The sequence below is a fragment of the Anomalospiza imberbis genome, chromosome 3, assembly GCF_031753505.1.
Source record: "Anomalospiza imberbis isolate Cuckoo-Finch-1a 21T00152 chromosome 3, ASM3175350v1, whole genome shotgun sequence".
Classification (NCBI taxonomy): Eukaryota; Metazoa; Chordata; class Aves; order Passeriformes; family Viduidae; genus Anomalospiza; species Anomalospiza imberbis.
The window spans coordinates 98,259,782-98,534,183 of record NC_089683.1 but is presented as its reverse complement, the minus strand read 5'-3'; the positions used below and the strand labels follow the sequence as shown (position 1 = coordinate 98,534,183).

The window sequence follows — 274,402 nt, the reverse complement described above, 5'->3', positions numbered from 1 at the left end:
TATAAATTTAATTTTCCCATTGAGGTTTGTGAGTGGATACTAACTCATTATTCATGAATCACTAATCATTCAGTGTTCAGCTTCTAATTGTACAAATATTGTCTAATAATCCAGATTTATTGCATGAATTATGATCTCTTCACCTGCTTTTGAAGATGGGTGGAGCTTAATTATAGCTCTTTTCCTTGTCCTACCACCTGTCTTCCTATGAGAGCAAGAAATGAGCAAGGCTAGCCAATGCAGCCTTCTGTTGAGGAGTCCTGGTTGTCACTATTCATCACAACAATTAGCAGACCATGACTTATTTCAATTCATTCAGTGTTTCTTCCATTGCTTACTTCCAGTGGGCCAAACAAAGGATGTTTCAGATATCAGACCTGAAAAGCATCTTTTCAAGCAGGCTTGTTAATGTGTGTTCCTTGTCTTCAGCAGCACCAAATTTAACACCTATCAGTTGTCTTTTACCTGCTTCCAAGTACCATGTGGGAGAAACTTCCTATATCTGTCCTGATAATCTAACTCAATAAAATCATACTTCCTTCTTATCTTTCTCTTCATCTGTTGACATTTTAGGAGCATCTTTTGTATTTAAACATTATATCTCTGTCCCAGAAGGAGGCAGAGATCACTTGCAGACACTGCCTGTTGCCCCTGGTCCAGGAGGAAGCATTGTCTCCAAAGGGTCTTCCAAGGAAGAAAGGGAAGCAGCTGCAACAACCACATGAATTTCTCCATTCTTCTGAACAGCTGCTAAAGCACTGCCTCTCTGGCATCTAATAATCCCATGATATTCCAAGATCCCTGGACAGGTAAGTAGGAGCTTCTGGGCCAGATTAACTAAGTGAAAAGTAGTTCCCATACCATATCCATGCATGGCTATCTTTCCACTGCTTTTCTTCACAGGAGAGAGTCTCTACACAGATCTGCCTTGATTTTGTTCTGCCCTGTGAAGGTTATGAATTAATTTTGTCTGGGAGATGGTAATACCTAGTTTCTCATGTCTATACACTGGATGCTGTCTAGCATGTGGCTCCTTGTCAAAACTCTGATACCAGCTATATGAAGTAAATTTCTATTTCATATACTGTCCTGAACCTGCCTGGGCATCTGCATAAATACTCTGACTTGCTCTGTGTATCTCACTGGTAATTCTTTTCTCATTTCAGAATGCAGTATTTTGATGGGCAGTTCATTTGAAAAACCAAGAAATCCTCCACAGCTTCTTCTGCTAACAAAGAACCAAAAAGGTTTTCCTGAATCAACCAAACATTTGACTGGTCTATCTAGGAGGGATTTGTATGCCAAAAGCTTGGGAGCAGCCCCCAGCTATGTAAGTCTGCCTAAGAAAAGCCTGCCTCTCTCCACAGACCCTGCCTAAACAGAGACCTGCACTTCTTAGTACCTTGTACTGTGATTTCCTTCTAATTCCCACCATTAAGATGGCCTGCCTAGACTGGACAAGCGTGGCAAGGCAATCCCACAGAGACTTTCAGAAGAATTTAGTTATTACCATAGTGCAGGAGAGCAGATGCCATCATCATCCCCAAAACAGGCCAGTTGTCTCAAACTGCAGCCATCATGATCAGCTCATATCCCCCTCTCGATTTCTCTTCAAAACAAATTCATTCTAAATAATTTTCCACTAAGCAATAGTAACAGACCATAAACATCAGACAGGAAAGAAAAAGACAGTCCTGGCTCAGGAGCAGTTGCTATAAACCCAGCATGCATCATTTAAGGTGAAAATTAGAAAAGCCATACACATTATAGGAATAACATTGAGGAATGCCCTTCCAAGACAAGCAGTGCATGAAAAACAGATGAACTGCTTAAAAACTGAAAATTTAAGAGCCTACAAAATGGATACTATCTTCAGCACATATTGCAGAAGTTGAAACTTACATTACTTCAAGTCCTGTGTTTCCCCTCCAATCCTACCTAGTATCCATAAGACAGATTTTCCTCAAGTCATGTTCCTGATATTCTACAGTCTCAACTTGAAGTAGAAGAGCCTTCATAGTGTCAAATTTAATTTATTAAGAACAGACAGGGAAGCAAGCTGGCTGTATGTAGAAAGCCTGTAATGATGTACGTCTAAAATGTGTCTCTGAATCCCTGACTACTCAGAAGATATATTTTTAATTGCTCAGATTATTTCCAAACAGAAGTACCTCAAGTATGAACATTTAAGGGCACTGAACAGAAGTACTATACCATCATTCCTGAAGCTTTCTAATTCATGAAGAACAAGTTACTTCCACTTTTCAAGAATTCCATTGGAAAACAGTTAAAAGAGACATTAATATATTACCTCCGTTGTGTTTCTACAAATACTTGCATGATGAACTTGCAGATCTCAAATATTCCTGATCCTTTACCATGATTGCCCTTTATACCACCTGATGGCAGATACCACAAAGTTTTCATCTACCTTCTGAATTTGAGTGGTTTCCTTTTCTAATAAAAAAGGCTTCCCCCACTGTCATTTTATATCCAATATTATTGTATATGAGAACAAAAGGTAGAGCTGATAATTTCCATGGGTTGGTAGGAGGCTCCTTTCCATCATTCAAGTAGGCACTGTGAGGTTCTGATATTTACTGACAAAATAATTACAGGGTGTTGCAATAAAATACCTAGCATGACTAATGAAGACACCTCACTAGAGTACAGATATGCCTGTACTTCCAGAAGAATGCTGATGATGTATCTTGATGTAAACATGACTAACAACCTTGTTAAGTTGACAAGATGGGCTTTAACCAAACAGCTTCGAAAAATACTTGAGAAAAATGGTCAAAGAGTAAGATAAAGATGTGTGTATGCAGAAATTCTCAAATTTTCTTTTCCCAGGACAAAGGAAGTTGTGTTCCAAGGGTTAACAAGGTTGGGACTGCAGAAATTGATAATGGGCTGTTTCCTGCTCTGTTATCTCTATTGACAGCAATACAAGAATGTCCAATCACACCTGTCTGGCTTCTACTGAATAAACCTGTGATTTCTTTGCAATGCTTTTTCAGTGATCCTTCCAGGAGATAAATCAGCTCTAGAAGAGCAACTCAAGTTAAGTGGTTAAAGGAGCCAACACTACTCACTTTGTTAAAGACAACACAAAAACAACAACGGTTTTATTCCCTTGAACAAAGTATAAGCTATTCCATATAAACAAAAACACAGTGGAGTAGAATTCAGAATTTCAAATCCATCTCCCCTTGAAGACCATAATGGTTCCAATCCTAATTGGATTGCATACATAAAAGCATTTCTGTCCCAGAGAAGATGCACAGTGGTCCTAAAATATCATTTGGTTTATCACCACAATAGAATACTTGAGATACAAGGAAGATAATTTCTGTGTCATAAAGCTTGTGATCAACAACAAAAGCTTCAGAAAATAGAAAATAAAAAGCTAAGATAGCCCAGAGGAAACACCTATTTCTATTCTTACTATTTTTATGGTGGTAATTACTACAGCAGATAATAGTTTTTAGAAGGGACTAGTGTAGATCCTGTAACATTCAACCTCCTGCATATTCCATGTCTTACAGAATGTTAAGCACAAAGATGCAAATAGTAGCCAGCACTGAGAGCTGAAATACCTCAAGTAAAACTGACAGGATTCCAGCATCATTGACACCAAATATCCACATCCTGAGGACCTTCAATGGTCATCTGAAATACCCTCTTTTTTCCATCATCACATCACCCCATATCACAGCAGCGCACAGCAGAAAAGTCAGATCCTTATTTTAGAGAATTAATCTGTTGCACTGGTCAGCAAATATTTGTTCCTAGTGTTTACTCGTTCCGATTTAATCACCTTAATTCAGAAGGTTATTGCTGTCAGCCACATTTACAGTGATGGTGAACAAAGAGGAGGAACAAGGCCCCAGTCTGTTATTCCCCGCTCTGCCACTTCCCCTTTAGACAGAGGAGCTGCAGAATAGGGGAACAACCACAAACTAGCAGAAGACCCAGGAGTGGCAGCCAGTGAGAGATGGGATGATTATCATTTTAGAAACAGCTAAAAGACAGGCTTTCACTAGACACTGCTCCAGAACCTGTACTTTATTCTTCAAAGGCTGGTGCCATTTCCTATACTTGCCTTTTCCTTTACAAAATGAAGACCTTAACCAAGCTGGTCTTCAAACCCCCACTTTGATCCATCTACTGGAGTCATATATTGAGTAGTCTCTACTTTTCTATGACTAGAACAAATACTTAGACAAAAAAAAAGACACATTGTAATTTTATATCTACCTTTTACATTTTTAAAAGTGTACAAAGCCATCCTTATAAAAGGAAGACTCTTAGAAAACCACCCTGTCACACACATTACATTTCTCAATTCTATGTGGATAAAAAAGCTAGTTTCACCTTAGAAAAGAAACAATTTCATTACAAAAGCTGGACAACCTGCCCAGACAGCAGGACAAACAGTGGTGACACCAAGGGTGAAATGTTCTAGAGTACTCAGTGCTGAGCTCTTTTCTCACTACACTTAGTGGGAGAGTAGTTAAATAAACATCAAGTGATTTCTGAATAATTCCACCTAGTAATAAACCACCCACTGTTTTCACTGAGACTGGAATCTGGACCCAGAACCTGTACCCTGTTGACTGAAACATAACATGTACATATCTTCACTTTGTTTACAGTTCTCAGGACTGATGCCCCAGAAAAAATTATGCAAAGCCAAAGTAAGATCAATTAAGCAAAAGTAAACATATTAGGCTGTTTTTCCACACTGACCTGAGAGGCACAAAAACAACATAAGCCTGAAGAATAACAAAAGTACTACTAATTTTCCTGGAAGAATGTTTTGTTTTGTTTTCTGGAAGAAGAATCAACTATAAAATAGCTTATTGCACAATGCATAATCCAGTGAATTTTCAAGGGCAGGAGAATTTAGAGAGTTCAAAGCATATTCTCTTATCACAACTCCAATAAGTCTGTAATATCTTATTTGGTTAAAGAGTTCTAGTGAGTACAGACCATCAAGTAATGCTTCAGTCTTCTAAGATATAAATTGAATGGTTCAATAAAAACCAATTTACAATAAAACAACTCATTAAAAATTACACATAGATAAAAGTAAGTACCCACCAGTTTTGGCAGACTGTTGATGACCTCTTTGTTTTTATATTTTCTCATGCTTTGAGTTTCTCAGGTCTCCCAACCTGACCAGTTTCATGTCTGCATTCCTTGTAAGGAAAAAACAATCATCCCTGATCCCTTCCCTACATTGACATCAGGGGAGGTTTGGATGCAGAATAGTGATGTGGTATTCAGGATCAATGAAAGGGAAAAACAATTTTAGAGTTTTCATAGTCAGGGTCTGCTTATTTGTAAAAAGCCTGACTCAGCAGTGACTTCACAAAAAATAGGTCCCTGTTGGGTGAGGAGAGGGAAAGGATCCCAGGGCTGATCATCTGGAGAGGTCAGCAGCAGGACTGGAAGGGAGGTCAAATGACTGGCAGGCAGTGCCTGGGCTCTGCTCCCAGTGAGGGCAGGCAGGGATGGCTAATGGGCCACCAGCAGGTAATTTCTCTTGCTCACACTGCTCTGGTCACTCCAGAGCCTTCAGCAGAACACCAGCACCGGGACAGGGATTACCGGCACCAGGACAGGCTAAGACTTGGTGCAGACCAGTTTAAATGGAGTGAACCTTCTCACAAGCAGACTTGAAAAGAGAGGACCTGCAAAAAACCCAGACATCCACTGCTCATATAAAGGATATTGGTAAGCAAGGACCAACACTCCATGGAGCCTCAGTGACCCCTGTCCCTACCTCAGTCTAGTGGCTGCTCTTTCCAGCTTGACATGGGCTCAAATGTCCAGCCTAGGAGCACCTGCTTTTCTGAGAAGGGCCGGGAGAGAGACATGTAGGTAACATAACCAACAAAAGCTGAAACAACCAGGGGCTAGACAGAGAAATGGCTAAGGAAGACCAGAGACACTTTAAAAAGGAAAATTGATCCAAAAAATTAAATTTCAGAATCAAAAGTGAGCAAAGAAAAATTATTTGATGGGACAAATACAATAGATTCTTTGGGGAAAAGAAAATGTGAAATTATTTCAGATACCAAGTAAAAAGTCTTCTGGCCCTGCCCAGACTGACAAGGCAGAGTAGGATGGTTTCCTGTGAAATACAACTTCTGCACTGCACAGGTCACTTCAAAAGCTGCCCTGACAAGATATAAATAATTAACTTAATCCTCCTTGTGCAAGCTACAGAACAAAAGGTTACAAAATCCATTTATGCAATTGAGACGTGTTACATTGGGACACTCAGAATACACCTCAGCAAGCTGATGGGCCTCTTCTACTTTTTATACATGAAATGGAAAACATGGGAGAAACAGACACAGCATAAGGTAAATTTGATTTAAAATGTGGAACTCCTGCACTGGAAAAAGAAAAACATTTTGTAAGTTAGTCACTGACATTCTGCCACACAGCATTACTAATATTGAACATCAACAAAAATTACAACACAACAATAGTTGTTTACTCTATTTACTCCGTTGTAAAAACTATAAAGGATACAAAATCTGACAACCTAGATAAACTGGGATAAATGAATGATATAACTTTTTTTTTTTACCTTCAATTTATGTTCTGGTAAGATGACAGTTTTCCTGTAAGCTTCCTATTTTAAAAAGTTCTTCACAAATTATTTCAGCAAATTGTTCCTGATGCATTGATAATGCAAACTCCTACAAGTGCTTCCCCAACACAAAAAGTTTCCAAATAATTATGACTGACTAATTAAAACTACAAAGTCATGGAATTGTTTAGGTTGGAAAAGACCTCTAAAATCATCAAGTCCAACTGTTAACCCAGCACTGCCAAGTCCATCACTAAACCATGGCTCCGAGTGCCACATCCACAGATGTTTTAAATACCTCCAGGGATGGTGACTCAACCACCTCCCTGGGTAATCTGCTCCAGGGCTTGACAACCCTTTCCATGAAAGAAATTTGTCCAATCTAAACCTTCCTGGTGCCATTTGAGGCCATTTCCTCCTGTCCTGTGTCAGGAAAAGAGACTGACCCCTGCCTGGCTACAGTGTCTTTTTCAGGTAATCGTAGAGAACAGTAAGGGTTCCCCTGAGCCTCCTTTTCTCCAGGCTAAACACCCCCAGCTCCCTCAGCTGGCTCCTCATCAGGCTTGTGCTCCAGACCCTTCTCCAGCTCCATTGTCCTTCTCTGGAGTCTATCCAGCACCTCAGTGTGTTTCAAATAGAGACAGGCTCAGAACTGAACACAGGACTTGAAGTGTGGCCTCACCAGTGCCAAGTACAGGGGGACAATCACAGCCCTGGTCCTGCTGGCCACACTCTTCCTGATACAGGCCAAGATGTCCTTGGCTTTCTTGGCCACCTGGGCATGCTGCCAGCTCACATTCAGCCACTATCGACCAGCACTCCCAGGTCCTTTTTCACCAGGCAGCTTTCCAGCCACTCTGCCCCCAGCCTGTAGTAATGCCTGGGGTTGTTGTGACCCAAATGCAGGACTGGCATTTCACCTTATTGAATCTATACAGCCAGTCTCAGCCCAGCAATCCAACCTGTCCAGATCCCTTTGCAGAGACTTCCTATCCCCCAGCAGATCAACAGTCCCACCCTGCTTGGTGTCACCTGCAAACTGGGTGAGGGTACACTCAATCCCCTCTTCCAAAGCATTGATAAAGGTATGAGACAAGGCTGGCCCCAGTGGTGAACCCTGGGGAACACCACTTGTGACTGGTCACCAGCTGGATTTAACTCCTTTCACCACCACTCTCTGGGCCCAGCCATCCTGACAGGTTTTTTACCCATCCACAGCCTTTCTCTCATCCGCTAAGAAGAGAGACAACTCATAGACTATGTATGCTATTGAATCATTTGAATATCAACATATAATTGAGAGTATTCATTTCCTTGCCTAGAGAAAGCAAGCTCTTGTCACTCTTGCTTGGTGAGACTTTATAATCCTCTTCACTGATTCCCAATGAAAAATTCAAGAACAAATTTAACACTTTTTTTTAGCCTTTCCATGTTAAGTATGTATGAAGATCACTGCACACATCAGAGCTATTAAACTGTTGATCTGTTTATCCCACATCTCACGCAGTATTTTAAACAATCACCTTCAAGGTACAGAAGTGAGAGTTAGAATTATCTGGTTGCCAAGTTATAGCAATGCATTGGAACTCCCTTTCCTCAAGGAAAAGAAGAACTCACTCCAAGTGACACCTACTTTAACAGGAGAAACCCCATACTTGGAAAAACACAGGCAAACAACATTCTCTGAAAAGATGACAATGCTCTGATGGAGAGGTACCAAGTGACTTATGAAGTTAAAAGAGGTCTGGAGCTCTTTTTCCACTGAGATGTCAGAGGACACTTATTTGATGCCATATTCTGTATTTTAAGCCTTCTCTTAGGTAACATGGCTTTCAGCCTGGGCCAAGCAGTTCCACAAGAGGCAAACTGATTTTACAGCATTCTTGGAGGTGGCGCTACACTGAGTTGAATGCATCCAAGTTCAACAGGAGACTTTCTGTATAACTATGTCCACAGACTAAGCCAAGCAGAGTTACAGTGTTCACACAGTCAGACATCTCATCTATGATTATGACCAGCTATTTTGAGTTTCCCATTTAGCACCACAGAACTTCCAGGTGCAAGAAAGGAAAGGCTGGGATAGATGAATCTTAATATTTCATTTTTTTAATTCCTTCAGCTTTTAGTCTAGCTCCTCCATAATACTTATCTTAAGACCATGACTGCCTTCAGTTGAGCTTTTACTCATAATCCCCTTTGTCTTTGATTCATACAGAACTGTGACTTCAAAAGTTCCTTTGAAGCATGTAAACAGAATAATAATAAATAGGTTTTGGCAGTGACTCCCCTGAAGGAATTTCCTGAATTGACCTGACTATAATATCTATGCCAAAATCTTGCACATCTCCACTGAAAATTCAAATTGATTCAGGACTCCTGCCATGTGTTTCAGACTCTTCAGCCCATGTCTGAGTGCAGAAGCAATGCTAGACTGCAGAATCACACTTCACAGTGGATCACTGCTGCCTCACCTTCTGACCATGCTGCCAACAGAAGGGCGAGTACCTCTCTGATACAGGTTGTTTGTCTGGAAAGGTGATGACATATTTCCCTTCCTTATATTTGTCCCCTGTTCAGTTGCCTACTCCTGCTCTGCAGCTTAATGACTCAAGGCTGGCTTACTGCTCCCTTCATACAGTCTTCCTGACATTGCTTGAATGTCTTTCCCTCATTTAATTTCCTTCTCCTGGGTTGTGCTTCCCAAGGACCATGTTAAACAGAGCAATGTCTTTTATTTGACTTTTTCAAGCTTGTGCTCAATAAGGTGCTGTGGCTTGGTTTTTTTTTTGCTGGTGCATCTCACCATTCACATTTTATCAACAAAAATTTCATTTCCCATTTGATTACTTCTGGACATTCTTAAGGCAGTGTAACAGCAGCCAAAAAAAAAAGTCTGACTGCAGAAGCATCTCTATGATCAGCATGTTTAAACAGCAAGAATTTAGACACCTAAGTACCTGAGAAACCAGATACTTACATTTAATATCTCATTCAGACATCTGATTCTGCTGTTTTCCCACCTGCTCCTATGACACTGAACTCTCCTCAGGAAATGTTTCATGACTGCATTCACTGGAATTAACGTCCATTCTTTTATTGTCCTTCATATCCTCTTCCATGAAGGTTCCTCTTCCATGAAGGAAATCAAACATTTTTTGAAATTAGAAGCATTCCTAACACACACAGAATTTTGGAAGATTCTGTGAACTGTTTTTCCCCTCAGCTGGTGACTTTAGTTTCCTCATTCTAAGTATAACCAGCTTCTTCCATTTGGTGCAAAGCGAACCTGTACCATGTTCTCTATTCAGCATTTCTCCATTGCCTGTACTCTGATTAGTCCATTGTTTTCCTCTTCTGGTTCTTAGTCTTCAGCATCCAGAAAAAAATTTTAAGCCCTCCCTCACATCTGTGCTTTTAACTCCAGTTAAAGTCTTTCTGTTGCCAGTACTTTTTCTCGTAACAAAACAAGTTACAGCCCCCAGACAGCTTTTCTGACTCAACTAAACATTCCTTACCTAGGCTTCTATGTTCAGCTTAAAGGTTTTACCTGAACAACTCCAACATTAATATCTGAGCCCTGTAGTATTTCCTAAGCAGCTTAGGAACCCAGGAAACTGGCCAAGAACATGAGTATGAAGAATCCACAGGTATGTCCCAGGCCCCAATTAGACTTGGTCCACTGAATCAAAGACTGGAGACTGGATTCATTACCCTTCTTGACTTCCTTCAGAGTGAAGGCAGCAGACCTCCATCCTTGGCTATATAGTGTTCCTCTGCACCTCCTATTCCTGTGCTCCTCTGCACCTCCTATTCCTGACCTCAGTGAAGAGGAGACTTGCTTGCAGAAAAGAGCATCATCTGCCTAGTGGGATAGTCAGGGGGTCCTTGGTGTGGATGAGTAGTTTCTCCTTGCAGCTCTGTTCCTGCATTCCTGGACCAAGCCAGCTGGCTTCCTCCAGCCTGAGTGTCCTGCAGGTGGCAACCACATATGGCCACTTTCACAATTCAGTCACCACCTACAGTAGCTGTAGCAACTGGCGTGTTTCACCTTGTGTGACATCCTTTAACAGAAGTACCAGAACTACATTCCCAATAAGCCAGGACCAAAACCAAGGTGGAGAACTCCAGAGACACAGATAGAAGCAGAAATAGCAGTGGAGACAGAGTGCCTTGTTTCCCCCTGGGGAGGTAGGAAACGGAGAGGCTCGTGCTGTCCTCTCTTATCTGAGGAAGAGATATGGTCTCTGCCAAACAATGCTTAACTTCGGTTTCCTTGCTACCTCAGATCGTCTTAGTAGTCCAAAGGAAAAAAGTCTACAGTCTAAAATAGTTTACTATTGTTCTATTTGTTAGAGCAAGCAGTTTGATGACAGCAAGCTTTTCAGGCCTAAAACACCAGCAGACCCTAAATGAGCTTCTTGCTTTTTATACAGATTTAATTTCATGAACTCTATGCCTGAGATCACTACTCTACTAGGCAGATAAGCCCAAAATGAAGCATCCATACCTGTTTTTCCCAGCCTCCATAATTTTTCCATTATGCATACAATTAGAGAGGAGAAATTCAGAGCTAGCTGTGGTTTCTCTAGCCCCAGACAATTTCTTCTAATAAAGCACACCTTTACCAGTTAAATCTTCCCCTTCTGTCCCACAACACAAAATGCTTCAGTTAAACCAGTGGGGTGGGAATCCAAAGGGCACAGGGATCTCTTCTTGATAGAACGCATGGACACGTCCCTTCTTTGTGGCTCTAGCTGGCCGTAAGTTTTTGTGCCACACCTATTTCCCTCTCCTCCAAACAGGGGTCTCATGCTGTTGAGATGTGAGGCAGCACCTCCAGCCCTCTACAACCACCACCACAAGGAATGTGCGTAAGGTCTGTGAATTGCCAGCATGGCCCAAGTCCAGTACTGATGGGGAGATGAGTCTCAATGAACCATGCTGGCTACCAGACTCCTGGAAAGCAGGATGCTGGAGTGTCACCTCAGCATCCACTGGAACAGAGGGAAAGTTGCCACAAACTTTACTGGAGATGCAAGGAGAATTTGGAGACAGCACATTCCTCTTTCAAAGCAAATTATGCAATCCCACAATGACAAAACCTATCTGGGAATTAGACACGGCAGAGGAACTGTAAAGTCAGATGTGGGGTGCTGCACGTCACAGACCAATCCTTCAAAGTGCATACCAGAAACAAAGCAAATAAGATTTCTGCTCTGACTCGCTCATATAATAGGATGCCTCAAATGACTCACTGGTATACTGTCAAATGTGTCATTCTGAAAAGTTTGTAAAAGTATTCAAAATTACCAAGGAACTGCTTATAAATTGTCAAACCAAAAGAGACATCCCATTCGCAGTGTAATCCTTCTGTATCCTCCTAGTGTGGATTTGAAATTAATAGGATATGAACAGTAAACGTCAAGTCACCTTACTGGAACCCAATTTGTGTATCAGGTACAGGCCAAAAGTTATACCTTACAGATGAAAGAGTGCATACAAGAATATTGACATTCTGCCAAAGAAAACATTGCAAAGAAAAATTCTTTGTCAAGAAGAATTGCAGAATTACCAAGAATGAAAAGGCTTCTGTGCATTTATTCATACTGTCACACCCCAGATGTAGCTGACACATCTAAGCCAACTAGTGCAGAGACTCCAAACCGATACCTGTACACAGCTGTTAGAACAAAATCATCACAGAGGAACCATCAGAGCTCTACCAAGGGTAGTTTTGGTCAACTGAACTGCTTCCTGAAAAAAATCCTAGAAGTCCACCTACAGAAACTCTTTTCTTCAAACCACCAATTGCTGCTTTCAGTTGGGTCTTTGTAGGGTATACATCCCCAAGAGAATTATGAAGTTAGCCTTACGTATCCTGTATCTTTCCAATTAGGCTTCCAAAGTCAATTATTAAAGTTATAATTAAAATAAAAAATTTAAAGTTTTTAAAATTCAGTGTGCATATTAATTATTTGAGAGAAAATAGCAGAATTCCTTTAAGTCTACTTTACCCAAAGTTAAAGGTTGATTTGATTGGCTCTATGCTTTACAAACATTAATGAATACATTAATTCATTTTTTGCTCATCACTAAAGATGGGCCTCATTTTTGTGTGTAGTAACTTCATGTTTCTATGTTTCAAAGAGCTAAAATAATCTATGAACAGTAAGAAGCATTGGCACAATACCCTGTAATAGGGCTACATGGAGTTTTACACACAGAAGCAGCTGAGACACTAAAAGACATGCTTAGATCATTTAGTGAATCAGAAGTAGCACAGGAAAAAAGACAATAAATCCACAAACCCATTCCTATAATGTTTTGGCCCAGGCCCTTTTTAAGTGACTAAACCATCCAACTAATTCTACTGTTTCAAAATATTTCTTCCAAATAATTTGCTGGAATTGATATTACAGCTTTTTTACCCAGTAATGATGGGCTTTATCTTGATTTTAATTTACTCTGGACTCTTACAAAAAAAAAAAAATCCAGGTTCCTTCTTAAATTATTAGAAAACAGTAAATGCAATACTTCAGATGCAAAATTAAGAATGTTCCCTCCTGCTTTTGGGGAACAGTGGGCAGGGAAGGATAGTTTTCCACCAGAAAATTCAGCTGATCCAGCAACAGACCACAGGAGAAATCACTGATTATATCTTGAGCTTTTTGCTTACTCTTTGCCTGCAAATTACTCCTCTTTCTCAATAACTACCATGTCTAGGTGTTACCCAAGATCATCTAGTATTTTTGGTTATGGCTCTACCTTCCCACACATCAGTATGGTCACTTGCTCTGGCATTTCTGGAGCAGAACAAAGCTGTTACCTTTAGAGCCCTCCTCAAGGATCACCCGGCATGCACAAACACAGGGAAAAGCAAGTCCCCAATCTCATCATACCCCACACGTGCTTGAGACACAACGAATACCCTCCCAAAATAAACACTGCCATCCAGGAAGAACTGTTCTGCACAAACACGTCCAGCCGATGTATCAGTTCAAACACTCCTATCACATGTGCTTACACTCCTTTTGAAAGTTTAATTTTGGGCTATTAAAAGTCCAGTCAATCAAAAACTGCAAGAGCTTGGTGTCCTTTACAAAGGAGTGAGCAGTTATGCAGATTGCTCCAGGGACTACCAATTGCACAAGCTTTGTAGGGTATTATTTGTAATTTTATCTTGCCAAATTAGTTGCATAATAGTGGCGCTGATTAAATTTCTCCTACAGTTTGATGGGCCAGTGCTAACTTGCCTCTGGTTCAAAGACAAAACATAGAACAAAGTGAAAACTAAAGCATTTGTAAAAATCAGTATCTTATACTTAATTAAGCTGCTAATGTTTCACTTTAAATTTTGGTATTTTACTCATTTGTCTAAGATAACTAGAGCCCTTACCTAAAGTCAAACCTGCTCTACTGCAGTTAATGTTTACCATTCATTTTTCCAGTCTTTGGCAATTTTACCCCTTAAACTTTCTTTTAAACAGGAAACATGTCCAACCCAAAGTGATCTTCATTGATTCACACCAATTTTAAGAATCTGAAAAGATTTGCTGCTGCTGGAAAGAGATGCGTGCCTATTCTTATTACTCCTTCTAGATTTATACCAGTGAAGGACTTCTCCTGTTTCTTCAGTTTAGTGCTGATAAAAAACAGCAAGATTACGCAATTAGCAAGATACTTGCTAAGATTTTGAATTTTAATACTTAGAAGTTCTACATAAAGCTTTGGGTTCTAGGTTGGACAAATAATAAAACCTTGGTCTTTGTGGTTAGGCTCAAAATTTATCTTCCCCCTGGCAATAACAAGTTTGACACCCTTAAGTTGGCTTATCCTGGTAATATGCAATCAATAACACACTCGTGTTCATTCTGGACTGAGTACCATGAGAATTTGTGCCTGAAGTGCAGCCTACAGATGACAATTCCCTAGTTATAACAAAGGCAATTACTAGTGGCATCAAGCCAGTAATGATCATTTTACAGGTAATGGTGTCAATTCTATATCCACCTCAGATAATGAAATATCCTACAAAGGTGTGTTTACTCATTTGGTGAGACCACAGTAAACAGAAGCAATTTAAACTAGTTCTTTTTTCACCACTTCCATTAATAATGTCAGAAGATGTCCATTATTGTGAGACCTTTTTAGATTACAAATCCATCAATAAATAATCAATGCTACACTTTAATAAGTCACACAGAATCACTCATTACTACCTGACCAGCTTCCTCTTGTTCTTCACCACAACAGCAGCAAATTAGTCCCGTGGCCTCCAGCTGAGTGACACCTCAAAGCCCAACTCTCTGTGAGAAAGGCATTTTTACAGATGTGTGTATGCTCTCCCTTCACAATCACAGAGCAGCAGACACAGTCTGATTTAAGTAACCTGCTGTCTTGAGACAAGTATGTGAAGAATTACCATGACCTTGCTCCAGCCTTGTGTAGCAAACAGCTAGATGATCTATCAGCTGCAGCTTGCAACACCTTTCCAGCCTCTTCCCCACTTTGGGTGAATGGCACAACCTGAACAGAACCCATGCACTTTGGAACATTCACCAAGGATTTCATTGTTCCCACAACTGGCATAGGGATTATTCATGACAGGCACACCCATGTCACTAATCCTCTTTGTAAAAGGCAGAAATAGAAAATGTTGAAATTAGAGCTTTTTGAGAGTGGTCCCAAAAGCCAAGACTTTGTTCAAATGCAGTGAGGGCCTACAAAGCACATTCTGATGAAAGAGCAGCGTCACAGTTGCCCTACCTTAAGCCTTCAGGACAGAGCTTGCTAGGAAAAGCATTATCACCTAGTTTAGTGTTCCTTACAACACTTAATTTAGACATGTCTAGGGACATATGCATATGCTCTCCTTTTCTGGAAAGCATTATATGTGTTCCTCACATCAATGATAAAGAAAAGGGATAAAGCACACTGAAATGTGCTTTATGCCCTTCAAAAGAAAATGAAACTGATATTGAGTATCTTCCTACTTCACATAGTCTTGGATTGTTTCATGACGGAAGTGTATTCCGTCACGCAAAGTTCTAAAAACTTTCTAGTCACACCTTCTTGCAAGTTCAAGTGTCACACCTAAAATTTCCTAGACACCCTGATCTATTTTTGAAACAGGCACTCCCTGCAAAATTGGTTCTCATATACTTCTAAAGTGAGCATCATTCATCCGATGGAAGCTGTGACGAGTAGCAAGTGCGTGTATTTACCCTGGCTGAATTCTCTCTTGGGCCTGTTTCTTAATTTAATCTCCTGTCTCAAAAAGACAATTTGACTACTTTTCAAAAGCTATTTATACAATTTTTTTGTTCTACTCTTTGCTTCTAGTTTCATTAACTTAGCAACACTAAAACATGTGCAAGCGCATCTTTATCATTGCCACATTACAGATTTCCTTCACTAAGGTACTTAGCTCCTGCAGCCTTTCTGGAAGTGTCAGGGAAGGACATTCCTGCAATCTGTCACCCATCTGTGCTGAAGATGCAGGTTGTGCTCTCTGCAAAGGCACCTATTTACAGTACCCTGGGATTTCCTTCCCAAACACAAGTTCTCCTAAATTCCAAGTTACTTGTCCCAGGAAATTCAGCTAAACCCAAGGCAAGGGCATCTCTCTGATGCTCATCTATGGGATGCAGAGAACATCTGGCTCATATTATTCACTGCAGAGACAGTGCTAATGCTTTTCAGCCAGTGGAAATCAGCAGATCACATCCATGAAAAACTTTCCTGACAAAAACTGCTTCATGCAGTTGTACAAGAGGCCTGGTTTCCACCACACATGTTGCTGCATTGGTAGAGCCAAGGGATAGTGTGCCCAGTTTCAGACTACACCAGAAAAACAAGATCATATCTTGGATTTATTCTACACTGATCACAACTCTTTCAGATTCTCTTGCTAGATATCCTAAAGAATGCATATGTAGAAGGTACAGACTACACTACCCACTCACCCTAAAATGTTTGCTTTCCAACTTGTTGAGGCAGCATTTTGCCCCTTATATCCAAGATCTAAGGAATGTCCCGTAGTTCTTGGATACTCTGCAGCTTCAGGCACTTCTTCCCCCTTCAGTTTAAGAAGCTCAGGCAAGCCAAACCACAGAATTGCTAAAAAAGTTGTGAGCTTAAGGCCTTTTTTGAGGGAGGAACCTGTGGTTTTGTTTGTTCTGGTTTTTAATTAAACCGACGAAGAAAGATCATGCCTCCTATTTCCCAACAGTAGTTCAACCCACTCACTACTTCTCCAGGCAGGTAAGTGCAGCTGCATCTCTAACTGTGATCTGTTATCTGATCAGATAATATGCAAAAACTCCTGCAGTGAAGGAACAGGTATACATGACATGCAGCTCCTCAGACATGCCAGCATTTTTAGAAGACAATTAGTAATAGCAGCCAGACACTTTGACCTAGCAGGATGTAGAACTAGAATTAAACTGAGCAGCTTGCCAAAAGACTTTCTAATTAATTTCCTCCAGGACTAGTCTATCAGTGGGATGTAGTTTGAAGCAATTATGTGCAAGAGATTTTTATAACTTCATAGTTGCATTTCCTAAACACATATGGAACCTTGGGGATGAGTTTGCACTGTGTTACTTACATCAGCCTATCATAAAGGCATATCTGCAATAACTGCATTTCTGTAGGCAGATGGAGTATGACATTAATATTGAAGTCACTAACTGATTTGAATGAGCTTTGCAGAAAGTTATACCAGAAGTTATACCTGGGCAATATTTCAGGCAGCTTTATCTCAGGTGAACTTGGCAAGCAAAGGTTAAAAAAAGTTAATCTCGTACTACAAAGGAGCACAGCTATCAGGGCTCCTCTGTACTCACTAAGCAATCTGCTGCATTTCAATAATGCTAATTGCCCCAGACACTCTTCTATTCCCACAGAAATAAAGAAAAACTTCACTAATGATCTTTGGAGGTTGCAGGCTGGGGCTTTCACTTTTCTTGGAAGCTTTGTGATTCAGACAATACAACTGCAGTTACTCTCATTCTCAAAGGGAAACTAATAGACTTTCTTACTCTAGCTCCTAAAGGAGACTCCTAGTTGCTAACTGACCTTTGATAGCAGTGAAAAGCACGTGATGAATAAGAGAGAGAAATTTACACCATAGGCATCTTAATTCAGTGAAACCAGGAGTGCCTCTTAAAAGCAGCAAATATTAAGCATTAGCAAATTTCTCCTACTTCAGTATTTATGTGATCTGTTCTTTCAAATTTCCTGTACTCACCAGTAGCTACCAGGGTTGCCCAACAAGCAGGAAGGGACCAGCAGTTCTGACCAAACCCAGGCTGCCAAACTTCAGGCAGGTACTCCAAGCATCCAGGGCCAAGGGTGACCAGCTACAGAGGAAGAGGCTTTGCTCCTGCTTACAGGGGGTTAAGGCACAGGTGCAGCAGCCCAGGACTGTTTGCTGAGGCCAAGCCAGAGGAGTTACAGAGCACATCAGTCTTCCCTCATCTGTCTTAAGATCCCTTTGTGTAGACTCAAGCACTTGAACCTCATTTATGGTAAGGTCAGACCAAGCAGGCTGCCAGCAAGACAGAGTCCCCAGGACCTGCACCCTGCACACAGGGAGGGGATGCACCACCTCAAACTGCTCTGCTCTGAAAAGGCAAATAAAGGCAGGGACACAGTCAGGACATGATGCACCTGCTTCTTTACAATGGGGCTGCACCATCAGGAGAGTACACAGATCCTTCTGACAGGGCCAGCTCCTCAGCGCTAGCAGGAGCCTGTCACAGCATATGTCACACTTGAGACAGCCACAATACACAGAGTACCACCATACAGTATCAGAAAGCTTCAACCCATACAGAGTAACACCATACCACATCAGCAGGCTGCAAATGCCTGCCCATACAGAGTAACATCCTATCACAGCTGCAGGAATATGTCCTTCTTGTTCTTTAGCCCAACCTTTTATACCTCATGGTTCATGCATTGCACCTGTGTGCCCTCTGTTCCCTTTGGTGGTTGGTCAGTGCACCTGGGCACTCCATGGCTCATTGCCTTCAATGCTGGACACCTGTTTCTCACAGCTGTACCCACTGGGGATGAGGCTTGGCCACAGCCCCACTCCCAATGACCACAAACTGTGTTCCTACAGGAGCCCAATCTGGCAGGATTCCCAAGAAGGAGTCCATGAGCATGCCTCATCCCTGCAGCATGGAGGCGCCCACACTGGGAGGAAGCCAGTGGGAACCACTGGGCTGGCTCTTCAAGGAAACACTGCTTCCAGCAGCCCCTCTGGAGCCCTGCTCCCGGGACATTCCAGGGCAGAGGTGACAGAGGGCTGCAGAGCTCCAGGTGATACACACCCTTGACAACAGGGCTGTCCCCCTCACCCCACTCCCAACAGGGACAGCCAGAGACCCTGGCCCCATTGCAGGGGGCCACACTGCCCAAAGAGCTGCAGCAATGAATGCCTGCACCTGAAACAGAAGGGCCCAGCCCAGGGCCAGAGCGAGCACCCATCTACTGATGCACCACTCAAAATGTACCAGAGATTTTTGCTTGCTTTTATATGGGGGAAGACGAGGGCATGCACAGACACCAAAAGCCTCCCCAGAGGAGGCAGAGGACTCCAGCCTGCTGGCAGCACGCAGCTGCTCTGCCTACCACCAGCAGAAGGCTGTGGGCAAGCACTCAGGACCTGTGGTGGCCACAGCACTCCACTGGCCAAGGAGCTTCAGGGGCTGCTGGGCTGCTCCGATCACCAGCAGAGTCATCTCAGCACTCCCCCATCCAGAGGTGCCACAGCTCTTCCCACCAAAACTTGGAGATACCAGAACAGCTACAGGTGAAGCCACCAGCCAACCCTCCTCTTCTCTTTCCTCTGCATTTATTAACTACTCAGTTTCTTGCTAACATAGCCCATCTGTGGCAAGGCCTTCAGAGTACCACTGAAGATAAAAAGCCTTATTTAGCCTCCTCTCTCCCTGTCATTCTCTACTATTTTTTTTTTTTTTTTAATATGAATGCTTTGTCTCAGCTCTAATTCCAGCACTTTGTCAGTCAGGAGCAAACTATAGTGTTCATTTCGTCTGCTGTTCCTGTCACTGCTCCACAGCCCCACATCAAAGGATCAGCAAAAATGTCTCTGATCCTTTTTCCCCTTCTCCTGGGGTCAGAGGAAATAAATGTTTATGCTAAGACTTGTGAAGACAGTCATGGTGAATGTTAGGAGGCTGGGAAGGGGCAGACATTAAACTTGAACTGCCCCATAAGCCCCCAAAAGGAATTGAATCCTGGTGGGTGGCTCAGCCAAAGAAAAAGCTTTTCCTATGGCAGAAATTTATCATTCCTTTGTTTTCCCATATGAAGGGTCACACAGCTATGGCTTGCATTTAAACACACGTGCTTCCAGGGAATTATTTACTCTTCCAAACCTGACAGCTCAGTTAATTGGGAAGCACTGGCCTGACCCTACAAGCTGGGTAGACACTGCATTCCTGTCATAAACTGGGTGAGCAGCTTTAGGCAAAGCACAGCAATTCAAAGAGCCACTCCTGCCACAGAGGTTATTTAACATTCCCTGCAGGAAGAAGGGAACCTGTGTAAACTGTCATTAGGATGGTGCATCATTCCAATGCATTATTCATATCACATCATTATGTTCCAATAAATTCATCATAAGCTCCTCCCTTCTCTAAGTACATAGACCCAGTCCTAAATACCTGAAATTTAAGTAGGCAAGACATAAAAAGAGTGTGAAAATGAGGTCTAAGAAATTAAGTTATTTTCCCAAGGTCAATCAAGAGGCCTGTGGCAAGCTGAAGAACAAAACCTGAGTCTGCATCTAGTTGTTCAATACAGTGGCCTCGTTCCCTTATCTCCAGTCAGTACATCTGAAATGCTTTTTGCCTCCTGCCCTCTTCCTCCTTAGTGCTCCTTCCTTTCTGAGTTTTAATTCCTGGCCCACACCACATTTGGCAGATGCTGCCTACACATCACAACCCTAGGAGCTGTTATGTTATTATAGTTGTCCATTTAAATAAGGGTTTGTGTCTCTGTCTTCCCTGTTTCGCCTTGTCATGTTCTCCACCTGGTGTTTTTGAATAGTTTTTACAGGCTGCAACCCTGTCCAAACCCAGGGCATGATTTACTGCGATTTGGATGAAGAAAGAACAACAATGCTGCATCATAGATGTGATCTCATCTGCCACCACATAAAAAAATCTCCTCAAAAAACCTGTAAAGTAAATGATGTCAGAGTTTCCCAGACCTACTGCTTGTGAAACTGCAGGAGTTCCTTTACTAGGCAGTAATAGCAGAATGAGCTGAATAATGGGGAAGAAAAATTACTGTGTCCTGTCCAGCTTTGGGGTAACCTTTAAACACTCTTTATGACAGAGCAGTTTTTATTAGTTGCTGTACTCCACTGCTAAAATGCTACTGAGAAGTTAAGCAATCTATGTATTTGAATGTGTCCAATTAAATACCTTTTACTTTCTTCAGTGTAGCTATTACAAAGCTCCTGCATTAAAAACATTCCTATTTACAAAACCATAATTTTTTTTTTTTTTTACTATCAAACATCATTGGATGGGCCCTTCTGAGTAAGAGGGCAGTTTCTACACATCCAACTCATGAAAATTCCAGAGGAACTCTCATATTCAGGGATTCTCTCTGATCCCTGAGTGAGCTGAGGACACCCACACAGCCTCTATGAGGACAGAAGATGTTTGTTAACACTGTGGCCTCAGTAACCTATTTTATAGCTTCACCATACTCTGGCACAAGGAAATGTTTTGTCAGTAGGCAGTGACCTCGAGGTTCAAATCAGGTTAATGTAAACTGCAAACAAATATGTTTGTAACATACCAAAAAACAAACAAACAAACAAACACCAAATACTTATACAAAAAGGTAATGTATTTGCACCAAGCTTAAATTCTCAAAATTCTCAAAACACATTTCATTTTCCTCAACACATCTGAACTATTTTGAATCTTTTCCTTATGCACATACAGAATATTAGTTAATATGTAAGGGCCTTGACAGATTAAATTCCCTTTCATCTCTTTCTCAACAAGACATATATATATATTTCTTACTGATACCAGAGATAGCCTTGGTAATTTCTAAATAACCACGGAAGGGAGACAACATATATTTTTAATAAATAACAGTTAAAATCAGGACTCTCTCTAAGAATGTGCATTTTGGTTCAAAGCCTCTGTGTCTCTAAACTATGCATTTGATATCAAATTGTCCACAAAGCACCTACATTACTGGCATATAAAGCAAAATTAAGTCATTAGGTTTATAATACATTCTTTCTCAAGACTTGCAAGAAAAATAACTGACCCTTTTTAGCATCTATATGTGAAAGATTCAAGACTATCAACAGAGTCATAAATCTTCATTATTTTAGGCAAATATTTCAGGCTCAAATTTGCTCTGCTCATGCTTCTGCAAATCTACAATAGTTTAATATGTCATATTGGCAGCTTCTCCTAAAAGCAGAAAAAAGATGAGACTGCTTATCATTGGGTGACAGGAAAGAATTCTGCATCTATCTAGATCCATTAATTATCTTGATCTGTTAAAGTACTGTGGTTTGTTTTGTCTGGGATGCCCTTTAATTTCTCAACATATAACAAGCTGTGTCATGGAAGTCTAATTGAATTCAGAGAATTCATGCAGCCCTGGGATTAAATTCTCTTTTCTTCAATTATCTTCTATGCTGCATTCAAAAAAAAAGGTAACTTTTAGGACTATTTCCAGTATTACTTGTGTCCCTTATGTCTTCCCCAATATATGTGCAGAGGACAGGTAAGTAGTTAGAATGACAGATGCCACCAAGATGATTCCAGAGACTTGTGGTGTCCCAAGATACAAAGTGATGGCATAATCAGGCAACATGCAATGTGACAAAAGGGAGGATTAAAATTACATCAAGCTCAGAGAAAGAAACTGCACATAACCACTCAGCCTCATAACTATTTGCAGTTCCTGTCAGGTTCCATGACTGGAAACATGGCAACATATGCCACAGGTTCTCTGTAGTGAGAGATACTCCAATAAGGGACAAACATCTCTGGCTGCTGCAGGAATTGTGACACTAGTTCCTCAGTGTATTTTTCTTAAACTTCATCATAATATCACCATCTAATACAGACTACTTGTAACTAATGCAATCTACAAGCAGGCCTTCCTGTTTGGCAATTCTGGGTGACAGGAAAAGATTTCCTTAGGTTAGATGGCAAGGATTTACACAGTTACTTCACTAGGGTAATGAATGCATGCTCTGAGAGAGCTAGACATTTTTTTAAATAAGCAAAGTTAACAGAACTCCTTATTTTTAAACCTGTGCAGAGCACCTATGTCAGTTGCTTGTATATTTGTCAACCAAACCTGCTGGGCCGCAAATATCCATACTGGTTAAAAATAATTAGCCTTAGTACCCCAATATTTTGAAATGTTTGATCAAAACTATCCATCCATTTCTAAAATAAGTCTAAGGGTTGGCTTTGATGTTAAAAAATTACAGTGTTGATAGTTCTCTTCAGGCAGGTGGGGGACAGCTGGCGTTGACTTTTACTAGAGGAAGCTAAAGAAGCATTTTCTGTGAAGAGGAGAGTCTAAATTTGACCTGGACATGGTGTTCTCCATAAAATCTGCCCATGTTTACACAAAATATAAAGCCTTTGAAAGACAGCAATCTGTTCTTCTTCTGTACATTTGTTTAATGGCTTCGTCTAATGGCTGGGATTTCCTCCTCATCGTGCATTCACACAATTCCTCTGCCTGCTGTGGTTGTGCCACCCTACAGAGCAACTGCTCATGCCTAAATCTCACAGATCCTTTGTGTTACTGCCCTCAGTGTTTACATACCATCCTCACAAACTCACAGCCCAGGCCTCCATGTGGCAGAAGTAGGTGATTTCTGTGTTCTCCATGTGCTGCCTCCCTTTTTGCAGCATCTCCAGGCCTGAGTGGTGCAAGGGCAAGGCAAAGTAAGGTGGCAGTTTGTCTGTCCCTCCAGCTGATAGTCAGTATGCAGAAGGGATGTATCTTATTCTACAGCAGTACCTGAATTGAGAACATGGGAAATAAAGTATGGAATGTAAACTGGGAAAAGGAGCCTGGGCAACATAGTCTGGGATGGAGGTGGCAAAGACTCTTTGAAGTCCATGGAGAATAATGGAAATTGGAGAGGCAGCAAAGGACAAAGGGTAGGAAGGAAGGTAGGTTGAAGAGAGAAAGAGAGAGAGGAACTCTCTTTAATGGATATTATGTCTGGGAACCACAGAGATGGAAGGTAATAAACAGGAAAATTGATGGATAAATCTACCTCCACAAGAATATTCCACTCCAAAGCCTGGGACAGCAAGCAACACCGCATGGCTTCTGCACTATCAGAAACTACCAATGAAACCTACTTGAAATGAGTCCTGACCCCTGATCTGCCAAAGACATTATAGCCTCTTGTGGTGGGGACTCTCTCTCTCTATTCAGCTTGACTGTGGCTTCAGGTAGCAAATTTAAAAACAAGCCAAAAGTATGAAAGGGACATTTTTCACATGGCAAAATCGATCACCCCAAAGCATTCCAAAAGCTGCAGAAGAGCTCAACCAAAGCAGCCCAAGCAAACAAAGGCACACTCTATTTCAGCTGTCTTTAGCTGGTGAGACCAAAAGACTGATGGTGTGCATAGGTGTGAAAACAAACTGCTCACACTGAAGATATTGTTGCCACTCACTCCGGAGTCACAGCAAGTCATAGTGGAGTTTTTGGTGGTGTTTTTGCAGCCTCCCACTGTTAAAATGTAGGAGCATTTACCTGGGTCAGCCTCTGGTATCCAAACCTTGCTGGGCTTTAGCTGTTGCACAGCCAGCCAGCTCTATAGGACTGTGTGGCTCATGTACTGCCAGTCGCTTTATTTACACAGAGCAGCTCTGCTGGTCGTCACAGTGGGAAGTTTTAAGAAAGGACAAACACAGGATTATCACTCAGAAATTATTGGCTTCTTTCTCTGTGCTCAGAGCTGTGCCCGAGGCCACCCACACAGCCATGGCTGGGGTGAGCTAGGGTTGCAGGCAGGAGACTTTGATTTCCAGCCCCACACTCAGTTTCTCGAACTCTCTGGCAGCTCTGCTGGATACAGAGGTGAAACTTGTGCAGATTTCCCCCAGATGGCACCGTGGGCATCCCTCAAGATGAACCGACAGCAAGAGACGCCCCCACATCCTTTGATCCTTTCCTCTAACAGTGACTAGATAACAAATCTCTAACTGGACATCCTGGCCACAAACATACTGGAAGAGGCTTAGGGCAGTCCCATGAAGGTCAGCAGTTCCCTCAAACCTGTTCCTGCAGAAGAGGGTGCACTGCCATGGGCCGTGTCTCATTTGCTTGCTAGTCAGTGGGGACCAAAAGGACAGCTCTGACATCTCAGATCATTAATAAGCAAAGTGAATGTTCTCCTCAGCCCCACAAGATGGCAGGAGATGCTCAAAAATCCTCCCTCGGTCGGCTAGAAGGGCTTTTCTGACTTTTGTTGCTAACAACTTCTGTGAGAAGTTAAATGAAAACTTATTTTTTAATAAGACTGGAGAAGCTTGACAAACTCATATCAGTGAGTGTTCATGGATCTCTTAGGATCAGGGATGTTACATCAGTGACTTGGCAGTACTGACAGACCCATGTGGGGAAGTGTTTCATGTGGGAATAATCTCCAGAGTTTGCTTTATTCTAATGAGTAAAAAAGAAAAAGAGAGAAAGAGACAGAGAGAGGGAATGAGCAAACTGCAAGTGGACAGAGGAAAATGCAACTGGCTTACATAAAGTTTTTATTTTTAATATCAGAGCTTGCAGACACTCTGCCTCCAGCATTCCTTACATTACTCACAGCATGAAGACATGAGAAAGCCATGAAAACTCAGACAGTTTGTCAAGAAAGGTCAATTTTTATTTCCTTCAGTTTACTGCTGACTTCTTCTGGTTAAGCACTTTTTCCCCCCAAGGACTAAATAAAAGCAAGTTCCTGCACCAGATCATATTGCACTCTTAGGATGATAATCATCAAAAATCATCTGAAATTACTAAATTCAGTGGTAATTAATAGCCCTGTGAATGAGTCTGGTACTTTATGAAACAAATATAAACAAAAGGTCACCGAAAATTAAATAAAGTGCCTATAGTGGTCTTTCTGATACAGGAAGCACTGAAGATAAATCTTTGCTTGATCAGCTTCAGAAGGAAGAATGAGGAAATACCCAAATTAATCCAATCACTCTGAATCCAGCTATCTCAATAAATGAGAGTTTTCTTGTGATTGCACAGAGTAACCCTTAATAGGTCAAAACAGCCCAGTGTGAGTGATGAAGGAGATGGAGCCCTAGGCTGATGTGTTTGAGGGTGGATGAAGCTCTTTGCCTGCAGAGTACCCAGACTGGCAGCGTGATGGGGACAGGCCCTGCAGTGCTGAGGGAGAAGTCCATCATCTCTCATGACTCACAGCTGCAAGCAATGCTGCTACAAGATGTTAAAAATAAAATGTTTATGCTCAGAGGGCAGTACCTGGCTGCCATTAAGTGCACTATGGACCTGAATCTATGAACATGAGGCAAGAGGTCCTAAAATCACATTTTTTATCCCTGATCCATCCAAGTCTTCATGACTTCTCCTCCAAGTAGTTTTATGGGGCTAAAGCCTCTGGCAGGCATTGTATGCCAGTTCACATGTTGCTTCAATCTCCTAACATCAACTATACTTTTAAACTATAAACACTTAAGACATTTATAGCATTTTTCCTATGCTGCATCTGAAATATATATGTATTTTATTTCTCTGATCTCTGCTGTGCTGATTCGGCAGATATATTTTTGGATCTGATTTGTACTGCCTAGGATATTTTTTTCTGACTTTTCAGAAACAGTTAACGCTGAGCCACTCACTGGCTGTCTTTGATGTACTTAATGCACCGAGGACACTGTGTTGTCTTTATGTGACAGTTACTGTCTGTCCCCTTGTGGCCAGAAACCAAACAGAAAATCCAGCCTACAGATTTTACAGATCATTTGCCTTGAGTAAGAAGGAACAGTTTATTTTACTGAAGAAGGAAGTTCTTGCATAGATAACGGTCCCTAGACAGCCTAAGATTTAACAATCATAGAAGTAATTTTTAGTCTGCAGAACTAAGATTCCCATTTTGAATATTCTGAAAACTGGTCACATTCATATCTGAACTCTGGGTTCTGCTGTTGTCCATTTGCAAACAAAATGGGGATCTAGGCCTGAGCTTCCAGCAGCTTTGGTGATTGAATCACTAGAGATGCATAAGCAAATTCAGAAATAATGATTCTGTTTCACAGATTCTCATTCACAGTGAAACCCACACAATGTGGGCTACATGTGTGCAAAGCTTTGCACAAATGACAGCCACTACCCTTTTATGCAGAGAACAGAAAACAACTTTTGATTCCTTCCCAAAGCCTTTTAAGCCTCATGCCAAAATGCTGATTAGTTTTTCTCAGACAAGTGCAATTAAGTCTTTTCTTCAGGTAGTTATCACTGTAAATTCAATTAACATTTTCTAAATTCTAAGTTGATCTGCCACTATAGTAACAGATATAGTAAGTATGAAGGTTTGGGGAGGATGAGTCCCTCCTCAGCAAAGCAAGAAGCACAGAAAGATGCACAGGTGGGAGGCACAGTGGACTTTAAAACAGGACCTATGAGAGAAGACTCATGCTGCTCTACAAGAAAAGGAACTGCCCAGAGCTGTGGAGCCAGAGTGAAATGAATTGCACAGTAGAACAGAAATGAAGGGTACTGGATGTGAGACTATGGTTATACACTTAGCAAACCTTCCTCTCTTCCTTTGTTTTCCTCTTTCTGTGCTTATAATTACCTCTGAGTAGAAAGACAGTTTCCAGAAGCAAGCCCATCTCAGGAGGTGGATGCACCACACGTACCGAGCCTTCCCTCCCTCCTGATGCCTTTCCCGAAAGCCGCTCCTGGCAGTCCCGCCACTAATCCTCCTCAGTGATAGGGTTTCACAAAGCACCAAGCGTGCTCTTGGCAGGCCAGCTGTTTGTGCATCTGGATGTAATAAGGAGCTAGACTCCAGCTGATGTGGTGGCTCACCAGGAGCGGGATGGTCAGGTTTTTCCTGCTGCCGGAGTTCAGATCGCAGCAGCATATTGGGAGCTGCTCATGGTGTGAGCCTCGCGGTAAAAACAGCCAGGCCACAGGGAGGGAAGGGAAAGGAAGGTCACTGGGAGTCAAAGGAACAGCTGCTCTCTGCCTATGAGACTCTGAAGGGTATGACTATCTCCCACCAGTGGGAGTAGCCAAGGTTGCCCTCAACATGGATGGAGCTAGGCAGGAAGCATCGCAGTCCCAGAGGCTGAGAAACAAAGAATGAAGAAGATGAGGAAGGAATTCCTAAGGAGTGGGGGAGAAGAGATGTGGGCCCAGCTGGGATTGCTAACAAGGAGAAGGTCAGCACAGATTCCTGATGGTACTCCATTGGTGCATGGATATACTTCCTTGGAGGCTTTTAGTTTAACCTTTATCACTGCAGAAGGACCCCAGCATTGCACAAGCTGGGCTGCTGCTGCTTTCCTGAGGGTACTGTTAACATAAGGGTGGCACTGGAGTGACACCAGCTCTCCCAGCCAGCAGCACATGCTCAGAGGGACAGTTCTATGTAGGGCATGGCTGGTCTCTGGTCTCCAGCTCTGCTGACAGCAGAAGATGGCAGGATTTTAGTACGGAAGGAAGCTCCTTTGGGAATACTCTGAAACAAACTGTGCCCAAACCAGCTCACATCAGCTTGCAGGATTCCAGATGCAACTTTTATCCTTCTCTCCAATTCTGCACCAGTGCAAGGCATTTCCTCCTGACCTCACATCTTCACTGCACACACAGAAATAAAGGAGAGCAGCAATGATCTCACAGTTAAAAGTCATGCTGAAGAAGAGCAAGCTCACTTTCCAAGTAGACTTGGCTCTACAGGGCTCTGCAGAGCTCTGCAGATGTTTTTTTCTTAAAAAAAACCCCACAGTAAAACCCTCATTTAAATGTTATTTAAGCAGCTCTGACTCTTAAAATACATGCAAGAAACAGATGTGCAGAACAGAGAAGTGCCATTTTTATGGAGTGGTTCTTCAGTGTTTGAGCCATACTAGATTACATTTGGAGTGTAGGCTCCTCAGCTACACCCTGTAATATTTATAATAGTTTACAGAACACAGCCAAATCTTTCTGCCAGTGAAGCTATGTGCCTCTTTATCAACCTCAGCCCAAGGTGGCAGTAAACCAAAATAAATGGGATATTAAGACCTTGTTACCCTCTGCTTTCCAGATACCCCACACTTCACCCTACATTAGATCTCTCTCTGCTATTGCTCAAGAAAGGGGTTACTTCCCCCTTACTTTTATGTCCTGAGACCCAAGTTCAGGAAGCACAACTCAGTCTAAGTTGTTTATCAGGCAGAAACACAGTCTGTAACCTTGTCAAGTCCCCGAATCCCTCATGTTACTGTTTTTCTCTGACACTGTCCCATATTTGGGCTTTGGGTAAGCTGACAGGAATGTAATTTCTATTTAAAGATACTCTGTCTGTTACTTTTATACTCAGTAATAAATGCAGGATTTTAAGAACAAGCAATAGGAAAAAATGGTTGGACAGTTTATACGTTGAGTCACCTCTAATGGAACACTTACCATTACCATTAAAAGGAAGAAAACAACAACAACAAAAGAATAAGAAAAAATGAAAAAGCTCTATTCTTGTGCACTTCCTTATAATCTTCCCCAAAAAATTCCCTTGGCCTGCAATTTCCCATGTTTGGTGTCTGCCCAAATGTGAATATTTAGATTCCTGCCAATTGTTTTCAGTCAGTTTTCAATTATGTGAGGATGAAAAATAGACATTCCTTCCTATTCCTAGGACCAGGGTTATATTTTCCCATAGCTGTGCTGAAGCAATCTGAACACTGGAACTGAAGTTCAGTTGTAAAAAGCTATTAGTAGGGTACAATGCCTTCTCGTGAGCCTGGGGAATCCTTTTTAAGTTTTACAGATGCATTTTTTACCAAGTAAAAGACTGTTACACTTGCTCCTCCTTCCACATGTGTGCTGCATGTGTATTTCGGTCAGAGATAATAACTTATTGTTGAAAGCAAATGTATCCTTCCTTAGCCCTTACCCTTCCTGAACATGCTCTTTGATAAAAGAGAAAACTGGATTCTGTTATCTCAATTTCTGCAGATGGCTTCCAAAAGTACTTAGGAGTGACTAATAGTTTGACTCTTGGTGATTTTCAACCATCACTCATGTATCTCTTTAATGTCCTCACCCACGTTCAGAATTCCCAGTGAAGCTGATACTAATGTTGAGGAATAAACCAGAAAGGATCCAGCAGGGCCCTCAGGTTGCAGACAGCATTGGGGATAGGCGGTGAACTAAATGCAGCAGAAAATATATGGAAAATTCAACATTATATTGGATACCAAACATATCATTCTTGTGATTTCCTTACAGGGACAAAACCCCACCTGTGGTTGAGCCACAGCTTGTCTGAATTAATATTTGCTTTCTTTAAGGCTTGATTTAAAACCCTGACAGTGACCTCCCTTCATATTGACTAATACAATTGCCTCTCCACTTCCCAATTTCCCAGCCAGTGAAGCACAACACTGCCCCTTGGAATTTATGAAATACTTAGTTCACCCAGCAGGAGCATTTGAGCAGTCAAGTGCTACTCAGTGCAACTAAGCATGACAGATTCAGCATCCTCCCCATAAACATGTTTCTCAAAATCTAAAGCCAGAGGTAAGCACATCAATCCAATGAACACATTTTGCTTATAATTCTTAAGCCTTCCTTCATTGTTTTGGGAGATGACACAAAGTAGATATTAATTATTGACAAATAATACAGATTCACTGCTTCTTATCATTGCAAAAAGTAAATAAACCTAAGGGCAGCCTTCAAAACTTCCAGTTTCCTAGTCATGGCTTAAAAAGTTATTACTAAGGAACTGCTCCTGGTGCCCCCTTGTCCTGAATAACATTATTTTCTCCAATTAGTCTCACTAATGTCAGTAATATCACTCCTATAGGAGGATCCACAATCAGGTAAAAATGTATTTCTTTCCAGATAGATTTCTCCTAAGCATGTGTAGAGAAAAAAGGAAAGTAAAGGAATCAGGATCCAACCTCAGAAATAAAGAGAGTTCCAACAGGAATAAACTTCCAGAGAGGAAAGACAAGAAAAATGAGAGTACAAAAGGAATGAACAAAAGAGATAAAGCCAGGAGAGGAGAATTTATCTTACACAAACAGAATTTGTGTTGGCCCATCCGTCCATGACACAAGCACTAATGAGGCTGCCCATTCACAGAGGCCTCAGATAAACATACAGATGGCCATTTAAATCACCTCAATGCAGTATGTGTATTATGGGAGCCAATGTTTTCACTTGGAGAGGGTAAAGAGGAAAAGACAGAGGGCTGGAGATGATGAAGATAGCAGGCCAGGATTATTGGACTTTTCCTATGCCTCAGTCTTCATAAGTTTTTCTATGAAAACGCTCGTAAAGAGCTGAACTATAAAAATTCCAGACTTTACTGTTGGCATAATTGATCTCAGATATGTCACTACAGAAGGAGACAGAGGAGTATTCATGTAAGACATACAAATCTTGGAGAGGAACCAAGTGTAATATATAATCTTTCCTTCCCAGAAAACCATTCACAGTGATTTTGGAATAGATTTAGGCTTTTAAAACCTGTTCTCCAACCTGTGACACATTTTGAACAAAAGGTTTTCAGGCTCACTCAACTTGAATCTGATAGTGTAATATTCATCCAGTTTTGAAATCAATAATTCCTCGATTATACCTTCTTATTTTGCAGAAAGGGGACTGAAAAACTTCCTCTTTAACACAGCCTTCAAAAGATCTGAAATATTACAAAAATCAGAGACCAAATTCACAGCTGGCACAAGTGGGCACCTCCCAATTTGAGTAGGTGATCTCGGGCTCATAAAAATATTTTTTTTCTCTGGTTACAATTGTCTACCAATGCTGTATCATTATTACACTGCAAGAATTTTTAGAAGTCTATTTTTTAACTTCTGAGTCTTGTTGTATGCTTTCTTTTTCCTATATTGTTGTTGTTGATAGTTGCTGTTATTGGCATTTTACCCAGGGGAGTGGGTGTGAAAACCTGCTTTCTGTTTCAAGTAATTTTTTTCCTTTGCAGTTTCCTCACATCCCTTTTCACTTCCCTTCAAAACTGCTCAACTTTGGTCTTCCTGACCCTTCTTTTTCAACACCCTGTTGTCTCTCTGGTCTTCTTTCTCTAGGGAGTTCAAGTTCTTACCTTCTCTTCAAAGCCGTTGCCATGTCAGCAGTAACTCTATGATAAACCAACCAGAGGCCACAATCAACATTAGCAGCCAAAATACAGCATCAGACAGTCAGTCAGTCCCCTTTTATTATGCCTCCTCTGCTATTGTTCTACACTGTCAGCATCTACCTTCTTAGTCATCGGGACATGTGGCCCCACTGAACATCAAGGAGAGACTCACACTGGGTTCAGCAGGCTGCAAGACAGACCCTGAGACACCATCAGAAACCTCCATCAGAGTGAAGTAGGTTAGAAAATCAGCGAAAGAAAGGAAAATAAATACTTCCTGTAGAAATTAAACCCTATGCCCAAGTTGCTTACAAGTTCATCTCAAGAGCATGAGGAGCAGGGAATTGCTTGTCTAAACTCTGTGTGTTTGCATGTGTGAGTGAATGAGCAAGAGACATCCTGTGGGCCTTTTAGAGCTGGTTACACTTAGCTGCTTTGTGGCTGCTGCCAAATTTTTAGTAGCTGTGACTCATTGACCAACTAGCTGCCTTAACATCTTGCTTCATTGTTCTTTTTTCCTTATAAAGGTTTCCCCTCACCCCCATCTGAGATGTGAAGAACAATGATTCCAGATGTAAGCAAAAAGTTTTCCATCGCAGCACATCACAGGAGCTGCAGGCATGCCTCGAATGTAGATTGCAAATGATGTGGGTGCTGTGAGCCTGATGAACACCTTGAGAGCTGACAGATGACAGTGAGTGCTCAAGGCAGTCTGCCTTGTTATATGGCTTCCAGGTGAATGAAAGATGAGTTGGCAAGACACTTTAAGATGTGTCTGTGCATAGCTCAGGAAGCAAACCTGATTTCTTTGTTAAGCAGGCAGAAGTGTGTGAGATTTTGGGGGTACTTGTGAATACAGAGGAAATGGAAATGGATATTCTGAATAAATTTTATCAAAATACACGCTAGTTTTAAAGGAACAGAATCCAGCAGCTATTGGGGTGGAACAATACATGGAGGACTGCGTTCCTCAAAAGAGCTGGATGAGAGACAAGAGCCAACCCCCTCATTTGAATAGGTCTGTGCTCCCAGGGTGAGAGAGGAGCACAGACGTCAGGACACATGAATCCAGCGTTTGCAAAGCGCTGACACTCTCAGCCCAGCGAACTGACACCCCTCAGCTCTTGTGCGGAGATGTTCAACACTTGGCAGCACCGAGTTCCCCACCTGAGGACACGAGGAGCCTGCCTGGAGAGCCTGTCCCTAGACACACTCGGTGCCAGAGTGGGGGCGACATGCAGACCCCGAGAACGATTAATCCAGCGGCACTGAGAGCTGTGGATGTTCAAGGAGTAGAACAGCAGTGCGTGGTGCTGAGCATATGTAAGGGTTTTGAGCTCATCCGTCTCCATTCGGGTGTCCCTAGGCAGGAAATAGCTAATTACCTTTCCATGGCAGGAGCAGCCTCCTCCAGGGCAGAGGAGAGAGAATTGGCCGTAATTGCAGGAGGAGCGCACAGAACTCTCCCTGGTAGTGGAGGGACTGAGTTGCAGCCAACATTTAAAGGCTGATTAGTATAACTGCTTGCAGTCAGTATTTACAGCCACTTCTCAATTGCCTTTACTCTGGGAAAAATGAAATACTGTCAGCATAAAACTTACAGAAAAGAACAATAGAAATAAAATTATGTTTTCTTTTGATATTAAATCAATCATAATTTAAACAATTACATTAACAATAAGGATTTTTTTTTCCTTAGCCCTCCAGTGGTCCTTTTGAATTTCCCCCACAGCCCATGGTTTGGAAAATCTGGTTTCAGAATGAGGGAACTATACATGCATTCAATAATGGCTTGAATGAATGTAAAAGGCATTGTTCCTAAAGGAGCTGTGTGAATATTTTGTTATTGAGCAGGAGGGGTGGTAACAAGAACAATAGAAAAACTAAATTATTATTATTATTTTGTCTCTTCAGACCTCAGTGCTGTCATGTTTGCTCTTTCCCCTGAAGAAGGGTTTAGCTCCCTGATGGGATCTTCTGGGGAGCTGTCTGAGCTAGCACAATTATTGTGTCAAACTCTTATCTCAGGGACCAAATAATGGAACCAGTCTTTGACTGTCTCCTCTGATTTTTAAATAACTGTTGCAATTAGAATCTGCACTATTTTAACTGGGTCTAGAGTGTGTTTAGAAAGTGCTCAGGGGGAAGAAGAGATTATTAAGGAGCAGTGGAGTAAAAAAATAAAATAAAATCAGTTGTAAACAAAGAATATAAGGGAGGGATGGGAAAAGAGAGAGAAAAGGAATGTTAGGAAGGGAAAATTTTCAAGGAATAGAATTTGCAAGGAATAAAATTTCCAAGAACATTTCGATAGTGTGCTATCCATATAGATCGTAAAAGACTGATAAAAGTACAGTTAATCTGTGGACCTCTCCCCCCGGCTACGCTTTAGCTCGAGGTGGTCACAAAGACACCTTGCACCCTTTGCCTGGAAGCAGATCATTCGGGTCAAGAGTGAACAGGAGAGGGCAGCATCGCTTTAGACTTACGGTAAGGGCCACTGTGCAAGCGTCTGGGAAATTGCAGTGGACAAACGGATCATTGTAGGTCACCAGGAAACACACCGATGATGGGAGTTTGCCGGCAGGTACCTCACTGGAAGAAATGCCTGCATGGGAAGAGGATGGAAGAAAACAGTGTTTTAAGTGCAGAGTAGAAAGCGATGTGAATGTGGTATTTCAGCAGTGCTTTCGGCTGGACTCAGTTCAGCTGCTGAGCTCGGGATGAGAAGTACAGCATTACAGCACAGAGACTTCTGGAAGTTTGTTTGGTTACATTTTCTCTCCTCCACACATCATTATACCCTTATACATGATAAGAAATCCTATTTCAAAGATGCACAAATGGTACACCAAAGGTGGTAAATTCCTTGCCAAACGTGCCACATGGCATCGGGACAGCACCTGGACGGCCACGCTCCCCTGCCAACCATTGACCCACATCAAGCACGTGCATTGCATGAGTGCAGGGCACTGGTACAATGGCATGAAGGATTTCTGAGATGCAATCAGCACACAAGAATTGCTGATTCAGCTTCAGATGAAGGATAAAGGCTCTACGCAAATGTATTCTTTCAAATCAATTTCATAAATGAAAATAAATCCAAATTGATACCATAAATACATGAGAATATTTTAAATCTTAGCAAAGATGCAGTAGCCTTGGTTTTACCAGTGAAAACCCCGGTATAGTGACTTTTAATAGTGGACAAAATGCGGTCCATTAACTTTCACTTTTCTTCTATGACAGTACTTACTAGAGGCAATTGTGGATTCATGAGCTGGGGTTCTCTCTGAAATACGACTTTGTAAAGTTACACAGTGTGCAAAATCACATGGCAGAGAAATTCCCCCACACATGAAAAACAGCCATGCTGATCAGTTGCCCTCTTGGCTCTGCTTCCTTTTTGCTGCTGTGTTATGGCTCCTTCAGCGAAGACAGAGTAATCCTCTTTACAACTGATGGTTCTGCCAGTACATTACTGAATTGGCAGAGCCGCACAGGTTTTGCTGCTCTGCCTCCTCTTCAGTTCAGGCTCACAACCCAGAGAGGAAAATGACTGACATTCCAAAAGAGGGTAATGATACATTGGTTCCCAGGGAGTTATTTTGTTCAATCATTTTGCAATATAGGTGAATCACTTTTATATTTTTCATTTCATAGATAGTGTTTCAATATCTCTGTTGTATACACAAGGAATGGAATGAGACAACTGGGGTTTCATTTACTGAAGTCCATCATCCAAATAAATTAAATATTTCATATAAATAATAATAAATAAATTAATTATTTCATATAGCTGTGGAAATTATCAATAAAATACCAATACTGGGAAAAGGAATCTTGCAGATAATTGTGTGGGAATTATATGAATGGAAACACCAAATACACATAAACCTTCATAACCACCAACCATCTGTTTGGACACGGACAGAATTCTAGAAATACAGGAATAACAACTACCTGACCTATTTATTGAAACAGACATTTCAAGTAACTTTTTCTAATTGTAAAAGTACTTTCTGAGCCACTATATTGTTACATGGGAAGTGCAATTGATAACACCTGGGATTTTTAGGGAAATGCAGTAAAGGAAGTGTTTTGATTAAAAAAAAAATATTAAAAATAAGGGTTTTTTTAATTATTTCATTTCAATAGCCATGCTAGTGTAAATGACTCATTATCACTGGCACCTTAGCATATAACCAAAGGATTTCATATGATTGTGAATAAATGAAATATGCTATTTCAACACATTTTTAAAAAACACACATTTTCAATACTAAAGTGCTGTATCCTCTTTAGTACTGAATGAACAATCTGAATTTTCCTAACCCAGTACATAGGAGTGGCACTTGATCTAAAAGCAAGCTTCCATCAGTGGTCACATTGTGTAATAAAAACTAAAAATATTGTGAAAGAAACACTACACCTTGAAATTTTCAAATAAAAGGGTGTCTAAATGCCATTTTGGATTTTCTGCTTAATGGTAATTCTTATGCTTTAATATTCTGAATCGGGAGGAAAAGTAATATTTCAGTGTCAAATTTTCTAGAAAACAAAAATTCCATGCCTTGACCAAGTAAAATTACCAAATGAGTGAGTAATCCGTTTTCTACCAGGCCTTCAGTTTTGTCAGCACTAAATTTACACACAATCATTTTTTAAAGAGATATGGGAGGAAATGCATAAATGCCAAGAATGTTTGTTCAGGGAAATGACACACCATCATTTTCCCAACATCTGGTAATTCATGAAGGGCTGACAAATTTTCCTTTGGACTTATTAAGAGTGAAGTTATCTATTCTGAGGGGATCTGTGATAAAAGCAAATCTTTTTACTGTAAGAAAGTTCGTGCTGAAGCTTCATACAGAGAGAAAAGAGACTGGAAGAAGGAGAGCTGCTTTTGTTGGTCTGTGGCTCAGGAGCATTATCCATCCTCCCCTCCAGAACTCTATTTTTAGATGGCCTCCAGTGCATTAGATCAAATGTATAAATTGGATGAGGTCAAACTGCCTCTGTCTGTGAATATGCAGCTCCCAGAGGTGTGCCAATGGCTGTGGAATTCAGCTGGCTGGTATTAACCTGAACCTTGTCAAAATCAGACTATAACATCAGCCTTTCTATTAAACATGGGCCTAACAACCTTTTAACAGTTTGAAGCTAAACTCTCATTTAATTTATATTGATGTGGATGTAGAGATGTCAGCAGAAGGGGTTTTTCTGTCATGTTTTCCTCCTTACTGTGTTAGCAGCTGCCATCTTAGGTCTTGGCAGGAAAAGGATTATCATCCTTGGAAACAGTAGAAATCCTATGATTTCTATCTCTCTAGCAGTTTGATTTTATTCTGACCAGTATCATCACACCAGGTTTTACATTGGAGCACACTTCTGTAGCTACAAGTGTGTACCTATAAACATAAAAAAACACGCACACATTTGATATTACAACACTTATTAATTCATTATCCAGTCAACACAATAAGTTAGCACACTTCAGCAGACCAAGAAACCACCTACAGTAAGTTCTCTTTTGCAAAACATGAACACTTTTTGCTCTGCAAAACTCTGAGTGACTTGAACACCGCGTGTCATTCGTTTGGCCCTTGTGCTAAGATGGAAATTTCACCTCAAAACTGTGCAGTGTGACTGGCAGCCCCGAGCTCTGTGAGATTTATGTGAGGCTGCTGGTGGTGTTGTGTCACTTGGTAATGTGGGACTGTGTCTGTGGATGGAATACCATGCAGTGTGGAGGCGAGCTGAGGAATTAAATGGGATGGGATTTGCATTAGAGCTTCACCAGAGTTAATCAGCTTAGCCCCTGAAATCTGGCTGCAACTTGCTGTATGGCTTCCTGTTCTGGTCAACAGAAACACTAAGATACAACATATAAAAATGCCTTGAAGCAATACAAGAGGAAAAGAAGCAATTATTCCAGTTCAGCTAGATAAGTGCCTAAGGGATCAACTCCCCATCTAAAAAGTGTATTGGCATTCTCAGCCTGATGACACAGATTCTGCAATGGAGAAAACCCACATATAGAATGAGGTCAAAAAGTTAGCTGCAAGTGTATTGTCTGGGCTTTAAATTTAACCCTGCCTTGTGTCTCAACCCAGATGACTGAAGCATTCTGCTAAGTCTTTGTTGTTTATGATTACATATATTTTAAAACATGTGGAAAGCTCTGTGGCTCGTTCTTTTCCAGTAGAACTGGGGATTCAGTTCAGCAAGTAAACAGGGCAATGAATACAGAGATCATCAGTTCATGCTTGCAGCCTATTAATTTTACTGAGTATACCTCATTATTTATCCTGTATGCATCAAAAAGAACACCCATCCTAGACTGAAATGTGTCTGGATTCACATTCACACAGGGGATGAAAATTGCCAGACTGGACTAACCTAGTGTCAGTCCACATAGTCCAACAATCTGTCTTTGATAATAACTAGCACCAGATACCATAAAGGAAAATAGCCTCTATCCAGCAATAACCCCAGTCATTAAAGTGTTTTACCCCAATCAGACAGAAGTTGGTGCCCAAAGCATGAGGTCTTTTCCAAATATTTGCTAATCCGGCTGGAACATTATCAGTGTAAATGTCTGATTCTTTCCAGATCTTGCTTGCCTTGTCCAGAGAAATGGTGTAGAATAAAAGAGCAGTCTGATGAAGGAGAAGAAAGAAATTTACAAAATGTGGAATATAAACAAAGAAGGTTTGGGACAGAATAAAAAATAAACAGAGTGTCTGGAGGGGAAGAGACAATGAAAGAAAAATTCTGTCCTTTAAAAATGACAGGATTATTTTACAGCTCCCAAACCTGTGAGGCTTACCTTAGAGGGAATAGTTTATGACTCATACACTGTTTTGAAAGTCCAGCAGAGACCAGCAAGATGTCAAACCAAAATTCAGCTATCTCTGCAAATGTGCTGATCAAAGTTCTGCCCAAGACAGAGCAGCAGACACTGTGAATTATGTTGACTCAGTGAAATCAGAGGGGACCACAGAGGATCCACAATCTGAGATCCTCTGCCCCCAGTCCTGCAGAATACAACAGTACAAGGGCTTAACATAAAAAAAGGACTGGATTTTATCTTCTGTGAAGCTCAAGAGGGTGGAAGGAAAATCTCACTTCACTGATAGCATAAGAGTTGAAGGCTACAATTGCACCAAAGAAAGTAAGTATTCAGGACTAGCAAGATTTGTGCTTTCAAAGAACTAGTACAGAAAAATGTCTCGAGCTCTTGCCCATGAAAGCTGATAAAGAATTAGGATAATATGCTCTAAATATGGTTTCCAAATCAGTCCCATGTGAACATCCTGCTTTGGGAGATTTCAATAATGACTTGCTCAGGGATGCAGTGCATAAGGAGAGGTGGAAAGGAACATATAAAGTCCAAAGAGTTTGCAAAATAAAGGAAGATTGAACTCTCAGAGCCATAACCTCAAATGCAGCAGAGAAACTACTTTCTGGGGTTCTAATATTGAGAGATCTTGCAAATGTGGACTCCACATGTGATAAATAGCCCTGCTTCCACATCTCCTGAAAAAGTTTAAAGGCATAACTAATGACACTGTTAAAGATAATTTCTTTGCTGATAGATGTTAGTGCTGACATTTTCCATTTATTATTTGTTTTGGACTTGTAAAAACAGTGAGTGAGTGCATTTTGAAACTCTGATGGGAATTGGACATTCACAAATTTCTTGTCACCTGACAAAGTCAGTTAAAATGTTACAAGCAATTATTTTAATCATGTTGAAGATTAATCACACTTTAAACAATGGGTTCTGGAAATAAATTCTAAATGTTAATACTGATAAATTACTGTTGCAAATGGATCATTATGTAGAGGAAACATTTAGTTTAATTGGAGTTGCTCCTGAGCTGCTCTACTTACATTACATGGGGCACAAAGCTGAAACCAAGTTCCGTCCTTTTGAAGAAAAATACTACAGCCCCATCCTGGGTTTAGTGTCTACTGTAAAGGGATCAAGGGAAATCAGACTAGGTGCCTTGCTTGGATGTCCATTTTTAATCCAGCAGACTATTTCAACCAAACTGGATTGCATATTCACAGACAGCAAGCTGTGGCAAAGCTGGTCAAAATAAAGACTTTACTAGGGCTCTCCCATCATGAAAAGAGACACTTCATGGGAATACCACAGAATCTACAGAAGACTGAGAATTGATCTGTAAGGTACAAGGCCTCTTAATGCAGGAGGCAGGACATTCAGGTACATCTTTATGTAGCTGCTCCTTGAAAGAGAAAGACATCATCCAAGGCTGTTCAAATGCAGGTCATATTAACATTTCCTTCCCTTGCACTGCTTTGGCTCTGACTCTAGGCAATAGTAAAGTAGCTGCAAATGGGACAAATATGCTGGTATGAACTCTTTCTCCAATAAAACTCTTTGGGAAAGGCCTGTGCTATGTTGGCAAAGAAGATGGGTATGAAAAAGAAAAGCTGTGTAAAGCTGCCATACAACTGGAACATTCTTAGACTAGAAAGATCTATTACTGACAGATAGTTCTTGCTGGAAGCACAAAATAAAGTGAATCTAATACTCTGAAAGCCAAGCTTGAGATGTGTTTCACATTGGTTTGAAGCCCTTTTTGTGAGACCTTGAGCATCCTCAGCACTGGTATTGTTTGGGCTCCCAGACTAATTTGATGAGCCCAAAGCACTGTGGACAGCTGGGGTTGCCTCTTTGCTCTGTCCTGGGACTCTTCTGTGCTTAGACACACATCTGAATCTCTACATTTCTGCAGGAGTTCCCAGCAATCCAGATGCAGAGACACTCCAGAACCTTGTCCAAAGGGTACACTTGTACTGCACAGCAGCATTAGTCATAGATGGAGACGTCAGCTTGTTGGGTAACTCTAATACAGATTCTGGAAGTCAGCATCTTTAGAGAAGATGAGGGTCTTTAAAAAATTCCTCCTATTATTTTCCACAGAAAAAGCATTTAAGGGACATAGTTTTCAAATGCCAGGATCTCCTGGAAGTGCTGTTCATGTGTCCCAATCTCCTTACTAACTCCAGGGGTGCTGCTGTGCTTCCTGGTGCTGCACGCAGCTTAACTCCTGTGCCTTTAAAACATGGAACTGTCTTCTTGAAGTACATCAACCCTTCACCATTCCCTACCACCTGGATGGCCAATGTGGCAGGGCAGCTACTTGTCCTGACTGTTTCTTTGATGGGGAAGCTTTTCTGCTGGAACACGGGCTACAAGCACAGACTCCTTCTAGGCAGCCAACCACATTACCCTGAAGTAAGAACAGAACTGGATTATGTTCAAAACCATGCATGGAGTCCAGGGTTCTGTGTCCCAAAGCTGATAACATGGACTACGAACTTGAACTATTTCAGGCTACCACATGACCCTGACATGTTAACAACTTGGGCTGTTACTGAGCTGGGTTAGATTCAAACCCATGGGTGAAGGTAAAAGGTTTTGTGTTCCCTTACTGGCGCCAAACTTTCTGTTTTCTTACTTGGCTTCTTTCATGACAGTGTTTTTCAAAGCATTTAGAAAGCACCCGTTAGCACTTCACTTTGTATAAGTAATGTAATAACGCGGAGAGTCATGGGGGAGGAGGGACATGGTGGGCAGGAATCATTATCCAAATTAGGTGTTAAGCTTTGGCTTCTGCCCCTACCTTTGGTGAGGGTTACAAGGATTAGTGGAGCGAGGGAAAGGAACTTCTGTTTCTAGAGCATGACTATGAAAATAGACACAGTGGTAACTATGAACCAAATGGAAAAAGTAAATACAGTCCATGAAGTAACACCATCGGGAAAACAAATGTTCTCAAAGAAAAATTTCAGAAAGTGCATAATTCTCTGCAGCATGAAACATTGAGAGCCAAGGTCCATTTTTTTGGAAAAGTTCCTTTGCATCTGGATCCCCATCAGACTTGGAAGAAGTCTAGGAGGGCTGTGGTTTGGAGTGCGCCAGCACTCTCATTGTAGATTGTTCCATTTTCTTTGTAATAACAGCAGAAGTTTCATGTCTGACATAGAGAAGCCCCCGTCCTCCTCTGTCTCACCTGAGCTGTATTTTGCCACAGTCCAGACACTAAGGAATGGATGGAAAACAAAAGCAGGAGCTGGATATTGATTCCCACAAGCGACTCAAATCACATATGCTACTTTTTGCTGTAGCACCAGACATTACTCACCTCAAGGCCTGCTTTTGCACTTCATGTGTGAAGAAGAGCTTGACACAGAAAGCAGCAGAAACTGGAAAAAAAAGATCAATGTATACTAGCTCAATTCAATCCTTGGGAAGAAAGTATTGTGGTGCGTTGTGATGACCTCATGATGCAAACAATGACACGACAGCTGTTAGCTATGTCAGATACTGTGGAGCATCCACCTAAGAATGGCAATGGCAGTGTGGAGTATTTATATGTAAAACATTAAAGAGCATCTCCCATTCTGTGATCCATCTCAACTCATGTGCTGGTAATGCTGCCTTACAGCTTGGAACACCTGCAGAATTTCACAGTCAAAAAGTCATTGACAAACTGCATCTATCTTATGTAAATAAAGAATTTAAGTAAGTTATCCTTGTCACTTTTCATCCTCTGAGGAGAAGTCTGCATGAACTGAAGTCATAAGGCTCTTTTTGGCTCTATCAGGAATAATCCCTGAATATAGTGAAAAGATATTACAAAACAAAATAAAGTGTTTTTTCAATTATAAATTCCTGAGAACACCATTGCCAACAGACTGCAGAACAATTTTTGTGTTTAGGAAGTGATACATAATTTAAGTCATACTCTTTGTCATGACAAGGGAAAAAATTCTGCAGTTTATTGTCTTTCAGATTCTAAATATTTTTTCAGTCTGGTGGTAAACCAAACACTTTTATGCATTTGTTGACATGTCCAGTGCATTTGGCAATGTGCAAAAGCCTTGTTATTTGGGTCAGACAAGTGTCCTCAAAAACAAGGCAACCCAGCAGGCCTTCCAAGCCAAGCCAGACTGTTTGCCCTGGTTCAGTGGAAGTGACTGCTAACCTACAGCAGGCCCTGTTCTGCAACCAGGGCTGTGGCCTCTGCAGGGAGCTGGGCTGCCTGGCTCAGCCTCCTTATTCTCTTCCTGACTGCTCAAGGTCAGACCCAGGAATCTACTGCCCTCCATGTGGGGCATGCCAAGAGGCAGCACTCTTCATGAGCTCCCTATCACTGCCTCTTGGCCCTGGCCCCAGAACTGGCTGATACTCACTTGGCAGTACCCCCTTATTTTATGCCTCCCTGCTAGAAGTCACAGTGGAGAGACAGAAAAACAAATGGGCCATAAGAGCCAAACTTCTCTCTTCCCAAAATATAAGTCTGTGCATAAGAGCAGCCTCTGGAGCATTTGTATGAGCCTACTGCATGAATTGATGGAATTAACTGCTCTTATTTATTGTACATGAGAGATTTATCTCCCCCTCTCCCCTCCAGGTACAGATTATCATAAAGAAAAGGCAGAACTCAGATCCTTGGTTCTCTCCCACCAGGCCCTACCCTCCTTCCCTGCTCCATTCTCCCTGGTTGCTTCTTTGTGTCACTGGTAGCTGAAATTAGAAGCTGCTGTCTCATTTGGCTGGTAATTGTACCTCCTTTAGAGAAGAATCTCATTTTACAAAAGTTCAAGAACTGAAGAGTTTATCCTGGTTAGCAAGTTTGTTATCTTCAACACTCTGACTAAAGGCAGCTGAAAATGAGGGTGGCATATATCTGCGATGGAAACTCACATATATATGATGGAAACTCTCCATAGGCTTGAAAGAGGCTTGAAAGCTGGATTTACAAAGCATTTCCCGGGCACTACTTGAATACACCCTTTCTTTAAAATGTAGTAGGTGGGATCCAAAGATCAGATATGTTTACAGATACAGACAGAACAATGATAGCTTTTAAGATCTCAGACATGGAGATACAATTCTCCAAAACTGGTGTTTGAATCAACTGCTTCATGTCTCCAATGTAACCTTATGTTGCACATTGTCCTCATTAATTTGGGTAGAAGTATTTCTTTGAGTGACAAACCTGTAAATCCACTTAATAGCTTTTTCTTGCTTTATCATGTATGTCACTGTACCAGCTCGCTTGGATGAGCAACTGGCTCATTTTAGGTGTGTGTGTGGTAAGATCCTAAATGTCTTTCTGAAGCTGCACTTAAGCAACAGCACTCTTGAGATACGAAGTGCAACCTGGGGAACAGCAGCTGTCAAAAACATCCAAACCAAACAAGCTCAGCCCATTTTTCTCTCTGACAAAGATGCAGATGTTGAAAGAATTTCATATTTACATCAAATACTTACCACATACTTGAATGCCTCAGTTTGCAGCATACATAAGGAGCGTTCAGCACGCATGATTTCTGTCACTGCCACTTTTGGTACTGGCAGCCAGGCAAACCCTGACATGAACACACCGCTCCTTTTTCTGTCCAACACTATGCAGCTGATGCATTTGTTGAATTTGCTCTATGGTGTTTCTCATCGCAATGGAAAGTGCCTCTGATCTCCCTCTCCAGAGGCAAGGCACAGCCTTATCACCCCACAGATGCGCACACTATGGGTGAAGCAAAGGAGTGTGAGAGTTGACGGGTGAGGATGGTGGGAGAACAGTAGCATGGAGCACCCTCAGCGTTCTGCCTGCTGTGACACTTGGCAGACTCCCACCAAACCCACCTGGGGCCAACCCTGCGCCACCCGCCCACCGAGCACAGGAAGGACAATGTCCTGTGCCACAGTGCCAACATGCCCAAGAGGAAGCACTGTGGGATGGGCATTTCAATCCCTGCTGTATTCCTGAAAGGGATGCACTGAAGCTAAGGAAGTGGATGGGGTGAAATCTTGTCCTAATTATGTTAATAGGAGTATTGCAATTGTCTTCAGTGAAGCTAGGCTTTCTCTGCATAGAACTTGCCAGAAAATCCCAATACCCACTTGTATTTTCCTATTTCAGGATGAAAATTAGGTACAGCACATATTTCACTCACTGGTGTACAGCTGTCACTATGGAAACCCTGTTCAATAGAGTGTGAAAACTTTTACAGGACTGGCGGGGTTCATAAACTGTTGAGCACCATTTTCCCCCCATTAATTTTATTACAGGTACTATCATTCAAAAATTAGGCAAGCTAAGTGTGTACAAATAGCTGTAATTATGCACTCAGCTGCCATGTGTGTCTCTAAAACAAATCCTGTACTGTATTTTTCAATTAAATTTCACTCTTCAAACATACCATGATGACATAACAAGAACTTCTGTATTTTTCCAAGTGTATACTAATTAGGTTTTCCACTGCAACATTCTAGGAGTAGATACGGCTCCGTTTTGCAAATGGGGAAACCAGGGTACACAGGAGTCGCAGATCTTGTCAAAACCGTGCAGCCAAGTCCTGGCAGATTCAGGAATGGAATCCATGAGTCCTGACTCTTTAGTTCCCTCGCTCTGATCACCAGACAACACTCCCTTCCTCTGAAATAGGCTATTTTGATTGAAAACAGATGGTGTACATTTTTGGCACAGTGTTTTTTAACTATATTAAAATGCTCTGAATGAATATGTGCTTATATCATACCTATGGATGTATACATGTATATACATGCATTCTGCATCTCTGCATACAGAAATAGGTATGAGTTAAGGACATATTAATTTACATATATTCTATGCAAATGTAATGGATATGCTGAAAGATACTTAAGTGCAGCTGGACAGCTGACATACCTAAACACATAAGCTGTAGTCTTCAGTGATATTGTAATTACACACTATGTATTCTCTCTCTCTAAGCAACAGACCTTATGCTTTTGATGGAGTGTCCACTTTGATGGAATTCACGCACAAAAGTTTTTTATCATTTGACAAAAAATTTTAGTGTTGTTTCTGTCAGGGACGAATCATATCATTTTTCTTTAGCTCCAGGATCAACCTCCATCCTAGCTGAACAATGCCTTTAGTGGGCACTGCCTGCATTTGTAGTGTTGTGGATTTTTCCTGCAACTGAGTTATGTCTTAAATATCATACTTATCTTTTGGATTTGCTCTTTCTGTCATAGTATTTGCCCTTGAATTAAGTCTTCTCTAAACAGTTTGTTTTCAACTAAGGACTGGCAAACCCTGTATTTGTTGTCTGTCAGGATTAAGATTTTCCCATACATCATACCCTGGAGGAGATGACAAGAACAGTTTTTACTTAACCAATTCCTTACCTGCAGCCTTGGGTCAGGTAAAGATGGGCTGCCGTATCAACTGGCAAACAGCTCAGAAGACTTTTTCCATGCTTGGAAATCACCAGAATGGGCTTGTATTGCTTGTTCTTCTGTGCATTCCCAGTAAAGATGAGAAGGTGGGCCTTGAAAGCCACTCACATGGGATACATCCTAGTTACAACTCCCTTTCCGCAGTGCCTCCCCACTGACTGTATTTCCATTTCAGTCTATTGGTCAACTGGATTTTCCCCTTCACTTACCACAAAAGAGGTAAAAAATTAGCCTTCAAATCCACAGTCATGCAGGGGGAGTTGAAACAGCTCATTCCCCACAGGTATCCTTTGTTCACACGTTGGCCCCAGCCACCTCACACCTTATAAGGACAGAAAGTGAATCAAAATTGGGGGTGAGATTAGAATTTGGGAATTCTGTCCTTGCCGAAAGGGGACCTGAGCAAAAATAGTTCTTTTGGTTTGTGCTAATTCCTTCTGTACTGACCTGTGAGTGTGTAACAGAAAAAGGAAATATTGCTGATACTCACTGCTCTTCTGTCTTTTTTGGTTCTAAATCTGCAGAATTTGGGAATCAGAAAATGCCTGCAAAAAGGTTTTGAGTAGGCCACAGAAGCAGAAGTATGCTACAGTGCTGCTTTATCTTTGGATAGACAAAATATGGCCACTTATTATGAAGAAAAAAGAGCTTAATCTCTTTCAGAACTGTAGGTCAAAATCCCCAAAAGTAGCATCGATATTTTCTGGTTTCACACTCGATGCTGTAACGTGGCACTAAAATCTCCACGATTGTGTTTATAACATCAGGTAGCAGTTGTTAATGGAGAGTACCCTACCTCAGCTCTTAGCTTGCACAGGATGGATTAGCATGCTTATATTTTCCTGTCTGTTTGTTATGCTACAAAACTAGTATTCTGGCACAATCCATTCTTAGTAAAGATTCTTTTAATGCTAATTTCCTCTGTATCAAAAGATACAGTAAACATATGTACTCAGGATAGCTCTCTTGCAATTCAATACGCTAAGCTATTTTGCTCTAACTTTGCAAAACTAAATATAAATTTCCAAGTAGAAAAAAGTGTTAAAAGGAAAGTCTGTTCTTGCAAACTATTATGTGGTAACCAGGCCTCTCCCATATCAATAAAAAGCTCTCCACAGTGACACTCTTGCCCTTTCTCTAGCCATTTTCTGCCAGGTAGGAATCAGAGAAATGCAAAACAGCCTTAAAAGCTCCATATCTGATGAGAAGAAACTCTCCCAGTGCGGGTCAGGCACCGACTGACAAAGATGTTGTTCCATTTCCCTTTTAATAAGCCCATTCCAAAGAGGGCTGTGTTGATTCTTCAGGCTGCTGTATGGCATGAAGGCAACAGCCTGAACAAAGATTCACATCCTACAGCAGGCCAGTGCTGCCAGGATGATGAGGCTGCTGGAAGGCAACACAGCTTGAGCTGCTCTGGAATGCTGGTTGCATGCAGCGCTGGATCTTCTTCCACTGGTTCTGGTGGGATTCAGACTACTCTCTGGCCATTTCAAGTGGAAGTGGGCTCTCTGTTAATAAGCTGCCTGATGTTTTTTTCACGAATACTGAATAGAGTCCAGAAACTAAAGAAAAGTCATAGGGAGAATGTAACATGCAATGTATATCCAGTATGCAGAAAGCTGTTTTCTCTACCACACTTTCCCTCTTTCCCATGTTCTGAAGTTTTTTCATGTTCCCTCATTATCTCCTTATCTTTACCAGTCAGAATAGATACGCTATGATAAACATGTGCAGGAAACTAAGCCCCAGAAAACTCCATGATTAGCCTGAGACTACTTGGTGAACTGGCTGGAGATGGGAAGACTGCCCAGCTCTCTCAGTAATCCACCCTTGGCCCCAGTTCAGCAGAGCACTTAGGTACTTGTTTAACTTAAGCAAGATACAGTGCTTCAACTGTGAATCATAGACCTTTTCATTATTATCACTTTTACTGCAGGGCGAGGGGATTAAATCTTAGGAAAGGCCTTGAAGCAAACTGGAGCAATAAATTGAATATCCTGCGGCTCTGCACCCTGGGTCTGTCAGTGTCCCTGACCAGAGGGAGAATGAGGTTCAGAGACCTTGGCCCAGCTCATTTTCTCCTCCTGTAGGAGACAGCAGTGAGTTTAGTGACTGTAGGATTGCTGCTGTGTAGAGCTGTGCTAGCCATAGCTGGAAGTTAATTATACATCCACTCACCACTTCCCTCATTATTCAGTCAAGGAAGAAAATCTTCACTTTGTTGGGAGAGCCAAAAGAACAGCTGGTAACTGCTGATGTCTTCTTTTAAGAACACATAACTATGGCTATCACTTTTCACTGTAAAAATATAAATCTTTTTAACATCTTCAAAAATCTTTTTTCATTAACAATTTCCATTGGAAAATTTGAAACCCAATTTTCATGGCCTCCAAAATGAAATCCTGCCCTTCAGGAGGAAGGCAAGAAAGTGATGGCAGCAAATGCTTGTCTCCAGGTGATGGATGTCGCTGGACCTTGCTCTGTCCTGATGCACCACACATGGAAATTGTTGGTGTTCTGAGCTAACTGGGGAAGAAAAGCTTTTGAGGTATAGCTGTATTATGATTAATGTTTTTATGACATTACTTGACTGAAGTTTTAGAAACATTCCATTTCATTTAATGATTTTAATTTGCCTACAGTGTGTTTTGGCACAGTTTGGGATGTTAAGGCGAGGCAGCGACATCTCCATGTTTAAGGCTGAAGCTAGCTTCTGTAATAGCACCCTGTTTCCATCCCTTCATCATAACTTTGGCTTGGAAAGCTGCTGGAGTCTGAAGCTAGCCAGGTCTATTTTAGTCACTATTGCAAAAACTGAGGAAAACCAGCCAAATTACTTTCAAGTTACGAGTTGCTAAAACTTACTCTGATTGGAAATATTTGCTTTTAATTAGTACTTTTAGTCCTTGTCTTCACTTTGATTGATTGATTGAGTTGAATCAATCCATTCCTGCTTTAAGAAAAAATAAACATTAAACATTCCTGCCATAAGAAAAACTCACTGTCACATAAACTTGTCCCCTGAATGACTGTGGCTGTAGAGCAATGTCCTTTCCTGTGTATGCCCCACTGGGAGATGTTATTGTCCATGACACAACCTTTGGTGCTTTTCTTTGCCCACATGCTGGAGGCTGCCCCTCCTTTTGATGCCCAAGGGAGGCCTAAGCATGGCCCAGCTTATTTCAGCAGAGGTGAGCTGGGTTACTTGAAACAGTGACAAAGTGATGCATGGCTAAGCTCGCCCTCCTGCATGGATGCAGGTAGGGAGCACTCCTGCCAGCAGATCTGCTCTCACCTCTCTCAGGGAGGTTCCATTCACCGAGGGAGCACCATCAACAAAACAAAGCTGTACCACTGGCCAGCACCTCCTCCCACAAGGACAATTATTCCCAGTGCTATCCACACATGAGAATCTGAGCCAGTGTTATGTTCACACTTTTTGATTAAACTAGTACAAATATTTGCCTTTCTCTACCTCAAAACCCACTTGTAATCACACTTCTAACCTTTCCATATAATTAAATATCTTAATTTCTGCAGTGACATTTTACAAAGAAGAATGGTTGACATCGTGCAAAGATATAAACCACTCTTAGTTTTCATAAAACTAAGTCCAAACAGTTTTGTTTGTTTCAGATGGAATTATGAGTTCACTTACACTCTTGCTGAGATCAAGGAGGCTTTTTTTGGCATTGGCTTGAGTGGGATCATTACTGAACACCACATAACATTTTAAAATGGTTAGATTAGGTGTTAGGAAGAAATTCTTCACTATGAAAGTGGTGAGGCACTGGCACAGGTTGCACAGAGCTGTGGATCCCTGGAAGTGTTCAAGATCAGACTGGATGGGGCTTTGAGCAATGTGGTGGAAGGTGTCCCTGCCCATGGCAGAGGGGATGGAACTCGATGATCTTTCAGGTACCTTCCATCCCAACCTTTCCATTGTTCCATGATTTCAAGATTTTCTTCTCTCTGGGAGGTGACCTGAAGTTACCTGCTGAGTGGCAAGAGGTCTTTACTTAAAACAAATGCTTTCCACAGCGTCTCAAATTTTACAGAGCACTTCATTTTTTTCTGTTAGTTTTCAATGCAGAAGGAATCAATCTGCAAAATATATTACTGGCAAACAACAGAATTGCTGGTTTCTGGTCATTGTTACCTGTGCTAGTGCCATCACTTACTTAAAAGGTGATGAAAATTTAACCCGTGAAGGCAGAGGTAGGGGCTTACTGCCTCTGCTTCCAAATACAGTTTAGCAAACAAACTCAAAATGTCAACTGTTGATAAACCACAATATTGTGATTTCAATCTGCAGACCATGATAAAAGTGTCTCTTTACATTGTCCTGCCTCTGATTAAAACAGACTTCTGTCTGAATTGCATCTGCTGTCATTGCATCTATTCTCCCAATAAAATATGTATTTTAGACCTTTGATGCTATTTCTGTAATTCTTAAGTTAAAAATAAGCAATGTAAAATACCAGTATTCTTTCATTAAAATTGAAATAAACCAAAACAGTACTATAAAACAACAACTGAATTGCTCAGACCTCTAATCTGAAAATTTCACAACCTTGGGGAAATTGAGATCAGTGTGTGATCTCTTGCACTCTCTTTGTAATAAGCTAGGTACTCTAAGCCTTTCTCTGACATAAAGTTAATCCAGCTTCATCCACCCTGTGTTCACATTCCAAATTAGGCTCTTTCTGGTCTTGTTTTCTTTTAAGTACAGAATTTGCTGGGTTTTACAAATAAGTATTTCCCCCCCTCCCTCTTCACAAGCTTCTCTCCCTCTTTCTTGCCAAACTCTTGGCCCTTGACTTCCCCTTTCTAAATCACTCTTCCTTCCCATATGATTTCCAAATTAGTCATCATGTTCCCTCCCTCTTTCATCTATCCCATTCTTCCTCACTTCATCCTGTTTCCTCACCCAATCTCTTAGGTGATCTCTTAAAGACCTCTTAGTCACAAGTTTCCTCATTCCTCATCCCTTCCATCAATGTTACTTACATGACAGTAGCAGCTCTTTTATAAAAATCATTTTCACAGTGAGATCCTCATTGAATTAATCTGTAAGTACACCCTTTTAACAAAACAAAGTCCATAATACAGCCCTGAGTGTTCACCAGCAGAAAAGGTACTCGTTAAGGAGCAACAGACATTGAAAACCTTGATTATGATCGATAGAAACTATGAACCACTGCAAAGAGAGTAGGTTTAGAAGCAGCTCTCATGCTGAGTTATTGTTAAGTTGAGCAACACTAGCTTTGTATAGGCATCAGCCAGACAATGTAAATGCATCCACTTTCCTTTTGAATCAATGGATTATCTGTACTTTGTGTGGCAGTGGCAGAAATTTGCATCCATCCAGTTTCACAAATAAATATGTGGTCTTCCTCAGAACTCTTCTGTTTAAGAAGCCACTTAACCTGACAAAGACCTGACAAAGATATTTAATGACCTTTCTATGTCATTAAATATCTTCATTTAAGGAAGTGAATTATCTTGAGGAGACTTTAACTTTTGAAGATGGCATAACACAGGGAACAGATTCTGGACACAGAAAAATAAAACATCAGCAAAGATAGAGAAATCCACAGGAAAGAACCGGATTTTGGAGGGACTGGAGGCTTGAAAGGTTGCAGACAACTGCTGACTACAAAAATGAGAGAAAATAAAGTAACAGTCTTAGATTTATGTAACTGAAGAAAGGAAAATAAGAAAAGAATCTCAGCCTGCTACACTGACATTAAGGTTTACAGCAGCCCTAAGAACTTTGGCAGCCTTGGCCCCACTTTCCAAGGAAGAAAACAACATATTGAGAGATGAAACAGCATTGTTAGAGTGCAAACACAGGGTCCTATTTGGAGGTCAGAATGAGACGTGACTTTGGCCAGTTCCTAGTCTGCATCATAAAAGCAGGATCCAAATTATAGCAATTTCACACAGTTATAAATGTAATTCCATTACTTCCTCTCTTCTTCTTTAATCACAGAGGCTATCTTGTTTCTGTTCAGAGCACAGCACCCCTGGACACTTCAGCAGGGTCAAACCTGCTTCATTCTTCACAGAAAATTGTATGCTAGAGGTGGCCACATTCTCATTAGTTTTAAATGAAGACTAAAACCACGGGGATGAGGCCAGTACAGATCCAGTGTAGTGAGATCAGCATGATGCAATTTCTCTCTGAGGTAAAATTATTCCATTCAGCCATTCACAGAAAATCGTTAAGACTATAAATAAGACTCCAAAGACCAATAAAAGAAACACGAGGGAAGAGAAAGATAATTCCATATTTACAATGCCTATATATACATACATATTTATGATCATTGTTTTGGATTAGGTAAATATTAAGCATCGATTTTTCCAGGTACCATTTAATGCTTGTAGTTGGACTTTTCTGTAGACCTCACAGGAGAAATAGGTCTTGGCAAGGCAGTTAGAGAGGGAATGAATTAGGGAAAGTAGATTTACAAGTCTTTAAAAACACTAAAGTGTGTTACTAAATGCATTATTATAGGTACTGAGAATAATTAAAGTTCTGCAACAGCCATCAGTTTCAGGAAGAGATCTCTCTGTTCACTAGGGTTAAGTTTGCTCCAGCAGCAAGATTTATGTGAAACTACAGTGAAACACATTACAGAACAAGTGTTGTTCGATTCACACATGCTGGTCTTCAGTGTCGTCCTAGAGTGCAACCACTGTGTGCTCCATCTGCAGCTACCTGCAATCTCTTCCAATTACCTAAATTATTACTACAGTTCAGGCAACAACTGTAGGACCCCTTTTCAAATAGTACCATCCCATGTCTATAAACACACCCTCTAAATTGGGTGGCAGCAATTTTTTTGCAGAATACTACAAAATTTTGCTCGGGAGATGAAATGCTGTATCAGTACAAACAACATGTGTCTACAAAGTGAAGTTTTAGAGAACAGAAAAGCCTGGATGCAAAATTTTGTAGTATTCACCTGCATTATTCACCTGCAGAATGAAGGATGGGAGTGTCTCTTGACTTTAGAAATGGTTTGCACACCAAAACCAGATATCTACAATACTTCACCAAAAACAAACCTTTGTCCCTGAAAAGTCTGTTTTCTCTATTGTACCAACAAAAACTACTGAAACACTCAAATATATGTTGTTAATGTATAAAACTATATTGTTTCAACTGTATCCTATTCATTCCACACTATCCCCTCTGCTGCTATCAGCTTGCTTAACTTACTGTAAGATGTAAATTCCTGATTATCGTTAGTTATGTTTTAGGTAGTGTAAACATTTATAAAGCTAAGCAATAAAACAAAAATATTATTGTGATATTATTAAAACAAGAACAGAGTGAAACAAACACATGATAATTATGAAAGATACTGGGGTATGTTTGCACAACTTGGGTATATTTTTAGGACAGGGTGTCTTAGTGACAGAATGTATGAGAGAAAAGGAATTTCTCCCTGTTACACTGACACTGACTTATTTTGTTGGCTTTCTAAATATTCTGGACTAAAGTCTTTCTTATGCGACAGAGAAAATATTTTTCCATCCCACAGGTGTACTGTGAGAATTACTCATCTGGTACATAGGTAGTTCCCAGCAAATAAATGTGTCACCAGTCATTGTTGGTATTACCTGTTCCTCACAGCTTCTGTGGCATGACAGCTGACTACAGCCCAGTGGGTGTATCACCAGTTGTTATGCAGATGCCTTTTTTTATTTCTGGACAGAAAACAGAATTAATCTCTTGTTATTAAACAAGGAGAGAACAAAAAATTCCTGGGTTTTGTGTTCAACTGTAGCTTACATGGTTTTACTAGGAGCCTCACTCAGGCTGAAAAGAACACTAAAGAAACTGGCTTGATGTGGAAATTAACAAGGGTTCAGTTTTAAAACCAGAAATATAGGGAAAGTGACTGCCTTTGCTGGGTATCCATCCCTTGTTTGCAAACACTTGGTCTGCAATTAAAACAAGGAAGGACTTTATAATTGACTAAGGGAAACACAGTAACCTAAGTAAATAAGTGAAATATCCACACCCATCACATCTCTGGCATTGGTTCTTCAGTTCACGTCCCTACCAAGCGGTGCCAAAGTCCAAGGAGCTAACATCCCTTTAACTCTTAGTCCTCACCATTTTCCCTCTGTAACCCTATTAATGGTTAATCTATGCTCGGGATGAACTTGGATGATGTGTCTCCAACCCCTATAGGAAATGCTATCTGATCTGGGCCACCTACCCCTGCAATAGCAATTTATTTTTATTGCTGTCATCAGGCATCCCCCACCCCCAGCTTCAATCCCAATTTCCACAAGTTCAGCAGAGAGCCAGCAGGAAATGCCTTACTCTCTCTGTAAAACTCTCTGTGTGCCACGGCTGTGGAGCAGGCTCCTACCACAGAGGCACTGCTGTGACTGTAGCAGCCAAGGACCAGCAGCACCCCAGACACTGGCACAGGGCTCTTGTCATACCAAGGGTGTACCTCAGCACTGGAAGGAAACCCTTTCCTTATTAGTTTAATCCTCAATTTAATGCTGTCTTCTACCCATCACAAGTTCACTTACAGTTGTAGTGGTTTCTAACATTGCTTGGAGGGTTTCTGCACAAAAAGCTTTTAGAATTAAGTTCTCTGCACGTTTCTTCATTTGCCAAAAGTCTCCTCTGCCATTCTGCACAGACAGGGTGGGAGTCAGTGTCCTCTCTAGCTTTGCACCAGTGACTTTACATACAGCTGAGTGATTCTGAACAAACATATGGGACTTTAATCATACTGTGTAGTACATTTTACTGGGTATGTAAGACTGTTGATGTCTTATATCAGCTGGTAAAAAGGCCAGTTTAAAAAAAAAGTGTTGTATAGGTGCTTGGTATGGCAAAACCCAGTTGAGGGTCATCTGTTGGTTACTGAACTGAAGAAGCAGATGCCTGAGCTTTTTCCTTCCCTTGAGCTCCAAAAGATGCAGGGACTTAGTGGGCTTCCAGGAGAATGCTTGAAGTTCACCTACAGCCAGTGACCTTTGAGGGCTGTATGGCCTTCCTCCCCTTTCACCTTGTTCCTGAGGAAGGACGAATGAAGTGACACGTTGCCTTAGAGATGACATTCAATCCCCTGAGCACCACAGCGCATCCCTCACACCTTTGGCCAGGAGAACTGCCGAGGTGTGCTGGTGGGCAGCTGCCATTTCCCACCCCACAGGCGGCCCTGCAAAGAGATCCGCACAAAATCCTCGGATGCGCTTCTGCAGTTGAGTCTATACCGCCTTTAAACAAAACACGTTGATCAACAAGGATATCTTCCAGCTCTCTTAAACTATATGGGTTTGAAATGCCCGCAGAAGAAGCTTGTTTCCCCGGCGTGTACTCTGGTGGCACGGCGGGCTCCTGGATGAGGAGAGGCACTTTGCCAGCGGGGACAGAACCGCCAAGAGCCGACGCATTTTCTGTCACGTTTTTAAGGCCTCGAAGTGTGAGGGAGCCGGAGTCCCTGCTCGCACCTGGAGCTCGGCAGATCCCCTTGGAAGAGCAGGCAGGCGCTGCTCCCCCTGCCCGCCCTCCATAACCAGGCCGGGATTTTTAATCAAAAGCCTTATTGCTGAGGAGGCGGCGAGCGGAACCGCGCCTGGCAACGGCGGCGGCTGCTCCCCTCGGCTCGGGGCAAAGCCCGGAGGAATCCCCGGCCGGACGGGCGGGTCCGCCCGGGATAGCCCAGCCGGGTCGGCCGCAGCCTGCGGGGAGCTGCGCTGCGGCCTCCCCACTCCCGCCCTCTCTCCCTCCCGTATCCCTGGGTCCGCCCGTATCCCTGCATTCCCTGCTGCAGCATCCCCTCCTCCCCTCAATCCCATCAGTAGCGGCGGCCCCGGGCTCGGCTCCCCGCGTTGCGGCGGCGCTCGGCGGCGGCTCCCCCCCGCCGCGGCCGCCATGTTGGGCTGCAGCGGGCTCGGCGGCGGCGGCTGCCGCGTGTGACCGCGGGAGGGAAGGAGGGAGGGAAGGAGGGAGGGAGGGAGCGGCGGGGGAGAGGAGGGCGCGGAAGCGGAGGGAGGGAGCGAGCGAGCTGGGGAGGGAGGGCGCCGCCGCTACCCCTCCCCGCCGCCCCGCGCACGCACACACACACACACACACACACACACACACATACACCCCGCACACGCACCGCCCGAGGATGCCCTTTGCCCGGGGGGGCGAAGCCGGGACACCATCGCGCCGCCGGGAGTGAAGCCACCACCGCAACCGCCGCCGTCGTCGGGGCCTCTCGGCCCGCAGCGTGCGGCCGGAGCGGAGACGCCGGCGCTTTCCCTCCGCCTCAGGACGCGCACCGGGTGGAGGAGAAGGAGGGCGCCGTCTCCGCAGCAGCAGCCGCCGCCGCAGCCATGGGAAGGATTTGACAGGGCTCGGAGCGCTTTTGCCGGTGTGTCGGGGCGCGCGTCCCGCCCGCCGCCCCTTGGCGCAGCGGAGGAGAAGGGGGCGACCATGAAGACTTTAGTTTTTTTGAATCACTGAAAAGCCTTAAAAGGAGACTCGGTAAGGAGGAGGAGGAGGAAGGGAAAGGCTGCCCGGGGCAGGACGTGGCTGCGCCCTGAGGAGGGGGGGCTGCGCCCCACCCCGCGGTGGCCGCGGAGGCGCTGCCGGGGCCGGGGGAGGCGGCGGGGGGCGACGGGGCTGCGCGGCCCCTCATCCCTCCCTCCCTCCCTCCCTCCCCGCCGGTGTGCGCCCTCGTTTCTGCTGCCTTTCGCTTATATAAATACGTAAATACATCTATTTTTCCCTTCCCATCCGTCCTGGGAAGCGGAACCGAAGGGGCTGTTAGCCCGTGTGCTGCGGCGGGGCTCCTCGCAGGATCGCGCTGCATGATCTGCATTGGGAATGAAGGAGAAGACCTTCTTAAATATATAACTGCGTGTGCCTGTGCACGCACGGTGAAATCCGTGTCAGGCAGTCTCGGTTGAATTTGAGTGCAGTTATTATTGTTAAAGCATCACGAATGCCCATATATGTTTTTGCCCCACTTCTTACTAAGCCTATTATTTTTTTTTTTAGGATAACAATTTTCTTTTAAATGTCATGAATACACAGATATCCACACTGTATGTGTGTGTCTGAAACTCCAAGGGTTTAGTTTCAGGCTGGGAACACCGCGGTGGGCTGGCAATTAAGGACCGTCACAGTTTGACACTTGTTAAAAATACTGTTGACTTCTTTTTAAACAACAAAACCCTCAAAAGTTTTTTTTTTGTTGTTGTTTTTCTGACAAAGTAATAATAATCATTAAAAAAGAAACCCCAATGCAAACTGAAACAACCATGTCTGGAGAAGTGCGTTTGAAGCAGTTGGAGCAGTTTATTTTGGATGGGCCAACACAGACTAATGGGCAATGCTTCAGTGTGGAAACCTTGCTGGATATACTCATCTGCCTTTATGATGAATGTAATAATTCCCCTCTGAGAAGAGAGAAGAACATCCTTGAGTATCTGGAGTGGGGTAAGTTTGAATGTGTTTATTTTGTGTACATCCGTCCATGTTCCCGTCTGCTTTGTATAATGTCTCTGTTATTTATGTGTGAGAGGGGATTGTTTATAACTCAGTGTTTTACTGGGAAGTGTTGTCAGTTTCACTATATTTAAACGTGGTAGTGGTGCTAAAAAGAAATCTGTATTGGTTTTTTGTCTTTGAGGTATGCATGTAAAACATGCTTCATATTTTTTATTTTTCTTTTTTGACATGGATCGGGCTTTTGTGCTCCTAGCATATTTGTTTGCCTTCGGGCCCAGCTGTTGAGTTTTGTATCTTAAAGTTGCTGGGAATATGGAATGGTGAGGGGTAAATTCTCTGATGCCTGCAAAAATGTCAATGCACAGTCCTCTGATTTGCTTCTACAGTTGAATCTATACTGCTTTAAAATAAAACATGTTGATCAACAAGAAAATCTTTCAGCTTTCTGAAATCATAAGGGTTTGTAACATCTGTGAAGATGGAGAAGATGACATTGTCTTCTTTAATATAAAATTGCTGCTGACTTAAATAGATTGTTTTTTTCATTAGGAAAATCAAAGTTGAAAAGCAGAATGAAAATCTGTGTGTCCCTGGCAGACTTTTCATTTTATGGGAGATAGGGTATTAGTAGATTTTTAAAGGAAAGCAGGTGAATGATATTGTGCCAGTTCTTCTTGAGTTGTCACAGAACTGGTTGACGCTTTTTTCTTTTTAATTCTCTTTCTTCCTCCTCCTAAACTCAGATGTAAACCAGAAGATGCAGTCTGACATAAGAACCTTGATGAGAATGGTTACTATATCTGACCTTCAAACTTCAAAGTCATGCTGCACTTCTGTATTTGCATACAGAACCATTTACCACATTTGCTTTGTAATAAATACATCAGCAGGCCTCCTTTATTAAAAAAAGCATATTTTTGAAACATGTAACAGGCATTTGATTAATTAGGTGGTTGAGCTCTTCAAAATGAAGTCGCTGAGGAAAGACATTGTTTTGATAACTGATCTAACAACTTGAGGCTGATATGTGTGTGTTTTATTTTCCTGCTCCTCTCTGTAGTCATACTGACATCTAAAGGACATCTGACTCAGTAATTAAGTTTCTTGTAGTGTTCATATTGCACTGTTTTTTGTTTTCTTATTATCTGGAGGAACAGGCTATAATTAATGCATTCTAGCAAAGGAGGAAATAGTAATTAAAAGTACTTCTGAAGAATCTTCCCTCTAAAACTGCCACTGGCATACAGAAGCTGTGAAAGACTGGGAAAATAGGATGGCTCTAAGGGTATTTTCTGTGCAGGAACTTGGTGTAGTCTGCAGTGCATCTAGCCAGCTGATACCCTGTAAATAATAATAATAACAACCAAGTTAACCATATCTAGGTGATCAGAGCAACAGTGTGTTTAGGACCCATTGTGTTGTGTGCTGGTGCATTCAGTGGTGGTTGTTTAATGGGTAAATGCATCATTGCAAGGCTCTGACAGTACCTGAAGATTTCTGTAATAAGCTTTCCCATCTGCTGATGGAAATAATACACTGTTTTGGAAAGGCTGGACTGGAATAAGGTTTCTTGCTGGCCTATTTTTCCTGCTATTTTTCCACTCTCATGCTCCAGCTTTGCCTTAGCAGGACTCTTAGGCTTCAGAGAAGACCAGCTGCTCCTGTTTCCAGGGCTGAGTTACTGTGGTCCTCTGTCTGCTCCCAGCTCTGCTGTCCAGACTTCTGCCCTGGGAGCTTTCCAGGAGGGTTTGTGAGGTGACATGGAAGAGCCAGCGGTGGCTGGTACCTGCCGGTGGAAGTGTCTGTGTGAATGATGTCTTTATCCTGCAAACACTCCCAGGAGTGTCTCCTCTGAGGGCCAGCCCTCCTAGTGAAACTGGCGGTCTCCGGCATTCCTCTTGGGATCAGGGAGTTGGCAAAATCAGGCTCTTAGAGAGGTCGGGTACCCTCCAGTGCTCTGGTGCAGTGGAGTTACTGAGGGTACCCAGTGCTTTGATATAATCATGACCTCTCGTATCTGTCTCCCCAGAAGGAGAAACAATGCAAGTGGTTGATTAGAAAGAGGTTATATGTGGTTTTAAAGTCAGAGATGTGCTGAGTAGTGGCAGAAGTGGAAGGCTGGCAGCCAGAAATCATGGACTCTGCCCGCACCTCTCTAAAGGACTCAGTGTTGAAGTGCTTTCAGCTCAGTTTTTTTTTAGCTTCTCTATTTGAACAGCAGGAAAAGTAGCACAAATTTTACACTAGGGAGTTCAGAAAGCTGCTGCATGTGGAGCGCTCTCGGTTTTGAATGTACCATGTAAAATAGTGTGTATTAATTTATTTTTCCCATCAGTGGAATAAAACGTGGGGCCTGGTATATCTGTTGGTGGATGTCAGTTGGATGCTGGCATTTTGTGGGTTTCTACCAAACATCCACAGATTGGCTCGATTATTACGGAGAGTGCAATCTGAATGTATTGGAACTGGTCAGGGAACTGGTATGAACTGGGATGTGTGTGTATGTATACAAAATGTAGAGTACAAATTTACTTCTGAGAACTGATTGTCATCTTAAACTGCCTTTGTTAAAAATAAATTATTCCTTCTAGAAGTAAATAAGGTTTATTTTTAGTCTGTTAATTTTAATAAAAGGCTAATAAACATCTGTTCAGTGGTCCCACAGACTCCTGTTGAGCAGCAAATAATTTTTTCTTGCTTTTCAGCAGTGCAGTTTTGAGGTTACTCAAACAGGTTACTGTTTGGTTTTGTGGAGGGTTTGAGCTGGGATTGCATTTGAGGATGTGTATTTTTATACAGACTGTTCTGGGTCTGAGATATTATCTGCCGTATTTCATGTAAGACTGAACCACAGTCTGACTTTTTGGGTGAAAGGTTTAGGAGGTATTCTACCACGGAGAAGCTAATGTCTTAATGACAGCCATGTGACTGCTGCTATATTTAGGGGAGCTAAGAAGCTTCATGTTCTAGTACTTAGATCTTTTAGGACTACTTTATGAAGTTGTAATCTAGAACTATAACTTATTAAAAAATGAATCAGGGTAAAAGAATTGAGAGCTGAATGAATTGTTCATGTTTTGGTTTGATACTGCAAGTTGAACTCAGGAAGTGGAGAAAGAAAGGTCTCTACAATGTGAAATTGAGTTTTAAATTTTTGTGGAATTTCAGTCTTTTTGGCTGCTTGAAATGACATTAGGCTGGTTAGAAGTATCAAGTTAATTATTTTGTGATTCAGAAGCTGCTTTGCTTCTAAAATCCTCTCTTTGGCTTTAAGTGAAAATATAATAGCATTCCCTATTCATATACAGTATTAGTTTTGTGACTTGTTTGTAAGATGATTTGATTTTGTTGTTTATATTACATAGGTATCTTATATGCCAACACAGCCATGGAAAGAGCCAATGTGTTTGTGTTCTGAGGGTTAAATCAGGGCACATTTTGAGATATCAGGAAGAAACTGGAACATTTAGATTTGGCTTGTTCTATGTATTTGATGCTAGTTTTCATTTTTATCTCTATTGATAGTTGTATTTGTGATTTAGAAAAGGGCTTGTCTAATTATAGCAACTGGAGCTTACCAGAAAAAGCTGTTGAGAATTCCAGGCACTTTGCTTTTTCTTGTCTACTTGTGTGTGAGTTGCCACACTGACGCAAGAGTGTAAGGGAGGTAACGAAGGCTGATAAGGTGAACTTGAAGGAGAATTATAGTGATAAAAAGAAGCTTTTGGAGATGTTTTGGTTCTGAGAAATTGCTTATAAAAAGAAACGAGAACAATGTTCTTTAGGATGCATTGAAAGAATAATAGAATAAACCTCAAAATGTGTGGTGATGAAAGTGAGGGAAGATGGAGGGCACCACCAATACTGTGGTGAGGTCAGTGACTTGATTAAATCTGTGCTCTTGTTGGAAAAATGTAAACTGTACTCTAGTAAAAGTTTTGTTTGATTGGTTTTGTTCTTGTTTGGTTTATTTTTTTGCTTTTTCCTACCGAAGAAGGCTTTGGAAGATGGATTAAATTGTTCTCATTTCATCTCTAGTAGAACTGAAATGCATGCTGTTTCTGCAGTGCTGATATGGTCATACACTAGACTGTCATCATTGGTCTCATACTTTCATTACTCAGTTGTGCAACATCTGTTCTGGATATTGAAAATGGCTCTATCTCCATACAATCAATTTTTCAAGACAGAGTTGTGGAGAGGTTGTCTATGTTATCTTTCTGGTGATCTCTCTCATGTTTTTTCTTATGGAAAAAATAGTAAGCACCTTTTTGAGCTAGATTTGTTTTTGCTTATTACTTACAAAAGAAAACAAAATCTTGTCTCTAGGCTTCTGCACATCTTTGTTATTTATCTATGTATAGGTCCTGAACAAAATCACAGTAATTTTCAGCTATGAGTTGCTTATATTTTGTTTTTAAAAAAGCAGTTAAAAAACAATCCTTCGTTTAGGTCCTATTCTTAGCAGGCAGTAAAAGACTTAGCAATCAACTTTTTCAAGTTTTGTTGTTTTGTTTTTTTTAAAGTAGACTTTGGTGCTCAGTACTTTCCAACCTTAGTACTATCTAACCCATTAGAAATACTTTTTTTTTCATAATTACATTCTAAAAAGTATCAACTTCTTTTTATTCTAGTCATAAAAATGGGAATACCTCCTGGCCCAACATCAGCAAAACCAGTTATTCAGTTCTTTCTGGGAAAGGACAAGCATCTTGCTTTTCAAGGCCACCTAATGTGCTTAGGCATATTCCTAATTTTAAATGTGAGTTGTTTCATTGCTTGCAGCTGAGCCATGTGAACTGGTTGGGGTCCATCAATGTAGAAGATATTGTGGCATTCTTGACACATAAATTCCTGACATTGTTTACAATAACGCTTTATTGCTTATTTTGTGTAATCTGTTGTTTCTGTTACACAGCTGCAGCCAACAGTTAAATGTTTTTTTATTGATTAGGGTGAAAGAAGAAGGTTCTTCAGTGCTCTCAAATAGAAACGACCTTCAAATCTCTGTTTCAGAATATTGTATAAAGATCTTTTATACAGATGCAGTTCTACACCATATTACTTGAAGAAGAAGGAAACGGTATTTGCAGGAAAGTATGTAGAAGAATGGTTGCCCATGCAGCTTTAGTGTTAGGTAGCTCTGTGTTTAAGGTCTATACCTTTTAAATTGTGAATTTTTTTCCCCACATTTATTTCAGTTTTGATTCTTTCCTTCAACACAGTAAACTAATTACTGTAAGTTTATCAACAGTTCTGATGTGATCAAATGAGCTGAGACCATCCAGTTAATTCTACTTGGTTTATATTAGTTTCCAGTAGAGTGAGGCATTAATCCATTGAAACATGTTCATTTCTTTGCACATTTTCATTAAACAAAGTGTTTTTTAAATTAAACCCCTTAATTTTAAGTGGAAATAAGTTTAAAGGGTGTTCTTTTTTGGCTTTTTTTGTTCTGTTGGGCAGGGGAAGTTTGGAAGTACTCCAAGGCTGCCTGTTTTGGGGCATATTTGGGGTGTGTGTCTTCAGGTTGACTGACTTCTGTCAGTAATGTCCTGCTTGTTGCAAAGGAGCACAGCTTGCTTAGATAGAAAGCTAACTAATATTTAGTTTCCAGGAATTTTAGAAATGCCTTTATTCTGTACAGAAATTCCTCGCATGCTTTGGTCTAATGGGGACAAATGGAGAAATACAATTATATGAGTTAGTCTGCTCAGTGGGCATTATAAACCTCATGACAACACAATAAATTCCCTGTTACTAGGACATCTCATGTTTAAGGGTTAATCCAGTAGGGTTTTTTTACGGTATGCTCATAACTGTAAAATGTACTGCTGAAGGTGTGTTTGAATTTTTAACCTCTGTGTAGGATATGAGGCTGTACATGTACCTGATCAAACTCCTTCCTTGTATTTTGGCCCCTCTCTCCTGGACTTTACTGACGTATTTTTTTTATAACCTGCAGCATATTATATCACAGTTGACTAAAGTGTGGATATTGTGCTCCAAAAGCAATGAACTTTATTGCTCAATATAGTTCAGTTCTTAGGAAAAAAAAAATATTTTTTTTACAGAGACGGGTAGAAGCTACCTTTCTTTTTGAAGCCTTACCTTACACCCATAGATCAGTGTTTGAATCCTGAATAGCAGCAGCAAATAACAGTAATTTCACTACTGAGTCATACCAGTGGCTGGAGACACTGGTGTTGTTTTGAAATTTTCCTAGGAATAAATTGCAAATGCAGGATTTCGAGATACGAAGTGGCTGTAGGCTGCTATCCTGGAAATCATTCTCCCCATATTACTTTCTGAAAGTGAACTGTAATAAATTACCCTGGATGTGTCTTTGAAAAATATTAACGTATTCTTACCATCTCTAATTGCTTTTATCCTGTAAAAAATTTACAATACCCATTTGTGCAGAAAACTTCCAGAAGCAATTAGATCCTACTGCCAAGCTCTAAAACCTGACTAAAAAAGCTACAGTGGATAGCTGAGGCAGGATTGAAAGAAAAGGCCAGTTTCTAGACTCTTTAAATTTTATCTTTCGGCAAACCAGGCATTCCTTCCATAAGCATTTGTACTTGTTTAATTTGATTTTCTTTTTCTGGCTGAACAACTGGAATATTTTGTTCTACTCTGGTCTAACTTATCTCAACACGTTATTTTTCTAAAATCCTCATTAAGCTTGGGAATGTTTCTAATGTGGACCAAAATCTTTAAAAAATGCGAGTGATTTAGGTCAGTCATGTGCAATCTTTTGTTAACGACAAGATTTTTATTTTAAATAGTTTAAACATGACACTAGGCTTAATAATAACTGCAAAAATATTCTATTCAGACAGGTCAGTTTGCTTTATTTCTAGTAATACAGCCTAATTAGGTTTACTAGTGGTCACCATGGATAAAATTCACATGAGGTATATCCAGACTCCTATGACTTTGTGTTTCATAATTCTTCCTTATCCGTATCCAGACTTCCAGTTTGATTTAAATTAGTTTTGTTACACAATATTGCAGATTTCTTTTATTCTTAGGGATCAGCTTCTTAGTGCACCTTCTCTTGGCAATTTTTTGAAAAGCTTGTCATAGGGACCTTGTAGATGTTATGAACTGTGGTATTTTTGTATGCCATTTTGAGGGGGAAAGATATATTTTGTTCAGCAATTTAGTGGAAATGTGCAGTCATTTTTTTGTAGAAATAAAAAGTGAGTTTAGCGTGCCATTCCAAGTGGTAGAGGAAAAAGCATTTGTATATGTTAATAAAAATAATTGCATTTCCTTCAGATGTTGTGGGATTAGAACAGCAAGGCTTTGTTGGTCTTTTGTTTCATTTCCTTTCAGTCTCAGAGTTCGAGGCTTGGAGGAGGATGTGGTGGAGGGCCTGCAGGTCTCCATATCTGAGTCCTTCCTCCTTTCCTTTCTCCAAGGTTTTCCATGGGCAGTGTTATTCCAAAGCAATTCACCTTCTCAGCGGAGGCTTCATGCATTTCTTCCTTGCTTCCATTCTGTTGCTTTTCATCCCATCTAAATCTCAATGTTTCTAATATGGTGTGGATATCCATGTGTCAGTTTGATCTTCCCATGGCCAGAATCTTGGTTTCTGGATTTGGATTGGTATTTTTTCTTTGTTTTTCCCCAGTCATTCCCAAGATTTCATTATTTTCTTGGTCAGATTCATAATATAGAGATTGTGTGTGGAGAACGGTAGCGAAAAGTTGTCACCTGTGTGAAAAATAGCACACAGGCCTTACCCACAGGTGCATCTATATGGTGTTTTCCTGTACATTTCTTATTAGAACAATTGATTTACTTTCATTAATCATTTTGCCTTGTTAGATTTTGTAAAACTGGAGCCTTGGGCTGTTTGTTCTGGCTATGAGTAAGAAGTTGTGATCTGTTTTAGTCCTGTAGTCTAAAAAGGATGAAACTTAAGTGGGAGTATTGCTTTATCATTTTAATACCTGAAACTAAAATAAAGAAGTGATAGAAAGGGTGGCAATTACTTTTGTCTGCCCAGTGGTTTTTAAAGAAAATGTCATTTGTGCTGTGGGGACACCACAGTCCCAAGGTATTTCCTGTTGGTGCTCATTAAAGTTCTTTCACCTTTACCATGCTGCCTTTTGTAAATAAAGCACTGTGTTGTCTGACTGTTTTGCAGGACACATAGTAACAAGAGGAGGAGGAGGAAATGGAAGTCACATTTTGATTGCAACTTACTGGTTTTATCTTGGGTGGGGGCTGACTTGATGGTGTCTTTAGGCTGGCTAAATCCACTGAACTTTGTTTTGCTGGGGCTTGTGTGGGCAGAGGGACACAATCCAATTAACAACCAAGCTGCAGAAGCACGTTGAAATCTGTCAGTATGGTTCTGTGGAGATACTGTAGTGGGGTTTGTACAAAAGAAAGAGGCTAGGATTGTGACAGGCCCGACTTCTGTGGCTTCACCTACTACAACTCCTGTGCTTCAGGCTGGTTGCCTCTCAGATTCCCTCTAGCATACAAGGGAGCTACAATTTTGAAACAAATTTTGAGGCTACCAGCTTCTTCTGGTAGGTATTTGGTGAAGAAATTCAGTGAGACTCATTTTTTTCTGTAACAGTTTCTAAAACTTTTCTTTTTGCAACGAGAAAGTTTCTAATAATGAAGAGGGATCTTCAAAATAACTATCTGATTTTGATGAAGGTAATTCCTTGCAAAAAGAGAGTGTTGGTCTTGTGTGTTCTGTGGTATTTGGCATAGTATCACTCAGTGTCTTTACACTGTTTTCCTTGTATACTTTGTAAATGAAAGACAAGGATTCTTATGTTAACACACTTGGAATAGTTTCCTTTTATTTCCCCCAACTTTTAGAAAACACATGATGTACTATTTTTGTGATTATTTAAAAAGATCCTTTTATAATTTTGATAGGGACTGACACAAAAGAGACTTGTTTTCTTGCTGAACTGATATGTTAGAGGAAATTATGGAAGCTGCTTCCTATGCAAACAGAAATTTGCAGAGAAGACCATTATCATATTGCTGTTCTGTCATTCCACCTCCAGTATTGACTGTTTTCACCGTCACAGCTAGCAGCCACTTCTGGGTAACAAAATACGTACTTCTAAATTTCTGCATCTTTATAAAAGTCATAATTTAATTTTTGAAATTAAACTAGCCAAGCGGGTTTTTCTGGATATAAGTAGGCATAAGTAGGCTGGCTATAAAAATGTACTGTCTGTGGCCTTATATGTTACTGGTTTTTCTGAAAATAAGGGATGACTTAGTATCTCCATTGATGATAATTCATACTCTGAAAAGGCAAACACTATTTAGAGTTAAGGTTACCAAGAGAAAATGGTATACAGTGTGTGTTACCACAGCTGGTGTGTATTATTTCATTAGCTTGTTAAGTTTTGGTTAACTTTATCCTTGAGTAACACTGACTTCAGAGAAGTTGATCTGGGAACCAGTTGCTTTTGGTGCTGTAGCGTCTTAGGTACTTCAGTGAGTATTTGTGCAGTTATACTGCTGAGTATATGCTGCAAGAGCTCATGGTAATGCCTGAAGAGTCTCTTCCTGGCTGATTTAGCAGAGATGTCATCTGATCTTATCAGTAGTAGCTTAGTGCTTAAACTTTCTAGGGGAGAAAAAAAGTGTACAGCTGGGGCAAGGAGCTGATGATTTGTTGTCTAGCTATATTCTTGAATTTTTTACATTCTTCTTCTCCAAAGCTAAGATCATTTAATGGAAATTGTATTACTTACTGACAATACTACATTCACTTTGTGGTCCTTGGCACTACCAGTAGGAGGGAATCCCATCCAGTAGTTTTGATATTAGTACTTGAAAATTTGCTTTAATTTCACCATTAAGTTTTCTTGATAAGGAAACAAACAACTCTAAAGAGTTTTTGCTTTGTCTTGGTCATGTGGTTCATGTTGTCAGTTAATGTATTCAACCGTATGTATGATCACAGTTATAAGTACAAAAGTTTCTACTTCATATGTTGCTGGCCATTGATGTGTTCTAAAGCCTCAATGCATTCAGTTCTTAACCAGGCTGAATTTGTGGCAGTAAAATCTTTTATTCACATCAAAGTGTCATATGATTATTCAAAACTTGAATAATTTTATTCCATGTGACCTTGTGACTTTTTTTCCCTCCATCTACCTTAATTAGGAAGTAGAACATTTATTGATAATTCTTACTGATGACAGCTCATGATCAGCAAAGTGAAATTTTGCACTTTAAAACCTAGGTATTAAGAATATATAAGTCTGTCTCTAAAAGGTGTTTTCTTGTCTTGTTTCTTTCACTTCAGAGAGGGTTTTTTTTTTCTTTTTCAGTTTAAGGAAACAATTTTCTCTAATACATCACTGTCAGATGAAGTTGGATCAAATTAGTTCACATGTTTGGGGCGAGTATTTTCTTTAGTAGTTTTGATATTATCCCACTGATTCTTAAAGCAGTAAAGAAAACTTTATGACTGCTAGATTTGCATGGCACTTCTGCTAATGTTAGGCTATCATTAGTTGCTGCTCTTAGTTTAGATTTTCAGTTTCTCTCAGACACACCTTCTCCAGCTCTCTCTGTGTTCCCTGTCTCTGGAGTGTAAAGTCACACGCTCTTACAGTGACAGGGTGCAAAGGTCATTTCCTAGCACAGTTACAGCATCAGGGGTACAAATCCATTTCCAATGGGAACCATCAGAGGAAATTTGCAGGAGACGGAAGATGGTAAATTAAGTAATTTTGGCAAAGCTACAAGGATTTCTTCTTGGTATGCTGATCATTGTTTTTAATAATACCCCTCCCCTCCCCATTACCCTCCTCAAAGCTTGTGGCAGAATTTTCATTACCTTCAAGAGAAGCGGGGTCAAAGTACATGTTTGAATTAAGCATAATAACTTAGCACAGGGGCTTGGGGTCTTTTGTGTGTGTGTTTGTAAAACACAGTGCAGAAGAGCTGCACTGATGTCTACTTCCTGATGTCCCTTCTCAGAGTATTCCTATCAGACAGGAATATTTGAAGTCGATAAATGTGCTGCTTGACATTTTCAGACTCACAATTTAAACATAAGCCTTGACAAATAAGCCCAGATTCTCTTCTCTCTCTTTGCCTTAGTGTCTGTCTCATTCCGTATTTTTCTATGCCAGGCACTTAAAGACCTAGGTGCTATTTTCTCTGCTACTTTTTTCTCTTTGAGAGAAAACAGCCTCTCAACTGAAAGGCCATTTCCCAGGTGGTGTGTCAAGATTTGAGAAAGTTTAGACATCTGAATGGGGATGGATTCATCACATGGGAGGCATTGACTTTAATAGCTGTGAGCCAAAATTGTCATGTCTGTCTGATAGGAAGAAGAAGGTACTTCTAAGCCTAATTCTGCTCTCAGTTAATGGAGATAAGCATGATGTTAATTCACTGATGATACTAAAGCAGTTCATATTTGCTGCTAAGCTTCTAAATAAAGCCAAACTATTTGAGGGCATTAACTGGTTAAGTATTTAAAATTATGCTTCAATTACTGTAGCTTTTTCTAGATGTCAAGATAGAATATTTTCATTCTTTGCTTCGCTTTTTTATAGTATGCTTTTGAAATGTGTGTTTATTTCCTGCTTTTGAGGGTTGTAAATATACTTTTTTCCCTTTCAATTACTTTCCTGGTGAGAATATAATTTACAGTCATATTGGGTACTTTCATATATTGCCTTGAAAACCTGTATGAAAAAAGTATGTGGTCATTAGCATATGAAATATCTCTGCAAAGAAATGGAGACACAGCTGTGATTTGTGAAGGTGACTTAAAAATTCAGTGGAAAAGCAGTTTCTAGGATCCAGGTTTATGTTTGTGTTCCTTCCAATTTAATTTGTTTTTCTTCAAAGTTTTTTGAAATGTTTGTTGTGGAAATTCCTGAAGGTGTGGGTGGCTTGTATCTTCTGTGTGTTTAAGGGCTTTATTTATTTGCTTAAATTTCCAGCATACTGTTTGGGTACCCTTTCTAATCTTATTTCTGTGATCTTGTTGCTGTGATGTCCTCTTTCCTCCCTCTGCTGTACCTTCAGCATTGTACAGCTTGAAGCAGTGGCAATTGTTTTATTTCTCAGAAGGGAAGTGCTCTTTACTGCAGTGGTTGGGTGGATGCTTGCCAGAATTGTGTTTTGAGCAACTGTTTATGTGTGTTGAACTTGGACCTCCATAAAAATTAATATTCTTGTTACTCATATGGTGGTTTGTTTGTACCTCACCTTTGCAGAATCTTTCCTGCAGATTATGATGTGCATGTGATATGCCCGTGATATGCGTGCCACTGGCATTTCAGGGAAGTTTTCCTGGAGTGTCTTAATGTCTTAAAGAAATTGGAATGCATGCATTTAAATCTTGTCTCATATCTCCTATTTATGGAATAGGTTTGCGGTGTCTCCTGCTGTGTGTTAGGGTTAAGCTTGAATGCACTTTGAGGAATACTGATGGTTGTGGTCTTGGAGCAAGTAACTGTCAGGCTGCAAAATTCAGAGCATTGCTATGCTAGAAACTTAACCCATGAAACTTTGTATGCTTTCAGGAAGTCAAATATGATGTCAAGAGAGATAACCAGAAACTCTTTATTATCTCCAACTAATGCTGGGAATTACCTCCTGGAAGGCTGTATCTGCATAGATATTGCTCAAAAAGTTTTAATTGTAAGTTGAGGCAGGTTCTCTTAAAACCTTGTACTTAATCATCAATTAAGGTGAAAAATACTACCCCTCCTTTTTTTCTGCCTGGTGCTTCTGAGTATCTGCTTCCTGCCTGTTTCCAGTGGCACTCTGAACTGCCCTGTGAGGAACTGATTTTAAAGCAAGTGTGCTAAGTAGAAGTCAGCTTTCCATCAAGAATGGATACTCTGCATTTTTAGGTAACTTTGTTTTGGTGTTTACTGCTTAAGAGCTTCTGAGCACATTCTGTAGGGTTCCCAGAGGTTGGTTAGTGGTCAGTCTGTTTTTACTGCAACTTAGTCACGATATAGTAGAGGAGAAATGTGGATTTTTTTTTTTAATGTAGTACTGCAAAAGAAAAATTCAAGAACTATTCATGAGTTATTACTTTGCAGATAGCAACTATTTCCAAGGCTCAGTGTAATTTATGTAGTACATGATGCTTTGCATCAGAAGTTATTTATGGGGCAGTTTGTTTTAATAAGGATATTTCTGAGTGATTTTGCTGCCTTGTTATAATTTGCATTTACTTTGTGTTTCATTTGAGCAGAAACATTTTGTACAAATTGCTGTAATCTGTATTTTTGCTTTCCCAGGTTCAAACAGCAAAAGTTCTTGAAGTGTCCCAAGATAGCTATTTATGATATACCAGGAATAGTGGAATTGGAGTTGGCATTGAGTCTGTCAGAGTTCTTCAGAGAAAGTATGGCAAGGGTTGGAGTTGCCTTCCATGGCCTTCTGCCATCTCTTGTGCATGTCTCTTGTGCATACTTTTGCACGAGGGGAAGGAATAACTATTCTTCTGCTCTGCTGCTGCACATTTAATATTCCTAAAATGACAGTGATTTAGGGTTCTTATTCTTGATGTGGTACAGCAGAACTTTAGAAACTTGCCTCCTTTCTTTTACAGGTGTGGAAGGTCACCAATGAATTGGTGCTCTGACATGGTAGGATTACTAAAATGAGTTTGTTTTCTTACTAGTCTGTGGGCAGTGGAATTTGGGGTTTTAGTCCAGTCTTGGCTCCATTAGCACATGGATAGAAAAGAGTAACTTTTAATGAATTATTTGATTGTTTAAAGGGAGTTGTCTTGAAAAAAATTATTAACAAAACATTAGACTTCAGCCTGACCACATGGCATCTGAAATAATGGGCAGTCATTCACACCTGTGTAAAATCTAAGACAGAACAGCAGTGGATTTTCAAATTTTTGTTTTGTTTATTTGTATGGAACAATGACATCTGAATGAAGTGCAAGCCAGTGCAGAATCAGATCCTACATCAGTATTTGTTCTGGAAAGCTGCAATAGCTCATTTGTGGTTTTCCTGCTTGTAAATAATGTAATTAGCCCACCTCCTGCTGAATGTTTTTATTTATTATATGATTCTGCTGGTGAATGTCTCTGCTTCTCTGAACTATAGCAAGGAAGAATATAGAGCAAGTTAATTGGTGATTTCTTGAGTTAAATCCCAAACCGCAAAGAAGAATTGAATGTTCTGGAGGTTCTTGAATGTTTTTCCCCTTCTCTTCTCAATTCCATGTAACAGAGGATGCTTTATTTTATGTAGGTTAGTATAGTAAGTCACTTCCATTTTGTGAGCTCAGTACTGCAGTAGGTGAGCTGAAGATTAAATGGAGAGTATTCCTTTACTCATGCCTTTGAATGCTTTTCCCCTCTTGCTTGTGGCTTTAACTGATGACTGTGACTAAATGGCCACGCACAAAAATCTCCAGGACTTTCTTAGCACAGTCAACATCTTTGTTTTAAGGCACTTTTCTGCACCAAGCATGATAGTAATTTTCCTGTGAGTTGATTTAATTCCTAAAAAATGTTACTGCAGATGATTGCACTGTAGAAGAAGAGGATGTTTCTTTCTTGTGATTTCATTAACTGCACAGGGTGTATAATTTTGGAGCTCATTAGCTGAGAAGAGTAGTTAGGATTCAAAACTTGAAGTAATGCATTTTTTTTAATATTGCTTACAGTGTTGGGAGAAAGACAAACACAAGAAAAGTCAACATGATCATTTTTCATTCCTTTTTCTTTCAAGTCTGGTAGCTTCAGGAGGGAAGCTTTACCATGAAAAGAGATATGGATGTGTTTCCATTGCAGTGGTTCTGTGGAGCAGTGACCTTCTGGTCGTGTTGAGGGCACTGGCCTCTGCTTAGTCCCTGCACAATTACAGAACAAATAAATGGTGGTTCAGAGCTGCCTTCCTACGTTTGCTGAGAGTTCTGACTCATCCTTAAAACTTAGCATTTTGTCCTGAAGTAACCATGAACCCTAAAGCCTCTGCTCCCTTGAGATACACATCTTGCTTTTGAGTGATTGCAGCTTGATGATAGGACAGGTGGGACCAAATCTTGCTTATCTAATTCTAAGAATTTTCCCAGGTCTCTTGTATATTCAGTATGAGTTGAGCGGTGTACAAGGATTATCTTTGAGCTGGTTAGCCTGGGATACTGTTTCTCCTGAATTTGAGGAGTTTGTGCTATACATGCAAGTATCCCCACTGCCCAGTGAATGTCTTGATCTCAGGCATCTCTATCAATATCAGAAGCCAGTCCATTTCCATTTGGAAATGCAAGGCCTAAGTAATGACTGTGTTCTGCTTTTTTATTTTGTATCTGCTGAGGTTTCCAATCCTTCCACACTCACTGGATGTTGAGCATTTTTTTGTGCTGTTTCAGTGATAAAGATTTATGGTGCAGCTCCACAGTTTGACATCTGCACGCCTGCAGGGAGTGAACTGATTGTTGGGTGAAGTATGTCTGCAGTTGCAGCAAAACTGACTTAAGAGGTGAAGAAGATGTATTGTGTAACAGTACCTTGTTGAGTGGACTGGAGATTTTTATTTATATCTTTCCCAGAAATCCAGCACCAGATTTTAATGGTGTAAGAACGGAGCAAGGAATGATAGTATTGGTGTTATGAAGAAATTTACATTATGTTCTTTGTGTATCTATAAAGTAATTTGGCTGCATAATGATTGAGCCAATTCTGAGTTTGTTTGGAAACTCTGAGAATTCCTCCTAGTCTGAAACAAAGGATATGTGAGTATCATTTATAGTTTTATCCAAAATAGCTGTAGCTGTATGCTGGTGATGTTTTCCCTGCCTGTTCCTGCTTGTTTTCCCCTGTGACCTGTTTTGCATATCCCATAGGACAGTAGGGCTCTGGAAACTAATTCATATTTTGTTGGGGACTAAGCTGTCAAAGTAAGCAGTTACTTAGTGGATGAATTTGTGGTTTGCTGGAAAAGAAGATGTTTGGGTTTTTTTTACAAGAGAATTGATGCTATGGAGAATTGTATTCTCTTGCTGGCTGCTATAGAGGGTTTATTTTTTTCATATAATGCTGGATATTAACCACATATTTTGTATATAACCAGTATTGTGCATTCATCACCATATGGATCAGTTAGTTGACTTTCTGTGGTTTGATATGAAGATATACTGAGAACTCTCAGCTGTCACTGAAATCAGTTGGAGCTCTGTTTTAAACTCTAAAGCTCTGTATAATGCTGTGTGCTCTATTAAGTTCATATATGGATTTCTAAAATTACCAGCTAATATTAGATGACTTACTTTTCCCTTAAATTATCATGTGCCAGTTCCTATTCTCATAAAGGCCATAAGATCACTGCTTTTCAAGGGCTGTTTTGAAAGGCGGATCTTGCCATAGAATGCATTTAACAGTTTTTGTGAGAAGTCACAAGTCTTGTTGCACAATGAATTAGATGGATTGTTTACAGGAACCACCTGAATATATCTTATCTGAATGTTGGAAGAGTTGCAGACTCATCATTTGTCTGTCTCTGCCCTCCAGTTTGTCACCAGCCCAAACTTAAATCTCCTTCAGCATTGATATTTTAGCCCGTTCTTGTTGTTTTTTTTTTTCTTTGACACATATTTAATTAATTAATTGTCTTTTAGTTTCTTTTTTAACAGAATGTTCTGTTAACTGCACTTTACACAGCATGTATATTTACTTCATTTATTGTTGCAGCTGTAGTTGATCTGAACAGAGCTGATGCTGTTTTGGAAGGCAGCTTGTGTTTTGGAAGAGATGAGTAGAATTTTTCTGAATTAAAATGAGGTGTGATGGAGCTACTGGTAGATGTGGAAAGGGAAAAATCTATATAAAAGATGTGGTGACAAGTTGCATTTGGCTTCGTCTCAGTGTCACTATGGTTTGTAGAAAGCTAAGGAGGGGGCGTGCTGTGCTTAAAATAAGATCGTCTGTGTGTTCAAGAAGTGAGAGCGCTTTAGAGCACATGTTCAGGATTCCTGTAGATTCAGTGAGAGTGTGTAAATGTATTTAAAGGCATCCAGAGAGAGATCCTGTCTGCCTGAATGAGAGGCTTTCTGGCATGTGCTTTCTCAGCCTTTAGGGGAGCACAGTTCAACTTTTGCATGGTGCACCTGTCAGTTTGCCTCATCTAAGGTTTGGGGATAATGCTGTTGGAGCTTGAACACCCAAAGATGACTCTAAAGCCATAGTTCAAAGCATTTTTTTTCTTGTTCATTTGGGTTATTGCAGGGAAGCTACAGCTGCACCATGTTCCAGTGTTGAGATGTACCTCAGCCAGTAGGGAAGGAAAGCAGTGTTTCAGTTCCAGTACCAGTCACTTGTGGCTAGACCACAGCATCCAGGCTCTGAGATAAAGGACATTCTGTATTGCTTCTTCACCATTTTTGGGAAAAGAGCACTATGTTTTCTTTCTCCTGTGGTTGGCTTTGTAGTAGGAACATACTTTTCCAAATTTTAAATTAAGAAGCAGCATAACACCAATTGTCTTCCTACACTCCAAAGTTTTGCTTTTTGTTCTTTCCTCTTTTAAAATCTAACTGCTACAGAACAAAAACAAAGCAAGCTGCTTTTCGGTTAATCATATATTTAAAGGTGTACCACTGTCACTGTGCTTCGTATGTGGGATAGGAAAATCCTTCCTTTAGACAGAGATGTGGGCATTTTGAGCCCTTTTTATTTGTCTTGGTGGATGCACTTCTAGCCCTGGTACACTTGCTGAGATTCACAGAATGCAGAATAGAAGAGGAAGCCTTCAACAAAGGTAACCGAGAGAATACTTTCAATAATGTCCAAATCCTTAATCCCTACCTCTGTGCTCTTTGAAGAAAGGAAACAATCAGGATACAGGTTGTGCTTTAAATAGTGTTCCCATGTCACTCTTCATCAGCACTGTGTCTTATTTGAAGTTTTCTTTGCCCCTGATAAGGCATTACTGTTGTCTTTTTCAGACCCTAAGCTTGGAAGCTTGTACATGCCACACCTTTCATTAGATTTGAGATCTCTTTGGCTAAAAATTTTCTTTTAAGCACATTTAAAAAAGACAGAGCCTTAATGCTGGTGTTGGCCATTCTATCCATGAAGGTCCTGGCAGTCTGTTTGTATTCAGTGTGGAGGTAGTGCTGTCCCTGGGTAGATACAGGTGGTTATGGTGTCATTATAGAGGTGGCAAAAAGGTGACTGGACTTGGCTCATTTGTGCAGAATGATGCAAATCATGTAGCAGATGTAGGTAGGGAAACTCAAGACAGGCTTTATGGGCAAATGAATATGATTCTTCTGATCACATTTTCTGACTAATTTCTTAAAGTAGTCTGGAACCTGGAAAAGTAGTACTTCCATTCAGTCAGACAGTAGATTTGCAAGGTAATAGGGAAATTGTCTAAGGAACTTTCTTAAAGGTGGTCTTTGAATTTTGAGAAGCTAGTTTTTTCCATATCAGGGTTATCTGATATAGAAAGGAATTGCCACAGCCTTGTATTTTATTTCTGCATTGTTTTGTGGCAGTATCAGTGCCCATGTTTGATTCTAATCATATTCCTGATAGTTACTGTCTCTGTTCTTTAGCTGCAGAATGTGGGTAGCAGTTGATAAGTGCTTCTCAGGAGTTCGGAGACTTCTTAGTCTCAGAACGGTAGCATGGGATGGGCTTTGGGGAATTTATGTAAAATATAATCTATAATATTGAAAGCAAAAAAAAAAAACCTTAAGAATTTAACCTGGATCTCTGTCTTACCTTTCTCTGTTGATAGCCTTGGAGGCACAAAGGATCTTTAGAGCCAGTGAATTTGTGGAGTTACCAGTGAGTGATGCTCAGAGAAAACAGTGGGAGGCCAGGTCATGGCCTCTGTGCCCCATGTCCATGGGGGAATTAAAGGAGATGCATATGGAAAGACTAGGCCTGTATTGTGCATCAGAGCTGATTAATTTATTTTAACCTGCATCAAAGTCACCTTTTAATCAGAGGTTTATAAGAAATATTGTGCATTGTTGCTGCCTCCTTAGTTCTGTGAGGAGGTTCTAACCTACAAATACACCCATACTTATCACCCTGAGTGAAGGTATTTAATCTATCTATATTTTGGTTATGTGGTTTGGGGTTTTTTTTTTCTGCCTATGAGCCCATTTCTGGTGAATATATGAGAAGTGGAACAGGGATAAAATCCAAAAAGAATCTGAAATGGTTCAAATGTCTTGGCACATCTTTTAGAGGATGGTCTGTGTCATGTTCTGATGTATGCAGATGAAGTCATTATTTGTAACTATTGTGAACTTACAAACTGATTGTTATTTCTGGGGAAACAGTAAAGCTTGTACTGAAAAGAATCCTTTAAGTTGAAAATTTCTGTTCTTAAGAACAAAAGCAAAATCTTCCTGATCATACTTTGCTGTTATCAAAGAGCTGTCTGAGGTATCCCCCTCATTTTTGACTTCTCCTGAAGTAAGGGCAAATTGCAGCCTTTCTTCTCTGCTGCCTTCACCATTGATCTGGTGCAGTTGTAACAATGTGATGCAGTTATTGTGTCCATGTTGATATTTTATAAACAAAATATTGTTTTAATGCCCACCTATGAAATTTGATTATTTCAAATGCTAAAGATACGAAATTTTTGAACAATAATGGAAATGTTAATTGCTGTGTGGGAGAGAAGAGGTGATGTGTGGTTTTTTGGATGGAATTTATTCTAGCTCTTGTCTACATGCAAAGGGCAGTTACTTCACTAGACTTTTATAGAACTTCTGGGTTTACCAAGTACTGAGTCATTGCCTAATTCATAATATTTACAAGTCACTCTGCATGCTCAGATATGACTGCCGTATCATGCGAAGTTTGTTAACTAAATGGAACATTTTTTAATTGTTTCTGAGATAAATTACTGTTTTCTAGCTGCTCTAACAGAAGACAGATGGCTTTTCTGTTATGTGTAGCCACTTTCTAATGAAACAGTTGAAGAAATTGATTTTTTAATAGTTTTTATTTAGAAATCTTTTGGAACTATACAGATAGATGGATAGTTGTGTGAGAACAAAGCACAGTGCAATACAAAGCGCTTAAATGTGAAAAATATATGTTATTAAATAAGACTTTATGTAGTAATGTCTGCTGATCTGCTGTTCATTCAGGTAAAATGGGATTTTCACTCTTAAGATACAGATGTACATTTAAGACAGGCTATCAGCTGGGTTTTCTTGTAAGTTTTCTTGTTTCATTATTTCTGAAGGATTGCAATCAAAAATTCTGTAAAGAATTTTTGTGAATTAAAATCTGGATCATTTATGAATATATTTTGGTATTGGAAATTGAATTGTGGATAAAAAACTGGAGGAAGATATTGGAATGCTAAAAAATGTTTTAATATTTTTAGTTCAGAAAAGCTGTTCCATAGTGGTGAAATTTAACTCCAAATGCTCCATGTTCCTAATCAGTTTCTTTTTCAGGAAGGCATGGCCACGCTTAATTTGGTTTCTGGAGTTATTCTTGCATTGTGAACGGGTTGCTGGAGGCACAGCTTTCCATAAACAGACTGCAGCCAAGTGGAATTTGATGGTGGAGGTCCAGATAGGAAGTAATTAAATGTTTTAGGTTTCACTCACTTGGGTTGATTGTAATGGATGTCTTTGGTTTTGGAAGCCTGGCCCAGAGCAGCAATAGATAATATTGAATGAATAGCTATTTCCAAAGAGAGAAAAGAGTGGGTTTTTTTGGTGGTGGTGATGTTTGATGAGCCTAATGTAAAGGAAACTAAAGTCCCTGCCCACTGACCTTATTTTCTAAATCAAAGCTAATGCTAATGTAAGGTCAATAAAGACACCAAATGACTGAGCTTTCTTTCACAAATCCTGTTTGCAAATTGTGATGGGTGCATGTTTTTACACTGCAGTGTGGCAAACCCTTTATTTCAATTCTCTTCTATTTACTGTATATATTAGAAAGGGCTCATGGTGGTCTGCTCCTCATGGCTGCAGGGCAATCCCAGCACCTCCTCCCTTCTTCCTTCCGTGACCCAAGTGCTGGAAGTGCTGTTTCTCTCATTTTTTTTCGCCTCACTTCTCTCTGAATTTGTCTTTTGCCCTTCCATTGCCCACTTCCCCTCAGGTGCCACCACCATAGTAGCTATGGGGCCGGGCAGTGTCCCCACTCCCAGCCCCTCCACACAAGCACACAATGCTCCTTAATAGGTGAAAATGATAAGGAGTGGTCAAGAATCTGGGTTAAAGTTGGTTTTGTTACATTGGATTAATGATCCCTTCATAAATTTATAATTAGGCAAGTAGAAGAGTGTAGGTCAAGACAAATAGCACTGAAATTACCTGGTGTTAAATTATCTGCATTCCCCACAGCTCTGTTTCTTGGCCCACAGTGCAGCAACACCAGAATTGTTATTGGATGTAGAATTGTGACAAAAAAATTACCTTACTAATTCAAGCAACTGAACTATTCTTCCCTCCTCTCTCCTTATGATGCCTTGCAGTTCTAGTTGAAAATTGTTTATCTGTTGTGGAATCAACTTTGAAACTTTAGGTCTTAGGTCATTACATATTAAGATTAAAGTTAATCATTGTTCCTTTCAGTCTGAAAGAGTGAGAGTTTGAAAGTTAATTTTTAGGGCTATGAATGGGCTTCACTTTGCCACACTGAGCTGAAATCTGTCCAGTACAAAGGTTTGGTGTAGCGTCCCTGGTGCCCTTCTGTTCACTTTGTTGTTCTTTCCTCGGAGGAGGTAAACAGCCTTTCTGCAGGGAGGATTCACCCAGTGCTGGTAGTCCCCAAACACTGTCCCTTCTCCACCTGCACGTTCAAACGATCTGCCACTGTCACCTCCATTCCTGCAGGTGCAGGGCAGTCCTGGCGACGAGGCTTCCCCAGCTCCTGATGCTTGGATCGGTTCCTTGTATCCAGTTACGCTCTCAAATGAACCTGTCTGGTCCGCAGGGCTGCTTTGCTGTGCGCTGAGTTTGTATCAAGCAGTTCAGCTGGCATTCCTCAGAGGCTGCCTTCTGCCTCACCCAAGCAGAACCTGATTATTGGGAATTGGAGCAGTCATTAAGCACAAAGCCATTTCCATCCTCTGCATCCCTTTATGGGTGTCCTGCTGATAAACAGCAACAGCAGAGGAAATATTAAGCCAGCCATACAACCTCTAGGACCATTTGCATGTTTGTCAGATTTTTTCCTGACTCTTAGCCAGACATAAATAGTTTTTCTAACCTGGTATTTATGGTACAAAAATAACTTAAAATTTAGGATGGTATGTGTGCATTTTTCATTAGCTTTCTATTTTTCAGGTCAATGAGGGAGTTTTTCAATTTGAGACCAAATTGGCCAATTTGAGACCAAAGAATAGTTCTGATAGGTGTTAAGTAACTACCAGACCATTTCCTGTTCTTCTGTGGAGTATGTCAGCTGTATTTAAATCCCTTCAGGGACGATTTTTGGCATGTGAACTCTGTTACTGGTTTGCCCACAAATTAGTCAAAATTAGCTTGCAGTGGCTGTGGTAGAAGTTAGTCTTCTTTCATTGGGAGTAAAGTACATAGACTATAAAACAGCAACAACCACAAAATCCTTCTTCCCTCCTTCTGCTCAATAATTGACTTTTAAACTTTATCTATTGTAAATGAGGAAATGCTGAAAATGGATGTGAAAAGCTTCTAGGCTTGTACACTATTTAGTGATCCTCACTTTATGATGGATGCAAAATTTATATGCTCAGAAAACCAAATTTACCTTTCCACCACTGGTCTTAAGAGATTAAGAAGTATTCTGGATTTGTTAATTATAAAATGAGTTTTCTGTAATTACTGGAATCATTGTTTTGAAATACAAATTAGCACTTGCTCTGACAACTACTGTGTTCACAAAAACCCTACTGAGGGATAGCCTGCAGAACAATTCTTCTGGTACAGTTGTTTTTAAGTAATCCCTGTCAACACCAGACATTGAAAATGTGAGAGCTATGCCGTGGTCTGAAACAGCTGTCAAATGTAGTTTCTGGCACAGAGCCATCTTCGGATATTCTTGTATCCTCTTAACGTAGAAAATGAAGAGATTGTTTTCTTCTGCATTGGTTGAATTTGTGGTCAGAGGGAAGAGGAAGAAAAGGTCGCAAGTTATAAATTAAAAGAAATTGGTTCAAGAAAGGTGTAAATGAGCATCAGTCGCTGGCTGACTTTATTCACGTCATGAAGTGCTTTCCTGAGTGTAAGGATGTACTTAACCACATGCTTTCCTGAATCTGGGACAAGGCTCCTACTGCTCTTTGAATTTGGGCTAAGATAAGCTCTTCAGTTGGGATCATGGCAAAGTTTACAGCTATTACCGAGTATATTAAAAAATAAAGAAATTTAGGTGCTTTCTCTTTTTAATGATTCAAAAGGACAAGGTAAACAGCAGTAAATTGAGGTTTGATTGACATAGAAAAACAACTGTAGCAGAGAATTCAGGGAGAGTTTCAAGGGGAGCAGGAAGGGAAGTTGTTTCAGGGCACTGGCATGTCTTTCTCCACACACATGCAGTCTTATCCAAATTGAAATCTGTATTCCACTTAGCAGAATTTAATGTACAAAACTGATTTTTTTGATGGTAGCTAGATGACACCCTGCTGAGACCTGAGTTGATAAGAGAACAGTAATAAGAGAAACAGTAGTTTAGATATGTATATAGGCTGCTCTCAAGACTTACTTGAGTTTAGCAGGATAGTTCCAGAATACTCCAGTAGAGGATGTGAAGTCTTACATGCGTTCCTTACTGAAACGATGCAAAAGAATCTTGACCAGTAGGTAAATTACATTTAATTCTGGTTGTTATGGGGATTTCGCTCATCCTTTTAATTTTCTTTGAATTGTAGAAATTAAAAAGGGCAAAAGTGGATTAGGATTAGGTCATCCAGTGCATTTCCTTGCCAATGAGGGATTTTCAGTAGTTTTTTTTCTGCCTTTTGTTTTCTGAAGTTCCCTATTGTATCCTAACCTAATTAAGGTTCTCGCCAAAGGGAAGCTGGATAAGGACCTCTTTTGGAGCCTGGTAAGGAATATTAGTGAATCAGAGCACTGTAACATCATACCAGATCAATGTCATCTAGTCTGAATTTAGATAAAATACATTGTGCATTTTACACAAATACATTTGACTTTTCATCTTCTTTCAAGAGGACGTTGTTGAAGACAGTGCTACAGATTAGTTGCAAGTATTGTCTTTACATAGTTAACATAAATAAGTTTCTGACCAGAAATGATGTCTGCATTGCTATCTTTGCTTAACCCTTTACCTTTAGTTAGTACCTATCATTTGAAAACCCCACCTATCTGAACTAATGGGTTTTCTCTGGGTGTTAACGAATACAACAAAATGTAAACAAATCTAAAGGTGGTTTCCATACTTAGAAAAAAAAGAAAGTACATAGACACCACATATGTCATGTTGAAATTGAGTGGGAATTTTTAAGTACACTTGGAAGTGTTGTCTTGTACGGAATGCATCTGGTATGGGCTTTAACTGTCTATTCCAGGTAATGAGCTGTGAAATTGGACTGTTTATGCTGATTTACTGGGTGAGTTACAGAGGCAGAACTATTTTTAACTCTTCATTTACTGTAAGCAAAATTGCTTATTTGCTGTTATTTCAGGGGTCTTGTTTCTGAAACGCAATAAATAGCATGAGTTCAGTAGTAGGAGTATTGTTGCAAAATTATGGTGCTGATGTTTATTTGAGTGACTAGTAGTGTGTGTTTCATGGAGAGGTGGAAGGAGTCATTCCAAGGACATTTCTACTAGAGGCTTGTTTATTGATTTTTGTTAAAATTACTATTTGGTAACACAACAGTTTTTGTATCCCAGTGTGTAAATGCTACTCTTATGCTGTGTTTTAGATACTTCTAGCTCAAAATGTCTTCAGCTTGGTCTTTTCAGATATTTGCAGCCCTCTGTAGGTTGCATACTAATACATGGGGTTACTGGAAAATATTTCCATCTGTTTTCTCCTCCCTCATGCCTCTTGTATTTTTGCATTATATCTTATGTGGTAATTGAGAACAGGGCAATGATGTCTGCAGTGTATCGGTCTTGATTTGTCTTTAGTTTGAAATCTCAGTTTTCATAATTATTGAGTGAACCTGTAAAGGACATATTTTTATGGCTGATTTTATGTATGCTGCTAATTTGATACCAGCTAGTATTAATTTACTATTGTATAGATCAAATCAGATCTTCAGGTTGCAAGTGTAAGGATTACATAATGTCTGTTTATTCTAAGTGTATTCATCAAATCACGTAAACTGAAAGGCACCTGATGTTGCACCTCATGGCCTGCAAATGTCACTTCTGGCAGAAATAAAGCACAGCTGCTGTGTTAACACATAGTCATTGCTCATCTACAATTGTTCTTCTAATCTCTGCGGTTTTCCGCTTTCACTAAACTTAAGCATTCTTTATAGAAACTCATGGATTATTTGTGGCCTATGATATCACCAAGACTTGCTGAATGTTTTTAGTACTGGTTGGCAGATGAGTAAGTTCCTCTTGGTTTCCTCCTTCTTTGTCGTAGGAAGTCACATTAAATTGATTATGTGACTGAAGAGTAACAGTACAACCACAGGAAATCCTGTGGCTGAAACCAGTTTTGTTCTCTGCTTGCTTTTGGTAATAACTTTGTATTTGCAGAATACTGTCTTTGATTTAGGACCGCATTGGACTTCAACTTTAAAAAGGTGATGCTCTTTGCAATGTATGAAAAACTGGGTAACCTTTTATTGAGCTGAGGCATCTTTTGAAAAAAAAATTAAGAGTAAATAATAATGCTGATGAGAATTTGTGGGTGAAAATTTGGCCAGCGTAGGTCACTTTCAACAAAATGAAAGTTAAGTGTCAAATGCAAACACACGCAAAGGAAAAAGAAATACAGGCTGTGTATGCTGCCTTTCAAAGGTAAGAGGTGTATGCAGGCATGTAGGACTTCTTGCTTGGTGTTCCATGAGCTGGAGCAGTGAGCTGGTTCAGCTGCACAAGCCCTCATGCTTGTATTAAGTAAGGCTTTGTCAGGAAAGTGTAATCATCCTGAGAACATAGGACATTAAAATTGATTTAAACATGTCTGCACTTTCATTCTTGGTCAAGAGTAGTTTATACCTTGATTTCAAGCACTTACTTCCAAAATGTAGCAATATCCAAGTTCCTCATTAATTTTTGGTTGGGACCTGCTCTTCTGTGACGTTTAGGCACACTAATAGCATTGTTGGATGTCAGTCTCTTGGAAAAAAAAATTGGAAGTAGTGGGAAGGTGGGTCTTCAGGTACAACGTAGATTATTTCCCCCTTCATCCCCCTTTTCATTTGAAAGTACTTCAAAGGACTTTATTAGCATGTTAAATGAAACTAGGGAAAGGCAGGTTTCATCAGAATGCATTTGCTTTTTTGCTTGCAAAGGCAGTTACTGTTAGGCCTTGGTTAACTCATACATACGGGAAATAAATGTATCCCTGAGATAAAAGGTCAAAGGAAGGATAAAATATTTCAAAACCATCTCTTCTCTCCTAGTGGAGAGTGTGCAAGGTGTGATCCTGACCTGACAGGCTCTATGAAAGGGAATTACTGTGGCAAACACCAGGCAAACTGTTGGTATTTCCAGGATGAGGCATGCCAGGCAGAAGGGAAGGGTGGCTGGAAAGCCAGCCAGGATGAGGAAGAAGGGACAGGAAATGCTGTGGTGAGCATCCCCCAAAGTGTTGATGTCCTTGAAGTCCTTAACTCCTGTACTCTGGGCAATGATTATCCATCCAGTACAGCTTGTGCTTGTGTGCTCACTGGATGTGTACAGCCGTGGAGCTGGCCTTACCCAGCCTGCCTGGGAACCTGTGCTTTTATGTCACTGTCCTGGGCCTGGACTTGGTGCAGGTGTTGGTCCCTCACTGTTGTGAGATATGGATGGCTGTGGCAGTGCTCCTCAGTACTGATGGTGTGAATATACCTCCAAAACCCCTTCAGGACCTGCATCTCCTGAGAAGTTGTGTGGAGACTTGAACAAAGAGGGGAAGGAGGCAGCACCAGGAGGGACAAGTTGGAATAGCAATACTAGGCATTGAACTTTGTGGGAAGTTGATTTAATAGGATTTTCAGCTTCCTTTTTATTTAAATTCCATTCCTGTAATCTTTCTCTCTCTTTTAGAGGCTAGTACATACAATGTCTCTTGGAATGAGTAGCAGTAGAATTGAGAAAAGTAGTAGTTGAAAGATGATTGAAAATGACTTTGCAGAATCTGGACTGAATTCACTTCATTTCCTTCCCTGCTTGAAGCATCAAGAGCATTCTGTGATGTAATAATTTTTGTTGTCATTAGTAATAAATTTGGGGAAGAAGCCTGCTGTTTGCAAAGGGATTTATGATGACCAATTATCTGGTTCAGAAGTCTGGGCCAGAGGTGAGAATGTGGGTGGCTGTGCTAACCTGCTTGGATCATCAGAGAGTGTCCGTGAAATTTATCTAGAAGAGTAGTCTAGATTTGGATTTTTGGGGGAAATTTCTTCTTTGAATTTGATTCAGATCAACAAGTAGGGATATATTTTGACTTTGCATTTCATCTCTGTTTTTATGCAGTCTTCTGTGGAAAATCAAAAGGCTGGAAGAGAAAAGGTGCAAAAATTTGTGTTTGATTCTATGCAGTTCTAGGTGACAAAATAGCTAAATTAATTCCTGTCATGCAACATAGCTTAAAGTTTTGGAGAATTATCCACTCTCTTCTGTGTAAAGTACTTCAGAGAAGTTTTAAGACTATCCTAATTTAATTATAAAATATATTGTGTGGTCATACGAGAAGTTAAATGTAACCCAGCAAAAAAAAAAAAAGAAAAACAAAAACAAACAAGCAAACAAAAAAAACCCAATACCAAACACCTTGACCATGGTGACCTTTAAAGGAGATCACTGAGCATGAACCTTGTGGGACTTGGAAATGGATGAAACTGAGCTGGCTTATGTCAGCTGGAGAGATGGCTCAGTATTTAATCTGAAACAATTTATTGTTCTGTTTCTTCTAATGCGCATAGAAGCAATAACACAGTACAAGTGTGGGAGGCTGGAAACATCCAAACTCCAGGACAGTACCTCTTCTCCCAATTTCCTTTCCCCTCTCCTCCAAGGTTATTTAAGGATTTACTAGTTAGTGAGAAAAAATGTTGAATAAAAACACTTTCTTCTAATCTATACCATCATTTTGAAATGGCCTTATTAGCTGTTTTGTCACCTAGAACAGCAAGAATTATTATTAACTACGCTGTATTTCTCATACCTTTTAATTGCTGTGACCCACCCCAAAATTTTACAGCATTAAAAACCCGTTGCAGCATGAGAAAATACAAAGTTGTGCAATTCTTTTCCTCACATGTATATCAGAAACAAAGATATTACTAAAACTGGATTAGGTCTAAACAATTTGTATTCAAAGAGGAAACGCCTTTTTTCTCATAGCAGTTGCAGGTTGGGTGGAAGTGGATGAAAGGAGTTGAAGTAAAGCTCTGGTGGAAGGAGGAGAAATCATTCCTTGGCAGGACAGAGTGTCTGTTGTAGCAATTCTGCAGAAGATGTTCATAAACCAGAGATGTGGGCGTGAAGAGCAGGCAGAGCAAACAGTGAGCAGTTCTTGCCTATACATGGGATGAGACTTGAGCTAAATTCCTAAACCACATTTACTAATCTCCTGCAATATACTACATGAGTGAGTGTTTTGAAGATTGTATCCAAACAATCTGAAAATAAGTTTATTCACATATATGCTACAAATTGTGAGGAAAAGAGTGTAAACAGGAGGTACCTAAAATCATGAGAAACTTTATTTAGGACTCTTAAGGATAAAATATTTTGGGACTATTTAGTACTGCAGATTATTTTGGATCAAGAGACTGAGGTCATGTTGACTTCATATATTAATAAAGTCGTTAAATGTACCTTTTTGTTTTTCAGTGTGATCTTCATAAGTGGGCTGAAGACTTGCAATACCGCTGTAGCTTTAAAGCAAGCTTTTCATCTTTGTTTTTAAGCTAAATGTTAGCCTAAACTCAAATGAAGTGAGTGTGGCATTTGTGCAGTAGTGAAAGATGAAAGAAAATTTCTTTTTCAAACACAATTTGAAAAATTGCCTTTGGCTTTGATTGTTCATGCACGTACTGTAGAACCTTAACTCACCTGATCGAGTTGAAGTAGTAGAAACACCTCAGTGTGAAAAATAATGCTGGTTTAAAAGTATCTGTACACAGTGCTTACATATGGGGAAAGTGAAGATATAGTAAATATGAAACTATGACAGTGCAAACAGTTTTCCTCACAACAAATTTTCACAGTGGCAATTTCTAAAAGTGTAAGATTTTTAATAAAAAATTATTCCAAGCTGCTGGAAATACTATGTGTCCCTTAAGATTCTGCTCAAAGATGTTGATTTTTTTTTTTTTTTGGTGTGATTAGTCTGAAAATGAGAAGATGATCAAAAATGTTCAGTAATTTCGTAGAGATAGTTTGCTTTAAAACATTCAGCAAAAACAGGTTTTTTTTAAGGAAGCAGCTAATTTTTCTTCTAGGCTTAGCATTGAGTGTAAGCCTGTTGGTGGTATGGGATGCAGCAGTGCAAATAATTAGTAAATCACTAGTATACGGGATGCATAGTAAACTGTATGTTAGTAAGGAATTTATTATATTTCTTGTTAATGAGAAAGCAGCTTGCTTTCTTCAAAGAAATGGAATCTGTTCTGTTGAAAGCATGGCTTCAACTGATTTACCAGCATCAACTAAGGCTTCAGGCTTTTAATTTCCAGAAGGAAACATTTTCTGTTTATATTACCTTAAGGAGTAGAGTGTGTGAGATTACTTGGAATCAAGCATGTTTCCAATATTAAGCAATGTTTAGTGGTGTTAATGCTTTGATTTTTTTAAGCTTTTTTTTTTGTTTTTTTTTTTTTTGGTTTTTTTAGTTTTTCCAAATTAAGTGTCTTGGAAAGTAAATACTGAAAATCAGCTAGGTGAAGGACATGTTTGTGTTGGAAACATTCTTTCTAACTGGTGTAAATCGGTCGGTAGTGCCAAGACTTGTGCAGGAAAATAGTACCTAATTATGCAACACACAGCTCTTAATGAAATCACATGACTAAGCCCCTGTAGAATCTGTAGGTTGTACTTATTTTAATTCATTGAATTCAATTATTCATCTAATCCTATGTAAATATAGGTATACTCTATTCATACATATATGTATGTGTGTGGGTGTGTGTCTACAGACACATAGATACACACAGATAAATATATATATGTGTGTATTTATATATTTGAAAAGCCATCTACGTGCTTTAGTACTAGATCTTGGTTAAAATTCTAAGGCACAAATTTCTGGTGCCATCCAAAAATGTTTGAAACTCTTAATTCCCAGCAAGAATTAAGATTTTTCTCCGCTCTCTACATGGAAAAACCCAGTAATTCTCTCTGTGATTTATTCCTGGATATGTTGTGCATGTTACATTTTTAAAATTTTATTGTTATGTTTTTGATGTCTGATATAAAGGCCATTGGAAAAGCTTCAGAAAGCTTTTAAGATCAGGCTGTTACTAAACTCAGAGTAATATTTTGTGGAAAAATATGTTACTGTCAGATCAAACAGTAATATTCCAGATGCTTATGGTATTTTTTTTTTTTTACCTTTTTGCAGACGTATAAAAATAAGTGATCAAGCACTTTAACTGTGAAGTCAGTTCCTTTTTGGTATACATGGATATTGTAATATATACATGTTTTAATGCCTGAATTCTAGAAATGAAAACATAAAATAGATATATAGTAGAAAAACAGATGACTATTAAAGAAGGTCTTACACAGATGCACATGCTTGACAAAAATGATTTTAATTTTAATACCAGTATAAAATGGAATTTGTATTTTATTGTTCAACACTGTGCATCAAGTAAGATGAACAAGCTGTCAGAGGGAAGGGGGAGGCATTAGAGGGAAATGTTTGTCGTGTACACCTAATTTTTTCTTATTGAGAACTGCTGAGATAGTTTTAATTTAAAAGAAGTGTCGCTGCCTGAAATAATATATTGATATAAATATCTACACTGCTCAGAATGTGTTATTTTAGAATATTTTAAGCTGAATTTTTGGCCATTTAAAACTTATAAGGTACAGGTTTCTGCATGGCATGTTTCTTTACGAAGTTATCATAGATATTAACTACTTTGAAGGTTAAAAGAGCAGTATTCATGAACTGTTGGCACATCTACCTAATGATCCCTTCTTTGGTCTCAAGTATTGGAGTCTGTTTGAAATAAGACTGTTTGAGGCTTTACAGCTGTTAAATGTTTGAACATTTTTCGTTCCATAAAAGTAATTCACTCCCAAGTCATTGTATAGGGAGGTACTCTGGAAACCAAACCTCCTTCCTCCAGAAATATTTGGTTTTGTTTGCTTGTGTCAGTCTATTATGCAAATAAATGTGCTGTCACACAGACTTTATACTTGGTTTTGCTCTAATGCAACTTGTCAGCTCTCCTTATAGATGTCCCAGTCTAAGAAGAGATGAGTTTGATGTTTGCAAAGGAAGGGAATGATTGCCTTTTGTTGTTTGCAGTCATCAGTTGACTCAGAATTAAAAGTATAAGGTGAAGGTGGTTAGAGGTTGTAAATTTTTTGTTTCCTGGAAGAAGCTATAGGCTGTAGCACTTAGTAATGTGATGGCTGCCTAGCACTTCTGAAAATATGATGTTGTGCTGTTTCAGTCCTTGATTCTGCCAGTGCAACTACATTTATGTGTGGGTTTCTATTAAAGTACTGTGGTAGCTACCAAGTAAGTTATCCTGCTGGCTCAACTGGGAGGTTGTTTGTCCCACTGGCTTTGCTGAGGTACAAAATTTAGAGGTCAGGGGAACAGCCTTGGGAGGAGTGGCAAGAGGCAGGCAAACATTTCTCTTTTGGGTCTTGCAAAGTGCTGCCACTCTGGCAGTGTCTGAGCCAGGGAATGGTTCCTTTGTGTTTAATAGCATTGTGCCATTTTTTATTAGTGATTTTCCTCACCCGCCTTGTTTCTCTGCTTTGTGGGAAAGGTACTGCATTTTGGGAAGCTATTAACTTGTCATTCTTGCACTTTGGCCTTTTACTTGACATGAATATAGTTTTGTACTATATTAGTGTTATTTAATTTGTTCTTTATCTCTGAGAAATTCAGTTTTTTGCGGGTACTGGGGCTATTCAGTTATATAATACATAGTAATTGCAAGAGAGCACTGTTCAGGTAAAACATGACTTTCTGAGGCTTATCTCAAATTTTATTTAAAACTGTGAGGCCTTCTTTGATACATGACTAAGAACATACAGGATTTTTTTTAAAAAGTAAAACCTCCAGACTTCTGCTATAGCTATAAAATCTTCAGCACTATGTGAACTTTTGGAGCCCATTCAGTGATAACTGGATTTCATAATCAGATAAATGTTTGGAACATGGATATGTACTTTACACTGGCTCAAGAATGAGTGCACTGAGCATACAATACTGACAAAATGATCTAGTTCCTGAACTTCCTTTCTTTCTTGAAACCATACAGTACTGATGTTAGTCACGTTTCTAAAGTGAACAGTTTTGGTGACCATTAGGTGTCCTTGTTAAAGAACTGAGGATCTATTTCACTGTTGATCCAGTGGCTGGTGTTTGGAGCCTTTGAAGAGTAATGCCCATTATGGTCTGCAAGAGCAGCATTCATCTCTGATTTTAACACCAGCTGACCATTTCCTAAAAGACTGCAGCTGTTATTTACTCAGAGCTTTGTAGCTAATTTTTTTTGTCTGCTGCAGAGCTAATGAATCATTTTTGCTTCTTACTGGGTGCTGTATGTACATAAATTATAATTTCAAATGCTACATTACTTGAGACCTTTTAAAAAGGGTATGTGTTGAGGTACTAAGTATAATTGAAATGAGATACATTTGGTATCTCATTTGCATTACGTTTGGTAATGTGCTTAATGCTGATTTCCTTAGTAATAATCATATTTTCTCTCGGTTTGTTAAAATCAGATTTGTAAACCAAGCAAATGGTATAGCCACCGTGCACAACTCGTATTGCTTGAAGGTCATTTAGGCATCCTAATTGCAACACTGACAGTTGTGTTACAGAGCGAATTGCAGGAGAGGTTTCATCTTGGGAATCAATTCTGTCCTGAGTTATGGGATTCTGTATCAGCGATCATCTAAGGTAGCTGGAGCAGTTCTTAGGTAGAGCTTTACTAGTCCTGTAAAAGTGATACTGACAGATGAGTGCAAAGCTGAATCTCCTGAGCTGGATTCCCGGTGTTGTGCAGCTTTTATTTGTTCACATATCCTCATTAGCATAGATGCTAACGAAGCTAATCAGTATTCAAAGAGGAAATTGTAAAGGAGAGTGGATACTTGACACAAAGAAAGCATGGGATATTTTGGTTAATACAGTTGATGTTTAAACTGTGATTGAGCATTAATGTCAGCATATATGTGGAAAGAACATATTTCTGAACACACTTATTTCAAATGTTCTTTGTTTTAATTGTTAAGACAAAAATGTTGTATGTAGTAGTTTATTACTATACAATTATAGTATTTGTCTGGTATCAGTTACTGTGGATAGGGTGTAGACAGTTTAAACAATGTTGTGGCTTCATTATTTTGGTTTCCTGATCTGTTTGGTTTTTTTTTTTTTTTTTAATTTTATTTTTTTTTTGTTTTGTTTTGTTTTTTGTTTTTGTTTTGATCTGAGCACTTTAGAAAGATAGTTGGGGAATGTCTGCTATCAACTTCCATAGGAGAATCACCTCTGGAGACACTGAACCAAATACTTAGGAGTATGTCAGAAGTAGCACTGTTTTTCTACTGTGCTGCAGTTGTTACCAATATGCATTAACAAAGCATTGTGAGGTTAGAGTATTGAATGCATGTGGGGGAAAGCTGTGATGCTTTGCAAAGCCATGCATTGGAACGGAATTGCATTTAATGAATGTTAAAGTAATGACAGTGAATTGAATGTCTTATTAGAGTTTCCGAAAATACTTATTTATAGGGATAATATAAACAGTATTTGGTATAATTTAGTAGTAACTTTCTACCTTTTGGGCTTACAAAGAACTTCTACTGATGCTGTGGACTTTAGTATAGAACACTTAAGTTTGTGATATTCATGAGTTTCTTTCAGTTAGTCGTGAACTTTTCCAGTGCCCACAATCCAGGGGCCAAAGAGTAGTGTCTACTTGTCTGACCAGCTGATGGAACCAAGAAGGGAAGAGAATTTGTCTTTTTTCTGCTTCAATAATTTTTGTTTATGACTAAAAACTAAATCAAAGAGTATTTAGAAGAGCAATCCCCATCTCTGTTTGTGAGTACTCAGAGCAGTTTAAGTAGGAGTAAAGTGCTAAGGATTGAACTTTTGTCCTCTATTTTGACTCAAATAACTGGAATTACTCTGTATTTGGAAATATTTTTCATGTATTGCTGTTGCTTAGCTTGAGGTCTTGGCTAATATTTTCTTGTATTTTCACAGACAGGGATGACATTCTTATGACTACTCTGGAGCATGTGTGACTGGAAAATTTTTATTTGTGTATTTTTAAATCCTCTGACAGAAAGCTAGCAAACATAGAAGTTACAACATTTTTGAAGTTCGAAGAAATATTCCTCACTGAATCCCCAAATTTAACACAACTGCTTTGTGTGTATCTTTTCTGATAGCAGCTCATCTTCTGCATGCTTAGCACCAGCTTGGCACAGTCAAATGGAATTACCAGTATCTTTACTACAGAATCTGATTGCAGGACTTTGAGTGGCAGAAAGATCCTCTCATGCTCATTGGGTGGTCAGGACAACTACAGCATTGTGGGGTCTTTGCTGTTCATGTTTTTTTATGTTAATTCACTTGCTAGTGCTTAATTAAGGTGGTAACTGCTTAAGCACTTTCTTGGGAGGGTAGGAAGTGCATTTAACAAGCCCAGTACCCAGCAGTGGGTGAATGTACCTGATCACTCTGTAGGTTTTGTTCACATGAGTAAGTATCCCAGCGGAAAGTTGTGCCAGGAAATATTCCGCCTTCCAGCTGTAATTGAATGGGCTTGAACAACAAGCTGAGACAGCTGGGTCCTGTTTTGGTCTTGATTTGTAGGGACCCAAGGGATTGGGAGAGTGGGAAAGAAATCCTGTGCCAGTTGAGTGAGTTCAAATGAGGAAAAGAGAGCTTTGCTCCCTCGACTGCTCTGCATTTCAACTATTAATACAGCAATAAAGCCTATTCAAAAAGAGTTCTGTGTTCTTTGTGTTTTTTTTGAAAGAAGGCTTGTGTGCTTAGCTATTGTGTCTTTTTTGAAATTTAATGTCTTATCACATGAGGCAGAGTTTTCCAGGTCAACCACCCAACTTTAATCATGAGATCTTGTAGAGCGCAGGAAGGAAGCTGAGAAGTCCTCACAATAACCAAGGAATAACATCCTATTGGAAGTGTTCTTTCATGGGGTCATTCATATTATAATTAAGAAACCCCAGGAAACAAGTAGTTAAAGCAACTTTTTGAGTAGTTTAAGTCCTTGATGTATCTGTATTTAAAATGTGTTTTCTGTGGTCTTGAAGTATAGGAGCTTTCCCATATTTCTTTTAAATGTTGCTCGCTTTTGAACATGTACTTCTGATCACTACAGGAAGGCCAGGTTGCTTTTTTCAGAGAGAGAACATTAAATCATATTTTTGCAGTTTACATTTCAAACATCAACTGTTTTAGTTAAACTTTTTATTTGCCTCAGGTTGACCTGTTGTTGACAACAGTAAATAGCTCTTTCTCCTGACTGAATCAGGATAAAATAATATTTGTTTTAACAAATGGGTGTTTAAATTAGTGTATTCAAATCTAGCTTATTTAATTGTCAAATGAAAAAGTGTGAGGGTAGAGGTAGGACAAAATGAAGCTATATTTGCACAGTGATCAGTCATGTATATTAAGTAAGAGTGAGAAGTATGCAGAGATGTATGGAGGGCCTGCCGTGTTTTGAAAATGGCCTCAAAGATGGAACAAAACATAGAATCTGAGAATAGTTTGGCTTGTAAGGGACCTTAAAGATCATTTTATTTCAAAGCCCCGGCATGGAAACTGCCTTTGACTAGACCAGGTTGTTCAGAGCCCCATCCAACCTGAGTGTCAGGAGAAAACACTGAAGAGAAAAATTATGCTGCAATATAAAGCAGACGGTCCTGTGCTACCAGATTGATCCTAGCAGAGCATCTTCACTAGTGTTAGTGGGGAAATGTTATTGTAAGCTCTGTGCTGTGGTGGCTTGATGACCTGTTACTGCATTTATGTGTGTATTACTGCATCATTTTGTGCAGTGTACTCAGACCCTGAGTTCAGACACACAGATCTAGAAAGCTGAATTCTCTTTTATTTATATGCTGACTTGAATACCTGGTGTATACAGACACCTGAATGTAGACTATCAGGTTGACTTTCTAGCAGCTCCTGGCTTTTCTTACATGATTGTGTGCCTTCATGGCTAGAGCTGGTCTGATGCTGCAGGTCAGAAATCCAAATACAGAGGGCTCTGGTTTGCACACTGCTGTAGTGATTTCATGGCAGGTATCCTCCAAATTTACATGGGGTAAAAATAGATGTTCTGGCTCATCAGTATAGCACTATCTTAGTAGCCAGCTGATTTTGATGCTTTTCATTAAATAGTAATTTTATTTATTTACCAAACCTGATAGTGTCTACATGTGTATCAGTGATGTGTTCTCTTTTGGTTATTTGAATGTGTAGAGTTTTGAACAACTCTCCCATAACTAGTTGTGTTCCTGCAAGTATGAGCTGTAAGCTACCTAAGACACAAAATAACTTCTTAGCTAAAGAGTGTTTTTCAATTGTTGTCTTGTGCAATACTTAATAATCTCACAAATTATTATTTTATGTGGGTATTGCAACTGTTATGAAGTGTGGATTTGTTGTCATTAACTTCCCTTAGGTGAAAAGAGGTAATTCTAGAGAAGTGTAGAGTATGCAACACTTCTTCCAAATAAAATTTCACTTGATGGCAGCTAATTTTATAAATGGAATTTTTTTAAAAAAGGGTATTAACTTCTTCTGAAGAGATATGAAATTCTGCCATCTTTATTTAAGAGTAACACTGGACATAAAATCTGATGGTCTTTTTGCTGCCTCCAGATCAAGTATATTATTTAACTTTTTCCTAGGACAAAATAGAAGAATTTAATAGACAGAAAAAACTACAGTTTCTCACATTCCCATACAAGAATGGTTAACTCCTTAGTGGAAGCTTCTTTATTATTTTTTTTTTTTTCTGGACCCAAGTTTTGGAGTGTTGCTTGCAGGCTATTGGGATAAGATGGTATAGATTATGTCTAAGTGTTCTTTTAGGTGCATTCTCCCTGTTGTCAAGTTTGGTTTGAAACTTTGAAAGAGAAAGGGGAAGCTACTGCTGTGAAAGCAATTTTTTTCAGAGTATTTTTCAGAGTATTGGAGGTGACACTTGCTTTATTTCATCCTTTGCAGCAGGGGAGCTCTATAGTGTCAAGGTTGTAGCTGGGAAGAGCACCCTGGGGGAAATTTTTTTGCGGTAAAAAGGTCTAGAGCGTGTGAATTTGGGTATTTTAGCTATATATTTGTTTGAGATTAGAGGAGGTTAATTTAAAAAGGCAATTGAAAATGCAGTGTTTCATGTCCACTTTTTCCAAACTTGTTTATAACCAGTACTAAAAGCATTTATATTGCTCTAGTGTACTAAGAGGACTTTATATTTGTACATAACTTTGCATATTATATCTCTTCATGACAACATATTATAAAAATAAGTGGATATATAATTATTTTATATCTTTAATGGTTAAATTGATACTTGATTATTTCTTTTGATTCTGTCTTGAATCAAAATCACTTATGGATTAAAACATCTAAAAATTTAACCAAGATTTAAGTAAATAAAATGCTAATTGATAGAATGACTATCCTGAATGCTTGGTAATATGCTTAGAGAGCCATAAAACATAGTTAGTATATGTTTCATTTGAGACTGATTTTAGACTAGTGGCTTTTTAAATGTGTATCATTGGAGTAAATGGTGATGTGACAAGTAGCTATTTTTAATTATTTGTGTTGTGAAGAAGATACTGCTATTTTAGAAGTTGAGCTGGAAGCAAGGAAATGGTTCTTACCTTTTAAAACATAATAATTGGAAGGCTGTGTTTACTGTGTGTGCACACAATGATACCAACAGCAGCAGCAGCCCGGTGTGGGGCTGGAGGGCAGGAGAGCAGGCCAGTCACAGATTTGCCACCTTGGTTGCTATCCAGCCTAGTTATGTTTGCTGTCAGGCCCTTTTGCACTTCTAAATAGAAAATAAGGTGACTTTGAAAAGGAGAGAGTAGCAGAAGCCACTGCCTAAAAGGGAAGAAGTTGGCAAGTAAATGAAGAAATTGAATCTTCTTTCAGGTGACTTTCCTATTTCCTCTGGAAGGAAATGTGGTCAGTCATGTCAATAACAGTCCCCTATTATTATTGATTAAATAATAACTGGCTTGTTTCTATGGTGTCTTTAGCTATTTAGCTTTCAAAAATAGAGTGAAATGTTCTTGTCTCATGGATGAAAGGACATGTTTATAGGACAATTTAAGAAGAAATCCTTTTTTACATAATGAACTCAACAAATTCTCATGCAACTTGTCAGAGATGGGTAATTTTTTGCAACATTTATTGTATCTATGTTTTATCTTACGATTTTCTGCCAATGATTATTTCAGTTGGGTGAACACACTCTTGATTTCAGGAAAATAATTCTACTACATTGTTACTCAACACACATATATATGTTAAAATCTCTCTCCCCAAATGAGGCAGAAATATGTAAGACATTCCTTACAACACAGGTTTGCTGTTTGGTGTCATGAGATCATTTTAAAATGCAAAACATCCAGATGTTTTCTATTAAAGCTGCTCCGTTATCTATTTACTTAAATGTTTTTAACCATCCACGTATTTCAGTATGTTATTTTCATAAGTCAAAATGTGCTCTTGAAATGACAGTTCAAAATTTGTGTACAGGCTGTGCCTAACTACGTGCATGGTGTTCTGTTGAGAATATCAGGTGAGAACTGAATTTTGGCTGCCACCCTGCTCTCAGCTTCTCACAAATTCAGGCCTGTTATCTTGACAAAAAATTTATGTGCCGATGAATGTGTATATATGGCATTTGAAGTATTTCTTAAATAAAATTGGCTAAGAAATAATTATTTTCCCTATGTGCCAAAGTTGATAAATGCCTGTTTGCAGTTTTGAGTAAGCACAAAATGTTTGTTTCTTGGATCAGCGAGAGGAATTACTATTCATGGGGCAAAAACTTGTTTTCTCTGTCACATGTACTTCAGGACTTGTGGGATGGAGAGCAAAGCAAGACTTCCTTTTCCTGGAGGCACAGAAGCAGGATTCAGGGGAGATTTCTATTTACTGCCTATATTAGATAAGGAAAGAACTGGGGAAACAAATCACCATATAAACCTGCATAACTCCAGTAAGTCATGGTGATGCTTCCTTCTCTCTCCCCAACTTTAGGTAGTGGGAAAAATGGCAGATCATGCAGATTAAGTGTGGAAATGCCCTCGAAGGCATCCTGGTGACATCAGTCACAAGTGCTTCCTTAAATCTCATTTGCACTTTATCAAAGCTTCAATGACCACAGTTTCAAAGAGGGAAGTTGGAGTTTAGTTCCTTAAAATAAATGAAGTAAAACCCCAACAAAACAACAAAAGATCCAAAACAAAATAAACCCAAAAGATGTTTTTTGGTCTCTGATAAGAAACTGTACATAAGGATATGTTCACAGTGTTCCTTCCATGACGTACTTTTTCTTTAAGTGCAGATAGTGAATACAATATATGAGACTTCAGGTATGAGGAAGGTGGTGCTTTTTCCTTTGATGGCTTTTATGTACGCCGCTTCAGAGATTCTAGCCATCACATAGAGGGATGTTTTCTTTATGTACTCTTAAGTTGGTTTAGGTTAATTTACTAGTTAGTATTCTCTAATGTACTGGTAAGTTTTTGGAATAAAGTAAAACTTATTGCAAGTAATTAGGAAATTCTTGTATGTGATGTCTGGGCAATTACATTCACACTTTCTTTAAATCTGTAATCTTTGGTATTTAAATCGGTCATATTTTTAGAAATAGTTCACAATCTTTCAAGAAAATATCTGACTTAGACTTATTTTAAACTTAAAAAAGATGATACTAAGTAGATATTAAAATTATTTCTTTCAGATACAGTAAGCTTGTTTGCAGTTGTACAGACATTCAAACTTGGCAATGTCCATTGTTGTTTTACAGCCCAAAGGATGTTGTCTGAGTTACTTGTCTTATATTCTTCTAGAAGTTGTACATAGCATAAGGGCCTCAACTTTGGATTTCCTGGTAAACATTGTTAAATAACTAATATAGAGTTTTGTTTGATGCTGGTCAGCATAATGCTCTTTTGTGTCCCTTTAACATAGCTTCTTAGGTTCTCCACTGATGCTGTGTTTCCTGACCACCACATGCTCTTGCAGCACTTCAGGTCCTCTAAGAACAGGTACAAGTCACTAGTGGTGACATTGAACTCTAGTTGTGGTGTCCAGAAAAAATACAGCATGTTTCATTTCAAGAAAAGATGCTTTGTTGTACCTCCATTTCCTGCTTCCTTCAGAGTTTGTTTGAAAACTTGGAATCTTGGTTGTTAGTTGTGATCCTGTTGTCTTTGTTACCTCCTGATTGCATTTCCAACATCCAGCTAAACCTGTATCTAAAGAAACCCTGCCAAATCCTAAAATCTGATGTATTTCTTTCAGTTCATCTCTGCTGTACCTCTGCAGCAGGTCAGGCAAATTTCCCACCTGGTGTGGAAACACAGGGATGGAGTCTGCTGAAGAGAACAAGCAATTGTAACACTGGTCACAGAATAATTTTTTCGTGTTTTGTCAGCACATCAGGGCTGCTGTTGTCTGCTGGTTTTTGGGGCCAGGTGTTGAAATATATTGGTTGGGTGTTGGTTTTCTTTGATTTCTTCTGATGGTGTTCTCATATCTGCAGAGGCTGGGCCACAAGAATTTGGATGTGTCTGGGATAAACATACATTTCCTTCACTCCACAAACCACAGCACAGGCTGAGGGGGTGAAGTCTGTTTAGGGTGCTTCAAAACTGCCTTCACTGTGCTTGGGTTCAGCTGGGGTCCTAAAGAGCAGAGGACTTCCTTGACTGCTGCCCCCATCCTTAGGTCTGCTGAGATATCTGTTGTGGGTTGTTTTTTTTTTTAATTTCCTTATTACTTTTCTAGCAGAGGATTCGATAATATGTATAAATATCTTTATCTGGCTATGTAATTGTGTAATTTCATAGAAATTTATGTGCTTCTGTGAGAGAAAGGAACTTTTTGAAAGAAGGTTTAGAGTTTTTCTTACTTAAAAATCCATATACTGAAACGTCACTATTTCATGGTCCTGCAGCCAAGGGTGCCCTTGACTTTCACATTCTCCACCAGCCCCTCGATCTTGGTGAGAAAAAAGTCTTGGTTGCTGGCTGGGGTTAAGTCACAACACCATTAATAGCACTTCCTGGCTTCTCTATCACTTGGAGAAGGAAGTTACTACCAGCTCATTCCAGCATCCTCCTGGATTGCTTATGCTCTGCTCTGTTGTCCCTCCAACAGATACCAGGGTGGTTTCAAGCTATCCCCTTCATCTCTCATAGAAAACAGATGGTGCCACTCAAGAAAGCATCTAAATTAGAATATTTTTTTACTCCCTTTGTGATCCTTTTTGTTGAGATTTGTTTGGAGGTAAGGAATTGGTCTAAGGGACTTGATGTTACCTACATGCATGCCCTTCCTGTGGAAATTTCCATTTAGTGAAATATACATATTTGTATGGAATTTATTTATTTTATATGTGTGTGTGTGGGTATACACACTCATTTGTATATATATGTGTGTATATATATCTGTATAAAAAAAAGTATTTTGATAGCTCAGTTAACACAGACTCTTCCCTATTATGTATAGACAGTCATAGAAAGGGGATTGATGGAGGAGCAGGCTTGGTTGTAACTTCTTCACCTATCTATATCATAATTTCCTTGTCACTGTTCCTTCCCTTTTGAGTGCAGGAGACTGTTTGCTTACTGGGATTTAGCTCACTGTAAGCAAATTTCAGCCCACCCACTGTTCTTCACTGTACATGCTTGGAAGTTAGTAGGTAGACTTTCAGCTGGAGGGTGTACATTTTTATTCCCCTTGTGATTAGACTGCTAATTGCAGTAACCTGTTGACATCCTGCAGTGGCAGTCATCTGTCAGGCTTGAATTCTGCCACTGTGCTTTCAGGCAGCAAGACAGGTATCTTCAGGAGGAGGATTTGGATGTGGAATTTAGATTTTACAAAAATGGAAAGTCCTTTTTTTTTTTTTTTGGTTCATTTTAGATCTTCTGGAGCTGTGTTCATTCTCTGTTTGTTCTTGACTAGCATATCTAATGAGTCAGAAATTGCTTTCCTTACTTCCTCAAGCCCTTGGGAGTAAATTTCATTAGGCCTTGCTGACTGAAGTGTATCTAATGCATTTTCTTGTTTATTTAATCTTTTTATTAGCATCAGCAGAGATATGGGTGATTTGGTTGAGCCCAAAAAACTGAAATGCCTTTATCTGTAGGAATGTCACTCAGATCAGGCATGTTCGTTAGTGCATTGTGTTCCCACCTGCTCTGCCCTCATTTCAGACAGCAAGTACTTGTCAGGCCAGCAACTTTCTCAAATATTGAATTCACATTTTTTCTAAAATGTACTTAAATAATTGTAACTGGGGAAAACACTGCAGCAGGAGCAGCTCTTAACAGATGGAGCCTGGGCAAGTTGTACTGCCAACTCGTATGAGTGAGGAGAAGCTAAAGCAAGTGTTGTCTGTTTCAATGACTAGCAGCCCAATTTACTGACAGTCACAGTTTTTCCATCTCAAGCTGGATTGTTCTTGAGATCCAGAAGAATTTTGAGGAAAAGGTATCCATTTATCCTGAGGTTTGTGAAGAGCTGCTTTAACACAGTATGGATGAAAAGTTCATCTCTGCAGGTTTTATTCTTAGTGTGACTATATTGGTGCTGCCATCTTTGAGTATGAATTAAATCAAGTGCTAGTAGTGGATTAAAACAAATGCATTTTCCATTCTTTCTCACACAGAAGTAGTTGATTTAAATTAGGTGTTGTGTTGAGATTCTGCTGACATTTGAAATAGTACTGAGAGGTTCATTATTTGAAATTTATAAGGGAGCAAGCAGTAAGATTTATCTGTGTGGTGAATATTGGTCCTTGGTGGATTAACACGTTGATGGGAAGCACTGTACCATAGCTGATGCAGAAAACACAGGGAGGGGACAAAAAATCCCAGCTGGGGAAAACTCATGACTAGAACATGCAGTACCTGATTCCAGTAGAAAGAACTTTTGCAAGGCTTTTAGAAGTCATGTGATAAAGCTTCATTTTGGGCGAGTTTTGATATTGAAGATTCCAACAACTTCGTTTTAAGTTATGTGGGTAAGTTGATGTTTGGTGAAAAGGTATGAGAGATGTACTTGGAAATACTCCAGAAACTGTAGGAAAGTAATTTCACTTTAAATTTAGCTCCAGGAAACTTTACAGAAACAAGACATGAAGAAGTAGTAATTGTTAACATACACAACTAAACTCACTCTAATATGTGAACTTTCTATATATAAAGTTCAAATAGGTTATAATTGGAAGGTGAGACCTTTGTAGTTAAATGTTTATAAATACGCGTTTTATTAAATCAGGAAACAATCACAGTTAAAAGCAAGAAAATTAATGTATTCAACATTTCGTATGATATATCATGTTAAGATGCTCCCTGTTATCATAGTTTTGTCTATCCCTCTGTGAATATTGAGTAAAAATTGAAATGAAGTACTAACAAAAAGAAGTGAGGAAGTTGAGGTATTATGTATATTCATTACTCCCTTTTTATGGACTTGGACATCTTTCTAGTATACAAGAAAATACTTGATTCTCATTCTCTGAAGTGTCCTTTCTTTTCCTTTCTTTTGTAATGAGCCCTTGTTTACACAAGTAAATGTCACAACTCTATAATTCTCTTGTGTCTGAAGTTGGCAGTGTGCATGGGAGTTCACAGTTATGCAGTCACAGGTGTCTGGTTGATTTCAATAGAAGTTAAGTGTTTGCATTTTTCTGAGGATTTGGGCCCAAAACATGTTGAAAACCCATTCCAGTAATTTCTAAAATGAATATGTATTAAATAATTTTCATATTCCCAGAAATACTCTGTGGATGTCAGGTTTCTAGAAAAAGATTTCTCAGCTTTATAGAGTGATATCTCACTTTCCTATGAATCATCTTTTCTATATATGTATGTCAGTGGAAACAGTAAATCAGAAAGGTTGTGACCCTTGGAGTTGCCCAAAATTTATGCAAAATATTTGTATATTTATCTGTTTACTAAAAGATGTGGAGGGAACACTCGGTATACATGCAGTTGTATCTGCTGGTTCCACTAAGAGTCTGGGCACAGACTCTTGATTTAAAAAACCCCAGAAAACAGGAAAAGAACAAACCCTCAGAAGTAATTCTGTGAGCAGAAGTGAGTAATAAAACTTGATTTTTCTGTTAGTGGTGCCTTGTGCTTGAAGGTTTTGTCACAATTACAGCACCTGTGTGGGCAGATGCCTGTGGCTGTTCCCAGGGTGTTCCCTTGGCATTGGTGTGGGGGGGTGCTGCTTTAGGTTGTGTGGGTTTAGGAGTCTCTCCTGCCACCCACCTCCCTTTGCAGATCATGCAAAAAAAACGAATTATCTTTGAAATGTCTTCCACTGAGTCACATCTGATTCAAGTCAGGTGAAGGGTAGAAGCTATGAGGACGCCTGGATGCAGACACATGTGCTGTGACTGCAGGAGTGATGCTTCTTTCCAATCTGTGTCACCTTCCTGACAGCAAGTCATGTACATTCACGTGTAACAGATTTTCTTGGTGGTGATGATGCTTAGTCAAAATTATTAATTTAATTATAAACCCACATCTGTCTGAGAGCAGCTGTAAATCTAAAGGATGAAACTCAAATGTTTCTGAATACCACCTCTGTTACAGGTCTTTGTAAGGACTGCATTCTACCCTTTTGGTTTGTTTGCTTTTTATAGACTGCGTACACAATGGCTATTGTAAACACCAGCCTTCCATTTTCTGCTGGATATAAAATTTTTAATTTATATGGCATCATTATTTGAAAAATAACAAGAAAATAATCCCAAAATACCTTATTGTGTCAAAGAGTCCTTTCCATTTCAGCAGCTAGATAAGCAGCCCATTTCCTCTGAATGAATATTGCTAAAGTAGTTTACAGTAGTTACCATATATGGACTGAATTTGGGTTTTCCAGGTGTGTGTTTTTTACTTACAGATGGTTTTTGAATGCACTTAGATAAACTGAGAATATTCAAACAATCAGTTACATATTACATTTTTATGCTAAATAAAGATTTGGGTGGAAAGAAATATTAATATAGAGTAGAAATTTGGCACTGTATAGGTAGGAATGAAAAGGCATCAATTTTGGATGAGTTCAGTCAGAGTCCTTGGGGACAAATGCATTTGGAATTCTTGCATATATCGCATCTGAATGATCATTTTCCACTTATCTTTGACATCAGTTTCAGAAATCAGTTTTATTTACTCAGATATAACAAAAGAATTTTAAAAAGAGCAACTTAAATTGGTTTTTTTTTTTGATGAGCAGTGTTGTGAAACCAAGCTAAAACTAGTAGGAATGTTTTGTAGTAAGTTCTGAGTAAATACAGACTAACAATCTAAAAATAGGTGTTAATGAGGGCAGGAGTTGCCACACTTTACTAAGGATTTGAGATCAGAAGAAAACCCCAGTGTTTAGACTGTGGCAAGGGAAATGTTACACTTCTCATGGCCTTTGTAATAGGCAGAGAGTGCACTGGGTTATAATGCAAGTAATCTAGTTTTGACCTGGGACTAAACTCAATTGCCAAAAACAGTTTAAAACTACTGTTTTCATATGGAAAAGTATTAAAAATTGACAGAATTTGGAGAAAGCTTTGACCTTCTTTTACATTGTTGTTAAGCTTTCACTGCTTTAATATGTTGCTCAAGTCTAGAGGCAGAAGTGTCAGGAGCCGGTGTTTGAACTAAGGACTCTGCTGAAAATGGAAAGATGATGAAATAATTAGCAAGATAGGTTTTGTCATATCATGTGGAATATAATTTATCCATACTAAAACATTTCTTTGCTTACATTTTACTGTGAACTACTTCTTAACTTGCTCCTTTATGGTCTTTTGAACAAGACATTTGTAAAAATGTGAGCTATGAATTCACCTCCCTGCAAGTACTTTTTCTCATAGATCAAACCTATTATAAACTAATTTCAGAGTGAGGAGTAATGAATTTCTAGCATTCATTTTGCTTATGACTTAATTTTGGTTTATATTTGCAAAATGTCTTATTCCCAGGAATCTATTATTATTAGAATGCAGTTTCCATTTGAGTATTTTTATGAAGTATCCAGATTGATAATTTTTAAAAATTATAAGTGCTAACTAAAATTTTTGAATGTTGCCTTCTTCTGAAGTGGGGTTGATTTATTGAGGTAACTAAGTGACTCCCTCCTTAAAACTGCTGCTGTTTTTAGAAATTAAAAATTTGTGTTCTGCACTCTTCTGAAAATGTATCCAATTTCTGTATAATCCCATTACTTATCTCAAGCTTGTTTGTGTGTGCTTTGTCTTGCCAAGATTTTTCCTTTTAAGTTTCTAATAAACAAGACTTTTGAGATAAAACTTGGGTAAAATCATTCAAAGAATGTTCAGAACTCTGTGGCTATTTTATGTGGTTAGGATCACAACTTGCAAAATGTTTCTTCTCCAGTATATCAGATTCATGTAAGACCATCTTTCCTGTCTATATTTAGGGAAAAAAGCTTACAAAATTTTGAAAATACGTCTAGAATTTGAAGATGAAGAATAGTTTGTATTGAGCTTAATTGTTCTTTTTGGTTAGTTTATAGTTTGAAACTGAACCGATCAGTCATTTACAGAAAGATTGTTAATTTCACTTATGGCCTCCTCTTTTGATCTTATGTTGATAAATAAAACCAAATAATTCTGTCTTCTTACAAAAGTATTCAAAGATGACTCTTCACTCAGGCTCAGCCTTGCAAATATGTGCATGTAAGAGTTCATGGATTAGAGGTCTCTCTTATTTGTGACTTGACATTGACAGGGATACTGGAATATTTGATGTGCTCAGTAGCACATAAGTCAGTTCAGGTGCACCATTAGTGAATCCCTTCACTTGATTCATTAGGAATTCTAAAGGGACAATTAGAAACACTATGCCCTGAAAGGGTGGTTTGAAAACTTTTCATGTGTAGGTAATATAAGCATTAACGGTGCCTAAAACCAGAACCAAGATACTTACTAGAAAATAAGCACAGGTTTCTGTTTGGTTTCATAAATAATTAAATCCATCCTCTGGGTTCCAGAATTATTCTTTCCTGCAGCCTTGGTGATACAAAGAAGGTGTGGATCAAAGCAATCTTTTGACACCTGCATGTGTGCTCCCAGACAAATGTGGTTTATTTAGGAGCTTCCTGCTTACAGAAAATGTTTATTATAGGTTGGTTACAGGTGTTGGGAAATATATTTCTCTTCTTCAAAATGAAGATTCTCTTGAAAGTTTGATTTATGTTAATGTAGATGGTTTGAATTAGCAACAGGTTTTAGTGATGCAGCACTGAAGATAAAATTATTAAAATTGTCATGAGGTGAAGTGCGGTCAAAATAAAAATATCTTAATCAGCATTATTTTACAGTGATCACTTAATCAGGAAAAAAGGGAAGATGATTGTAGCTGGGAAATAGAGTGCCGGATCTGGTGCACAGTTAGGTGCTTGAGCCTTATGATATGGTTTTTATTCTCAAGTGGGCCAAATCAAGTTTATTACAGCAATTTACATCCTAATGGTACTGAACTTTCAAATTCTTAATTTTTTTAAATTGCATTCATTTTAAGGTAACTCTGGAAGAGTGCTGAAGTTCTAGGATCTTTGGAGACATTTAACGAGTATGGTTTCTTTAATAAAGGGCTGCTCTTGACATCATAACTCCCTGAAATGTCACAAAACTAAGAACAGTTCTTGAAACATGACTTAATTTTAAATTACAGTTGTTTCATCCATGTGTCAATGCAAAAGAACCAGACAATAATGTACCTGTTCAATTGGATTACCCAGTTTGAAATACAAGGAGCAAGCAAATTAGTAGTTTGCAGTCCTTACAGTACAAACAGTACAGGGTGAAGGCATTTAAAATGGTGTGCGGTATGGCTGGAAGAGGAGCTTAAGCTGTCCAGGTGGAACAGTTTCTATGCACATAGGGAAGGTTTCTTCTTCTTTTTTTGTGACTGGGAACTTGAAATTTCGATAAAAAGCAGTTGTGGAGATGAATCTCATTTTAATCTAGGCAAACTACCTTCTCACAACACCAAGTTCCTGCTCACTATAGTTTTTAATGTTTCCATTTAACATACATTATATTGAAGTTGGTTTTGCTTTTCTGAATTTTAACTTCATTTTAATATTTGAAATTTAGTTTAGTGTCATGAATTAAGCACTTCATATAACATTTTAATTTCAAATATTATCTATAAAGACCAAAATAGGAGTGTAATTCTGTGCATTTATACAAGTTCTCTAGCTCTGCTTGGGGCTTTTGAGCTGTGTTGCAATGCAAAAACAAACAAGTGTCAGTGAAACCTGCAGTAAATGAAGTGTTTTATGAGCAGGTTTGTGCCATGCTCTTAAAGAGGAAACAAGGTATGTTGGTTCATGTTCATACTGTGGGTACCTGCCAGTGGCATCCTGAAGAGGAATTTGGCTGCTATTTTGGGTTTGGCTGCATTACTGTCCTTCTTCTGAGACCCTTGCAGCTTGGTGGGAAGTGTCTGCAAGGATGTGCAGAGAATCTGGGGGGGAAAGTACCATAGTAGAGGAGTGAGAGACAGGACTCAAATAAAGTGTATGCTGTGTGAGACTTGACAGGTGTGCATTTTGACAAGTTCTTAGTGTAAGTGTTGGCTAAGAATATATGGCCCCACAAACGAGTCATTTTAGAGAAGAAAAGTTTGTGGAGAGTCTGCTCACTTCCCTTATCACAAGGATTAGAGCATATAGTTTAACTAATTGAGAGAGATGAAAAGTGCTTTAAGTTTTACAGAGCTTTTACAGCTTTATTTTTTCTCCTCAAAAGCAAAAATATGTTATGTTAGTTGCTCATGTAAGATTTAATGCGACTCTCGGTATCAGCAAAGGAATATCAAATGCCTGACCTCAGTATATTTGCTTTATATAGATATTTTCTTTTAATTAAAATTCTGAGGTGAAAGGGAGGCAAGAGAAGGGAGTGTAAGGCAGCATCCCTTAAAATCCTTCTTTCTGTAGCTTCAGAAATGGAGACTTCTGCAGTGCTATGAAATACCTGGGAAGCTGAGCAGGGGACTCAGTGGATTAAAGTTGCTGGCTTTCTTCTGTAAAACATTTCTATCATAGTACAGCATGCACCAGAATTTCTAGAGAGGGTTTGTTTCTGTATTTTAATTGAGAGGATTATTTGAATAATAAATCAAACACATGTTGAATAATTCTTTAATGAGGGGTGCAAAAACATAAATGCAGAACAAAGGAAACGATTAAATTATTGATACCTCCACAACTGCTTTGAGAGAGTACATATTTCAGGCCTTAGTTGTGGTTATAACAGTAGCTGGTCTTCAGAGTAGAGTACTGTTACTTGACACATTCTTCCGCCCCTTTTCTTTTCTTTTTTTCCCCCCTCCCTCACTGAATAGTGGTTGCATACTCTGTTTATTGTTCAATGTTTGATTTTTTTTCTCTGATATTCATCAACACACAGTGATCCACAAACAGCTCTTTTTCCAGAGTCTAGTCAGACTAGAAGGTGTTATATCTGCTTTACATAAGAAAAAGTAATGCTTTGAAGAACTAAAAATTCTCCTTAAAGTATTCATTTTTGATGCTTGATTTATTTTGATTTTTCAGATCATTTAGTAATTCTAAACACAGGTCTGATTGATTTTACTTACAGCTGACATGTCCAGCATTTTTTGGCAGTTAGATACTAGCGTACTGAGTTATTTGTCAGACATTGGGGAATGTGAAGTTTAAGCTTGACTGTTGGAAGTGTGATTTTAATTGACTTGTTTCCAGCTCTGGGACAGCTTAAGGGACAGAGTTGAAGCAGCGTTCTGCTTTACAAAGTGTAAGGCCACCTTCTTCCTTCTCCTTTGTTTTAGCCTTTCAGGTTTTTTAAATGTCACAAAACTTTCTTCCTGTCTGCTCTTGATTTGCTCCCAGAGCATTTCCACCCTCTTTAATAGGTGGAACAGGAGTCTTGTAGCACAACCAGTTAAGTCTTGCTCTAGAATTCCAATCCACAGCAGGATGAATTAAAGTGCAATATTTCACTTTGCTGCTAGTATAATAATATTTAAACATAGGGTGGTTTACGGAAATTCTTGGGATGAGAAAGAATGGTAATATAACAAAAATAATGGCTATATCTTGATGTGGTATGGAAGTGTTGTCCAGATCTGCAGTGGGTGTTTTGTGAACACATGGATTATTTTTCCTCTGAGTCTGGGGAAGGAAAAACCAGAACTACTCTAGTTTGTTTGGGAAAGGTATTTTACTTTTCTCCCTGATTTTAAAGTTCCCGTTGAAGAATATTTTGTGGTGGCTGTAGCCAAAGTTGTCTGGATGGTCTCTACTTGAACTCGATGCAAACACAGTACGATCCAGAATATTGTGTCTGTCTATACCATAGTACAAGAATTTGTAGACATGCTTCTCATTCCTGGAAAATGCCAGATTCTTAACTTGTACTTAGAGATGCTGGCACTTAACTGTTCATCAGGGAAAACATGTCAAAAATGTTCTGAGGGAGTGAAAACTGAATCTGAACTGTTAAAATTGAGAAGGGTATTTGTGGCTTTTATTTTTTACATTGTCTTGACTAATGTTCTGTGGTTCAGCTGCTATCGCTGTTGACTACAGTGTTTCACCCCGATTTCCTCCAGAGAGTTGGCAGAAACTGCAACAAAGCCTTCTTGGCTATTCTGCCAACCTTAGGTGGGTGGAGAGGAAAGATTTCTTTTCCATCTCCTCTCAAATTATCCTTTAAGCAGCTCTGCCTTGCTGATTGTCAATTACTTTGCCTTTGTTTCGAGAAAAGACTGGGGTTTTTTTGAGAGTGGTTTTCTCTCACACCTCCTTTCTGGAGTTTTTTGAAAGCTTCAGTTATGGTCTGTCTTAACTCAAAAATGCTATTTACACATTTCATAATCTCAGCTGATAGAAGCCAGTGGAAAATAAATACTTTAGGTTTGGATCAAGCCTGTAAAGTAGAAACACTTGTGAAGTTCCTTTCAGGAATTTAGCCAAAATTTTAAAACTGCAGAACATGTTTGAAAAACAGAGCTGTCAGTATATTATTCTGCTCTGGGTTTGTGGTGGGTTTTTTGTTGGGGTGGTTGAGTTTAGGGTTTTTTTTTTTCCCCAAAGACAGCACTAAGAAGAATTAGAGAGCCTTCTGGTATTCAGTTAAATGATAAACTGAGATTATGTGTTTTTTCTTATTTGCATGGGGAAGCTCTGCATGTATTTTAATAAATACTTTTAGCTAGTGAAGCAAAGGGGTTTCTGTCTTCAAATGGCAAGCGACTAGTTTCCCGTGGTGGTTGTTTTCTTTCCCAATCTATTTCCTTCAGAATGAACTTTCACCGTTGTTGTTGACAATTCTGGTGGATACAGTTTTTCATTTCTATTCCTTTGGCTTGACATGGCATTTTACATTGAACAGTGCAGTGGGCAAAAGGCTGGGTTTGCTGTGGGTTGCCTGGATCACTAAGGAAGTGTGTTTTGTAATTTGGGAAGTAAGGTATGGGTATCTAACTGCAACCTGTCAGTCAAGGGTACAGTCTTCAGTCTTAGCAGAGTTAGCCAGCTTATTTATCCAAAAGTGAATACATCATCAATGAGACACTGAGAAGAGTTCCTGAACACTGTCGTGTTATATGTTTTGTTTTCTATTTAAATTGGTTGTGGAGACACATTCCCAATTGCTGCTCCAGGTGTGCTGCACTTTCTTTAACAGTCAACATGATCTTCATCTCACTTTGGTTCAATTTCAACCCATGCCTCCAGCACCCCTGGTTCCCTTCAGTGCTGTAATGGGGAGGGGAAGGGGCACTGGCAGGTAAGGGAGAAGCAGGAACCTGCCAGCAGATTAGCCTGGGAAAATCTGAATTCCAGGGCTAGCCCTGCCCAATCTCTGCAGACAGAAACTTGGAGCTGAAGGGAGAAGTGAGCAAGGCAGGAGCCTGAGACTAACTTTGCTAATAAAGCATCCCAAACAGCTGTTTTACTATTTTGATGTCACTTGGTATAATCCTAATAGTAAACTGCATTGGGCTGTCAGCTGTGTCACTGCCATCCCTGTGTTAGCTCTTTGGAAGGTGTGGACTTTTATCTCCAAGAGTTTAAAAGATAACCCCCTTATTATTAAATAGACTGTAAGTAATGCTAATAACTGCTTCCCCACTGTAAATATGATAAACAGACTGTTGAAGCTCATTGTCACTACTGCAGAGCCCATTGTTTTGCCTCTCTTCTGCTGGGTGGTTGTTGTCATTACAGTAAAATCCTGCCTTTCCAGGGCCAGGGGGTAGAACATATGTTCCTCTGCACGCCTGGCTTGGCAACTAGACTCCTCCTGAGTGTTCTTCTATGTGTTTAACATGTTACTTCTGATGGAGTTCTGGTTAAATTTCAACTGGAAAAAATCTCAATTTCGAACACTTGTAATATTCTCCTTTTACTGAATTTTATTGTTTGTATGCAGTGTAGGCATAAATGGAATGAATGACTAGAGCATGAAATGTGGGGAAAGACCCACAGAAACCTAAATAAATTGAAAGAATAGTCATGGCAGGTTCACCTTGTTTGAAAATGCAGCTTAGCTTACTGCATCAGTACATTGGTTGCCCTGAGGGCAAACTGGGAGATTGTTTTGCCTTGCCACGTGTAATTGATTGAATAGTGCAAGGAATCTTGCCAAGAGGGTGGTGGCACAGTTTTCCCAGGCAGGGAAGTACTGGATAGGAAGTCCTGGCCAGGTGGAGTGGCCAAGTGTTTTCACAGAACAGATTTTATAGTTCAGGTCTTATCTCTCCATCTCCTGCATGGAGATTGATAACATAGACTATTTTTCCCAGCAGCCTCCTCCATGAACATTGTGTATGATTTGTCAACATGTGGCCATAGTGAACATGCTGGAAAGTTTTATATAATGAACTTCCAGTTCTTGCTGAGTTGAAAACCAGCAGGAGGAGGCAGCGGCCAGGCTGCCCACACTTAGCCCTCGTTTGGAGGAGGAAGAATTCTCTTTGGCACAGCAAACTGCTGCTCCCTAATCTGTATCACACATGGCAGGCAACTTTGAAAAGGGATGTGTGTGTGGAAAAAATCATCTATGCCCCTGTGTATTTCTGTAGGCTGAATGAAGCACCAAAGGAAATGCCCATACTGCCCCTCAAAAATCTGCAAAGAAAGTGTGTCACTCTCGTATCAACCATGAAAGAAACCACAGCTCCTGTGGAAAAAGAGGGTGTTGTTTTGTGTTAACTTTGTGCTGATTCTCTTTAGGGAGATGGGGGTGTAAATGAGGGCTGTGTTCCTGCAAATCTGCTTTTCAGGGACCCCTTGGAGCACACTATTTTGAAAAGCATTCCCTGGCCTGACCATTTGCTCTCTCTATAAGGCTTGTAGGACGCTGCAGACTGGTTGCCAAAGGTCTGCCTGTTAACCTCCTGGTCTGGAAAGCTGTGTGGATGAAATGCTGTCTGGAGAGAGGCCTTCCAAGACCCCAGGCCAGGCCAAGTTTTCTATACTTAACATTGCTGTTGCCACAAGAGCAGCAGATGTTTGCACAGTAGACAAACAACGTTGATGATAAAGCAAATTGACCTTTTTTGGAACAAGCTATTTGGAGCACATTCCTAGGGCAATTCCTCCCCCCCTCCCCTTTTTTTTTTCTTTTTTTTTTCCCCGGGCTCTAACTTTCTTCCAAAAGCTGCTTGGCTCTACATTGACATCTCTGCTAGAGGTGATAAAAAAGTTACAGAGGAGGGAGGTTTTACAAACTTTTCCACTAATGCTGATACTACAAATCATTTAACGTACTCCAAACCTATTTTTGTCATCTTTATTTTACTGAAGTAGTTATACTGAAGTAGTTATAGTGACGTTTATTTTTCCAGAATCCCTATGGGAACCCTGGAAGATTTCAGAATGTAATAATTAAAGAATGACAGGCCTTTCCTTGCAATATAAAGTGAGGAAGAGCTTTGTGGTTTAAACAGCTATGCTGTTGCTTGTTAGCAAGAAATTTTGCCTTGTACTCTAGCCAGGACTATAATGGTCAAAAAATGTTGCAGTTGAGAGCTACATGTTTGTTTTCAATCAGTTGTTTTTCAAGTTAAAAGGCTCTAATGGCTTGTTTTAATTTCTTCAGTAGTATTAGTCAGTAGTATTAATATTTGTATTCAGTCACTTAGTGTAGCACAGCTCACGCTGTCCAACTAAGGCAGTACGTTTTCTTACTGCTTTTTCTACTGCAAGACCTTTCTTCTTTCTTTTAAGGAATAAAAGATTCTTGAGAGTTTGGGGAATCTCTGTGAACTTGAGGGATATACTTCCGTTTAAATTGCATTTTAGCAGTACTTAAAATGTAATATTAAACCTGTATTTTAATTTTGTAATTCAGTATGTTGAATAAATTTATTATAAATGTAAAGCAGCACATTATAAATGTAAAAGTGGCACTACAGTGAAAATCTCAGTGTTATATGGCTGCATCTATACTATTTGGACATAACACTGGGTTTTTTTAATCATAAGCTGATGTTCCTCTAGCTGGAACAGATGTAATTCCTGGGAGAGAATTGATTCCTGGTATCTGAGAAATTTCAGAAAAAAGAGACCAGGTTCAGACTTTGGAACCACTGAGATTTTTAAAGGGTTTTATCTATTGTAGCATGAATGTTAGTAGGGCTGTACTATTAACATAAATCCCTGCATTTTTGTGTCGTAGTTCAGATGTGGTTTAGAAAGCTACTTTAAGGTCTAGGATGAAAACATTTAGTGGGGGGTTTTAGGTATCAAAACTACAGGTAGCTTGTGTCTTGACTCTGTTTATAAGGTTGCTTTGCTGAACAGAACACAGGCTTTTGGATAAGGATGCTGTAGTGCCTTGAATGGCTGCATGATTAATATTGAAGTTCTAAATTGAATTATAGGATTTTAGCAGGATTATTTCATGACATTAGAAAGTGAAAATTCTGAATTCTAGGAGAACCCAAAGTTAGTTTCTTACCTGTTTCTAGGTCTGTTTAACTTGGTTCTTACTTAGGGTCATTTGCTTTTGGAGCTTTTGAAAACAGTTCCCCATTTCTGTTTAGAAATGTTATTCTGAACAAATTGTTCTGCAATACGATGCCTGTCACAACTCTTCCCTGCAAATAAAACTGCACTGATTCCATCAGCCTCTGTAGAGAGAAATGGACATAGATGGGCCCCTGTACCCTGAAAGCATAAGCTAATAAGGTTTTTATAGGCACTGTAAAATGGTGACTTTACAGTGTGCCTTTTTGGGGTTTTGTGATTCAGCAGTGTGATTGTCAGGGCCTCGGCTGTTACAAAAATACTGTCCCCTTTTCATAGATGTGAAACTGGGTGAAGTATCTCAAGTTGCTTGTTTGGGATCATTGAGCTAGACTGCCTTCGAGCCAGAAATTGAATTTGTGTTTTGGAGACCCATCCCAGTCCTGATTTTACAACCTTCTTGTATGAACCATATTTACTGAAGTATCTGGTTTAGTATAGGATTTAATTTCTCTAAAATACTGAATGTGCCTTTAGAACAATAATTTTATAAAGAACTCCTTTTCCTGCTAAATTACTTCAAGTTTTAATTTTTTAATCTTTTTTTTTTTACCAAGGGTTGTGCTATGTATGTTTTGATGTAGAGTTATCAGTACTTGAATGTTTTGCCTGCATGCAGAGGGCATGTATAAATGAACCAGTTAATTGTAGCGCTAAATGGACTAAAAGAGAGAAATAGTGCTCCTGAGGCTGTTGGGGTTTTACCTGTCTGGAAATACATTATTTTGCTTACTCCTTTCAAATATATTATAAAAGATGGGAGAAAGAAGAAGGAAATGAAGCTTAACTTGAAAATGCATTCATTTTTTCACTGAATGTGTTAATAGTGTCTTGAGTGCAACTGTTCTTCCTTTCAAAAGCCAAGAATTGACTATTAAGTGTTCCCTTGAAGAAGTATTTTACAAGAAACATTGCATAATACGTTGTGTAGGTCAATATTGCCCTTCCACTTACCACCATTTAAATTTCTTATTGAATACAGTATTGTGTGACTGATTGGCAAATAAATTAATATTGTCCAAAGTGAACTCATTATATTAGACTTTGCTTTTGCAACAAGAGTTATATAGCACAGATGCAGTGGATATCTGTGAACTCAAAAAGTCTGTGGAAAAATACAGTCAGCTTGACTCCATTTTTTTAAAATTAAAAGAAGGCAAAAGCAAGCTTTCTTCGTAAACCTTTTTCTCACAGCAGTTTTGACTTAGTTCTTACTTCATTATTTCTAACTTTAAACTTCATTATATTCCTTTAGGATATACAGGTATATAAGCAAAATGATCCCTTGTTTTTAGGCCTCTGATGGCATCTATTTTGTGTTACTGTTACCTTGTTCTTTGATTTTTGCTTGGGTTATTTTTTGGGTTTTTTTTAATGATTCTTTTTTTTTTCCTTTGTTTCAGCCAAACCTTTTACATCTAAAGTGAAACAGATGCGACTACATAAAGAAGATTTTGAGATTCTGAAGGTGATTGGTCGAGGAGCCTTTGGGGAGGTACGTGTGAGAAAGAGGTGGAAGGGTTGGGATAATTCTCTTGCAGACCTGCAGCACTGAGAAGAGACAGTTCATAACAATACACTGATATACATGTTTTTACATTATTTAGCCATAATGGATATTATAGGCCCAACTAATGTTTGATGCAAGTACATCTTGTTTTATACATTCTTTGACAGCTCTCTTTAAGTCTTGTGAATTTTGAGAGCAGGCAGGCTCACTTGGACCATGTTTCAGCAGTCTGAGGATAAATCATTTGCTTGACTAGTTCTTTCCAGTCAGGAGGTGGAGATCAATGTGTAACTGATGATATAGAAGTCTAATAATTGCTAATTTTTCTGATAACGATATAGTCTGAAAGTAGTTTTCAGCAGCTTAAATAGTCAAATATTGACGCTGACATTCCAACAACACAGAGAAATCTCTCTTTTCCTATCATTTAGTTTCCTAATTTAATGAACTTTTGAATATTTTTCCTGTATTTCTTTTAAGGACTTCAGCAGATGTTATTTTCCTTTTCAGTAGTCACCTACTTCTGTCAAACCATACAATTTTTTGCTGCTTCTGATTAAGCTACCTCTTATTTGAAGTTGCCAGAGAAGTCTGTTATCATTAGGTCGAGGAAACTTTAAAATGTTAGCTTTCTGCCCCATTTTTCTTAATTCTTTTGGGTGTGTGAGCTTTGTTTTTCATGCAGTACACTGTAGGAAGAGCAATCTAATATACAACAGTGCCTTGAGTTTTGCATAGCCAGATATACTGCAGATGTGGGTAGTGTGTAAAGCTTCTGCAGGAGGTGATCCATACTGCCTGAAAATACATGTGAACTTGAACCCAAAGAATAAGAAAAATATTTTCTCATCAAAGTGTTGATTGCCTTTGGAAATGGAAGTTCTCTTTGATAGGAGAGGATTTCTGGAGCCTCTGGCATGTTATGGAGAAGAGTTGTTCTCAGGTTCACTTACACGTTTGCATCTTGAGTGAAAATCAGTCTTTGCTCGTCTGTGATTGTGGAAGAGCAGGCTTCTGTAGGTAGTGTGTTAGGAAGAGGAGTTTTTACTGTAGTGTGTGCCACTACATACTCCAATCCCTATGTGCAAATATAATCATTGGGCAGCTGTTAAAATAACAAAAAAGGTAGTATTTATTTAGCTGCTTTATCACTCTTGGTTTTGCTCCCTCGGGAGTAAAGCTTCCTTGTAAAGGAGACTGATGGCTGAAGTTACTCATGGATGATTTATCTTTAGACTAAACCTCTACCACAGAGAATGTTGCAATCTCCATTTTGATGTAAACACTTCTGCTTAAAAGATTAGCCTTGGTCAGTGCTACCATAGGAGTTGCAGCTGAGTTAATGTACAGATTGTGTTAAGTATAAGAAAAATTGCTGATGTTGGTGCCTTCTTGTTAGAAGGATCATACATGAAACCTGCCTTATATTTTGTTTTTAGGAGAAGTCATTTTTGTCTGCTAAATCAGCATCCAACTCCTCAGCAGCTAAACCACAAAGAAACCGTAGCTCTTTCTCAGGAAGTTCTTTGTGGTGAATCATCCCATGAACAGTGAGAATGTAACTTTCCCCATCCTCTTCTGGGGACAGTCTGTGTGATTGGCTAGTTCTTCTCTCCTAGGAACAGTGTTTCTTTTTAAGTCCTTATCTGAGGAAGATAGCATGACTCTATTAATTGTCAAAATGTTCAGTAAGGGGAAAACTGAAGTTCTTTCAGTGAAGATGTTTGGGGTTTTATGTTCTTAAAGTAGGACTTCATAAATATTTGGAAGGATATGTGTCTTGCTAGCTTAGCAAAGACAAATTCTACACAGACATTTGTCTAAGAAAAGAAGTTCTGTATGAAATTGCTAATTTTTCTGTAAAATAACCAATAAATATCTGAGCAAAATTGAAAAAAGGACCACCAAATTTTGCTGCTACTTAAACCACAAAAAACTATATTAATATTAAATTGCACAATACTTGTATTTACTGAGACAGATTAGGAAATCTGAAAGAATGTATTTTCTTTCCAACAAACTATAAATGAGACCAAGGTTGCTCTAGGTTACTGGGAGGGGTAATTATTGTCTCCTGAATCAACATAATTCTGAAATTCTGTAGACTACAAAGTTAGTGCGAGTTTTCTTTGGCACAGTCTCAGGCTTGTTCTTATTTTGATTTTACGCTACTCAATTTCTTCAATTTGCATAGTCAAGAAATATTTCCCTTTTTGTTTTTGCAAGTTTAATGCAGACAAAAAGTAGTTTAAACTAGTTACTGCTTATAACTGTAAGAGTTCATTGTCCCTAGTTTTTGTTTTTCCCCTTACTCTTTTTTCTGCCTTCTGAAAAGGCTGTCTTTTTGTCAAATTATTCACATGCCCCTTCCCTCTGCATGCATGCATTTACTTATTTACAATTATATGTAAGAGTGCTGTCTTTAGAAAACACAGATGTTTTGCTTGGGGGAGGAGCAGGATTATCACGGTAAAATTAATAATGTGGGCTTCAAGCAATCCATTGTGCTGGCTTTGAGCAGCAGGGTTTGAAAAACCTAACTCAAAACAAAAAGACGTTAAACTTGGGAGCCGAAAAATGCTGCTAGGAAAGGTGAAGCAAGTGGGCAACAGCTCTTAGTGGTGTCCCTCAGCAGTATATAAGTGCAGCTTAGTGAAAGTTCTATCTAATACTAACATTTTCAGTTGAATATATTATAGCTTTGAAAAAAAAGTTCAGTACATGCTTATGCTATCAAATGTTAGGTTATTATGTTGTTGGTATTTTGAAGGTGATGAATTTGTAGCTTAAGAATAAGCTATTTACTTCTAATTTTTGTCATACAGTTAAGAGCAGTAACATTCTTTCTTGTCTGCTTGCTCTTGCTGGACAAAAAAAAACAATGCTGAATCTTAATTTCTACTTTTATTGTTGTTATTTTTCTTTTTATTTTGACTTTATTAGTTCTATTCTAGTTTGTTTGGTTTTTTTTTTTTTTTTCTGTATAAGGCTATTGCTTTCTAAGCAAAAGGAAAGTGCATACAAATACCATAGAGACAAATAGCCAAGCTTGGGGCAGAAGGTGTCTGACAGCATGCCAAAATAGATTGCTGTTTGTGGGAAATATGGAAAATGGTTGGAAGACGGGGAAAAAATCTTTGTATCTGTCTAAACCCGAGCTGTTTACATCAGCACATACCAATCTTCATTTTTTTGGGCTATTCACAGAAAAATAAAGTTTTAAAAACCCCTAACCTTTAAAAAGTCTACAAGTTCCAGTAGCAAGACACTTCAGGATCACTAGGACAGGAATGATTACTCTTTCTTCGGTCTTGACAGCTTCCCTAGAGAAGGGAAAAGATCAAAACAAAACTGTCTGTATTTGTGCCTTTGTGTAGGTAGTAAATGCTCTGTGTATATGTAAACACTGCCTGGATTTGTAATCATGATTCAGAATTTTTTTTTGTTACAATTAGAAACTACATCAGTCTGCTCATTGCTGAAGTGTCAGGTTTTATTTTCACAGTCTTGGAATAAGCATTTTAGAATTTAACTTTCATAAAGCATTGAGACACCCCCAAAAACATGCTGTGATTGCAGAAAGATGATGTTGATGTCTGTGATCTTTTGTGTGTGGTGGTTATTGATATGGAATAACATTAATGGCTTTCACAGACTAAAAGCTTCAGACATTGTAAACACAGCTGGTAAACACGAGTCTATTTTTGTTCTTTAGTCACTCTTCAATGCTTTTACACATTTGCAGAAGGTACCAAGCCCTTGTTTAAGCCACAGAAAGCCTGTGTTCCAAATCTTCACCACAGGCAGTGCTGTAGCTCCTGCAGTTGTGTCCAAATGAGTGCTGACTAGGAGACTGGAAATTTAGGCAGCTGTGCAGTCTTACTGTGTGTCTTTCAATAACCAAGCTCTTTGCAGAATAACACAGCCTTGCTCTGAGCATGCTACAGGCAAGAAATGAAATCCTGAAATTGGCCTTGAAATACTTGTATTGTTTTATGCCTCTGGCTGCCTCTACTCCAATGGTTAATGATGGGGAAAAACTTATTTTCCATGCTGGGCAGCAGGAGCTACTCAGCTTTAGTAGCAGCAGCCTTTTAATTTTTCCCTGCAGGAGTCCCAAAACACTTAAAGGTCTTCTGGGCACAACGTCATTGTAGCTTCATACCACAGGCTGGGTCACTAGGGGTGTCCCTGTCATCCAAGCTATGGAGGATGCAGTTTGAATACTGACTGAGTGCAGTTTTGAGGCTTTCTCCTCTTCCCATTTCTCACTAGAAATTGATACAGATAATGGCTTACCGGGGCTTTTGATTAAGATTTAGCTAGTAAAGCAAAAGGATAATCAAGATCAAATCCACACAATCGGCTATATATTACTGCAGAGGATTCATCTTTCCCTCAAAAAAAAAAAAAATTGTGATTCTCAGTCTTGGGTTACCATGCACAGCACAGGAAACATTCTTTATGAATTGAAGTTACTATATTATAGGCTAAAGTAGTAATCCATTTTTGTTTTTCAAATCTGAAAGTTCCTTGATGGATTCTAAATCTGAACTTGAACCTCATGTGAGGTAACCTTTAAAAATTTCAGTCCATAAAACTAGTTTAAGCAAATAAATGTAATACCTTTCTGTCTTATATCCTCTTTTTATCTCCCTGTCACTGCCTCCCTCTCCAACCCCAGAAGGCAGCAGTGTCAAGAGCAGGGCTGATAATGCACATATGGGAAGTGACAGCTGTTTGGTCTGTGAATCTATAGCTAGGCAAGAGCTACACTGTGAGATACACATTGGTTTAGACATCAGAGTATTGCAATCCTTCAACCTGTGCTTTTGCCTCATTTGTGAAGCTGTTGCAGCTGATGACACATTTGAAGATGGTTCAGAGAGGTTTGCATGACACTTCCTTCAAACTGTCTGATCCTGTATTTTCTTTGCTGTTATCACTGTCTTCACACATTGCTGATTTACTGATTATGAAAGAGGTGAAAGGAATGTAGGATTCAACCTTCATTTTTCTTTTCTGTCACTTGCCTGCAGGATGAAGATGATGATAATCTGTGTGACGGCATGTTGGTTTGTAACCAGATGTACACAGAAATAAACTTTTTTCTGCTTTAGTTTTAAGATTCCTTTGAAAGGAAAGAGGCAGAACAGGATAGTTGGAGAATGGTTGTTAAAATGTAGTGATTGTTGAACTTTTCTGTAGTTGGGATGATAATGCTGATCTAGTTCTGATCAGCAGCTTTGAGTTTGTGGCACTTTCATACTCATTTTGGTAAAGACACTTTAAGAGCTTTCCATACACAGGGAAGCCTGAACTATGAAAACAAGTCTGTGTAAACTTCTTCCCTCCCCCTTTCCTAAAAATATTCTATGTTAGCTTATATTATGGCTAAAAACCCCTAATATTCTTAGAAAAGGATGGTGTCAGTGAACATTGTTAATTTATTATTACAGAGGCCTATGGCATCTAATGTTTCAGAAGTTATGAGGAGAGGAGGGGCAGCTGGGCAAGCTTGTTTTGTTAAGTTTTCCTTCTCTAGAAATTGTGCATTTCACTGTTTACCTGCTGCTTACAACAGTCATGATAAAGAGCTCATTGAACTTCAGGTGGAAAAATGTGAAGTCATGCTATCTTTGAAGAAAATCTAACGCAATATTTGAAATGACAGTGGAAGTTGCTTTATGGCAAATTTACAGTTTTATTTGTTTTTAAAACCAAAACCACATTGTTTGTCTTGATTTAGAAGCTGCTGTGCTGTTACCTTTTCGTTGAGAGCTCTAAAGTTTAAATTACTGTGTAGGACTGAAGTCCAAGAGTATAAAGCATAGAGCCAGAGAGCTTCATGTCAGTATGATACAGCAAGAAGTGTGATGCTAAGAAATGGCAGTTTTCATTGACAGTCATCTAGAAAAAGATTATACATAGGGAAAGTGTGAAACATAACAAAAGCATACAATAAACTTGGAATTTTCCTATACTATTGCAGTGTTTCTATCTTGATGGTGTGGTATTGTGTGCATAGTAAAAATGTGTCCAGAACACTTGAAAAAAACCTCCAAAACTACAAGGTTACATAAAAATGAAAAAAATATGTATTTTCTTGTTGTAACTTATTTGTTTTTCATTTCTCTTTTCCAGGTTGCAGTAGTAAAACTGAAAAATGCAGATAAAGTTTTTGCCATGAAGATACTTAATAAGTGGGAGATGCTGAAGAGAGCTGAAGTAAGATTGCAGTAATGTTTTCAATGACTGTGTCCCCTCTTACTTGGCTGAATTGTCATTTCTCTGTCCACAAGGCTCCATGGTTATCAGAGGGATGGAGGAAGTGCTTCACTATTTACTGGCAGTATAAAAATTAATATTAAATAAGTTTAAAGCAACTCATCAGAAGGGTTTAAATGTCCTGGAATCTTGACTTCTGTGGGGCTGTATGTTTTTGACATTAGGCCTTTTCTGTAATTGTAAAAAAATTATCAACTGCACAAGTGATCTTTTAATGCATTTGTTCCAGTTGGGAATGTAGTCTTTAGTAAGTATTTTCCATGGTGGAAGGTAGTTACTGAGCTATAAGATGATAATTGCTGAGCTATAGCTCATCAAGCCTATTAGTTTCTCAGTAGTTAGAAGTTAGTAAAGGCCTCATGAGTAGACTTAAAAATCAGAAAGATATAAGTTTCAAATTAATTCGAGTGCATGTTTCCTAAAAATTTTCATCTGCAAAAATATGTGAAAAAAAGTTCCTCATTACATCTGGAGTCCATTTTGTGTCTGAAAGAGGTGGAACAGCTCCTTCACTAGCCTTGCTTTTGACTTAGCTGCCTACTTTCTTTATGCAACTCTGCTCTTCACAAAGTCCTTAATATATTTCCCCTGGATTCCTTTCAAAAGAAGTTTATAAAATACAGTCTGATTACTTGTATATTAATTTTAGATGGAACATGTATCTAACTCTCTAATTTGCTTTGAAATTCTTCATCTATGCATACTAAAAATACACTCATATAGATTTTATTTGAGACCTCAACTGTGCTGCTCTCAGGCTGCCTTGCTGTTCAACTGCTTCCGAGTTTATTCTGATTTCCACATTTATGTTTTAATTACATCTTGGTAGGAAGTGAAATCAATGGGAAACCATCACACTCGTAAAAAAATGTATTCAGACAAATTAAAGCCAATTTCTGATGTGTGCACATCCTGTCTCTTTTAATGAAAATGTTATCACATTAGGAACTATAAATGGCTTGCAGATTGTGGTTAGATGTGCACAATGTGTTTCCTTTTTATCCAGAAATTACTCAGATACTGAGCAATCTGGCAGTAGTCTTGATACAAAGGGATATTTCTCTCCAAGACAAATGTCATTACTGTAAGTTTTATTATTTCACTGAAAAGACCAGGAATAGAGCTTCACTATATTTTTAAATGTACCCTTTTAAAGTGAGTTTGAAAACTGTTTCTTTTCATTAGCATACAGTTATAGATAGGTTTCAGAAATTTTTCTTTATGCAAGGTATTAAAAATACTCTTCCCATGGGTCCAGCTGAATTTCTGAAAGTCTGAACTGTTAGCCTAAAAAGAATTACAGCTATGTTTTTCCATGTATTTGTAACCCATGGGTATATAGTATAAAGAGAATCATCTGGAGTGAAAATGCATTTTAAAGCATGACCTTTAGTGACTGTAACCTGTCATTTTTAAACATTCATGAATGCTCTTCTTACTACTGATGGGGAAAATGACCCATTTTGGCTCCGTTAGCTTATTTAGTGTGCTGCACTAACACTGAGATACACAGTAAAATCATGCAGTCCAAAACCACAAGCATATAGATAGATCTATATGTTCATATACGTCTGTGTCAAGAGTGTGGGAAGTGGGAATCATTTGTAAAGGGAGTATGTACTCAAAAGAGGCTTGAGGATGCCAGATTAAGGTAGAGGACTGCAAGCTCTGAGTGCAAAAACTTTGTTACGGTAAAATTACAGAGGATGCAAAGTCAGTGTTCTTTTTTGTATAATAACAGAGGATAAATTTTCCAAATACTTGCCACTGTTGAGATGGGATGTAGAACTGGGAACGTTACTGATACAGGGAGTACCTGGAAGTGTGTGACATCGTGCTGTTAAACTCCCAGACCTGTTAGCCTGAGCGTTGACAGTCACTTAAAGTTACATGTGTGCCGTGCTGGTGCCAGATGAGGCTCAGGAGAGACCAGGACAAATATTGGGCAGCATGGAAGCAGTCAGCATCCCCAGGAGGTGCTGACTCTGAGCTGTGAGGACATGAGCACCCGACAGCAGAGCAGGTCAAATTCTTTGCTGCTTGAAGGCCATGATAACAGGAGAGATACGACCACGGCACTGAGTTGGCTTTGCTGTGACAGAGCTGGATCAGATGACCTCTGGAGGTCTCTGCCAACAGTTCAAGAAGACTGCCTAGGGAAGGTGAAATATAATGCTGGAATAATGGAAGGCACAAAAAAAGGCTTTGTTTTAAAAAAGCCTCATTGAGCCATGTTAGTAATTAAAAGAACCACTTCTACTGTCTCTTTTTGTTGTTGTTGGATTTTATTTTTTTTTTTTTTACCACTTCAGCTCTGGCTGTTGCTGTCTCAGCTGTGATCTACTGTGATAGTAGCTGTTGCTTCAGCTCTAGGCATGCTGCCCAGAGGTGGGTGTCTGGAGTGCTCAAGGAATGCACGGTCTTTTGTCAAATCATGGCAAAAACAAGTGGAATTATATAAACTCTCTAGTAACTAATACTATGAATTGTGTCAGAGCAAGTAGAGAAACTACCTGTTATTTATCCTTGTGAAAACAAGAGTTCATAGTTATTTCTCTCTGAAATATGTCAAGAGTGTACAAACGAGGAAGGAAAAAAAATCAAACTGAGGCATCGAACAACTTTTCTTCCTTCTGAAGATGATCCATGCTCATTCTCCTATCCCAAGTCTATTTTTCATTCAATAACCTCTGAAGGTATTTGTTTTAAGTATGTCTTGCTGTTTCCTCAAGTATCACTGATTTATCTCCTGCATTGTGCAATGATTAAAGTATGTCATCTTAACTTTTCCTGGTCTGCATAGTTCTTACTCACTGTATTCACCAAAAAAAGGACTTGTGATGGTTTATTTCCTTGGAGGAGGGAGTTACTTGCTTCTCTGTTTTTGCTGCATGTATTCTTGCGCATATCTCAATCTCAAATGATCTTTCACTTTTCATTCTTCACTTTCCAAATCTCACAGCCAGCAAAAGCCATGCCAGAGGTCTGCTATTTTCCTATTAGATTTGGAAATCAAACTGAAAAAATAAAAAGCAAAGGCTTGAATTTCCTTTAAATTTAGCTGTTCCGAAGGTGGAAGAGACAGAGCAGGGTTCAAAATGATGAAACATCTTTGTGAAGAGCAGAGTGTGCTGGAATAAAATATGGTCTGTGTTTTTATCAAACTCTCCATCTGCCTTCTAAATAGAGCCCATACAATATTATTCTTTCCTTTGCACTATCGTTTAGATTTTTTTTTTCTGAACAAAATTGTGTGCTGGCTTTGTTATTTGGTACTTTTTGTTTTCTTGTGATATTCACTTCAGAACTCACTCCCTTCAAAATGTTTGTGGGATTTCTTTGCTATAGTTTCTTTTTGTCTTTTCATCTGTTTGGTCATTTTTGTCTGTTATTCTGCAAAGTTTTTTCGCTGAGGTGTTTTTTTCACTACTCAGGGCAAGTTGCAAGACCTGCATTGGATTAAATGCCTTGCTGCTGTGCACTTGGTTATTTTCTTCACATGTTATCTTCTTTTGTTTTGTACAAACCTTTGTTCAACAATTAAAACATTTGTTAGCAGTTCTTGTTCCTCCTCTGTTCCACTTGATATGAAGGCACCTCCTGCCTCCTGTTTTTCTTTCCAGTGTATTGAGGGAAAACCTCTTGGGATGTCTGATCAACAGCTTATACCTGGCAAGAGCAATATTCACATCTCCCTGCTTTTCCTGAGCAAGGGATGTGGAGAAAGTGGTTAATGATTATCAAGTGATGACTACATGGAGTTATTGGCAGCTACTTTCAAATGAAAAGAACCATACGTGAAAACTCAAGTGTGAAACTAGGCTAACACTATGATGAGATAAAACAACAACACAAGACTCCAGATTCCAGCTCTCTGACTCGTAGTGCGGTTACAATTATCTAATGCCATTATTGATTGTTTTTCTTAATCATACATTGCTATTCTGTCATTATTGATACATCAAGATTTTGACATTTTAGATGATGGGAAGCAGCAGCTTATTTATCCCTTTGCCTCACTTAACAGTTCAGAGAAGTACAACTGTTTAAATTTGAAGAAGGTGGGCTCTTCTCAATATCTTTTTCTTTTTAGATTTTGTCATGTTTGAATAGTGTAATAAATGACTTTTTAACTGAGAGGCAGTTTTGATTTTTTCCCCCAAATATAATGTCAAAACACAGTCAACTTGCTAAATGTTTTTCTTTATATATTTTACCTAAAGCCTATAATTATTTTTCTCCCCTTCAGACAGCCTGTTTTCGAGAAGAGAGAGATGTGTTAGTGAATGGAGATAACCAGTGGATCACAACATTACATTATGCATTCCAGGATGAAAACTATTTAGTGAGTGTTGCTTTTATATATATATATATATGTGTATATATCTATGTGGAAATGCAGAGTCTTGGTTGTGGTTTGAGACAGAAAAGTAGTTTGTTAATTTTGTGTTCTGGACCATGCAGACCACGTGAGGATCTGTGATTTTTCCATAAAATTCTGAAAGGTGGAGATTAGTCAGAAACTTTGAAAGTTTTGCTATAAATACCTCAGGAAGACAGGTTTGTTTTCTAAAACAGTTTGAATTTGTTGATAAACCTTGGTATATCTGTATATTCTTTCTTAAAATTTGTTATTCCAGTTTAATTGGATTCATAAAATTAAAAGTGCACTTACTAACACAGATTTTCTATTTTACTTTAATTTTTTATGATTAACCATGCTGATTACTGTTTCACAGAGAGAAATTGGGAGTAGCCCTCTTTTGAAACAACTTAGTATTTAGAGGACTTAAACTCAGTAAGCTGTCACAAAACAATAAAACGTTTTTGCAGCATGAAAGAATTCCACTTAATGCTCATAAATAAAAGTTGGAAGCTGTAGTTGTAGATTAAAATGTCTCTTGTATGTTACTTAATTTTTGAGTATTTTGAATGACTCTCAAAAATAAACTAATATGAGGAAAAGTGGCCAATTTTCTATAAATTCTTTCCTACTTAAAAAATGTTTTGATTGTGATACGGTTTTGGTAATATTTATGCCTGCAAAACTAAACTTTGCATTGATGGGTTTTATTGCCCTGTGCTTTGGATTCTCTATCATTAGCAATTCTAATAATTTTTTAAAAATCCACAGCCACAGTCATTTTTTCCTTCAACTCTGTCCAATACAAAAAGTGCTACAGAGGGAACTCTTGCAGACTTGCAGTGTTTTTTGCCATTATATTGCACTTTCTTTTGTCAGTTCAGATGCCTGGAGATCCATGGATTTTGGTAGATTTGTATAGAAATGGGACTCTGCATTTATAAGTCTAACTGTTGGCATAAATACCTTCCAGCCAGCTTCCTGCTTTGTTATTGTGGACAGTAAAAATAATCTCATGTATTGTGTAATTCTGATCTTATCATTAAGAGCATTTCAAGGAAAATATTATATATTCCAGAACAGCCTGCTAGAATTTGTTTTATTCTTGCCAGTTTCCTTGTTTTCACTAAGCACAGAGCAGGTTTTGTTCTTCATCTTTGATAGTCTGCTGACAGGAGCTAGTTCTGCAGGCTGCTGGGCAAAATATCAGTGACACTGGGAGTTTGTATCATCACTAGTTCTCCATATGCTTTTTATTAAAATCACAAGTGTAACACAAGTGGCCTTTAAAAAAAAATCTGTGTAGATTGCGCCGTAGATGTGGTTGTGCAGTGACTGATGCCTGCCTTGAGATGGACCTCATCAAACTGGAGAGAGTGAAATCTCATGAATTTCAACTCAGGGAGAGGCAATGCCCTGCTTCTAGGGTGTATAATAAGAGAAACCAAGTACATGCTGGGGGCCAGGTGATTGGAAAGCAGCTTTACTTGAGGTCCTGGTGGATAACAAGCTTAGCCATGAGCCAGCAATGCACTCTCACGGTAAAATAGGCCAGGAGTATTCTGGGCTCCAGGAAAAGTGTTGCCAGCAGGTCAGGGGAGGTCCTTTCTCTCTGCTCAGCCCTGCCCTGGCTGCACTTGAAGTGCCGTGTCCAGGTCTTTGCTCCCCAGGGCAAATGAGAAATGGAACTACTGGAACAAGTCTGTTGTGGGGCCAGAAATATGATTGAGACACTGGGGCATCCTTCCTGTGAGGAGAGCTGGGATTCTTCAGCCCAAATAAATGTAGGATGGAGGGGGGTGGTTATCAATGCGTGTAAACACCCCATGGAGGGAATCGAGACAACCGAGCCGGATTCCTCCCAGTGGTGCCCAGTGGGAGGACAGGAGCCAGTGGACACAACCTGAAATCCATTGAGTTTCATCAGAACACAAGAAAACCCTTTTTTACTGGGGGATACTCAAACCCCAGCTAGAGATAGTCATCATCAGCCTTTTCTAGCTGACCCTGCTTGAGCAGATGAGGTCTGAAGAGGTTCCTTCCATGAAATGAATCTGTGATTTGGGATTAAATGCCTGTGTGAAGCTTCCACTAGTTACTAGAATTTAGAGTTTTTAAATCTATGCTTTTACTCTTGGAAAGATGGTGCTGTCGTACACTAGTATTTTAAGAAGTATTTGAGACTTGGATAACCTGGATGATTGTGTACATTTAGAAAGTATTTTTAAAGCTTTAAAAAAAACCCTATTTTTAATGAGAACATGGATATTTGACATTAGATATCTGATGGTATTTTTTAATGTAAAATTTAGTTTTTACATTCAACTGTAATTCCGGCACATGTATTTAATTTCATTTGCAGAGCTTACTACCCTGTTTAAGTGTTGGCTTATTCAAGAGTTGAAGGTTTCTGTGTTGTTAGGCTACTATGTTGCTCTTGCAAACTTAGGAGGAGGTGCAGAATCCTGTGTTTTAAGAGCCAAATTTCCATTATTTTGCTATATCCAATAGCTGAGTTGCAGAGGTTTTCAAAGTGCTGAAGAATGAGTGCAGAGATCCCACATCAGTTAGGAGAATCTGAAGAGTTTTTATTTCAATATACATTCAAAGCAATAAGTTCAGCTCTTGCAGAAATCTGTGCAATTCATCACTTAATAATTAATATCTGCAGTTCCAAAGGCATAATGCATTTTCTAAAACTGTAAAACACAAGAAACTTACACAATCAATCTTGTTCCTGAAGGAGTGTAGGAGGCACCAGTGAATAGAAGTTACTTATCTTCTATAACGATTGTGACCATAGTTTAAGTTTATTATTCCTGTCACAAAGCAACAGGTGAAAATTTGACTATCAACACATTTAAAATCTTGTGGAAATGCCTTTTGTGCTTTCTTATGCAAATGGAATCAATGAGGATGCCCACGTTATTCTGTATCAAGCTGTTAAAATCTTTGTTCATGACCTTTATTGTTATGGAAAATATGAAGGAAAAGCAGCAGGTGTAAGATTTCTGCCTGCCCCTTATCTTCCCTAGAGCTGGCATAATTTTGCAGATTTTTTTCTTCATATTTTAGTGACTTTTTCTGAAAATGGGAAAGGCAGACATGTTAGGGCAACTAATACAAATAGTCCCTTTAGGCTGCATTTTCAGAATTTTAAAGAAACAGATTGGAGTATACATTATTACATTTTCAATATTTTTTATTATTTATGGTTTTCTTAAAAGTCACTGCTTCAAATGCAGATAGGCTGCCTTCCTGGAAAGAGACTGGAGCTCTAAGCAAAAACTTTCAGATAGTCTAGTGAAAACTTATTCTCAGGGGCATGATTTGATTCTTGGGGCTGTCCTGTGAAGGGCCAGGAGCTGGGCTTTGGTGATCCTTGTGGGTCCCTTCCAGCTCAGGATATTCTGTGATTCTAATTAACCTGTCCACAATGATGTTTGAAGGTAATGTCTTAGCAGTGCGTGTTAAATTAGAATGTTAATAATTAGTTTGCTAGCTATAATTAATTTGTTTTTTTTTTCTTTCCCCCATTTGGCCTTTCAGGCACTGTTTCATAATTAAAAACAATCTAAATGAAGCTAAAATATATTAATCCTGAATTTCACACTTAAGTTTCACTTTTTCCAGTAATTTTAACTATGTTGCTAAAAGAAGTGACATTTTATTCTGTAAATACAGTAAAAGGCAGAAAGGCTCTGATTTCTTTAAAGTCTTTGCATCCAGTTTTATGGCTGATAAGTTTTATGTTTCATTCATATATAAGAAATCAATATTTTTCTCCATCCTTTAAATTAGAGAAGGTGACATTTTGTATTTTATGTTGCCAGATCCTGTATCACGTGTAATGTCAACAGTTTCTGTAATTATGCTGTGGGTCACTGGAAGTATCTCAGACTTTGCCTTAATCTGAATAGTCTAAAAACTTTAATTTCCAAAGTAATTTGTTTAATGGGAAAAGAAGGTGGTAGGAAGAAAGGGAAGGGAAAGCATTGGAAATTAGGGCAATGTAAATGAGATTACAAATTTACACACTTTTTTCATTTTTATAGGTCTGTAGTTTAATCCTTTACTCCTTTAGCTTTCTAACAAAGGGCACTGTTTTCATAAGAGAATCCAGAGGATCTAAATATTTCATGTTTGGTGATGGGTCTATGGATGATACTATTTTGTCATGAGGCTTACTATATTTGGGGAGGTATAAATATGAAAAATATTCAAGTATGCTAAAGGCTAAACTGCAGCTGAACTGACTACTGTTTTCAGAGCACCTAAACATCTTGGTTAGTTTTTTTCATGTCCATAATAATTTTTGCATTGAATTAATTTTTATGCTTCAATTAATATTTAGTCTTTTTTTCACTCAATGCATTGTGATATGTTTTTTCCCTCACTCTGTTCTCTTATCATTCCCACTCCATAGTACCTGGTTATGGATTACTATGTTGGAGGAGACCTGCTTACATTGCTCAGCAAGTTTGAGGACAGACTCCCTGAAGATATGGCTCGTTTTTATTTGGCTGAAATGGTGATAGCCATTGATTCAGTTCATCAGTTGCATTATGTTCACAGGTAAGTAATTAGAACTCCAAATTCCTCTTGGAGTTGTGGAGAGTTACTTGATGGAGTGAAACTAGCTCCTGTTAGAAGATTTTAAGGTGGTAACAAGTTCTTGCTGTGTTAGTGAGCATGATGGAACCAATCTCTCTGTATGTTGTGGTTATTGGAGCTGTTGATAAACTTGTGCATATGGGTCAGAGGCCTGAATGAACCTCCAAATGTATCTCATGAACCTTGCACACTGGTGTGTGTGAGACTTGTTGATCCATAAATTATAAAAGCAAAACTGGAAGCCTGTTGGTGAAATGTGATCAACTTTCAACAGGTTTATTGCAAGGTCAAATTCTGTTTCTTCATTAATCTGTTTGATTTTTTACTGAAGCTGAAAACACACCACAATCTGCTTTGAATTTTTTTCAGCATTTTCTTTTGGACTTAAGGGTATAGTCTTTAAAATAAAGTGAGGTTAGTAAATGAACGGAAGTACTTGAATTGTGGTACTTATCTTTACCTTGGTGTTTGTATGTGTTTATATATATAAATATTTTTTTATATATATATATAAAATACTGTGTTCACAGGAAAATATGAAGTAATTTGTGTCTAGCTTTTTTGGAGACCATGACTGACTTTCCACAAAACTAGCATCATCTTTTCTTTGATGTATCATTCACTGCTGAACTCCTGAACTCAATGGTAATTCTTGTGTGCTGAGGAAAAGGTTATCTTACAAGAGGCAAAATCTTCAAATGCACTCAACAGATGTACTTGACTCTGACAGAAGTCGGGAGGAAGACTCCCAGTTCTTTAAGCTGAATCATTAAGTTGGCAGAATGAGCTCATTTGATACTTCCATCTATCGCCCTTAATTAGAGTCTGTACTAACCATGCCTTCTTTTACTGTTCCCGCTTGGCTGCTTCACTGCAAAAAAGGTGTGTGGGGCGAAAGTGGGGCTGGTTTTAGGGTGAGTTGCTTTGTCCAAAGGTCTGTTGTGATTGGTTTTGGTGTGTTACTGGGTTGTGTTTTATTTCTTTTGGAATTCTGGCTTCTCATGAGAGAGCTGTAGGTGAAGTGGTGCTAAACTGCAAATTCTTCTGGAGTAGTTTGAAGTCTGCTAGTTTTGCTGAAGAACTGTGTCTAAAGACAGCTTTGTGTGATAATGTCTCATGGAAAAACCCGGAGTACTTTCCTTGAGTACTGGGGATTTGAACTGTGTAATTTCTGCCTTTGTTTTGTTTTTTGCTTAGGACTGATGTGGAAGGTTTTTGCATTCAGTTTAATTTTGATCTAATTCTTCAAATGTGTTTGTGGGTAAATTGGTGAGAGACTATTTACTCTTGTGAGGTCTTTTACCCAGTAAATCTGCATATGGAGTGGTAACTCTTTCCAGAAGAACAGATTCCTCCTACCTTTTCCTCCAAAGAGATTAAAATCTTTGTAATTGAGTACTGTTAATTTGTAATGTGCAACAGATGTGATATTTCCATCCTCAAACAGGACTATCTCCAAGATGAAATAAGTGCTGGTGTAAATTTTTTAAAAAAGGTCCTCTATGCATTCTCAGTCCTTTGTTGTTTGATTTGTGGCATTGCCAGTGAGCTTCACATTCATAAAGTTCTAAATGCCACTTTGGCATTTTATCATTAGTGCTGCTGTAATACAATGCCTGTTTATAAAGGCATGTTTGGCAAGATTAAAAATGTAAAGAGCACTTGAGTATATGCTAAATGATCAGCCTTTGAAATGAGACCTGTTTCACTGTTAACTTTATTAAGATGTTTGCAACTGGTAAAGCAAAAGAAAGGAAAAGAAAACACATCATCTAAATGCCACTAATGCTCTTTTCCTGAAGGCTTAACCATGGGCCACATCCTTTTTTGGGAGTGCTTTGCACACACCAAAGGATGTAGGAGATGGAGGAAATAGTGCTAAATGCTGGATTAATGTAGCAGCTGCAGTAGTGGTTTTTCAGATGAATAGCCAGTGTGCATCAGGATTTGATCTGGGTTGTTGCTACTGAACTAGAAACCGTGCTTTAGGCATGTTTTGGTCAAGGTTCTGTTCACACAGTAAGATAGCAGATTGCTTTGTTTTGTTTCCTTTTAGTGCCCCAGTTCTTTCAGGATAGATTTTCACATTAACCATTCATAGTGGTGTACTTCAATGATAATTTTCTGGTTTTCTGTGAATGTTTTTGTACTTTTTAAAAATGGAATTTCTGTTTTTCTTCTAAGTGTGTCACTCTTCTTGTGCCTTTCTAGCATCAAGCATCTATCATCATCACTTCTTAGTTGTCAATTAGTTTTGTTTGGGAGTGATGCTGAATGCAGTGGCTGTTTGTGTGTCAGCCACTCTGATGTCAAATGCAAGACACTTTCCTAAAGTACATTGGCCAGGATTCTGAAATGTCAAATACAAACAACCTCAGCATTACTTAAATGACTGTATTTCAGGTTTTCAGTTCTGAATTTGAATGCTATTTCTGCACTAGCATTGTGGGATTGCAGGATAAGTTTATAATGGGAAGGAGATCAAAATCTAGGTATTAATAAAATTGTGAAGATAAATTCCATGGTATTTTTGAAGCTCTCTCCTGATACCTAATGAAACCAAGAAAAAGAAAATTTGCTAGTCAAAAATAGCATCAATACTACCATTTTTAGGGTATTCTTAGTATTTTCTCAGGTTGTATCCTCTTTTTAGTTTCAACAAATATGTGATCCAATATTTTTGGGATAACATCAATCAGAACAGAAATCTTGGATAATTTTTCATTTATGACTAATTAATTTCTGTGAACAAATATTGTGGTATTTTACCTGCTAGCTAAATGATGCCTCAGAATGTAACAAAAATGGCCTTTTCTTTAGTGTCTTAGCTTTTGCCATTGGTATGAATTCACTGGCACTGGCGCTACCAAGTAATGTTGACAGCTCCAAGACTAGCTTTAGAAAGGAAACTTAATCTCAGTTAAATACATGTGCAGCTGTTCAAAATGAGAAAGACAGTACATACTTGTATCTCTCACAAATGCACAGCTTCGTTGGGAAGCTTATACCTAACCCTGATATCTTCATTACAATTTGTACCAATTAAGTGATGCTTGCTTTTAGGCCAAGGTTAAATATTGTCTTGTGTCAGTTTTCTGCAATTTGTAGTATCATACAGAGTAAGATTTCTCATTTATTAGGAATCAACATCAACTTGTCTTTCATATATTTTTAGCACCTTTCTTTTTTTTTGTTTCCCCCTCTGAAAAAAGTCTCTACATGCATTAATATTAATTTTAGTTTCACCGTTGTGTTGTTACTTCATTCCTCATGGCATATGTTAAAAGCTTATATTTGCATGCATTATCAAATATCCAGGTGTGGACTGCAGTAAAACTCTTCTCAGCTTAAGCTAGGTAGCTACACTTTGTTTATGCATGTTGTGTTACCTCAAATGCATAAAAATTGTTTTTCCTACAACACCTTTATGATTTTATTGGTGAACCAGGTTTTCTCTCAGTTTTATGTAAAGTAGAAATTCTTGGTTTTGTCTAAATTCTTTGGAGTAAAAAAAGACTGGAGAAGGCCTGGCTGCCACGGGAGGAAATTTTTCCTGAGAACTACGGAAGATGCCCTCTGGACAGGAGCTTGTCCTGGGCACACTCAGTGTGCCACTGGTGGCTTTGCACACCCTTGTACTGTCTGTGCCGCTGCCTTTTGTGCTGTCTTCTGAGTTAGCCCCTTCATAAGGGTGCATCTAAGTCTGTCTCTGTCCTAAATTTAATTTGGGACACTAGAGCTTCTTGAATAGTACAGAATTATAAGTGTTGATGTGCTTAAATTATTTTCATCTTGACTTCCTTTCCTCCACCTATTTATTTTGTGCAGGGCTGCACAGTGATTCAGGGCAGAGCCAATTTGCAGCTAGGGAATGTTCAACATTTAGGCTTATGATCTCCAGACCACTGCAAAAATATTAATTAAAATAGTTTTCATTTATTGGCACACACCCACATTAAACAGTCATCTTTTTCTATTGAATGGTAAAACAATCCTTAGTTGCCTTCTTACTAAGAAAATATTTCGGGAAGATTATGAAACACCTGTGTTAATTACTATTTTTGTTGGTTAAGTTTATGAGAGGACAGTTAAGACTACAGGGCAACTCTTTAAGTTACATACATGTCAGGTATTGTCTTTTGCATGTGAAAAGATAGACATGCAAAGTGTAAACACACCTACTTCCAGAAAGTATGTGAGATTACAGTTAGCTCCATCAGGGTGTTTCTGCATTTCTGGTTGCTGCTGTCTTTTATTTGGAAGGATTTTAGTATTCTAAACGACCAGATACCTTCTCTTATTCTTCTCTTCCGATTTTCTCTATCAGCTTTTAAAATTTCAGCTGAGCTTCACTGGAACATTTGAGTTCTTAAAATGTAGAGCAGCAGAATTCTCTGAGGAAGTGACATCCTTTCTGAGAAATACTGAACATAAGGGAATAAATCCATTAGAGGCATAAAAGAACTGTCTATTCCCTATCAAGCCATACTCTTTGCTTTTAACAAGGTACTATTTGTCCTCAGTAGAAATCATCTTAGGGACATTCCTGAAATATTTACTGTCAGCAGGCAGCTGAAATCTGGTATCCTTTGTAGGATGCATTTCACTTTCAACTATAAGTTTCAGTGCCAACATATCCATTTTTGACTTGCTGAATAAGTGGTTTTCTGTCTTCTGGGTGTATCCCATCTTTACTGATCATTAATTTGCTTAAGTGGAAAATTTAGGGGTGGAAGGCCCATCTTGGGAGTCAGCTGTATTGCGTGGTGTGTCTGAGTTGAGTTGGCATGAGGATAAGGCAAGCGCTCTGGCCTTTGGTAAAGCGAGCCCTCATTGTGGGTTTGAAAGAAAGCAACGTCGTATTTTAAGTGTTTACCAAACTTTGCAGCAGACATCATGTGGAATACACACATGAAGATGTCCTTACAAAGTGCTGAGAGTGAAGGAAACCGGGCTAGAAAAATAAGGAAAAAATAACATCGGATTATTTTGATAGTTACTGAAAATGTATTGCTTTGAAATGTGGCATGGTTTAGTTTTATGTGGAAAACTGTAGGACAGAAAGTTATTTTAGTGACTGTTTGGTAAGCCAATACTTCCTTACAAGGTATTCTGTGACAAAGGTAGGAGAGCTCTGTGAGCTGTTTCCGCTTCATTCTCGCACTGAGGAGGGGCTGGATACAAAGGTTATCTGGGCCTTCCGTCTGCCCTGTGACCTCGGATGGTCCAAACGCTGGCAGCTGCTCTCAAAGTGTGCCCTCGGGGTGGCACCTGACCTGCACTGAGGGCTGGATGAGGTTAATGCTCTTTGACTACAATTCATTGGTGGGATTTCCAAAAGAGCCTGCCATGACCTAGAAGCATTTTGAAATAAAAGGCCCACAGATGCTTGGAGTGCCAAGAGCTAGTGGATTACACAGGCTGTACATGACAGAGAAGGCAAATGGTTTCTTAGAGTGTCTCATGGGAGTGTTAATTCGAGTGAAAGCTGTGTAGAGCTGGTATAGACCTACATGTATATTCTGTGTTATTCGAGCAGAAGGAGTTTAAAAACCCTAAATCCAGCCCCTTAAGCGACAGTAGCCTTGAGTAGTCCTTTCAGCAGAGGTGCCTTTATAAATGTATCCTTGAACCTTTTTTCTCCCATTGTTCCTCTCTTCCCAAGCTCTGGGCATTCCTTCTTTGCTGAAACAAAGGCTTGTGGCACTGTGCAGGGAACTGATCAGGGACACCAGGCCAAGTGAGAAGTAACTTTACATTCTAACTAACCTGGGTCAGTTCTTTAATCTTACAGAGAATAGCAGGAAGTTGCTTTAAGCGGTCTTTCCAATAAAAACATTGTTCATTACATTGTGCCTGTTTCTCCGCTACATCCCTTGAGTGCTACTTGGGATATCTGGAGGTGTGATTTTAAAGAAGAAGGGGCATGAGAAAAAGTTGGAGTATCAGAAATGTATGATATCCTCAGCTCACAGTAAAACCTTCCCCTTTAATGTTTGACCTCCTAACAAAGGAGGTTGTTGATTATTGTCAGCTGAGGAAGGCCAGCAACACAAGGACTGCACCCCTCCTTTCCTTCTGAGTCCCTGCCTGTCCTGTAGCTGGTACCAGTTCTGTCTTTTAGAAGGTACCAGTTCTTTACTAGAAAGAAGACAAGAAAAGGAGGAGTGCATAGATGAAGAGTTTCTACTTTTTCATGTCGATTTGTACACCTTCTGAGTGCAATTGCTTGCAAGGCAGGTGGATGTGAGCACTCTGCCAGATGATATGTAATCCCTCTTAGGTAGGAATTGGTTGTGGTTGTCATAAAATAGAAGTGTTTAAACCCTCCTAAAAGTGAAAATGAAAGAGACAGGAAATAAAGTTTCATTGGAAAGGGTCCTTTTTAACTCTAAAGGGGAAAATTATTAATACCTGAAGTTTTCTATAGAAAAACCTGGGGTCTTTCTTCCATGTAATAATTTTTAAAGCAACACTCAGAGGATGCTAAATGTGATGGAGCTTTCCAAGAACTCCTGCTGCCTCTGGCATAAAGATTGATTTGACTTCTTTGGTGTTCTCAGAAGAAACATCCACATTAGAACAGTCATAGCTCTGATAGGAGATCTGTGTCAGTGTTTAATGAAGTTGGAGGTGTTCACAGAATTTAATAATTTCTTTTGAGGACAAAATATTCCATTTGAAAGCTGTTTTTATGCAAGTTTATAATTTTACACTCATTCTCTTCTCATCATTTCAGACCTGGAAATACTTTTTCCTACTGTTTTCTTTGATATCCAAAATCAGCATCAGGAAAGTAGGACAAAAACCTTTTCCATATTTCTGGATGTTTTTGTCTCAATAACTGTGGTTCTGAGGGTGTAATTAGCTGTTTGTTTGGTGACCAAGATAGAGGTGGTAATTAACTTCCAGTGATTTTGTTGTTGTTTATTAAATTCAGAATGATGAAGGCAGAAATGAAGTAGTTGTGTGATAGTCTTCATTATTCTCAAGTTTTTTGTTGTATGGAAAAGAAACTGTTTCATGTTTTGTCTTCTGCAGACCTTCCCTTTCATTATCTCTTTGTGACCACAGTATTTATTTCATAACTGCCTCATTTCATATGGTTTCCCAATTTTTATTTATTAATACCTTGTGTGTTCCTCAAGTTCTTTCTTGAAATGCCTTTATTTTATGTGCCTTTTGCTTGCTTTTTAGTGTTCGAAATACAATTGAGTTTATATTATTTGATTACATAAGATTAGAAGCTGCACTGAACAAATTCATTATCATTAGCTGACTTTGAATGTCATGTAAATTTGTCATTACATAAATAAGCAATAATAACTTGGCTTTAGAGTCAGATATTCCTGCAGTATTCCTATAAAACTGTAACACTGAGATGCTTGAATGTCTTATAAGAAGTGTTTTAAAACCTGGTTTCATGCTAGAGCATTCTTCCCACGGAATATTTGGTAGATTTGGAGTGGAAATATTTTAAGTAGCTGAACTTTCAGATATGACAAGTAGAAATTTGATGTTTGAATTTCTGAGTTGAATAGCTGTTGCTTCAGCCACTAAATGTAGTATTTCCTTTTTTTCATAGTAAATTAAGATAACCTTGCAAGATATCTTATTATAATAACATATCAGGGCAAGAATCTGATTCCTGGAAGAACAATTAAGGAAATAATAGTCCAAATAACCCTGTCTGCATTGAAGCTGTTCTTCAGTAAGCATTTTTCTCTTGTATTTCCAGAAGAGCTGTTGTTGCATCGATAGAGGAGCCTACCTTGTGTTCCTTTTTAATAACATCAAAATAACTGCTGGCTTTTAACTTCTTAAATGAGAAAAAAAATAGGTCACCTAACATTCTGCAAATTAGAATACTGCTTACCAAGCAGATGCTTGCATGAGGTCAGGCTTGGTTCAGTTGTGGAAGGTTCCATGGTTGGGGTCAGGGCAGCAAGACCTTGTGGAGCTTTATCTGAAAAGTTGTATTAAAATCTTTATTGACTCAGGTGCTGCAATGTTTGTGCTGTTCAGTTTTTCTTTATTAGCTACTGGGGGGCAGCCTTTAGCATTTCCTCCTGCAGCAGGAAGCAGTGATATTGCTGCCACTGTAACTCAGGAATTCTTAATCAGATACAGTGTGTGAAGTCCTGGAAAAGGGCATTAGGAAGGTACAAAAAAAACCTAGTGGCTTAGAGGAGAAGGGCAAAAAGGGAGGAGGGGCTAAAATCATATCTGATACAACAGTAGCAAAGTTACGTCTTCTTCATATAGGAAATTCAGCTAGCAGAGAGAGGAATTTACTTTTATGTAAGAGCACCTCCTTTAGAGTTCTGCTTAAGTTTAAGAGCTGAAAACTCAGGCCTTAAGTTCCTTTCCAAGATACTTTTTAAAAGATATATTTGCTTTTTTTATTAAGCAAGCATTGTGCTTTATGTCAAAAGGAAATTATTTCTTACAGATGCAGTCTGAATACAAAGGCTTTTCCAATAACACTTTATTCTTAATAAGTGTAATTTTAATGTGCTTGAGCAAACAGTTATACAGTCATTATTTTTCTAATTATTTTTAATTTTCTAAGATGTTTTCCTGCCAAGCTACAACAAGTACTGGATATACTAGGATACATTTAGACCAAATGCATTTCTTCCTTTGTAGCCTCTGGCTACGTTTCCTTCCTTAGTCTGTTGCTGTCAGGAGTTTTGTGCCAATGTCAGAGAGCTTATTGTATTTGGAGCATGCCTGTCAATATGGTTTGTTTGTTTTCTAGAAACAACAAAAGTAAAAAACACATACTGAACTACTTATATGTCTGTTGCTGTAGGACATGGTAGAGAAACTGTAGACATATGCTTCAAGCCTGGTCTGGCTTATTCCCTCATGTTTCCTTGCCTTTTGGTTGGAATAAAGATTATATTACAGGTTGAACATGCCCAAACACATTCTGAATGTATTATGGGATGAGAGATTTTAGGATATATTTCTATTATCTTCCTTGATTTCTATTTAGCAAGAATTAATGTACTGTTTTTATATTATTTCCCTCAAATTACAATATTTTTGTTGTGACTGAAACATGATAGGGGCTTATATATTAATTGAGGTATTGGTTTCTTGTAGGATTTGCTTTAAAAAAATTAAAATATTCCTGTGTTGAAGGATGAAGGTGTAGCTTTGACCTCTACGGGAGTGATCTTCTGAAAAAAGCATATACTCACAGTCCTCCTCAGATACCACAGATATCATAAGCTGATTTAAAGCTAATTTTGCATATAAATATTTTGTTATGCTAAATTTGTACAAGCATGCTTCATTTTTAATATGCTTCCTTGTCTATATGCTGCAGTATTTTTAATTAAACAAAGATAAATTGTTACCAGGACTAATTCCTGGTAACTAATTCCTACTGATTAATCTGGTGCACCAAAATCTTTGTACAGCTGCATTTGCAGGGCTGGCTCAGTGACTAAAAAGAGGTGACTTTACAGAGGGCCACACGGACACTGTGCTAAGCAGAAGCCATGAGAGCTTTACAACGCTTGGCAAAACCAAACAAGCAAGAGCTGAAAGTTGTCTCACAGTAGTTCTTGGACAGTGAGGTGGTGAACAGGTTCAACTAGGCATCCCATTTAGGTATATTGGAGTTTTACACACTCTGGGAATTAGAAGATAGCTCCTCATTTAATTTATGAAGAAAGTGGAGTACAGGCAGAGTGAAAAATAAGCACAGCTTGTAATTTCACGTGGTGGGCATATTTTCAATTTGGTGGCAGAGCAGTAGAGCTGTGGAGTTTGAGTTCAGGTTAATTTTGGCACTGACATTGTAGGTGTAGTAACAACCAAGCTGCAGCTGAGAGTAAGTGGAACTCTAAGACTATGAATACTTCCAAAAAGGCAAGAAGGTTTGGGAACTACAATAAATATGGTAAAATAAGAAATCCACATGCGCTGTATTTCAGAGACGGGTTTTGATCAAGAGACAGTGTTGCAAAATAGAAAGAAGAAATGGAGAATATAATGTTTCTTTATGTGTGCATCTTGCTTTAGAGTTTAGTAGTGATGAAAAAGAGCTAAATTTATGTACCTCCACGACTACTTGGTTTTGATTTGTTTCATCCTGTCAGAACAGGAGTTACATTTTGGCATATTTGGTAGCCTGATTGGAATTTCTTTATATGTAAGTCAAAATTTTAGGGATTTCTTTTACAGATAAGAACTTTTGAAATAGTGTTTCGTGACAGTGTTGAGTATGGTCATTCTTCAATTTGTTGTTTAATCTTAAAGTTGTCAGACAACTTGATAAAATTTTAATGTCAAGGATATGAGATGACATTTTGGAAAGAACTTTTGTTCTAGCTGCAGTCTTTCTCACTCTGCTAGAATATTTCTTCCAGCAGAACCAAGAGCCATGGTTCCATCACACTGTAAAGGTACAGATATAAAATAATGATTTGGTGTACACAGTTCCTTCTCTATCACTTACAATTGATAAGCTCTTGGTGTATAAGAGAAGTTTCTGCTGTTACACTCACGAGGAATGTATTTACATTTTACACTGTTATGTGTACTCTGATTTCTGTTATTATAGTCTTCAGTTTAGTCACTTCTGTATGTGTGATATTCTAGTCTTCCCTGCTGTTACTGCTGCTTTTCAGCTTTGTGGTATCTACACATTTTATGAGTGTGCATTTATTTTTATGCTAGGTTTTAAAGCTAAAATGTTAAATCGGTTTCAAAACTGATCTCAGAGGATCAGCAGTAATAATCTCTCTCTGATTTTATTACCCCTTTCGGCACTATGCAGTCATCTCTCCTTTGGCCAGTTTATTATCAATACCTTTCCTAGTACTGTCATTTTTTCTTTCAGTGACACTTCCTCTCATGTGAGAAAAATTTAAAATATTTTATTATGGAATTGTGTCTCAATCCATAATACTGTGACAAAAATTAACTGATCCTGGTGAATTGTGCACACAAAGGAATTAAGATTTTGCTCCCATTGTTTGCATGGCATAATGTGGTATTCTTTGTAATCATTCTAAGTATTGCACGTTATGTTTAAGGAAGTGAAAATTGTTTAGTGTCAGTATAGTCCACTTGTTTTCTGCCTGATTAATTGCAACAGGTCCAAATAACATTCTCTTCCTACTCATCTGTGTCACAAAGCTGGTATTTCTTTTAAGAATGTAAAATCCAAAAAATGATAGAAAATTTAAGTAAGGAAAGTGCAACAGCACTAGTCAATGGACTCAAAAAGAAATTACTGTCACAACTCCTACTTAAACATCGAGTGAGCCTTTGCTTACCTTGTTTCTTTAAAACCATATTTTCTGGAAAATATTTGTCTGAGGGTCTGTAGTGCTAATGTCATGGTTGCTTTTGGCAGTCAAATGCTTAGGAGAGTTGTGAATGCTGAAATGTAAAACATGATTGCCAGTTGAATGTTCTAAGAGGGATTAACTTGTCTCTTGCCAAGAAAATCATAATCTGAGTTCTGAGGATGTCATGGAAAGTAATGCAGTATTTTTTGTGTTGTGATGTCTAATTCTAAACCAGACCTTTTCATGCCTTCTCACAGATTTAATTCTATTTATAATAAATGATGATGTTTGACCATAACAGTCTATGATAAATTTAAAAAGAAGAGACTGCAATCAAGAATTATGCCAGTTTAGTTAGAAACACAAATACAGAAGCTGCTCAGTGCAGTTTCCCTGTCGAGATAATCTGTTTTCCCATTCTACTTGTTCCATCATTTTCCTGCTTTTCCTTTGAATATATCAAAATTTAAAAATTTCTGTCCCATAATTTTTAAAATTGTTTAGTAACTTCTGTACTCTGCCATTAATTACACTAGGAGAATGCAAAACAGATTGCTGATTTCCCTGCTTACCTTATGAACGTGTTGCTAGAACCTTTCTGTGTCCCTGCCAAAACTGCCTCAATGTTTTTGTCTTCCTTCCACCATTAACTTGAATGCATTAACTTGAATGTGTGTAACTTAGTGTCTTGACAAAACTAACACGAAACCTCTAACACTCTGGAGCTTTTTTGAGGATATCATGCAAAAAACAAAAAGCCTAGATTTCCACTTTAGCTCAAGTGTGTATCTTCATATTGCAGTTGCTGATTTCTGTGGGTTAGGAAATGTGTAATGTTTCGTCTGTGCTTGTGTGATTCAGATCAATAAGCATTTCAGAAACTTGTTTTGTCTTTTATTATTATTGCCTCTCAGTTCCCTAGTACCAGATCAGTGTAGGGTAAAGTGTATGGAATATTATTGGCAGCATCAAAAGGATCTTCTAATCCCGCTGTTGTAGAGTGATGAAATAATAGAATTGTTCAGAGAATATCAGGAAATTCCTGTTCCCACATGAAAACAGAGTATCTTAAACTGGATTGAAGCAGTTTCTGGTATCCTGTTGAAATTTTGACACAATCCTGATGTAGTTCTTGAGTTCTGTTATAATTGAAATTCTCTGTGACTGGTCTGTTTGAACATACTGCAGCAGTTACTGAAAAGCAAATGTACATTTAAGGTAAAAATGCAGCTCATGTGTGAAATGGTTGAGATACACATGCTAGAGTGGGATTCATACTACAGGCTTTGACTTAATTTGTTTTTTATGGTGATGAGAATTCTTGCCTGAAAGTAGCTGATGGTGAGATACTAGTTTGTACAACATTGAAATAGCACCAGTAATAATCTTAATGAAATTGGTAATTACATTAGCATAATATATTAAGTAGAAGAACTCTGAATGCCTTATCTTCTGTGTGTTACTTTTTTGGTACATTTCTAGTCTAATAGATCTTTTTGAACCACGATTTTTTTTCAGTGAACATTTATGACATTGAAATCTCAGTTCTGGGCAGGCAGTACTTAACCACTGTTATATAATTTTATATGCTTCTTGGTTCCAGATCCATGAGAAGAAAGAAGACAATTTACGTAGACATTTTGAGCAGTGTCATGTGTACTAAAAGAGCCAGCATTGAATTGGCTATCAGTTTTGCAGGGTGTTGGGCTCTCTTATCTTCATTGTGCTTTTGCCAAGGAGGGTCAGAGCAGGTGATCCTTGTGGTCCTTTCCAACCTGGTATTCTATGATCTATTTAGAACAGGTCATCTCCAATTGAGCACTAAAAAATTATATTTAAGTAGGGGCCATTGCTTTCTGGTGTTTCAACACAGAATAGGAACCTGTCCTTGAATATATGAAAAAGAATAGTGTTAGGCACATGGGTAATTTTGCTTATTTAGGAAGCATTGTTTTCTCATAATGCTTTGGTAATGGTGTTGATAATGTCAAGAATGGTGGAAAAAAAAGTCTCTATTTTTTAAAATAAACACTCTGCTGAAAGCCATTTGGCTGGTGGTGAGTTCAGAAAAGGGTCACCTGGTTGGAGATGAGGCACAGGCACCAAGATCTTTGATTTCACACTTCTGAATAAATTTCAAACAAGTAAAACTAAAAGTTTTTTTTATTCAGACTTCTCCTGATACAGATCAACTGTATCACATGTCCAAATGAAGTTTTTTATTAACTCTGCCTATGCATCACGTTAATAAATCATTTATAAATGCAACAGGTCTACTTGCTAGTTTAAGTCGGAAATTGCTGTTCCTTGCTTTAAAAATTTTGCTTTCCATTTGGCTTCCAGAAAGAAAAACAATGCTTGAGTCTCAGCTAGACAAGAATGATTAATTCATCATTCATTAAGTTCCATATCCCTCAATTCTCTCAGAATTGATGGCAAAACTAGCTAAAACTGCTTATTATGCATGTTCTAAAGTGCACCTTCTGTAACATTACATACAGCCAAAGATTGTCAGACTCCTTGTTAACCATTAGGTGCACCAGGGCCAACTAATTCCACTTAAACAGGCAAGTAACAATGAGATTAACTATAGGGTAAGTGACTCAAAATAGCAGCTTTGATCCTCCAAGTGACCAGCAATTTAAATGGTGAGGAGACCAGACAGAAAATAAGCATGGGGGTGAGGGAAACAAAGAAGAGGAAGATAGGAGTGACTTCTGAGAGCTTGAGGGATGGTATGTGTGTCTTGTACTTTTGAATATTCCTAAATAATTGTTTGTTCTAGGGTAGTATTCTCTGACTTTCTTTTAAAATAGTGAATTCAGCCACAGCTTTCACTCAGTAGCTGCAGTTCTCCATTTGAATTTGTTTTTAATACAACACATGTAATTGAGGCACATCAGTCATATCCTTAAACTAATAAAAAAATCAGCAGTACTCTGAAATGTGCAGTTTCCTGCTATATGTTCTCTCATTGTAATTTCTTGATATGAATTCTGTTGTTGCATTCAGTGATAGGACTAAAAATGAAAAAGCTGGAATCACTTTCCATAGTTTTCTGAGATGCAGGCTTGTGCTTCACCTGGGTGCTTCAGCAAACTTGACTCTTGCCTGAGAACCAGCTGACTCTTACCACCCTCCCCTTCTGCTGGCTGCACAAGGTGCTGCTTTCCAGCATTTTCAAGACTCAAAACTTCTCTCTCTGACAAACTCCTTCTTTCTGCAGTTAATGGCTTTTGTATGAACATCAAATGTAGAAAAGCACAACAGAAAAAAAAAAATGGTTGTTATTAAATAATCAACAGGCAGGCTAGGAATTTGAAGCATATCTTCACATTTTGCTCTTCACTGTTTTCTGTCCTTTCCATTCTACTTCCGTTCTTGTTTGTGCTCTTCAGGAACGAAGGGTCAAAGAACTGGTCTTTGTGAGGAGAAAAGATTCCCAGACTGTTTAACATCATGCTTAGCATCCCGTGGTCAGATGAAGATTCAGAGCCTCAGACTCGTACAGAATTCTCACTCAAATTCTCTCAGTCTGAAAAACAGGGTAAAAGAACCAATGACAAAAGGTTGATAAAATGAAAATCCAAATCCTTGTTAAATAGGCCAGAAATCTGTTATTTTGAATGTAATTTTAGTGTCAAAAAGGAAAACACCCTTTCTTGTCCCAAAAGAGAAATATAAAAGAAAAAACATCTTTTTAAAAGTATTGGGTATAGGAGTCTTCTAGAGAGTCTTCTAATTTCACCCTGGGCATGGTCAGAAACAAACCTCTACAATTTCACATGGAATTAGCTTAACACAAACAAAAAAGCTGATGCCAAATAATAGTGTACAATGTACCTTCTTTTAGCAGTCAGGGTAGGGTTTCTGACAGAAGTGACTCCGAGGTTTTGGGAAGGCCGGTTGTGTCTGAATGTGCCCAGCGTGGCCACTGTGGTGCGGTGCTTTGGAGCTACCTTCCCACCACAGCTCTGAACCGGGCAACAAGGCACAATGTTTACTTTTCACTTTTTAAAAAAGTATTTTGGAGTCCTGAGTGATTCAGCAAATTTAAAAAAATCACACCATGACAGAGACGAGAGGATTTTTATGTTTCTTCATGTCTGCTTTCCTTGCGGATTCGGAGCCATTTGTGTCCCTCTTCAGCTCCTTCCACTGTTGGGTTGTTCCACCCTGTGGGCTGTCCTCCACCTGGAGGACTTGGCTGAGGATTTCATGAGAGGATTCTGATGTGATTTCTGACCTGGCTGTGGAATAGCACACAGGAAATGATGCAGTCCTGTTGCTTGCTTCGTGTCAGTATACAGCTTTGCATGTGTACACTCTAGTGAGGAACTCACTCTTTCTTGCTACCTCCAGCAAGGCTTTCATTCAGCCTATTACTAAATTGGTTAGATTGGTGGTTGACATGGAATGAATAATAACATGAGATAATTAAAATTTCCAGTGAAATACAAATTTTCTTCCTTCCATTGCACAAATATAGGAGCTTTTACTCTCCTTTTCTCTGTCCCTAAAAACAGTCACTTTACATTCCTGGTACTCAATAGCAGTATCTTCTGCTGCGTTTAACAACCTGTGACTAGAATTCCTTCAACACAGTTTTTTGGTTGTTTTTTTTTTTTTTTTTTTTTTTTTTTTTTTTTTTTTTTGTTGTTTTTTTTTTTTAATAACCAAGAGGTAATAAATATGATGCCATATTTGCAATACAGTAAAGAACATGTTCAAACTGAAGGGAAGCAAGAGAGATTATCCTAAATTTGGTTTTATTATTTCAGGAATAGTGGGTTCTTTGCTCCTCACTGTTCTACTTTTTACTTACTCACTTGGAAGGAATCTTTCCTATTAGCATTTAACCTCTATACTGTTAATTTAGGGTACAGTTAAGTAGAAAGCAGATATGAAAAAGCTATACTTTTTTCTTTTCCCCCACCTCCCTGTTTTTTTCTTGGAGAGGGGTAGATATTCTGACAACACCGACTTCCATTAAAAAAAAAGAGGAATCCCAAGTGTCTGTGTATCTGCTCAATAAACCTTCATTGGGAGAAGGACAAAGAAAGCAAAAGTTCCATGCAGCACATTAAAATAACTGTGTAGTAGTGTTGTTTTCAGAAATATTCTTCTTCTGCTGGGCAGTCTTTCAAAAAATATATGAAATCTAAAGCCCTACTAGCCTGGGAGAAGAGTAGTAAAACATCTAGGATATAGCAGTGCTTCTTCACATTATTGCAAGAGCTATGGCACATATTTGATGTAGATATTTGTTCACTTGGAGTGGCATTGGTTTTCTTCTCCTTGTAAACTATTTTTTTTAGTCTCCAGGGTTTACTTGCAGCTTTGCATCTTATCATTGTTCTGTTTGCCACATAACTCAGGAACAACAAACAATTCATTGAAATTTTGTAATGTGCTCCCTATTCCTGAGTATTTCATGTGTCCTTAAAATATGTTCTACTTTTTTCTGTGTTTCTCCCCCTCCCTTTAATACATTTTAATAGTTTTTTATTGCTGATCAAATAAATGTATGGGGGAGAGATAAGATCAACCTCATATTAAGACTGTATATCCTTCTTTTGGAAAAATGAAAAGCATTAAGTGATCTCAGAACTCATTTCTGCACAGACCTCCTTTTCCCTCACCTCCCATAATTCTCAGTGCATTTCTATCTTTGTATTTATTCCTGGAGGAAGACAGAAAGAGACTAAGGAAGAGTTGCTGTGGGGTCCAGTATGGACCCAGCAAGTTAGTTTGTTTCTTGATCAGTCCCAGAAATTTTCTAGTGGTTTGCAACTAATAGCTTGCTTAAGATCAGGGCACTTATAAATATCACTGATAATTAAAATACATGTAGGTGTGCCTTATACAGATATAGATACAAAGACATATATATAAGAATATGTATTAAAATTTTTTTAGATTGTCCAGACAGCTTCTGAGTGACCACTCTTCTGTGAATTGCTTTGTTTGTATCAGCAGTGAATTAAAAAAAAAATTGAATATGTAAAATGTTTTTTGACTGTTCTTGTCAAAACCAGTGCAAGTCCTCAGTTCATGTTGTCTGGTTTACTCTCAAAATTTTTCAGTGCCCTGAGCTCTTTCAGGGACTGTGTGTGGTTGTACTGAAAAGCAAAGAGCAGAGATTACATATCTAAAATGAGAATCAGATGGAAAGAAAACATTTATCTGCCTAGATATACATGTTAAGGTTTTTTAGCATAGGTAGTAATTTACAGTGCAACAGCTGGGCATATTCTGGATTCCTCGTTAGCCTCTTCTTTCAGGATTTCTTTGACAGATGGCACTCACAGATGGGCATAACATTCTTAAGGAGCTTACTCTTTCTACTCCCTTACCCACCAGTAACTCATGATACTATTAGAAATCTAAAAGCTGTGACATGAATTAGCCTTACTTAGCAGACTTTAATTTTTTAATCTTTAGAATATGCTACAGGGTAGTAGTGCTTGTGGAGTTCTTAATCTGTTTACTTAAGTTCTTAGAAGCCAAAATGGAATTCCAATAAAGTTGACATGGCAAAATGTGGCATATATACTGTCATTTTATTGCCTTTTAAATTGTCAAGATAGTATTTTTTATTCTTATCTTCTGGAGGAGAAAACCAGAATGATACCAAAGAGTACAGTTTGACAACCCAGAAACAGCTCTGTCAATTGAAGTTCGCAGAGTTCAAGCAATTTGCTTGGCATTCCATTGTAACTACCTTGAAATATGAAGTGAATAAATGTAATATTTAAGGTTGGCTGCTCAATGGAGGATGTTTCTACCACCATCAGCTAAAACTAGTTTGGTTTTTAGTATTTCAAAGTATCATCCAATAGGGTGCCTCAAAAAAAGAGCAAACTGTGCTCAAGACATTTGAATGCACTTGTGTGATAGTTACTTGTTTGTCATGTACTTGGTGTTGTTTCTCAATATTCATGCAACTTTGGGCTTGAAGGCCATTATTCTTTCCAATGTTGACTCAAATGGCAGTTTTCCCTGATGAATGTTGTTGGTGTGGAGTTTCTGTTGAGGAATGTGAAACTATAAGCAGAGTGATCAGGTCCAAAAAAAGCATTGTGACAGCTGGGCAGGTTAGAGAGGCGAAAATAGTGAATGCCCTCAGCCAGGTCCTCTGCTGCATGTATTTGTAGCTTATTAGAAAAGTAGAACACCACCAGATGGAGATAGAAACATGAACTCTGCTTTTTTGTTTTGTTTTCTAAGTGCTGTGTAAATTCAAGGTACACAACCCTTCCTTCAGGAATAGTGCATAGCCTGCCGTGGCACAACTTCTGGTTCATGGCCTATTTTTAATTGTGTTCTTTTACTTTAGGGCCCCTTGCTAGGTGAGCAATCTACTCCCTGCCATCCCATTTTTCCCAGGGCCTCCTTCATTTCAGGTTGCTTCAGTATTTTCAGTGTAGACACAGTTTGCTAGTCACATAAGGGTATAATTTAAACACCTCTGTTGAATCTTTCTGCCTGCAAGTAGTTGGGTTCTGAAGAATCCTCTGTAAGCAAACAACCCTAATATAAATAATTTTCTTCTCTATGTGTTGAAGTGCTCTGTTCTAGGGAATGTGTATTCCTGAAAATAGTCTTTCATGATAATAAAAAAGCATGCCTATAGTTACTGCAAATTTACAAAACAATTTAGCTCATGAAGGCATGGTGAGAAAAGTAATCCATGCACTGGAATAAGTAGTCCTGGCAGGATAATGCCTGGTTTGCATCTTCAGCAAATTTCTTTGATATTTTGCCACCCAAAAGTCTTCCTATAAAACTTGCTTTGCTCCTGGCTGTTTTAAATATATATAAATGCACACATATGTGTGTACTGTAGCCATTCTTATGCGGAGATGAGTCCTCTCTGGTAGCCAAGACTTTTTACACAGAGAAAACTTGTGTGACAGAGCAGTGGTATGGAGGGCTGCTCATGGAGTGATGTCTGATGGCTTCAGGCCAAAGTTGCCAGCACTGATTATCTTAACAGTGTAAGCAATGTCAGAGACTAACCTTGATTGCTGAGCATTTTGGGATAAATAGGGGCTTTCTGTTAGTCAGACTTTAGATCGAGGAAAGGAAGCTTTTAAAATTTTAACAAATTTTGTAAGCCTATTATTAAATCTCAAGATACAATCAAGACAATTTTGTGGTTTTACCTGTCATATCCCTGCAGACAGAGTGAGGCAAAAAAAAAAGAAAATCTTTGTTATGAACTGCAGTTTCCAGTGCAAAAATAGACATATTAATGCTAAAAGGCTAAAGATACTTTCTGTCTTGAGCCACAAGAAGTCAGATGTATATAGGCTGCTACAATTGAACCTGTAGTACTTTGGTGTTAGTGCATTTCAGAATTAGGTTTGAGGAGCTTTAGTACAACATAACCAGAAGGTTATTAGTGTAATAAAATTTAAAAGGCAGCTTTAGTCATAATTTCAGAATCACAGGATGGGTGAGGTTGACCTCTTTAGTTCAGCCTCCTGCTTAGAACACAGTCACTGAGAGCAGATTCCCAAGACCCATTTCCCATTGGGTTTTTTGAGTAGTCCTTTCAAATCAACCAATTCTGGATTTGATTTGGTCACTGAATGTCACAGAACCCCAGATCTTTACAGTATTGTGCTGTGGTTACCTTACAGCTTCTTTAATGTAAGAATATTTGCCTCATTTCTCAAGTGTTCTCTCCTTGATTTTTACAAATTGCATTCAGTTAGTAGCAATTTTTACTTATTTCCTGTGTTGAATTTTGTACTTTGCAAACCAAGTATTTGTTTTCCAAATCAGTTTTTGTTTCTGAAAAAGAAATAGTTAAAAACATTCCTGTTTTGTTTCTCCCATCTTATGTTTGCTCCTCTTTCAAAACTTCTATGCTTGTACCTCAATCTTTTGCAGCAGGAGAGGCCATCATGAATAGCTATTAAAAGCTACTAAAAATACCCAAAAAGAAATTTAGGTACATGGGTTTCATATTTTCATGCATTAAATTTTACTCAATAATACTATTCTGTTCAAGAATAGTGCATTATTAAACATTCAAATGTTCAATGCTTTGTGTGCTCAATTTTATATTTGAGTCCCTACAAGATTTTTTGTCTAATATCAGTAAATCTGCTACAAGTCAACCCTGAGGAAAGTTACAACTTCTCTAATCTTGACCCACTGTGAGAGGCCTTGTAACTTGGGTTTGGGTTTTTCAGTTTGTTTTTGACAGTTCATGTGTCATTCTATTTCATTTAACTTCCATTTTTAAATTTGAACTTTTACAGGTTTCAGAAGGCATTGGACTTTCTCTTACATGCTTGATTGTTTGGCATAAGGACTCGTCTTTCTGTTAATGCCTACCACTCTTATATTCTTATTTCATTGGCATTTAAAATCAATCTGTGAATCAGCCTTGTAAGGTACCAAGTTTACAATGCTTATCAAATAGCACAGTGTGTTCCTGGTTTTAGTCTGTAAAGCTGACAAGACAATAGAAATAATCCCTAGGCAATCACAAGTGACTTTGCCCTGACATCTCTTTAAAATGCTGCATGAAGGACCTAACCTGCATGTGAGGGTTTTTTCCATAGATATCTGGTTCTGTTAGCTGATTAACATTTTAGATGAAGACAGAGTAACTATGGGGAGTATGTCGATGCCAAGCATTTATCCAAAATAATTTTCCAAATCACCCCTTTTACTTATTTTTTAAAAGAAGGAAGAAAATGGACATAAGCAGCTTTTAAAAATAATTATTCTTGGTTTGCGACTGTTACTGTGTTTGAGATATCCATTACCTGGAAACAAATACATATGCACAAAGCCCACAGGGAGACATTTTTCCGAGGTAAATTAATTCTAGGATATTACAGTATGATGTGGTGGAGCATATATTTATAAGCCAGTAACTACACTCTGTTCAAGTGTTCAGGAATGAATATGAGTGCCTGAACAAACTCAAGATATATATGTATTGGCTGATGTACTCATTCCCTGTTGCTTGTTATTATTTCCTTTATTAGCATTTGAAATTCATAAGGAACATTGGATACCATAAGGTAAACACTGTGTTGTGTCAAGAATACTTGTCTGAGTGGCAGAAATTAAAGACTGTAGAGCAAAGGACTGGGAGAAGACTTGGAGAGGTCAGCTAGTACTTTCCTTGGGCTTCAAGGCAGGATCAAACTGTAGCTAAACCAGTCTTGACAGACATTTGTCTAACTGGTTTTAAAAGAACAGTGATGGAGATGGTGACATTTCCTGAACCAATTTGTTCTTGTGTCCTATTGTCATTATTATGGAAGTATTTTCTAATGTTTCATCTGAGTATCTCTCATTGGTACTTAAATTCATTACTTTTTGTGTTATCACACAAAAAACTCAGTGTGGGTGAGTATTCGATTTATTCTGTTTTGCATTATATACTTCAAGTCTGTGGTGCAGATTCTTCATAGTAAAAGAAGAATGTAATGTAATTACCTTATTTTTAGTGAAAATTGAAATTATCTCGCTCAGTCTGGATTAGGGATTAAAGAAAGTACACTTTGGCAGAAAGTGTGGTCTGGAACTAAGTTTGGAAGTATCTGATTCTGTAGATGCTGCACTAAATGTACTGCACACAGTACATGGAACCTTGAATTTTGTAGTAGTTTTCATTTAGTTTTATGATATTACTAAGAATAAAACTTGGTTAGAATGTCTGTATGAATATAAAATTGTCCACACTGATCAATAAATAATGACTATAGCACAGATCCAGAGCCTTTATTGTCATGGTTTGGTTGATGTTTCCAACTAATTGATGAGAGTCTGTCCATTGAATGTAATGAGATTTAGAGGAATCTCCTGCTGCTTAGAGTAGAGAGATGCTTTTAGCAGAGGTGAATTACTGGGTGTTCCTGGAACAGCACATACAAAATAATTTATTATCAAGAGTTAAAGGGAAAACAAGGGAGTTTTGCACTGTTAAGATACTATTTAAGAAAAAAAAAATAAAATAAGGTTGATTATAGCATTTATTTCTTCCCTGTAGTTGCTCTTCTTATTAAGGTTTAAATTCTGAAGTGTTCAGTCTTCGGCTCTTCCTATTGACTTCGGGACTGTATGCAGGGCTACTGCATCTTATTTGCTGGTAAGCTTTAGTTTGTCAGCTTTACATGAAGCAGGTTTTGTTTAGTATACAAACATGCTGCAATGGTTTGGGTGCTATATAAATAATAAGGCTAAGATCAAAGTTATTTAAATTATTTTGGTTTCGATCGAAATACGGGCTTTTTGGATTTCACCCAAAAATGAAGGAGTGTCTGTTTAGGAGAAGGCACAGTAGAGTCTTGATAAGAGGCACGGTTAATGAGGTACAATAATATTCCAGTTTTCTCATGCTGCTATCTTGTGCAGCCTATCTTGTTGGGATTGCTAAAGAATAACTGCCGACTGTCCAAATCGAATTTGTCTCAGTGCACATTGGTCTTTCTGCCAGATGGAGCCTATTTCTACTTCTGCTCATCGGAATTCAGATAAACCAGAGTTGGCAGAATATGGCAATGCTGACTTTGATATAACCCAGTCCACTGTAAGGGAAAATAGAAATAACCTGCTGGACATCAGTGTCCATACATTTGAATGAAAAAAGGCATTATTTGACTAGCAATCGTGATGGAAGTTCACCAGTTGTTTCACTCTGCATATCTAAAGCAAGCTGTCAGTAGAGCATCACTGAATACCTTAATAAAATTTTTACTGGCACCAAAATTTCTCATGTCATTGGAGTGCTGCCAAAACAAAATGTCTTCGTTTTTAATCATGGATGTAGCATTTCTTTGTGAGAGAGGTATATGGAAGGAAAGTCTGCCTGAAACAACAGGAGGGAGTGAAATAAGCAGTTTGCCAAACTTTTGTCCTGACTAAGGATAATCCTGTGTTCTGAAGGAATTTTGGATAAAAACTCCAGGCATTCTGGCAGTGAAGACTTGGTTGTGTTTTTTCTTAAAGTAGGTAACTTGGCAAAAGATAGCATTTCTTGTTGTAAGAGTGAATAATTATAATCATTGATGTCTGCTTTTAATCTTTTGATTTATACTTTTGGGGAATGCTCTTGCATGTACAATGAGCAAATATTGTGCTGTGAAATCTTTAATTGGTAATAAGCTTTCTGCATCAGCTTCTCTGTGCCAGGAGTTGCACCTGAAACTAATTTATTTTTCTGAAATGCTGATGTTTTAATTTGCATTGGTAGCATAAAAAATACTGCTAATGTGAATTTTTTCACAGAAAAATAATTTAATGTAAGCTATTCACTTTGTTCCTTGCTATTCAAGAATATCATGTCTTGAGGTATGTGACCTGTTTAGGAAAATTAATTGATTTCCATGCTTTTCTAATGTTAACATTAGGAATAAAAATTTGTTCTCCAGATTATCTCTTTTTTTTTTTTAATCTACTGAGCTCAAATAAACTAGTAGCTCAGCTATCAAACTGCTCCTTTGATTTCAGACAGGTCCATTTCTTTATTCAGGCTCAGCTCACATCATGGATTTAGAGCAGTGTGAGTCCCTTTATTCTCATTTCAGTTCTGCTGTTTTTTTAAGAGCTCAGCTGTGTATGCAAGGACAGTCCATCAGCATCTGAAATTTATTCCAAGGATATCTCAATATGTTGGACATATTAAGAGGTTCCCACTTGAACCACCTGGCCACTTTTGTTGATCTTGAGAAGGACTTGCTTTTCCTTCCATTTCTGTCTGATCATTTATGTTCTGAAAGAAAAAATGATAATACAGATTAATAACTAAACCAAATAAATTCTCCATCATAACTGTACACATACAAAGAAGAGGGATTCCTGGTGGTCACAAAATCTTTAATGCCACTAGGGATTTTATCACATAAACTTAGAAGATATAAGCCTGTGGGTTGACCCACTGGCACAGTCTTAGGTAGTGTTTGACACGACTGCTGCTCAGTCATTCTGATACAGTTCCTGAAATAATTGTCTCTCTATTTTTGATGCATCTTCCATTCTGTTTGTCTGGTCCCCTCCTCCATGAAGCTGCCCTCAAAACAAAATTAGGTTCTTCTAAATCTGCTGCTTCCTGTTCTGTAGACCTGAGTAACTTCATGTGGTCTTGCAAATAACAGAATTGCATTGACCCAGTGATTCAAGGAATGATATAGATGAACCTCAGGAACCTGTATGCTTTGAAACCATAAGATGATCTGATAACTGAAGTTGTAAGGAACTTAAAGGAGTTTTCTGGTCCAAATTTCAATGTGCAAGACCTCATGATTCCTTAAGTTTCCTTTAGTATAAGAAATGAATCCAGGGGAAAAAATACGTTCACATGTATTAAAAATTCTTTTTTAGTTTATTTTACAGCTGGAATGTGCTATGGATTTAGCATGTCTCAGAGGGAATACTTTTTCTTGAGTCTTACTGAACAAATGAAATTCTACTCTGGCTCATTAACAGAGAAATCAAAATAAATGGCAATAATCCAGGTATCTGCTGTACTCCTATTTCAGAATGTTGTTTATATTAACACAGTTAGTATGTAAAATGTTTGGGTTTTAATTACAGCTTAAGAAAGTAAACAGTTTTAAAGAGAGGTGAGTGAAGTCATCTGGGTAAACATGCCAATCTGAAGAACAGCTCCCCAAATTAAACTAAGAAGCATTATAAAGAAGGATTCATTAGAGATTTTTCTTTTTTCATTAGCCTTCACACTCATTTTCAGTGCAAGTGAAGTGTTCAGTGTTATACACTGTTTATTCCTATTGCATTCTCCAGAAAACAGCAGCAAAGCTGCTGTGCAGTGCTGATTTTCTCCTACAGTCAAGGCCAACAAAGCTCAGAAAAGTAGAAGTTGCTCCTGGATGCTCTGTTGAAGTCAAAGTTTAAATGGTCGTATGTGTTTCTAGAGAAGTTTATTTGCTCCAGATTTCTAGTTCCTTTGGCGCTGTTAAATCAGTAATTAAAAAAAAAAAAGTTTCTTTGGGTATGTTGAGTTCCTGTGTTCCCTTAATTCAGTGTGGAGCATATTTGAAGAATTTGTAGTTGCTTGGCTCATGCCAGGTCCAGCTCTGGCAACCTGCACCCCTTGCAGATTGAGCTTCCTTGCCCCAGAAGCTTCTGTCAGAGTAGGGCTGAACTGTCTGGGACTTGGTCAGGCTCAGGGTCTCCAGAGATCACAGTAGTGTCAGTGCAATTGTCCTGATTCAGTACTGTTCCCACTATAAATCTAGCTCATAAAATGCCTTTCAAATGCTTATATTTCTTGAAAGTGAATTAGTATTTCATATTTCAAGTGAGCTGACCTTTTTCTTTTCTTGCAGTGAACTAATTACAGAGTTAGTGGAGTGTTTGGGCTCCATGGCCTTCTAGCCAGATGATATTAATTGCTTGACTGAGCACCATGGTTCTTGTTGAGTGATGTTTAAATGGTCTGCCCACAATTACCTGGTAACTCTTATCTACGGAGATTCAGCCTAGTGGTCTATTCACTGAGCCATATAACTTTTCATTATTTACTCATTAATTTTGGCAGATTTTAGCTACTTTGTCTGGAATTTCCCTTCCTTAGTATTTGCCTAAAGCAATAAGTGTTCCTCTTTCCAGAAACAAGATCAAGAATCATGGACTGCTTTTCCTATATAGATTTTCAATTAATAAAATAATTATTACAAAACCAGTGAGAAAATCTTCTGCTGTGGGATGTGGAGACTTGAAATTCAGGAGAGAATCCTCATCCTCCATGAGTCATGGATATATTTTCATTCCTCTGCCCTCCACCTAGATATTTTCAGGTTATAATTTTTCCCTCAATATTCCAGTTGTTACGAGTTCCAAACAACTGTGTGCAGAGTTTGATCCCTAAATACTTTGCAGTCTTCTTTTGCTGCAGCTTTGCTCCGCTTCAGAGCTGTAATATTGAAGGAATTTGGGGAGATGCTGATGAATAGACACTAGAGGCAGTGTGGAGTGTCTCTATTACTAATAGTTCTCTTCCTTTTGGTACCAAAGATTGCAAATTGGACAGGAACTGGACATGAGGAAAGAGGATAGTTGTCCTGTATCCCAGGAATAGGAAGCCAGTGGGAACAGGACTGTGAGTAAATAGTGACTACTGAGAACTGAAATGGGATAAAAAAAACAATTAGTTAAATTTGAACAAGCAGGGAAATGAGGACTTGGAGTGAAGAATGTGAGAGAGAAAGAAGGAAATAGAAGGGGAGGAAATTTGGGGTTGATAGGCTGTGGAAGATTGAACATCTCAGCTTTTGAAGTGAGTTTAGGAGAGATGGGAGTAGAAATGCAGTTGAGATGGAAGTAGAAAGAGTCAGTCCATACAGTGAAGAAACTGGGATAAGCTGGGGAATGTGGAGTGAATGTGAAGAGAGAATACCATATTCTCTTTAGAACAGGAGATAGATCAACTCTGATCACTAAAGAGGATAAACAAATGTCATTCAAAACAAAACCTGGAACAAAACTAATCATTCTAATGCAGTCTAACTGCTGCAGGCTCAGTGGAGATGCAGGGTTTAAGACACTATTTTTTCCTATAATCACCACCTTCACATTTTCCAGTTACACTGGCAATAATTGCTCCCGTTCCTTGTTCCCCTCTGGGGCTCATAATTTTCTTTCCCTTTGCTTATAGCCTACTCTACTCTGCAGGTACCAGCAATTCTTGTCTTTCAAACTGTCTTTTATTAATGTAGCTCAGAATTCAGAACAGTTGTTCATAGTCCATAGCTTCTGTTACAAGACCTGAAAAGAATTTGTATTTATTAAGTGGGTCTTTTCTTTTTTCCTAAACTGTGAAAATTGTTCTTAGGAAGCTATTGCTAAGCATTACAAATGCCACTCTGCAAGAAATCATTGTTCCTTCAAGTGCATTCGGTGTTGTTTGAAGGTTTGGTTTTGCACAGTGTTGACAACACAATGAGATTTTTTCATGTTTTCTTGCTGTTTTGTGAGATTGAATGGGAGAGGTTGGGATGATGATGATGGTTATTAATGTTGTTATTATTTCTCTTGGGAATATATTAAATGATAGAACATGGATAAATGGGGCCTCAAGGGTGACTCATGTTTTTGTTTAGCTTGAACTAGATCCAGCTTCTAGGAGGATCTGGGTTTTAGGTGTATGTTTTTGCAAAGTGTTTTAAACTGAAGTTATAATTCCAGCAGTCTCAATGGTGTGTGTTTGTTTTTATTTAGAAGCATGTTTAAGGAATGTTTTTAGTGGGTGAATGCAAAACAAACACAACTATCTCAGTCTGGAGGCTGCAATTCTTTGGGATATTCAGTGTCAGCAAAAATCAAGTGGGAGAATGGTCTTATGAGAATGGACTCGGTTATTTTTTCTGATTTACTTTGTAAAGAATTGTCTTTATGCTCAGCTGCAAGTTGTGAAAGTGTGCTTTCTTGCAGTGTTTGCTTTCTACTTTGTAAATATTTCTGAGCATTTGAAAGGTGCCTAAAGTTTGTTTTCAGCATGTGCTGCTGCCTGCATGTCTTTGAGTAACGCAAATTCAGGAAGTTCTTTTTTTCCAAACAGCAAATTGTTACTGTATTAATTGTCACCAAGTATGTGACACTGTGACACCTTTATGCTATAGCTTCTATAATGTTGTTCAAGGTGTAGTTCTAATTATTTTTTCTATTGTAAATAATCAGTAAACCTTGTCTATAACTCAACTTTTAGTTGGGGGAGAAAAAGAAAACAACAACAAAAACAAAACATCAAAATCCAAACAACAAAATTTGCTCTCAGGTGCAATGTGAACATTTTAACTTGTGAATATTTTGAGATTTGTGTGCAAAGCAATCAGTGACATTCATTTTATAAGCTGTTTGGGGAATTAAGCAAAGTAAAGACTTAATTTTTTTTTTAGGGGGTTTGTTCTTATATCTTAAAAACGTTCCCTGAGAAAATATTTGTATACCTGTATTCATACAGTCATATCTTATGTTTTGAATATAATAGAAAAGGGTAGTCTAAGAATGTAATAATGTTAGATATTTTTTAAATGTAGCTTTATGTGTGTTTCTAATATCTATACTTAATTGAAAAGAAATTTCAACATTTGAACCTAGTTTACAAGTTGAACAACAAATGTTCCTCTGGTAACTGAGGACTTTTGTCCTACTCAGCTGCACACTGGGAACATACACTCTACCTGTGTTTCAGTACACTTAGGAAAAGCCTGAGACAAAAAAAAGGTCAAGTTTACAATATGAGGAGTGTTTATTAAGCTGCCTGCTTAGAAGGGTAGTTCCATCTGCATCATGGCCTGAATGAGGCAGGCAGAGTGTGGCCAGGCAGAGCTGCAGTGGTGTGTGCAATGGTCATGTCAGCAGAAGCGTGACAGATGTACGCAGTGAACAGAGATGCATGTGAGAGAAGAATGTCAATGAAAGACAGTAAATCTAAACATGTGTTAACTATTTCAGGATTTCATTGGCCTTTGTTCTGTTGTAAAATCTAGGGGTTGTTTCCAGCTCCTGTATAAGCATGCATCTTCCGAGAGCATTTCACTAAAATTCTTCAGATGATTTAAAAATTTTATCTACAAAAGCTCAGAGCAAGTAAGATTATCCTGTCTACCCTTGAGACATGAGAGTAATTTAAATACACAATTCTTACTAAAATTAAGAAGCATTGTAGGATTTGACTCATCTACAGCCCCTGTCATGAAATGTCTCTAGTGCAAATTTCACCATATCATGAGTGACTGTCTTCTGTGAACTGACAGGTTGCTGGTTTTGAATGAAAAGACTTGTAGAATTAATGCTTGGAATACATCTTATGCAATACATTTTGTACTAATGCTGGAATTTGTTTAATTGCAGGGACATAAAACCGGACAACATCTTGATGGATATGAATGGACATATTCGATTAGCAGATTTTGGTTCTTGTCTGAAACTGATGGAAGATGGAACGGTACATTAGAAAGAATGATACATTCCTAAATATTTTTTCTTCAGTCCATTGATAGCCACAAAATGTGTGCTAATATAGGGAAAAGTTGCCTTACAGCAAATTAAATGGAACTGTAAATTGTATTGGTATATAACTGACTTTCGTGAAAATTCAACTGCAGACTGCTTGGATTTGCAGTATATTAAAAACTTTTTAGCATACAGTCAGCTCCTAAATAAATAAAGGGAAGCTGTGCTGTCAATGCCAAGTAGGTGTTTATGAACTATGAATCTCCCAGTTTTAAGCTCTGAGCTCTAATCTTTATTGAAAATGTAAGCTGTAGTATGAGCAGGATGAGATACTGAAATGTGATGATGTTCTTCTACTACATTTATATTTGCACATTAAGTGTGACTAGAATGTAATTCCAGTATGTTTAACCATGTCCCAGGGGATTACAAAGTATTTGACCTAATATATGTGATTACCAAATCTATAATTGCTTACTGGCTCTAGTTGTGACAACTGACAGTTTTGTCCTTTATCTGTTTCTAAATATTGATAATAGTTTAGCAAAAGTATATTATTGGGATGCCTATTAATGCAGTGGCTTGAATGCTTAAATATTTGTTTATGAATTGAGAAGCTTTTGCTTGTATATAATTGTTATTGTTATGACAAGAATGCTGGGCTAAATTTATATATACATGGGCACAGTACCACATTGTCTGTAATGATGAAAGTTGATTTTAATCCTGAAAATGCAATTTCTCTAGGTCCAATCTTCAGTGGCAGTTGGAACACCAGACTACATATCTCCAGAAATCTTGCAGGCCATGGAAGATGGAAAAGGGAAGTATGGGCCCGAGTGTGACTGGTGGTCCCTGGGCGTTTGCATGTATGAAATGCTTTATGGAGAAACGCCCTTTTATGCTGAGTCCTTGGTGGAGACCTATGGGAAAATAATGAACCACAAAGTTAGTGCACTTTCTGTCTGTCTCTGATTTTTAATAATGGGGTAACTTGAACACCTATTTAAAAATAAGTTTTTATGTACTAATTATGTTAAGCGTTCATAAATGTAGAACAAAAATATGTTTCCATGTAACAAGTTAATGGTTATGGATTGCAGATGACTTTGCTTTGGGATAAGGCTAAAACTTGAAATCTGGGTTTGGAAACATGGATGTTAATTCACTCTGTGGAGTCTGTCTTGGCTACACAGCATCAATCCTGTTGTGTTTCTTTCTTCTGGTAAACCCATTCCTTGGCTTATGCAGAAGATTCTAAAATATTCTTCCACATGGAGCTAGCTGTAGAATTCAACAGCTGTAGTGTAAGAGAAATTTAAATACAGGGGAAAAACTAGAAGAGAAAAAAAATCTTAATAGTTTCTATCTTTAGCCGAAGTCTTTTCTTTGAAACCTTACTGCATGTATTTCAGAGCTGGAGTATTTAAACATTTCTTTTTCTAGATAATGATTTTCACTAAGAAGATATTTTTTTCCAACTTTTTCTTGGTAATAAACTGTTTCCTCTTATTTAAATTTTTAAGGAGAGGTTTCAGTTTCCTGCTCAAGTGACAGATGTCTCTGAAAGTGCAAAGGACCTCATCCGAAGACTCATTTGTAGCAGAGAGCATCGACTTGGACAAAATGGAATAGAAGACTTTAAGAACCATCCGTTTTTTGCTGGGATTGATTGGGACAACATTAGGAACTGTGAGGCACCTTACATCCCAGAAGTCAGCAGCCCTACTGATACATCAAACTTTGATGTGGATGATGATTGCTTAAAAAACTCTGTAAGTATACAATTAACATTTTGATGACTCAGCCTTTGTAGTATACTTTGTAACAAAACATATGGAAAAAGGCAGTTTATTTCACTGTGTTCTGCATAAGTAACAGGTGCTGCTTTGAGGAACTGAGAGGGGAATGCTTTCATAGTTTTTAGGCTGGTCCTCAAATCATACTTGTGTAAGGATAACTTGTGTAAATTCATTGTAGCTTTACATGTCTTTAGCTAGTATACATCTGTTGTAGTAACAAGTTTAGTGTCCATGTCTTATAAAGAATAATACATTCACATACAGACAGTCTGCAAAACTATTTCTAGCAGAGCGTTGCTAAGACTTAGTATAACTTTACATATTGCATTTTATTTTATTTTATTGCTCTACTCTAATTGCTCATATCAGTGTTGGATTCCATTCAGTTCATTTCCACTAAACTTTTTCCAGCCTTTTCTCCAACTTGATTTTTGGGAAATGTAGGAGAAATATTACAGCCATTTCTTAGGGAACAAGAAAAGATTTTTACCTTTCCTTAAAATGCTCTGCGGCTGTTGATTTTACCAGATTTTCTATGCTTTTGAAAAGGAGCTTTGACAGATGATAGATATCTTTGCATTGGAGAAATGCTTTTTGTTCTCTCCTTGGAAATATCTTTGGGTATTTTTGTGTTTGTGTCTGTTGAAAGATGCAGAAACCTGCTGCTTATATGTGAGGTAAAGCATTTTCGCCACTTTTGCTTTTGTTTTCTGAACTGCATTTGCATTTCAGTTTCACTCAGTTTTCTGGGCCTGCATGTAAGTGGCAACATGAATTGATGTGACAAGAAGATCATTATTTGCATTCCCTTTTCTCCAGCTGCACATTAAAACGTGGAAAACACTTTGACTAAAACACTTTGTGGGTGTCAGTGTCTTTTCCCCAGGAATAAACCACAGGACAAGAGGAAATGGCCTCAAGTTGAGCCAGGGGAGGTTTAGTTTGGATATTGGGAAAAATTTCATTACCAGAAGGGCTACCCAGGAAAGTGGTGGAGTCAACTATCACTGGAGGTTTTTAAAACACGTGTAGACGTGGTCCTTAGGAAAGTCATTTAGTGATGGACCTAACAGTTAATGGTTGGACTCAATGATCTTTTCCAATTTAAGTGATACTGTGATCTCTGGTTAAATCTCAGACCCCTTTTTCTTAGAGGCAAATCAGTGTATCTGCATAGGATTATTTGCATTTTTTTCATTTTGTTTCCTCACTTACATCTGATATTTCCACCTCCCTTCACAACAGAAGTATTTTTATCTTAAAATTTGTTGATACAGTCTTCACATACCTGTTTGCACATTATTTTGTCCAGCAATAGCTCTGAGGATGGAGTAGCTGGAGTGGATGCTGTATGTAGCAGGTCATTGTTTGTGAAGCTGAAATATCTTTTGGAGGTCATTCACACATTTTAGTGTTGTCCATTCCACTCCGCCTTTTTAGAGCCCAGTCTCCCACATGAGCTTTTCAAACTCTGCCTGTGCAGTGCGAATGCTTTACTATTGTGAAGAAACAAGAACCTGCAGGTGAAGAAATGCTTTTCTGCTGAGTTACTGGACTCTCAACTGAGAAAACTGAGTCCAATTCTTAGTTTTCTTTAGACATTTGGGGGTGAAAAGCAATGCCCCTGAATAGGTAGAGAAAATACCAGTTTCTAGAACTTCTTTTTCAGTTTCCTAATTTGAAACATCTGAAGGTTTTGTTCTGTTTTAATATAAGGATGTTATTTTCTTGCCATTTCTTTTCACACCTAGTATCTCAGAACTGCTGTAAAAACCTAGCCTAAAGGCACTGCATGACTGAGAATATTTTACATTTTTGCTTTGACCAGTGGACATCGTATTTCATACTGCTTTGCCTCAAATTCCTTATATAAAACTTGGAGGTATTTTCTCCTCCATATTTCATACATATCTTTTGAGGAAGTTCTACATACTCACACTGCTGTTATAGAAGTCAGCACCACAGATAAGCCCATGAGGCCTTTTTTTTTTTTTTTTTTTTTTTTTAATTCTTGGCAAGATTTGAATTGCATAGAGCAAATGAGGAAAACCCAGTACTGAAGATAAAAGACAGTGTTGAAAAGGCATGATTGTTATTCTTCCTGAACTTTGAATGAGACCGTAGTCCCATGGAAAAATTATATACATAATAATGACATTTTAAAAGTATGTTGAGCATACACACAAGCATAAAGGGCAAAACTGTGCTGTTCAGGCAGCCTAAGCTGTGCTGGGTTTTAGCTTTTAACTGTTTGGTTTAGTCATCTCTCGTTTGGTTTGAGAGATTCAGTCATAATTTTCTCAGCATGGTTGTGCAGCTTAATTCACACAAGCAGCAAGAGATGCATATCTTGATCTCTGCAATCAAACTTTTTTGCAGAATCTTACCTTATGATCAATAGAGATGATATTTTAGAGTAGTAACCTGCGTGGTACCTGAGAATTGTCATGTGGGCTGTTAAAATCATGCAATTAAGCATTTGATATTTTTAAAGTTATTTCTGAAGATAGTTTTGAAATTTGAATCTATGAAAGGTAAAAAAATGCAAAGAAGTAGCATTTTACTTCTTCTAACCATAGTAATCTGTAATAATTAATATTTTTATCATGAATTTACACAATCTAGCAATATCATTACTCTTGTTGGGGAACTGTTTTATAACATGAAGGTTTTTGTCAGCTAAGAGGACAAGGTTGTGATGTAATATAGCTGACACCACCACTGGAAAGTTAATTTCAGATTTCTTTTGAATGCAGTCTTACTCCTTGTCCTTTCCTGCTGAGTTTTATATGAAAGAAATTTAAAACTTCCTTTCTTCATTTTTGTTTGGGTTTAGAAAGGAATTGTTACATACCTTTTCTGACAATATGGAATCTTTTGTCACTTCCAGTGAAATAATATCTTTTTGGGGGTTTTCTTTTGGTGACTGTTATGGCCATCTCTAGTAGAGCAACATAAACCTTGCATCTTGGGGTTAAACAGGAAGCTTTTAACAGAACAATTAAGAATATTAGAACTTCAAATAGTCCAAGTAAAATAACAACAGGGTTATTTTAGCCTGAAGAGAAACTGAAAGATTTGTCTTGGTTTGTAGTTCTTTGTCTGGAAAGAAAGAGGAGCAAAGAATGAAGGAATGGTCAAAGCACTAATGGGATTAGAACACTCTGTGGTATTATTTCTTTCTAGTAAATGCCTGCTGATTGTTCTCTCCAAATAGAGATAGCCCACTCAGAAGTGGGCTGGTAATTCTACAGGCAGGAAGCCCTGTTGACTGAATAGCACAGAGGCATAGCAGGGAATAAAAGGTGTTGCTCTTTGTGCTAAGAGCTTCTTGGTAAAAAGAAGGAATAAATTGGCATCTCGTATGTGTAATATTCTGCTTTCTGCCAAACAATAGCCTATTTAATTAGAAAAGCATTTTTATGTCAGCATGCTCTGTTTTTGTGTATGTTAGATGCTATTATAAATAGATTTAGTTGATGCTGGTTTATATTTGGGCTGTAGATAAGGATGACAGTGACTATCATTCATATGATACTATCACTAACACTTCTCATATGGTTAAACTGGAAAATCTGTTTCTTTTAAGTCCAATAGGATACTGCTTACTCAACTGTCCTGTATTTTTTCTAGGAAACAATGCCTCCACCATCCCACACTGCATTTTCTGGCCATCATTTACCATTTGTGGGTTTCACATATACAAGTAGCTGGTAAGTTAAGAGTTCCAAAATTGTCTGTAGGCTAGTTACACAGTATTCTAACTTTCTGTCTTTGAAACATACTGAACAGGTATCAAAGAATGTAGTTTATTGAAGAAATTACCATAATCTAAAATGCTGTCTTTTCAAAAGAATGAGCTCTCTGCAGGTAAAATTCACATCCATGTAAAGGTCAGCACCTGTGCTCAGGGGGGGAGTTTTGATGAGAAAGGTTGTTATTAGAGAATATATAAAATTAACTGTACATGGTACAGTTAAGACTAGATGTGTGGACCACGGCAGAACTTAGTTTGTTAGACATTAAAACCAGTTTTATTTCTAGCCCTTTGACACTTCTGTAAGTCTGAATAGAAATTTTGTAAAAATTACTTTAAATTCTACATTAATAGCAGATATAAAATATTTCACTAATTTCCATTGCTAAACTAAACAGAGAAGTCCCTTGTATGCTCTTTGTTTATGGAAATAAAGAAAGAATGTTTACAACCATTGAAAAACCAGGCCTATGTTTCTGCTGGGAGTGTGACTATGTCCTAGAATGTCCTAGACTTCAAAAGGATTATTTGCATAAGTAGTAGCATGTGTACATGAGTAGCCACAGCATTTCTGACATGTCTATGCCCTAGTTGTTATGGGATAATTTCACACCATTTTTAGTGATCGTTGTCTTTAAAGCATTTGTGATGCTTGATTAACTATTCTCAAATGAACCTTTTTTGTAATTTTACCGTCTAGGCTTTTGCTATCTGACTAACATAAGAGTGTCCATAATGATTTTTAATCAGGAGTTCATCCACTTCTGTGTAACAAAAAATGCATTGAGGAAATCAGGCATGCTAGGTAAAAATTATTTCAATTTCCAATGAGCACATACAAACAAGATATTCTTTGATGTTATAATAAATGGCATAGTAATTAACAACTTAAGCAAACTGTTTATTAGTTGATGTTTTTATAGCAGTATTTTAAACCAGGCTGTTGTAAAATCCAATACTATTTATTTTTTTCCCCCAGTGTGCTTTCAGACCGCAGCTGTCTAAGACTGACAGCTGGACCACCCTCCATGGATCTTGATGCCAGCATTCAAAGAACTTTGGAGGATAGTTTAGCAACAGAAGCTTATGAGAGGAGAATAAGACGTCTAGAACAGGAAAAGCTTGAACTTAGCAGAAAACTGCAAGGTATTGTCATTAAAAATAAAATCATTCCATCACTTTTTAAACTTTAAACCTGCAGTTTTGTAAGGCACTGTTTATACTGTGGAAAAAAGTTAAATATACCTCCTGGGATGCTTTCTAGCAGAAAATAATTCTCTGTATTATTTCTGTTGATAAATTAAATTTCTGTTACTCTTTATGCCTGAAATGCACCATGTATGCAACTTCTGGCTTACTTTATTCTTACTGTACCTTGGTCACTATGGCATAAACATTTCATTCTTAAAACTTCTAAGAACTTAGTTGGTCCGGCTGACAATTACTGAAAAATTGGCACGTAATAGTTGGAAATTACAAATTGTAGAATGCCCAGTGCAGGATCTTTTGGCATGTCTTAATTTATCAGTAGTATCTCTTTGATCTCAGATGTCAGACATGTTATTCGTCCCTCTTTCTTCCATCTTCTTCTAGAGTCCACCCAGACAGTGCAGGCTCTGCAGTATTCAACAGTGGATGGCCCAATAACAGCAAGCAAAGATTTAGAAATTAAAAGTTTGAAAGAAGAAATTGAAAAGTTGAAGAAACAGGTAACAGGTATGTTTTAAATACTAATGTAAAAGCTGTGACAAGAAACTGTGTTTTGTCAAGTTTGGTTTTTTTCTCTCCAGTTGTAATGTTAGTTTTCCTTGGCTTTATGAAAGTTTTCCAGTCTATTTTTACTTCTCATTTTACCCCTTACTCTCCCACTGTACCTCAGCATTTTCTCCAAATTCAGTTTGAGTTTTCCAAGTGGCAAGGAGTAGTGCATGAGAGAGGATACAATGGGCCATGGGGCTGCACTTCCAGCAGCAGAGGTGACCAAAGAAAACTGCCACCAAAATAAGTCCTGCCTACAGCTGCATGGCCCCTTCTCAATCTGTGCATTCCCTGCACTCTCTCATGATTTTAAAACTCAGTTAAACAAAGAAAATGCTATTAGATAGTGAGAATTTAATCAACTTCTGATGAGATAAATCAGCACAAGGTGGGCAATAGAAACACATGAGGAAAGGGAGATGAGAGGGAGAAGAACCACCTTTCAGCTCTGCTGTCAATGAGCTGTCATTCCTTTCAAAACGGAGCATTTATTCCTTTGCTTTTGAGAGTTCTTGAACATTTTATTAAAACTAAAGTTTTGGCTATTAAGTCCCTCAGTACTTTGAGTTGGAAAAGTGTTTTTGAAATCTGTGCAGCTAAAATGATTAATTTTTAAAATTAATGTTATGCTGCCTTTCATCAGGACTCTCATACTAGTCAAAAAGCAAAGATCTGCTTAGCCCAGTATGTGTGTTTTACAGAGGCAACTGGAGATGTTCAGGGAAAGATCCATCATTTTCCAGCCTTACTTTCCCAGATTCTGGGCAATTTATATTTTGGGAACTTTGAGAGTGATGGCTTACACTGCACCACTGTATTGAATATAGCTATGAGTGAACCAATTTGCTTTCTGTTTAGCTAATACATTGTTACTCTGCTTTAAAGGCTAGTATTCAGTATTCTTGATTTGGTATTCTGAATTAAGGTGAAGGGAATTTTCTCTCACGGTGATTTGTAGCATAGGACTCCTGCTGTCTCCATAATGCTGTCTTTAAAATAGGGTCTTGAGAGCAGAGACATCTCAAAAAAAAAAAAAGGAAGAAAGGAAGCACAGCAAGATTTTTTTTTTTTTAGGAAAATTAACAATACACTGTTAGGTATCAGGTCTGGAACCAAAGAAACAGAGGAAAAAACCCAATTAATCTTATAGAAATAGGAAAATGTCTGCGTTCTGTGTGAAAAATAAGTCACAAGTAGTGGTAGATGCATCTCTATTACATGTCCATATCTTGCCTGAGGCCAGAGAAAAACAAACAGCCAGAAAGGTTGGAGGAAACTACAAAAAACATTTGTTCTGGTTTGTATTTGTGACAAGACTTCATTTAATTCCTGAAAGTGTCAGGAATGCCAGCAGCGACACCCACAGAAAGAGTAACTTGAACTTAACTTGCAGACACTGGAGTGGATGTGTTTGGACTCTGCAGCTGCCTTGTGGGGCAGGAAGAGCTATGTGTGAACTGCAGAGTGCAGCACATAGATTACAGCCTGTTAAAATTGTGTAGTCTGAAAAAAGCCTGTTACAGATACACAGTTGGACAGCTGCTCTGGTGTGATGCAGCAGTTTTGTATTGTACCATAGGCATTATTTTTGGATAGGAACGTGGCTTAGCTAGCTCAGGGAGGATCACTCTGGTTTGAGTGATGCCATGTTGGCACTATATCAGGACAAAGGGTTTTGTAAAATTTTGCTCCAGCCAAATGTCCCTCCTCTTGCTGCTGTAATGAGGATAAAGACAACATGATCAGAATCCCCTTCTCTGCAACAATCCTTAGATCAGGTTTTGAGTCTTTGAGACCACTGAAAAGCAACATTCACAAGAATAGTTTGTGAATGAGACCAGTCATTCACAGAAAAACATGAGAATCAGCTTTAAATTGTATTTTATTCTTTATTATTAAACTGCAACTTAGTTCACTGCTGAAAATACCACTACTTCCTTTGGTAATGAAAAAAAAGTAAAGGTGTGGAAACACTCCCCAACACATTTGCTATCCGTTTTGAAATTGAAAAGAAGTCAAAGTCTGGTGAAGGTGGTCAATACTGAGAAGTCTTTTCCTAAAGTAATTGTCTGCTTCACACAGCATACATATTTGTGTATTTTTTCCTAGACAGAATGTGTACTTTTGGAGTTTGGTTTGGAAGTGAATAATAGGATCAAACGAGGAAGGTATAAAGCTGCCTAACCTATCCCCAGTCACCACACAACTTTGCCAGTGTATACTTGAATGCTTTGTCTGATCCAGCTATTTGGTAGGAAGGACTCATTTGTGCCTTAAGCTGTAACTAATACAAGAAAATCTAATAAAATAAAAAGAGAATTTTCTATTTTACTTGACTTTTATGGGGGTTTCGAGATAGATTTTAGAACTGTATTAATGACAGAACACAGAAACAAACCAAGTGATGGCCCTGGCTGAATGCTTCCAAATATAGGGGAGCTAGTTCCAGGTTTTCTGGATAGCCTTTAAAAGATCTAATTTTTCTACTAGATCTGATGAACTTTAAGAAGGTTCAGGTGCAGAGATTAACTTTTTTATGCTTTGGACTCATCTCTTGAGTTACTAAATTTAATGTAATAATATATTACAGTGAGTGTTTGCATATATTATCAAAATGTTAGTTACAACTAGGGGGATTAAATGGAAAATTACCATTTACAGCACATATGTCACACCTAGCTTTTTGTTACATTTTTTAACCTGTTTTACTGCCTGTTCTAAAGCTGTAAGAGTAAACACCTGCTTAAAAAGGTAATAAAGAATGAACTCAAAATTGTGGCAAATTCAGGAGTGTCACTGGGAGGGCTTAGAAAAATACATTTTTCTTGTCTATCTGGTTTTCCAGGAAATGACAAGCTAGCATATGCTTTCAATTTTTGAGGTCAAAGTTATAATTTTTGTTCGCTAAGTTACATAGGAGAAAACTTTGAGGAATCTTTAATATTGCCAAATATGTAAAGGGCAGCAAAGCAAGAAGAAAACAGAGCTGTGGAACAAAGTAGTTCATGCACAGAAGAGAGATTTATCTTGGCTCAGCAGAGCCATATATAAACTTTCTTTTCATTGGTGACTTCAGAGTAGACTACATAAGGAAGGCAGTTAATAATTTCTGGCTTTGAGCTGCATCTCTTATTTAAGTGCATTCTTTTAAATTTTTAAACCAGAGTCAGTGAATTAAAACAATAGTGAATGTTTTTCTGGGTATAAGCTAATGGTATTAATTTGCTTATAAAATTCTTGTGTTTCAGAAATTATCCCTCTTAAAAATGTATGTGTTTTTATATTTGATTTCTCTGAGAGCCAGTCTCTTAGGGTTACATTTATGAAAATGTAGTTAAAGGCTGTTATTAAGAATATAGATGGGTTCCTGTTCTTTGGGTAAATACAAGTGGTCTGAAGACCTGCCCACAACTGAAATAAAAGAAAACATGTCCAGTGATTTCATAGAACTTGGAATTAACTTACCTTCCTATATATCTTGCTTTAAAGTCTTGTTTTTTAAGTAAAGACTACGAGGCAAAAAAAAACAAAACCCACTCACTATTTAAAAAAAATCAGTTGCCATATTTTATGAGCTTCAGGTTTTCTTGTAGAATTTGAGGGTGTTTATATGACATTATTTAACTGTGCCATAGAAATATAATGTAATGTCACTGTATAACTGACTGTTGGTAAGAAACTGGCTGCAATAGTTCTCCCTTATTTATAGTAGTAATAAAGCAGATTACATAAAAACAAGTGGTTTTCACACTAGAAATAAGTAAAATCAACTGAAGTTAATTTTAAAAGTACTGACAGGAGAACACTTGCCAGCACTTGAGTGACCCATTATTTTTACTATTTCTTTTTGGGAGAAATTGGGAGGAGGAAGGAGACTGTTTATAATTACAGTGTAATAAAAGATGTATTATATATTACATCACAGCACATAAAAGTCAAATGTATAAGTCGTGGTAAAGCACACATTACAGAATTATATATAAAGCATGGTCGTTATAATGTGAGAAGACAAGTTATTATCATTTTTGTGTTGTATTCCAGCAAGCTGGGACCTTTCATTCTGTTCCATTAAAAGCAGATAATGGCAGCTGAAACAACCTGCTCCCTTTTCTAAACCTGATAAGAATTGCCTTATTTTGTGATTAAATGGAAACCAGAAAAAAGATCAAAGGGGCTTCGAGCAGCTAGGCCATGCTGTTCTAGAAATATGATTTTTCCCTTAGAATATTAAGAGTTCTGCTGCTTTTTCTAGAATCTGGTCAGCTAGAACAGCAGCTCGAGGAGGCCAGCACTGCAAGGCGGGAGTTGGATGATGCTTCCAGACAAATAAAGGCTTTTGAGAAGCAAGTCAGAACGCTGAAGCAAGAGAGAGAAGATCTTAATAAGGTGAAATCATTTTGTCAGCAACTGTTCTAAACTCTCAAGACTGTTTTGTTTTTGTTCATTTTGCTTGTAATAACTTTCAAGTGTAAAACTAATGAGCAGATAACAAGTATACAGCATGACCTACGTAGCTTTCTGCCTTTTTTTTGTTGACAAAAAGGACATTATTTAACACATTGTCTGTATGATTGCTGGGTGCTCCCTAAGTGATTGCTTCTAGATAGTGAACAACTTGATAATCCAAATTGCATGGTGGCTGCAAAAAAAGTTTTTATAGCTTCACATTTAGGTGGTAATGATGGGGGTTAAAAGACAGATTAGAGAAGAACTATTCCAGACAATTTAATCTGAAGTATGGGTGAGACATTAACAGTGAAAAAAATGTGAAGAATATGGTATTAAGGCTGTGTCACAGAAGTGTTTCCAGAGGAAGATATGAAAAATTGCCCAAGTATGAAAATTGAAAAGTAATTTGAAATAACTACAGCTAAAGGATACTGGGTTTTGTTTCTTCTTCTCTGATCCCTCATTTTCTTATGTATATCATACTGTCTTTTGTGGCTCTTTTTTGTATTCATTATTAAATCAACCTGTAATCAGGTATGAAATACATAAAACCTGTTTTTCACTGTGATTATATTGGCCCAGTATTTTAGAGTCCACACTAAAGTTGATGTGCCAACAGTGTTTAACACTGTTTTTTCTGACCCTTGAGGCTCTTAAAATTTTGAAAGCTGCCAGTTTGTCCCAGAAAGACCATCTCTATTCTAAACCAACTCTTTGTGATTAGGACCTCTTTTTAAAATCCTTAGAAACATGTTTAGATTTACATGGATGTCAGCAGTGCCAAATATTCATTCTTCCAGTTGATGGGTTTTTTTATCCTGAAATTTGCTTTTCCTTGCTTTTTTTTTCTGCTCTGGTTTGACTGAACGTTATGGAACTATTTAAACTGTTGTGGTCCCTTGTTGGTAGTGTGCTGGCACAAATCTAGGGCACAGCAAGATTTGTGAAGGTATTGTGGTGTGGAGTTATCACTGCACTAGCAGTGTTATTTCATGCTGGTTCTTTGAAAATAATAGTTATCATATATTGCTTTTATTCACTGCAGTGTTTTATGGCCTGAAACTTTCTCTGATATATTATATTAAGGTACAGTGTATGGAAATCATATTTGGCATTGCAGGCCAGTTTTCTAAAGCTACTTGAGTAACAATTTTCATAGAGCAGAGTTTTCCATTCAATTTTAACCATTTAGCACTTGAGATTCTTGTAATTTATTTAAGTAATTATTAAAAACCAATGCTAATGACATTTTTGCATTAAGAAAACAAGGTATTTTTATATGGTAGTACGAGTGCTTGAAAACCATTGTGTTTACCTGTAATAATGGAGTCAATTCCTACATGGTTTACATTTATGGAGTTTTACTAACTCTAGTAGTGTAAAACATGCCTCTTTCCTTATTTATAGAGGCATGCAATCTGTATTGTAGATGCATTCATGAAATCAAAATGAATATGTAGTTTCTATTCACTCTGGAGAAGGTGTTAGATGCTCATCCAAAGACAGAATTGGCCTTGTAGCTTTCTAGGTTTATTACTTAATTCTTTTTTTAAACTGTAGGAACTGGCAGAGTCTAGTGACAGATTAAAATCCCAAGCCAAAGAGCTGAAAGATGCACACAGCCAGCGGAAATTGGCAATGCAGGAATTCTCAGAGATGAACGAGCGGCTGACAGACTTGCACTCTCAAAAACAAAAGCTTGCCCGCCAGCTCCGAGATAAGGAGGAAGAAATGGAAGTGGTGATGCAAAAAGTAGAAAGTTTAAGGCAAGAGTTACGCAGAACAGAGAGACTTAAAAAAGAAGTAAGTGGTGAGAAGACTGTTTAGACTCTGTGAAATAAGTTATATGTAAGGTTTTCTGAGTATTTTTTTAATTTGTAAATCTTTAACCTTTTGTCTGTTGTTTCAAACAGTACCAGTTTTGTTTTCTAAGACTTTGAAGTGTTCAGTTTGATGCTGAAGATTTCTCTCTTATATTGAAAACCATCAATAGATTTTTGGAAAAAAAAAATGCAGAATCCAATCTATTAAAAACGTATGTACTTTTGTAGCTGGAAGTCCAAGCTGAAGCTGCAGCTGCTGAGGCATCCAAAGACAGGAAATTGCGAGAGAGGAGTGAACAGTACTCTAAACAGTTGGAAAGTGAAGTAGAAGGGCTAAAGGTTAGTCTGTTTTGATATTAACACCTGCAAACTTACTAGTCAAGTAGGACTTGGATCTGTTTGATTACTTTCAGATGTAGGACAAAAGGGTTTTGTCAGTCTGTCATTTCAGTTGGTGCTGAATGTTAACGCAGGCATGCATTGCATTATTGCGCAGAAAAATTAACATTTGCCTGATGTGCTATTTCTTAATAATCAACCTTGTCTTACCATATTGCTTCCATTAATACTTTGTTTAACTTTACCTGTTAAAGGCCTTTTTATTTTAGCATGGGATGGTTGAATATTTGAAGACAAACCTGCAATCTAGGCAGGTCTCTGTATAGGTGTTCTGTCTGCTGTGCTGTTCCTCATGTTTCCTGCAAATAGATGTCAACTGATGTAACCATACAGGAACAGTTTAGCACATTCTGCCTCTCAGCCAGAGGATGAGGCATTTTTGCCCAAGAAAAGCATTGAGAATGAAGGCTTTGTTTATATTGATGAGATTGCTCACATGTGCATGTGATTTTAAAAGAAGAAATTTAAGGCAGCCAAGAATGTTAACTGTTATCTTACTCTGCGATTTAGTTTTTTACACAGTGCTCTAGAGAAGTTAGGCTTTCTCAAAAATTAACTAGAAAGTTTTTAGTTTACTTATGCGGATTGCTGTTCATTCACAGCAAAATCCTGTTCCACATGTTTCATGCAGTAGGGTAATTCTAAACTTTTTGGGCAAAATGTGAGATTAGTCCTAATCTGGTCTTAATTGAAATGAGCAACCAAGTCTTTTTTCATTAGAATTCTCTGGGACATTCATCAACATTAAGTTATGGCACAAAAAATTTGATGGTTTTTTGCAAACATTCTTCTATTTGGCCTTTCTTTGCTAAAAGAAAATAAGGACATTCATTCAATATGAAGTTTGGATTAATGAAGTTTCTACTGCTGTGAATTCAGATTGTTATCTGAAAATTAACATGTGTTTCTTCTGGTTCCATGAATCTTCCCCACCAGCAAAGAGTTTGTATGACAGTTTAAGAGGCAAGAAGAATTTATGGGAGAACTGTTGAGAATAAATGATGCACTGATTTATAACAGCAGGGCAAGTTTGTTAGAGGAGGAAACGGGAATTTTGGCTTTCTTGGTAACAGTTTACAATTCAGTAAGCACACTTTGGATCACTAGTGGTTGTTGTGATACTGTGCTGTCTATTCAGTAAAAACTCTGCATGGCTCCTTATTTAAATTTAGGGAGCTCTCCTACACAAAAGTAAGTATTTAAAGGAGAAAGGAAGATTTCCCCAAATGAGGAGAATAGACGAGACCATAAATGATGGAAGGTTAAGTGTAAACAGGATGATGAAAGCTAAAAAAGAATTTCAGAAGCGTTTTGCAGAGGATGCTCAGAGTGATTGTGGAGAGTTCTCTAAATCCAAAGCAGAAAACCTCAGGAAACTCATAGGTCTGCTAGGGGATGGAAAAGGCCGTCTCTGAGCTAAAAGAGCTGTGGCATAAAATGCTCCACAAGTCCTCAGTGTGTCAGACTTCACTGCTGAAGGAGGGGAGATTGCCCCACAGTGTGTTCTTTGCAGCAGGCTGGACAGAAGAGCTGGATGTGTCTGGGATGATTGCAGGGAGCAGGAGAGCTGGCAGGTGAGTCAGACATGAAGTCACCTGAGGGAGTTCTGAAGAACTTAAATGAGTGCTCCTGGCCAAGATGTGAACCCCCTTATTACCCCTGCTTATTACAGGCAGCCCACTGTGCCACTGTAACTCTCATTCAGATCATCTGGGGAGGTGCAGAGGGCTGGGTGCAGCTTCCTCAGGAAGGGAGCAGAGGCTGTGGTAAAGGATAATGTCAGAGTTCATGGATGAAGCAGACAGAGCCTGTTGGGAAGAAGGCAGTGTGCCTTCTGTCCAGCCAAGTGCTGCAACACTGACCTGCTGGGGCTCTGCAAACTTGTCAGTTGTGTGTGGACAGAGGGGATCCTGTGGATGTCATGTATTCAGATTTTCAGTAAAATCAGTCTCGATATTAGTCAGCAGTGTGCCCTGTTAGCCAAGAGGGGTACATTAAACAGCAGCTGTCAATGTGCCAGGAGGTGCATTATGTTTCAGTTGCACCATTTGTCCATTTCAAATAGGTATGTATGAAAACATCTATTAAAAACATCAATTAAAAATGTATTCTCTGTTTACTGTATCTCTCTAGTTCTCTAAGCCATTGTTCAATACCATTGGGCTTTCTCTTCTACTGCTCCATCTCTTATGGTTACAATAGTATCTTTTCATTTTTCATTGTGGTAAAAAATGTGCAATTCCACTAAAACATTTTATGTACCTGCTAGAGGATGTTGCAAAGCCTAAATTTTTTCTGTGCTCCGTTACCCCGTATGTGTGAACAATTTAGGATGTTGGGCAGTAACAAACAAGTTCCATAGTGCCTGTGCATGAAAGAAAATTCCTATGCTGCTTTAAAAAAAAAAAAAATCTTTCTTTCTCCAAAGCATCTCCTGTTAGGATGGCATCTTCCTTCTCTGGTTTATCATTCTGCATCCTAAGGGCAGGATTTTACTCTTAGATCAAACCAGATGGTTGTTTTGATGAGTTAGAGAAAACAGTGCAGTAGCAGCACATCTCTGGCTCGTACATGTAGGGGGTTTTGCATTTTTTTGCTGACACAAACAGCAAGGCCCATCTTTCTCACAGAATTTGTCATGGTACAAATTCAGCTCATCAGAATGTTCTACAATGACATTTAGCTCTTAAAGCCTGTTCATATATCAGGAAAAGAAAATTACCCAAAGCCATGGCAAATTCAGGGTGACTGAGAAGTTCTTAACATCTCATGCTAAGAATGGAGGTATAATTAACAAAATACCTTCTGGAAGGTATGACACAGTCACCATAAGGAAGTAGGCTTTCCAGTCACCTGCACTTTCTCAAAACAGTGTTTTTATTAATTTCATTTCCTTAGAATACCTTTAATTACATATTTTCAAAACCAGAAGAAATTCCAAACCAAATTGTCCATATGTTGACATTAAAAAGTTATTTCCATACTTGGATTTCAGTGCATGTCATGCCACTATCTCATTTTAAACCTCATCTTGCTCCTCCTCTGTTATGGCAGGACATTGAGTTTAGTGAGTGTAGCATTTGGTGCAAATGTGTATGTATCCTGAAGCAGTGTGTAAAGACTATTGAAATGCCAGAAGACCTCACTAAGAGAGCTGTGAAAAGTGAAGTAATTACTCTTTTTGTTTAAAGCTTGTTTTTCCTGTTAATCCACTATGATAGAAATGGTCAGTTTAAGTAAAATAGGTCACGTTTCCCTCCTGACTGATACAATTCATATAGTGTTTCTGTAGCTGGAGTTTAGCCTTCAGTTAAGCCTCTGCTTGTCTTAGTATGGCTTTTCCAGAATGTACTTGTTCTTCAGAATATATTAACTGTCTATCCTTGTCCATATTCTGCATTTCTGAAAGTCACTTCAACTTGTTGCTGTCAGCTGTGAGTGGAAGCATCAAAGTCTTTAATTCTGTGATCACTTTCTGACTGCATTTCAGGGGAGTCAGAACGTGACCAGAGGCATTTAATGATGAAATTTTCAGTGGCTTGAAAACTACTACTGCACTTAAATAACAAAATAATAGAGTGTCATTCCAGTTTATGCTCTTAACAAAATTTGAAAAAAATTGAGGTAGATGTGTGTAACTCAAGGCTCTAATGGGATATTTCTAATCAATGACTTCGGAATATTGAGTTGTTATTAAGCATTATTTTCAGCATTCTTGAGTGTTAATTTGAGGCTGCTTATTTTAGCAAAAGCAGGTTGGTCGATCACCTGGGGTAAGCAGTATAGAACACCAGCAAGAGATCACTAAATTAAAAGCAGACCTGGAAAAGAAGAGTGTGTTCTATGAAGAGGAGCTATCTAAACGTGAAATGATGCATGCTAATGAAATAAAAAGTCTGAAGAAAGAACTGCGGGATGCAGAGAGCCAGCAGCTTGCCCTCAAGAAGGAGATCATGGTTTTGAAAGACAAGTTAGAGAAAACCAGAAGAGAAAAGTGAGTATTGTATGAAATTTACCTTTTCTTAACCCTTTGAAGTCTCCTAGTATTGTTCCAAACACACTCTCACTTCCTTAAGTGTAATGCAGGCTGTTGCATTTTGGCTGAGTTGATACCAGGGTTAAAACCAATCACCTTTAAAAACAGAACAGTACAAAAAACTCCACATCATTGTACTGAAACAGTTAATTTTGCACCAGAACTGTTTTATTGGCTGACCATTCCAAGGTATGTAACTTGAGTTACAGACTTGCAGCTCAGGGTGAGTTGACCCCTGAAGCTTATGTCGCACTTTAAAACAGTTTTTCGACATTTTTCTTGTATTTGGTATTTTCATCTTTTGATGCAAAACTAATGTGTTAGAGATCAAGTATTGTTTACATTTCTGCCAGCGCAGGAACAGTCACTTAATGTGAGCTGAGGCTAATCCATGCTGGGTTCCATCCACTGTTACCATCAGTCAGCAGACTACTGTGGGCGTAAGCTGCTTTATCTCTCCTGACATGGTAATTTGTCAGACCTGCTTTTTTCTCTCCCACATGGTGGAGCTTATAACCGGCCTTGAGATTGTTCCTTGAGGCATTCATCAATAAAAGCAAGTTTTTCTGTTGGATAGCGTAGTAGTGGGAATAAGTTATAAATTGAACATGCTCATGTTCATTCATAAAAAATTTGGAATGCTTCATAGACACTAATATAGAGGAGTTTTTTTTGCTGCTGTAGCAAGATGGCAGATGGGAGAAACCATGGAGAAGTCCCTGGTGAGAGCTTAGCCAAACTATAGCAAGACCTTTAAATATAAGTGGTAAATTAAATACAATTTTTTTCCAAAAAAAATGAGGTGGAAACACTGTATGTCTGGTAAATTCAGCAGGGATCATAGATCATACAGCTTAGAATGCAGTGCATGAACTGTTGCTTCCTAGCATGCAGCTATTCAATAGGCTGGACCTACTAACAGCACAGGAGTTTGCTGCTGTGTTCTGGGTGGAGAGGTGAAACTTGCCTCAGCAGTGTGTTTTCATTGTGACACAACTTAATGGTCCGCTGACCAATGACTTACAAATGCACAAAAGGCTATTCTGTCTTGTAGCATATAAAGGTGATGGTATGGCACTCTTTTAAGTGCAGCAGTGTCTCAGAAGGAGGAATATTAAATAACGAATAATGAATACTGCTTTCTGCAGGTTAAACTGTTTGTAAGGATCATACCTCCACGCAGTGACCAAACGAAAAACTCCTCCTTTCCCATTTCGAATGCTGTACAGCTGCAGGCATTCTAACGAGATGTCCATTCTAACTAGTGCATGAACTCTCTTTCAGTCTGGTCTCTCTCTATAAATAAAAAAAGAACTGGGTACAGATCTACAGTGGGTGCTGTCATAGCCATGTGTTTCTGTATGTGTTTCAAGTGTTTGTGTAAGAGGAGGTTTTAAAGCGTGAGCAGAAATGTGTCACACAACCGATATGTGACGTTTGGCTCCTCGAGCAAGGGCTGCAGCACCATGTTCAGTCAGGTGTCCAAGCACATGATCAGTGCTTGAGGAAGGCCTGATCTTATCTGTCTTTTGTTAAACAAATCTGCAGAATCTCATGCACGGATTAGGACTCCACAGAAAGGCAGAAGTCCACTGTTCAAGTTGTGCTATGGTTTGAGTTCTGCAATTTAGAAGGGAAGCTGAAGCATTAGGAATGCAGGAATTCTCGTTGCTACTCAATATCTGGTAGTTTTCCTTAAAAGAACACAGATTTTCTGTTTCTGCTTATCCATATTGGTTTTAGCTTTTGTAGTCTGGCATGAAAAGCTTTTTGTGAGTCTTCCAGTAGAGAAATGTTGAATGTAAGCACTGAAAAGGAAGCACCTGGAGGCTTTGTGCTGAAATAAGTGGAATTATTTCAACAATAGGCTTGGGGTGGGTGTGGAGTTGATGTGTGCTTATACAGTTTGGCAAAAATATTTTAGTAGTCTAAAAATAATTTTCAGTGCATATTAAAAAAGATCTTGGTAAGAGGATGTGGTTGTATTACTGTGTAAGATGAGTGAATTACATAGGTTATTCTAAGCAAGGAGCAGTAAGGGCTTTGACAAAATCCGTACGTCGATTTTTGTGTAACTTGCATGTTGGTGGTTTCTGTTTTGCATTTTTTAAATAGATATTTTTCTTTGTTTCCTTCAATTTTAAGCTTTCTAACTTTTGGTATTTCCAAAGCACAAGTCTGCAAGGGAGATTACCTTCCTGTACAAAATGATTGCATTTTTCTGAAGTCTCATAAACTGTATGCTATAAAGTTGGAAGCAGAGGAGCACAGTATCAGGCCAGTGATCTGTGTAGCACTAAATTCCATTTCTTAGAATTGTCATTAGAAGTATTTCAGAAGAAGATGCAAGAAACTGTGTAAAATAAATCACATTTGTAGAAACTTCTTTTAGGCCCGTCATTTCATGGAGGATTTATAAAGCAGAGAGCTTTACAGAACACCATTTGCTGGTTTTAAATTGTGTGATATAAAGAAGCCTGGGGGCTGGTGTTTGTTTCAGGTCTATTTTTCTTGGTTTCAGAGCAGTAAGATAAAATATTTGGCCACTTCATTCAGATGCAATAAGGAGCTGGAGTGACAAAGTGATACCATAAAGCAGTATTTCACATTGCTTGCATGTGGTTTGCTGCAGTTTTACTGATAAAAAGAAAGCTAGGTTGTGTATATTTTCTTAACTTGTAGAGGAGACACATAGCTAAATGTTAGAGAAGTTTGAAGGGCCGGGCTTCAAAGCAAAAGAATAATTTTGATCTTGCTGCCTGTCCAAGGTACACCCATGGAGTCTGTCACAGTTCTGTTGTTTGCTGAGTTGCTGTTTGGGTGTGATGGATTATACCCACATTCTCCTCTGTTTCAAATTTATCTTCATTTCTGTATTATACTGTAGCAACCTGACTAACTGGGGTAATCACAATCATCAGCTGAATTAAGAATGTAAAATATAGAAAATTACAAACATGTTGGGCTCTTTCACTAATCCATAGCATCCTTAATCCACTGCCATTTATGGCTGCTTTGAGCCCTAAAGCCTTAAAGGAATAAATTTAAGACAAATACTGAAAAGAAAATCCTAAATAAAACCATGAAAGCTGTGTAAAAGAAATTCATTAAAAGTTAGTTTGGTCTTCTGTCTGCAAAATTAGCTTTGAATCTACGCCTTGAAAACAGGAGCAGGAGCTGTTATTAATTCCTATGGCAGCCAATGCTTTAAAGTCTTCCTGTCTTTTCCCTACACTGCTCATCATATGCATGGAATCTGTTGATATAGAAAAGGAGTGGTGGTGAATTTCAAACTTGGCATTTAAACAGTGAGATAGTATGTAACTTTACTAGGATGAAGTGTTATGTTTCAAAGGACGCCTGGCAATGTAGAATTTCACCATAAGTCTGACATGTTGTACTAGATTTCAAAGAGTGGTTGAAGCACTAAATGAATTTCAAATTAAGAGTGGGAAATTCAAAGCAGCATTGCTCTTAACTGGTTTCACTGTAACCACTGATATTTGTCATCTTTGCAGAGTGTTCTCTCAATTAGGCAAAGCTGTAGTAGTTTTGCATCTCATGAAAAGAAGCAAGAATGTTATTTATGTTTGCATCGTGTAAAATTCTGATCAGTATCTAGAAAAAAAATTGCAGTGCTCAAGACAAGGTTTCCCCTGGATTTTAATTTTACAGAATTAACCTTTAATACTGAGCACTTTTCCAAGTCTTTTCAGACTGGACAGTGGTATTTGCTGAGTGGACATTTTCTGTATCTGTGGCATTTATAGTATAGTTCAATCAACCTACTGATGAACTTTGTGCCAGTGCCCTGAATAGTTGGTAAAGAGGTGATACAAGATGCAAGGCTAGTGAATCTGAAAACAGTAGATGCAAGGTGGGAGTTACACATCTAAAACATTGCTGTACACCACTTGAAGGAAATTTCATGGGTTTTTTGGCAAACAGAGGGCCTGCAGCTTCATTTGTTTTCAGGTTCTCACATTCATTGTGCAAGATCAAAGTTGAGATTAAGCAGAATCAGCCAGGGGTTCTCCTCTACTGGATGACATCCATGGGAGAAGGGAAGGTTTGGGGGAAACAGCTGCTGTGAGACCTCCTCAGAAAGAGTGGTCCAAACTTGCTGTAGAATCTGGTGATATTAGGAATGTGTAAGTTATCCATCCACTTTTTGCTCATAATGAGTATATGATACCTGAATTAACGGTTCACATACGACTTCTGAGCTGTTCTAAATTGCCCAAAGACTTGCCCATATATGCTTTTCTCGTCAGAGACCCAGCCTCAAGTGCTCTCATTTAGCTTCTGTATGCTCTTGTTTCATGTGTGGTCATTTTTGCCTGTCATTCTGTGTGACACTTGGAATTATAGAAATGTGTGTGTTACGATGATGATCATGTGAGCTGAGAATGTGCCCTGAATATTTTACAGTGTCAACACATACTTTGGTCTGCTCATTGTTTGAAGGATACATCAGAAGAATAAAATGTGTCTAAGTGGATTGATAAGCATTGGCTTGGTGGAGGTCTGTTAATTCTGTACTGAGAGATTCTGTACTAACTCTAAAATTCAACAGGCTGGCTTGCAATCGTAAAATGGTGGTATATTAAACTGCTTAATTTTAATAGCCTGTGCTGTTATCAATGTCATACTTCCCTTCAACACGTGTGTCCATTGATCTCTTTGTGTTTAGATGAATAATGGGGTGAGATAGAATAGAAAACTCTCTAATTCTGCTTCACTTTATTTCTTAGCCAAAGTGAAAGAGAGGAATTTGAAACAGAGTTCAAACAAAAGTATGAACGAGAAAAGATCCTGCTGACAGAGGAAAACAAAAAACTTACGAATGAACTTGATAAGGTAAGTTGAGCCCTGAATTTACAACTACTGTATGCTATGTGCAGATTGGACAATATGGAGCTGCATTAGTTATTACTAACTCTTAACTGAAAGCAGAAATTCATTTCACACAAAAAATTCGTGATTAATATTAAATTTGAATGGAATATCTATATGCATCTGAACTTGAGAAGGCATGTGCATATATATATAAGTATTTATATGTGGGAATGGAATTGGATGTTCTTACATTTTGGTAAGATTAATTCTAGACAGCACTGTAAGCCAACAAAAAAGGATTATTTCGTTGTATGACCCAAATATAAAAATACATAGTTAATGATGTGATTACTTAGAATATATTTGCATGTCAATTGTTTGAAATACCAGGGTCCCTCCTACCCTTTGAGATTAAGTGTTACTTTGAGATACTTAAAAAATACAAATTATATTAACTGAAGTGTATTGAGCAAGAAATAATTATGATTCGTGCATTTGGATTGTCTCTTTATTGTTCATTTTGACAGGTTATTCAAGTTCCTTGTGCATTATCCAAGTCTTGCTAAACTTGTCTATTCCTTTTGTAATGCATTAGATTTTCTAAAAATATGATGAAAGTACAATGTTCTTCAAAGTAAGCATGTTTGCATGTCTGTGCTCAAATTACAGTATATTTTCATACCAGTATAAGACAGATATTATATATGCCTGTAGGTAGGCTTAGTCCAAGAAAACTAAGAAAGAGCCTAGTCACTTTGATAGTTTTTCTGCTCTCTCTCTTTCCCCATTACCTTTGTATTTTTCTTGTCAAATGACATATAATAAGTAGGCATATTTAAATTATACGCCCATTTAAATGATAAAAGGGGTGTGGACTTACTCAGATTTGGAGTAAAAAGCAAAATAGATTTTAAATTGGCCATTCTTTTATCATTTTGAATTGTTAATATATTTCAGTACTAAAAGAAGCTTTCACTTGAGATTTCATTCTTCTAAGCAGGCCTCCCTATAAAGTCTATCTGGTCTCTGATTCCAATTTGACTTTCTGAATAATTACTTAACATAATGAAGGTTTAGTTCCCAATAGCAGCTTGGGTTAGCTGTGACTTTTGTCTTGCAGAATGTGTCTGTGTGAATGGCAGCAATTTGAATGAGAGAGGTTAATTGCTAGCTATAACATATTGTACGTAGAGATGTGAATTTAATTTCAATTTCCCTGTCTGCATGTAAGTCAAATGAAAAATAAGGGAATGTGAGACACCTGGAGAATCTCAGGACTGTCTCATGCCTGTATCTGTTCAGTCTCTCTCTCCATGGTTACTAAACAAGGGAGAGGTTCAACAGTCTTATCTGAGCCATTACAATTTTTATGCCTTTGCTTTGCTCTTGTAGTGTATATTTTTCTATACAGAACATTCCACACCTATATGGTGCAAAGCAGAAACCTAAGAGTTTTAGAGGTATTTGGAGACTAATTCTCAGAAAACTCATTAAATTGATAGAGTAAAAGTGTTGTTCAAGTCCTTAAAAGTGGCTTTTCAGCACAGCTAAGGTTATACAAGGAGAGATTCTTATATAAGGTTATAGAAGAAGAGATTCTGGCTTTTATAATTTCATGGTGTTTATTGTGATGACCAGTACCAATTTCTAAAGCAGATGCAAGGTGTGGGAGAGGGGAACATGTGGTTTTGAGTCTGCACAGAGATGGAGTCATAGCAGTTTATACTTTTACTTTAACGAGTTGTTTAAATTCTCCTTCAGCTCACCACCAAGTTTGAGAGGCTGAGTATGAATAATCGGCAGCTGGAGGAAGAGATGAGAGACCTGGCTGATAAGAAGGAGTCCGTGGCTCACTGGGAGGCCCAAATCACTGAGATCATCCAGTGGTGAGTGTTCTGCTCTCATGGCATGACAGAAACCCCTCAGTGTGTGGTAGGGCTGGTGCTGAGTTTTTGTCTTTTCACGTGGCACTTGGAAGTTCTGAGGTGAAACCTCATGCCCGTCTGGGATTCTGCTGGGGTTTTGGCTGAGATTTTAATAATATACAAATCCAGAAAATTGTGTTCCTCCTTAAGAGTGAAAGTGTCTCACCAAATAGAGCTTTTCAAAGTGCAGAAGAATCATGGCCATTGGGTGTGGCTTGTGGCTGTGGAAGAATGCTGAAAGGAATCATGTGCTGAGCTCACGCCTCCAAGAGGGAACAAGCCTGGGAAAAGTAGTGGCTGGCTGTTTGTGTCTCGGCATTAATTTCCTTCATCTGCTTGGCATGTGGCAGAATGAAACAAATTCAGTGCCACTTTTATGTGATTTTTTTACAAGGAGAGTATTTGAGACTATACCACAAATACAGTCAAGTGATGTTTGTAAATAATGATTTTTTTTTTTAAATTTTTATATTTTATTATTTTGCTAAATAATGGTGTTATCTTTCTAGAGCCTTCTGTCCAATTCTATTAAATTAAAGAGAAGGAAAAAAAAGTTGAAACTATTAAGAGAAAAAGATTGTGTATTCTGAGTTTTTCATCTATCTTTATTTTTCTTCTTCATGCCTGTTTATCTTCCCTCACCTTTAATGGTCCATTGCAGTGTTTCACATCTACAAAACCAGTTTGCATTCAGACATTTTATTTTACAGATCATCCAATTCTAGTGGTTTTCTGTTACTGATTGATTATTCCCTCCCTCTGTTTTTCCTGTCTCGTGTTAGTGAAAAAAATCTAATTTGTCATGTCCAGGCAAAAATGCGAAACATTGTTTTAGAGAAACCTAGTTTGGTATTGTTGTCCAGTTAGTTCAGTTTTGTTGTCCAGATAAAGAGAAGTTTGGCTTTTCAGTAGTTCCATGTGACTATATAAAAAGGCATAAGGGCCATCCTCTGGGTTTGCACTGTGTTTTAAGCAATGTTTGTTGCATTAAAAGTATGTAATGCTGATCTGTGCTATGAAGTCCATTTTGTCCCAAGTTACTGTATTTGTAGCAGAAGTTTAAAAATGTAAAGGGCCTACTTTGTGTGTGTTTCTTTTAAATTTTGTCACTCATAACAGTGATAGTAGTGGACAACCTGAGTCACATTTTTTTTTTTTTTTATGTAATTGGTTATTTAAACGACTTTTAATTTCTGGCCAACTGGAAATGTTTATTCAGAAAAAAAATCAAGGTAACAAGTGAGACAAGTCTATAATTTCACATTCCTTATTGCTTTAAGGTAGTGCTTATCTGTTACATTGCACCTAGGTAGTCAAACACAATTTTTCAGATTTATGTGGGAAAACACTATAACTTTTATATACTTTTATAACACTATAACTTGGCAGTTATAGGAAAAGACAAATCAGAATTAACTGTGGATTGTTCCACTTAATACAATGTAAAAGTGAACCAACAGCCGTTAAGAATGTACCTTCTCCTTTACTTTATGAGAGTGTTTAATGTTTTAAGATGTATTACTGATGTGGTTCAGGCAAATGATAAAGCATTTTTCATGTTAGGGATGTCACTGTAAGGGGTAAAAGGGTTTGGGCTTCAGTTTTTTATTATCTCTGAAGATACTTAGTGAAAAAAGATCAGGAACATGCAAGACTTAACTTTCTGAAGGACAAGCATCATTTTACTGATCCCTTATGATAACGTAGTGTCTTCTAAATGGTACAGAACTAAAAATTAAAGAATTATGTGAAAAGGAAAAAATAGAAGTACTGAGGGCAAACATTAAGGGAATTTTGAAAGTCTGGATTGGTTCCAGTTTTTCATCACTAAACACATATCAGTTTTCCCTCTGTACTTTTCTCTGCTTATGTTAAATTTTTTCAGCTATGTGAGGCCTTATCTTAGGTCACATTTTTTCCTTCTTATGTTTAGATTTTTTCATGTGTTACCCAGATAATCTGGTTGTGTCCATCTGCTGTTCTTAGAATTTAGGGAACATGGCTGCTATATGAAGTATTTAAGCATCTATTATAATGATAAATATTTTAAAAGAAAAAACCCACACCTAATTTTGGAGAAAACTAGTCTTATTTAATCAGTCACAATACTGTGTTTCCCTCAGAACATGCCATTCAAGTCTGTACCTGTCCACATCTTCAGTGTGACAATGGAATGCCTTGGAGCTAGCAAAGTAGGGGAGAATTTGTGGGCTCTCTCTTAACAGATGTCTCTCTTTTTTCAAAACTTAACATCTCAAAATACATATTAAAATATGTATTTTGGGTGCATTATTTCTACCTCCTAAAATCTCCCATGTTCTTTTTGTACTATGATCCAGGAATGGTAGGAGGCAGTAATAGAATTACTTACCGGGTTTGTAAACAGTTTGCTCAGAGCCTGTAGTAGTTCAAGGGACTTGTTTTAGCCCTTGAACTTGTTTTAGTTTGGAATAACGCAAGCCCAAGAAGTCCCTAAATTATTTTAAATACTTTGCCATCTAAAGGATACCTCTAAAGAAATTACTTTGAATTCACACTTTGGATGGTTAAGATTTGTCACTTTCTTCATGATTGCTGGGGCCCTTCTAAATTGCTGTTCCTCTCAGATATTATAACTTGTGAGTAATTTTAATGGCTTATCACATTCTCTTTAGCCTTTCCCTGCTTTCTTACTGTGCTTTATTGCATCTTTAGGAATAATGTATAAAAACCTTTTAATCTTGCTGTTGCTATCTCAAGATACCATAAACAAGGCAATATTTTAATATAAAAACTTAAATCAGACTTTGTAAATTCTATTGTGGACTCAACAGACCCTCATGGATCATTCAGCCTTAATGGAGCTATTATATTGACAAGTTTATATTAGCCAAATCACTCATCATTCCTTGACAAGAGTAAGAAATATTGCGGCTTTTATAGTGGGCTATAAATTTTCCTGTGGGAGATGGGAAGGAGATTAATTGCACTGGAGGTTAATGCAGTCACTTGAAAAAGGAATATTTTAAATAGCCATGGTACCGTATTTCTGTGCTGTACAGAAAGGAGATCGCTGGAAACCTTGGTAGTGTTTCCCAGTGTAGTTGGCAGGAATCTTGACTTGGGAGGGATTAATCTAACCTAGTTGTAAAAGTCCTAAGCTAGACAACTCAATAAATCCTGTGACTAAGTACTCTAGAAGTCTAGTTTTCTCACCACAGGTTGAAAGGCAAACCTACAAAACTCATATCAGATGGATAATTAATTCTGTGTTATTGAGTATGTTTATGTGGATGAGCTCAATCCTTCCAGTTTTACCTATAGAGTGGATGTTAGGCTTAGATTCAGCTGCCCAAAAGCTCTCACAGTTGTTTATCACAATATTTAGTTAATATTTTCCTTATCAGCCAGATTTTTTGTACTATTGTTGGTTTTATCTTAATTGATCTCATTGAAAAACACCACCACAAAACTACCACCAGAACAAAAAAAAAAAAAAAAAGTACCAACTACCCCCTCCCAACACTTCTAAACTAAATCAAACCTAAAAAAGCCCCGAAATTCGGGTTGGGGGTTTTTGGGTTGTTTTAAAATCTGTTTGCTCTCAGAAAAAAAAAACCCACACACAAATTGTGAACAAAATATAGGAAAAATGCTATGCATCTTCAACTGTTAATAAACTCAAAGCATGCAAAATTCTGAGATGTGCTATGTTTGAGGTAAGAATAGTCAGAAGTTAATTATCTCTAAAATAGAAATTCTGGAGGGCAGGTTGAAATTTCAGGGCATGGGAGCAGAGGGAAGTGTTAAAAATTTTTAGAGAAGCACTTCTAAAAAATAGATTTTATTGGAGACACCAGGGGAAAAATTAAAAATTAAGTTGGAGACCTTGAGCATACTGATACGACAACAGAAATTTAAAAGCATTGAGAGACTAGAGGAGTCATGACTCAGATTTCCTTAGGGTTTTTAAATCAGGTTAAACAGAGCTTGGTGTAAGACACCAGGGCTTTACGACCACTTCTGTTGAGCAAAATTCTTTAGTCCTCTGGGTCCATTTTGTATTGTAAAGTATCCCGGGAGGAGACCCAGGGAGTCTGACTTCCTGAGCATCCTGACAAACACCATACAGGTAGCAGCCAGTGGTTATATGAAGGTTGTCATGATGTTGGCTCCAGCCAAAAAGTTAAATTTAATTTTACAGGAATTCGTACCATATTGCTCTTCTGGGTTCTTTGCATTAAGGAACTAAACTTGCAAGGGCAATTATATTGAAAACAGAACAGTTAATCCAAATTTTCAGTGAAGAAAGAAGTGACTGGGTGGAATCTGAAGAACTTCTTAGTTCTCTTGCTGTGCTTGTCACAGCTCTGACAAAATGAGGACAAGGAGAGCAGCATTAGTAAGAGTTAATTTACCGTTCTTGCTCTTTTTTTATGTAACTTTAGTCTTTTAAAGCCTACCAAATGGAACAACACCAGCAAAACAGTAACAAATAAAAAAGCTCAAAGAGCTCTTGGGTCCACATAATGTTTAATAACATATGTCATTATTGAAAGAATTTTGCCATCTAGTGGACAACAAAACCACCTGAGTTCCAAATTGTACTGCTTTAATTTGCTCTCTTCCAGAGCTTGAGGAGTTCCCTGGAACTCAGTACAGACATTTGTAAAAATTTTCTTTATATTTTCATTTTCTAGATTTCTGCTTGTCTGTGGAACATCTTTTTGAGGTTTTTGCATGTGCAGCTTTTCAGCATTTGGAGCCTGAGTGTTCTGTGTACCGTAACCCAAATAACTGAAGTGTTTCCTCACCTTGCATCAGGAAGAATCTCTGTGACATCATAAAATTGGACATAGAAATTGAACCCTTTCTCTTCTGCAGAGATTTTATGTATCATTAAAAACAGAGAAAACTAAATGCTGATTCCTAAATCTCTTTCCCTCCTCATACATCAGGAAAACTTACTCTTACCTTGAGAGCCTCACATTGTTTTTATTCCTGCTTAAGCTTTTTTCTCTTTACAGTGTATTTAATTATGCACCCACTACCTCCAAAAAGCATCTTTAGCTACTTCTCACATCCTTTGCCCACTGTTATAGCCTAAGTGGTTTGTGTAGGCTCAGATTGTCTTTATCTGGTTGTTAAAATGTGTCATTGAGAATGTTATGGGAAAAGAAGTTGGTATGCTGCTTCCACTGAGTTCTGATGTACCTTGGGAAAAACAGTGACTTATTAATATAAAAACTCTCACTGACTGTAATAGTCAGGACATGTAGGGTTTTCCTAGGTTTCTCCCCAGCTCTTGAACTAAATTATAAGAAGGAGACAAAGAAGAGAAAGCCCAATAAATGCTTGTGTTTTCATGTTGGGTGTGAGAAAAGATTTGTGGGAAATGGTTGCTAATTTTGCTTTTGGCTCCTCTGTATTACAGTAGTCTGTCTTCCTTAAATAAACCTTCAACTGCACACCCAAAAGTCACCACAACCTGCAGATATTTAGCCCATGGCTTTCATGGTGTGGTCTTGCCCTAAAGCCACTGTGGGAAAGCTCTTCAGTTCCTCCCTTGTCCATGACACTTCAGAGTATGTGCTCCCTGTCTTCCTTGCCTCCTGGCAACTATCTATAAATCTGTGTTGAAACTTTTATAATTAATGGTAAAGTTGCAAGCAGCACCATTTCCATGTTCTGTGTGTGTATGAGCCCTGTAGTACCAACCAGAAAAACTTACATTGCCTCATAGGCACAAAGGGGGAATCACTTCCTGCTGGAAGGTCACTGCAAGACAAAATCAACCATCTGGAGAATTCTCATCTCCAGTCCAACAGACTTAGGGTTAGAGTTACTTTTAAAGATCAGGAAGCAAGGATAAGGTAATTCTCGTGAAATAGAAAAAAACATGTTCCCACTTCCGTACATTTTATTTGAAGCTGTTTGAGTCTCAGTACTTTGAGCAGATCCTAAACATTTCAGTGTTTGGTGTTGATAAGACTGAACTGTGATCAAGCTGTGGTATTGCCCTGCTGGTCTCTGAGGCAGCTCAGGGACTTGCATAAAACCTGGTGTTGCAGAACTGGGATTGCTCTTCTGTGGGTAAAATGAACTTGTTTAGAGCCAGGCATGTAAGGAAATGAGGTGGGAGGAATGGTGTTGTTTTTTTTTTCTGTTTGTTTGTTTGTTTTATGTTTTTCATAAGTTACTTAGTTTCAGTGAGTTAATTTTTTAGCAACTTTCTTTTCTATGTTAATACCTGAGGCAAAATGAAGAAAGAACCTTCTGTTGTGATTAATCACAGAAAGTTGTTGTTCTTTCTTTGTAACTGATGATCAAAGAATCTGAAAAATAGGCATGTCTCCTCCTTGTTGTCTTTATACTCAGAAAACATGTCTGGATAGAAAACAAGCTCGGTGGATGAGACAGCCTCTTCTGGCTTATACTGTTTAATAACATTAAAAGTAGACTCTCCCTGTTTAATTAGCACTTCTTGAAGTAACATCACTGTTAAACTACTAGTTCTCATAGTCAATTGGTACAGTAAAGTTAACCATGAGTTCTAATGTTATCTGGACAATTGAATTGTTTGTTGTTGGTTGTGAATTTTGTCTTAATTTACTCCTTAAAAATAAGTTGAAAGAATTTCTTTGTCACAGTCTCAATTTCTGGTAGCTGATAGGTAGTACTTCAATTTTCAGTCTTTGTCTTAGTGATGCATATTGTTTAATGGAACTCCACATGCAGGAAAGAATTAGTTCTGTGTGGTTTTTTGTTTAGGCTTTTGTTGTTGTTTTTATCCTTATGTTTTATGGCTTTTTTTTGTATTCTGTATTTATCTGTTTCTGGTTGTTGGTTTGTTGAAGGGACTTCTGTTTTTTCTTTGGTTAAAACACCTTATCTTTGCTTATGTAATTGTTTAGGGTAAGCGATGAAAAAGATGCTCGAGGTTATCTTCAAGCCTTGGCCTCTAAAATGACAGAAGAGCTGGAAGCCCTGAGGAACTCCAGTTTGGGCGCAAGAGCTACAGTAAGACTTTACTTCCATATGTCAGAAGGTTTTTTGTTTGAAAAAAACACTGATTTGACAGTTTCAGCTGCAGCAATAATCTATCTGTAGAGTCTGTGCTAATTGAAAGTTAAGCTTTCCTAGAGCTTCTGAATAACCACATATCAAATTTATTGTTTATCAATTCATTAAACACCAAGATCTTTATAATGTGATTTTATCTATGTTATAGTTGAAGTAGCTACTTTGTAATCAGATATGAATTCGTTGAAGGAAATCATGCTTTTGTTCATGAAAACCTTCAAGTCTTTCACTTGTGAAGTGTGGATGTCCTTCATAGCTGTCATCTGAATTGAGACACATCAAAACCAGATTTCACAAAATCTCTGGTTTTGAGATCAGCATAAAACATAAAATTTGTTACTTGAGTTCAAGAGAACTACTTCTGCTAACACTGCTCTTAATTTTAGATTATTTTGGAATTAATGAACTCTTAGATTAAGGACATAATAGACTGGGAAATGTAGTTGTTGAAGGTAGTTACATTCCTCATGTTCGACTTCCTTTCCTCTTACTCTTTCTAATCTAATTTGTTGATTCTTTCCTAGGACATGCCCTGGAAGATGCGGCGCTTTGCAAAGCTGGATATGTCTGCAAGGCTGGAGCTCCAGTCTGCTCTTGATGCTGAAATCCGGGCCAAACAGGCCATTCAAGATGAGCTGAACAAAGTCAAAGCTTCCTGTATCTCTACAGAGTGGTAAGACTGAATTGTTCGCATGCAAATTTACTTTGATATCTCCCAGGAAATGTCATCAAATCATTATTTTATCTACCTTGTCTGTGGAAATCTGATCATGAATGATATGCCAATTTCCTACACCCAGATGAGAAAAAAACCCAACATCTTTCTTCATTGTTTGAACAGCTGAGTACTTACTGGGGAAAGTTGAGATCTTGAAGACTTTCAGAGGGAACACATTCTCTTTAATAATATGATCTCTCCTAGTTGTGATAACAAGTCCAAATCCATTGTTTGGGTTTGTGTCTTAGAATATATTCTTTTCCATTCTGCTGACAGCTGCACTGGGTTAGCTGACTAAAATTAATTATTGCATACTGATTTGCACAGTAAGAAGTAACAATGGTTAATGACTATTATGAATTCTTTTATTCCTTTCTCAGACCTCTTTCTTTCTCACTTCTACCTCACCACCCCCACAACAGAATTTATTCAGAGCTGTGTAATGCCTGAAACAGGGGTTGGTAGGAAGTCATTCCATTTCTAGGTGTCCAGCTTCAGCTCAGAGCACTGCTGTGTTTTGCAGCTTTAGGAAAGCAGAAGGACAGAGCTGAGATTCAAGTGTGTTACCTGTAAAATGGGAACACCTGGTTCACCTACCTTGAATGTTTTTCAGGCCAGGTAACGTGACGACAGGCAGCATTGGAAATCCTATAAGAACAAGAGAACCAGTGTTTGCTTTGACAGGCAAGAATGAGAAATGTGCTGAAATTGCAGAGTAGAGTTAGCTCTCAGCTGTGAGTCAGAAAGCACTGGAACAACTAACTGTAAAGGAACTGAGAAAAAAATAGTCCAACTGAATCTATTACTATCGCAGGTACTTAATTAGCACATAAATTTTAATGAGAACCAGGACTTTTTCAAGCATAAAAATACATACCATCTTTTCTTCTCATTCACAGGATACAAGGTCACGCAATTACTTAAAAATCAGAACCTATTTAATAGATAAATGGCTTTTTTTTCTGTAAATTAAACAGCTCCCAGTAGATTTATTCTGGTATTTGAAGATATCAGGAGCAAGAGTGACTTGTATCTTGGGTTCTCAATACTTACATGCATTTTTTGTGTTCTTTTGAAGTAAATTGCAAGAATCTGAGAAGAAGAACATGGAGCTTTTGGCAGACATCGAAAGGCTGAAAAAGGAGACAGAAGAGCTTAGATCAGAAAAGGGTATGGCAACTGATATCCAAGTAAATAGTGTGTCCCATTGGTGGGTGCATCTTATCAATCAAGTGTCACCTTGAAACTAAAATAAGATACCAACATGTGAGCACACCACTTGTGTGTCAAGATGTACCCACAGTAGTTGCATTTGCACTTCTGATACTTGTAATATGCCTCAGTTTTGTTGGTACCTTTGAACCAGTAAGGCATTATTTGAGTTGAGACTGCATTGTTTTTATTTGGCCTGTGTATGGTGATTTGCTGCCAGAAAACTGTTAGAATATAGATATATTTCTAACCTTTTCTCCTTTATGATGGGTGAAGGTATTTAGACATCAATACTGATCATAGTGCTGTTCATCTCTGAGTGTTTTGGGCCTGTCTACACAGAGAGTAAACAACTGCAGAGGAATTGATAGCATTTCTTTGTTTCTGGGATAGCTCCATTGATAGGCTTTGCAGCCACATAGCGAACAGTGTGGTCATGAGTGCTTTGCTGTGGTATTAAGAGGATGTTCTGGGGTTACTGTTGCATCTGTCCAACACTATTTTGCATTGTTGCTGGGAGAAGAGACTTTTTTCGTAATTCTGCATTGAAAAAAGAAATCATTGAGAGTTGAATAATGATTTGGCTGATTCTTTGCAGTTTCTGTAGTAGCTCTAATATTTGTGTCTTATGAGCCACATGGGAAGAAGTATTTTTCAGGCCAAATGGAAATACCTAATTTTCTGTATTTCTGTGAATTCCAGAATTTAAATACCCTGGCAACAATTGCTGCATTGGGATGTCAAGTATTGTTCAGCTTTTCCAACTTAATGGCTGGTTGGTCAATAAAGTATTAGAGTTTACATTTACCTCCTATATATAGGCCTCCCAGTGCTGATTGACTGGTAAAAATAATTCAAACCTGTACAGAACATTAAAAAATGATGCAATTAGCAAATAAGACTTAGGAAATTAATACTCCCTCATCTTGTTGCTTAGCACTGATACCAGGATTATGCTTCCTCCAAGTGCTTGGAGAGAAGCTCTTGATAGCATCTCCCTGGAGACAAAAGTACTTAACAGTGTTTAGGTTTCATTTATATGTTCTTGAACTTCCTTAAATATTATGCATGGTTTCTTGACTTCTGAAATCTTCCTTTGTGTTAAATAATGTTATGAATTCATAATTCGTATTTTATCCTATATTTTTTCCAGTTTTTAAAACCTTATTGTTCTGGTGAAATAAACATTTACTCTTTGCTGAAAACAAGCAAGCCAAAAAATTACTGTTCAAGGAAACATTAGTCATGTTTCTTAACAGAATAATATTAGTAATATTCTATTGCAATTATTCAAATAGTCCGATAGAAATACACCTTAATCTAAATCGTTACCACCTTTGATTTGGTTTTCTCTTAAAAGAAGAAATATATTGCTGTTTGAATTATGAACTGTATAGAAGATTCAAATGTAGTCAAGGTACAGTGGTAGAGTAACTTGCACTGTGTGGAAATTGATTTCTAGGAAGGGATTATTTGGATTAGCACCTAATCCTTTCCTGTTTATAAATATATTCCAGAAAATTAGACACGTGGGGAAAAGATTGCTAAGAGTATTCCATAAAGTTGGAGGTAGTTTGAAAATTGGTTTTAGTATTTTACTGTGATTTCAGTGTATTTATATTTTAAAATGGGAAGTGTTCTTTGTAACTTCATTCACTGTGGGTTATATTTAAAACATATAGGGTGATATGGCTAATTAGAGCAAGACACTGACATTGTTTAAAAGAACTAGGTAACTTTTGATAGCATCATTGTCTTGAGATGCACACAGTCCTGCAGGCTCTGGTCATAATAAATACATATATGTATGTGCATATATAATTGAGAATAATCGAGTTCATACACGTCTGTGAAGTATAAACACCCACACAGCAACTTAAATTAGAAAAGAAGAAATAAAAAATACCAGTTGGAGCAAGTTAAAGTAAGAGCTGAGGTGTGGCAGTCCCTGCAGCTCTGGGGGATGCAGTGTTCCTGCTCTGCTCCCTGGCAGAGCATCGCTTTGATGTGTGGTGTGACAGAAACATCTGAAGCTGCACCCAGGATTGTGCAGTTCTGGGCACTCAGCAGGGAAAGGTGGCAGGCAGGCAGAGAGCATGGCTCAAGGAACCCATCTTGTTTGGAAATGCCGTGTTTTTATTGGCTCCAGCTGTCCTGCCACGCTGGGACATCCCACGTGTCACCAGGGCAGGAGTGGCACCTGCTGCATTAGTGTGTGGTGCAGATGGACACGGGCACCTTAGAAACCAGTGCCCTCTGCATAACAGACACAGACACAGAGCATGTTTCCACGTGGAACTCACACCACACACATCCTGGCTTGGGAAAGGTTGATTAAACACGTGGTTGTCCATTAAAAAATCATTTACTCTGGAAAATAAACCAAATGTGCAGCTTATTTCAAATCACATAGTGTTTCAGGTGAACACTCAAAATTCTGATTCAGCAAGGCAAAGGTCCTCCATGAGAAGGTCATATTTTTCTGTAGCTTATAAACCTGCTGCTGTTTTCTAGGTGTAAAGCACCAAGACTCACAGAATTCTTTCTTGGCATTTTTGAATGCGCCTACCTCTGCTCTGGATCAATTTGAAGTAAGTGCACAGCTATTCTAACTCTGTTAGTCAGTGGAACTGCTGTTGTGTGCAGATTTGCTGGGGGTTTGCTCCTGTATTTTAATTGTATTGCACCAATAACATTTGTGTATAAGAATTATTTATCATTTACAGTGCTGGCTGTCTTTTCTTGAATGCTTTCACCACAGTGAGTTCTGTCTCAAACCTTGAATTGAGAAATTTGCCTGATTTTTCAGTGAACATGAAAAGCATAGTTGTTCAAATGGTTTTTCTTTGTATTCAGAAAAATGCTAAGTAATGAAGGCAGTGGTTTGATAAAAGCAAGAAAATACTAAATCATCCTCAATTGTATCCCATGAAGTCATTATTGCTGTTTATTAGGTTGTTTTCATCATCTGTTCATTTTACAACAGATCTGTAAAATCCAGATAATTGCTATTCATTTCCTCTCTACAGATCCTTTTATTTTAAAAATGAATCTGTGTAATACCTTTGTCACTTCTACACAAAAGACCAGAATAGGTAAAAAGCCTGGCAGGAAAAAGTTGAAACAATACTATAGATCTATTGTCATCTTTTCTAATCAACAGTAAGCAAAGCATCATCTTTCTTTTAAAAGAACAGCTGAGGTGAAATATTGGTCAAACTGAATTCAGAGGATACATGACACCACCTTTACAGTTAGGCATTAATCTAAAGTTTGCCTATTTTTTCCTGATGCAAATTCAGCATCATCACATTTAGCTATGAAAGAGCATAATCCCTGCGGTTACTGATGTCCAAAAATGTTCTTTCTTTTCATTATGTATTCACTAATTCATTGTTTTCTCTTGAAGTCCTCACAATTAACATAGTTTTTTAATTTTCTTTATAATAATATACCTTATAAATTAATTTCAGTAAAAGAATCCTGTTGAGAGTATAGCAATAAGACTTTATTGAGTAAATGCTGAAAAAACACTGGTTTCTTTACAGATAGAACATTAATTAATTGTCTATGAAAGGCAATTACTGAAAACTTACTGAGGTAACTATTGCAGCCACCGGTTATTTACAGTTCTTTATTTTTGCACTTTTATTTATATTGAACAGTTTTCTTCATCCTTTTCTTTCTCTCTCTCTCTTTTTTTTACTGCTGTGTTCATTAAAATAGGATTCCTTTTCCTCCTCTTCATCCTCATTGATTGATTTTATGGATGACGTAAGTCTGACTTTCAACCCAGTAATTCCCTCAATAACAGATCAGTTGATTGATTTGGAATGTTCAAACATTAATGCAGTCAACTTAAAAAAAACTGCAAGTGCAGTGGAGAACAAAAGTATTTCTGTAATAACATTCTTACACCTATTTAAATAGATAGGTGTTTTGTTTTGAAATAAATGCTTTTCTGTAGGTGCAGGTGAAGAATTCTTAATTGCAAACAGTTTTTCTGCTGGGGAAAAGCTGCTTTTAGGCCTTGTCTATTAATATGGCCTGTGAAAAACAGTTCCAAAATCATCAGCACATTTATGTATTTAATTCTTTTGCTTCATATTATTCCTTTATCATGAGTTGTTTCCATAAGTTTTCTAATCACTTCTCTTAAAAAGTTTCCCTTCCATACAGTTAATTTCTGTGTGCTCAAATAAAATATTTTTTGTCTTTTAGCCTGCATTGTAAGAAGCCTTTTTCATTATGACTGAAGTGAACTTACTACTTTTTATTGCCATTTGAAATGCAGGTTTTCTGTCAGGACTTTTAAATATTTAAATATTTAAACTGTTTAAATATTCCCACTCGTTAATTGCATACTTAGGGAATTGAGTTAAAAGCTGAAAATTGACTGCATTATATTTCTTCCAAACTGAAGTAGTAGGCCCATAAAATAATTATTAATAAAATTTTTGAGATCCAGGTGTATAGAGCCCCATCCATTACAGCTCTGTAGGAATAATTGTGTGTGTCTGTGCTGGTAGATGTGTTTATACATATTATACATTCATACATTCACACATATTTATAGATATGTGTTTAACACAGTGTAATCATATTGGCATTGAAATTAGATAAAATTAATATTGCTTGAGAAATGTCTCCTGTGAAGGGTGTAGCAAAGAGGATGAGGTATATGAGCCCTTTCTGCTGCTTTCATTTCCTTTTACATACTCTGAAAAAATGCTTTTCTTCTGTAAATCAGGTTTATACCCCAGAAAAATGTGAATGTTCATCTGTGGGGTCATATTAGAAATCCACAAAAAACAAATAATAGTTATATTCTTTATCTGGATTAAAGAAAACATGTTCTGTGTTACCTGAGTATTAGGAACACTTCATTTGTATCAACAGGTTCTTGAACAGAATTTTATCTTTTAAAATATCTAAAACTCCCCTGAAACCTATTGAAAGAGAAATAAAGGACATATGTGGCAGTTGCTGATAATGTTCTATTTCTCAAGCAGAAGCTTAGGACATGGATATTTTCCTGGTTGTTCTCTAGTTAATTCTGAAGGACTTCAGTACTTTATTCCATATATATTGTTGCTTATATTTTGGGGTGTTTTTTTTGTTTTTTTTTTTTTTTTTTTTTTTTTTTTTTTTTTTTTTTTTGTTGTTGTTGTTGTTTTTTGAGAAGGCAGCATTTTTTCCACAAGCATTTTCACTTTTTTTTTTTTCTTTATGCAAGCAATTAATTTTCAACTGCTGGCATACATCCTTTCATAGCAATTCTTCTTGATTGGTCCACCTAGATCAGATCTTTGCAGACCTTTTAGTCTTGGGTAAAGGTTCAGGTATTAATATCTATATTGTTTGCCTGTAGTTAGCTTCCTGCGCATGGAGTCAAACTTCCTCTGTTCCATCTTCAATTTGAGTCTAACAGGAGTGGTTTTTTCTCAGTTGCACTGGACAAAGATCATCTCTGGGCTGGACTGGCCAGGGGCTCATGTCTCTAACACCAAGGCAGAATTCTGTCTCTGCCTCTGACAAAACTGCAGAAAAAGAAGAGCTGGCTGTTCAAAGATGTTTAGAGTACCTTGCACAGAAATACAAGACATTCTGTCTTTGTTAGAAAGAGAGATAAAGCTGTTATCTGTTAGTAGGTGAAAAGTAATGTCATTCAGTTGTGCTGTGAAAGTCAGTTCTGCATCTTTGATTTATTGGAGAATCACTTGATTCATTCATAGCATAATTTATAGTCTGAATTATCTAAATGAATGGTTATTTATGATTTAGCTCATTGAGTTGGTTTAGTATCAATACATTAGATGGACATAAATTAAAATAAGTCTATTAAAACTCCCTGCCCACTGGATGTGACCTCCATTCCCTTCCCAATGACTTATTGGCAGTGGTTACCTTGAAGAGCAGCGTTTCTTGCAGCATCTCCAGAAGAATTAACTTCTCAGTCAAACCTGAGAAGTGTGAGGATTCATTGGGGTCTTTGTGTTAAGACCAAGGAAGGATTAGAAGCCCTCAGGTCAGGCTCATGCAGTGCTGCAATATTGCATGGGGTTCAGGAAAGCCTCTCTTGTAACCAAGAACCCCAAGTAAATATTTTTGTTGGCCTGGATTGTTTCTTCAGACTCTGTGCCTCATTAAGGAAGGACAGAGTGTGTGTAAAATAATGTGCAGATGCAGTGGCAAGGCACTCCTTGCAGGATCTCTGAAGTCTGTTCAGCACACAGATGTGCACACTGCACTGGGTTTCCTAGGGTGGGTATGTCTTTTGTGTGTGCCATCCAAATAACATAACTATTTATAGCATTCTCTGAATGACTGGAGTTAATTCTAATTTTTCCAATGAGGAAAACAGTAGTTTTGCATTTTCTGCTGGTGAGAAAGTAGATGTCCTGCTGCCTGTGTAGCCTGCAGATGCTGAGGAGAAAGTGGTAGCTCACTACTCAGATGAGCAGCACTCGCTGTTGGTTCCTGCCTTGAAAAGATGCTGGGTCAGGTTGGTAGAACTGGTGCCTAAATCCTCATAGCTGTGACAGCCCACACGTTCAGAAACAATCCTGGTATGTCCTCTGCACACAGGGCAGTAGGAGTGTGTTTGCAGTCCCTGAATTCCAGTCTTGGTGGGGAGGGAGGTCACCCCCAGTGACTGTAAGAAACTAAACCCTGCTGCTGTTTCTCCTGTGTGTTGCAGGCTGTCTCAGTAACACTGTCTAGGTGTTAAGTCTCCTGTGTTCACCAGAAGTGTCTGACAGTGGAAGTGTTGGGTTTTGTTTCTTTGCCGGGTGGATCTTTACATATCTCAGTAGCTGTGAAAAGAAGTCAGCTCGTTTTATTTAAGGATGAATTTGTGATTATTTCATAGCAATAAAATGGAATCCCATTTTCCCTTGACAAAATTACTTTTTCCCCATGCTCAAAAATACTAATTTTTGCCCTGTTGCTAACACATTAGAAACTAGAAATAGATTTCTTAAGTCCTTCTGCAGTCTGTCCTCACATGCAGTCCCCATGGGCTTTGGCTAGACTAAACAAATCTGATCTCTGCAGCTAGCCACAGAATAATAAATTATGTTCTGAGTTCTTATTATTGAACTGAATAAGTCATAGTGGTGTGTGGTGAGAGCCTTGACTCTACCTGCACGTTCATAATTAAGTTGAGTAAATCTGGTTCATAATGATACTTTAAATTGGACATATTGTGCCTCCAATAGATGACTTTATTCATCTTGTTCTAGCACAGAGATGCCAACTGCAAATTAATGGTGCAGTGTAATCTGCAGTTCCACTGCTATACTCCAGTGTAAGACTGTTGACTTGGAATAGCTGTTCCCTCTTTTTTTAAATAATGTTTCTTCCTTCTTGTTGGCCCAGAATAGCTTGTTTTTAAAATAATTGTAACAGTGAACAAGCTTGTGTGTGTCTAAATACTACCTCTGGAGATAGAGTGAGCAGTTCTGAGGTGATGAATGTGTCACTGTTTGGTTTTATAACATATTCTCCTCCTTTCTTTGTTAAAGCGCTCTCCTTCCTGTATTCCAGCTAACAAAGGCAGACGTGTAAGAGGCTGTCTTACTCTTTTTGGCCCTTTATTTTTTGCCTGTTGTGTCCATGCCTATGTTTAATGTATGGATTGTGTATTTACCTCACTGCATGTCTTGTGCTGCTGCTGTTTGCTGCTGCTGCTGTGCTTTTTGTTGTTTTACAGCCGTGGGCTCAAAGCTTTTTGGGCTATTTCATTTGGCAATCCTTTGAGCAGAATTTCACAGTAACTGGAGAAGATGCTTTGGGTGCTTTCTGATTTTAATGTGAAAGTTCTATGTGGACGCTGACCAGGCAGATGCAGGTTGGGAAGATGAGCAAACATCAAATGAGGGCCTGTTTGTTTCCTTGCCCTTAGCAGAGGGCATGTGTTAAGTCATGGGAATTGCCCATAGAAAGTCAAAGTTTGGCATTTGGGGGGAGCTTCACAGCAAATGATAGAAAATATCACAGTACCAAGATAAATAAACATGAAGTGGGGAATTGAGTAATTGGAGCATCAAGGAGGATAGGAAAAATTAATACAAAGAAAACAGATGGTTGTGTTGTAGCTGGTTAAGCTGGAAAGGTCTATGGTGTTTCAAAAATCAAGGTGGGTTTTTAAGCACTTGTTTACAGGTGTTATCAAAGCAGACTCAGTGAGGATGAATTCCTACCAGTTATGCTGTGTCCATTTTAATCTCATACTGCCACTTCTGTTTCTTTTATAGAGATATGATGGAAGGGATAAGTAAGCATACACAGCATTTCTGTTGAATGTTCAATAAAGAAGCAGTAAAGCCTGAGAGCTCTTTTGATGTCCTTACCCATGCAGTGCAAAGCACACTGCTGAGTCTCTCAGGCCAGCTTACAGTAACTGGTTGTTTTTGTTGGTGGTGCCTCCAGTTCAGAAGTTCTCTCTGCTCCAGATGTGTTTATACACTGGCTAGCTTTGGCTCAGACCTGCACAGTCCTGTGGAAGACAGCAAAGCTCTTGCATTTTGGTAGGAAATAGTGAAATCTGCTTTGGGTAATCCAGTGGATTAGTTTAAAACCAGTCTGAAAGGTGCTAACATGGTCTTCATAAACTTTTGACCATAGTTGAGTTAGGTTGCTTTTGTACTTGGTTCTTCTCATTAAAGCCAGGACCCCAAGATCACTGCAGTAATGCAGCTTAAGGCCCTTGTTTCTGCACTGAAGGTGGTGATTAAATTCCCTTCTGCAATGGTGGATCAGGTTCTGTGTGTTTTGTGGGATTTTGTGTTTGTAAGTAAAGTGAAAATACATTTGTTACTGTTTCAGCAGTTGTCTTCAACCACAAAGGCTTTGTAGCACATTCCAGAAAGGTTCCATCACTGATATCAGGCTTGTACTACATTTTTTCATAGACACCATGAAAATTCTTTGGTATGCAGATGCTGCTTTGAAAGGGAAAGCCCTTGGAGTGTCTGGAAACATTTATGAAATGATAGATTAGATCTCTGAGTTTAACTTGTAGGAAAAAAGGAGTGTCTGTTTCTTGCTATGAAAAAATTTGCCTGTAGTTACTCATTGGGCTTATTTTTTAGTAACATTTTTAAGGAGGAGGTAGAATTGTTGAAGGTTAAACAGTCTTTGTGTGGACTCCAAGTTTTCACATGTTTAGACTGGATTAAAAAGAAGTTCAAAATAATTGAAACATGTTGGATTTGAGGATTTACTACTTAAGGCATCAGTGTTTCTAATACTGGGTAAAGCTTTCAATTATTATTTGCTTCTGATAACTCTGAGCACAAAATGTTTGTTTTACTGCTACTTTTTGCCTCAATGCTTGAAACACGTGATCTATGTGTAGTTAACAGGTGTATCCCAGTGTGAGAATTTCCCATTTTCATTTCAGAAATACTTGCAGGCATGTTAATATGCCTAAGTTCATTAAACTGATCAGCATTCCCCACCAGATAATTTTTTGGAAGAGTATGGTAAAACTAGAAGCCATCAAACTTAACTCACTATTAAAAAAAAAAAAAAAAGAAAAACTAAAACTAGCAACTGCACCTGTTCGCTACCGTGACTGAGCTCCTGAAGAACAGGACTGTATGTGCATGTATAAAATTGGCTTGGCAATATAATTGATTCCCAAAAAGCAGTAAAGCTTGTGGAATTCTTGGTATTGTCAGTGGCAAATGAGATGAGAAGCACTGGAATGTTCAAATGCTTTCTGCAAACATGGCTGCATATTTTAGTTTGTCTGCAAGCTAGGCAAATCTTTGGCAATGGAGAACTGATGATAGCATTGCTGCAGAAAATCAAGGCATGCCATGGAGCCTTCTGGAGGCCTGCAGCTTGTGCTTCTATTATTAGTGGAAAAAGCATTTTCACTTTTTTTTTCTAATATAATTTTACATAGGAAACTTTGCAGAGATGTCTTGTTTTTGAGGAAGAATCCTGCCTTCTCTGATTTTTTCATCTTTACTAACAAAAGATGACTTGTTACTCAGGATGCCTCTTTGTACTTACGTGCCTTGTTCAGTGTAGCTCTGTGTTGGGCTTAGTTTCATTCTATAAATCAAGGACTAGGAAAACGTTCCCCAGAAGAATCTGTGTTCTGGTAAGGATGTTTCTGTAGTTCACATGGGGTGCAAAACCCCCTCAATTCTCTGTGAATATAATTATCAGGATGTACACTGCTCTGCCTTTTCTCCTTGTTTTCTCCTGAATACGTTTGCAGGAATTTACATGGGCTAGGTGGAAAATTCACTTCCAACAAATCCCTGCTATCAGTGGACAAAACCCAGTAGCATTTAGAAAATATTCACCTTTGAAAAATGCTGAATTCCAGGTGTCTTCAAGTGGTTATCAGGCCCTGAAATAGCAGCTCTTATGCATGTGCTCACCTCTCAGCAGAAGCCTCGGTGTGTTTACATGCAACAATTTTCATTCCATTTTGTTGCTTTTAATTAGGAAGTTGCTTAAAACTGAAGTTTTATCCTCTCAGTTCTCTCTTAGGAATTATACTGCTCCCATATCTTATTTTGGTAAGAGTTGAGAATTTTTTTTTAATGATGTCTTCGATTTATTTCTTTGGTTGGTTTTTTTTTTTCCTCTCTTGAATTGTTCTCCTAGATTGATTCAGTTGAGAATTTTACTTTGTCTAATACTCCATCACGGGATGAAGATAGCAAGTCACACCTCCATTCAAGATCAAGGTCTCCTTCTACAGCTAGTGAGATTGAACCAATTGAGGTACTTCAGTGTTGAAAGATTATTTGTCCTTTTTTTGTCTTTTTTTTTTTTTTTTTTTTAAGGAGTAACAGTTTCACTTGTATAAAAATGACTACTGCAAGTCTTTTGTTTAGGGTAAAACCTGTTCTGCAGCAAGACTGTTTAGGACTTTGTAACAGCCTTCTGCACTAGTGGTGAACTGTGTTTTGGGGAATGTTGTATTTCCTTCCACATATGGTTGATTGAATAGGGATGGGAACTATGAATCAATTATTAGTTATGGTCCCTCTTCATAACATATCCTCAGTTATGAATATTTAAGAAATATTGGCACAAAGATTTTGTGATAATATAGTTTGTAAAAATGCACTTTAAAGCCCTGCTGGAAGTGTTGTTATTACAAAATGTTAGCCAGACTCTGCAACTATAATAATACATTTATGTAATAATTTATCCCCTTTCCCTGTTAAAAAAATAATTTTGTGGTTATTTTATATTAGGAAATATCCAATCAAATGTTTCAAATAATTTGAAGTTGGTTTTGACATTTAGGAGATGAATCTCACTGAGAAATAAGATTTGTTTTTCTGCGTCCTGCATTAATCAATTTGGTTTCATGGCTTGGATGCTTGGGGATGGGGTGGGTGGGACAAAATACTCTTCTTCCTTTATCCAGGCTTTCTTTGGTAGTGTGTTCTTGATGTCTGATTGATCCTTTGGGGGCTCTGTTCAGGTTGCAGATCATCCTCCCCGCTCAATGCACACACCAACCATGAGGACAGCGTATATTGGCTCGGGACTCTCTGCACCAAAGGTACCCTGTCAAGCATTTACACTTCCTGTGTAGCAAGGGTAACGTGTCACTCCTGGGCTACAGCTTCAGGAGAACTGGTTATCACACTGATCTTTCCAGAGCTGCCTAGAAGGGGTGTTTATGTGCAAGCTGGTTGCTCTCTAAAATTTAAAAGCCTTGGTTCTTACATTATGGGGTGTGACAAGCTGCACTAGGAATTCCACAGGCGTTTGATTGTAGGAAAAACAGTAGTTTGGGCATCAGAAAGAGTAAATGAGCAAGAATGTGAAGAAAGGAAAGTGCCATCCTAGGAAGAGAGTGTTTGCTGACATGTCTGACCAACATGCCTTTCCACTCTTGGCATACAAGAAAATCTCAGATTAGCATGTCTGTCTGCTAACTAGATGCTTATTCTTGAGAAAAGGCAAAGAGTATCCCTAAAAATGAAACCACAGATTTGCCTGTTTTAAAGCAGTGCAGAGTGAGCACTACAGAAAGAGATTTCCAATTTTCCTGTCTTTTGGCTTTTACCTGCATAAATACTGATTTTCCACCAGTTGTTGAAATCATTTTGCTGTTGCTGAATGAGCCAGTGTATGCTAATTCCCAGTGGATTATGCCTATTCAAGCAAATGAAGAATAAATACAAGCTTTAAAGAAAAAAAATCTTGTGAAAGTTTGGAAAACGACTCAATGGTTTGGGAATTTTCTGTATATTTAAAAATGACAGTTTTTCCTGCAACTAATAGTGAAGTAAATATGCCTTTTTAATAGATCTGTTTCTCTACTTTGATAAATTGCAAAGTAGCAGAAGATTCATTTGTATAAAGGAGAGCTAGAAATTTTGAGCAGACAGTGTACTGTTGGCAGCATCTTAGTAGATCAATTTAGAAAATACTTGAAGTGCACTTGGAATCATGTGAAATGGACTTTACTGTCTACATAATTTAATTTTTGCAAACATTTTGCTCAGTAAGCAATGACTTGCTTTATAATTTATTATGTCCCCTAAAGAACCTTCTTCTTTCTTGATTGCATCAGTGTTTAAAGCTGGGTGTTGTTTCCCTGCAAGTCTCAAAACAGAACATTCTGTAGACAGAATGCTGCCATTGTAACAGCAGAGCTGTCATTAAATATGGATAAGTTTAAGCCCTTAGCTGTGATATCTTATGTTCTGAAAAACAGGGAAGTGAGTAAAATTTTAACATGCCTACTCTCCAAAGTAGTCTGCAAAGTTGTCTTGTTTGGGAGCACGTACATGATGGGGTTTTTTTGGACAGTCTTGGCATTGACCCTGTGCTCTGGCCTTTCTCCTCAGTAGTTATTCACGGGAGTTTTTAATGGGAAAGCAAAGCAGCTTCCTGGATTTTATATAAGGCCATCTGTGAGTCATCCTGCCACATTACATAGGCATTTAGCCTTTATATAGCAGCATCAGCACGGCCATCCTTGAGGAGAGGGAGAGAATGAAACCACTTACTCTGTGTTCCCAAGGAATAATAAAAAAAGAGAAACCTTTTCAAAATCAACTTCATTTATCAACTTCAGCTCTTGCCTTTAGATTGGGTGTTTTGAATTGCCCCTGCTAAACACCATAAAAGGGGACTCTGTCAGGGCTTTCTGGCATAAAATTTAAAATTTTGAAGAAGTCTGCTATTTTTCTTTTAACTAAGGCAGTACTCCTGACAGAGGAGCACTGAATTTGCAGCTTAGAAAGTGCTGTTATGGGTTAACTTGGTGACAATCAGGTGCCCACTGAGCACATGATTATACATATTCAACTTCTAAAGTGTAACAGAATCACTTGGGCAGCTTTTCTATCTGCAGTGGAAGCAAACTAAATGTTCTGCGACAGGGTCTAGTTTCCATGGCTTTGTTTACAGAGGATGCTTTAAATTACCAACAGTGGGCACAGTTACAAGGAATTTTTTTGGCCTAGATCTCATTTCAGCAAGCACAAACAAGCTGCCTTATGAAATGCACCTATGCACTCTGGTCTGTGAAAGAAATAACTGTACTTGAGAAGTGTTACAGGTGGTAACATCCTCCTCTGCTCATTTCGCAGCCTAAAGCTCACCAGTTTGTAGTGAAATCCTTTAACACACCAACAAAATGCAATCAGTGCACATCCCTGATGGTTGGTCTGATACGACAGGGCTGTACTTGTGAAGGTAAGCACTTGGGAGACCACAAACAAGTGTGAACTGAAGTTCTTACAGATGCAAATGGCACAGGAGATGTAGTGTGGTGATGCAGGAGTCTTCTGTTTATATTTTGAATAACAGTATATTCTCATACTTCAGTCTTTAACAGTAGAAGCCAAGCACTTTGAACATACATAAGAGATTGCCCAGTTATCTGGGGACACTCTTATTCCAGTTGCTGGTAGAAGAGCTTAGTTCAGTGTACTCAAAATAGCAATAAGGGGCCACAGGTGTCCCCACAGGTGGCCTCCTGACTGGTCAGGTATACCGACACCAGCTTTGCTTTATGCTGCATGGCACAATTTAAGACATCTATTCTGACTTACTCCAGAAAGAAGCAGAATTGGTACTGAATGGCAATTATTCTTGTTTGTATGCATGCAGAATGATGTTTATTGTTTAAAGGATGTTCCAGTTTTTTGTTTACTAGTAGACTTGGGCCTAGAGGACATCATAGAGATTATCTTAGGCTCTTTCTTATCTGGATGAAAGCATGTATATCCATAAACTATCTGAAAAAGAGAAATGTGGGGTTTAGAGCAGATAAAAACATGAACTTCTGCTGTGTGCAGACTTATATTTCTTTCTGTAGCAAAGTTCAGTGAGATTATTCAGATGCTGGTCAAAAAAGGAGAGGGGATTTCTTTGTAAATCTCATAATCATTATCACAACTTTTTCATTGCACAAGAAATAACCATCAAATCTTTTTGTTTCTTCTCCTCCTCACAAGTGTGTGGATTCTCTTGCCACGTGACCTGTGCAGACAAGGCCCCTGCAGTATGTCCAATCCCTCCTGAGCAGACTAAGGGACCTTTGGGAATAGATCCACAGAAAGGCATAGGAACGGCTTATGAAGGACATGTCCGAGTAAGTAGGAGGTAGCTGCATTTGGGGCACTTACATTAAATTCATTGTTTTCCAGAGCTGGTATTACTTTTAATACTGGAGGGATAGGTTCAATTGCATCTTAGGGTAGCAGTTTGGAAACTAAGATCTAAATTTTCACACAGCAACTCTTAGCATTGTCAGCAGTAGTCCTCTCTCCATCTATGTTGGTCAGTGTGCTTTGGGTTGGTCTTGAGTAGTTCCATCTCTGGAGATCAGATCATCTTCCAGGCCCTGTGAGTTTTTTGAGTCTTTCTGCTAGTATTGTCTATGATCACTGGTGTGGATATTTGCACAGAAATATTAAAAGATTTACTCAACATACTTTTAGCCATAATTCTGTGGCAAACTAGAGACAAGTTTTTTTTTCTCCATATTCGTTAATACAGCTCTGAATGAATTTGTGATATGAGAAAAAAGAATCTGTGATGCTATTAATTTAATAAGTAGCATATTGTCTGTCTGTGATTGTTGGTCTTACTGCTCCTGGGCTCTTGCTTATGTTGCTTAACATCATCACTGAATTAAAACTTACCATCCCAGATGAGCAAACTTATTTTTGTGCTGCTTGATTTTTTGATTGTATCTAAACTTACAGAGAGTTGATCAGAATTTATTTTTCTAAAGGTCCCAAAGCCAGCTGGAGTAAAGAAAGGTTGGCAGAGAGCGCTGGCAGTGATCTGTGATTTTAAACTCTTCCTGTATGATGTAGCAGAAGGAAAAGCATCTCAGCCCAGCGTGGTAGTGAGTCAGGTCATAGACATGAGGTAAGCTGTTTGCTGCTGGTGGGAGCTTTGCAGAGGCATTGGGAGGTTTTGTTCTGCTTTTCCTTTTTGTCAAATCAGTAAGCAAGCTCCAGAGCTTTTATGAAACCCTGTAATCCATGTTGAAAGGCACTAATTTTCTGGGATAAAAAAAATAAAACAGCAGTTAGCAGTTATTTGGAGTTAGCCTGAACTACACTTGTTTGTTCCTATATGGATGTTTAAACTTCCATTACTACATCATGAGCATTGACCATCTGTTCAGCTATGCAGAAGATCTGGAATGAATAAAGAATTAAAAATAACACCATTTTGGGATTGAATAGAGTTTTGAAAGATATAAAACTTTGTTATAGGGTAAATGTATTCCAATTTTTGCTTCAGAAGGGCTGAATAGTTTGTTCCCACTTTGTCTTCAGTATTACTGAAATACTACCAGCCTCACTGAAGGCTGAGAATATTTAATATAGCAACTAAGTAAAGCTTGTCTCTGATCTAAGTTAGTTCATCCAGGAAGCCCCAAACTGTTGTAGGTTATAGCTTCTAGGTGAGTTTGGATTTTTATGAGAGTTGGAAAGGTGTTCTTTGTTCCACTTACTTTTTAAGTTGGAATTTTTTCTTTAAAGATTTTAATTTATACAGATTAAAAACAGCTACAGAATATCTGAATAGATTTATCTCCATCAGCATTTACCAGGAAATAATTATGCAACATTGCATTTGTGAGTTTTATCTTCAGATACAGATGGAAGGATAATTTTGAAAATCAGATTTCAGTGCTGACTTGTTATGTCCTTCACTAAGCAAGGCTATTGGAAAAGTAAAATCCAAACATACAGATTTTGCTCATTAACTCTTTTCCAATTATGTTTATGGTCTCCATAAGGGATGAAGAATTCTCAGTGAGTTCTGTCTTGGCCTCAGATGTTATCCATGCAAATCGGAAAGATATCCCCTGTATCTTTAGGGTGAGTATTACATCCTGACCCTACTAACCCAGACGTGCAGGGTTTCACAGGGTGATCTGTGGTGTGACAGCTTGCCAGTATTTTATTTCTTTGGCAAGCTCTGCCCCTGGGAAGCCATGGCAGCAGCAGCAGCAGTGCATAGGGATCTGTACATATATCATTTCTGTGGTAAAAATAGCACAGGAACATCTAGACAGGCATTCATTTCTATGTGGGTTGTATTTTTTAATCTTCACAATAAGATGTATTTTCCTCTACTTCCTCTTAGTCATTTGAAATTCTTCTGTTCATCATGACCTTGTACATTTTCATTTCTTCAAGTTTCCCTCTGCTTCTGAATTTAACTGACTGGGTTATTGATGAAGTGTTTATTTTTTGTACTTTTTTTCAATGTATGCATTGGATATCTGAAAACTGACATTCATCAGATAGTATAGAAATTTAGTGCAAAATGCTCATCAAAATTTATGTATATTATCTGGTATCAGGATTTTGCCATCATTGGCTTATTCTAATATTCTTATTTTTGTTAGATTTTCTGTTAAAGCTTTGACCTCAGTGAAATCTCCTTGATGTCTTATCAATTCCTCTGTTATTTCTTTATGGTGCCTTTGTATTTCAGTCCTTGTTTTCCCAGTTTTTAGACTATTCATCACTCAGTGGGATGAAAGGAGATAAAACCTACAAAGGGGCTTTCCATTTTATCTATAATAGCTGTATCAAATGCATGAAAAGGATCACAGAACATTCTTTCAATTAAAAAATTCCTATGGCATTGAATTATTAATGAAATCTATAGCTCTTAAAATACAGAAAGCTTTATAAAAATGCTTTTTGTTATAAAATTGCTGTGAGAAACAATTGACTACCTTGTTTAGAGCAGACATTCCTGAATTATAAAATAAAGCCAGCATTTTCTCTGTTCTTTAAAATATTCACACCTGTTTTTCTGCTGTGGATTCTTGATTAAGATAAGAGTGTTTTTTATTAACTGAAGGAAATTTTTACTTCCTTAATTCAGACAGCTAATTAAAAGGGCACTTACAGGCATCTGATTCCCTTGTAAAAACGATCACGAGGAAATTATTTATCACTTATGCCTTAAAACTATGTTTGGATTTTTTTGCAGGTTACAGCCTCCCAGCTCTCTGCATCCAGTAACAAGTGTTCAATCCTGATTCTAGCAGACGGTGAGAATGAAAAAAGCAAGTGGGTGGGTGTGCTGAACGAGTTGCATAGGATCTTGAAGAAGAACAAACTCAAAGACCGCTCGGTCTATGTTCCCAAAGAAGCTTATGACAGCACCTTGCCCCTCATCAAAACAACACAGTCAGCAGCAATCATAGGTATGCAGTTACTAAGATGAAAGCTCTAAGAAAAATGGGTATGCTAAAAACATTATTTTTTTAGGGGAAAAAAAAAGTTTTAGATGGTTTTCTACTGAATAGAGAGTAATAGGTAGTGGTTTTATCCCATATGGAAATGGGTATGGGCCTAAGAGAGAAGTGCAAGTTAGTACCCAGCACTTTTTTCAGATCTTTTAAGAGTATTCCCTCTATTCACCCATATTCATAATCACAAATAATTCACCTATATTCATAATTATTCAGCAGTATTCATAATTATTAATAATTTTGACTGAGAATTGGACATAATTCCCTAACTGGGCAAAATTAGCACTATAGAGTAGGTGTAAATCACTCACTTTAAAATCTGCTGGTAGGACTAGAGAGAAAATGTAAGATCAGAGGCTGAATTTAGTAATTTCAAATACTACTGCATAAAATATGTTAAACTCTGATTATGTAAATTATTTCAATATAATAATATAGTTACTTCAAAGTTGGTACTAGACCTAAGTTGTCTGAACAGTTTGTTAAAATTTATGTTTTTAGCTGTTACTTTAACTAACAGGAGATATGGGAAAAGACTTCTTTTTTCAGAAGTTTGAAAGATTGGGAGGTTGCCAATCTTTTAAAATGCATGACTATATTAAGTTTGCCTTTATATACAATTATTTCAATATATAATAAAAACTGTCTCTGTTAATGCGAATTACTGCTATTGTTGACATGATTCATAAAGTACTTCCAAAGAAAAATAATTTTTTTTTCCTTAATGTCGTAGACCATGAAAGAATAGCTCTGGGGAATGAAGAAGGGTTGTTTGTTGTGCATGTCACCAAAGATGGTAAGAAACTAGGAACTGGTAATAATTTCCCTAGTATCAAGTAATCTTTTTCTTATTCAGTATCTTCTGGTTTCATGATTTTTCCATTATTAACTACATTATCAGCTGGACAGCTCCATAAGAGACCAGAAGGTGTTCTGTGTGCTTTCTGGTTGGGGTATCCTTTCCAATAACAAAAATACAGCTTTTGGAATGCAGTTGAAGTTTTTTTTTCCCCAGACTGGTTCAATACTGATTTCAGATCAGGTTGCTCAGGGCTTTACCTAGTTGGGTGTTGAAAATCCCCAAGGACACAGGTTCCATGATCTTTCTGGACTGCATGTTACAAATTACTCCCAGTGATGTGAAACATTTCCTTTGTACATTCAGCAGGAGCCTCCCTCATCTGAATTTCCTGCTGTGCACCTCAGCAAGAATCATGGCTTAATCCTTTTTGTAACCTCCTCCTTGGTACTGGAAATGAAAACTTCTGTGCAGTACTGAAAGATGTACTAACAGATTGCCCGAGTTAATTCAACAAGTGACATGTTTAATTGTATGTTTCAGCTCTGAGGCTTTTCCTTTATTCAGTAGTTTTTTTGCTATAAACTGGTTTTGAAATGAATACTGAAATAATACAATTGTTGTTACTGCATCAGATCTGCTTCTCCCATTACTGATGAGGCAAAGCCAAAGGTTAATCCAGAATTGCCACATCTGGTGTTATTAAAATACTAGTTTTGATTCTGTACTTTTTAATATTGCAGGGAAGCAGTAAAGGGGATTTCTTGGGTTTCTTTCCTAGTTCATCTTACAAATACACGTTATAATCAATTCACACTTCACCATTACTTACTCAAATTTGTGGGGGGGGGCTGTTTTGATTTTTGTTTCAGAGATTATCCGTGTTGGTGACAATAAGAAGGTTCATCAGATCGAGCTTATCCCAAGCGAGCAGCTCATTGCCGTAATCTCAGGACGGAACCGCCACGTGCGGCTCTTCCCCATGGCCGCCCTGGATGGAAGGGAGACTGACTTCTATAAGCTGGCAGAGACCAAAGGCTGCCAGGCAATCATTTCAGGACACGTGCGCCACGGAGCGCTCACCTGCCTGTGTGTAGCCATGAAAAGGCAGGTTCTCTGTTACGAACTAAATCAGAGCAAGACGCGCCACAAAAAGATCAAGGAAATCCAGGTGCAGGGGAATGTCCAGTGGATGTCCATCTTCAGTGACCGTCTCTGTGTAGGCTACCAATCAGGTTTCCTAAAATACCCTCTCCATGGAGAGGGCAGCCCGTACAGCCTGCTCCATCCGGACGACCACACGCTCTCGTTTATCTCACAGCAGCCAACCGATGCCATCTGTGCAGTCGAGATCTCAAATAAAGAATACCTGCTGTGTTTTAGCAGCGTCGGGGTTTACGTCGACTGCCAGGGCCGAAGATCCAGGCAGCAAGAGTTGATGTGGCCCGCAACTCCATCTTCTTGCTGTGAGTTGTGTTCTGTGTGTGTGTGTGTGTGTGTCTGTGTCTTTGGTGCTGTCCACTGAAGTGATCTCTGCTTGTGTTGATATCCTCAGGAGGTGGAGTTCAGGGCCAATTACGTGACAGGTTAATGAATGCTCTCGGCCCCTGTCACCGTTTTTAATCTAGCCAGAGGCTTTAATCCTCATTCGTGCTAGTTTCAATAACTCTGGCGCTGACCTGTACTTTCTGGAACACAAAGAGGAATCGTGAGTCAGGATTTCTAACTCTGAAACAGCCAAAAGCTTCAGGTTCAACTGAGGGTAACTTTAGGTATTTGCTGCCACCAATGCTGGACTGTTGTTGTTTAAAGTCTTGGACTTTGATTGTACTTCGGCTCTGCATTCTGGTTCCAGCTTTCTTCATGCTGAGAGTCATTAGGATCTGGTAGTTTGACTTGCTTTTGTCTAATGGTATTTGTTTTTACTTACTAGTCTCTTTTGTCTTTTCTTTCTTTATTTGTTCATGCTTTCTTCCTCAGCAGGTTTTGTCAACAACCTTCTTTTTCATCTCCTCTCTCCTTTTTCAAAAAGTGACTAAGTTTCCCTCCTGTCCCTCTCTCCCCTTCCAAAATACAGTCCATAGGAGGCAATATAAAAGATATATTTCATAACCTTAAGGAAAAGTACTGTAATTTTTCAAGATTTTCATTTCCACCAAGGTCTGTTAAACATTATTGCACCTTATTTCAAAGCTGGGGCTTTATCTCTGTGACAGTTTCAAGGGAAAAAAAAAACCAAACCTGAATGTCTGTCTTCTTCTTTTTAAAATCTTTCTGAATGCAGATAAAGATTAGCCAAATCTGCACTCAGAGTAGGGAATAAGCCCAATTCTGTGTTGATTTTTAGAATTGTCCGCCGTCTTACCTCACTCTGGCAGCAGTCCAGTCACGCTGGAAAGGGGAGGAGTATTTCACCTTTTTTGAGTGAAGGCCCTTCTGAGTATAGAGGGAGCAACATGTACAGGGTGTTTTCCACTTCTGGATTTCAAGCAGTTTTACACAATTGATTATTACAGTGGACTCAGACAATGAATGAATCAAAGCAGAAGGTTATGAATGACAGATTGAAAAATGTGTATTTTTCACACATAGTTCATCTATACTTGCCATTGTTATTTGTGACAGTTTTTTGATTGCCTGAAATGAAGTGATTTGATGTGACTCCAACTCAGAATGGAGGTGTATTTTATAGCAAAAGCTGTTACATTTAAACACAACTTGGATGTTGTTGTTAGTCTTGGCAGACTGTGGCAGTCTTGTTGCCGACATGGAAATAATGAATTCTCCTTTAGAAGTGGTCCCAGTGAAACAAATTTCATCCTGGGGAAATGTGCCAGACAAGTAGCAGAAGATTTCTCTTTACAATCCAGAAAATGAAAAGAGAGAATTAAAGTTAAGGAAACATGACTTTTATGACTGTGTCATGGTGCTTAGTTCCAAGTGATGCTCATTTAGTGCATAGTCCAAAGACTCAGAGCTCAGTTCATTCAAGTAACAGTTATTAAATAGAACAGAGTATTTTCCTAACACATCATTTACAATATGTGAGCTCTTATTAAAAATGGGGTTTTAGGAGGAAAAAACCTTTGAAATATATCAGTATTTGGCAGAGTAAACCTTAATATCTTACAAGTCAGAGAGTAGTTAGGTTTTCAACAAAGTTAAAAGAAAAGTCATGGAGGGTTGTAATTTTTTGAGTGGTGCTGGTTTGCTTTCAGAATAAATTTCTTGGTAATTTTTGAGTTAAAGCACATTTTTCAAAGCTTGTTGCTGGATTGTGGAGCACTGGTTTTGCTTTCTTAAATAAATATGGTTAAACTGTAAGAAATTGTCTATTTTGGGCCGCGTCCAAAAGCACATGACACAACTCCTCATCATTCCCTCCCAGGTTACAATGCACCATACCTCTCTGTGTACAGTGAAAATGCAATTGATGTCTTCGACGTGAACTCCATGGAGTGGATTCAAACTATTCCTCTCAAAAAGGTAACTTCCCATTTCAGTATGGGCCAAGGAATATGTCCAGACCCAATACTGCTTTAGAAGCCATCATTAAAGCTGCTTGTGGAAACATAATTGAATGAAAAGAAGAGCTACTGCAAAGAAACTCATGCATTTTTGTTGGAAATAGAAGATAGAAAATATGTTTTTTCATGTGGTTGCACTGTTTTAGATGAATGGTCAATCTGGAGCCTATGGCTATGTTAGATTTACTGATACTGTTGCAATAATGAGAGGAATTAATTGGCATTAATTACATATGGCTTCATTGGGACCAATTGTGATTATTACCAGAGGATGGCGGATGTTAAGATAATTACACAGGCCTTCAAATATCTATCTCCATCTCCTGCTGCATAGTGTAGACAGACAGGGTTAGAACATTTTGTTTCAACCAGCAGGAACACCAAAAACAGGATGATGTCAGTTTGGATCTCTTATCAAAAGGAAGATGTTTCTGAAAACTGACACTTCCTTGGGTATTTAGAAGGTGTTTGCTCAGCTGTATTTGGAAAGAAAAGAGAAAAGTCGGGTTTTTTTCCCTGTGGTTTAGACTGACTCCAGCTTTGTATCAGGGTCAACACAATTCCTTTACTGGCATTCCAATGACACAGAGCTGCAGGACATTGCCCCTGTGGTCTTGTGTTGGTCATTCAGTCTCTGCATATCAATTTCCCAACATGCCAGATGCAGACCAGGATATTCTGGCAGTGCTGTGAGGATATGTAGTGCAAAGATCAAGGTGCTCAGCTCATAACCATCTTGAAGAGAGACCAATCTGGACTTTTATGGGGAAGTTCTTTCTGGTGTCTAAACTTCAAGTTATTAAGCAGTTGAAGCATTTTTTCCCCTACACAGTAGAATGTGATTTAGTACTTTGAATAATATTTGGCTCAAGAATTCCCTTTTAATGGATGAAGCTACTTTCAGCAAACAAAATTTCTACACTTAGGAGTCTCAAAAATGGCCATTTATTATGAAGAGTCTGTTTCTAACACAATTTACAGAGTGTGGAATGCTTCTTTCATTTTTATGCTGGAAATCACAAATACCAGTAGGTTTTAGCAGTCTGTGTGTGCTCTTATGAAGCTGCAGAGCATTACTGTGACATGGTACTAACACAAAGTAAAAGCTCATCTTATTGCTTTGTACATATAATAGAAAAAATTGAGTTGATCTATGAAGTGGACTTCTAAGACAACTATTCATTTAAATGCTGGGAGGAATGGTGTTAAGCCTGTGTCTTGAAGTGGAATTTTAGGCACCCCCCTCTGCACTCATTCTCAAAGAAAGAGTTTAAAATTCTTTTGGACTCTTCTTAGTGGCTTTAATGACTTGGAATTGTTACTCTTGAGAGTGTTACAAGGACTGTTTTTCCTTGTTTCAGGTACGACCCTTGAATACAGAAGGATCACTAAACCTTTTAGGCCTGGAGACAGTCAGATTAATATATTTCAAAAACAAAATGGCAGGTAAGTAAAGAGAAGCCAATTTTCATCATGCACATTTTTGTTTAGAAAGTGTTCTTCTTTATCTGCATCTGTGCATTGCATAAAGGAATTCCTTAAATGTCTGTGTGCTTGTTAACTTGGGAAAAAGCCAAAGCTTATGGATTCCACAGTTATTTCAATGCTGTTTCTTCTCTGAACTTTTTTTTTTCCTTATGATTATTCAGTGAAGACTGGAACTAGAAACTAGAGTGACTGGACACTCCCTCCAAATGTGGGATCACCTGCCAGAACGCTGCCTAAAAAAGCCTGCACAATTAAAGACTTAAATAGTCATTTTGGCAGCACTGGATTAATATTATATTTAACTGAAACAAATGTTTCCCAAGCATTTTAAAGTAATACAGTGTATTTGTAACTTAATTTTAGGGCCAGCTATGACTGTGTGCCACAATTTTAGCTTCAAAAATCTATTTTTGTTACAAATCTTTCTGACTTTTTTTTTTTTTTTTACTTTTTAGAGCCTATTTCATAGGCATACTCTTGAGGAATTTCCCTAAACTTTTGTTTAACGTCTTAGGTGGAGAGGGGACGTGCTTTGTTTCAACAACCAAAAGCTATAAATTTTTGTTAACAACTTTCTGAAAACAGTGGGAATAAACACTCTATAAAAATGTACTGCTGCTGGCACTGTTTCAGTGCTTATTTAAATTGCCAGCAAATTAGTACAAAAGGAATGGCAGTGGTAGAGAGGAGAAATATGCTGTAAGTATGTATAGAGAATTTTCAAGTCTAATTAAGACTGAACAGTAGAGTTGATCTTAAGGAAAGAAGAGATTTGAGTTCCACACAAAAACTGTTTTGTCAGTGAGCAGTGAGCTTATTAAGTGTCACTTTAGTCTCCATGTATAGAAAACAGGACAGGGCAGTTGCAATGTTCATTTAAAGTCACACAGCTGTTGTGTGATGATCACTGTTTTCCTTTTCATGTCTTTAATAAAGATCCCTTGGCCAGATGTTCACACATGGAAAAAAAATCTTCCCCTTTCCCACAGTTGCACCAAAATACATCAGCGTTCAAACATTTCAAAAGCAGTGTTCTCTTTGGAGCAGGGAATGAATGAAAGAGAATCTTGCATTCAGTTTCCAGACAGTTGGCAGAACAAGACTGTTCTAGTGATTTTCAGTGGGAATTTTGGGACAAGACTCAGATTCCCTTCCTGCCCACCAAAATGTTTATTTCGAAGAATGCATCAGTGGTGTTTTGAGAACACAGGTGTGGCAGCTCCTCTGTGAAGAAGGGTTAAGACTGTTGCTACATAACAGAGTAGTAGATAGAGTAGTGGCCCAGGAAACCCGTAAACCAAATAACGTTTGTTCAGGTTTGATGGGAAAGGGGTGGTGTCCTGCACTAGTAGAGCAGAGGTATAGTGTTGAAACTCTAATTCCATGGATAGCTAAGAAGCTGCCCCACTGCATCCCCATCTTTGTGCTGGTTTCAGAGGGGGATGAGCTGGTGGTGCCTGAGACGTCAGACAACAGCCGGAAGCAGATGGTTCGGAACATCAACAACAAGCGGCGCTACTCCTTCCGCGTGCCCGAGGAGGAGAGGATGCAGCAGAGGAGGTCGGTATTCCACCTGTACTTGTCCTCTGTCCATGCCTGTAGGCCCTGATGGACACTGACTGATGCCAGGGCTGTGCTTCATGTGTGGCTTTCTGGAATGGCCATTCAGGGGTTCCTGTCTCTACCCTGTTAATCCTCAGTGTTTAACTTCTGTCAATTCCGGTTTGGATATGGATATGCACTGGATGCACAATTAGTTCAGATGAATTGTGTGAAACAGCTGTAATTTGGAATGCATGCCTCCACATAATGTATGCAGGTGCATAGGTGTGCACATATACTGTGTATATATACAGTTCTCCAATAAACACTTTGCAAAAGGAGATTGCTTTGCTAACTATGCATTTGGATTAATTATTCTCAGACTCTGGTTCTGCTTTTCTTTCTGAAGGAGATTTTCCTCTCAGCAGTATTCCAGGACATCTGTTTCTTTGACTTACAGATTTAACTACATAGAGTTTCTATAAAGCTCACAAAATTCACCTCTTCTGGGGACATAGGACTTCAGAGTGTATTTCTAAAGGGAGTGTTTAGCAGGTTACAAATACTTCCCTAAATGGCAACAAAAACAGGTCTGCACTACTGGCGGTGTTCAGAGGATGTCATTGACCATTTGCTGTCACTCACTAGAAGTGACCTGCTACTGTGCTAAGCCACACTCCAAGAACTGTGTATTTCATTTTTCTATTTTCCAGCATCTTGTACCCTTGGTTGGCTCCCAGATTTGTCTTTCTTTTTGGCTCTAAGGAAAGTTATTCCTCCTATGCAGTGGAGATAAAATTCCATTTCTTGTTCTTGCCTTTTCTGAGTTGATTGACATTTAGTTTCTTTAAAATTTTATTTATTCTGAGTTCTGAAATGCATCCTTGCCATTTTGAAGAGCTTTTAATTCTGACCACAGACTGAGAAAGGTACTGCAGTATTATTTTAATTCTATTTTCATATTTTATGCTTCATTTTCATCTCCACTTTGTAATCTATCACAAGTAAGTTTGGCTTTTACTCATCTTACAGAGCTTTTTATCAGTTCATTCTGTGAATGTTAGTAACTACTGGGCATGGGCTGTTAAGCTGCAAACAGCATTCTTTTATCCTGACCCCTTGCCCTCTCTTCAAGCTGGAACCTTCTCCACACCATTACTGACAGCAGGGGTTTATCACTGTTAGCATGGTTAAATAGAGTCACAGACTCATGGAATTGTTTAGGTTGGAAAAGACTGGTTCATTTTCATTTGGAAATAGCTGATGATCAAAGCTGTACGTGTTTTATAAATGCCCATCCTCGCCTCGAAGGAAATACCTAAACAAAGTATCTTCTCTTCCAGGGAGATGCTACGTGATCCAGAAATGAGAAATAAGTTAATTTCTAACCCAACTAATTTTAACCACATAGCACATATGGGTCCAGGAGATGGCATACAGATTCTCAAAGACCTCCCAATGGTAAGTACAAAAGGACATGTGAGAGTGACTGACTGCTGCAGAGGCTGCAAATAAGTGAGAGAAAAACAATTGCAATTTTAATGTATAATCAGTGATGTATTTCCTATCAGGAGCAGTGTAACAAGGGGAATGGAGCTAAAAATGCTCTGCTGTATGTAATAAAATTTAAGCCGGGAGCATGACAGGCATTGAGTAGAGGAGGAGGAGGAGTGGCTGATACCTCTGGAGTTTTAAGATGGGTTACAGTGTTGATGATAATTTTTATGATCCATATGGAGGGGCAAAATTGACATGATTTGAGCCTGTGCTCTTTGTGGGTATGGAAAGAGAAATTCCTTTCTCGGTGAACTGTAGTTCAATTTCTTTTTTCTCCTCCCATCTGTAGCACCAACTTAGCCTATTTCTTTACAGCCTGTTTTTCTGTAGCAATTCAATAATGTTTACTGCTCAAATTTCTTTCCATGCCAAACGTGCATGCCAACCTTTCCTGTTCTCTCCAAATTAAGTAGTCTCAGTGAAACAGAATTTCTTGCATAAAAACTAACCTTTTAAGTTGAAAAATGGAAAAAGAAAACGTGTAAGAGCACATGTTCATTTCCATAAAATCTCATGTAGGAAATAATCACTTGGAAGTTACTGAAATCTGTGATGAGCTAAAGACTAATTGATACTTTGCTCATAAAGAAGTACCATACTCCTTGCTTCAAGCTACCTTGAGCATCATTCGTGTGTTTATGTGTTCTGTATTGTTTTCTAAGCACATCCACGGTGACACAGATGTGATTCAGAAGAAGCTTTAATTAACACTGTAATTAGCAGTGTAAGAAAGATGAGTTGTTATGATAAAAACAGATTAAATTTGTTCCAGCATAACACTCAGGCATTAGAACAGATCTGCTGTCTAAAATGATCATTGTTACTACTTGGAGTTTGTGCAGAAAGCAGGAAGTAGATGCTGAAGTTGGGATTTTCTGATGCTGAAAAGTGCAAAGGAAACAAAAATAAGACTGGAAAATAAAGCTCAACATGCAGTTGCAGGAGTTTAGGAGTCTAATCTCTGATCTTTGGATACTCATTTTACCTCACTTTTGAAAGAAATGGTACTTTTATGTTGCACTTGTCTGTAAAGTCTGCACTTTGATTTATTTTAAAGCTCGTATTAGACGCAGTCTGAGAAGCCTCTCAATAACAGATATATTTATTGTAATGAGAAAAAAATCAGTACTGTATGTGTGTATTTTTATAAATGATAATCATTTTTATAAATGAACACATAATGAAGGAACTGTTTCTAGAAAACACATGACAAATCCAAGAGATGTTGGCAGATCTGTTTCTCTTACCTGGATACAAGATTGCATGTGTCTAAGGTTAGACAGAAAATGATCATTTGCTTCAGGGCAGGATGTAGATCAGAGCCTTTCTTCATTTCTCCATTTCTGGTAAGTTCTTTAAAATATTTGTGGCTCTTCTCAAGCAGAGAAAGTAATCTGCTACCTCTGTAGGTAGAGCAGAAGTCATCCTGTTTGACACCATCAGTAATTGAAAGTTCATGGCACTCAAAAGCTGCAAGGACTCTTAATCAAGCCCCTCATCTGACAAATGTAAAACAAAGAATGATTCTATCTGTAGAAGGGGATTTTTTTATCATTTCTTCAACAATGTCATCTCTCAATGGCTTTCAGCTTTGAACCCATTCTAATTGCACTTGCCTTGTATTAGCTCACAGGTCCTGTTTCAAGCTAGGACTGGTACTGTGCTATTACCAATCAATATGATGCTTTGAAAAAAATTAATGAGTCACTTTCAACACTTAAAGTGGTTAGAAGAATTAGAGAATGTGTACAATATACAACCACTGCTGCAGCTTCTTTTTTAAAAGTTATTATTAAAACCTTTTTTTGCAAGTAAGTATCAGTCTTAATGCTGGGAGATGTCACTGCAAGACAAAGCAAATTTGTTGTGTATTTTTCCATCCTTTCCTTGCAATGTCGCGTTGTGTTTGTATTCTTAACTTAATTGGTGCAGAACTGCATCAAGCATGGGACTTCAAAGTGTGTGAATTTGAAAATGTAACTTGAAATTAGGAAATAAATGTTCTGTCAAGAGCAACCTCAGTCCAGGCAGCTTTTTCTTTTCCAATAGCTTACTGTAAGGTATTTGCCTGGACTGAGTTTCCATTTAATCCATTCCAGACTAAGAACTTTGTTTCTCAGGCACAAAAATAGAAGAAAAGGAGTTGTGTGGGCATTTGAGGTTATATAGAGAGTGTAATGTTTTATTGGAAAGAAATTTAGAATCAGAAGAGGGCATGGAAACAGACAGCATTTCCTGGAGAATCAGTACACCAGGTAAAGAATAATCATCCAACCCTGTGTACAGTTCATCTGTATGGTGGTTCCTTTTCCAGGACATGGAATTACTTCACCAGTTTCATACCTTATTCCCCAAAAGGTGAAAAACTGGGGGGTTTCTGTGCTGCTAAGATTGTGTCCTGATTTTGCAGCTGGAACATCATCTTTGTATTTTTTAATAGATTAGTGTGGTTCAGAAGAGAAAGTATTTATTTTTAACAAACTTTGGGAAAGATTGCAGCACTTTACTTTGGGAATGCCTGTTCTTGTTTGTGGAAGTGAATGGTAAAATACATTTTTGGGGCTGAGGCAGGTGGTAGCAAGCAGTGCAAGGCTAATAGTCTTCTCAAATTCTCTTCCTCCAACTATTTTAGGTAGTACAGCTTCTTTTTTTATGCAGTACTGCAATGCAGAAAGTGCATTAAAGAGTGGAGTGGGACTTTTCATTCGCAGTTTCTTCTGGTTTATTTGAGCACCTTCAAATCTGGCTGGATCTACCAATAGAAATGTTTCACCCAGCATTGAGCTTCCACAGAAGTCAGTATAGTGCTGTATGGGCAAAAGGGTCCTTAGGTATAAATAGCTTTTAATAGAGAATAGATATTTTAATCTCTTTGTTGAATGAGATTGTCACAAGCTCAATAGCCAGCTCAGCCCAGCTTTTATCTAGCACACATGGGTGAATTTAATAAAGCAAATGACAATTTTAGGTATATGTATGTATGTATATTTATTCATTAATATACACATATTCACTTCATAGATGCAATGTGAATCAGAAAAAAAAAACTAACCTCTTCAGCCTCACGGCCTTTTTTAGGGGAAATGCCAAGAACTGAGAGAAGCAGAGTTAGAATTGGTAGTGATGGCCCTTGATGGGTGGCTGGGCTGTGTCTGTGGGCAGCAGGAGACCTGCACTTGTGCTGCCCTGAGGCTGGCCTGGTGGGTGCAGAGCCTGCTTGCTCCCTGCCCATCACTGTTTTAATGATGTATTTTAAAAGACCAGCTGTAAAGAGTTGAATTTGTGTTGTGACTGGAATGAAGGGAGTGTTTAAAACCTTTTGCACTATTTGATGTGTTGAATCAGGTGCCAGTTTGTGTACAACATTTCTACCTGTTTATTTGCCCTTGCTGGTTCAACCACATGAGGGGGAGACATGCTTTCTCTGTGTGTTGTTTTCCAGTTTTCTTGGTATGCACCAGACACTCTGTGTTTGTGGGAAGTTGCCTAGTCCCACATTGTTCTCTCCATGAGCACCCTTGACTCAGTAGAGCCCTGGTGTTTGGGCAGAACCATGCCCAAGGCTCAGAGGGAAATCAGATTTAGGGGGTTTCTGGCAACTGTAAATTTGCATCCTTCTTTTCTTCATGGTGAGCACTCACAGTCTGCCTTTGGCACACAAGTTTGTGGGCTGCAATACACCAGAAACCAGAAGCTGTTGTTTCCTATTAGCAAAGCAGTAATCAGTACATATTTGTGTTTTATTGCTGTGAATCTGGGTCATTGTCTTGTTTTGTACAATTTGGAATCGTTCCTGTTAGTGTACCCCCAAACTTATTTGTTTACATGTTTTTCTTCCCTAGCAGCCTGTCACCAATTAACCTGGCCGTACAGTCTGGCCTCCCTTCTGCCCTCTTGTCCCTTGAAGCCACTTTATCGTGGATGCTCCTTTGTAGTGAAGATCTGAAATCTGGAACTGCACTTACTGCAGCACAGACCACCTCTCTGTGTACATCAGATGTACAGGATTGATTTTGCTTTCATATTCTGCATGCCTAAGTATTTTTATATACCAAAGCTGGTCTTGACTGCCATTATATTTGAACATTATGCTTCAATTTGACCTCATTATACATGAGCCATTCTACTTCCATTCTAGGTGATGTGTGAAGCTTTGCTTGTTTCAATTGAGAAACTTTTAGAGTAAATGAATACTTATCTATATTTGGTATTCTTTAAAGAAAGTGGGACCCCCATGCATGCATCTAATGGTGGAGTCTATGGAGAAAGTTCCATGGAGTATCATTTTTAAAATGTTGCCATGTCGTGGCTTTCTCACATTCATGAATGCTGGCTAAATATTTTCATGATCTGCAGCTGGCCTACCCTCTGCTTTTTAGCTTGTGGTTTTAGACACTGCCATATCTCCTTTATTGGCTTTTAGGAATGTAGCTGGCTTTGCTACCAGTTCTCTGCAGAGAAGTCAGCAAAGTCTGCTGTCCTGGACCATTTTGGAATGGTGGCTTCTTGTACTGATATTTAGATGCTGCTAAAGTTACTAAGAACAATTTAATCTATATTATGTCTTATATGCCATAATGTGGTAATTGATGTCTTGGTTAACAGGCAAAGCCTCATAATAACGGTGTGTTTTAAAAAGTTGGATTTTACCAGCTGAAATGAAGAGAACAGTAACAATAATGTTTGATATAATATGTATTGGGATGTGACTTAATGTTCTTCCAGACTTTTAATACGTTCCACATACAAAAAGTAGTGCCTTAGGTTTAGTGGAGGGGTAAGCTATATTTTTACCATATTTTATATTTTAAGTCCTAACATTTCTAATATAACTCAGAAATATCTGTTTTAAGGAGATTAAATCAGTTGGATGAAGGGAAGAGGAACTTAGAAGTTGGAAAGGAGAAAAGATGTTCTGGTTTGCTGGTGTCCATAGGAAACCAGCCCACTGCAGGCTGACTGAGCATGTAGAGATGGCACAGGGAGGGAAACTGAGCCTTGAAAATCTCTTTCATTAAATCTGGGTTTAGAGGACTTTAAATTATATGAGCACTCGTGTCAGCACATTCCATAGAGATGAATTCGAAACCATCCCTGTTTAATTTGCAGGGTTATTCCTCCTCTCTCCTTCTTCACGTCAGGCTTTGGCAGCACACTGCTCAGCTGACCAATTGCAAGCATTTGAATTTCCCAGTGCTTTCACACCTTATGTGCTGAGGAAGGGCCTAATCCTCTGCAGGGATGGCAGCGCCGGCTCCCCTTGACACTGCTGGGATTGAGCCAGGGTGTAGCAGGACATGGGCCTTGGTCACCTGTCAGCAGAGAGGGACTTGTCCCAGTGGTCTGACACTAACCCCTTCACCTTCCCACACAGCCTGTGTCCCCACCCTGTCAAAACACTGTTCCCTCCTGTTGGAAATTCTGTTTGTTGTACGGGTGATGATTTTAATGGAATCGCTAAAATGCATGAATAACAGAAGGAAATCTCTTACCGATCTCTAACTGCTGTGTATGCTCATCTTTTCTTCTCCCCACACCACCTCACCTGTGTTCACCTTCCTTTGTTTGTGTTGTGTCTATTTTAGATTGTAAGCTCCTCAAGGCAGGGAACTGATGCTTCTCAACTGTCTGTAATGCACCTTTTACAACTGTGGTGCTCTTTGAAATATCAAAAAATAATAAATATTAGAATTGATTCCCAATGAGTTAAAAGTTTGATTTGTTTCTAATGTTTTAGCCAACAGCAAGGGCCGCAGGCCCATCAGACTCTGTCAGGAAGGTGCTCAGAGGACTGGGGGTGGCAGTGTCAGCCCCTGTGTGCTGACAGCCAGCAGGGTTTGCTGTCTGCTGTCCCTGCTCCGTGTTTCACTGCTCTTGTGGAACTGCTGGTGCCGGTGTATCCTGTACAACCATCCTTCATTGCTTTCTCTCTCTGTTGTCTTTGATAGCAGCGTTCCCCTTATCAATTCCCTCATCATCACTCCCGTCTGATCTCCTCTCCGAGCAACTTCGAGCACATCTACCACATGACTGTTAATTCAGCTGAAAAATTCCTCTCTTACGATTCCATAAACCCTGCATTTTCCCCGCCTCCACGCTCTGTCCTCGGTACTCCAGACTTTGTCACTCTGAGGGTATGAACGGCTGAGTCAGGTGCTCACTCTACTAACACTGTGTGGTTTTTCTTTTGCCTGGCTATTAATGTGGGAGAAAACCCCTTGTAAGCTGTTCCTTCACCCCTCCACTTCCTTTTGTCCCAGACAATTTACTGTCTGCTACCAGCTGGGGTCTCCCCACAGCTCTGACATGCCAAGAAACAGACACTTCATGGCCTTAGAAAAAAAGAAGAGTTTGGGCTGAACCTTTTGCTATGAGAATAAGATTTTTAATCACCAGGAAGGATGTGGAAATTTTGAATGATAAGTTCTCTGTTCCACAGTGTTCATCCTCCAGCAGTCAGAGTGCTGTGTACCAGGTTGAATTAGGAAGAGGTTCTGGATGTGTGTTGGACCAAGATTTCAAGCTGTTTGTTTATGATGAATTCATGTGGAATGTGAGAATTTGTGCACAGTACTGTACACAGATGGAAAGAGACAGACACAGCTAGTGCCTCAAACAGTTTCTAGGTTAAAGTAAATAAGTGTAATTAGAACACGTAGCAACAGGAAAAAATTGAAGATGATGACAACTTGCTGATGTAGATCCTCTTAACCCTGGTACGTTAGGCAGAGGCTGAGGTAGGATGCTCTTCTGTAGGCATCCTTCCAGTTGCAATGTAGATTGGAAGGATGGAAGTGGTCTTCATTTTTTTTCTTGCATTGTGCATCCAGGTCTGCCTGCCCGGGGGCTGCTGTGTCCTGTAGAAATATAAACCAAAGTGAAGCAGGCACACAGGTACCTGCAGTGCATCACACCATGCTGGGGGCTGCAGCTCTGCCTGGGACAGATAAATCAGGAATAACCTGTAGGTAGATATGTGTGATGCTGTTTGCTCAGGATTTGTGTGGGTCCAGGCCATGCCCATTGCTGTCATGGGAACATTGCTCTTGGTTTCTGGCAAACCTTCACTGCCAGGCTGCTTCAAGTGCCTCTGGGCTGCTGTGCTGGAGCCCTGTCACTGGGAGGGTTTTGGAAACATACCTGCATTCAGCACTAGACAGAATTTAAAAATGCAGGAGAAAAACATAAGGAAATGAGAAGAAATCTTCTCCTTATGGCTCCAAAACCAGTTTGCACAGCTGAGCTTTGACTGATTACATGCATGGTCGTGTGTCACTGCTGTGAGGTCCCAGTTGTCACAGCCATTAATACACGAGAGGAATGCTCTCTTGAAATGCAAAAAAAAAAAAAAAGTTGTTAAGTTGAATTGAAAGCTGTTTCTCTCCTAGAAGGGTCATTGTAGGGTCACTGAAGCTGTATTTCAGTTCTGGTTGTAACAGGGTTATTTTAATCCAACTGTACTATACAATTGTCTGTGTTTAATATGCAGCGATGTATCACCGGACTGTGACCCTCCCTCTACCTTCCCTTTCTTATGTGAGTAGTCTCCCTGGAATCAGTAAGGTATGACCCCTGGTGCTTCAGACAATAACTCTCAATGTTTTCTTCAGGAGCATCCTTCATCCTAATGTTGCAGCCTCCTAGCATAAACTGGAGGGGAAAAGAGTGAAATGGGCAACCTGCAGTGTCAAGATCCTGCCCTGTTAGCTCCTTAGAGCACTAGAGGTTTAGTCTTGTGTGAGGAAAAGTGTTTGTCTGCCTTGTGGCTTGAGGGTAGAGGTGCTGGAAGCTGTATGGAAAGCCAGGCTGTGAGTTTGGTTTCGTGTCTGTCCCTCCCCACTTTGTGTTTGGAGATTTTAGTGTAAGAAGGGTGCCATGGTCCCAGGTAGGATTGGGTATTGGAACCAGGACAGCACGGAATCCGTAGCGGAGTTGAAAATTGACTTGTTAAAGCAGGCTTTTAGAGTCTGTCATATTATTTCATGGAAGAGTTGAAAGCTGAGTTTTATGGTGTGATGAACAGAGCAGTACTTTAAAACAAAAACAAACCCCAAAACAAGACCAAGCAGCACAATGGACAAAGAAACAGAAGCAGAGCAGTTCCTGTGGGTGCTGTACCTGTCCAGTCAGACCCTGTCCCTCATCCCAGAGCTGGAGAAGATGCCCAGGGAGCTGGAGAAGGAGCAGAGGCTCTGTAACTCTGGCAGTGATTGCACCCAGAGCTCCATTCTCCAGCTGGAGTGGGATGCACTGAACTAATCTGGGCCTCTCACCCTGTTACCCAGTGATTCACTTTGCTCAGCAGCAGCTTCTCTGCTGCTGCTTTTGCCCCCACTTCTTTCATCTTTTTCCATTTGGTCCAGCAGTGGGGATGAATTTTCCTACTAGGATTTGAATTGTTGCTCAAAATGAGGGGTTTTTGTCTCTCTAAAGCAAGCTCAGGTTTCCTTTTGTTTTCTGTGTTTTTAACCTGCTGCGTTGTGCTGCTTTATAACTATTGCTAATAACCGCCGTTTATTTTCCTTTGAATCCCCTTCCTGCATCATGTGCACAGCACTTCCAGGAGGCTTGGTCCAAAATGCCAGCATCCCTGGCATGTGCTTATTTTATTTTTAGAACAAAGAACAATGAAAGATTTGCTTTGTGGAGAGACTTCCTACAAGGAATTACATGGACGTTGCGAACTGAGGTCACGAAAAATAACCATCTTTAGAGCGCACTGTTAAAACAAATGAGTCTTTTTTTGTGCACCCACCCATTCCCTCCTTCCCCTGATGCCTGTGTGTTGTCTGCTCAGTCACTCTGAAGGAGGTTAATCACTTTATCATTAAACATAATTGTTCTCTTTGCAAAACGAACCTCTGTAGGTTTATAGCAGCCTTGCAGCCCCAGTGTACTAACCCCAGTGCACACGGGCTAAAGCCAGTGCTGCACTTGGCTTTCCTTTCCTTCTGAAAACACAGCAGTAACTCATCCCTCAGCCCCTCAGCTCCTTTGTGTATTGTCAGGGGAGTGATCCTCCATGGTAAGGTACAGCCAGGATGCTCAAACTCTGCAGCTCAGTTTATCGCTTGGGGCTCAGTATTTTGTACTACAAAGTAGGTTGGTTATTCACATATAAAAACAAAAAAAAGAAGAGGGGAAGCTAAGCAAGAGACAGCAATATATTCCCACAAATAATTTAAGAGACTATTTCAAGCCTTTAGTTATAAATCCTCATGGTGCAGCAGTGGAAGAAGGGAGAAATAAAAAGGGCTTTTTCATTGGTAAGGTCTCTGATTCTCTTTTGCTTGTGTTTGTGAGACATCTGGGAACAGATGAGAGATTTTATTCTTATTTGCTGCACATTAAAAATCAGCCATTTCTGGCACCCTGGGAGAAGAATGAAAAGCCAAGAGTTGCCTGTAAGATCAAAGGGGCCTGTCAGAGCAATGATTCCAAGGATCATTGTAAGACTGGATTTGGCAGCAGGTTGATAAAATTTAGCTGATGAAGTCTGACCTGTATAAAATCCGTTTCTTACAAAACCTCAATTTAATTACCCATTTTAAAATACAGATAGAGACATGGGTAGTACAAGGGTTCTCTGAGAACATCCTTGTGGGGGTAGAATCTTTGTTCTGGTCTGAAATTTTCATTAACACCCTATTTTAAAGAAGCACTACAATTGCAACTATTGTTTTATATATGGCTACTTCTTCTCACTGTGAGGATGGTGAAATAATTAAATATAAATAGGAAGAAACAAACAGTTATTGCTGGGGGTGGGGGGAGCTGTAAAGGGTAAAGGAAGTAATTCTTAAAGCTACCTGCATTTCTTTCACATTGTGCATCTATGAAGGTTCTCTGAACCTAATCCCAGTTAATGGTATTGGCTTAATAGTGCAAATCACACTCTGTTGATGAGCAGGACGAGGTCTCATATTTAGCCAGAGCTGAAATGACACACATGGGCAAGTCCCTCTGGGCTAGGAAGCCAGCTCATACACAGAGAGAGGGGCTGAATAATCTGAGAAGTCTTCTCCCCTAAGGTCAGCTCTAGGTTAACAGAAGCAGAAATAAAATCTCCCAGAACTAAATTCAAAGTACTCTTTCACCTTCTTTTAAAGACAACTTGTGTTTGAGGAACTGCCATATCAATAGGGAAGTTGTGGTTTATCTTCTCAGTAAAGGACCACTTCAGTCCAGTAACTGATTAATTTAGAAAATCACACTGGAACTCTTAGGATTCAAAACAGGAGCAATAATCAAAATATGTAGAAAAACAGTGGCATGTGCTCTGGTCCTCCTCTTTGTACAGGCTGGAAACAGAAGGCTGCTTCTCACTTTAGCTCAACTAGTGTAGGTTTGGAGGGATGCTGTTAACACCTTTGGAATTTCATAAGTAATTGCTATACCGATTGATCCATTATCTAATCATAACTCTGCAAGCATTAGGGATTAACCTGGATATTGTATCAACTTATACAATCACGGCACAAGAATGGCATCAAAGAGAAATTGTAATGAGATCCTTGGAAGCTTGTGTTCAGAAAGAAGGTGTTATGCAGTGTAACTTGAATATATCAGCAGCTTAATTGGGCTTGCAAGCCATCTTTTGAGGGAAATTCTGGAATTATTCCATGTATTCTTTCAGTTGCCTGCATATGTCCATGTAATTCAGCACTTCACTGCCGCGTTGCGTGTGCTGCCAGTCTCTGCACTAAACTGCAGAATATTATTTTGCAATTTTTGCTGACTTGCTGCCCAGATACTCAGCTCTGGTAAGGTTGGGGGTTTCATGTGTTTTGGGGCCTTACAACACGGAATCGCAAAGTTGAGCCAGCAGTGGATAAGTGAATGTGTCGTGTGTGTGTGCATTTCAGAACCTTCGGCCCCAGGAGAGCCGGACGGTGTTCAGCGGCTCCGTCAGCATCCCATCGATCACCAAATCCCGCACGGAGCCGGGACGATCCATGAGCGCGAGCAGCGGGTTAGCAGCACGTAAGCAAACAGAGCTCTGTTGCTTTGGGGAGTGGGCACGAGTGTTTCAGGGATAGGGTTGCCTGCAGTTGCTTCTGTCCATGCTGGATGAGGATTTTCCGAAGTGATGGCCGACTGTGTTGCTGCCAAGGGCCAGCAGAGCATTTTAGTCTTGCTTTCAAAGGAGCACGTGAATAAGCAGGTAGTGCTTTTGAGAGTCCTGCATTTGTAATTCGTCAGGTTTTTTTAAATTGATGTTAGAATTCAAATTACATTCTTAGCCCTGGGGCTTCTTTGCTCCTGCTCAAGTGTTTTAAATCAGTGGCAAGTTGTTCACAAGCTCCATGGTTATTAATTTTGTTGCTGAGCTGTGTGTAGCTCTTGATGCCTCTCTTGCCGCTATTGCAAAGATAAAGCAGTAGAGAACTGGCTGCTGGAATGGAAGAGCAGCGTTGCATTGAAAAAGGCCACTGGAATTAGGCAGCCACCACAGCTGTTTCTACAACTGCCACCTTTGTCGGGAACACGGTGACTGGGTAAAGTGTTCTTACACTGACAGCTGTAAGATGGCCAAGGGACAATCCCACTGCACAATCCACAAGAACTTCATCAGCCAAAATAAAAGCCCACACAGTCTGCAGGCCATGAGCTTGGGACATGCTACAGGAAAGCAGAACTCGCCAGAGAAACAGCTGCACAAGCTCCTAGTGCATTGAGTGGGGTCTGTAGCACAGTTTGTTTCCTCTGTTGTAGGATCGTCTGCACAGAATGGCAGCGCTTTGCGCAGGGAATTCTCAGGAGGGAGCTACGGAGCGAAGCGCCAGCCCATGGCATCGCCCTCAGACGGGTCCCTGTCCTCGGGGGGCCTGGACCAAGGCAGCGATGCACCCACAAGGGACTACGAGCGAGAGGTGAGTGACAGCAGGAGGAGAAGCCTTAGTGGTGTGGATAAAGGTGAGGCAGTTCAGTCCTGTCAGGGGGGTGGCTACAAGTTTGGGAGTCAATGACAGTGGAGAGATGGATTTCCTGTATTTCAAGCTAGAACAGACTTCGGTCAAAGTGTCAACGCTGGTCCTGGTATTTAAGATGCAGAAAACGCTCTCTGCATTTCTTACCTGGAGATGTGTGGGTAGCGAGGCTCCCCCAAATACAGGCCAAGTAGAGTAACAGCTTGACAGTGGCATATCACAGCTTGAAGTGCTGATATTCCTTTTGGCCTTTATGTACAAAGATTCGTAAGCTATCTTGGCAACTATTTCACAGGAGACATTTTGTACTCCGATGTTAACAAGATAATATAAGAATTATAATTTCATTGAGAGCAGGAACTGGATTTAATAATTTCTATTCTGTGCAGTCGAGACTGTCATTATGATAGGACTGAAATCTGCCTAGTGCTAAACTCAGTCCCTCCGGCCAAGAATGTTTTACATGGGAGGGTTCAACCTGAAGCTGGTCTGCAAAACTTCCCCAACCCATTTCCTTACCAAGGAGTGTGAAAATGAGAGGTCACACAGGCATTTCATGGTACTGGATATATCCTGCTGATGCTGAAAGGCAGCTGTCAGCCCAAATTCAGGCTCAGAGTTGCAGTCTGCTGTACTTTGGAAGATCCAAGTAAATCAACAGGTGTTTGAACTGATACCCTGGGGCTGACATACAAGAGGGAGCTGTGATGAAGCCACAGAGATTTCTCATTTTAGTGCAAGAGCATAATCTGTAAAAAGGCAGGAGCTGTTGTGGCTTCACAGGAAGCCTGAAGCTGCACACTCTGCTGGCCATGCAGCCCTTGGCAGCACATAGACTGCCAGAATCCCACTGGTGCTGTGTCCTTATGTCAGTGTCACTTATGCCTGCTGAAAGCAGAGTGCCTCCTGAAAGAGACCACTTAATCTCGGGTCTCCTTGGAAATTGTGACCAGAAAAGATCCCTCAGTGTTTTTGGACGCAAGCAAAATCCACAGAGGCCTTTGAATCCAGCCACTATTGTTGAGGCACTCTCAAACTTGCTATCCTGTTACTTACTGGTGTTCTTGTGTGTCTCTGGGCTGCAGGACTCTGACTCTCCAAGACACTCGACGGCATCGAACAGCTCCAACCTCAGCAGCCCTCCCAGCCCGGTTTCTCCTCACAAGACCAAGAGCCTCTCCCTGGAGAGCTCTGACCACGTGAGTTGGGACTCATGAACTGCTTCAGCATTCAGATTTGGCATCACACAGCTTGCTGTCCCCATGGCTGTCCCCTTCACTTGCTCCAGTTCTCACCTTCATCCTCCTAACCCTCCCCATTCCCTCTCGGAAAAGGATCTGGGAGTGGGGTACAGAGGAAGGTAAAAGCTGGTCGCCTTCAGCACCGTTCGGCATTGCCTCACCTCCCCAGATCTGACAGCAGCAACTGAGCAAAGCTAGGGTGTTGGTAAATACCAGATGCTGTAGATTTGTATTAGTATTGGTTTCATTTTTGTGGTTACAGCTGCTTCATTTTTAAAGACATATTTATCCCACTCCCCTTCCGCTTCCCAAAAGGTAGCGTAAGTAGACCAGACCAGTGTCAACAAGAGAAAATTCAGAGGGATTTTGTTTTCATACAATAGCTCATTGTACTGTACAAAAGTAGCACAGAGACCCCTTCCCCTCCATGGGGAATGATCAGTATGTCAGAGGCACATAAAAGCTTTCAGCCACCACGTTTGAATGTCAATCTGATTGTCGCCAGCAAATCCTTATTGATTAAAATGATGCATATTTTACTACAGTACAGAGTTTAAATAAATACGCAGATGTTAGAGTAAAATACGTATGTATATATTCAAAGAAAAAAAGCATTGTGTATGCAGCAGAAGATGGATGCTTATTTAAGAAAGCCTTTAATTTAAGATTTGTGTTGTCCCTGTTTTCATGCTCGGTGATTTACAGACTCGGAGGCCTGGCTAAAACCTCCGCAGGACAGAGATTCCGTGTGCGCAGCGCTCGCTGCACTGCCGGGACAGCCCCTGCAGTGCTCTCACAACACTTCTCTCCTTCTGGCCGTAGCAGAACTGAAGCTGTAATTCCTGTTTTCCTCATAGTCCCCATCCTTTTCAGAAACTACAACAGTTGGCAGCAAGGCCCTGTCACAGCAGCCACGGGCGCCGCTCAGCCCGGCGGCTGCCCTGGTTCTGTGCGTGCCACCTGTGAGCTGGAGCCTTGCAGCAGCTACAGGAGAGGTCCTTCAGGCAGCAAGGGAGTTCAATGCAGCTGGATTCAGCAGGAAAACTGTTTCCCTGGGTCAGCCTTTGAGCAGGTTTAGCTCAGAAGGGAGCAGTCTTCCACATCTCCTTGACCATCCCTAAGCAGCAAACTCTTACTGTCATTACCAAATACTGGTTGCTAATACACATCAGCCAAATGAGTGCCCTTAGCCCAAAGCTGGCCCTGGCTGGCTTTGCTGTCACTGTAGCAACAAAGAACCTTGAAGACTGACCTCACACTGTTCACACTGTGGTAGTCAGAGATGCCCGGTGACCCACAACTGCTGCACTGGCAAGGTTGGTTTTCCTCTGCCCCCTACCTGTGCTGTGAGTTTGTGCAATGTGCAGTTGTTTCTATGTGCTCACCTGCTGTTTGGTTCCAAAAGCAGGGCAGGTTGGAGGGCAGGAAGTATTGCAGAGGAAGGCAGAGCCTGCTGAAGCTGGAAAAATAAATAAAAAGCTGAAGTGGTCACCCAGCCGACAGAATAAATGAAAAACTGAGACACAGATGTATGGTAAGAGGAAGATGTCTCTTCTCTTCAGTTAGCAAGGCAGATTGTGCTTTTCATTCGGGATGAGCCTCTCTTCCCAGTAATGTTGTTGCTGACTTCATACTATGACCATACTCAAACACATAAGGGCTTTTTGTATTTAGAATACTGGGGTTTGTGGGTTTTGGAAACTTGTTATGGCTCTCATTAAACCATTCTGTATTCTTGCAGTCAGCAGTTATGTAGAGTTTCACCCACACAGAGGTGTTTGGAGTTTTGCAGTTTCTGTCTTCCCTAATAGAAGTTGTAGGTAAGTTCAAACCATGTACAGTAATTTCCAGGTATGATCTAAATGTGACATAGGGAACAAGACACAGATCATCTAATCCATTTAATCATGCTGGGTCTCCTAGGTAAGATTTCTCTTTCACTCTGAATCAAGAGGCTTATCCAAGTTTAAGCTCATTCAGTGTTATTTTAGGACAGGAATTCAAGCAATTATTATAGAAACCATAATATCAAAAGCCTGCCTCTCTCTTATTTGGATATTTCAGAGTAGCAAGCTGGTTGTGTTGTTTGTTTTCACTTCAAACCTACTATTTTTGCAAGCCTGGCATTTGAAATGAAAAGCTTTAGCAAACAGCAAAGCATCTGAAAGTAATTCCTCACAGAAAAGTTTGTGTATTTCTGAGGGACAGATAGGCAGGGCGTTATTTGCATTATTGAAATTCCACATCAGCTTCTTTTTAAAAGCTGCATATTGCTTCAAGTATAGCCACTGCTTTTTCCCCACAATTCCCTTGTTTTGGTGAAGCATGTCCACACACTTTTCAAAGCCTTTGCAGACGAGTTTTGTATTTTCTGTATGTTGTATTTAAATAATAATCTTATTTTGATGTTGAGAGAAGGCATTTAAACAGTAATCATTAAAGACAGAGCAGCCTGCATGGCAGTCCCCTGAGAGAGGGTCACAGGATCGTTTTCCATGAACTTTATTTTTCCACAGTTGTGCTAAAGCTCTATCTGAAAATGGAACCTGAAGAGCCACCGCACAGCAAACAATTAAATTGAGTAAACCCCTGTGTTTGCTCCATTCCAGTGCCTGCAATCTATTGATACCAACCCCTGGCATTTTCAGGCAGAGCATAGGTCAGCTGTGTTCCAGCACTAAGCTCAGATGAGAGCTCCACAGGCCCACACTGTTTGTACACTACAATATCCAAGCCTCAGCAGTCTTCTCTAGGATTTATTTAATCATTAGTTTGGTCCTGTGCATTTTTATACGTGTCTCTTCAGAAGAGAAACAGCAATTGTTCTGTCAGTTGAAAAGCAAATGACCACATCACTTCTTTGAAAAGAGAAAAATTGTCCTAGGACTTGAATAGTTTTATATATTTTGGGGACCATTTGGTTACAGACTCAGTTTGAAACCACACTCATCTCTTTTTGTTGGTATGCATACTGCAGCTGAGCTTTCTAAAGACTCATTGGGCTAGGAAAAGTAACTTGGTCATTTGAACTGTAAGACTCTTGACTGGTATCTCCAAGGCAATTGTATCCTGAGGTTTGATGTTTGCTCCTTTGCACTGTAGCACTGCTTCAACTTCACAGGTTGAGGGCTGCATTTTGTTCTGGGAGCTTAAAATCTCTCCCTGAATTCCTGACCGTGACACATGTTCTCTGTACACAGGATGTGTATCTAGCTGGTTTTTTTTTTCCTTTTGGCTGAGACTGAAGGTGTTTGTTTGCATTTTTGACAGTGCTTGAACAGATGGGTTGTTGGGGTTTTGCCTTTTGTTTCTCTCTTTTGATGGCAACAAGGATCTGAACAGATTCAGGCAGCTACTAAGGATTCCAGTTATAGGATGGAATAGGTTTGGTAAATAGTTTTCCCCTGCACGTGTGCACACACAGGTATGTGGCTTCCTCCCACATTTCATAAACCCAAAAGCAGGGTTCAGTACTCTCTTCTCTCTTGCCTTTGGCCCGTAGAAGACAGCTGGTGGTTTCAAAAAACATTCCTGAGACTGTGGTGAAGTAGTTGCTTCTTTTCCTCTCCATTAATTGTTGTGGCTTGTTATGAATATGCATTTTGCTCATTTAAATGAGTTTCAAAACTGAGTCAGGAATGTTCTCTCTTTGATTTGATTCTGATAAGTTACAACCCAGGTGTGTTATTCTCAGATATATATGGCAGAGGGAAGTTAAGGGTCTTGCCCTACCAAAAATGTCCACAAAGCATAGTTTATTTATAGAAATGTAGTTTAACTGCACCTGACTGGTTCACAGTGTGTCAGCCCTTCCAAACAGAACAGTTGGATTATTAACAGAGAAACAGATTCTCGCCCTGTGTTGTATTGCATGACCAGACCCTGAATGACAGGACAAACATGCCTCTAGGGTGGAAAAAGTTTTCTTTTCTGTTTTATGAATGCTGTTTAATTTTAAATTAATGCATTAAGTGTAAAACTTACTGCAGTGCAAGTACCCACAGCTCCTGAGCCTTAGTCTGAGAATCAAAGTGGCACATAGCAATTCCTGCTGTGGGTTCTTTTGTTAATATGAGTTCCATGGAGGAAATGGGACAATTTCTGCACTAGCACAAAGTGTTAGCACCCTTCTGTGCACTTTGTGTTCACAGTTTATTTGATAAACACCCCCAGAGGCCGCTCTGCTGCAGGCTTTCCAGTCTGAATTCCAACTCCTCTCATTCCAGCCGCAGCTCAGTACAACCTATTTTCATTCTCCATTTGAGACAGTCATCTACAGGGAAGAAATCCACAAACAAACCAGTGTTGCTATACCTGCCTTTTTATGTATGACAGTTTCATATCATTTATTTTTAAAATATGTTTTTTAGGTTTTTCATTGTAATATTATTGTACAGTTTTGCATGGCATAGATGTAATCACTTTTTTGTTTTAGAGTATAAAAGCTGACAAGTGTGCGTGTGGGGGAAAGATTCTGCTTTTTGCCTCTTCTCACTCTTTTGTTTAATGCCCTCAATGTTGTAGGGGACATTGTAAGAGATTCTCTGCTACAGAACAATGATGTAGATTCTTTTGCACAGAAATATTTAAGGTGGAACAGTCAACAATGTAAAAATGACTTACCACCAATATTTTATGTTGGTAACACACTTAATATTAACCTACTTTGATGTATTGCAATAAAACAGGGAACTGTTAGAAATGTACATGTTCTGTCTTTTTTTCCCACCTTCCCCCATTAAGCTTTGAGGAGGAAATGGAAAGGGGAATGATGGTGCTCTTGAAGATACAACACGCTGGTTTTAACACATTTGCACAGTGGGAAGAAAAGGAGTATGTGAGAAAATTGACTTCCCTTTAACAGCTTTCAGAAAATATAACCAGATCCTTTTAAAAATACAAAATCAAAATCCCTGGATACTTCGCTATATTGAACTAAAGTTTTCCTGACCTTTTTCATGGCTCAGCTGTGATAACCTAAGAAATAAGTAGTTATGTAGTTGTAGTCAGTGTTTTTGGAGTTCCTCCTTCATTTGTAGTTACACATCAAATATGGCAGCTGACTTAGTGTTAGAGGTTGGATTGTTAGTTAGTTCTGAGCTACCACCATCACATTGGCCTTGATGCACCTTTAAGTACATCTCAGAATACCTGTGAAGTTTTGCATGTGCCTTGACCCTTTCCTGTCATCCACCCATTCCTCACAAGTCAGCCTGGAATTTCTCCCGTACCACAGAGTGTTGGTACATCTTCCTCTTCATTTATTCCCCTGTTGGTGTAATGTTGGAAATGGCCTCATTGGGCCTGAGGAAGTTTAGATTAGATAATAGGAAAAATTTCTTCACAGGAAGGCATGTGGAATACGGGAACAAGCTCCTCAGGTGGAGTCACCATCCCTGGAAGTGTTCAAAGGATGTGTGGATATGGCACTTAAGGTCATGGTTTAATGGTGAACATGGCAGTGCTGGGTTCAGGGTTGGTTTCAATGATCTTGGAGGTCTTTTCCAACCTCAGTGATTCTGGGGTAAGTCCTAGCTTTGGTACCTGCTTCAGTGCCCCCCCTGCAGCAGGAATACAGGACTGGGCATGCTTCCATTTCCAAATCCTACCAGGACCGGGCACCATGATTCCCACTTCTTCCAAGGCCTTAGGCTGCCTTACTCCTGTCCCTCTGTTTTGGTCAAAATGTTTACTTTCTCAGCCCTTCACTCCGGTTCATTTGGATTTAAGCCCATGGCTCATCCCATTGAGGCAGCTGCTGTAGCTCTGGGACATACCCTGGTTCTTGTGCTCGGACTTTTCAGTCAGTGCTTTATTTCTGATTTCCCAGGGGTCCAGTTGCACATCACAGCTGTGAAGGTCTTGGGAAATGGGCCTTGTAGTGTCAGGGATTTGGGCATTAGAAAAGCAGAAACTAACTGTGTGTTCACCTCCTGTTCTGCTCCTCAGCATTCAGTTTCTGTTTTGATGCAGCAGCCAGGCTGACTAAAGAAAGAAGGTAGGAAAATCACTGCTACCAGAGGTAGCCTCAGTCTTGACCCTTTAGAATGGAAAATCACAGTCATTAGAGAGGCAGCTTTAATCTGCAGCTTGCCCTGTGCAAAGAATAAATGTTTTCAGAATAAATTTTTCTAGACCATAGAAGCTTCCTGCAGCAATAGAAACAGCCACATCCTCAACCCTGCAAGCACAGTTCAAGCAAATGCAGTGGCTGGCACAGATCAAGTGCTCCTGCTCACTGTACAATGTCACAACTTCTCTGACTCGAAGCCAGAGTTCCTAGCTCAAGTTTTCTACACGGCTGTTCCTCTGACATGCAATTCCTCCTGTCACAAATCTCTCTGAACAAAGCTACAGCCATTATTAATGCTTTCAGAGCATACACAAAAGGTCAGGAGAATTAGTGACTGAGAGCTCTAATTAGCTCTCCTAATAAAGCAACATCTCAGCTTCTGCAAGTTGCTACTCTCTTGCAAATGCAAAACAACTCCACTGTTCAGCTGGATGTCATTCCTAAACACTCTCGGGAAGGGGAATGTTTGCCAGGAGTTGAACACTCTTACCCCAGCATGGTATACACAAGATCTGGGCTCACATGGACAAGTGGAAAACTGAACTGCAATGCTCCAGCTTATGCTGCTGCCTTTGCAAGTTCTCTGAACATGCTGGCCTTGAATCCTCAGTTTCAGAAAATCTGCTCTGAAACTCACCTAATCTAACTCCCTTGTCAGCTTTTTATACTTTGCTTTTTAAACTTTAACATAAGCATTTAACAGCTCAAACAACTCTGCTGTTTTTACAGCTGCAAGGTCTAGATCCAAAGGAGAAAAACTAAACAATGTCTATCAGAACTCAAAACAAGGAAAGTTACTGTAACTTCGTGTACTGATAAACTGCTTGATGCAAAATTATTACTTCACTGAACAGCAGAGTTAACTCTTCTCAAAAGTTTAACAATAATCTGACTGAACTGCATCGTGTTTAACAAAGTCTTAATTGAAGTGGCTTATATGTTTATGGCTTTGGAATAAAGATAATACCATAACCTGTTTTCCTATTTCTCAGAGGTCCCTCCTGACAGAGACCATTTATTTACTTACCTGTTCTCTCCCTCTTAAGTGTCAGCTGTCAGGATTTCACACATGCTGAAGTGTAAGATCAGGCAACCTGGCCATTCCCAGGCTCCGTTACTGAGTAGAACCAGCTGAGCCTGCTGGTAAATAAATGCCTGGCACTTCCCAGACAAGGACACCTGCCTTATGAGCACCAGGTAAGCCTCAACTCCAACAGCCTCTCCTTCACAAGTGCAGGAAAGCCAAAGAGACTTGTGTTCAGGAGACTGCTAACAGAGTGATTAAACCAAGGAATATTAAAAACCAAGTAAGTTACCAGGGATGTTCATGGTATGAACAGGCTTCAGCTTCTGCTGAGCTGCTGTTTATCCCCCAGAACAGGACACTGCTCACTTGAGTGCCCATTGCCACACCAGAAGACGACACAGCCACAGGCAGCAGGCCCACCGCACAAGCACTTGTTTATTGACATCAGGAAGTTGTACAGATACAGGCTTTGTACAAAAACCTACAAAAGTCAATTTCCTAGCTTGACTCCAAGAATTTAAAACTGTGCGTCTGGTTTGAACTGTGTGACATTTCAGCTGGAGCTGCTCAGAGGCAGGACATCTGTTTGCCTTGCTGCAAGCCTTACAGGGAAACACACGGAGGAGGGTCTTAATCAGGAGTCCAGCAAGCAGTGGGTGTCAGAGTTGTAGCTTATCTAACTTGCCCTCAGGAAAGCTGATACCTACCAGACAGTGCAGAATCCCACTATTTGTGCTCAGATACAGCTCTGCTGATTACATGTTTGACTCCCAGAACTGAGATGCGTTGTGAGAGTGTGTATGTGTGTGTGTGTTTAAAAGAGACTGGCATTCAATTCTCGGACTTTTAAAATATTTCCTATGTTTAGCTTGCAAGCCAAAAAGAGGCAGAAAGCATACAACTTCTACTTACACACACGGCCCTTGCATAAAACCAATGTCAGTAGAATCCAGGAGGGTTCTCAGACTGCCACCACTTGACTTACAAAAAACGTGGGGGAGGTGCTGGATGTGTCTGTGGTAGGGAACACCTTGGTATTTCATTATCTAAATTCACAGTATGAAAACTACTTGAATTCCACCTCAGCTTGAAAGAGGGAAAATTTTTAAAAAACAATTTGTGGACAATTACAAATAGGTTCCAATATTAAATTCTGCTCTCATCGTCCTTCCCCTACTTGTTACAAAACCCTCTCAATGTGCAGCCACCATCACAATGTTACAAATGCATTCAAGGTAGTCAGCTGGTGCCTTGAAGCAGCACAAAAGCACTCGGAGTTTCCTGCAAGCTGTGGGCTGTGCTGGCAATCCAGGCAGGACAGACACAGCAGGAAAGAGTAGCTGTGTCCTCATTTGTGTGGAATGCACGCTTGGCTTCCAGGGCATGGGGCTGCTGTATCTCAAGGGGATGGAGAGCTGGGGAGCAACGCAGGGGAGGCTTAGAACGCTCTCTGCAAGGCTCAGCCGAACCAGGCCCTCAGAAGAAGACAAGTCCATTCGTACTACTCCTCTGGCTTCTTGCCCCTACTGCTCCAGTATTTGCTATATGCCTCTTGGAACATGTTTTTGCAGGGAATTTTGGCCTTCAGTTTGGTGCAGATCAGGAAAGAGCCACCCATCTTCCGATGAAGAGAGTAGGTCTCCTCTGGTGGGGGGATGAGCCGATGCTTCAGCATGATTGGGATTAAACCATGGATCTTTTCAGTGGTGCTTTGGTTGCCAAAATCAAAAGGCTCCTCAGATGCAAAAGCCTCTCCCAGGATGAGGACAGCATTTAAGTGGGCATCTTCCATTTCCTGCCCAAAAGGAAAGAGGGATAAATAACACCACTAGCCATGATAACCACCAAGGAGGAAAAGAAATGCTAGTGCTAACAGCAGCAGCTCAGAAGAAATAGCCCTGTCCACAACGAAAGGAACCTCCAGCTCCCAGCAAGACTGAGGAACATTTAGTTCATACAGTTTTGAGCAACTAAACCTTCCAGAAGACCATCTTCCCAGTCATGAAACTTCAGGAATTGTCATCAGCTGCAGGGTCTTGCATGGGGAGAGAAAGGAGGACAGTGGTTTTGGGGCTAGCTGTATCCTCATTACTTTTCCTGCTCCCAAAAGGAAGTGAGAACAAAAGCCAAACCCTTTTTTATCCTTCTTCCTCATGCTTATCAAAAGGGCTTTTGGACTGACACTTTTACCACATCAAGAAATCTAGGGAATTTCACAGATCTGCAATCACCTTATCTGTGGCCAACACCAAAATCGGGCCCTTCTGCTCCATACCTTGATTTCATAGCCAGTGAGGAATTTCATTTCAATGGATTTCTTCAGTACTCTCTCTCTGTCCATGTCAGCAGCTGCCTTGATTACCTGAGAAGGAAGAATACTTTGAGGAGAGCCAAGAGAGAACTGAACAACAGGACTGCTGCACAGGCCACAGGAACACACATCAACACCACCCACCTGCTCACTCCCTTGCCTCTGCCCTCTCTTCAGAGGCCTGCATGCTGGGCAGGCTAAGAGCTACTGGCTGAAAGATCCACCTCTTCCCAACAGGGCTACACATGGCCCAGAGAATGAAAGGGACAGCCAAAAAGCTTCACAAATAGTCAGCCCCTCCCACAAAGAAATAGCAGAGCCGACTGTGAGCAGCTTTAGGTGGCAGCTGCTGGCCCTGGCAGCTCAGTTACCACGTGCAGAACATGGTGATCACAAAGGAAGCACGTTTGGCTTCACATCAATTTATCTATCTGTGGAAAAGCTGGAAATCTCAAGAAGAGATGGGGAACAAGCAATTCCTGCATATCCTCATATAAAAATCACAGAATTGTGAGTGCTCTGATACACCCTGTTGCCCAAGGCCCCCAGCAAGCATCACTGCAGTTCACTTTTGTGAACATCCCACCTCAGAGAGCCAGTAGCTTGCAGCACATATGCAGACAGCCATGGCAAGGGATGAAACAGGAACAGAGACCACTCTCTTGCCTCCAGCCCTGCCTCCCTCCACACCCGAAGTGTATTTGAGTACAAAGTGATAACAGATAAGAGTATTTGCAAAATCAAGTGCAGCTCTCTAGGACACAGTGCAAGTCCTCACCTCTATGTAGACATCCGTGAACTTCTCATCAAACCCTCGTGTTGCACCAAAGTCCAGCAGGGCCACCTGGAAATGGACAAAAGGGTTTATATTAGAGTCAACCATTCTGGTAGAACCTGATGTTAAGAATGCTCCTGATTTCTTCAGGAAGCTCAGCTGGCTTTCCCAGCTCTCCTCTGCATCTCAACTGCCCCTGAGTCCTTTATTCCCAGTCTGCAGCCCCAACAGCTGCACCAGTACAGGGCTGAGGAGGAATGGCCAATGCCCTGTGCCCACACTGCCACACCTGCTCTGCTGGCAGCTCCACTCAGGCTCCATGTGCAGGGACAGAGCAGCACTGAACCTTTTCCCAGCACTTTGCAGCTCATACCTCAGGAATAAAAAGCAATTCCATCTGCCCTACAAAGCACAGACAAGCAGCCAAACCAATGAGCAGGAATTGCTACCCTTATCTTCAGCACAGCACAAGAGCATTTAACTGAAGAGTCCTGGGCTCAGGTGTGTCCTGGTAAAGCAGTGCCTGCTGCAGCTTCCCACTGACCCTCTTCAAAACAGATCCTGAGGTTATGGAAGTAGTTGTGACTGCTCAAGGGCCAGGGTTACAGCAGCCCTGCTTTCCTACCGAGCCCTAGTGAGGGCAAGTGCCAAAGGGAGGTTTCCCTGTGCTATCTGCCCATGCCTCAAGGACAGGAATCTGAGAGAATCTCAGTCAGGGATTATTAAGTGGGGAGTGGGAGTGAGGAATAATCAAAAGCTGGTGAAAATGAATGTTTGTATAGGCAGAACAGTGGCTGCTCGGGCTTACCTTGTGCAGCTGTGGGTCATAAAAGAAGTTGGACCAGTTGGGGTCAGTCTGCATGTACCGGAATTCAAACAGCTCCCGCAGACACAGCACCAGGATGTTGTGACAGATCTTGGAAAAACAAGGAGAGACAAGAAACAAGTCAGGAGAGCAGCAAGCCCTACTGACACCTGTAACTTAGAGCAGGCATCAGCAAACAGGGAACACATCACCACATCAGCAGGAGCCATCTTCTCTAAGCTGCCAAACTCCTGCAGAACTGAAGGAGCACCTCTCAGCAACTCCCAGCCCACACCTGCCATCAGGCATCCTCAGCAGATGGCACAGATGGTCCAGTGCTCATCCAACTGCATTCTGGTCCTGCTTTTTAACTTTCCAGCATTGACTGCACACTGGGTGGCTGCAACAATGAGAATCTTGCATGATACACAGACCCAGCATGCACTCTTGTGGATTCAGCACTGACCCTGCTGAGGGAGGAGCAGCAGAGCCACACCTCGGGACCAACAGAAGCAAGAGTAGCAGTCCCTGAAGACCCCCCTGCTGAAATACACTCCAGCAGAACTTTTCTGTGACAATTGCTAAGCTGGAGCCTGTTCAGCAGAGCTGCCAGCCTCACTCTGCCCCTCTCCAGCTTCTGCACAGCTGAGTAAACATCATATCCAAGGTGAAAGGAAGAGAGCACCAAATGCAAGCCCAACCCTGCTACAGAACACTCCCATTTGGGTCCGAAGGCAGAGGGCCAGGCCAGTGGCTTACAGGAAAGAAGGGCTGTTCCTACAGCAACAGCCCAGCTCACAGCCTTTTAAAATGAGTCCTGGTGATACAGCAGCTCATTGCTGGGGACAGTCCCTGAGAATAGCCAGCCAGCTCTGGCACAGCTTCAAATCTAATGTGACACTGAGATCTGTTTAACTAGAGGAACAGAATCTGTCCTCTTCCCCAGTGACCTGCTAACAGCTGACAGCTTGCACCAAGAAACACACACACATCCAAATACCAGGACAGTTATTTCTGCCACTAGAACAGCTGCTTGTCCCACCACAGCACTCCAGTCCCTGGCTATATTCAGCACCAACGCCCACCTATCCCCACATCCCTGCTTTTACTGACAGGTACTTTTCCAGCAGCCCTGTGCAACACAGGTCAGTCCTCCAGGAATGACACCCAACTGCTTGCACTGGGATGATTCTGCAATCCTGCCCAGAAGAGCAGCTGCATTAGACCCCTTTTCCCTTACTGACAGTCCCCCCAACTCTAAGGTCATCAGAAGTGGCATCACACAATGAGGCTACCTCCCTTTCAGCTGTCCTTGCCATTCAAGCCCTCCAGCCCCTCCCTGCTGAATGCTGGTGCCTGCAAGACCCAAACAAGCCTGGAGAGACTCCAGTGTCACTGCACCTTCCCTAAACAAGTCTTCCTAGAGACTCCAGACAGTCCCTGACTCCAGCCCTGCTCAGGGTTTGCTGTGCCACAAGGCATCCCCCAGTGTGGCAGTCACAGACAGGCTGAGCACAGGGCTCAGAGCAAGGACAGAAGCACAACCTCCCCAGTTTACCTCATTTCGAATCTCCTGGCTCAGCCCTTCAGCTTGATCCAAGGGAAAGCCAGACACCAGCTCTGTGGTCAGCACGTGCTTGCTACACAGCTCATCTATTACTCTTGGTACATAAAAGAAGGGGTGGTCTTTCAGCAGCTCCCTAGGGATGGAGAAAGGAGAGGAAAAGGTTTAGGAGCCCTAAGAAGAGACAGACCCATCAGCAACACCTCACACAACCCTCCAGCAGCCTCTCCCCATACCCTGGCTGGGGCTGCCAGGATGTTTTCCTCAGCAATTACAGTAAGGATTAAGTCAGCAGAAACCCTGCCAGTGACTTACAGCTGCTGCCAGCTCCTGAGGTCTCATCTCCTGCCAGAGCAGTGATATTAAGAAGGCTCCAGGCCGGTGCATCAAGGGGCACTGGGCTCTTTTGCTCACCCCGCTTGGCTTTAGGGCCAGACTACACACATGGAAGAATTACTTTGCCAAGGGGAGCAGTGCCACAGGGGCAGTTCTGCAGCAGGACAGGAAGAGCATCCAGCCACCATGTAAAAATAATCTGGATGCTATGGCAAGCCAAGGGAGCAGGCAGCACTGGGGGTGGTAACTGCTTTAAGAGCTGAACTGAAAACCTCGTAGGCTGAAGGATGGGAGAAGTTAACAACAGGCTGAGATAAGAGCACAAGCAGAGCACTGAAACCCAGCCTCAGGAGTTACTGCAGCACCTTCACTTGTGGCAGAACAGACAGGTTTGCACAGGAGGAGGTGACCACATTTCAGCTGACTGAAGTCATGCCCAGCTGAGACAAGGTGATTTTGGGGGACAGCTCAGGCCAGAACTATGCACCCTTCCCCTGTGCCACATGGCAGGGCACAGCAATCAGCTCCCCACCATCCCTGAAGTTAAGCAACCTCTCCTGCCTCACACACACACACACACACACACACACACACACAGAGAAGGGGCTGAAGGCAATGGTGGAAACATACTGGAATTTCCTTGCACAGGCAGCTTCTCTCAGGTAGTCACACTCCAGGGCCAGCTCTCTGCTCACAACTTCAATCAAGTGCTCTGGGAACAAACCTGAAAGTCAAACAGCACAGGAGAGAGCAAGCTTAGAAAAAAGGATCTCCTCAGGCTAAGCTTTCCAGAGCTGCAGCTGAGGAGCAGCCTGCTATCCAGTCAGCTGAGATGAGGAATACAGGAGGCTCCAGAGAGCCACAGTCTAATTCCAACTAGATGCAGGTTGTGCAGTAATCCCAGGCCCAGGCTACACAGCTGCTCCTAAGTCAAGGCACATCGACACCACTGCTCTGTGCAGCAGAGCTCTGTCCTCTCCCAGCTCCCACCCCACAGCCCAACCTGCCCATTCCTGCTATTGGCATGGCTGTGCAGGGACACACACCAAAGACAAGCACCCAAACACTGGGCAAAAGCAGCAAAAACAGCTCCATATCTGCCTCCAAGTGGCAGCAGGCACTGCCAGGTAGAAACAGTCAGCATGACTAATACAGCGCACTGCAGCAGCAGCACGTAGCCAGGGCCTGAGATGCCAAGCCCAGTCTTCTTAGTCTCTAAGTTGGAAAACCAATCTACTTCTTGGGCCAGACACAGCTGGGGCTGCAGTAACCTCTGCAGGGCTCTGTCCAGGCACCAGAGAGAACAGTCCCAGATTCTGTCAGCACCCAGCCTGATTTTAGGAGCAGCATTTGTACACTCCCACTACTATTTACAGCTGCTGCAGGCAGGTATTTGGAAAAAGGAGTAGTAAGTCCTGTGTTCCCTGTGGGAAAAGGGACTTATCCATGTGCTGGGACACTGAGCAAGTTCTAAGTCAGACAGTTCTCCACAGCTCTGATTGGAAAGAATAGAGAATGTCTGGGAAGAGCACAGAATGACAGGCATGGAGAGCTACAAGAGAACATGGAGAAGAATGAGTTCTGCAAATGTACCAGAAAGTAACAGGACAAAGCAAGATTACCTCACCTGAACACTGCCCACACTCCAAGCCTAGAAAGCCATCAAAAGTGAGTATTCGAAGGCACTTTATTTTATGCCAAGAATCCCTATGGGTCTGTCTCCATAGAGAACACACAGAGACAAGTGCAGGTTACTCTGGCAGGTGTGTGCATACACATGGCCAGAAAACACACAGGTGCACTTCCCACCCCACCAAGTGGGCACTGGAGCAGGCATGTGCCCCAGCAAAGGCAGCAGCAGCTCTGCAGTCAAACAGGAGAACAGAGCATGGCTCCCCAAGCTGGCCCTGCATCCTCTGCCCACATCTGCTCCCTCTCCTGCTTTCTGCAGGAAGTCTGCTCCTGGGCAGACTTAGTCAGTTTCCCCAATCTTCGGAAGGACACACGAAATGTGCTGCTTGAAAGGGGTTGGCAGAACTTGACCTGCACCAGTGAGAACACAGGGCCTGCCAGGGTCTCTGTCTTTTTACCTTCAGGGAGAATATTGCTCATGCTCAGGACAGCCATCAGGTTGTTCACATCACTGTTAATGCTCTGGGCGACTCCAGGGTACTGTGGGACAGAATGGGAGAGAGCAGTGTTGAGATTAGATGGCCTGGTTGTACATGCCGTGATAAAAATACATGGCTCAGCATCCACTGCCCCCACATCACAGCCACCTACAGCCTGGCAATGAGCCAGGATATTCCTGAGCCACACATCCCTACTCCTCTAAAAGCTTATTCAAAGCCCAGCATCTAAACCAGGGGACAGACAGAAAGGCTAATATGCAGCTCCTTGCAATCAGAATGGCTTTGTTCAGATCCTCTGATGGGAATTCTTCCAACACATAATGGGTTCTCAGCCACACAAATCTCACCACAGCCACGGCAGTCAGTCATTTCCCTCCCACAGCTGAAAGCACACACCCCTGGAAGCCCCGGTGTGTCATTCCCAGCAGCAGGGCAAGTGGTGCTTCGCAGTCCTGGCAAAGGCACCTCATCCTGTTCTCACCCTGTCTGTCAAGAAGGGAAGGAGCCTGCACAGCTGAGGAAAATGTGTGCTGATGCCAGAGGGTTGAGTTTCTGCTGCTGTTACCTTGGCCTGACTTCAGAGAGCACTTGGGACACAAATGGCTTGAGAAGACATCAGCACCCATTGGTACTATTTCTAAAGTCTCCCCATACTACAAAAACCCAGCAATGAGTTGACCAGCTTTGCCTGGGATACTGCTCAGTCAGCAAGGGACCTCACTCCTTGGGATTATAAGCCATGCTGTACAAGGAGCTTTAGCTCTAGAATGCAGTTTTGTTGGAAACAGCCACCTGAGGTTGCTGACACCCAGAAAGGGGCCTGGGGCATGTACACATCCCAGAAAAGATGGAGCAGGTGGGACCCTCCCATACAGGCCTAAAAGTACAAGCAGTCCCTCGGCACCATTATCCCATACTGCACTGAAATATCTATGGGATGTCTCCTGCTCATCTGGACTAAGACTGGCTCAAACGGCAAAGCCTTTCCTGTCTTTTCCACTCAGCTTGCACTAGGTAAGACATCACATCTTCACTTCCATTAAAATGTTTCTTATTTGTCTAGGAGTGCTGATGTAGCTCCCTTGCCCTTCTGTAAGCACAAACAAGACATGGCTGCTCTGTAAAGCCCACCTGGATTTTCATGGCAACTTCTTTCCCGTTTTTCAAGCGTGCCAGATGAACCTGACCAATTGAAGCAGCAGCAAAGGGACGTTCTTCAAAGGACTCCAGTTTATCCCTCCAGTTGGGGCCGAGATCATTGTTCAGAGTTTTCTACAAATAAATAGAAAGGATCAGGGTTTGGGAAGCAAAGATTTAAGGCTTTGAGTCTTGGAAATCACATTCCTCTAAGGTGACCAAGTTCTGAGTACCTATAACCTGCTTTCTAGATCCTCCTCTTTGCCTTGTCATTGCACACCAAGGCAAGGAGTGGTGCAGCCAGCAATGCTGCCCCAGCACTGAACAGGTGCTTATGAGATCTCTGTGGGGCTCTGCCCTAAAGGACAGAAATCTTGAACACAAACACCGCTGCCTTGGCATACAAACATCCCCTTTTAGGTGCCACTCGCCGTCTTCCAGAAAATGAACAAGGAAAATGAGTTCGCTGTTTCTCCTCTTTCATCATGCTGCTAAGCTGAAGAGAAGCAATCCAGGCACGACTCTCTTTAAGGCAATATTGACAATTAAACATCACAGCCTGCTTTAACATCTTTTTTGCTACCCTGCCAGACTGCCATATTTAAGTTCTAGCTCTGCTTAGTGTCTTTCAGAAGGTAAGTAGTGCTGGCAGTTCCTTTGGCATCACCCTTTACACGTTAATTTACAGAGAACATATACACTGGGGAAAGCAAACTTCGTTTGCTTCAGTCTGGGTTTTCTTGACGGCAAGTCAACCATAATGGTAGGGACAAAGCTGCTGTTAATTTTCCAGCAGTCTGAGGCTTTTAAGTATGTTTCTAAAACGGGATGTAGACATATCTAGACACCACCTTAAGACCCACAAGAAAGGGAAGAGGAAACAAGAGGAAGCTACACTCAACACGACCCTATAACATATGTGTGGCAGCATCCTGCTCCATATCAACATTAATCTCAGGACATGAAAAACTCCCAACTTTTTCCCCCTTTGTCTAGACCCAAACTTCCATTTTTTGAGAGAAAAGACAGCACATAATTGAGAGAAGGAATCACACGTTACCCCCAACTGAAAATACGTAACATTATTGAAATATTCTTTAAAATCCCCATCCTCCTTACTGAGGGAGGTGGCATTTTTTCTGTCCATTGTCCCTTTCCCTGATAAGCACTCAGGAATATTCCTCACCATCATCTGCTTTATTGGCATGAAGTCGGCACTCTGACGCACACGCTCAAAAATCCTCTGGAGATGAGGGTTGATGAAGGCATCATCTGCCAAGGGAAAGCACACAGCAGTCAGTGCAGGCATTGCATTCTTCTACACACAAAGAAATGTGCTCCTGCATTCAGACAAGTCAGGCTGTCCTGCCCCAGGCACACCCCAGTGAAGGTTTTAGAAGTAATTCTTTAGTTCTTTTGGTGTGGTGACAGGCTGCACAGACCCAAGAGCAGAGAGCTCTGCCTCTATCACACACCTGCCCATCTTCTGGCTGGCAGCAGTAAAACATCCAAGTCTAGGAGAGGCCACTGCCTCAAGGAAATGCAGGTCACAGAAGAGACGCCTGGAGAGCCATCCCAATGCTCTGAGGTTCCCAGTGTGGTTTAATCCAGTTCATTTTAAGGGGCAGCAGCTCCTCTAGAATGCTGTGCTTTGGTAAAACACCAGTTATACAAGCACTGAACTCTTGGAGAAACCAGGATTCAGCATCTGTTACTGTAAACTACTGCCCAAATGCAGAGCAACTACAAGTGGGCAGAAGAGAACACAGCTGAACCCAAACTTTTAAGTTAGAAGTATTTAGCAAGCAAATATTTACACTCATAAGAGGAGGGGCTGGGGCATCTTGAAAGATTAGTCCTCTGCTTGAGCAAAGGCTTCTACAACAACTCAGAGAAAAACTACCACTGCTGGCAAACTTTTCATTTCATAAATGATTATAGAGGAATCGGATTTATCTGCTGCTCTCCCAGCACTGGAAAAGTCCAGGCTACAAGCCTTGATCCTGAGAACTGAACCTGCACATGTGATTGTGACATTCAAACAAAAAATTATTGTTCCTCTCTAAATACACATGCATGAACCACCTTATGTCTATCCCAGGAAACAAGAAACAAACAGTGACCTTAAGAGGACTGTCCTGAGAAGAAGGATGGAAAGGAATGGAGAAAAGAAGATAAATAATGCAGACATGTAACATTAACTCTCAGCATTGTTTACAAATTCCCACTGAAGCAATAGCAGCATTTAAAAGTACTAACACAAGCCCACTGTGGAACCAACAGGAGTTTTTAAGAGGAGCAGGCTTTGCAGGAACAGTGAGTAGAGCTCCTGCTGTGACGTTACAAACCCGCAAGAAGGTGAGACATTGCATTTGCGTGTGCACTGCGAACACTGAAAGAAAGACCAGCTCTGTCACTGATGGTGTATCACTGCCCAGCCTCTGAACATGCTAAAAAATATTCTCAGGGCTATGTGAAGGTATTAACCATCATGCTTGCAACGTGTCACCTGCACTGCCAGGGGTGACTGGGCAAAAGGAGAATGGCTCTCACCAAGAGCAACTCCCACTCCCGGAAGCTGTTTGTGTCAAAGCACCAGCATCTGCCACAGGCGTTCAGGATCAACTTCCTTTATTCTACTCACTGCTGACATCCATAAACCTCTCAGGGGGTTTCAACCCTTAGTCTGGGAGGGCATCCATCCTTAGCTGGGGTGCTTGACCACCCCCACCCTTTGTTCATGAACACAACGTCAAATAGCCAAGAAACCTGCAAGTCCAGGCTGACTGTACAGAAACTCAGCAGCAACATCAAAAATCAGTCTTGCCGTGGAAGCAACTCTGCCAGGCTTACAACATGCTGATGAATAAGGTTTTACGTCTTTGTGGTCAATTGGTGAGGCCTTACTGGAACAAAACACGAAGCAGGAGCCAAGGTAGGGCACTCTCAGCTGGCAAATGCAGCTACCTTTCCAACATCTCCCAAAACACAGGATGACTGGGGGCCTTTGGCATCTTTTCTTTCCATGACCTTTAGGAATGTGGGTCCCTAAAAAATCCACTGACTCTCACATCAGAGAGACACAACAGACATCAGGGGTTTTAAGGACACTGCTTTGTGATTTGTGCTCAGCTACAGGGAGCCCCTGCCCCCTGTTAGCACCCAGACCTGCTGACAGAAGCAGTGAATTCAAATTCACCAAGCCCCAGAGAAGCCCATGAAGTGGTAAGACCTGCATGATACCCTCCTGTCCAAACAGCCAGCCCAAGAAACAGACACTCTCCATTGTCGATGGTGTCTGATTTATTTCACCACAGCTGTCCCCCATCAAGGTCACTATGGGCCTGTGTTCTTGCCAGGCACAGCAGAGTCCACGCACTTACAGCAAGAGTCCAAATGAGGGCTGGGTACAACCACCAAGGTTGCTGTTCCTGACACCAGAGTGAAATCAATCACCAAGTATTTGACACTCCTGCCAGAACGCCGTAACATTAGGAGACAGCAGGCAAGTTATAAAAATCCAGAACATTTCAGCTCCACAGAGACAGCCTTTCATAGCTCCTTCCTCTACACTCACATCCAGGCTTGGGGCAGCTGTGACCAACCTTGGGGACACAGTAGGCACAACTCAGTGGTGTCCCAAGAATCTGAAATTAATCCCACCTACAGTAGATGAGTTTAACTGCAGAGCTCATTTCCAGGCATGGCTTGCTCAGCCCACATACCAAAGGCACTGGAAAGCAAGGAGCACAGGAGCTCCTCCTGGATCTGCACTGTGAGCCATCAGTGGCAGTTTCTGGAGGCAAGAAAACAGCATGTGGGTGGCAGCCTTTGACATGGCAGCCGATGCCTCCCACTAGGCTCTGCCAGGTGGCCATCAGCCTGGCAAACACCTAAACCACTTGATTAGCAAATGAAATGCCAATCAGGGCTCTCTAGGACAGTGAACTGATCTTGTTTTGTTGGCAAGCCCAAAGTATTTTAACACTCTACTACATCCAGTCTCATCAGCTAATACCTACAAAAATTCAAGTAGAAGCACAAGCCAAAAAAAATGAGTACTTCAAGCACTCAGACACTTACTCAATTTCAGAAACATATTGAAAGCTATTTCCAGACAAGTCTTACAACTGTTTTTGGCTGGTTCTTTCATTCCCTATCAGGCTGGGCAGGAAGGCAAATTGCAAAGATCCAGATCAGGTTTGAACTGAGCACACTTGCCATCTCTCAGGAGTAACCTAACAGTTTAGTGCAGGCACTGATGTCATTCATGCCTTCACCTGTGGTCACTGGCCTCAGAGTTCGATGGGTTAAGTAGCAATTTGAAGTCTTCTCAGGATGGAAACAAGTGTTTTATACCTGATAAGATTATCAGCTGTACTGGCCTTTCCAGTAAAGCTTCAGTGCCCACAGAGCACTGAAACCACAAACAGGTTGCTGTAATGGGAGAGTATTGTGGATATAACCTTGACCACTTTTGGTGAACAAAGAACAGGATCACATTCTTGCTGTCACCCTCCTTTCTAGCAGGACACCTGCAATTAGAGTGTAACACAGCGCTGCTTCTTAACAATTGCTTGTAACACAGACACTAAAATTCACATTGTCACCCTATAGTCAACCAATTTCAGTTACACACAATAAGGACATGGAGAGAGTGGTGGTATGTAAGTACATGCATCTATTTATTTCATACTGAGATTAGACGGAACTCAAACATTTGCATCACTGCTCTCACAGGAGAAAGCCATTTGTTCAGAGTCCCCCCCATTCACTTCACACTGCCTGATTGCAGACAGCTGACCCTGTGTCACACCTGGCAGCACTAAGGACAGCTGAGGACCTGCAGCCACTTACCTTGAATGCTTAGCATCTGTCCCAGCTTCAGCGCTGCTCCCCGGACCTTGCACAAGGTCCTCACGATCCTTTCTGCATTGGCCTCTGACAGGAATGGGCTAGAATCCATCACTGCTTTCTTCCCTGAGGGCAAGGAGAGAGAGTATGAATGAAGAAGCTATACCTTATCTTGGCAAGCCCACTCCACTGTGTTAGCCCACATTCAACAGGAGATTTGCCCTTCCCTAGGGAAATCAGACCAGGACTACACTGAGTGCCTTCACTGCAGCCCAGGGGCACACACTGAATTGTACATGTGCCTTAAGACAACTTTGACATCGTTGGCTTGAGGGCCAGGAGTGGCAAGTCACAGCCTCCAAGAATGTGCTGCTCTGCAAACTGTCTGGGATCCTGGGTAGATATTAGTGCTTGAACTCACTGTGCCAGCCAGCACAGCCTAAAACACTGTGCAAAGGTGTCTTTGAGTCCCACAGCATAGGCTGCAGCACAGGCATAGCCTCAGAAGGGCAGCAGGAGTGAGCCACAGCAAGGGGGAATCCTCAGAAGCCTTGGAAGCACACTGGGCACAGACAAACAGGCCTCTTCCAACCTCTTAATGTGGAAGTTTACACAGAACAAGGCCAAAATATGCACACTCAAACACACACTTTCCTGTCCTCAAGCATGTGTAAAGCCTGATGTCTGACAGACTCGGAGAGGTCACACAGCCATGTGTGACCAGTGCCACAGTTCCAAGTATGCAACAGGGGGTTGTGTGGCATAAGAAGCACTTCACTCTAATTTTTTTTTTTTTTTAAGGCAGAGGGGAAGGAGATCCTGATTCTAGTTTGTGGTCCCTTTGGGAGAAGCAAGCCAGAACTATCTTCCAGGGCAATGCCCAGTAGAGCAGGGACAGAAGGAGCAGGCAGACAACCACCCATCTCTTCTGCTGGGGCTGCAGATCAGCTCCTGCTGACAGCCAGCCAAGCAGGAGGAAGGTCAGGCCTTGCAGCCAGGCTGCAGAGCTCACAACTCACATGCTGATCTTGCAGCTCCATTGTTTTCAGAATACTTTAGAGGAACAGAGGACAGAACAGCTGAAGCCCCCATAAACAGTAAGCAGCACCCAAAAAGGCACAGCAGATGAAAACAGCCCTGGAGATCTCAGGCAGCAGATGGAAATTACTGGTGTGTCATGTGCTGACTAGGGCAGCCAGAGATCCTCTCCATCTCCTGGTAGTTCTCAGGAAGGTACACAGAGGGATTTAGACTGGCCAGGGGACAGCAGAAATAACAGAGACAGACTGAAGTAGCTGCTGTCTAAACTCTTGTAGCTCCCACAACTTGGTACCATTTTTTGAGGTGCTAAGCATGTTACTGATCTGACAGACACCCTTCAGTCCCTGCAAGCAGCTGGATTGCTTAGACCTTCCCTGCAGAAGTGATTCCACAGAACTCTCCACTGGCAGAGCACAGATGTGTCAGGTACAGGCTGCTCTCCTGCCCTTCATCCCCCTTCTTTAAGCTGTTTTGTGGGATAGCAGCAAGATGGCACTGCCTATGAGACCTCTCCCTCTACAAATCCCTGTCCTAAGTCAAGGATGTACAGGAAAAAGAGGAATAAAAACACCAGGAATACACAGGACAGACATCCTGCTCTTATCTGCTTATCCTGCTCTTTCCATATCTTAAGAGCAAAATATAGAAAGGCAGGACAGGTCCAGAATTCACCATTTCCAGCACATTGCAATCCTCAGAGTACATTTTGCTCTGGATAATGGATGTTAGGAGACTTAGAGACTGAACAGGCAAAGCTACCCAGGGCAGAAGGATCCGTCTCTCAAGTATCCTTAGCAATGATGAAGCAAATCCCTGTATGAGATGACACACAGGACCTAGGGAAAGTACTGAATCAAAACTGTATCTTCCTTCACAGCACTGCACACAAAAACATCCTCCTTTGAGTCAGTAGCAGAATAAAGGGGTTAGTTAATGATTAAAGCCACATCCAGAATCCAGTGAACCCTGATAATTTTAACTCTTATCAAAGAGCCAAACACAGGCAGTCCCAAATCCTCTTCTACTGGCAGGCTCCTCACTGAAGCCTCCAGGGGCAATACCTGATCACCAGGCAGCCCAACAGCATGGGAGCAGCTCTTGCTTATGTACTTTGCTACAAGTGTGCATGAACAAGAAGGTGACCTGGAAGCAAGAGTGAAAAACAGTACTATGTCAATGGCAAACAGAGAGAAAACAGACACAGACTTCCAAGGCTGGGTGGAAAGGGAGTGGGGATAAAACCCACCACAAGTTCATGAAAAAATATACCAATTTTCATTCAGTTAACATTTTACCCGAAGATGGCTGGCACCTTTTGGTGCCTCACATTATTTCCTCCCCATCTTCAGATCACAAAGCTAGTTTCACCTATTTCACCAGGGCAAGGAAAAAAGGCAAATAGAAGTCACATACAAGCTGCGGCAACATGGACACCTCAGAAATTAAGGTTCCTGCAGCCACAGTGACTGGGCCTGTGAGTTCTTCCACAGAACAGGCAGCAGGCAGACACCCTCACTAGTGCTTGACCCGCTTTTATTTTTTTTTTTTCCTTTCCAAATTCAGAATCAGCATGAACCTTTCCAAACCTGTGTGGAACTCACTGCTGCATCACTCCTTTTCCACCTTCTTTGCCACTGTCAAACGGAGAACTAGTGATTAGACTCTATTTGTTTTAGGACCATCTGCCACAGAAACTTTGGGGCAAAGGAATATCAAGAACATGGCCTAAGCACTTGAGACTGACAACCCAAGAATATTGCATTATTGCCTTTCAGAAGAAAATCCCGCTGTGCTCAAATCCAGGCCAAGTGCCAGCCTGTCAGGGCTCTGTCCAGCCTGGCATTTGTTCAGTGCCTGAAGAACTGCCCAGGACAGATCATTAATAAGTGACAAAGTTGTCCCTGAACCCAGTCTCTATACTTGTAACAGCAGATGTTTATTTGGGCACTCTCATTTTAATTCCTGGGAATTTATTCTACTTTCCCATTCCCACCCTGTGTGGGCCTTATACTGTATTGACATACAAGTGTGTATTTACATACACACTTTAAATACTGAGGCTGCCATCAAGGTCACCAGTGACAGAGGAGGTTATCAGCCTACCAGAAAAAATCAAACTGGAAATCAAGTCAGTCATCCTCTTTTTACAAGATAAAATGAGCCAAATCACTTAAAGATGGCAGCAGAATGAATTTATGTCCAGGACATCAGGCTTGGACAGAAAAGGAAGAAATTCAACAACTCTTACACCAGACATACTTGTTCTAGGCTAAGTCCCTAAGAAGTGAATTGTTTATGTAAACAGAGACAATTCAAAGTAGGGAGAGAAAGGTCCTGTGGCTACTAAACAAAGATGGGGAAGCTGAGAGGAAAAAACAGATCAGCACTAGCACAGTTGCTAGAGAATGTGCAGGAGAGTAGGAATTAGCAGTCCCTTTGATAACAGTAATGGAAAGAAGAAGTACAAGCTGTGCTATCAGGATCATGTGTAGCTCGGGAGTGTCTGGCTAAGGGGCTGGGACTAAAGGACCAGTGTTTCTAACTCCATTTTAAAGGTGTAAAGACACTTTTGTTTGTACTAACTAGGCAAGAGGAAGGCAACCAAGAGAAAACTCTTCCTCATTACTCCTGGATGCCAGTGAGAGTGTGAAATTCTTAGGCATGCCTTTGGGCATACACACACATCCCACTTGTTTAAGTCTGGAGTGCCAAGAAGTTACTATTAATATTGCAGCATTAAGGAGAGAAATTACATCCTCCAGCAGCTTCCCAGGAACAGGACAATATGTCATTCTCAAAAGAGACAGGTCTCAGCCCAAACTCATGGTGCTGGCAGCCACAAAACTTGAGAACAAATGCCTCAAGCTGAAATCAGGGAAGGGGTGCAGAGGTATTTTTAAAGAAATGCAAAGGTACTTATGTCATGAGATTCCCCCCAACAACAGTTCAGGCTGTACTGTCAGAAAAACAGTAAGAAAATGGAATCTTGGACTCCCACTGTGTATCTGTCCTCTGCTGTGCATTTCTGCAGGAGCAGAGCCCATGGAGACAGCTCTCATTCATGGAGCCTTTCCCACCACTCTAAAATACTGCGGAAAACACACATCCAAGGACACTAGCTAGAGGCTGTAGCTGCGTCATGTGGAAACCTTCCTGTGTCTTCTGCCTGAGAAGCTCCAGAAGAGTTCTGCCTCACCTCTACACTTGCTGCTCTTGGCCCATTCTCAGTTCCTCTATTGATATTGCTCTCCTTTACAGCACAACCACTGCTCCAAGATCTTACCTAAGCAGACTTGACAGCAAGAGAGGAAGCAACAAGGAAAGACAAACACACACCTAAAAACAAAAGCCAGGTCATTTTCTAATTCCCTGTCTAGCACTGAAGTTGGCAGTTCTCATTGCCTTATTTCTTAATCAAGTTTGTTCAAGAAAATCACTCTTCCTGAAGCAAGATTCAAGACTCTAGTTTCCCCATCAAGAAGATAAAAGTTTAGAGGTGCAATTGCTTTATTGCAAGGAGGAAGTGTCTTCTGCCCTCTAAATAAAAAAAAAAAAGTAATCCTTCTCATTCTGTAAGTGAGGGGAACAAAGCTCATGTTATTCCCTCAAACTTCATAGCTCTGCAAGCTCATGTTTTCACTTGGGGTGTGCCCAATTAGAAAATACTCTGGCAAGCAGAGAAATACCAACAGTTGTGCAATTCTGCCTCTGTTAAAAGCAACACAAATCATTAGCTTCCAACAGGTATCAACAACCTGTCAAACATCCCAAGTGCTGAAAGCAAAAAGTCTTCAAGGATTCTCTACAGGATGAACTGTGTTTGCTTGAGTGCATGTTTTTAAATCAAAGCAAAGAAACCTAGCCATCTTCAAACACCTCAGATCTTAGAGGGAAACAAGAACTCTTTGTCAGGGATCCTTTTTCTCTGCTGGGCTGCTCTGCATTGCCTTGCTGTTAATATTTGCATTTTGGTATTCCAAATACAAGCAGAGTCCTGGGTCTTCCACCTCTGCCTCCCACTAATGGGAATGTGTTTCATACCCTGAAGTGTTGTGTTATGGTTTGGGAATTTATTTTGGTTGTTGCTTTGTTTTTTCAGTGTTTTCCCCCCTCCAAATGTCTTCATTTTTCAGCCACTCCAGTATCTCCTGAAACGGAGGTTCTGTTTCCATCCTTCTTCCACCCCCAAAGATGACATGGGTGAAGACAGAAACTGAATTAGAGTAGGATTACAAGGACCCAGCAGTTCTGGACAAGAACACCTGGATTTTCTGTGCCCTAAACCATTCACCCACACACCCTCTACAATATTTTACCACCACAATGATTAAAAGAAAGCCACCACGACATCATCAGGTACAAATTAGGAACATTTTACCTCCAATTTCAAATAGGCTGGAAAGGAAAGAGGATCAGGTCAATTTGCACAGCACAGCCTTTTGCATGTTATGAGAATCCTTTAGAAGGCAGCAAAAGACAGATATTGGAAATAGATAATTCCCATTTAACAGGAGCATAAAGTGCTTTGTCTCTCTTACAAGAGAGCAGCCATCCTCCAGGTTCCTCCTAGGGAGAACATACTTTAATTTCAAACAGACTACAACCACTAACAAAATATTCAGACACACAGGCTCATCTAAAGTTTCTGTACTGATAGAAATGCATTGTTTCACTGAACAGTTTAGAAATAATTGTTAAGTCAAGACAATCCAAGAATGGGCACAGGGATAGTATTCAACCTCAGGGTTGGCTATGGGAAAGTAAAGCTGTACAAATTGTGCTGGCACAAACACATGCTCTGGAATATTCCTCTGACCTCTGTCTATGTAGTGAGGCTGTGGTGTACTGAGATGAGAGAAGAGCCAAGAGATGAAGAATAATATTGAAAATAAAAGATCTACCCATATCCCCTGTTTTCTGTCTCACTACCCAGCCTTCAAAAGAATACAAATTTTGCAAATGCAGGTGTCCAGGGATAAAATAAAGAGGAGGGAAAAAAGAAAAAGGAAGGACATTGAAATGGCTTACCACTGCGTTCCTCAGGTCTAAGGCTCTTCTTTGCCACTTCTGCCAGTGCCCCAATGCCAAGACCAACAGCTAGTCCTTTAAAATAAGAAGAAAAAGACTCAAGTCAGAATGAAAAAGCCTTCCAGTCCACATACAGAGGCATTTTTGGTAATTAACTTTAAGCCACACATTCAAACACACAACAGCTCTATTAGAACATCTAGCTTTTGCAATGGAGTCATCTTCACTCGACACTGAAGAGTTTTTTCCCGTACTTCTTCAGCCCAGCATGCCAGCCAGGAATCATAGGCTAGGCCAGTCTGGGACATCTGGCTTTCATAAAGCATGTCACAAGTGTTACTCAGAGCTTTGTGCTCTGGCTGATGTTCTGCTGTAGACTCAAATAATGGAGTTTAAAAAAAGGGAAGAAAAAGAAGCCAAAACTCTCACAGACATGGTTCTCAAAGTACAATTCTCAAGAAGGAACAGAATCTCTCTCACTCCCCACCATGCCACAACAGCAGGAGGAAAAACCCTATTTAGGATGAAGCCACTGCCAATAGAACGTAAAGTTGTGCAACCCTGCTGTCTAAGCATTAGGTTTAATTGTGCTCATTAGCTGCCTCTTCCTTCTATGAGCTCATTTACTGTGATGAACAGAAACATATTTTTCCCCGAGGCTCACCTTACACCAGTAGTGTTGCAACCTGCAGTCCAAGGAGCTGGGCTGGGGAGTAATCCCACACAGCAGTAAGACCAGGAGACAAAACACCAGCATTCCACATGCACTATGACCCTGGCAAGCAGTGAATTCCAGGGTGGTTTCACAGCCACAGGTTAAGCTAGGACTACAAAAGCAGCATTATCTGCCTCTGCTAACCAGAGCAAAGGCGCTGAAGATTAAATGAGGCACAGATCTAATCATGCAGCAATCCATACAACCAAAGGTCTCACTGCCTTCCCAATAGCAAAATCTTTCTTTTTCTGGATAATAAATGGCATGGGCAATCAGAACAGCTGGTGCTGCTCCATGTCTCCTCAGCAGTGGTGCTCCTGCTGTGCTCTACTCCCACAGTGCTGACAGTACTGGGTGCACCTGCTTTCCAAGCACCCCAAGTCCTCCTCAAGGCACTACTGGAAAACTTCCCAGGTAAAACAACCAGGGAACAAAGTCAGCACAATGAAGGAAGCAGAGCTGTCCAGCACATGGCATTTTGCATGTGTGCAGGAAGAACCACACACACAAGTTTTGTCGACTCAAATGAAAAAGCCTGGCCACAAACAAGGTGACCCTCATCCTGGACTGGAGTTTTTCCTCTCTCCCATCTCTCTCTCAGTACAATTTCAACCCCCCTCTCTCCCAGTACAATTTCAGGCTTGTATAATTTGTCTGCTTCACAAGCAGCTCTACTTTTAATCTTATGGACTACATGCACTGGGACCAGAGAGTCCTGCATAAGGTGAAGCACAAGTGGCATCAGTGACACTACAAGGTGGCTGGGGTTTGGGTTTGTTGGTTTGGTATGGGGGTTTTTGTGGGATGGTTTTTGCTTCAGGTTTGTTTTTTTTTTAGTTTTTCAATATTTTCTGCAAGTTTTTCTATGGAGTTGCAGCACTGAAGGAAGTCTGATGTTAGTAACTAACTTGTGTAGACCTTTCAATTATGTTAAACCATGCATCACCAATGAGCAAGTGCTTTGCACCAGAAATCCAGAGATTTTATTAGCTAAACAAAGTGAGAAAAATACCCCTAGGTTTCACAGAAAACAAGAAAAAGGCTTTTCAAACACAGCATAAACACCTACTAAAATGTTGATACACAATGATTTCCAATCAGATCCCAAATGCAAGACAGTAACTTGGAAGTACCAAGAGTCAGATAGGAAGCCAATAAATACGTATCTCATCAATAAGATATTATTTTCTAGACTAAATACCACTCACAGAACATTTCTGTTGGCCTTGATCCCACTTTTACCACCTCCAAAACAATGCTCCCCCCACCATAAATCAGCTTGGTCATTATCACAGCTAGACTGAACTGACTGGCAGCAGTTGATTTCAAATTAAAAACATCACATCTTCTTCTAAAGGTTCTATGGTCCATGTCTAAAATTAAAAATTACTGGATTTACTGCCTGGACATAAAATAAAACATATCAGAAGTTTCTAATCTCTTCATCATTAAGACACAAACCACTTCAAAGGTAAATGAAAGTCTAGGAACCAGATTCTACTCTGTCTTGCAGAATAAAGCTGGAGAGGTTACAGCTTGTTTAAAAGCAGCTTGGGTTTACATCAGTGTGGGCAAGATCAGACTACAAATGAACATGTTTTGCACCTTCCCTCTCATGGATGTGCACTGCTAAGCATCTGTACTAATATTGTAGGCTGCACTAGAAAAAGAGCTGCTTTTTCAATAGGTGCTCTTACAATTTCCTCACTGCTCACTCTGTCCAATTTCCAAAAAAATGAACCCAAATCACCAATCAAACAACAGTTTTAGATAAAGTCGGGCAAAACCAAGTGCATGGTTTAAAACAGCTGCTAAGCTTTAAAGATCTGAAGTTCAAACAAAGGCCTCAAGCATCTTCAAACTATAATCACAGTGTTTGCTACTGCTTAGCAGTCAAGGTTACAGAAAACGAGAACGTAAGGGTGGATGTTTGGGGTTAAGGTGTTTGCCTTCTCAAGTAACCACTACAGATGCTGAGGTCCTGCTTCCCAGGAAGTACCTGGACATCTGCCTGCCAGTAGGGAGTCATGAATGAGCTCCTCTTGCTGCTTTGCTTGAACATGGAGCTTTCTTTGCTTCCCCTCTTAAACTGTCTTTATCTCAGCTCCCAAGTTTTCTCCAAGTTTTTGCTCTTTCCTATTCCTTCCTGCAGTGGGAGAGAATGCGTAAGCAGCTATATGGGGCTTAGCTGCTGCTGTTCACCTATTACCAGGAACAAGTAACCCCTCCAAAGAACCTGCAGTGCTACAAAAGCATTGTCCTCCTCTGGGCCACTAATCTTGCACAGGACACTCCTGATGTCCTTCACTTCCCTTGTTTGCAAGATGCGTATTTCCTCCAATATTAATCATTTTGGGACAGTTCTCAGCATTGCTCAACACCTTGAAAAAATAATATTCTTAATACATCTGTAAAGTCATTCTCCTGCATTTTGCACTCCATGAAGATTATTTCAGGCCTGGAAAATGCCGCTTGGTTCTATACCAGCAGAGTGGCTCTTAGAATATTTTCCAGGCATCTGCAGCATCTGGTACACTTCAAACCAAGCCTGTCAAGGGATGATCTGGAACCAGTTTTGTTCAGGGCAAAACTCTTGCTCAGCAACTGAGACAACAAAACAAACAGAAGCTGAATGGGCTGTTATCACTCTGTTCAGCCTGCCAAACACAGGGTGGGAGCAAGACCCTCACCTGGAGCAGCCTGTGCCCTGGTTTTGGTCACATAAAATACCACAGTCACCACACAGCACACACTGAAAGCTCCTCAGCTGGACAGAGCAATGAAAAATATAATGAAAGGCTCATGGGACAAGATAAGGACAGGGAGATCACTCAGCAATCACCATCAAAGGCAAAACAGACTCGACCTGGGGAAATTAGCTCCATTTATTACCAATCAAATCAGAGTAGGATAATGAGAAATTAATACTAAATCATAAAAGACATTCTTCCTACTCCTCCCTTCTTCCTGAGTTTAACTTTACTCCTGAATTCTCTACCTCCTTCCCCTCCCCAGCAACACAGTGGGAGGGGGATGGTGGTTACAGTCATTCCACCACACATTGTTTCTGCTGCTCCTTCCTCCTCAGGGAGAGAACTCCTCACACTCTGCACCTGCTCCCACAGGAGACAGTTCTCCACAAACGTCTCCAGTTGGAGTCCTTTCCATGGGCTGCAGTTCTTCACAGACTGCCCCGGCACAGGCCCCTTCCACAGGGTGCAGTCCTTCAGGAACAGGCTGCTCCAGCAGGGTCACAGGTCCTGCCAGCAAACCTGTTCCAGTGGGGGCTTCACACAGCTTTCTTCAAGCATCCATCTCTTCCACTGGGGGCTCCTCCACGGGCTGCAGGTGGAACTGCTCCATTGTGGTCCTCCATGGGCTGCAGGGGCAGAGCTGTCTCACCAGGGCCTTCCCCACAGGCTGCCAGAGAATCGCAGCTCCAGCACCTTCCCCACCTCCTTCTTCCCTGACCTTGGTGTCTGCAGGGCTGTTTCTCTCACTCCTCTCTCCAGCTGCAATTTTTTCTGGATTTCTTTCCCCTTCTTTACTCTTTTCCCAGAGGTGCTGCCACCATTGCTGATGGCCTTGGCTTGGAGCCATCTTGGAGTTGGACACAAGGGAAGATTCTGGCAGCTTCTCACCGAAGCCACCCTGCAGCCAAACCCTTGACAAGCAAACCCAAAACGCTCACTTGCCACTCACATGAATATCTGAATCCTGCAGCTGTCAGGCCTGTATATACTTTACTAACATACCTCAAAAGAGTAGGGTTTTGCTTTTTTTTGTTTTCAAAATTGTTAAAATCACATTAAATCTAGACTTTACCACAAGCTTCCTGAATTTTCTTTATTGCAAAAGAATCTTATTATATCATTAAAATAATAAACTTAGAAACCAGGAATATGATTAAGGAAGCCATGAACAGCTTAGAAAAGTCAAATAAGGCAAGGAAGGGAGAATGGAAATTAAAAAAAATCCAGAACTGAGTAGGTGGAACTGATGACCCATCAGACTACAAAACAAGCATGGAACAAAAAAAAACGCAGAAAAATCTGTTTTGTCAATTACAATCCTGGGAAGAATAAATAAATAAAAATCAAGGAGGCCATTTAGTACTATAAATACACCTACTAGCAGTCACTCAGGCCGCTGCAAGCAGCATACAAAAATACATATAAAGGACTGAGGAGTTCAGTAGAGGATCTTGTGCTGATCACAGAGCAATATTAGCTCAGTATTACATGCAACTGTTGGAAAACATGATCTTCAGTCTTTCCAGTAAAATGTTCTTTGCCCACAGAAGAGCTGAGAAGCCAGGAAAACTCAGCAGTCCAAGTATTTTTGCCTCCTGTTGCTAATTTGTCCACCACCCACCAGAGTGTTCTGAAATAATGGCTGAGACACAGCTGAACAGTCCCTATAACACTGGAGGGAAATACATGTTTTTCTTTTTTGAAAGAAAACATGCAAACACAGGAGGAGGAATGGGATCATGCCAATACCATGCAAATTCAGCTGTCTGAACCCCAGGAATAGTTAAATGAACTCTGCTTTTGACCTACTCAACATCACTCCATCTTATCCAACATTACAATAATACTGTTCTAATATGGAAATAAAGGGGGAAAGTGTCTGGGTTTTTTTGTTTTTTTTTTTTTTAAGTGTTAAAAAATAATCAAATGCTAGTTTGACTGGTGAATCCACCACTATTTCCCAGAATGATTTCTTGGGGTCCTCAAATGAAGATGATATGTCAAAGCACACAAGAAATTTCCTGCACAAAAAGTTTACTTGATTTAAGCTACATTCCCTCACAGTTATGGAAGAGCCTCCTGCCCTTAGTTATTTTTAAGGCAATGTAAAGAGCCAGGCAGTAGAGCAGGAAATAATCACTCCCCACCTCTGCCATTCTTTGTTTGAGTCTAATCATTTGAATGTTCTAGGAAGCAAGGACATAGCTGGTTCACTAATATTCCACAGGTTAACAGTGATATTTTCTGCAATATTTCTTCATCCCCCCCATCCAACCGGGCCTTCAATGCTTCCAGAAATGGGACATCCCAAATTTCTCTGGATTTGTTCCTAACAACTAATTTAAGCCTGCCCTCTGTCAGTTTAAAGCCATTATCCCTCATCCTATTACCACAGGTCCTTATAAAAAGTCCCAAAATATTACCAAGGGATATCTTAAACTGAAATAAACTACCTATAGATCATATCTGTTGTTTGCTAAGCCACTGTACTGACAGTACTGTTTCTCTTTGCTGTTGCAAATTAAAATTCAGAGAGAAAGATAGGCAATGAATGCTAACATGAGATTGCAAAGACCAGAGAATCTGAACAATTTCTGCAAAACAGTTTTCCCCCAGAAGCTCTCTAAAAGCAAGCACTCTCTCTTGGCAGCCATTTAATCATATAAAGCAGAGAACCGGAAGAGAGTAGCAAGACCAAAAAAAAAAAAAAATATGACACACAGATGATGTCTGGAGATGCTGCTTATAAGCAATCTCTTTCTTTCCTACTCTCCCTTAGTGGCTTTGGTCTGATGGAGCTATTTGTTTTGGTTTTTACCTTGAGGTTAGGAGAAGATGGGTTATACTTCCCTTAGAAGCATGAGTTAGCCTTCCCTCACACAACAGCCTTGGGTGCCAAAAGCTGGAACATAGAACCCAAAGTTCCATAGCACTAGAACCCAAAGTTCACAGAAAATTTGGTCATCTGCCACCTCACATCCACCAGCTGTCAGCAAGCAGCAACAGATGAACTCAGAAGATGACAGCTAAAAGTGCTGTGATACGTCCTATAACACTCAAGGCTAGATTAGAATGGAGACCTGTGTGCTACTAGAGCCTAAGAACATAGTCAAGTGAGTTTTAAAGTAATGTCTTGTTACTCCAAAAAGCAGATCATGAACCCTGCTTACCCTTAAGGAATAATAAGCATGCTGTGAAGGCAGAGTGCCTGCAACAGACTACAGGGTTAAAGAGTTAAACAGACAAGCATTAAAAACTTATCAAAAAATTCACTTGCAGTTTATTCCTGCACTGCACAGGATCAGCCCCTGCCCCAGCTCCTCCTAGTGTGCCTATTAGTCTGACAAAAGGACAAACAGAGAAAGAATAACTTTTTTTTTATATAATAGTTGATTTGAATTACATTTGACAGGTTATTTTTCTTTCTTCTGGGATCTGTAACACAAAGATGTCTACTTTGTACATGTGCTTCTCTATCAAATTTTGTGGAAGAGAATCACAAGAGCCACAATAGACTGTTCACAGCCTAGATAGGCCACTATCATCCCAAAAAAGTACAGTCACAAAAAAACCCAATCACAGCAACAGACAGACTCCTCATCCAAGGAGGAGGATTACCTAAGTAGCACTAGCTGTGTTCATCTCTCCACCTGCAATATGTGATACCTTATTCTTTAGGAACACGTTAAGTCCTTTGATGATTTTGGATACAAGACATGAAATAAGCATCATCTGTCAATATTACTTAAGATATTTAACTGCTTTTTGATATAATAAGTCCCATTCTGTATGTAAAATTAATTATGATTTCAGCTAGCTTGATCTTACAAACTCAGAATTTACATCCTTCCTGGGAGAAAATGGTCTACAAGCAATGGATAAGTAAATCAAATCTTGGCTATTATCATCTCCCCATGCTCAAAAAGGAATACCAGGAGGAAATATTTATATTTAAACACTGTTCATAGAAGTAGCAAGGATAAAGTTGGGGAAAGATTACTTAAAATTACAGCTGCTCCAGCTGTCTCTGCTTGACAGTAACAGAAAACTGGGAGATTGGGAGAGTTTCCTCAAAGTGCAATCGCATGTGCAAGACTGGGGTATTTATACAGGCTGGGGAACAACCTGCACCTCGGTCTCCCATTAAAACAGCACAGCCCACAAGGTATGTGTCACCATGAAGATGTGCAGCTCTACTATGCACCCCCAAATCGTCTGCCCCAAATTCTTAAGAGCAATGAAAAAGCCCGAATCAAGCTGTTTGTGGGAAAGCACTGTCCTATTAGCAAGCTGAGCTGGCAGATGGAACCACCCAGTGCTGCAGAGCAGGAGCCCTGTCACAGCCAGCCATTACCAGCACGTGCAAGTGCCATGGCAAACTGGGAGTGCAAACTGACCTCCAAAGTTAGCGAGTCGGCCAATCCTGGTGACGGGAACCTTCCTCTCCCGGGCCCGCTCACTGAGCTGCAGTGGAGAGAGAGGGGAAAAACAAACACAAAGTAATTGGGCACGTGGTCAGACACCTGCAAAGCACAAGCCAGAGCACTTGAACAGCTCCATGCTGCAGAAAGCTTTCCATGAACTCAAGCTTTGTATCTAGTGGGAGATTTTTCAAGGGAATACGGAGCAGAACAGACACATCATGCACTGAAATACACACTGAGCAGAGGAGAGGACAAGAGGGTGAGAAAGACAGAAGAGCTGATAACCATGTTTGGAAACCCCATTTTCACTTTCAACTCAGCAGCCCTTGTATTTTGAACTTGAAGAAGCCACACAATGCTAACCCAAACTCCCTTCCACACATGGAATTAGAACTTATGGAGGGTCATCAGATTCACAGGACTGTAGACAGTTCCTCCAGGCACAACAGCAGGAGCAGTTAGGTATACAGTTTCACCCAATATCCTGAGTGAGCCCACAGTGGCATCTGATACTGGACGTGGGGAAGGAGCACAAGGTGACAAGTATCTGCACTGTGGGTTCTGCACTCACACAAACACTGAAGTGACAATTGTGAGCTATGCTACTCTCCAATCTACTTATGCTCAGAGCAGCATTGCCTCAATGTCTACAACTGCAAGATGCCACACAGGAAGCCACAGTCTCCACTGTGATTAGCTTAGGTCCAATTCTAAGCCTATGTAGACTTTTTAAACATCCTCTCACATCAGATTATCTGACATAGAGGGAGCAAGTGTGAAAAGAGAAACTAAAAAGCTATTGACAGAAGAAATATCACAGGGCTAATGAGCACTGACACTTCCCTCTTTTGCCTTCAAAAAAGGGAATAGTGGAAGAGGAAGAAATGAGAGAAACATAGGAGAAGGTGAGTAAGGCCAATTTAGTGTAGACACCACAGTACTGAGAACCCTTAATTAAAACAACATACCATCTGTTTGTAGGGTTTCTGCCCTGAACCTGCTTTGGCCTGTCTGGCTTTATCAATATCTTCAGCTGTTAATCCACCAACAGAGGAATGGTCTTGGTGAAAAGCTCTATTTTGTCCAAAGGCAGTAGCAAAAGGATTTCCAGGGTCCCTAATGCCTCCAAATAACCTTGCATCCATTTTGGGAGGGAAAGGCTTCTGACCCATGCCAGAATCTCCAGTCTCATCAGTATTTCTAAAAGGTCCATTTGTTGTGTAGGAATAAGCAGGGCCTTCAGCGCTGTGTTCCTGAGGCTTGCCAGGAGCAGTGGAGAAGTCCATTGGAGCATCTGATGGCTCTCGGGCTGAGAAGTCATAGTCTTTCCCAAAATCCTCACCAAAGTCAGTGAGGATCTCCTGCTGCTTGCCTAGTTCCTGCAAACAATAATTGAAATACTTTAAGAAAAGATCTTAAACCTTGCTCCCTACCCACCCATGGTCCTCAGAGAAGAGCATGCTGCTGGGTGTCATGTCTCCACAGTAAAGAATTGTAGAGACAGAGATTCTGGCACTGCAGACATTCACAGTAAGAGACAAGAAAGAAAGGAAGAGACACTGAAGATGCCTGAAATCCCTGACAACCTTTTAACTCCACTGATGGGACAAATTCTTTAACAGTTTCTCAAATATCCATAACTGGAGATACTTTGTTTTTACATACACTGCCAGAAAGGGTCACTAAATATGGAGTTCACTAGAAGCAATGCACTGCTCAGAAACAACAGGTGATTGGAGCTGCAATATCGTATAAGAGTAACGTTGTTTTCCCTCCTCCCATCCTGTTTTCAGTCAGACAACATGAGCACTTCCAAGCCCAAAGCCACCTGAAGCAATACCAGATACCTACTTACAGGCAGAGTAAGCTCAGCCTTTCACAGTCATAACACTACCAACTGCAAAACACATTCCATTATTCAACCACCAAACTATGTGTTGTCATCCCAAAATAAATAAAATTCTGTGCCTGGAGCAAGGATAACAGCATCAGGCACAGCAACACTCCAGGCAAGCTTCTCCTGACACTCTTTTCTGTCCTAACCTTGCAAAATCTGCTCCACAAAGTCCAGATATTTCTTAACACTTTTCAGTCAAAAATAAATACATAAATAAAAATCAACAGCAGAGCATTATCTCTAGTTCACTTATTCCTTGACATATTCTAGTTACCTATCTCAGCAGTGGCAATACCATAAAATAACTGATGACTATTACAGGCTATCAACAGGATTTTAAATCCTGCTGTGGTCAGGCAAGCAGGCAGCATATTTCAGGCTCTTTCCTAAACACTAATTACATTTCCCTTCCTTAGAGAAAAAAACAGAACATGGTCTTTCCTGTTATTCAGCAGGTCTCATACTATTCTGAAGTTCAACATCATAGTGGGGGAGGAGAGAAGAAATGTTTACAGATGGGGACTGTAACCCACAATACTGACCACTGATTACAAGCAAAAAAGCTTTCTTACCTCCACACTTAAACTTTTAGAAACATGCCAGACAGCTAAAACCCTTTCAATTAATGTAAAAATCTTCCTCTCTACAAAACAGAAAATGCTGTATGTTTATATTTTTTACTGAGCCCTGCTTTGGCAACAGCTTCTCTTGCAACCCATTTACAGAAAGCAGGGCAAGTATTCCACAGTTATGCTCATTGGGCTTCTCTTGTGCAGAGAAACACGCACAGAAACAGAACATCTCTCTCCTCTTAGGTGCAAGAGGAGGACAGTGACAAGACAAAGCACTATCCCCATAAACAAACACAGAAGTTAGTTCTACTGCAAGCTTAAACAGAACCAAGAAAACACTAGCCCAGACTCTAGGACTGAAGCTATAGATTGCTCATTACATAAAACCATCCAAATCTCATTCCTTAGTTTCTGCCTCAAAAATGATCATCTGAGCTACACACTTCTTCTAAGGATGATGAGAGAGAAGTACCACAGATAAGCCCCTTGCTTTCAAAATATGGCAGCACAGCAAATGTGAATCTCTTATAAATCTATCCCCATCTCTGATGAGAGAAGCTGCTGCCTGGCTTTCCTTATGTTCCTCATTTGAAAGCCAGTTCCAAAAATCCAGCCTGGGCTGTAAGTGGTGAACGTGCAAACACCTGACCCTGAGCCACTCTGGAAAATATCACGTGCATCAATTCTGCCAAGAAAGAAAGCAGCACTGAGATAAATCCAATGCACTCTAGAAGAGCTCCTTCATCCAATGCACTCTTTTAGAGAAGTCAATCAATGCCCCAAGTTTAAAGGAGACTCTAAATAACAAAGTTGCTGACCAGTCTTAGCAAGAGCTTGATCTTTGACAAGATGAGACAAACAGAGCACTTTTCTAATTCAGCATGTCTTAAACACTAATGGAAACACTAACATTCCCCTCCCATTCCTGTCCAAGCACCTTCCACACCCCACAGGTTCCAAAGAATTTCCAAAGCAGTGCAACATTACTATTATCAATCCCACACTTCAGAACTAGGCTCTCATTCAAGATGTGAGTTCCCTGACACTCACCCAACAAAACCAAAAAAGTACCAGGAGAAAAAGCAAAACATCAGACTAGACTGTGCACAAAGAGCTTTGCTTACCTGCACCTTCCCCAAGGCAGAACTGAACTGTTCCTCAGCAGTGGCCTGGAGAGTCTTTGCAATGGTGACTGCATCTCCCCCGAGGAGCACCTGTCGAAGCTGTCCTGCTTGGGTTTCCAGGATCGCTTTACTGAGCTTGGTCAAGCCCCTCATGACCATGATGGCATCACCCGCCATGACTGATGTCTTTCTGTGCTGAAAAATATAAAGGGAGAGGGAGCAGGAAGATAAGATGTCAAGAACAAGTTTGCAGCAGGTTTCATGCCCCATAAAAGCTGGTAGCAGATCCCTGGCAAATCTCTTCCTGCTTTGGCAAGCAGCCACCTTGGGAACTTGTCTGCAGCCCAGATAGGACCCAGGCCAGCCTGAGGGCCTAGTTAGCTGATCTTACCAGGAAAAGAAAACTCTCCTTGTTCTCAGGAGTTAGGACAACTTTCCAGGACTCTACACAAATATCCAAGTTACCACTGACCAGGGCAAGCAAAGACAGATAAACACTGCAAAAACTGTCTTGATTCTTTTCAGATGTTAGAAGTGGATTAAAAACATTAATATTTGATATTTCATTATTATGGGGCCTTGGAACATGTTCTCAGGTCCTGATAGCACTGATGAAATTCACTGTCACATTCCATTCCTGCCCTGGAGTTGTGCCTGCTCATTTTACACAGCCAAATTTCTTTACTCCCACACCAATGATTAAGCTTTGTCCATCCTCCAAAGGTAGCCTGCTCCATAGTCTGTTCTGTCCCCAACTTGTAGCTCATTCTAATACTTTTAACTGAAAGTTTAAGCATGCTCACATACCTACCACAGCATTCACAAAGTGGTGCACTACAGTGAATTATTGACTCAGCCCCCTTTCCTTTTCAAGGGGTTCCATCTCAGATTTATAACAGCCTGTGCCACTTCAGTGTCTTCACATACAAACTGGCACTGCAGGATGCAGGACAGAGTGCATCTAACAAGAGTAATTTCCATCAGCTCCTTTGGCTCAGGCTAGAACCAAGCTCAGGCTCAGGACACTGGCTCTCCTACATCACTGTGGTTCACATAAAAGAAATCCAGTGGCTGGGGTGCAAAACTATTTTGCAGGGGAGATTTTCACCTGCTTATTTCACTCATCTGCTACACCTTTAAAGCACAGACAGGGTCAGGTTCCAGGATTGGCTCAGCTGCACATTACCATCTTTACTGACACAGAAGACAGAGGCATGCCGTTGGAACAAGATGCTGACTAAGGTCCAACCTTGCCCATACAGCAGTCTCTGTAATGATTTGGAGAGAAAAAAAAATGTTCTGACTGCAGTAGGTACAGAGCACTAGTCTAAGGCCATGTATTTAACTTACTTCCTAGGTAGGTATACAGGTATCAATTCATTTTGAGAAGATAACCTGTCAACATGCACATGTACTCAATTATAAATGTTAATACACTGATGTGGTACAAATGGCCCTCAGTCAACAGCACACAAGTTGGCATTATACCCAGCTGCAGACCACAAGCAACTGGATCCAGTTATCTTCTCAGGAAACACAAGCCCTGTCTCAAAAATGTCTGCTTTACCTGTCATGAAGGAGAAGAATGGACTGCTAAAGCTAAGTTTCTGTAATCAAATTTGCTGCAATCACACAGGAACTACATGGATTACTACAGCTGAACTTCAGAGAGACATTATTTTGCAAATTCAGGATAAAGCCCAGTTACTGGGATATTTGTTCAACCACTGCTTTATCAGTGATCAAAATTGGGAACAAGTACTGCAGCCAGGAAGTGTTACACTGACATGTTTTAAGTACACTCTTAAAAGAACAGTCAAGTGCTTACAATGAATCTGGGCATAACAGGTTAGCTACAAAAATAAAAATCAAGCCCACCTAGGTAATTTTTCTGTGGTTCTCATTACAAGACCTATCCATATGCTCCAGACCTCTAAGAAGTGTTACTCCTGCATCTCTCTGAGTTTAACCACTATGATTTGTTTTATCCTTGTATAATGCACCTTCAAAGTCAAAAGTTGCCTGTCAGGTAAGGAAATCTACTCTGTCAACAGGAAGTGTTTTTCTACCCCTACATCTTCACACTGGAAATTTCCACATGGATCTCACCCAAAGCATTTATTTGCTGGCTGTCCCTGCAATTCAGAGCCAGGCAAAGAAATCAGCCAACAACCCAATACTGTCCCAGCTGAAATGAGACCATTCAAAGGTTGCCACTATTAAGAAATAAGTGCTTTTGTGATCACAAGTATTAGCAACAAGGAAAGCTTGAGTGCAAAAAAAGTTCATTTCCTCCCAATGAAGGGCAACAAAATCCCAAGAATCCCAAGAAAGCCAAGAAAGGCAACAAAAAGTAAGCCAATACAGACTTCGACAACGCACACATAAAAAAACTCCCACTTTTAACATGTATTCTTACTAATAAAGTAGTAAAACTATAAACTTCTTTCACCCAAAACCAGCCAAAGACCTTGTCATAAAGTGACAGTTATGATATGCTAAATGTGTGGTTTTTAAAAGAAATAAATCTCCAAACAAAATTTAAGGGAAGCTAATGCAGCCACATGTAGAAAACATGCATTGCACAACACTCATTCAACCCTCCACTGCTAAATATATCAACATGCAAAGAGGACCATTGCCCTACACAGATTTGGTTACAAGACACTGCACAGGGCAAATCCTTACCAATCTCTCTCTGACTTCCATTTTATCAGCCCCACTTGCTCTGCACAGCAGCTGTAACCACCTAGGTACCAGGTAAGTGGTTTGTTAGCTCAGAAGCATCAGCACCATGTTCCTATGTAGTGAT

At 39.5% G+C, this 274,402-nt stretch overlaps 2 protein-coding genes and 1 long non-coding RNA gene across 12 annotated transcripts; 1 reads left to right on the top strand and 2 right to left on the bottom strand.

Moving 5' to 3' along the window:
• Nucleotides 1-55,027: 55,027 nt before the first annotated feature.
• LOC137471540 (uncharacterized) lies at nt 55,028-56,568 on the bottom strand. The gene is made up of 2 exons (XR_010997685.1): nt 56,439-56,568; nt 55,028-55,490 (listed from the first exon to the last, which is right to left on the bottom strand). It is a non-coding gene; the product is annotated as an uncharacterized lncRNA (long non-coding RNA).
• Nucleotides 55,698-233,687, top strand: CDC42BPA (CDC42 binding protein kinase alpha). Of its 10 annotated transcripts, XM_068185950.1 has the most exons (41): nt 55,698-56,806; nt 57,539-57,763; nt 114,786-114,877; nt 121,037-121,120; nt 125,430-125,525; nt 129,970-130,118; nt 159,317-159,410; nt 160,166-160,366; nt 160,945-161,193; nt 164,854-164,933; nt 165,957-166,123; nt 166,571-166,693; nt 170,988-171,121; nt 172,745-172,987; nt 173,236-173,346; nt 177,153-177,400; nt 182,197-182,302; nt 184,043-184,167; nt 191,100-191,205; nt 191,793-191,941; nt 193,065-193,156; nt 195,713-195,789; nt 196,925-196,972; nt 200,725-200,763; nt 203,831-203,950; nt 204,663-204,743; nt 206,788-206,893; nt 207,658-207,794; nt 208,440-208,579; nt 209,463-209,544; nt 210,674-210,890; nt 211,672-211,734; nt 212,610-213,203; nt 215,126-215,223; nt 216,626-216,710; nt 218,189-218,312; nt 219,638-219,755; nt 225,800-225,985; nt 230,717-230,834; nt 231,567-231,724; nt 232,867-233,687. In XM_068185950.1, exons 2-41 carry the CDS (start codon nt 57,568-57,570, stop codon nt 232,996-232,998), a joined length of 5,568 nt encoding a protein of 1,855 aa, XP_068042051.1. In that variant the 5' UTR covers nt 55,698-56,806; nt 57,539-57,567; the 3' UTR covers nt 232,999-233,687. The 10 variants fall into 10 exon arrangements, with proteins under 10 accessions (XP_068042051.1, XP_068042047.1, XP_068042048.1 ...); XM_068185940.1 differs by lacking the exon at nt 225,800-225,985 and having other exon boundaries at nt 55,700-56,806; XM_068185946.1 differs by lacking the exons at nt 172,745-172,987; nt 225,800-225,985 and having other exon boundaries at nt 55,699-56,806.
• A 6,848-nt stretch (nt 233,688-240,535) lies between these two features.
• On the bottom strand, nt 240,536-272,802 carry COQ8A (coenzyme Q8A). The gene is made up of 15 exons (XM_068185939.1): nt 272,699-272,802; nt 271,591-271,785; nt 268,966-269,376; nt 267,971-268,037; nt 260,106-260,180; nt 254,040-254,162; nt 250,369-250,454; nt 249,177-249,317; nt 248,004-248,085; nt 246,544-246,637; nt 245,572-245,713; nt 244,017-244,124; nt 243,212-243,277; nt 242,398-242,484; nt 240,536-241,917 (listed from the first exon to the last, which is right to left on the bottom strand). Exons 2-15 carry the CDS (start codon nt 271,765-271,767, stop codon nt 241,624-241,626), a joined length of 1,953 nt encoding a protein of 650 aa, XP_068042040.1. The 5' UTR covers nt 271,768-271,785; nt 272,699-272,802; the 3' UTR covers nt 240,536-241,623.
• Nucleotides 272,803-274,402: the final 1,600 nt, after the last annotated feature.

Bases quoted from the DNA above. Each gene is read 5' to 3' on its own strand.
- CDC42BPA (XM_068185950.1), top strand. From the start codon at position 57,568: ATGCAAACTGAAACAACCATGTCTGGAGAAGTGCGTTTGAAGCAGTTG. The intron at 182,303-184,042 runs GTAAGTTGAGCC...ATTCTCCTTCAG, and splicing joins TTACGAATGAACTTGATAAG to CTCACCACCAAGTTTGAGAG. The intron at 215,224-216,625 runs GTAACTTCCCAT...TCCTTGTTTCAG, and splicing joins AAACTATTCCTCTCAAAAAG to GTACGACCCTTGAATACAGA.
- COQ8A (XM_068185939.1), bottom strand. From the start codon at position 271,767: ATGGCGGGTGATGCCATCATGGTCATGAGGGGCTTGACCAAGCTCAGT. The intron at 248,086-249,176 runs GTGGGCTTTACA...TCTGTCCCACAG, and splicing joins AAGTTGCCATGAAAATCCAG to TACCCTGGAGTCGCCCAGAG. The intron at 245,714-246,543 runs GTATGTTTCCAC...CTCCATCCCTAG, and splicing joins GCCTGTGCAAGGAAATTCCA to GGAGCTGCTGAAAGACCACC.